The sequence below is a fragment of the Typopeltis vanoorti genome, chromosome 26 (assembly GCF_054136105.1).
Source record: "Typopeltis vanoorti isolate ZY-2024b chromosome 26, IOZ_Tvanoo_1.0, whole genome shotgun sequence".
NCBI classification, from domain to species: domain Eukaryota; kingdom Metazoa; phylum Arthropoda; class Arachnida; order Uropygi; family Thelyphonidae; genus Typopeltis; species Typopeltis vanoorti.
The window spans coordinates 32,309,341-32,518,487 of NC_143574.1; the positions used below are offsets into that span (position 1 = coordinate 32,309,341).

The following is a 209,147-nucleotide window of genomic DNA, read 5'->3' on the forward strand; positions in this document are numbered from 1 at the left end:
TATTTCTCACCAACCCAAATCGCTAACAAAATTAAAATGAATTTTAATTAAAGTTAAAATTTATTAGAACTAAAGTTTAAAAAATTCTTGCATTTTACAAGTTACTAAATTCTTAGTTACTTGTAAAAATTTTTTAATAATTTTTATAAGTGGAACTATCTTTTAGGAAAAAGAAAAAAATATATATATACACATATATATATATACAGATAACAAACGTAAAACGCGGTACTTATACAACGTGGTTTCGATATAACAGTGTCTACAAATTCTAGTAACCCATAAAGGGTTACTAGAATTGATGTTTTGATGTTTTTCACCATGCGTGACATAAAAATCTAATTTTATCTTTGCTAAACTTGCGTCTGCCCATATCGTGCATGTAGTTATAAGTAGCCAATTTTATATTAGGGCAAATAGCGTGGAGCAACTACTCTTCAGAGAGTTGAAGTCTCCAGAAAATCAAACATCAGGAGACTACATGGCGAGGTCTGGTGTGGCACATCACCGAGCATCGGAGTGACCATACGGCATTTATTGATATCCAGTGAACACATAGATAGATAAATACCCATTAGCACACACATGTACGCGAATTATTTACGTATAAAGTGTTTATGGTTGAAAATTGTTTTCGTTTTCTGCCAGGAAAGTGCAGTAAAAATCATCATCATGCATATCAAGGATTTAGGCCTAGCATGGCCTGTTCAGGCATTAGAAGTCATCGTTTAAGAGGACGTCCTGGTTTTCTTTTTCCTAATGGCTTGTGCTTTAAGGGTTGTTTTGGTAATCTTTCTGTTTTCATTCTTTGAACGTGTTCAATCCATTTATGTTTATATTTTTTTAATTAAATATCATCAGTTGGTTAATCTCAAGCTGAGGACTTTATTTTCAGGTGAGTTACATAAAATATGTAATGCCTTTTTGTGCAAAGATTTTATTTTTATAGTAATGGCCACTTAGAGGGCTTTTGGGAGATGGTTGAAAACGAAATTAGTGAATTAATTGATGGGGAAATAGATTTAAATGAGGAGGAACTGGTACAATTAATAGACGACGTCGAACCAAATGGCGGGGAAAGTTCTGCCGAAGATTCTGATTGTGATGAACCCGTTAAAGAATTCAGTTTAAAGAAATTAGCAGAAGGATTGGACTTGGCAAGAAAGTTAGGAAGCTATTTTACGGATAATGATCGCTCAATGGAGCGCTGCGGAAAATTCAATTGGATATTTGTTTAGCTCCATATTTGAACCTAATAAAAAATTGCAGCACAGTGATAAACAAGGTCTTATTACTGACTTCTTGATAACTAAACCAGCCAAAGTATGCAATGAGAATTATACAAATGATGTCCAAGAGATATTCAAGTGATGATGAAGTCCAGTCACTCGTAAATAAAAAAACATCTACGAAATGTTAGTTTTGAAGAGAGTGATGACGATTAAAATATGCACTTTATTTTATTTTGCCTAAAACATTTATGTATTACGTGCAATGAAGTTTACGTACAATTTGTAATTTTTATAAGTTTATGTTATGCATTTGTTTTATAGTTTACATGTTTTCTTAACTTATATGAATTACCTGAATTAAATAAAAATATTTTTGTGTGGATATATCACTGTTGTTTATATAATTTAAAAGAACAAAAATGATTTCGGAACATAACCATACTTTTTCCATGTGATCTGAGTCTTGCATAACGAGATTTATATAACGCGGTATTTCTATAGAACCTAACATCTTCGTTATACAAAGGTGACTTGTATATATTTATATACAGTAAACTCTAGATTTCACGGACTTCAGATTTAACGGACAAAATTTCTGGTCCATATGTCACATGAAAATTAACACCCTGTTAATTTTAAAATACTTTTAACCAAGATTTGCTTAAAATTAAATTAACTGGTTATTTTTTTTTATTAATTTTCTGTTATTTTTAACAAATTTTGGTGAATAGGCAATAAGTTGGAAAAACACTGTAGTGATTTAGCCGACATAAATGACTCACTGCTCATAAAACATTTTCGGCGAATAATTAGCATGTCATCACAACAATCGCACTGCAATTGGTTCTTTTGTCTCGTGGAGTGATGACTTTCTGTGGCAGTATGTTTTTAAAACATAATAAAACATACATTTAGGACTTCATTACAAGAAACATACAATTAATAAAACATACATTCATACTCGTTCACAGTAACCTTCAGCTATCAAGTAAGTTGTGTCAATGTTACCAATTTGTAGACTTCCTCAGAAATAAACAAAAAACTAACAATATAAAGCATTTATATATCTAAAAGTGTGTAAAACAATCTTTTTTTGTTACAGTACTAATATTGATAAAATTGCAGTATAATGTTAAAGATATTTTTAATTTAAAAAATTCATGATTTAACGGACACCAGTTATCCCTATTAGTCCATGAAATCGAGGGTTTACTGTGTGTGTGTATATATATATATATTTGTTCTCAAAAAAAAAAGAGCTATCAGGAGTAAAAATCGCTTTTAACTCCCATATATATACAGAGAGTAGGTGAGGCTGTTTTTAGCCCTATCTAACTTTGGAAGACTTGAATGGGCAGTTCAATCTCCACTGGTACCAATCAGAGATAGCTGGACCAAGGCTATCACTAATTAAGAGGCATGCAGTGAAGAGAGACGGCTCAACAAGCGGCCATCTCGTGGTCCCTAATCCTAACGCTCGTATTTAATATCTGAAATAATGTGGGTTCTACGGTCGATTTTCTTGAGTTTATGGGGCCAAAAACCCGAGTTTCCGGGAGAAAAAATCCGCTTGCCATGCCAGAGATCGACTAACTCGGGAACTGTTCGAAAAAAGACTTAGAAAAAAAAATTCCTCTGTTCGTCGACTAGACTCGAAATCAAGTCTTCTTTCGTGCAGTCAAACGACAAATGACTGTGTCGACACAGCAAACGATCACAAAATGATCACAGCAAACGACACATCCACTGAGCTATACAGGCTCTTTATTTATTCTCTTGTTTTAACTTTGATTAGATTGTAGATTATATAGTTACTTATTTCTTGTTGAATCACATAGCTTTGTTTTAATTGCTGTAAACGTTTAATTGCATTACTTTCTTATACACACACACACACACACACACACACACACACACACACACACACACACACACACACACACACACACATATACACAGAGCCGGCGCTAAGGTCTTTGCTGCCCAGATGCAATGTCTATCTAAGCGCCCCTGTAACGATCCGGGCATGTGTGGTTCTTTTACGATAATAAAAATTTAAATTATTTGAAATTTCTTAAATAAACTTTGACAGAACGTTGGTTCGCTAAATGTAATGAACCGGAAGTGTTGACTAGGCAGGATAATCATTAAAAACCCAAATATTCAAAAAATTCTCAAACGTTAAAAGCAAATTTTGATAAAGCCACTTCACTTTAATCGTTGAATATAATGAAACAGGGATTATAGCCTTCTCACCGACCCGAATCGCTAACAAAATTAAAATGAATTTTAATTAAAGTTAAAATAAAATTTTAACTTTAATTAAAATTTAATCCATTTCATACATGCTTTGAGTCTGGCAATCAATAGTAGTTTTGTTTTATAAATTTTTATCAAGTTCCTTCCATTTTAAGAAATTTTTCATGTGAGCTAAACTAGTGTCATGTCTATGCAAATTTGTACTTACATTTCTCCAATCGTTATCGCCTTCTACAAGACTACTTGACTCAGTAGGTGCGAAACATTTGCAACAAAAGCAAAAAACAGAATTTAAAGTTTCGAAAAAATAAATGAGCCATGTTCTTGGCACGAGCTCCCCATTTTCCATTATAATACATGTCGCCAAATTTACGACCTTATGTATCTATGGGATATATCACATTTTTCTTTTGAATAGACTTCATTTCAATTAAAACAACTCATAATTTTTCATCAATATTTCACCATTTACCTGGATGTCCTAAATTTACAGAGACTAACAATGTGTTAGTTTTGTGGTCAACTACAACTAATCTCCTAACTGTTTTTCACAATTAAATCCTGCGTCTTGTTATCTTGTTCAACAGTTGTAATAGTATTTTCATTCAAACTGGATTATGTGCACGGTTCATCAACTCTGATTTCTGATGTATCGTGTTGGTTACAATCTGCATCCGAATATTTTAATATTTTAACAAATTTATTAAGATCCCCAGTTTGTTTCTTTATATCTGCTTCTTTCGCAGCATGACGCTTATGATTTTGTGCACCAGATAACTTTTTTTTTAATTTTTGATTCCATTTCTATTTTATACCCACAAGAAATTATTACACAACACGACACAGAGACGAAACAATAGTCCGCCCTGCGCTACTGTCAGTAGCCTATTTCGATGCATACTGTTATCAATCTACTGTTGCTATCCTGTAATTACTGCGATATTGTAAAATTTTATTATTATTTTAACTTTGTATGCTTGTAATTTCTATTAATTACTTGTGATGTCTTTTTTCTTTACTTTATACTTGATTCTCCATTATTGTAATGTAGCTGTGCGCACTTTCTCTCTCTCTCAGAATCTCTCTTGTTTATATTATTACATGCTACGTTTACAAGAAAGTCAAAGAACATTTATTTACATTACTATGAAATGTACACGAATTTAAACATTAGGGAGATTATTTTCTCTAGCCTATAAAAACTCTTTAGCAAAATTTAGAACCTTTTTTCTTCAACTTTAAAATACTTTCTTTAACACAAAACCTTATGTACTCTCAGTTTACAAATTTTACTTATTAACCTCCAAGCTTACTCGCAAAGAGGTTACTTAAATCTCTCTGTTCAGTTATCGTTACAAATTTGATATCAACTTCTAACATACCAATTGATTCTCTTAAGGACACTACTTAACATTATTAAACATATATCTTAAAAGTCTTTCTAATACATATAAGTAATATATAATATATAAAATAATAACTATAAGCGGAATTATATAAAAGTTTTGAACTTACAAAGGCTCTGTATCTCAAAATTAGTCAAAAGTCTTTCACTAAAAGTTGTATGGCAATTCTTTCATCTCAGATCTTCATCTGGAATTTTGGCTTCGTCTATATCAATTGGGAATGTAGCGGGACTTGTACAGATATGAAAAAATGTTATTCTCCCACGGCGAAAAGAAAAACTTACGAGCGAAGGTACTTCGGGAAATTTGCCTCGCCTTTTCTCCTCTAATTAGGCTCGCCGAAAATGCCTAGACGACTGCCATCTCAAGTAGCTTGAATTGCCACCTCTAAGAAACTGAAAATGCTGCCTCTAAGAAAAATGAAACTGTTATCAACTGTCAATCAGGATCCCTCTGGACTGGAAACTTTTCTCTTCTACGGCATTTGGGACTTCTCCTTTCGGCAATTTAAAAGCCTGTCTGTGGCCTAGAAGTCGTTTCTCTCTAGCGACGTCTCGAACCGAGAAGCTCCTTTCTGGAAGCGGAAAACTCCTCTTTCAACCAATGTCTGGATCTGGGATGCTCTCTGATGATGTCTGGAACCGAGCAGCTCTGTCTATCTTCGGCAACGTCTGGGACTGGGCAGCTTTAGCAATGTCTGGAACCGAGCTGCCTCCTCTTTGACAGCATCTAGAACTGGGCAGCTTCTCCTGTCTCTCTGTGGGAAACTCTGGAACTGGGCCTCCTCTACTTCTGCAGCAATCTCTGGATCCATGCAGCCCCTTCTGTTTGCTTCAGTCCCTTTTTATTATACCTCCTCTGAGAAATTGCATGAAGTTTGGCAACCCCCAAAGAATCAGCATGATTCTTTCATCTTAAGATTCAAGTTCGGCATGCCTTTTGTTCTTCTCCGCTTTCTTTTAATTTTAATTGACGGCCATCGGAAAGTAGTTTGAACCTTTCTGACTGACTTAGCAGATGATTACACTTAGAGCCTGGAAGCCTTTCTCATAAAAACAAATTTAATAACAATCTTTCTAATGCCGCCATATAGATCTATTTCATGCAGCTTCGGCGATATAAACATTGCCTTTGTTTTTAACACTCTAACATATTCTTATTAAAGCAGTATATACAGTTAACTTCCAGAGTGTTATTTACAATAACATCTAAAACAAACTATACAGAGACAAACAAAGTTTATTTTTACAATATTCAAATTGGACTTAACCTAAGTAAACAACCGAATGTAATGTGCTTTGGAATATTTAAGCTACAATTGAGTTTTTACAGTGCCATATGACTGGTTACATAGCAACAAATGTTTTGTACAAAAATTCGTTTCTACACATAAAAACCGTTCACTGTTTCATTTTAGATTCTGGAGGCAAGCATTTTGCCTGCTCTCGCTGCAAAATTGTAAACAGCTGGCAATATACAATTTTTTTAAAATTTTTATTTGGTGTATCCGGCCTTATTTATTTTAATAATGATAATTCTAAGAATTTTTTGTTTTTATGATAAAAATTTTGTTTCTTAAAAATGAACTTATGACCCTTGCCCAGGCGCCCCCCTTCGTAGCGGTGCCTGCATGCACCACATGCCTGCTTCTGCCGGCCCTGTATATACTGTATATATATATTTGTTCTAAAACTTTACCTACCATTTTTATTTCTTTTACTTTCTTTGTATAGAATATTGTTACTATATTTCTCGTTTAAACATATAGTTTTATTTTAATTGCAATAAACGTTTTATTTACATTACATTATTATATAATTCTTGTAAAGTTTATTCTTATAAATAAAACTCCATCTTTCATTTACTTTAGGTCAATAGTAGTTGATATTTCTCCTAGTACTTTAAGTTTCATCAGCTTGATTAAGTATTATTATAATTGTTATTACTTGTTAATATCAATTTTTTCCCGAATTTATTACAGAGGTACTGTAGGCAGTAGAAGATAACCACGAAGTGTTACGAGTGTTTGGCAATTTGCATACATATGTACCCCTACGGTCACACAAAGAGGCACTTCTGAAATTCTTCTTTGACCACAGGTTACTCCCCGAACGTTTAGAATGCCCGAAATGTCATAGGGACATGCACTTGGATACAAAAAAGACTATTATTCACATGCAATAATAGAATATGGATCCGAATTCCGAAAAACCGTCAGGTTAGGAAGCAGTGTGGTTTCTGTAAATCTGCTGGAGTGGGCATGGTTCAGCAATTCCAACTCGAGCTTGGAAGATATCAGTTCTTTTACAGTGATGTGGTGTACTTTTTATTCACCTCGACAACGTCTAATTCGATGGGAAATTAATCTGTGACCACACCATAGTCGATTGGTCATGATATTGCAGAGAGGTATGCATATGGTGGGCATATGATAACACCAACAAATTGGATGGGAAGGGAAAAGTCCTCGAATTCGATGAAAGTAAATTTGGGAAAAGAAAAAATAACCGTGGTCGATTCATTATAGGCCAGTGGGTATTCCGGGGAATCGAAGGAGGTTCGAAAAACATTCTTTGTTCCAGTGCCTAAGAGGGATAGTAGTAGGATCACTCTGAACCAGATCAAGATCATGATAAGATAAGGATTCGTGATGTCATTGGCTGATAAGGTCATTGACATCATTGTGTGCGATTCGTTGCATGACATCATCAGTGTGGAATATTTGGAATTTCTCTGGGGAACATGTGCCATTGATGTCACGTCGTGTGTTTTGGTTTGTGTATGGAATTGTTAGAGATAAGATAGGTGGTTGCTAAGATCAGTGACATCATTGTGTGTGATTTACTGAGTGATGTCATGAGTATGGAATGTTTGGAATTTCTCTGAGGCCACATCTGTCATTGACGTCACGTGTGTTTTTGTTCGCATATGGAATTGTGGGTGATGGTTAGAGATAAGATAGAGTAGGAATCCTTGGAATTTCTCTAGGGGACACATGTGTCAGTGACATCACGTTGTATCTTTGGTTCAAGTGATGGTTAGAGTGGAATTCTGGGGGATATTTGTTCAAGTGTTGGGGTCTTCGGTTCGATTGTGGAAATGTTGGAAAATATTTCTCTATGGTTGCAGCACGAATTTTCCAATATAAGTGTGTGGAATTTTGTTACTGTTATTGATTATGGAAATTTTTAGTTTAGAGTCAAGAGATGGCATCAATAATTAGGCATTTTCTGAATAATTAATTACAGGCTATCATTGGTATCCCTATCCTGGTGTTCACTCCCCCCTCAAACACACACACACATGACACAGAGAGAGTGGGCTTGGACGTGCTTGAAATCGCTTCTGTTTTTACCCTGATTTGTGCGGTATCTAATAGAATAACGGGATGTATATGTATCTGGTATCGACTGATAGCATGTACAGTGATCTATCTAACAGCGAGTAATTTACTCTATGGGTTCACAGTTCTAAGCGTGTATGAATGAATTTTATTCTCTCTTTATGACCGAATTGTATCTATCGTTCAGCTACCCTCAAACAACGACCTGTGTAATAGGATTAGCTGCTACCCACCCAACTGCTACCACTGGAAACCTAATTCAATGGAAGCGTCACTTCTAAGAACAAGCTGCAAAACTGTAAGTACAATTTTCTTGAACTTTGTACATTAGAAGGGTTAGCCGCTCAATAGGAGGATATAATACTACAACTTCGAGTAATATTATAATGGCGGCACGGTACGAATTAGAATTCGAAAAAGCCCTAGATTTGCTGCGTAACGTAGCCAAAGTAAGCAGCAATTTAAGGAACGAATTAAAAAAGGACATCCTAACCGCAGTAAGTGAATTAAGAAAGGTTTTCACAAAATGAAAAACGAAACTAAAGTATCGATAGAACAACAGACTAATACAAACAACAAGGGACAGCCTGACTTAACTCAGCCTACTAACCTATACTCGCAAGTGGTTAAAAACAACGCTAAAAATAAAGATGAATCCGAAAACAATCCTTGCTGTAAATTAATAGTTAAACCAATAGTTCAACTAAACAGTGAAGAAACCAAAAATCTTATAAAAAGAAAAATAGAACTAAGAAAAATAAAAATTGGAATCACAAAAATGAGAAGCATTAATAAAGGAGGGGTGTTAAATGAATCAAAAGAAAAGGCCAATATAGACTTGCTACATCACGAAATATCTAAGGAATGCAAAGACACGCCGGTAGCAAATCCCAGTAAAAACATCTTCCAAGGCTGATAATTTATGATATTCCCAGTGAAATATATACGGACAACGCAATAGACTCAATCCACATGCAGAACGAAGAACTCTTCATTGGCGACACAAAGATGACACAGAAATTTATCATGACAAATAAAAAACGGAACAAAAGAAACTTGATTATAGTAGTCGATACAATGGTGAGGATCAAACTACTGAAAACCGGTGTTAAAATCCTATGGAGAATTTGCCATTCCGCAGACTACGTAAGCGTTCTGAGATTCTTCAACTGCAATAAATTTCACCATCATACACAACACTGCAGTGGAAAAAACACCTGTCCATTCTGTTCTAAAGAACATAAGTTCAGCGAGTGCCCACGAAATAAGTCCAAGATGAATTGCATAAATTGCCAAAATCACAACAAGCATGCCAAAACCAAAAACGACACCAAACACATGGCATTAAGCAAAGACTGCCCAACATAGAACTACTACAAACAACTCAAAATTCAAAACATAGATTATGGAAAGCAATAATAAAGCTTGTAGAAATAGCACTACTTCCCTGGCATGCCTTCAAATAAATCGACAATGCTCTATCAAGGCTGTTAATAACTTAACAGAACTCATAAATAGAAAAAATATAGGACCGGCATTAATACAAGAACCTTACATCAACAACAAAATATGCGGCTTTCCAAGTAATGTTAAAATATTTTCCAAAGGATCTGAAAAGAAAGAGAGCTGCAACTGGTGGTCAACCCTGAAGTCGAGGCAATATTAATTTCTCAGCACAGCAACGAGGACCCGGTACTAATTGAAATTACGTACTATTACTATTATTACGGGCAACTCCAGGCAGTCCTTAGACTTATCGAGGGAGGCCCTAAACATCATGTCCACACAACTATATGGCATTCTCACAGTATCTATCATACCTTGCCTTGAACTCACTCACCGTCATAGCACCCACAACAGACTCTGGCAGCATATTCCACTCATTTACCACTCTAAAAGTAAAGACCCGGCTCTAACACTCCTGCTAACTACACTCTTGCCCAGCTTCCATAGGTGTTCCCTAGTTCTCCCGCTACTAGTCCTGATCTCAAATATATCCTCTGAATTAATCCTATAGAATCCCTTTAGCAATTTGAAAGTCTCAATCATATCTTCCTTTTCCACCTATCAACTAATTTCTGCAACCCACAAATCTTCAACCTGTTCTCATATGGTTCATTCCGTAGACCTGCTATCATCTTAGTCACTCGCCTTTGGATCCTCTCCACCTCCTCCCCATCAAGAAGGAACCTAGGTGACCAAATCTGGGCACAGTAGTCAAGAATGTGGTCTTCTCAAGGCTTGGTACAGAGGTACAATAACTTGCTTGTCTCTGCTCGTCAAGTTATTTTTCAACAACCAAGTGAGTTGATGAGCTGATTTAGCTACTTTTTCAATGTGCTCCCTAAACTTCATCTCCCTATCCACCAACACTCCCAAGTCCCTGGCCTCATCAATCTCCTGGAGAACAGTTCCACCGATGTGGTATACTGCTGCTAATCTTTTGACCCCAAAATGCATAACCTTACATTTTGTCACATTAAATTGACATCCATTCTCCTTAGCCCAGAACTCTAATCTACCCAAGTTGTTCTGCAAGATTTTGACATCTTCTGCATTCACTATTGCCCTACCCAACTTTGCATCATCAGCTAACAAATGAACTGTTCCTCTTAGATCCTTCCCTATATCGTTAATGAACAAATTAAACAGCAGTAGTCCAAGAACAGAACCCTGTGGCACACCACTAGTCACAGGCCGTCTTTTGGATTCTACTCCTGAATAAATTACTCTCTGATATCTCTCTATCAACCACCCACCTATCCATCTCACCAACCCTATATCCATTCCCATATGTTGTAGTTTACGGATTAGAATTCCATGTGGTATCCTGTCAAATGCCTTAGCCAGGTCCAGCAGTATCATATCACTGTAAATCCATTACCCTTATCCAGTTCAGCCGTCACTGTGTTATAAAACTTGAGGAAGTTACTGAGGCATGATCTACCTTTCACAAAGCCATGCTGTCCCCTGTACAGTATCTCATTTTCATCAATCCATTCGTGTATTTTTCCCTTGACTACTTTCTCCAAGACCTTGACAATAACTCCTGATATGCTGATCGGTCGGTAATTTGCAACCGTAGTCTTGGATCCTCTTTTATGCAATGGAACTATTTTCCCCTCTTTCCACACCTTCAGGACTAAACTAGACTTGAGATTCAGATTAAACAACATGGTCAAGGGCACTGATAATTCTTTAGCCACTTCATGCAAAACCCGTGCCAGTATATCATCCAATCCCACAGATGTATTCACATTTAGGTTCTATAATAGACTATTCACCTCCACTTCATTCATTGAAATTCCCATAAAAACTAATGGTTCCTTCATTTATTCAATGTCACCACCTGGATGATATACTTTTGCAAAGTGCTCGCTCAGTAACTCCACTATATCGACTGATTCAGTGACCTCCTTATCATCGTCATTCCTTAAAATCATTTTGCTGTGTACAGTTTTTTTTTTGCTTGCAGCATATTGAAAGAACTGTTCGGGATTCTCTTTAGCTTGTATAGCTAGTAGTTTCCTTTCATAATCCGTTTTTGCTTTTTTTTACCACACTCGTTACCCTTCTGGCCTGCACTTTATACCGTTCGTGTGCCTGCAGTCACCTCTTTCTTTAAATTTTGTCCACATTTATTTCTTTTTTTGCAGCTCAAGCTTAATGATGTTATTCATCCATTTAACCCCTACTTGTTTTACTATTCGGACCCTACATATACAATCAGCCATAACCTCCTGTAAATGCTCCTTGACCACTTCCCATGCTCTATCGACGTCCAGCCCTTGCAGTTGTATATGCCATGGCACTGATCCAAGCAATCTCCTAAGCTTGTCATACTTGCCAGCACGGTAATTTTACATATATCCTATCTTAATTGTAAATTCCACACCTTTAGCACCTCCCAGGTGGCTAAAGATGTGGATCACTTTTAAGGTGGCTAAAGGAGTGATCATACACAAAGTTGTATGATCACTCTCACCAATAGGTGGCAACATGGTCATATTCATTACTGTCAAATTCTCAGATGCTATTACCAGATCAAGCACTCTCACAACCATAGTATTTTCAATTACATGCTGTCTCAGATAGTTATCCCTTAATAATTGAATAAAATCCATTTCTTTCCTCACATGTGTCCTCTCCTCCTTTCAATCAATATTACCATAGTTGAAATCCCCCATAACAGAGGAATTAAAACTTTCGCTGCAAGTATGTATCTAAACTATCATGCTGACATAAAATATGACTTAGAAAAAATGAGCAACATCGGGGATTTTGCCATCAACCACGGCGTAATTATGGGAATAGATAGCAACGCCCATTTGGTTTTATGGTTTATCGAGAGCACAAACAATAGAGGTAAAAATTTGGAAGCGTTCATAGAATCAAATTCCCTACACATACTAAATACGACTGCAACACTCCATCATTCAAAAATCCCAGCGGAAGCAGCTTCATCGATCTAACAATGGTAAATAGCACTATTTTATCCCGGGTTTCTGAATGGAAATACGAAGAGGAAAGCTGTTCTGACCTTCATATAATAAGTTTCATCGTCAGTAACAAAAATTTAAATGGAATAGACAACTAAAACCACTGCATTAACATCAAATACTTCACCAATAAAACCAACCTAGAGAAATTTATAAAAGTATTAAAAAGAGAATTTTCACGCTTAATCTGAGAACATCACTTTAATGTGAACAGCGAAAAACAGCTCAGCTTAGACAAAAATCTAGCCATCTGGGCATCAGCACAAACCGATATAGACTTCCTTGCTTCTGCACTCTCATCAGGTCTGAAAAACTGAAAAAACTATATAGGCTGTTTAGAGTAGGGTATGTAACATGGACAACCAATATCGTTTTTTTTTTTCATGAACAGGTTTGCCTATTAATTTTGATTTTTAAACTTACTCCTATTTGGTTCTCAGTGACATCTAAAACAGAATAACTGAGTAACAATCTTAATATTTTTTGCATGCATAACTAAGCAGAAATCTATGTTTCCAATAATCATTTTACATATATAACTCAAACAATATCAATCGGTAGCATTAGACAGTTTCCTAAAATAATTAACTACAGGATATCAGTTTTCCCCATGTTTTTTACTCCATTCCTGGCATTAATTTCACAGTAGTTATATATATTTTTTTACATTTATGTTTTCTCGTATTATGTTTTTTGATCTGTATTAATAATTCTGATTAAAAACGTCTATGCCACTGATTTTTACACATATGGTCTCATATTGATGTCATTTTCTAGATCTTAGAGTTCATTATGTTTCCTAAAGAAATGTTAATTTTTTAACAATAATTAAACAGAATTGCATGAAGGTATAAAGTTATGGATTTATATATTAACTTCTAAACAGAATAAATGAATAAATATTTCATACGGAAAACACATCAACACAAAACTTTTGTTCATTTAAGCTTACAAATGCATATTTTATTTTGCTGAAATATTATTTCAAGTATCTTCACAGAGAAAAAAATTGGAGCATGTGATTACCTAGAAATATTTCACAACATTTAGTTTACACTCTTAACATTTTCCAATGAGGTCAATAAAGAAAATGTTTGTTACTCACGGTTTCTTGATTACACCACATCAAAATAGCTGGTCATGCAAAAGTCTTAAGATCGGACACCATAGGAAGCACATCTCCATACATCTGATAAGGTGTTAGCCTGGATATTATTATTATTATCCCAAGACCTCATGGAGTCAAAGACTCATTTGGGAAGTCCTTTTACCACACACACAGCTCATCATACCATGTTTTAAATGCATTGAAACTCCTTTCAGACACCACACTCAGGCAAGGCATTCCAATCATTTACAACTCTGCACAAAAAACCTGCCTCTCACTGCCCTACTCACACTTCTTTATGCAGTTTCCAGGGATGATCTCTGGTTCTCCCTGATCTCCCACTATTTTCTGTAGAACATCTCCAGCATTGATCCTATAACAACCCCTTACCAACTTGTAGGTCTCTATCTCCCCTCTTCCCCCTGTCCACCAGACTTTGCAAATTGCATCTTCTCAATCTTTCCTCATATTCAACATTACAAAGGTCAGAAACTACCTTAGTCAGTCACCTTTGGATCCTTTCCAACATCTCTTCATCCTTCTGAAACCAGGTGACCAAATCTGGGCACAATAGTCCATGTGTGGCCTAATCAAAGCCTTATACAAAGGAACAAGAATTTCCCTCCTTCTACATGTCAGTGTCCTCCGCATCATTCCCAGAAGCATTTGTGTTGTGTACACATAGCCACAATTTTGGCTATGTGCACCCTAAATTTCAGATCCTTATCCTCTATCACCCCCAGATTTCTCATTTCCTCCACCTCCAACAATATATACTCACCAAGCATAAATTCTGCAACCCATCTTTGTTTTCCAAATTTTAAAACCTTACTTTTCCAACGTTGAACTCACATTTCCATGCCATCACTCAATTTATTCAAGTCTTCTTGTAAGGCCACAATATCTTCACTATTCTTCATGGTTCATCCCAATTTTTCATCATCTGCAAACAACTGAATATCTCCATCCAAATATTCACCAGTATCATTAATATACAAGTTAAACAGTAATAGCCGAAAAACAGACCCCTGAGGCACTCCACCAGTGACTTTCTTTTTCCTGGATATCCTGGATATTCCCATACACAACTTGTTGATACCTATCAGATAGCCAGTCTCCTATCCAATGCAATAATTTGACACCATGCCTCCCTAAACTTTCCATGTATTCTTTTGTCACCAGATATACACAAGCACTCTTTGTATAATGTTTGTAAATGTCCCAAAACGAAGAATCTTTATTGAATTGAATAAAATTTTGAAAGTCTAATTTTACCATTGATGAATCTAGATGGTTAGTGATAATTCTCCCATGATATGAATAGCTGGTAATTCAGTTTCCAAAAATTGTAAATGATTATATATAATGTCGTACATTTTTTGTGAAAATCTTTCAGTTTCTTCACAACTAATAGAGAAAATTTTACTTCCACCAAATCCTGTATCATTGACCATTAGTTCACTATCTTGGCATTTGAGAATTAACAGTCTCCGACATCAAATTTGTAGTCAACTCTTCTTTGCAATTAGGAGAGGATACCAGACCACTTCCTGTTTAACTTTTTCCAAGTGGTCCTGGATACGTACATAACAGCGTACATATCTTCTAAGAAAATAAGTGGTTTCCATCCTTTTAGAGCTATGTGAAAAGTTTTGTTTTGTGCCATTTTAAGAAATAAAATAACTGAAAAGGCACTCGACATGATTGTTATTCCTTATAGTACTGTTTACCCTACCTTGACCATTTCTTCAAAATGTAACTTTCTCGCAGATGACTCATGGACATGTTTTTGCATGCTGTTGGATATGATGTTGATGTGATTTTATCTTACTTTGTAACATCATAGGGCAAGGTTTATCTGTGGCTCGAATGGGTTTCTGTATTATTTATCCTTATTATGTTAAGTATTTTTTTTCAACAAAAATAAAGTAATTATTTATTGTTGTTGTTATTGTTACAACTGAACATTAGAATCTGATACTATACTTTTCATGTTAAATCTTCTCCACTAAAATTCTGGCTATTAATTTAACATCCGAAGTTTGGGGAAAGAACTTTCACACTGTGAAAGGAAGGAGGATTGCATTCCGACCCAAATCAAAAGAATACTTTTCAGACCAGGTACTAGATTTAAACATCTTAGAGTACTGTGTGACTATAATTTTTTTTGTACTCATTGTCTGCAAATGAACAAATTTCTTTTGGTTTTTATACTCTTCCAGTCAAAATGTGAAAATGTAAAACCTATTTCTTGTTTTTACTTTGTATGAACATTAGGTTAACCTGTCTTCTAATTCCCCCAAAATCTGTATTTGTATTATCTGCAGAGTACGATTCTCTTTTTTTTCTATGCTAAACGTTTTAAGAGTTTAAGTCACGTTTTTGGGTTAAATTATCTGCTGTCTCTCTGTAAAGTCACCAAATTCTTACAGTCATTTTAATTCCAAACTGATGAACAAAGATACTAGACTGTTGGATACATCTACAGATATAGCAATAAAATTGTCGCTATTTAATTCATTTTGTACTTTATTCATTTCAAAAGACACAATTACATTATTAGCTATAACTGCTGTCTTTTGTTTTGTTCTCCCAGTGGAATAGTATGGGTTGGCAAGTTTTGAAAAAAAAACGTATTGACTGACAGTCATGTTTTTAAACTTTTATCATGTACAAATGTGTGAAAAGAAAAGAAAAATATACCTTCTCTTTATTTTTGAAAGCAACATAAAAGTTTTCTGCCTGTTTCTTCTTGTTACATTGTACGAAACATTAAGTTTTCCTGTCTTCTCACTCCCCAAAATTTGTATTTGTGTTATCTGCACAGTACGATACCTTTTTATTTTTCTACACCAAATTTTTAAATTTTAGTAACGTGATGGGTTAAAATATCTACTGTCTCTTTGTAAAATAACCAAATTCTAACAGTTGTACTTTAAGTATGACTGTTATATTCTAGTCTGGTGGAGGTATCTACAGATATAGTAACAAAATTGTCACTTTTCAGTTCATTTGTACTTAATTCACAAAACCACAATTATGTTATTTGCTATGGCCTCTGTTTTTAATTCCCTCACAGTAGAATAGTATGGGTGGTAAAGTTGTGAAATAGGTTTCAACTCGCAGTCACTTGAACTAAAACATTTATCATGTACGATTGTGTGAAAAGAAAAGAAAATGTATCTTCTCTTTATTTTTGAAAACTGCATCGAGAATTTCTAATATCACTTTTGCAGATATCTACTTGTATTGTCACTTATCTCAAATTGATAGTGATAATTTCTGAGCAAAAAAAAATGATCATACTGTGCAGATAGCACAATTACAAATTTTGGGGGAATGAGAAGACAGGTTAACCTAATGTTCGTGGGCAGAAAAAACTTTAGGAAATGGGTCTTACATTTTTGCATTTTGACTGTAAGAGTAGAAAAACCAAAAGAAATTTGTGAGTTTGCAGACAATGAGTACAAAAAAAGTATAGTCACACAGTACTCTAAGATGTTTAAATCTGGTACCTGGTCTGCAAAGTATTTTTTTTGATTTAGGTAAAAATGAAATCCTACTTCCTTTCACAGTGAAATTTCTTCACAAACTTCGGATGTTAACCATGTCGCCGTCAATATGGATAAAATACATCACTCCTCTGCACTTCACATCCGTTGTATATTTCAATGTAATATAATATCAATGGTATTACAATTTTAATATGCACTTCACATCCTTGGTAACCTGGACGAATATTTATGTCTTGACAGGTTGGGTGGTTAAATTAATGGCTAGAATTTTAGTGGAGAAGAATTAACATGAAAAGTATAGTATCAGACCTAATGTTCAGTTGAAACAATAATAAATAATTACTTTATTTGTGTTAGAAAAAATACTTAACATAATAAGGATAAATAATATAGAAAACCATTCGAGCCACAGATAAACTTTGCCCTATGATGTCATAAAGTAAGATAAAATCACATCAACATCATATCCACCAACATGCTACATGTCCATAAGTCATCTGTGTGAAAGTTACATTTTGAAGAAATGGTCAGGGTGGGGTAAACAGTACTATAAGGAATAACAATTGAGTCGAGTGCCTTTTCAGTTACTGCAATTATTCATGCAGTGCAGGTATCGTATTGCATTGTAGTGTTTTGTGTCCAGTAGTGTAAAATTATGGGTGAGCCACAAGTCTTTGAAATTTTCTTTCTTCAGGAAAATAGCATGAGACAAAACTTCTCACATAGCTCGAAAAGGATAGAAACCAATTATTATCTTAGAAGCTACATACGTTGTTATGTGGTTATCCAGAACCACTTGGAAAAAGTTACACAGGAAGTGGTCTGATATCCTCTCCTAATGGCAAAGAAGAGTTGACTACAAATTTGATGTCGGAGACTGTTAATTCTCAAATCCCAAGATAGTGAACTAATGGTCAATGATACAGGATTTAGTGGAAGTAAAGTTTTCTCTATTAGTTTTAAAGAAGCTGAGAGATTTTTACCAAAAATGTACGACATTGATAATCATTTACTATTTTTGAAAACTGAATTACTAGCCATTCATATCAAGGGAAGAATTATTGCTAACCATCTAAATTCATTAATGGTAAAATTAGACTTTCAAGATTTTATTCAATTCGATAAAGATTATTTATTTTGGGACATTTAGAAACATTATACAAAGACTGCTTGTGTATATCTGGTGACAAAAGACTACATGGTAAGTTTAGGGAGGCATGGTGTCATATCCAGGCTAACACCTTATCAGATGTATGGAGCTGTGCTTCGTATGGTGTCCTTTCTTAAGACTCTTTTGCATTACCAGCTATTTTGAAGTAATGTAATCAAGAAACAGTGAGTAACGAATATTTTCTATATTGAACTCATTGGAAAATGTTAAGAGTATAAACTAAATCTTGTGAAATATTTCTAGGTAATGAATGGGATGTCAGTGGAAAGGTGCTGGCATCCCCATCAAGAAAAAAGATTTTCTTTAGAACTAATATTTTTAATGTTATCAGAACTAACATCTCCTCTTTAGGTAGATAAATGGGAATATCATAACTTTAGTTTAATCCTTTATCCAAGTGTGAGCAAACAAAGTTTGCGCCTGAAAATATCTTCAGGACTGGGGTCAGGTAGTAAAACACAGGGCAACTCGTAGCAAAGGTAGACCAAGCTAACATCACTCGTATCTCAGTATATCTCCCATAATGCAAAACACATCTCCTTGCAGATATTTATAATGTTATGCATTAAGGGAAGAGCCACTACCCAGACTAGTTTCGATCTTTATTGAGGTCTCTTCAGTGGGAGCCAGGCCCAGAGGTGGGGATACCAGGCAGAAACAATCATAAGGTAATCTTTACCTATAGGAGTTGCCAAACGGTGTGCCACCTTTTCATTAAATTACTCTGGATTTAGAGAAAGATATTGAAAGTTTATTTTTCACTTGGCTAGATTATAATAAATTTAGTTTATTCCTTTATCCAAGTGTGTTCAGTGGGATGTTGCTGACATCCCCATTCAAATACCGATGACATTTCTTTTTAATCCCTATTTATCTGCTGACAATCATTAAACTCACCTCCACAACTTTTATCTTTCATCCCCATTAATCTGCCCATGAAAACTATGACTACTACAAGCACTTGGATTCGACATGTAAACTGTTCCATTCGCTAAGTGCATTGTGAGATGAAAGAAAAATATAGCTCTTATCTTTATCTTACTCCATTCATCATAACAATGACTACGAACTTAACATGGATGCCCTTTGTCCCACTCCCCCCACCTATAGAGACCAAAAATTACACACACACACACACACACACACACACACACACACACACACACACACACACACACACACACACACACACACACACACACACACACACACACACACTTTTGGCCGATAATAATTGCCTTATTTCCCTGACGAATTTTCCATGAGCAGCATAAAATTTCATACATCCTGTTAAATGATGTCCTCGTAGGAGCGCCCTGAAAGGCCATAGGTTTTACTAAGGTAGGAAATGGAGTTTGGTACAAGTGCTTGTCTAGATACTTAATAAATTCTTAATGAGAAGAACTGTACAATTACAGTATCTCATTTAGAACTTAACATGATCTGCCATTCCTAAAGCAAATTCTTGTTAATCAGAACTAAATAGTAAAATTTAGTCTAATATTGTACACCAGTTAATTGTAAAATAAATTGTAAGATATACTGTAAGTAACAACTTTGAATTGTAAGCTGTACTGTTCACAAAAAGGATTAATTCTTGGTAATTTATATGTATGCTGTAAACTATGCATGAGACCTTGGAACTTAATCCCCTTATTTAGAGTGCCTGCCTAGGGCAAGACACGAGATTCTAAGTATGAGTAATGCACACAAAAAATATCATCCGCTTGAATCCACACTGCCCATCCCGCAATGTGGCAAAGACGATAGTTGGCAGTGAATTTGGTGCTAGTTGTCAAAGAGACATGCGCTGTTCACGAAAAGAGAAGAATGCGTGAGATACAAAATTGAAAGTAGAGCCGAAAACACTCTTTTATCTCTCATCTCTTAGCTATGAGCTTTTGCGCTTGTGCCAGCCCAGGTTGATTTCAGTGCTTTTTTACTTGTGTTAAATTTGTTGTGTTATTTTCTAACATTTTTTTTTACTACCTTTGTTATTTATTTACTAACCTTTAACTTGCTAGTAGTGCTTTATAGTGCTACGGGATTATTTTTAGAGTCTTTGGACTCTAATTCTCTTTTTTCTTTTCTTTTAGACGCAGAGACAGGAAATGAGTCGAGTGATCCCATCCCCCAGGACCTGGACCTTAGGAATGGAGATTCCAGGGTAAGAGGACCCCAGAGTCCTAACCAAAGTCCTTAAGGAACTAGTAGGAGCTCAGAACATCTTCTCTTTCACCACCTATGGAGGAGGTAGATTTCTGTTTATAGTCAAAAACATGATGACGAGTGAAAAACATGAAACTTTTAGAGAGCTTCCAAGTACAATGGAAGCAGGTTACCCCCACCATGGTTGGGTCCCAAGTGCACCAGTTAAGAATCAGCTGCTTCATCATGGAGTATATCAAAGCCAGAGACGATGTGCTCATTCAAACATTCAATAAGTGGGGGAAAGTGAGCAACATAAAGAAGAGCATCTCCCAGGAAGCCCCCGCCTGGTTCTCCGGTGAAGTCACCTTCACCATGGACATGCAACAGCCTGTGCCAAACCTTGTTACCATTGGCACATTACGTGTAATGGTGAACTGTCCCAGAATGCAAAGACAGTGTCTGCGATGTGGCTCGGTGGAATATCTGGGTAGCGACTGCCCCGAGCCAAGTGCTTTAACTGCGTCGGTGTCGGGCACATATCCAACCAGTGCCCACACCCCTGCTGAAAGCGCTCCAGCATGGAGCACAAAATTACATCTTGCTCTCTGCACACATTTGCAGAGAGGGCATTGGCACCTATCGAGCCATTGAATCTGCAGCCTGCAAAAGACACCAGTGAATTTCCGGTAATACCCACCACCACAGGGGAGAAAACATTCACACAAAAAGGGCTGGGAAAAATAAAGAAGCATCCAACTGCAACAACACCATCAGAAGAGACAGTTTTCCCCCAGCAACAACATCTGTTGAGGAAGCAGTCCCCCCCCCCCTCAGACACTTGCATCATTCTACCACCACCACCATCGGAACAGGAACAAGAACAACACACAGCCGAGGGGAGCACAGAGGAAGCCATGGATAGTGCAACATCAGCTATCCCCCCTCAACATCAGAGGAAGCTTCTTCTGCACACGCTATTTAGATCTTCCCCACAGTAGCCAGCACCCACCCCTACAGAGGAGTTGAACACAAAAGAGGGGAAACAACTTCTTCTTCCACCAAGGACCTCCCTAAAAAACGAAAAGAGGCGGCTTCTCCAAAACAGGAGAAAAAACAATAGCAAAGTTGCAACAAGGGAGGTCTAGACTCAACAACATCAGAGTCCAAGATGGAGGTGGAAGCCCCTTCTTCTCACAAAAAATGTCTCCAGAATCCAAAAACTGACCAACTTCCAGTTTAACTTGTACAAATACAAGATCAAGGACGACAAAATCACCAGCTTCAAGATCGTCAACACCCAGCATGAATTCAAGGTTCTCTCGAACTCATGTGCAAGGCTGGAGGCCGGTCTGCAGGGTACAGGATATTCTACCCCCCTACAGATCAAAGACCTCACACGGTATGTAAGAAAATTACGCATTAAAGACTCAGGCTGGGTTTAAATTACTTAAAACATCATAATGTCACCACCCCATCTGTGTTACCACCCTCAACATCAGAGGGCTCCGTTCACCATCTAAACAACAGGAGGTGTGGAATATTATGCTAGGCGTTAACATCCGGCTCCTGTTCCTGCAGGAAACACACTTCTTTCACTACAAAGACGTGCAGGAACTGAGCCATAAGTATCCCGTACAATCATATTGGAGCTTCGGCACAAGTAGCAGCAGGGTACTTACAGGTACAGCTGGCTACAGGGAATTGGAAATTCACCATAGGAATCTCCAGTTGACAGATATCTGGAGGGCTCACAACCCCTACTGTCGGGATTATACTTGGACAGGCTAAGGCATCGGCACACGGATCGACTGCCTCTGTTTATCACCTTTCCTTGTCTCCAGAGCCAAGACAATAAGGCATGTTCCAATCAACTATTCATCTTGGACCATAAATTAGTCGTGCTCAGGTATCATTCCTTAGAAGCTATAGATGTTGGTCCGGGCACCTGAAAGTTACCACCAGACTTCCCATCCCTGTTCTCGGTCAAGCTTAATCAACTGTGCTCCACCTGGAGCACCACTGGCTGGGACTGGGAGGCATGGGAACGACTCAAAACTAACATCAAAAACAACATGAAAAAATGGGGTCAACATGCCTTCCTCAGAATAGCTTTGCTCTGTGACCTCTACAAGGAGAGCAGCTGGTTCATGGCCAGCGAATGCCAAGGCTTTCCATGTCACAACGCCATCCATGACATTAATCTTGACATTGAATTCGAGAAACAAAAGCAGGTGGAAGAAAAGAACATCAAGATCAGTCTCCACCTCTGCTCGGAAGATAGGCAATCGTCACTTTCTATAACAGGTGATACGTCAACTTCCGGCAGGAACAAACCATTACTACCATCAATAAAGGCGGGTGTGACCACACCACAACACCTAACATCATGAAGGCCTTCTGGAGGTACTACAGTCAACTCTATCAAGACAACAGTGGCCCCCAGGATTACTCCTGTTGGAACGTTAACCCCTTTGCTGCGCACATCCAAGATGGGTTGGATTCACCTTTTACAGCTGCCGAAATAACATTAGCCTTCAAACAATGCCGTATAAAGAAATTGCTTGGGCCAGATGGCTTAAGGACGAAACTCTACCAAGAGGCCTGAGACCACATCCTGCCCATTCTTGTGGCAATTTTCAACACCTTCCTTACCACCAGAAACATGCCACAGGAATTTCTGGAATGTCATACCATCCTCATCCTGAATGATGAAGGACCAACAGGGACCCTTCCATCATTAAGAACTGGCACCCCATCAGCCTGTCGAACATGGACTATAAGATCCTCGCCCATGTTCTCAACAACAGACTGAAGATCGGGATGAGGTACATCATCAAACGTACATGTGTATGGTATTCCTGGTCGATCAATGGAGTTCAATCTCATCCTCATCAGAGAAGTGCTACGTCTAGTTAACATCAAGAACTATTCTATGGCATTGTAGACTATTGGTCTCAACTTAGCGTTCGACAGCATCTGGCATTCCTTTCTCTTCAACATCTTGGAGAAAGTCAGGGTCAGCAGTGGACTTCTCAACATCATCAGAGAAGGCTACAACAACAGCTCCACTCGCCTCCTCATTAACCACCTATCTGACCCCATTACCATCCAGAAAGGGGTCAAATAAGGACCCCTTAGTCCACTGCTCTTTGCACTAGCCCTTGAACCATTCTTGTGGGCTGTCAACAACTCTCAAGTGGTTAGAGGAATCCCACTTCCTCTCACCATGGATGATTCCAAGGTAATCACTTACATGGATGACACAGTGGGCACTCTTAGGGACAAAGACTCTATGCTGAACTTTTACATCTTAGACAAGTTCAAAATGTCGGGGTTAACATCCAATGCCGACAAAACTATGATCAAAACGTATGGAGTCTAGAACCTGGACAACATCCCTGCAGGACTCGTCCCTACTGCCGGCCCCCCTCACTATATTGGGGGTCCCATTTGAACTCCAGCCCGTGCTCAACATAGAACATCTTGACGACAACACCATCAAGAAACTCAAGGACTGGAAAAATGGACAGCTGTCACTCTCCTCCAGGGCCTCTGTCATTAAAACCATCATATGCCCTGTGCTTCAGCATGTCCTGAACATTACCAACATCAGCAAGGATCAGGAAATCTGGCTTTACAGGAAGCCCCTGAAGTTTTTCTGGGGCAGTCTATGCCAGGAAGTTGACATTAAGATCCTTGAACTTCCAGAGAAGCTTGCGGGCTTCGGCCTCCCCTCCCTTAACATCAGATACCTAAGCAATACCGCTTTCCATCTAAACAGGGTACTGCAGACTACACATCCCTGCACCTACCCTGTGCGGTATTTCTTGGGTTTCAAGCTTTCCCTTTTTGGGATCCCAGTCCACCAGCGTCCCAAGGCAGACATTGTTCCAGAAGATTACAACATACTGTGCCAGCTTATGCAACACCTCCGCTCATCAGGTGTGAACATCGCTGGGATCTGGAACAGTCATACATGGTACAAACATTTCTTTAACATCCTTCGTACCGATGTTCTGGATCTGGAGATCCTCTTCGGCCAACTCTCCAAACATTGAGGCTTCCAGTCAACACCAACATCTGGCGGTTCCACAACACCCAAAACCCCTTTTGTGACTTCTGCAGGAGCCTGGACACCGTAGAGCACACCTTCTACTAGTGTCCCATTTCCATCTTTATCTGGAGGAGGCTAAGCAACGTGCTCTGCATCCCCCCTCCTACTGCAGGAGCAAGTCATCTTCCTGCAGTTCGCTCCCCCAGCTAACAACAAGCAGAAGTTAGTGGTATTTATAATTAATGAGCTTAAGTACCACATCTGGAAGGTAAGAAAGAAATTTTCTAATCCTACTTATCCTACCAATCTGTTGGATCTCTCCCGGATCGTTTTATACACTTCTACGGTTCCTCAAAGAGGTTTTTACATCTCGAAAGGGAGACACCACATTTAAGATCAAGTGGTGTTCACCTCCAATCCTGTGCAATGTCAGACACAACACCAACAAGTTCTGCCTGCTGCTGCTTTAAGATCTCCATCTGCAGCAGCAGCAGCAGCTCCATTCCTAGTCATTTTCTTGGTCTCTGCATACACCCCCTGAGGTCTGTTTTGTTCCCTGGTCTCCCACAGAGGTAGTTCAGAGGAAAAACCCAGGCAGCGCAGGCCTACTCGAGGCGGGCTGCCCTGAAAGGGTGGGTCACCTGGGCACCAGCTACCTCCGTGATCTTTTCGATCTTGTGAGCCAGGGGGTCGAGCATGATGGTGAAAAGTTATCATCTGATAGATTGGAGCCAGCAAGATGTGAGATATGAGCTGAGGCCTACACTTCCTTTTCCCTACTCCCCACATGCCCTTCCCATCCTATTCCCTCTCCTCATCTTTTCCCCTCACTTCCCCACCTCAACCTCTCTGTCACTTCACCTCCCTTCTTTCTCTTCTCTACTGGGGCACTCTGACCCTGCTCTTTTTCAGTAGGCCAATGATGAGATCCCCCTTTACTTTCACCCTCTTGTGTTCCAGTATGTAGACGCTGAAACTCACGGAGACCTCTAAGGTAGTAAACCTATGGAATGATGTCGTGTAGTCAGAAAGTATGCACTCCTGTGATAGTCAAGGCAGGTAAGGAATCAGGAACATCCTGTATGTTACTGACGAAGACTCAACGCCCACCTGTGGTATGCAGTACGGTCTCCCAATATAAGGGTCTATGAAACAGGAAAGAGGAACCATCATTCCAGATATTGAGCTGAGTAGGAAAGTATGACTTCAGTCCCAGTAACAAATTCTTTGTCTTCACATTTTGGATTCATAAAGAAAGGACGTGTATAGTCTTATTAAGTGTTCATGTCGAACGAATGCGAGAGTTTAATATTTGTTCCAAGGAAACGTGGCTTAGTAATTTCTTTGTTCCCTCGAGAACAGATTGTGATATCTTAATTAGTTCCTTGAGAACATGTGTTTAGTTAATGTAAGCTCATAGAAATGTGTGTATTGAGATAACGTAAGTTCCTTGAGAACGTGTACGAAGTTTGATAAGATTTATTTAGAGTAACGAAATTTAGAGAAAAGGATTCAGGAATTTTATAGAGAAGGAGCTGAGATTAATTTGTATGATCGAGTTGAATAATATTTTGTATGTATATGAGTTTATGTTTGATCTCAGTTGATAAAATTGTATGTTCTATTGATGTGAGCTGAGTGTAATCCTGAGATATTCTGCTAAGTAGCCAGATAAGCTAATGAAGTTTGAGTTGTGTTGTTCTAGAGGAAAGAGTTTAATCTTGATATTTAAATGCGAGTTAAGATCTTAAAGTGTGTGTAATTTCTATGTTTTTTAGTATAATAAATCTTTTGTGTTAATTTGAAGTATGTGCTTGCCTGACTTAATTTCATCTTTACCACTCATAAAATATGGGATCTAAGCTGGAACCTAATTTATTAGAATAGGTGCACGACTGCTATGTGTTTAAGGATAGAAATATATAGTAAGTCTTTAAAGTAATAGTGGAATTGTGTTCTCTGATCATTGATTCCTGGATATTACGCTTTCGATTATCTAGACGTGGGGTGGCGCAGTACAAATAAATTTTCTGTGTGTCGAAATAGGAATCAATTATCAAAAGAATAGAAAGGCTGGTTCATCCATAAGAATACCACCTCCCTTTATTTGCACCAGAAATATATTATCATTATAATAAGAAGTAGGCCAAAGGTGTGTACTAAGACTGAATGTTAGAGAGTTGATAGAACCAGAAACAAACAATTGAGCGTAAAAAAAAAAAAAAAAAAACAGAATATATATATATGAAAGAGCACAAAAATAAAATAAAAAGAAACATCACCCCCCCACGGGATATAACACTGTTCATGCTTGGTCTGGTGGTTAGCGTATCCGCTCTCCAGCCAAAAGGCTGCGGGTTCATATCCCGCCGTGGGCATGGATGTTTGTAACTGTCTGTGAGAATACTAGTGGTGGTGGTTGTCAGTAGATGGCATTGTTGTAGATGATGAAGATAGATGCAGTTGGTGGAGATGGAGAGTTGTAGAGTAGGTGCCCTCCCTTGATGAGTCTTTGGACACCCTGGAGGTGTATAATAATAATAATACATCCTCGTATGTGAGAGCCTCGTGGAAGTGCCCTTAAAGGCCACAACTGCGTCTAGACAAGGACACTTGGTACTAGACGCTGCAATTCTAAGGCCCTTCCCTTAGAATACTGTTAGTGCACTAGGCAGGGTTGCTTTCGTACTATTGTGGTGCAATTGCTCTGGCAATGAGGCAGCTGTTGAGGGCACCAAATTGTCCGCAGATGATCTGCAAAGCGACTGTACTGTATCCAGTGAGATATGGAGCCTCGCTAAACAAAATGCTGGCCGCTCTTCTGCTCACTAGCAGAGCCGAGCGTCACGTCACGTAAATTTTACATAACTTCAATTTCAACCCCTTTCCAGTGATGTCACATCCGGTTGCTAACGGAGACAAGATGCCCAGTCATGCATCAATATGTCCGCTGTGGTCTCCTGTAGACTACCACATTAACGAAATGGCAGTTGGAAGGGAAAGAGTTTGATTATGGAAATGGATTAATTTAAACACCAGTAATGAGCACCAATTTTATTGAGTTGCGCTTTGTGTTCTTACCTTTTCTTAAAGGGTAAGAAATTGCATGATATGTAAATTTTGTTATTTCGAGAGGAATTAAAAATTGCTATGCTTCATCGATTGAGCTGTGCTGTGATCATTAAAAGGTAAGAAATTGCATGATATGCAAACTGTGAAATTTCCAGGGGAATGCAGAACTGCCACATTTTGTCGGAATTCCAAAAAATATGATGTCGGCACATCAAAAAATTTGAAAGTTTAAAAAAAGAACTCAGCTTGCAAACTTCAAATACCACTCAAAACAGTAATAAACCTGCCATCCCTTATCCTAAAGCAATCAGTCCACTCTTTATGGGCCACAATATCACCGTAGCACCAAAAAAAAAACCCTCTTAAGAAATAATGACACAGGTAAAACGTAGTATCCGCAACCTTCCTAATCATATTGCCAACAATATCAGACTGGATGTAGCCGATGTTCTTTCCCAAGCTAAACCTCCAAAAAAGCAACCTGTCTAAAGAAGATTTCCAACCTCTGCAGGAAATAAAAAAAAACAATAACAGTAAAATAATAATTACTAAAGCGGTAATGGAAATGCCACTGTAGTTCTAAAGAAAACTGACTATACATGAAAGCTTACTTCTTCTTTACTGTCAGATTAGTCTACCTATCTCCGTATAGAATATGATCCTGCCAGCTCCAAAATCAGAACATTCCATACGCTCCTTAAGAAGATTCCTACTTGGCCCTTGGAAGTGAACTAACAAACTAAATCCTTCTAACTCAAGACCCCCCCCCATTCCCTGAATATATGAACTAGCAAAAATCTATAAACAGACTGGGCCATTATGGTTGGCACTGATTCCCCCACATACAAATTAGCCAAACGTCTAGCCAAAGTGCTCACACAAGAGAGGTGAAAGGGTGGATGAGATGAATGTGATGGTAGGAACGAATGACTTGAGTGGTAATGTAAGTTGGGCAGCGAGAGATATGAGGTTTTTGCTTGAGACTGTACGGAAGAAGACAGAGAGAGGAAAAATAGTGTTTATGTTGCCTAGGTATGATAATGATGAGCTGAGCAGAAGAGAGGTGATATTGAATGACATAATAGCAAGAATGTGTGAAAAGAGGGGACTGGTATATGTGGATGCTTGGAGTGCGTTTGAGGAAAGAGAGGAATTGTATGCGAGAGACCATTTACATTTGAATGAGGAAGGACGTAGGCATCTGGAGAGATTGCTGTTCTGAAAGAGACAGTGTGTCCCAGGGAGGATGACAGCAGGGGTGCCCTCTTGTGGGAATGGATACTTGGGAGAAGGGAGATGATGTCAGGTAACACTGAGCCCAGTGGAGTCTAGAAGGGATAATGCTGGGTATAGAAACAATGGCATTTATATGCTTTATACTAATGCCAGGTGTATGTGGAATAAGAGGGAGGAATTGTTGGCACTTATAGCATCAGCCTGGCCAAAGATTATTGGGATCACCGAGACGTGGTTGACAGAAGAGGATATAACAACAACAGGAATAGAAGTTGCTGGGTACAGAATTTTTCGGCAGGATAGGAAGGGAAAGCATCGTGGTGGAGTACTGCTTATGATAAGTGATGACCTATGTCCTCTAAGAAGGGGAGGCTTTGGAAGGCAGTGACACTAATGATTTTGAGAGCATGTGATGAGGTAGAGGTTAGCAAGACAGGATATTTAGTGTGGTGTTGCTACAGACCAAGGAACACGGAGGATGGGGACCAGGAGACGTTTAGACAGCTAAGTTTGGCAAGTGCAAGAAGAATGATTGTTATGGGAGATTTTAACTACAGTAGTATAAATTGGAGAGAGGAAGATGGATGTAGCAATAAGGGAATGGAATTTCTAGAATTCTTGAGGGACAAATGTCTTAGGCAACATGCAATAGAGGGAACAAGAGGTTCAAGAGTCTTGGATTTGGTTATAGCATCAGAAGAGTTGATAATAACTGAGATGACAATTTCTCCCACCAGATGGAGAGAGTGACCATATGGTTTTGACTTGGAAAATGAATAGACATGCAGGAGTATCAAAGAGACGGGAACTTATGTGGAATTATAATGCAGGTGATTATAATAGTCTTAGACGTCAACGTCGGGAAGTTTTATAGAGGGAGGAATTGGAAGAGCGGGATATCGTTAGTGCGTGGGAAATTGTGAAAGAATATTTGTTAGCAGCAATAGTAAGTTGTATACCACGAGTGAAGAAGAGGACACAATTTGGCGTAAAGTGGATGACAAACAATATTAAAAAGGAATTGCATGTGAAAAAAAAAGCTATGGAAGAGATATAAGGAGACAGGTGAAGAACAGATGCATGAAGTATATAAGACACAGGCCAGAAGAGTGACTAGTGTGGTAAGGAAAGCAAAACTGGAATATGAGAGGAGATTGGACCTAAGATCCAAAGAAAATCCTAGGGAATTTTTTAGCTATGTGGCCAGTAGGAGGAGACATGACTGTGGAAGAATGATATTGTGGAATAAAAATGGGAATAGAGTGACTGATGCAGAGGACATAGTGGAATTGTTCAATGACCACTTTATTGGAGTATTTCATCTTGGAGGAGTCAGTTTTAATGCTAGAGGGATAGGGCAGGTTGAAGGTTTAGAGGTACAGGAGGAGTGTGTTTCAGATACTGAGAACTCTGGATGTCAATAAAGCTTTTGGACTGGATGGTATTTCACCACGAGTTTTGTGAGAATGTGCTAGGGAACTGACAGTGCCTTTAACCTGGGTTTTCAATGAAAGTCTGGCTTCGGCAAAGGTGCCCAGGGAATGGAAGGAAGGTACGATAGTGCCATTGCATAAGGGTGGTAACAGACTGGAAGTGTCTAATTATAGACCAGCCTGTGTGTCATCAGCAGTTGTTAAGATCTTGGAGAAAGTAGTGAGGGACTGTATACAGCACTGGGCAGATGACAGTAATGTTATCTGTGAGAGTCAACATGAATTTGTGAAAGGGCGCTCTTGTGTTAGCAATATGCTGGCCTTTTATAATAAAGTTACAAGAACATTGGATGAGGGGAAAGGCATATACTGCAATTTTCTTAGACTTAGCAAAGGCATTTGACAGGGTGCCACATGATAGGCTGATATTTAAGTTGCAACATATGGGTCTGGATGTCAGATTGGTCAACTGGATTCAGGATTGGCTCTCTGATAGGTATCAGAGAGTTGTGTATGGTGGAGCAGTTTCAAGGAGACAGAAGGTTACAAGTGTGGTCCCACAGGGCTCAGTACTAGGACCTATATTGTTTAACCTTTATACCAATGACATTGCCAGTAGATTGCAAGGAGATATTCAGTTGTTTGCTGATGATGCGAAGCTGGGAAGGATTATTAGTAATAGTGGAGATTGGTATCCCTGCAAGAGGATTTGAATAAGCTAGATAGATGGGCAAATGAATGGGGATCAGTTTAATGCAGCAAAATGTAAGGTCTTGAGGTTTGGGAAACATCAATGGGATGCTGCATACTCTATGGGAGGAGTTATACTGGAGGAAGTTGGGGAGACAAGAGATCTGGGGTTGATGATTGATAGAAACCTGAAGTTTAGGGGACATATTGCAAAGGTGGTGAAGGTAACACAGAGGATTGCTGCAATTATGAGAAGGACACTGACCTGCAGAGATAAGAGGGTTATGATTCCGTTGTATAAGTCTCTGATCAGACCACACTTGGATTATTGTTCTCAGATTTGGTCCCCAGAATTTGAAGGGGATAAATTAACTGTGGAAAAGATACAAAGACGGATGACAAAGATGGTCTCAGGACTGTTCAAGGATAGTTATGAGAATCGGCTGAGGGAATGTGGACTGCAGATTTTGGTGGATAGAAGAAGGAGAGGTGATATGATTGAGACTTTTAAACAGTTGAGAGTTGATTACAGGGTTGACACTGGGGAGTTCTTTCACTTGGTTGAACAGCGGGAAGGAGTGATGACGAGAGCCCATCCCTGGAAGTTACGAAAGGAAACTGTGAGCAAGAGGGTTTCTTTGCATGGAGGGTGGTTGAGCTGTGGAATACATTGCCTGATAGAGTGGTGAGGGCGAGAATGGTCAATGAGTTTAAGGAGTGGTATGATAGATTTTGTGTTTCTTAGGGGGAACCTCCCCTTGATGAGTCTTGACAGACTTTATGTTCTTAGGAAGGACCTCCCACGATGAGTCTTTTGACTCCATGGAGGCCTGAATAATAATAATAATAATAATAATAATAATAATAATAATAATAATAATAATATACTGACAACACCTTCACACATAAAAAATTCAGCCCACTTTAAAGCCAATATAGAAAACCTCTTACTCCAACACAGTGACATAATGGTCAGTTTTGATGCCTCCTCCTTATTCACCAATGTCCTATTCAAAGATACCTTGGACCTCATCCAAGCCAAATTTCCTCCCGATATCTCAGCCCTGTTTTAGTTCACCATGAACTCAGGCTGTTTCGTTTGGTAAGGAAAATTCTACAAACAGATAGAGAGGAGATCCATGGGTTCTCAACCTCTGGTCAACTTCTTTATGGAGACCTCGGAAGAAAAAACCTTAAACTAGGTTCCACTTATACCTACTGTTTCGCTACGTTATGTAGATTATGTGTTTGCTATTTGGCCACATGGCTTGGACACACTCCACAACTTCTTAACACACTTAAACAATCAACACCCCAGGATCCAGTTTACCTTTGAAAATGAAAACAATAACAATCTCCTTATCCTAGACTCTCTGATTACACACCCACCCTGATGGATCCTTGACTTTCTCTGTTTACAGAAAACCTACACATATAGGTAGATACATTCACCAGCAATCACCCCCCCTCCCAACAATATGGGATTTTAAAATTCCTATATAAAAGGACAAAATTAATCATTTCAGATATTAATGCCCTTACTTTTGAACTTAATCATACTCTTAACACCTTCATAGGCAATGGCTACAGCCCCCAAAATATCCAAAAAAAATATTGAAACCAATTAACCACATCCCTCCTCCATAACAGAGATTATTCTAAATCTATCACCATTCCTTATATTTGGGATACTTCTGAAAAGCTAACAAAAATTCTAAAAAAAAAAAAAAAAAAAAAAAAAAAAATATGACCATACAAAAAATTGGTATCTCTTATCTTCTTCCTCAAGGACCAGCCACTTCCCCTAGACCCACCTGGATTATACCAGGTCTCTTGTAGTTACAAAGTGTCCTCCTATGGCCAAACAGGCAGGACAGCTAACATCAACATATCTGAACATATGAATTATATCCGGTTTCACCAATACAGCCACTCAGGACTTGCTGACCGTGCTTTGGACACCTGCAACAAAATGCACTGGAAGAAAACCACTTTACTACACCACAGCAAGTATGAATATGAGAGATTATTCCTGGAATCAGCCTCAGCTCTAAAAAAACTCCCCAAACCTCAACAAATTTGGATGCATAGGACTGCCTCAAATATGGGAAGCTTGCTTTCTAGGAACATCAGCCCAGCAGCCAAGACAACCTAATTTATCCCAAGGGTGACACCTTTTAGGAATCTACGACCAACTTTAGTTGTTTTCTTCAGTCATATTTGTTTAGTGTTAGTGCCTGTATGCACATATCATTATTTTTATAATGATATGTGACTTTACCCAAAATGTGACAGTTATGTACTACCAACGTGTAAGTTTATCTACAAATGATGATGATGTATATCATTTCATGTTCATTATGCCACTGATCTTTTTTAATGCAAATGTTAAAGTGAGTTTGTTGTGGTGATTTTGGGTATGTTTTGCATAATGTACTTCACCTCTTTCTTTTTTTTTTTTTTTGATGCGATTAAATTTTTGACTGAGATTTGTTTTTAGTCACAATGTCATTGTCTATGTTTGTGCATTTCGTATTTGGTTCATTAATTGTTAGATGGAAAGACAGAGCAGGGACATTAAGTGAGAGAAGACAGACTCTTCGCATAACCATACAGAAAGTGACCAATCTCTGTGGTATAATGTTGAAAGTTTTTTTCACTTGGTTATATTATACATTAAATACAGCAAGAAATTATATTCTTGGTTTAATCTGTTATCCAAGTGTAAGCAAACAATGTTTCATGTGAAGTATCTTCATGACTGTGATATTTGTATATAGATGCTGATGACTTCACATCAGTTGACTGAGTATCCCATAATACAAAGTACAAACCCTTTCAGATGTACTTAATGCAGCGCATTATGGGAATGGCCACTACCCAGATCAATTTTGGCCTCTATTGAGGTATGCTTAAGGGCAGAGATACATGAAAAATTTTGACCTACAAAATTACTCTAAACTCACTGAGGACCATAGAGGATCACTACTAAACTCACTGCTCCTGATAGGAATCACACCAGGACAGGAAACACGCAGCAGTGGTTCTGCTCAATGACAGAAAAAAAAAGATGAGTAGAACCCCCTCTATTCCCCAGGAAGTAAGCAAACCTGATGATAAGCATTAATAAACATCAAAAGTCAGAGGAGCCAGTCCCAGAAGAGATACCAAGGTGGAAGTAATGCAGAAGTCGGATTACCCATATAAAATCATATAACTGTCATCAGCAACGCTATTGATGGGATTTGAATTCAGTGTGAGAATAAACATTGATGTATAGGAAAAAGAATGTTAGCAAAAGCACAGAACCCTGGAGTACTGTGGTATTAATAAGGAAATTTGAAGAGAGAAACTATTCATCTTGACATGCGCGCGCGCACGCATGCACACACACACACTTATTATTGAAATACTCTGATAGATGTTGAAAGTTTATTTACTTGATTATACTATAAAGTACGGATGTCAAGAAATTATATTCTTAGTTTAATTACCTTACCGGCCCTTATGGATCATATACTCATCCTCGCATACTTATGCTTCGTATCCATCATATATTTCAATGTAATATCAATGGTATTACAATTTTAGTACGCACTTCGCATCCATGATAACCTTGACGTCTATAGATGTCTTGGCTGGTAGCGTGGTTAATCCTTTATCGAAGCATAAGCAAACAATGTTTTCATGTGAAGTATCTTTCCAATTGGGCTTCTTCTATATAGAGGCTAATGACTCTACATACAAATAGCCCAGTGGTGAAGATACTTCACTTGCAAACATTGTTTGCTTACACTTGGATAAAGGATTAAACCAGGAAAATAATTTCTTGGTGTCTTTAATTTATTGATATAATGCTGCTATGTGATAACTGACTGAAAAGCAACATGACTCATTACTGACAGTTTCAGTCTATGCAGGTGACCAGCCTGCAGTACCAATGTATCTTCAAAATTTAGGTTTCGGGTTTCTTAGTATGTTAAAGTTACCCTTGAAGTGTATTGCTCACATTGCATAGAGATTAGAGAGGAGGGTAGAAATCATAACTCCTGCTCTGTTGTCTAAACATGGCATTCGAAATTTTAAGCCTGTAATAAGATGGGCAATGAAGGTCATCTAACAACTAGGAATATTAGGAGTAAATGGGAGATAAATAAAGCAATCTTTGCAAATTAATTGAAGTATGTTTGCTACAAATTATGATTTAGTATTTTTTTCTAGTAACTAGGAAAAAATAAGGGATTGTTGATGTTTCTTCAAATAGCTAGGGATTATAATTATTCGAAAAAATTTTAGTACAGCAACTGTTCATGGCTTTGCTTATTCAGGAGGAAGTGAAGTAATAGAAGAGTCATTGCATAGCATCAGTGAAAATGCCTATAGAGTGTGCATGAGAAAGTGATTGGAGGAAGTGTCTGTAAGAGTGGATCATCATCAAGTAGATTACACTGATCTGGTATTCTTAGGGACATTTTTGGTTCAGTATTCTAAATATGAAATTAATATTCAATGGTGGATGAATTTGAAGAATTATTATTATTACCCTAAGACTCATTGAAATCAAAGACTCATCTAGGAAGTCCTTTTATTATACACATAGCTCATCATACCATGCTTTAAGCACACTAAATTCTCTGCAGACATGACACACTCAGGCAATGCATTCTAATCATTCACAACTCTGCATGCAAGAAACCTGCTTCTCACTTACACAGCTTTCAGGGATGACCTCTTGTTCTTCCCTGATCTCCCACCATTTTCTGTAAAACTGCTTTAACATTGATCCCATAACAACCCCTTACTAACTTATAGGTCTCTATCATAATTATTATTATTATCATTCAGGCCTTCATGAAGTCAAAAGATTCATCAAGGAGAGGTCCACCCCCTAAGAAACACAAAGTCTATCATACCACTCCTTAAACTCATTGACCATTCTCGCTCTCACCACTCCATCAGGCAATGCATTCCATGGTTCAACCACCCTCCATGCAAAGAAACCACTCATCACCCTCTTGCTCACAGTTTCCTTTCGTAACTTCAGGGATGGCCGCTTGTAATCACTCCTTCCCGCTGTTCAACCAAGTGAAAGAACTCCAAAGTGTCAACCCTATAACCACCTCTCAACAGTTTAAAAGTCTCAATCAGATCACCTCTCCTTCTTCTATCCACCAAACTCTGCAGTCCACATTCCCTCAGCGGATCCTCATAACTATCCTTGTACAGTCCTGAAGCCATCTTTGTCATCCGTCTTAGTATCATTTCCACAGTTAATTTATCCCCTTCAAATCCTGGGGACCAAATCTGAGAACAATAGTCTAAGTGTGGTCTGGTCAGAGATTTCTAGGACAGAATAATAACCCTCTTATCTCTGCAGGTCAGTGTCCTTCTCATAATTGCAACAATCCTCTGTGTTACCTTCACCACCTTTGCAATATGTACTCTAAATTTCAGGTTTCTATCAATCATTAACCCCAGGTCTCTTGTCACTCCTACTTCCTCCAGTATAATTCCTCCCATAGAGAATGCAGCATCCCATAGAAGTTTCCCAAACTTCAAGACCTTACATTTTGCTGCATTAAACTGATCCCCATTCATTTGCCCATCTATCTAGCTTATTCAAATCCTCTTGCAGGGCTACCACATCTGCACTATTACTAATAATCCTTCCCAGCTTCGCATCATCCGCAAACTACTGAATATCCCATTGCAATGTCATTGATACAAAGTTTAAACAATATAGGTCCTAGTACAGAGCCTTGTGGGACCCCACTTGTGCCTCCTTGAAACTGCTCTGCCATACACAACTCTCTGATACCTATCAGACAGCCAATCCTGAATCCAGTTGACCAATCTGACATCCAGACCCATGTGCTCCAACTTAAATATCAGATTATCACGTGGCACCCTGTCAAATGCCTTCGCTAAGTCTAAGAAAATTGCAGTATATGCCTTTCCCTCATCTAATGTTCTTGTAACTTTATTATAAAAGGCTAGCATATTGCTAAAACAAGAGTGCCCTTTCACAAATCCATGTTGACTCTCACAGATAACATTACCCTCATCTGCCCAATGCTGTATACGGTCCCTCACTACTTTCTCCAAGATCTTAACAACTACTGATGACACACAAACTGGCCTAGAATTAGACACTTCCAGTCTGTTACCACCCTTATGCAATGGCACTATATCTTACCTTCCTTCCATTCCCTGGGCATCTTTCCTGCAGGCAGACTTTCATTGAAAAGCCAGGTTAAAGGCACTGTCAATTCCCTTGCACATTCTCTCAAAACTTGTGATGAAATACCAACCAGTTCCACAGCTTTACTACATACAGAGTACTCACTATTTGGAATGCTCTCCTATTACACCTGTAAACCTGTAACTTGCCCTATCCCACTAGCATTAAAACTGACTCTTCCATGATGAAATACAGCATAAAGTGTTCATCGAACAATTCCACTATGTTCTCTGCATCTGTCTCTTTCTATTCCCATTTTTATCACACAATATTCTTCTTCCACAGTTATTTCTCCTCCTACTGGCCACATAGCTATAAAATTCCCTAGGATTTTCTTTGAATCTTAGGGCCAATCTCCTCTCATATTCCAGTGTCGCTTTCCTTACCACACTAGCCACTCTTCTGGCCTGTGTCTTATATACTTCATGCATCTGTTCTTCACCTGTCTCCTTATATCTTTTTCATAGCCTCTTTTTTGCATGCAATTCCTGCTTAATATTGTTTATCATCCAATTTACTCCAAATTGTGTCCTCTTGTTCACTCGTGGTATACAACTTATCATTGCTGCTAACAAATATTCTTTCACAATTTCCCACGCACTAATGATATCCCGGCTTTCCAATTCCTCACTCCATGAAACATCCCGATGTTGACGTCTAAGACTATTATAATCACCATTTATAATTCCACATATGTTCCTGTCTCTTTGATACTCCTGCATGTCTATTCATTTTCCAAGTCTAAACCATATGGTCACTCTCTCTCCAACTGCTGGGAGAGATGTTATCTGTTATTATCAACTCCTCGGATGCTATAACCAAATCCAAAACTCTAGAACCTCTTGTTCCCTCTATTACATGTTGCCTAAGACATTTGTCCCTCAAGAATTCTAGAAATTCCATTCCCTTATTGCTACATTCATCTTCCTCTCCCAATTTATACTGCTGTAGTTAAAATCTCCGATAACAATCATTCTGATTGAACTTGACAAACTTAACTGTCTAAACATCTCCTGGTCCCCATCCTCTGTGCTCCTGGGTCTGTAGCAACACCACACTAAATATCCTGTCTTGCTAACCTCTACCTCATCACATGCTCTCAAAATCATTAGTGTCACTGCCTTCCAAAGCCTCCCCTTCTTAGAGGACATAGGTCATCACTTATCATAAGCAGTACTCCACCACGATGCTTTCCCTTCCTATCCTGCCGAAAAATTCTGTACCCAGCGACTTCTATTCCTGTTGTTATTATATCCTCTTCTGTCAACCACGTCTCGGTGATCCCAATAATCTTTGGCCAGGCTGATGCTATAAGCGACAACAATTCCTCCCTCTTATTCCACATACACCTGGCATTAGTATAAAGCATATAAATGCCTTTGTTTCTATACCCAGCATTTTCCCCTGTAGACTCCACTGGGCTTAGTGTTACCTGATGTTTTCTTCCTTCTCCCAAGTATCTATTCCCACAAGAGGCCACCCCTGCTATCATCCTCCCTGGGACACATTGACTCGTTCAGAACAGCAATCTCTCCAGATGCCTACGTCCTTCCTCATTCAAATGTAAGCGGTCCCTTGCATACAGTTGCTCTCTTTCCTCAAATGCACTCCAAGCATACAGATATTCCAGTCCTCTCTTGTCACACATTCTAGCTATTATGTCATTCAATATTACTGCTGTTCTGTTCAGCTCGTCACTATCATACCAAGGCAACACACACACTATTTTTCGTCTCTCTGTCTTCTTCCATACAGCCTCATGCAAAAATTTCATATCTCTTGCTGTCTGACTTACATTGCCAGCTAAGTCATTTGTTCCTACCATCACAATCATCTCATCCACCCTTTCACCTCTCTTAATTGCTATACCCACCCTTTCTACTGTTCCTCCTGGCAAACACTCCTCACACATCCTATCTTGAACACCACGGATCATTGAGTCACCATACATTATACCTCTCACCATTCCCTCTCTCTCTCCTATTGTTTCCATTCTCTCTTCTTCTTTCCTATTGTTTCCATTCTCTCTTCTTCTTTCATTCCCATAGGTCTCTCTCATTCCCTCTCCTCTACTGCTATTCTCTCTTCTAGCATTCCCATACCTCTCTCTCTCTCTCTCCTACTGTTTCCATTCTCTCCTCTTCCAGCACTCCCATACATCTCTCTCATTCCCTCTTTCCTACTGTTTCCATTTTCTCCACTTCTAGCACTTCCATATCCCACTCTCATTCCATCTCACCTACTGTTTCCATCCTCTCGTCTTCTAGCACCCCCCATACCTCTCACTCATTTCCTCTCTTCTACTGTTTCCTTTCTCTCCTCTTCTAACATTCCCAAAATTCTCTCTCCCCCCTACTCTGATTCGGCTTGCATTTATCTCTTCCATTCTCCTAATCTTATCTTTTATACTTCTGTTCTCATTCACAAGACATTCCATCTCCTCTTTCAGCTCATCTATCTCCCTCTGCAGGTCAGTCACTCTTAATCTAAATTCACTCTCCCAAACAAAACCACCTCCTAAACTTTCACAGTCACTCACGCCTTCCACAGAATCAACTATTATTTTCTCATTCATATATATATTTTTTTCATTCTCTCCTATCACACTACTTGTCTTTCTACATTCATTCCCCGTTCCTGGAGCAACGAGGTCGGATATTAATATTTCGAATGCATTTATTTCCTCCCATTGCCTGCATTTTGTGCACATACGCTCTCTGCTCTCTTTCACAAGCCACATATCCAATTCCCGAGACGCATACATGCCGCAAGTACTGCATGCCACAAAGTCCCTTATGATATTGCTTATAATGATGATGATGATCATCATCATCATGCATATCAAGGATTTAGGCCTAGCCTGGCCTGTTCCGGCCTTAGAAGTCATCGTTGAATCGTTTAAGAGGACGTTCTGGTTTTCTTTTTCCTGATGCCTTGTATTTTAGGGTTTGTTTTGGTAATCTTTCTGTTTTCATTCTTTGAACGTGTTCCATCCATTCATGTTTATATTTTTCAATTTTTTCTATTACTGGTTCTTGGTTTAATTCGTTCATAATTTCTTTGTTTCTTTTGTGATCAAATAGGGTATATTTTGCAGTTTTTCTCATAAACTTCATTGCTGCTGTTGTTAATCTTTGTTTGTCTTTTTGTTTTATTGTCCAGACTTCCATACATTAAGACTGGTATTGTATACTTTTAGTCTGGTTTGTTTTTGAACTAGGTTTGGTTTAAATATAGAGTTAATTACACCTGTTATTTTTAAATATTTTGCAGTTTTAACGTTTATATCTTTTTTATTTTCATATGTGATCGTACATCCTAGGTAGTTAAATGAATTCACCTGTTCTAAGATCTTGTTATCTATTACTATATTTGTTCTTTGCTGGATCTTGTCCTTTAAAGGCCATAGTTTTTGATTTTTCTGTTGATATCATCATACCATAATCTTTGGCTCTCTCATTTAGATCTAAAATAGCTTTCTGTAAGTTATCTTCAGAATTTGTAATTATTATTTGGTCATTGGCAAAGAGGAGAGTGTTTAAGTTTACTGTAGGAGAAAGTTTAATCTTTGATGTAAATTTTTATTCCATTTTATTATTATTTCATTTAAGTAGATATTAAAAAGATTTGCTGAGAGGGGACATCCCTGTCAGACCCCTTGTTTTATCTCTCTCGTATATGATAGCTCGTGATTTAATCTTATTTGTATTTGACTATTTTCATATATACTTGTGATAGATTTTAGGATATTATTTGGTATTTGTCTTTCTTTTAAAATGTGTTAAATAAAATGCTTCTTTTAATTTTTTCAAATGCTTTTTCAAAGTCAATAAATGCAATATGTGTTTCTAAATTGTATTCTCTTCTTTTCTCTATTATTAATTTTAGGCAAAAGGCCGGGTTTATAGACGATTGTCCTTTTCTAAATCCATTCTGTACTTCTAAAATAAAGTTTTCGGAATATTTCTTTAGTTTGCTATTTAAGATTCTGCTGTATATTTTGTAACATGAATTTAGTATACTGATACCTCTATAGTTTTTAGGGTCATCTCTATTACCTTTCTTAAAGATAGGAATCACAATTGCTTTTTTCCATTCTATTGGGGGGGGATACCAGTTGAATAAATTTTATTTAAAAATAATAAGTCTTCCTTTGAATCTTGTTCCTGCGTATTTATATAGCTCTGAACCTAGCTTATCTTCTCCCTGTGATTTTCCGTTTCTTGTTTCTTTCATGCTGATTTCTAATTCTTCTTCAGTTATTTCCTTTTCATTTTCGTTAATTGTTTGCCAGTTGTCTTTTTTAAAATATTTGTCTGTCCACAATTCTGTGTAGTAATTTAGAAATTCTTCTGATTTCAATTCAGTGTTTAATAATAGAGTTGTTGAATAATATTGCTTATAATAAAGTTCTTAAATGGCGGAGGACTTGGCGATACACCACTTACGACTGCAGCTGAATCCGCCATCATTCCTTACTGCCGAGTAGCGTAATCGTTAATTATTCGATTAATAAATTCCGTTAAATAAATAAGAAAAAAAGTACAAACAATTACAAGCAAAACAAAACATTTAAGTACAATAATAAAATGAAATATAACTAAATACAGTAATGAAAACTTAGCTTCGTTTTGTCTTCCACCTTATGCATTTGATTCCCGACGGTAACCAAAATATATTATATCGCGACAGCAACTAACTTCCAAAAAACAACAACTGAAGTACACTCGTATTCAGAGAAACAATTTAGCTCTCAAAAACATAGAAAAACGGGAAAAAAAAACGGACTATTCATCAATTAAAAATCACTTTCTTCTGCACAGCTCAAATTCACCGCGACGTGCAGCGGCGACGCTAGCGCCATTCTTCCCTATATTCTTCATCATATCACTCCTAGACTCTGTAGATTGCATCTTTTCAACCTTTCTCTACATATTTGACATTCCAGAGATCAAACTACCATAGTTAGTTGCCTCTGGACTTTTTCCAACATGTCTTTATTGTTTTGAAAACTGGGTGACCAAATATGTGCACAGTAATCTGTATGGCCTAATCAGAACAAAATCTTCTTGCTTCTACAAGTCAGTGTCCTCTGCATCATTCCCAGAATTTGTTGTGTTGTCCTTGAAATTTTTTCACTGTGTCCTCTAAAGTTTAGATCCTTATCCACCATCACTCCAAGATCTCATTTCTTCCACCTCCAACAATGTATCGTCACCAAGAATAAATTCTACATTCCATCTTTGTTTGCTAAATTTTAAAAACTTATAGTTTGCAACATTGAACTGGTGTCCCCACTCCTGTGTTTATTCACTCACAATCTATTCAAAATTATAGAATTATATAACTTCAAGAGGTGTAAGGTTTGGAGGGTAACGAATGAGTGAAATGGGTTGCCAGAGGTGGTTGTGAGTGCTTCATCAATGAATGAGATTTAAGGAGTGGCATGATAGGTTTTGTGTGACTAATGGCTAGTGTGTGAATAATGGATATCCTGCAATGAGTCTTCTGGCTCCTTGGAGATATCTGTATAATAATAATAATAATAATAATAATAGGCAGGAAGTAGTTTCTTGTGTGAAAGAGGAGATTAAAATTTTTCAGAGACTAAGATGGTTATGCATGTAATATGTTTATGGCATTAAAAGCTTGATGATTAAGTTAGTATAAATAAAATTTGATCTTGACAGGAATTTTGAATTTTATCAAAAGCAGCTGATGAAAATAGATCATATTTCTTACCAAAAAAAAAAAAAAACAAAAAAAAAAAAACTAAGACTGCATTTTGGCAGCAATGAAGTTCATTTGATTAGCCTTACACCACTGGAGAATGGTATAAAGATCAGTATTTAAGAGATTGGTTGTAGAATATTTTGAAGCTTGAATAATTTGAGTAAAGCAATATTTGTTGAATAAAGAAGAGGAATGGAGTATACTATCATTAGCAAAACTATTGATGTGATTTGTCTTCAGTGTGAGAAGGTCATTAATTTATAGGGAAAAGAATGTTAGTGAAAGTATAAAATTCTGGAGTGCTGTGGCATTGAGAACAAAATCTGAAGAGAACAAAACCATCCATCATGACACACAATGACTAGAGAGAGGAAACTGCTACACTTGCAAAGGTCAGGAGCAAGACCATAAGATACTTGAATAAGGAGACCTTCATTCCAGAGCTGATCGGATGCTCTGGAAATTATTATTATTATTACCCCAAGACTTCATGGAGTCAAAGACTCATATGGAAGGTCCTTTTATCACACACATAGCTCATCATACCATGTTTTGAATACATTCAAACTCCCTGCAGACACCACACTCTCAGACAAGGCATTCCAATCATTTACAACTCTGCACGAAAAAAACCTGCCTCTCACTCCCCTACTCACATTATACAGTTTCCAGGGATGACCTCTGGTTCTCCCCGATCTCCAACTATTTTCTGTAGAACTAGTCCAGCATTGATCCTATAACAACCCCTTACCAACTTGTAGGTCTCTATCATATCTCCCCTCTTCCACCTGTCCACCAGACTCTGCAAATTGCATCTTCTCAATCTTTCCTGATACTCGACATTCCAGAGGTCAGAAACTACCTTAGTCAGTCGCCTTTGGACCCTTTCCAACATCTCTTCATCTGTCTGAAAACCAGGTGACCAAATCTGGGCACAATAGTCCATGTGTGGCCTAATCAAAGCCTTATACAAAGGAACAAGAATATTCCTCCTTCTACATGTCAGTGTCCTCCGCATCATTCCCAGAAGCCGTTGTGTTGTCTTCATAATTTTGCCATGTGTCCCCTAAATTTCAGATCCTTATCCACTATCACCCCCAGATCTCTTGTTTCCTCCACCTCCAACAATATATCCTCACCAAGTATAAATTCTGCATCCCATCTTTGTTTTCCAAATTTTAAAACCTTACATTTTGCAACATTGAACTCACATCCCCATTTCCCTGGAAACTGTATAAAGAGGGTGTGAGTAGGGGAGTGAGAGGCTGGTTTTTTTCGTGCAGAGTTGTAAATGATTGGAATGCCTTCCCTGAGAGTGTGGTGTCTGCAGGGAGTTTGAATGTGTTCAAGGCATGGTATGATGAACTGTGTGTGTGATAAAAGGACCTTCCATATGTGTCTTTGACTCCATGAGGTCTTGGGGTAATAATAATAACAATTTCCAGAGCATCTGATCAGCTCTGGAATGAAGGCCTCCTTATTCAAGTATGTTATGATCTTGCTCCAGACCTTTGCAAGTGGATAGCAGTTTCCTCTCTCTAGTCACTGTGTGTGTGTGTCATGATGGATGGTTTTGTTCCCTTCAGATTTTGTTCTCATTGCCACAGCACTCCAGGATTTTATACTTTCACTCATGAACACTTGTATAAATTTTTCCCTCTTGACCCCATAATGTTCAAAGATAGGGGAGCTAAGAGGTCTGCTGTGAAACAGAAATAATGGAATACATATTATTATTATTATTAAGACCTCTACGGAGTCAAAAGACTCATCATGGGAGGTCCTTCCTAAGAACATGTTGGTGATTATTTATTAATTGGGATTGATAGTGGATGTTGATATCCTTCTTCATTGTCTCCAAGAGGATTAAGGTGAAGGCAATGGGATGACTGACTGCTGGCTGACTTAACTCCCTTTTCTAGGCTAAGATACTAGAAGTGTATGACAGTTTGTATTCTGCCATTATGAAAACATGTATAAGAAGTATATGGTTAAAATTAAAATGCTATCGAGATATCCCCGAAATATGAATATGAAGCATAATATGGGTGATATATTTCATCTACCATTGAAAGTTAAATGGCAAATTCTACAGTGTAAAATACTACTATCTAGACTAATGATCAGTAGCGGTCAGTACATAAGAACTGCAACACTGCAGCACCCCTAAGGAAAAAAAGAAAAATTAAATTTTGTTTGTGTTTATAAATAATAACAATGCTTACAACATTATATAAATGCAATACAACCTGTTAAAGGTTACAGCTTATGTTTTGATATTGATTGAATAGTTAATGATTGGAATTGTTTGATGAATGCTTTAGATTACGAAACAAATGCACTGCGATTTAACGCAGTGTAGGAATTATCACGTTCAGTCTGTTCCTGCTAGACTAGCCGATATTTGTTAGCACTTGTCATTGCAAGTAACAAGTGAATCCGACTAGATTCACTTGTTATCTGTATTCAGTACTTATCTGTAGCGATGAGTAGTGTTGCTACAGATAAATCGTATGCGTGCAAGCGTTATTTCTGTGAGATACGAAACTTTTATTATTGGTGTGTGTTCGTGGTGAGAGTGAAATATTTTTGGTAAATTTTATTTTATTCTGTTAAAATAACATATAATTATTTATTTATTATAAATACAAGGCTGAATTATGACGAGTGTCACTGTTGAAAATAATCAAAGAATTATATTTTCTCAATTCTCGTTACATGAAATATTATTGCTACAAGAAACAAGTGCACTATGATCTAATGCAGTTGGAATGTCGAAACCGACACTGCTCATTGAGCAGTGAGCAGTTTCGCTACAGATAAATTGTATGCTTGCGCGTGCTATTTCTATGTACGAAACTTTTATTATTGGTGTGCATTCGTGATGAGGATGAAATATTTTTAATAAAGTGATTTTTTATATATGTAAATTTACGTAACCAATCAGTAACCAATTTATTAATAAATTGGTTACTGATTAGGAGAAAAGGAATTATTTTTCTAATTTGTATATGCAGCACCTGACTTAAAATTTTCACTGGCCGCCACTGCTAATGATTATTTTCAGTATCATCATTCTGTTGAACAATGGGAGAAATCATGCAATGTGTGTTTATGGTACAGTGAGAGGTCATTTTCCTTAGTTTCTATATAAGACTTGAAGGAAAATCGATACCGTGCATTCAGCCTTATCTTTGAACAATGTCATAATGGCATTATCTAGATGTAAGAGGGGGCAGAATTGTGGAAGGGCAAAAATTGCATCCCACTAGCGTTGGTGAGAGACGAGAATTTGCAATTGACATGCACACAATAGATTATTATTATGATTACAGTAATTTCCAGGCAGTCAGTAGATTGATTGTGGGAAGCCCACTCAATCATCAGCATATCTATCACACTGAACCTTGAAATAATTTGCACTGTACATTCTTTTCTCTTTATACAACTTCCAGGTATGGGTTTTTGTTCTTACCATCTGACCATCCACTCCTTTTATAACTCCTTCAGTATTAATATGGTAAAATCCCTTAATTAACTTGAAGGACTATTATAATACTTCTTTATCTCCTATTTATCAAACTCTGCACTCTATATTCCCTCAACTGCTCTTCATAACCAACGCTCCAGTCCCATTATCACACTGGTCATTCATCTTTGGATCCTTCCTAATGTTTCCACATCATGATGAAAAATGAAATTTGAGCACAACAGTTTATGTGTGGTCTGAACAATGCCTTATATAAAAGTACCACCACCATCTCATCCCTACATGTTAATGTACCGTTTATCATAACAGCAATATAATTGCAGTCTTTGAAACGCTTGAAATGTGCTCTCAGAACTTTAGGACACTGTTTATTTACCATCATCCCAAGATCTCAAACCTGATCCACTTCCTGAAGCACAGGTCCATCAATATAGCACATATCCTAATATCACTGCATCCAAAGTGTAGCACCTTGCATTTATTAATATTAAAATGATAACCGAACTCATCTGTCTAAGCTAAAAGTCTATTTAAATACCACTGTAGAAAATTAACATCAGCAATACTTCCGACAGTTCTTCCCAACTTGAAACAGCAAACAATTGGAGATTTCCAGTCATTCCACTGGAGATATCATTAAAGAGTAAGTTAAACAGCAGTTTAACTTACTCTTTAATGTGCTGTTTAACTTTAACAATAGTGTGCCTCAACTAACTGTTGAGGTGCATCATTGGTCACCTTTCACTTCTGAGACACCGCCCCATCAATGCACAACTTGTTGGTATTATTCTGTTATCTAATCCCATCTTCTGTAGCTTATACAGCAATCTGTCATGTGATAATTAGTCAAACACCTTTGAAAAGTTCAAGAATGTTAATGAAAGTCAAAATATTTGTGTATCTGAATCTCCCTAATCAAACACATTCGTCACCTTATCATAAAATATAAGTAGTTGCTGCCCACACGGTTAGCCTAGTGGCTTTGCCCTTCACAACCATATGCCTGGGGAAGGAGTGTCCTAGGTTCGATTCCCATCGATAATGTTTTAAGTTCCTGTGAAAATGGCAATGTGATGTTGCCGAAATAGTGAAATATAGATTAAAGTTTAATTTTAATTTATATCATTTGTATGTCGTAAATTCCTTAAGTAATTAAATAAGCAAATAAGACATGCTCCTCACAAACCCATGCTAACCATTACAGAAAATCCTACATCCATCATCGCAATCTTGTATCCCATTGCTAATCAGTTTCTCCAATACCTTGATCACAACTGCAGATATATAGGCCAGTCTATGATTGGAAACCTCTAAAAGAATACTCTACTTTGGAATGGTACTTTTTTTCTTTCCACTCCTTGGAAATATCACTTTTTCAAAACTTTCATTACATAACCACGTCAAAGATATATCTAATTCTTTGGTACATTCCTTAAAAATATGTAGTGATATATCATCCATTCCTAAAACCTCATTAACATTTCACCCAAGAAACACTTGATATAACTCTGATTCCTCTAATTTTTGTCTTCCCTCTGCATGTTACATAGCATCATTTAAAGTTCTTAAATAACTCCACTATATCCTTTGCTGTAGTCACTTTGTTACTATAACTTGAAGTTATAGTATAACCATCAGTGTTGCCCTTCAATAATTATTCCTTCTCTTGCTTGTCAATTAGCAGAAAAATTCGTTTGGATTATTCTACACCTGACAGGCCATTCTCCTCTCATATTCTGTTTTTCTTTTTCTTTTACTATGCTGGTCATCTTTCTGGCCTGCACTTTATATTCCTGATGCATCTGTTCTCTACAACTGTTTTGTATCTCCTCCATATAACACCTTTTTCGCACATTGCTTTCTTGACTGTACTGTCTCTTAACTTATGCTTCATATGCAATTATGCACTGTTTGTGTCAATTACTTTATAATATCCCTTGCACTACTGTCAACATCTTTTCTGCTCAGCTCATCAACCCATGTATTGATGACAGTTGACTACAGAGCATCTAGTAATCACCTGCCTTATAGTTCCACATATATACCTTCTTGACCTTTTCCCTTTTGACTACCTTTCAAACCAGTACCTCATGATTATTTTCACCAACAGGTGGCATTGTTGACACTTCATTCATAACCACCTCTTTTGAGGGTATAATCAATATCAAATAATCAAATCCAACACCTGATGACATTGTGTTGCTTCTATTACATGCTGCTCAAGACATCTTGCAGAAGCTTAACAAATTCACTATCCTCGTGACTATACATTATTTTTCTTTGCAATCCACATTACTATAATTAACATCTTCCATTAGGATAATATTCCTTTAACTTTCCCAATTGATCTGTCTAAGCATTTCACAATCAGTGCTCTCCACATTCCCTGACTTATAACAACATCTTATTAGATATGCTATTCTATCATTCTCAACTTCATTCTACACAGTTTCAAAATCTTCATACATAATATTTTATGACATAATTTCTCTGCTATCATTAAGAGCACTCGATGCAGAAAGTTTTTTCACTTGGTTATACTATAAATTAAAGATACCAAGAAATTATGCTTGGTTTGATCCTTTATCCAAGTGTAAGAAAACAAAGTTTGTGCCTGAAGTATCTTCAGGACTGGGGAAACTCGTGGTAAAGGTGGTATGACTTCACATCACTTGCCTTATATCCCATAATGCAAAGCACATCTCCTTGCAGACATGTATAATGCTTTGCATTATGGGAAGGATAGCTACCGAGTCTGGTTTTAGCCTTTATTGAGGTCTCATCAGTGGGACCCAGAGGTGATATCAAGTTTGAAGTAATGCAAAAATCATATTTTTATATATGAGTTGTCAAAAGGTGTACCAAGTATATAATTTCTTGGTATCTTTAATTTATAGTATAACAAAGTGGAAAAACTTTCAACAACTATCTCTAATCCAGAGTAATTTAATAATAAGGAGTGACACCTTTTGGCAACTCATATAGAAAAATATGACTTCTGCATTACTTCAACCTTGGTATCACCTCTGGGTCTGGCTCCCACTGATGAGACCTCAATAAAGGTTGAAAGTGGTCTGAGTAGTGACCCTTCCTATAATGTTGCTATCATGAATAGCATGTCTGCAAGGAGCTGTGCTTTGCATTATGGGATACTAAGGCAAGTGATGTGAAGTCATACCACCTTTACCCCATGTTTCCCAGTTCTGAAGATATTTCAGGGGCAAACTTTGTTCGCTTACGCTTGTATAAAAGATTCAACCAAGTACATAATTTCTTGGTATCTTTAATTTATATTAACAGCACTCATCCTCCTCTCTTCATCTTCCTATCCTTTTGGAAAATTCAATCCTACCTTTTCTAGTTCTGACAGTATATTCATCTAAAACAAGCAAGTTTCAATTACACCAATTACCTTTGGGCATACTGACAATCAATGCAACAAACTCAGCCTCTTTATTTCTGATACTCCTTATATTAGTATGCAAACATAACAATTCCCCATTCTTTGATGCCATCCCACTAGCACCATTGCTCTGTTGCTATCATGTACCTCTCTCTTTGATCTGACCATTCCTGTTTCCTTACTTCTGAGCTTGATTTTCATTTATATTCTTATTATCCCAGCTTTTTGAACACTGCATCACTCTTGACTGTCATAATCATCAACTCTTTATCAATCTTCTTCTGCAACTTATTATTCAATCTATTCATTACTCTTATCCATGCTAATTTCATATAGACTCTGTGTACTCTTAGCAAACAATAGTCACTCCAAATTTCAAATACCAAACTTTCAATTGCAATCTATCAGCTGTGAACCATTCTGACTTCCCATAAAATTCACCCCACACATTCACAAATTGAACATCCTTTGCCTGACAGAACACAGCCATTTTGTCACTCAGTATCATTGCCTTCCTTCTCAATTTACTATTATCATATATGGACAACCACTTTCTCAAAGACATGATTACCTTTCACCTCCTGAAACAACTTCAAAACCCTGTCCACATTCCTTGTTACCCTATTTAAGTCATTTGTGCCTGTCACCACTAATTCTGATGCCTGTTTTCCTTCCCTCCATGCAAAGAATTAGATATTCACTTTGATGTACCATCTGAAATTCATGTAAAGTTACAATTCTCCATGTAAAGTTACCCTGTTATCCTTGTATATTTGCTTCTTCCTATTAAATTCTTTATTAACCTGCCATTCACAGCCCTTGTCTAATTCAACTTTACATCATCCAGCACTTCCATCTATTTTTCTGATTACTTCTGGTGACAATGTTCTCATTTTAGAAAGATCTAGCCTGTCACCCCCCCCCCTGCCACACACACACTGTAATTCATTTCCTCTTCTTCTTGCCCACTTTTGGATACATATGTAGCAATTTTTGCAGCATATTCACTGAAAATCCACAGGAAAAAACTTTCCACACTATTGATATGCACTTCTTTATTGTCCCCATTTTTGTGATGTTATTCAGCAGATAAGCCAAACATCAACAACTGAAGCAAACAATTTTAAAATCACAATACCTTAGTACAATGCTTACATCCAGTCTGACTATCATACAAATGCACTATTACAAAAAACTACACATTATAACAGTGCCGTAATGAGGGCGTGACAAAAGAGGTGCCTGCCACAGGTGCAGCCAGGTTTGGGGCGCAAATTGTAAAAAATAAAAATAAATATACAGATATAAGAGTTTGCTATTTTATATTGTACAGGTAACCTTCGTATAACGCGGATGTTAGGTTCCACAAAAATGCCCGCGTTATATAAATCGCGTTATGCGAGACTCAGATCACATAGGAAAAGTAAGGTTAAGTTCCAAAATCGTTTTTTTAAGGTGTAGCTCAGTAGATGTGCCGTTTGCACACCACAGCGCTTGGCCGCACGAAGGAATACTTGATTTCGAGTCTAGTCGGAAACTAGAGGAAATTTTTCTAAGCCTTTTTTCGACCGGTTCCCGAGTTAGTCGATCTCCGGCATGGGCAAGAGGGTTTTTTCTCCTGGAAACTTGGGTTTTTCATCCCGTAAACTCAAGAAAATCGACCGTAGAACCCACATTATTTCAGACATTAAATACGAGTGTTAGGATTAGGGACCACGAGATGGTGGCACTTGTTGAGCCGTCACCCTTCACTGCATGCCTCTTAATTAGTGATAGCCTTGGGCTAGCTACCTCTGATTGGGTACCAGTGGAGATTGAACTGCCCACTCAGTCTCCAAAAGTTAGATAGTGCTAAAAACGGCCTCGCCTACTCCCTATATATACGGGAATAAAAAAGCGTAAGCTGATTTATTATATTTATATATAAACAATGACATATCCAACAAAAATATATTTTTATTTAATTCATGTAATTCATGTAAGTTAAGAAAACATAAACTATGAAACAAATACATAGTATAAAATTATAAAAAAATTATAAATTGTATGTAAACTTCATTGCACATAATACATAAATGTTTTAGGCAAAATAAAATAAAGGGTATATTTTAATCGTTATCACTCTCTTCAAAACTAACATTTCGTAGATGTTCTTTATTTATGAGTGGCCGGATGTCGTCATCACTTGAAATCTCTTGGACATTATTTGTATAATTCTCATTGCATACTTCGGCTGATTTAGTTATCAAGAAGTCAGTAATAAGACCTTGCTTACCATTATGCTGCAATTTTTTATTAAGTTCATTATACGGAGCTAAACAACTATCCAATTATCTCGTGAATTTTCCAGAGCGCTCCATTGATTGAGAGATCATTATCCATAAAATAACTTTCTTGCCAAGTCAAATCCTTCTGCTAATTTCTTTAAACTCGTTAAATTCTTTAACAGATTCATCACAATCAGAATTTTTGGCAGAATTTTCCCGCCATTTGTTTCGACGTCATCTATTAATTGTACCAGTTCCTCCTCATTTAAATCTTATTTCCCTATCAATTTAATTCACTATTGAAGAGATTGGAACATATGAAAAAGTTCGTGAAGGTTGAGTCTCATCTGCTGATTGAAACCGAATGTATCCTCAGTCTTGTTAAATTGTTCCGTGGCAGTTTACAGTGGGTGGGTTTATCCTTATTAACAAACGCGTATATTGCAAAAGCACTCTAAGTGACCATTACTATAAAAATAATTTTTTTTACATAAAAAAAGCATTACATATTGTATGTAACTTACCAAAAAATAAAATGCTCAGCTTGAGATTAACACACTTATGATTTTTAATGCACTTTCCTGGCAGTAAACGAAGACAATTTCCAACAATAAATACTTTATTCGGTAAACATGCGTGCAAAAGGGTATTTCCCCTAATATAAATTCGCTACTTATAACTATATGCGCGATACGAGCAGACACAAATTTCACGAAGATAAAATTTGGTTTTTAAGTCGCGCTTTTAAAATATGAAAAGATAAAGGGTTACTACAGTTTGTAGACCGTATTATATTGAAACCGCATTGTATATGTACCGTGTTCAACAAGGGTTACTACAATTTATAGACCATGTTGTATAAGTACCGCGTTATATGTGGGTTACCTGTATTTTTAAATTTCGGCAATATGCCACTTTAGACACGCAAATTCTGCAACACACTGCAACTCATTTTGATGGGGTTAATAGTAAGTATTTCACATATTGCATTTAGGAAAATTTAACTTGTTACATTTAAATTTCGCAAAATTTTTGTCATTTGTGGATTTGGGCGGCAGGGGGGGGGGAGTTAGACACTTTCCACAGGCACTTCATACCCTTGTTACTGTATTGCATTATAATTTAAGGAAAAAACTGAAGTTAATTCAAATATACTACCATCATTATACTTTCACAATTTTAAATTGTGAAAATACGACAAATTGCTACAAAGAGTTTCAGCACTACAGTCATGTAAACACTACCACACATTAATGCAATATTTTCACATCGTATTCGCAAATATAAAACTATCAAGAATTTTAATGAGCTTAATAGGCTGCAATTTTAGTGATGATTCACCACTTCTTTTACAATATTTTCTTACCTCTGTTTTATTATTTTATTAAGTATAGCTCTTAAATATAATCCATGTAAGTTCTTCCAGTCAGTCTGCAGGTGGTTATCCATCCTTTGAGAAGCTGTAAAATCTCTCACGATAAATTAAGTTAATTAATTTTTCATCTTCAATTTTAGAGGTTTTGAAGCATATAAAATAGAATTTATGTTGTGATAAAATAAACGTAATAGTTTTGCTGTAAAAATGCATAATTTAATCATCATCATCATCATCAAATTCCTGCCATGTACCCTCAAGGGGTGTACAGGATATGACAGTACTACATGAAAAAATTACATCATTACTAACTTCCTATCTACAATTTTCCTCCAGATCAGTCTGTTACTTGTCAAGACTCCAACATTATCAGATCTTATATTTCTATCGTCTAAGGCACTTTGTACCGTATCAATCCACCTATATCTTGGTCTTCCTCTGGGTCGTTTTCCTGCCAACCTGGCAGAGAACACTTGTTTTGCTAATCTTTCCTCTCCCATTCTATTTAAGTGACCATACCATCTGAGATTAGCTCTGCTAACGCATTCCTGGATGCTGACAATGTCAAGTTCTTTCCTAATATCCTCATTTTTAATATGATATTGCCATTGATGCCATCTGTTCACGCCTCTAATCTTTCTCAGGACTCATATCTGCGGTCTCTAGTCTTTGGTCAAGTGTTTTACTTCTGACCCAGCTCTCAGATCCATAAGTTAAAATTGGTTTGAACACAGTCTTGTATACAGCTAATTTAGTGTTCCGACTAATTTCTTTCTTATTCCATATGAATTTATTCAATTGACTTCCCACGATACCAGCTTTGCTGATTCTGTTGTCTATTTCTATATTTAGTTTACCATCTTCAGTAAAAATTGTGCCTAAGTAGCTGAAATGTTTTACTTGTTCCACAGGTTCTCCATTCACAACACAGTTGACATTTTCAATGATTCTGCCTATTTTCATTGTCTTTGTCTTTTTAATGCTGACCTTCATACCATATCTATTACAACAGCTATTCAATTTACTCAGAGAATCTTGCAGACTTGTAGCGGATTTATTTAGAAGTATAACATCATCCGCATAAAGCAAAGAGCTGACATTAACATCTCCAATTTTGATATCAGGTTTAATACCACATTCCTTCATAATGTGATCCATATAGATAATGAATAACAGAGGGGATAATGTACATCCTTGTCTCACACCAGATTTAACATTAAACCATCTTCCTGTACTTCCTTCAATTCTAACTGCTGACTCACAACTCAAATAAAGACTAAGTATTGCTTGATATAATGCCCCATTGACACCATATAACTGCAGCGTATTGAATAGCTTCTCTCTTGGCACCTTGTCATATGCCTTCTCCAAATCGACAAAACTTAAATACAGATCTTTGTTATATTCCCATGCTTTCTCGACTATTTGTCGTAAAGTGAAGATCTGATCCTGACAGCCTCTATTTGGCCTGAATCCAGCTTGTTCTTCACCAAGCTTTTCTTCCACAATTCTTCTCAACCGTTTCTCAAGTATACTTGCATAGATCTTGCCAGGAACACTCAGTAGTGAAATACCTCTGTAATTCTCACATTCAGTTTTATTTCCCTTTTTATATATGGGTACTATGAGAGCTCTACTCCAATCATCGGGAATTCGTCCCTCTGTCCAGGCTTTCTGAACTATGCAGTGCAGCCACTGTAAGACTCTTATACCACCATACTTCAGCATTTCTGGTCGAATATCATCTACTCCTGCTGCCTTTCCACATTTCAAGCCTTTGATGGCTTTTTCTACTTCAAGTATGGATATGTATTCCTGACTGCATGCCTGGTCAGTGTTTTTTATCACTGTGCTGTCATCACTGCTTGTTTCATTTAGCAGTTTTTCAAAGTAATTACTCCATACTTCAAGGATATCTTTTTCTCCTGTTTTCATTTCACCTTTATCATCTCTAATTCCTTTTACAGCACTCTTTCCTCCATTCCTAAGTTTCTTCAACAACCTCCAGAATATTTTGCCACCTTCTTGATATTTATTTTCTATATTCTTGCCAAAGTCCTCCCATGACTTTTGTTTAGCTAGTTTTACACACTGTTTAGCTTTCTTACATTTGTCTCTGTATTCTGTAAGAGTAAAAACTGACTTATTTGCCAGGAACTTTTGATATGCTTTCTTCTTTTCCTTCACTGCCTCTTTAACTTCCTGTGTCCACCAGGGAGTTCTGATTTTTTTATCCTTGCACACAACCTCACCACATGCCTCTCTGGCAGAATCAATCAATGTTTCCTTCACAGTTTGCCACTGAATCTCCAAGGTTTGATTCCTGTTCTCAAACTCTTTCATTTTCTTTTCAATAATATTTCTGTATTTTAGTCTACAGTTCACATCTGAGAGCTGCTCAACTTTTATTCGCTTTAAAACTTTCTTACATGTTATTCTTTTCAATATGAAATTCAATTTTATCCTGCTCAAGACTAAATAGTGATCACTTCCAATTTCAAATCCTCTGTACACTCTGGTGTCCTGCACCAGAGAGAAAACATCACTATCAACAATAACATAGTCAATGAGACTTTTCTTATTTCTAGCCTCTTCTCTCCATGTGAATTTGTGCACATTTTTATGTTGGAACATGGTGTTAGTAATAACCAGTCCATGTCCTGAGCAGAAATCCAACAGATATTTGCCATTATTATTAGCTTTGCTCTTTTCTCCAAATTTTCCCAAAATATTTTTGTATGTCTCACAATCATTTCCTACTCTACTATTTAGATCCCCAACAAGGACGAACTTTTCCTTTTTCATTGTGTCAGTTGCTTTTTCTAAAGCCTCAAAAAATTCCCCCACTTCTACCTTAGTAGAACCTTCTGTGGGACCATAGGCACAAATAAGTCTCATTGTCCAGTTCCCCATTCTCATATTTGCCCACATTACTCTACTTGAGACTGACTGCCATTCAAGAAGATTAGCCTCGTATTTTGTGTTGAACACTATGGCTACTCCTTCTTTTCCTTGATTGTCATTGCCTGAATATAACATTTTGTATTTATTGCTCAGAAAGATCTCACCAGTTTTGGTCTTTTTTGTTTCAGTCACCCGTATTATGTCGATCTGGTACTTATCTAATTCCTCAGCTAGCTCCATTTCTTTGCCATTCAGGCTTCTTACATTGATAGTACCGATCTTTAACTCTGGTGATGTTGAGTTGGGGTTTGTTTTCAGATTTGTTCCAGTAGCTGACTTTTCGCTGTTCGCCCTGGTTCCCTGGCGAAAACAACGGGGGCCTTGTTTAACCGGGCGACGCCCCAGCCGGCATGAAATTTTGTCATGTTGTACCATCATTTTTTATTTTGGTTTAACCAATAAGAATACAATTTGGTCGGCTAAATCCCAAATTGCCAGCCCATCCTCGTTCGTTCAGTATCAAAGTAGATACCCAACAGGGTGCACCACGAGAAGGTGAGGATTGGACATTAGGTCAGAAGCCCTGGTCGGTTCTCCGCATTCCTTTAAAGGCTATGTGGAGGTCTCCTCTCAGTTATACAGCTTTGACTCTTAAGCACCCCTTAAGCACCCCTTAAGCATAATTTAATTACCATTGAAATGAATAGAAAATGGAAAAGAGGAGATTAATCCAGATTATAACAATGACTGTGCATAAACAAACGTTTGCAAAATCTTGCGAACATAAGAATATGCACCCACAATATAGTGTCCTGCATAGAGCCTGCAATTGTGACGTCACTGTGCTGCAGGTGATCCTGGCAAAATTACGTAATTACATGGAATGAGATAAGATATTTAAGAGGGCTCTCAAAAATATAGAGAATAGAGGATTTAGAAGACTCTCACTGGTCACTCTATCATTCTCCTTTCTGAGTTTTGGAGGCTTCTGCCACTGGTCCCTTTCAGTGGACAGAGTTCTGGTGGTGAAGGTGAGGCCATATTTCGATGGAACTCCAGCCAGTTGAAACAATATGCTCGGAGAGTACAGCTATCCGTGGGCTTATAGGAAAACACTGGCAATTCATATCCAGTTCCTGACAGAAAAATCAACCTAACCTTCCCAGAAACTTCTATAGCAGAACCGTCAGAATCGTCCAAGCAACAATCGTTACCCCAGGATGAAGATGCAAGGTGAAGCTATCCCAGGTGCAGTTTTCTTCAAATTGATTGGACTGTATGTAAAGGTAAATGTAAGTAAGTAAGCACAAAGTTGTTAATGATACAGAAACTAAAATTTGGAATTTGTATGTGTGCTTACAGAAAATTGTTAGTAATTAGTTAATAAGTCATGGTCATGAAAAGGGAAAATAAATGTTAATTTGTGTATGTAGTGAATGGAATTTAGCTAAGTTGTGAAATAGGAAACAACCACATATCTAATTTAGATAAAAGTTAGCATTGTGCTAGGGTTAAATAAGTGTTGAGTGTAAAAAATATTCAGTTGTATATTATACCTACTGTGTATATGAATAGGCTGACAGAGATAATTTCTCCCATTGTGTGTTGTGCTTTCTTACTAGCTTAAAATAAAATGTTCTGTTTGTATAATTATCTTGCCTGATCCATTGCCAATGCACTGTCTCTAAAAAACTAGCGAACCCACGTGCACGTTAGCATGAAGATCGCCATGATTTGCTACAGAAATCAATTTGTATTAACTAAGATCTTGCCTATATTATTATTATTATTACCCCAAGACCTCATGGAGTCAAAGACTCATCTGGGAGGTCCTTTTATCACACACACAGCTCATCATACCATGTCTTAAACACACTCAAACTCCTTGCAGACACCACACTCAGGCAAGGAATTCCAATCATTTACAACTCTGCATGAAAAAACCTGCCTCTCACTCCCCTACTCACATCCTCTTCATAGAGTTTCCAGGAATGACCTCTGGTTCTTCCCGATCTCCACTATTTTCTGTAGAACTTGGCCAGCATTGATCCTATAACAACCCCTTACCAATTTATAGGTCGCTATCATATGTCCCCTCTTCCTCCTGTCGACCAGACTCTGCAAATTCCATCTTCTCAAACTTTCCTCATACTCGACATTCCAGAGGTCAGAAACTACCTTAGTCAGTCGCCTTTGGACCCTTTTGAACATCTCTAGATCCTTCTGAAAACCAGGTGACCAAATCTGGGCACAATAGTCCATGTGCAGCCTAATCAAAGCCTTATACAACGGAACAAGAACTCCCTATTTCTACAAGTCAGTGTCCTCTGCATCACTCCCAGAAGCCTTTGTGTTGTTTTCACAATTTTGGCTGTGTTCCCTAAATTTCAGATCCTTATCCACTATCACCACAGATCTCTTATTTCCTCCACCTCTAACAATATATCCTCACTAAGCATAAATTCTGCATCCCATCTTTGTTTTTCAAATTTTAAAACCTTACATTTTGCAACATTGAACTCGTATCCCCATTTCCATGCCCAATCACTCAATCTATTCAAGTCTTCTTGTAAGGTAACAACATCTCACTACTCCACATGGTTCGTCCCACCTTTGCATCATCTGCAAACAACTGAATATCTCCATCCAAATCTTCACCAGTACAACTTATTGATATCTATAAGATAGCTAGTCTCCAATCCAATGCGCTAATCTAATATCCAACCCCATCTGCTCTAGTTTGAATGTCAACTTATCATCAGGTACTCTATCAAAAGCCTTTGCGAAATTCAAGTATATTATTGTGTATCCTCCTCCTTTTTCCAAGGAAGCAGTAACTTTATTGTAATAAGTAAGCAAATTACTAAAACATGACCTCACTTTAGCAAATCCATGCTGTCCATCAAAGATTATACCATTGTTGTCAACCCAACTCTGGATCCTAGTTCTCACAAGCTTCTCCAACAACTTAACCACAACACCTGACACACAGATAGGCCTATAGTTTGATGCTTGAGTTTGATCACCTCTTTTATGAAGTGGCACAAGCTTTCCCTCCTTCCACTCCTTAGGAACTTGACCGATTCCAAGACTCGTAAAAACTTGCCTTGACATTTTAAAAAAATATGTCAAGGCAGGTGTCAACTTACTGGCACTTTCCTTCAGAATATGTGATGATATATTATCAAGTCCCACAGCCTTATTAACATCTAGTTTACTCAACTCCCCATACACGTCTTGCTCACTTACAATTGGTCTCTCCTCACCATCATCAACTGTTTTCAATCTCTCCATGAAGTCACATTCACAGAATTGAAAGACCTTTATGAACTGCTCATTAAGTATCTCCACCATACATTCTGCAACAGCTGTCTTTATACAATTTTCTCCAATCAATATCATCCCTCCATAACCATTCTTTCTTTTGCTGGCATATCAAAAGAACTCCTTAGGATTCTTTCTAGTTTCATTAGCTAACTGCTGTTCATACCTCTCTTTAGCTACCCTCACCAACCAAGTCACCCTCCTTGCTTGGTCTTTGTAGATCTCATGGAATTGGTTATTTTCACTTCTCTTATGCAGCTTCCACAATGCCCTTTTTCTGTGTATCGCATGCTTAATCTCTATATTCATCCATCGCACACCTGGTTATTTACTCTTCTCATCCTTGGAATACGTTTAGACATTTCATCTATTATTATTATTATTATTATTACAGGTATCTCCATAGAGTATGTAGACTCATCACGGGAGACCCAAACTAGGAAAACAATATCTGTCATATCCCTTCTTGAATTCATTTACAGATGAAGAACTCACAACTGCGTCAGGCAATGCATTCTGCTCATTCACCACCCTCCAGGCAAAAAACCTTGTTCTCATGCCCTTGTTAACCACACTTTTCCTTAATTTCCATTGATTACCTCTTGTTCTTCCATCACTATCACACAGTTGAAACATTTCCCCTGCATCAATCCTATAAAAACCTTTTAGTAATTTAAACGTTTCTATCATATCCCCTTATCTTTGCCTATCAACCAACCTCTGCAATCCACAAGCTCTCTATCTGTCAATGTAGGGAGCATTTTTTTACATCATTCACCAACTTGGTCACTCTTCTCTGAACTCCCTCCACAGCCTCCTCATCTCCAAGGAATCCAGGTGACCAGACCTGAGCACAGTAATCCAAATGTGGAAGTATCAACGCTTTATAAAGGGGAATAATAACCTCTTTATCTCTGAATGTCAGTGTGTTCCTCAACAACGGAGTAATCCTATGTGCAATCTTGGACACTTTAGCAATGTGTCCTCTGAACTTCATCTCCTTATCTATCAACACCCCTAAGTCCCTAGCCTCATCAATCTCTTGGAGTACTGTTCCATCAATGTAGTACACAGCTGGTAATCTTTTAATCCCAAAATGCATGACTTTACACTTTTCCACATTGAACTGACATCCATTATCTTTTGCCCAATCTTCCAGCTTATTTAAATCATCCTGCAAATTCTCAACATCAGCTTAATTTTTTATTGTGTTACCCAACTTTGCATCATCAGCAAACAACTGAATATCTCCCTGTAAGCCACATTTCCTATATCATTTATATACAAATTAAATAACAATGGCCCAAGCACAGAGCCCTGAGGCACAACACTGGTCACCTGCCTCATTCTGCACTCGGCTCCTCCATACACCACCTTATGGTATCTCTCCCTGAGCCATTCTCCTATCCATATCACCAATTTAGTATCCATTCCCATCTGCTCCAATTTGCGTAACAGTGTTCCATGGGGTTTATCCTGTCAAAAGTCTTAGCAAAATCCAGAAGTACCACTGTGTAGCCAGTTCCTTTGTCCAACGCAGATATCATTCTATTATGAAAAGTTAATAGATTGCTAAGGCAGGATAAACCATGTTGGCCTCTATAGGTATCATATCCTGATCCACCCATTCTTAAATTTTGTCTTTAACCAACTTTTCCAATACTTTTACCACTACTCCTGAGATGGTGATTGGTCTGTAATTAACTACCGCAGTTTTACAGTCACCCTTATGCAAAGGAACCACTTTGCCTAACTTCCACTCCGTAGGGACCATACCAGAGTTCAAACTTAATTAGATATCCAAGTAAGAGGGGTTGACAATTCATTTGCACATTCACGCAACACCCGAGCTGATATTCCATCTAAGCTTACAGCAGTGTTTGCATTTAAATTTTGCAATATATTAAATACCTCTGATTTCTTAGCGTCAATTCTCCCATTAGTTATTGCTACAGGTACAGAGATATCCTCACTTGGGTGATAGACTTTTGAAAAGTGATCACTCAGTAACTTGACTATTACATCTGATTTTGTTACCTCAATACCATCAGCACCCACGAAAGTTATCCTTCCGAAGTCATTCTTCCTCTTACTTGCCACATAGAGGAAGAATTCTTTGGGATTACCCTTGATCTCTTTGGCTAAGGTCTTCTCATAATCTGATTTAGCTTTTCTTACTATGCTGGTAACCTTCCTAGCTGGAGCCTTGTATTGCTCATGGGTGTACTGATCGCCTTTCTCCTTGTAAATTTTCCATAACATTTTCTTTTTTTGCAGATCAAGCTTGATACTACTACTCATCCACCTAACGCCTACCTTGTTTGTCTTCCTGACCATGGAGACACATTCTGATATTGCCTTCCTCAGATACCTGCTGATTTTATCCCATACACTGCTAACATCTTTCCCCTGCAATATATTCTGCCATGGGATGGCTGCAAGCTCACTCCGACGCTTGTTATAATTGCCTAACCTATAGTTCCGTATATACCCCTTCTTAACAGAAAAATCCACAGATTTTGCAACCTCCCAAGTCAATACCACATGATCGCTTTCACGAATTGGAGGTAACGAGGACACCTTACTTATGCATATAACCTCTGAACCAATAACCAGGTCCAACACTCTCACACTACTTGTCCCTTTAGTTATGTGCTGTTTCAAGTAATTATCTCTTAGAAGATGTATGAACTCCATTTCCTTTTTGCTACGTGATATTTCCTCATTCCAACTGATATCACCGTAATTAAAATCCCCCATAATAATCACTAAACCTGCACTCATTGCACTAATTTGCTGATGCATGAATTCAATATCTCCCCCTGTACTCCCTGTCCTATAGCAGCATCCAACTGTATATTTGGCATTGGTCACTATTTCGCACCAGACCACCTCAAATAAACTCTCATTCATATGTCTATCACCTTGATATACTACTTTCTTTGGCTGCAACACATCAGCTATCATCAACAGTACTCCTCCCCCTGTTCTATCTTCTCTATCCTCCCTGAAAACTATCTATTAGATAGTTTTTGAAAATCCCCCAAGCTCCATTGATCTCTTTTCCAGCTAACTCCTCATTCCACAATACACCTACAAGCTGTCTCCTGAGCTCTTCATAATCATCCCCTCTCTTGTAGTTCCACATATACTCTTTTCTCACAGAGGTCCTCACACTGCTGGCAACCATCCCAGGTCGGCTTGTCGAGAGCTCCTGAAAAGATCAGTATTATTTTGTGTTAACATTAGATATTTTACCAGAATTTTAAGTAGTATTGTTTGCTTTTTGTTTCTTGGTGTGTCTGTGCAATTTTTGCGTGTTTTCTGTTATTTTAACTATTATTTTTAAGAAAAGATAGCGTACACATGGCACCGATAAAGAAAAAAATGGCGGCCAGGTCGCAATGCTTGCTTAAGAGTTTTGATGTAAAAGAATTTATGCAGTGTGCTGTCTGTGAGATGTATGCCTTGCGAAGAGCGGTAGGAGTCTGGTTAGAAAGTGATAGTGGAGTTAATATGTGTAGAAAGTGTAAAGAGAATGAGGACTTCAAGCGTGTTTCGTGTATCGAGACTGATATCGTTAACGGTAGTCAGAATGCAGAAAATGGCAGTGTACTAGAGAATTGCGTGGTAGTGCCAGATATGTGTGAGAGCGTCGCTGAAAGTGTAAATGAAGGTAGAAACACCGAAGGAATGGATGATTTGATCGATAACGAAAATGGTGAGATAAGTGCGAGTAGCGAAATTGCCCGTTTAAATGGCGCGATACACAGAGCCAAACGACAACTGGAGCGTATGCAAAAATGTGTGTTGAACGTACCGACAAATAACCGGCGGAAGTCTGTGACGGCAAATAATAGAATGTACGTAAACGTCAATAAAATGAAGGAGCGAGTGCTGTATGGGGATTCGCTATTAAGAGGCGTAATAATTGAGAGTTTAACGAAGTCGTACCAGCCGGGTGCGAACATAAAGGACGTCAGCGAATCTATTCGACTGCAAAAACAGAGGGTGAAAGAGATGATAATAGTGGCAGGAACGAATGATTTGAAAGAGGACAAAATGGAAATGATAGAGGATGTGAGGGAGTTGTTTGAGGTAGCAAAAGAGAAGAGTGAGAGAGTTAGGATGGTGAGTATCTTACCGCGGTATGACAGCGAAGTGTTTAGAAGGAGGGCCATAATTGCCAATGACTTTATGCGTGGGTTATGTATGGAGAGTGGTGTGGAATTTGGGGATGTGTGGAATGAGTTCGATGGGCGAAAGGACTTATATAAGATGGATGGGTTACATTTGAATGGAGTTGGTGTACGGAGACTTGAAAGAGTGTTGATGAATGATGTGGAAGTGGATGTACAGACTCAGGGAAACTAGATTTATTAAGAGGGGGGGGAGTAGATATGCAGACTTTAGGGGGGGGCAGTTAAGTGTATGAATGAGTATATTATGCCCGGGCGAGTACGACGGACAACAAATCAGAATGGGATAATTAGTATAAGGAATCAAAGTAGGGATGGGACAAATGGGCTTCTGCGATTCATGTACACTAATGCCAGGAGTATTAGGAACAAGAAGGAAGAGTTTTTGGCCATGGTTGGCACTTCCAGGCCACAGGTTGTCGGTATTAGTGAAACATGGCTGACAGAAGATGATAAAGCTAGCGGGATTGAATGCGATGGGTATAGCGTGTTCAGGAGTGACAGGGTGAATAAAAAGGGGGGAGGAGTGTTATTGATGATAGCTGATGAGCTTCAGTCAAGGAGTATAGAAGTTGAACTGCAGGATGGGGAAAAAAGCACATTTGAGGCTGTTTGGTGTGAGATACAATCTAGCAGAACAAAATATACAATTGGGTGCTGCTATAGACCGGGTGATGGAGTGGATGGTGGGAATAGTATGCATAAGCAAATAGAAGAAATGAATGGAAGGAGGGTAATTATTATGGGTGATTTCAATTATGGTAATATTGACTGGAAAGAGGAGAGGTCACATGGGAGGAAGGAATTGGATTTTATGCAGTTATTAAGGGACAACTATCTAAGGCAACATGTATTGGAAAATACCAGGGGGCAGAGAGTGCTGGACCTAGTAATTGCAACTGAGAATGTGGCTGTAACGAACATGACCTTGTTGCCACCAATTGGTGAGAGTGACCATAAGGTCATGACTTGGGAGGTGGCTAAAGGAGTCGAATTTACAATTAAGACAGGGATATATGTGGAATTACCGGGCTGGTAAGTATGACAAGCTTAGGTGTGTGCTTGGCTCAATGCCATGGCATGTAAAACTGCAAGGGCTGGATGTTGATGGTGCATGGGAGGTGGTCAAGAACTGTTTGCAGGAGGCAATGGTTGACTGTATACCAAGAGTCCGAATAATAAATCAGGTAGGGGTTAAATGGATGAATAACACTATTAAGCTTGAGCTGCAAAAAAAGAAACAATTGTGGAGGGAATTTAAGGAGAAGGGTGACCATCAGGTGCATGAACAGTATAAAGCTCAGGCCAGGATGGTAACAAGGGTGGTAAGAAAAGCAAAAGCAGATTACGAAAGGAAATTGGCCATGCAGGCTAAAGATAATCCCAAACAGTTTTTTCAATATGTTGCAAGTAAAAGGAAAAATGCTCATGGTAGAATGATCTTAAAAAATGCTGAGGGTAGGGAGGTAACTGAATCAGTCGATGTTGTGGAATTACTAGCGAGCACTTTGCAAGAGTATATCATCCAGGTGGTGGCTTTGCGGAAATGGAGGAACCAACAGCTTATACTGGAATTGTGATGAATGAGGTAGAGGTAACTAGTCTATTACAGAACCTCAATATCAATACATCTGTGGGATTGGATGGTATACCAGCTCGTGTCGTACGTGAAGCGGCCAAAGAATTGTCAGTGCCCTTGACCATTATGTTTAATTTGAGCCTCAGGACTGGGTCAGTCCCAAGGGGGTGGAAAGAGGGGAAAATAGTTCCACTGCACAAAGGTGGTTCCAAGGCTGCTGTTGAAAATTACCGGCCAATCAGCATAACAGGAATCATTATCAAGGTCTTAGAGAAAATAGTCAAGAGGAAAATACAAGATTGGATAGAAGAAAATGGGATACTGTATCGGGGACAGCATGGTTTTGTGAAGGGTAGGTCATGCCTCAGTAACTTGCTCACGTATTATAACACAGTGACTGCTGAACTGGATAAGGGTAATGGGTTTACAGTGATTCTGCTGGACCTTGCTAAGGCCTTTGACAGGATACCACATGGAATTCTAATCAGTAAATTGCAGCATATGGGAATGGACATAGGGTTGGTGAGATGGATAGGAGGGTGGTTGACGGAGAGATATCAGAGAGTGGTTTACTCAGGAGTAGAGTCCACAAGACGGCCTGTGACTAGTGGTGTACCACAAGGATCTGTTCTTGGACCACTGCTGTTTAATCTGTTCATAAATGATATAGGAAAGGATCTGAGAGGAACAGTTCATTTGTTTGCGGATGATGCGAAGTTGGGTAGGGCAATAGTGAATGCAGATGACGTCAAAATTTTGCAGGATGATTTGGATAGATTGGAGGTCTGGGCTAGGGAGAATGGATGTCAATTTAATTTGGCAAAATGTAAGGTTATGCATTTTGGGGTGAAAAGATGGGAGGCAGTTTACTGCATTGGTGGAACCGTTCTCCAGGAAATTGATGAGGCACGAGATTTAGGAGTGTTGGTGGATAAGGAATTGAAATTTAGGGGACACATTGCAAAAGTGGCCAAATCAGCTCATCAAATCACTTGGTTGCTGAAGAATACGTTGACAAGCAGAGACAAGCAGGTTATTGTTCCTCTGTATCGAGCCTTGATAAGACCTCATCTCGACTACTGTGCTCAGATTTGGTCACCTAGGTTTCTTCTTGATGGGGAGGAGGTGGAGAGGATCCAGAGGCGAGTGACCAAGATGATAGCAGGTCTGTGGAATGAACCGTATGAGAACAGGTTGAGGATTTGTGGGTTGCAAAAATTGGTTGATAGGCGGAGGAGGGGAGATATGATTGAGACATTCAAATTACTGAAGGGTTTCTATAAAATTAATTCAGAAGATATTTTTGAGAACAGGGCTGGTTGTGGGAGGACTAGGGGACATCCATGGAAACTGGGCAAAAGTGTGGTTAGTAAAGGTGTTAGAGCTGGGTTCTTTACTTTTAGAGTAGTGAATGAGTGGAATGCGCTCCCTGAGTCTGTGGTGGATGCTGTGACAGTGAATGAGTTTAAGGCGAGGTATGATAGATACTGTATGAATGTCGAATAGTTGTGATGAAAATGATTTGGGGCCTCCCTCGATGAGTCTAATGACTCCCTGGAGTTGCCCGTAATAATAATAATAATAATAATAATAATCACCTCATGGTCACTTTCACCAATTGGTGGATGAATTGACACCTCATATACAATTACATTTTCTGATGAGATGACCAAATCCAAGACCCTCAATCCTTGAATGCCCTCTGTGACATACTGTCTGAGGTAGTTATCCTTCAAAAACTCAAGAAACTCATTTTCTTTACTTCCAGTTGCTATCTCATCATTCTAGTCTATACTGCCATAATTAAACTCACCCATAATGATCACCTTTTGTTATTTGCTTGGCTAATTTGATTATACATTTCATTGTCATCACCATCCACATTACCTGGTCTATAACAACATCCAACCAAGTATTTGATTCCATTGACATCTATCTCACACCATACTGCCTCAAAACCACTAGCACAGTGGTTTTGAGGTATTCCTTACTTTAGTTCTCAAGCTATGTTAGTTCAATTAGAATGGTGCAGTCGTTAAAAAATAAGTTTTTCTGATTGATTGGTGTGGGAATTGGTGAACCTACATATCGTAGATAGGCTGATAACTTAAATTCTGTTTTAATAGCACTGGAAACAGGAATAAAACTTAGCGGGATTGACACCGAGGTTTATTTTAAGCAGATTATAGTCTTATTTGAGTGAAATAGATAGAAGTTAAGTGAGGTACAAGGTGCTGGGAGCGCAGCACATACAAAAATTAACAAAGGTGCAGCTGATGTTAAGATACAAGAATAGAGACAAAAAAAATTACAATGCCGCAGTCGACAGCCTCTTAAATAATTTTAGAAAGCTATTGATTATTTGGATTAATAAATCAGCATTCAATAACCATAACAAAAGCATGTACAGTAGATGGGTAATAGTTTTAGTGCTTTGACACACACACACACACACACACACACACATACATTAAGATAGGACTTCATTTCAGCATGCTGCATTTATTGAACTGTAGGCATACATTTCTTGGCTGAAAAAATAAGAATACCAAGTTTTTTTTTAAAAAATCTTAAAGCAATTTAAGTTAATTGATAATGCCATATGCAATACAATGTGATATCTTAAAAAAAGCTTTCTTAATCTAAGACATTAAGCTAGTTTCTTATTAAAAGATACTTTTACATCTTATATTTTAGCAAAAAACGATATTTAAATAGTAGACACCAAATGATTCTTAGTATTATGCATATTATTTTTTCTCTTTGAGGCTAGCTTTTGGAGGATTGCATCTGCAGTAGTTACACTTAAATCAAACATCGCTACAAGAGAGACACCTAACCATATTCCGATATATCCGCCAATGTAACTCAGGATCTCAATATTCTGAAACAAACAATGATAAAATGAAAGTGTATTCAGAGAATGATAAATCAGTCAGTATAAAGATTATTTCAAGCTTTATATAACCACCAAAATTAAACTGCCAACATGAAAGCATTAAAATACAGCAAGAAAAGGAAGAATCACTCATTTGTTTAGTATAAACCAAAACGTTTACTGATAAAATAAAGTGAAGAAATTAAGAATATTTCTTATATTACATTAAATCCAGCTAGTGTAGCTCCATGGAAGAGTGTTTTCGCTCCTCAGTACTAAGCTGCCCAAAGAAAGAGCATCGCAAGTTCGATTGTGGTCACTGACAAGATGAACTTTTTCTAAGCCTTTTTTCTACCCATTCCCAAGTTAGTCAATTTCTGGCATGGACAAGTGACTTTTTCCTCCTGGAAACTTGAGTTTTTCATTCCAGAAACTCAACTGTAGAATCCACACTCTTTTCAGACATTAAAAGTATTGGGTTACGTGCCACGAGATGGCGCTACTTGTTAGCCATCTCTTCACTGCATGCCAATTAAATTACTGATAGCCTTGCGTCAGCTATCTTTGATTGGCTACCAGTGGAGAGTGAACTAACTACTCAGTCTCCAAAAGTTAGATAGGGCTTAAACGCCCTTGACTACTCCATATACAGGAATAAAAGGCATTAGCTGATTTTTATTATTATTATTATTTTTTATTGCAGCTTCCATAGCTCATTCAGAAAGACCTGTGTTCAGTTCCAGTCCATGATGTAAGATCCCTTTATCAGGGCTTTTCGACTGAAGGTGAGTTAGCCAGTTTTCATACGGTGGTGGAGAGCCTGAATCATAATAATAAAGAATTAAAAGAATACAGTTTCATGGCACGTTTAATTTATAACCAAGTAAAAAACTTTCTACTTAACTGAAAAGGTTATCCAGCGATTTTCCAAAGACAGTATTTATAATCTGTCTTTGGAAAATTATAGCACTGAGACTTCTAAAACACACACACACACACACACACACACACACACACACACACACACACACACACACACACACACACACACACACACACACACACACACACACACACACACACACACACACACACACACACACACACAAATGCAACACAAAACTAAGTGAAACATGTGGACAAAAGAACAGAGTCTCTAACTAGATGAAGGTGTCCTCTGTGGATGTCAGTTGGAGGCCTTAGATGTAAACTGAAATCAAAATATTATTTCCCATATTTTAGAAAGTTTTATGCAATCATATTTATTCAGGTTAGGCAGATTTTTGAGAGCAGCTGCATATTCTTTAAACAGTGTTTCTGTTCAAAATTTGCTGCAATAGAGCATGATGGTTTTTTTCCAATCGATTCTATGAGCCATATCCAAAGCATGGTCTGTAAGCAAATGACTATAGTCATGACTGCAGGTGTAAAGTTTATTTTTTCTATGTGATGGTGGCTTATTTTCATGTCTGTCCATAGTCCATAGAACAACTTGCTGAAGAGTGAACTAAGAAAATAGAAAGTTGATCTTCAATGGAGCAGATAAGTGTAGCTAATTTCAAGTGGGACTTTTTAAAAGCTTCTGCTAATAAAGAATTCTTCAAAATGAAAAACAACCTGCCAAAACGTATAACAGTCTTTTGGATTCTAAACCTGTGCCTCAAATTCAACCTCTTCATATTTTAGTTAACTTGTCATCAAAAAGGTTAATGAAGCTGTCAATAAGTGCCTTTAGTCTCAGCCACAATTTTGCTGTTGCACTGAAACAAGTACCAGCACTCCATTAGATTTGACGTTACCAGCATTCTTCATAGATGCTTGCCTCCTTAAAGAAAGTTATCATCCTGCTAACTTACACAAAGATAACAGTATAATCACCAGGGCTAGCATTATCACCTGAGCTGATAATGGCAATAGCACAATTTTAATACCAGTTAATGCAAAAGAAAAATTGATATCATTCCCAGAGACTGCTCTACATACTTAACTATAGATTATGATCCTACTAAATCTCAGATCAAAAATTAAAAAGGTTATTCAAAAAAGTACCTTCCTGATAATTTTTTTTGAGTAAAAAAAAAGTATCAGGATGGTACGTTTTTTTACACACAAACTTAAATCTTTCAGTTCTTCTCACCCTCCTGCTATAATTATCCAGACAATGAAGCTCTTAGTCTCCATACATTTTATATAAATATCTCTATCCATTTTAAAATTTCTATTGTAAATCTAATTGTTAATAATATAGATATCTTAGTCAATTTTAATATCACCTCATTGTTCACCAGCATTCCCTTAAACAACACCTTTTATGTATTACTTCTATGGTGGTGCAAAAGCAGCCGAAGAATGTTGCGGTGGATTTCAGCTGTGGTAAAAAAAGTGTTTTTTAAACGGTGTATAGTGTGACTTCTGTCACGAATTGTGCTACATTTTTTTCAGAAATACAAGTGTTCTTTAGTGGTGCTGCTTTTGGAGTTTAGTTGTTTTTTATAGTAAGTTATTTTTGGGTTACTGAGAAGGCAAGGTCAGAGTTGAATCCATCTGCATTGGAAGAAGATAAGTTTTCGTTATCTAGCAGTTGTGACCGGTGAAAATTTTAAGTGGGGTGCTGCCAAAAAAAAAAAAAAAAAAAAAAAACATTTTTTACCCTAATTATTAAGAAATTTATTAATAAATAAATTTACATATTAAAAATATTTCATCCTGACCACGATAAGTATCAATAATTGAAAAAATATAATTCTTTCTGTATTTTCAACAGTGACACTCGTCATAATTCAGCCTTGTATTTATAATAAATAAATAATTACAGGGTGTTCGGGATAAATTTGACATATTTATAATTAATTATATTTTTCCGTAAGTTACATGTATTAACACACACTTCTCTTCATTTAAAAGTTTGGACCCTTCTTCATTCATATACAAGATGTCAGAAAGGATGGATAGCTGGAACCCACCTGAATCATGGAAGAGAATAACTTGTATCATGATGATTCGTGCCCGCCATCAAAATAAGGATATTACGACTGCTGCCCAATGCTCCCTGAATACAGTAAAAACAATCAGGCATGAACTAGAGACTTGCAATGGTGACTACGAGGATGTAGCAAGAAGAAAGATCCCTAGCAGACGATCCGATTGCGTTCGTACAGCAGAATTCCTCGCAAATCTGCAGGAACAGGTGTTGAAGAACCCTGGCATTGGAATTCGGGCTTTGTTCGTGGAGTTGCTAACTGTAGTCAAGCCCTGGATAACAAGGGTAGCCAATGGTAGGCCGTATGTATGGCAGCAGGATTCGGCCCCTTGCCACACCTCTGGGAAAAGTCAAAAATGGTTGTCTGAAAATTTCTACGACTTCACCAGTCCAAATGTTTGGCCTCCAAACTCCCCAGACCTTAACCCCATGGATTATTTTGTATGGGGCGCAGTTGAAAAAGACACCAATCGCACTTCCAGTAATACAAAAGCCCAGTTAATGGATAAAATTAAAACAGTTTTTGCGGCCCTTCCCAGGGAGACTGTAGCATCAGCTTGTTCGAGGTTCCGAAGCAGAATTGAAGCTGTGATCGATGCTAATGGTGGTTATTTTGAGTAAATCTTGTTGATAGTATTGTAATTAACTCTGCCTGTAATGTTTTTTGTCAATTCATTAAATTTAATAGATACAAAGAAGATTTTCTTTTTCCTTACGAAACTGTCAAATTTATCCCGAACACCCTGTATATGTTATTTTAACAAAATTAAATAAGATTTACAAAAAATAGTTTACCACGAACACGCACCGGCAAAGGTTGGTCTATTGGTAGAGCCTCTGCTACTAATGGCTCAGTTAAGTAAGTTTGAGTGCGGTTAGTAGTTGGAACCCCTTCCAATCGTTCGATGCTGTTGGCACACTCTCCCTCGATGAGTCTTTGGACTCCCTGGAGGTGTCAAATAATAATAATATCTCACAGAAATAACTCAGAAGCATATGATACACTGCCCAAATGGCAGTAGGAATGACGTAACGTGCAAAGACAAGCGCAAATGAATATTGGCGTTAGATCGCAGTGCATTTGTTTCGTAATCTAAAGTGTTAATCGAACAGTTCAATTATTAACTATTCAATCAATGTCAAAACATAAGCTGTAACCTCTAACATGTTGTACTGCATTTATATAATGTTGTAAGCATCGTTATTATTTATAAACACAGACAAAATTTAATTTTTTCATTGGGAGTGCTGCAGTGTTTCAGTGCTTATGTACGAGCTGCCACTGTTATTTAGTATAGTTAAATATAGTTTATACTTATATATATTTTATTGTGTAAGTAAATTAGCTCACAGTATAGCGTATAACATATTATTTAGTGTTTAGTTTTAGCAGTTCCTCGGCATCAGTTGAATGATGGTAGCAGCCGCAGCTCCAATTACAAATAGCCTGTCACCAAGTCCTCCCCTATTTAAGGACTGGTTTACATGACATACTACAGGATTTTTGTGGCATGTGGTGCTTGTGGAATGTGTGTGTCCTGGCAGTTGGATATGTGGTGGGTGCGGGAAGAGGGAGTGCATATATGCACAAAATATAGGCAATGGGAAGAATTTAGTGAGTTAGATATTACCATAACTGAACTCATTGCATCAGGGGTGGGAGAATCTTAACCTAGAAAGACAAGTAGTGTGATAGAGGGCAAGAATAATGAGCAAAATATGAATGAAAAAATAAGATTGGGGGGGGGGGTGGAACGTTTGAATGACTGAATTTTTGAGAGATTGTCTTATTTGGGAGGATGAATGGCATGCAAGAGTGGCTAACTTGCAGAGAGAGAGGCAGATGAGCTAAAAGAGGAGTGGAATGTCTCAGGAATGAGATGAGATTAGGCAAATGGAAGAGATGAATGCAAGGAGAATCAGAGTAGGAGTGAGAGAAAGTTGTAGGAATCATAGAAGAGGAGAGAATACAAACAGTAGAAGAGAGGGAATGAGAGAGGGGGTATGGGAATGATAGAAGAGGAGAGAATACAAACAGTAGAAGAGAGATATGGCAATGATAGAAGAGGAGAGAATAGAAACAGTCAGAAAGAAGTAATGAGAAGAATGTGAGTGAGTGGAGGAACCAGGGATAGAGTGATGCCAGGACAGCAGGTAAGTAGGGAAACACAGAAAGGATTAGAGAAGAGAGAGTGAGGGATGCAGGTAAGCAATCAAGGAACAGAGTGGTAAGAGGTGTAATGTATGAAGACTCAATGATCTGTGGTGTGCAAATAGGATGCCAGAGAAGTGTTTGCCTGGAGGAACGATAGAAAGTGGCTGTGGAAATTAAGCAGGGGGAAACAGTGGATGAGACAATTGTGATGGTGGCCACGAATGACTTCAGAGGCAGTGTAAATTAGGTGGTGAGAGATCTGGAATTCATTCTTGAGGTTGTACAAAAGAAAATGCAGAGAGGAAAGGTAGTGTGTGTGTTATCCAGGTATGATAATGATGAGCTCAGCAGAAGAGCAGTAATAATGAATAGCATAATAGCCAGAAGATGTCAGAAGAGAGGATTGGAATATGTGGATGCTTGGAGGGCATTTCAGGACAGAAAGGAACTGTATGTAAGAGATCACTTGCATTTGAATGAGGACATAAGCAACTGGAGAGAGATTGTTGTTTTCTGAAAGAGTCAGTTTATCAGTGTGGGGAAACTAGAATTCCCCAAGTGGATGGTAGGGGTGACCTCTTGTGGGAATGGGTAATTGGTGGAAGATTGATGACATCAGGAACACTGAGTCCAGTGTAGTCTGGAGGGAATAATGATAGGTATAGAAGCAGTGACATTTTTATGCTTTAAACTAATGCCAAGAGTATCCAGAATAAAGGAGATGAATTGGTGGTGCTGATAGCATCAGCCTGGACAAAGATTATTGGGATCTCTGACACATGGCTCATGGAAGGTGATATAATTACAGGAATAGAAGTAGGATACAGCATTTTTCTGCAGGATAGGAAGGAAAAATACAGGGGCAGAGTACTGCTTATGATAAGTGATGACCTGTGTCCTATCAGAGTGGAGACTTTGGAAGGTAGTGACACTAATGGTTTTGAAAACATATTGTGTGAGGTAGAGGTGGGAAAGACAGGATATTTAGTGGGTGTTGCTACAAGCCAAGCAGCACAGAAGATGGGAAGCAGGTGATGTTTAGGCAGTTGAGCTTGACAAGTGCAAACAGAATGATTGTTATGGGGGATTTTAACTACAGCAGTATAAGTTGGGAAGGGGAAATGCATGTAGTAATAAGGGAATGGAATTTCTAGAATACTTGAGGGAAATATGTCTTAGACAACATGTAATAGCGGGAACACGTGGTTCAAGAGTTTTGGATTTGGACATAGCATCAGAAGAGTTAATAATAATTGAGATGACATCTCTTTCCTCCCCAGTTGGAGAAAGTGAGTGTTTTTGACTTGGAAGATGAATAGACATTCAGGAGTATCAAAGAAAAGAGAAGAGAAGATGTGTGGAATTATAAGGCAGGTGATAATAATAGTCTTAGATATCAACTTGGGGCAGTTCCATGTAGGGTTGAATTGGAATGCCAGGATATCATTAGTGCTTGGATAATTGTGAAGGAATATTTGTTAATAGCAATAGTAAGGTGTATTCCACAAGGGAAGAAGTGAACACAGTTTGGTGTAAAGTGGATGACAAACAATATCAAACAGGAACTGCAAGCGAAATAGAGGTTATGGAAGAGATATAAGGAGAGGGGTGGAGAGCAGATGCATGAAGAATATAAGACTAAGGCCAGGAGAGTGACTAGTATGGTGAGCAAGGCAAAACCGGAATGTGAGAAGAGATTGCACTAAGATCCAAAGAAAATCCTAGGGAATTTTTTTAGCTATGTGGCCCAGTAGGAGGAATGACATTGTGGAAGAAAAATGGGAATAAAGTGACTGATGAAGAAGACATAGTGGAGTTGTTCAAGGAGCACTTTATAGGAGTATTTCATACTGGAGAAGTAGGTTTTAATACTAGAGGGATAGGGCAGGTTTGAGGTTTATAGGTGAAAGAGGAGAGTGAGTTCCAAGTACCTAGTACTCTGGATGGTAAAGCTGTGGGACTGGATAGTATTTCAAAATAGGTTTTCAGAGAATGTGCTAAAGAACTGACAGCTCCATTGACATGGCTTTTAAATGAAAGTCTGGCTATGGGAAATGTATCCAAGGAATGGAAAGAAGGTAAGATAGTTCCATTGCATAAGGGCTGTAGCAGACTAGAAGTGCTTAATTATAGGCCAGTTTGTTTCATCAGTAGTTGTTAAGGTTGTGGAGAAATTAGTGAGGGACTACTTACAGAGTTGGACAGATGAGGGTAATGATATATGTAAGAATCAACATGTATTTGTTAAGGGGCACTCTTGCTTTAGTAATATGATTGCCATTTATAATGAAGTGAGAAAGCAGTTTATGAGGGAAAGACATACTGCCATTTTTGTTTTTTTTGGGATTTTGCAAAGGCATTTGACAGGGTGCCACATGATAAGCTGATATTTAAGTTGCAACACGTGGTTTTAGATGTCGGGTTAGTCAACTGAATTCAGGATTGGCTGTCCGATAGGTATCAGAGAGTTGTGTATAGTGGAGCAATATCAAGGAAGCAGAAGTTTAGTTACAAGTGGGGTTCCACAGGGCTCAGAACTGGGACCTACATTGTTTAACCTTTATATCAATGACATTGTAAGTGGATTGCAAGGGGATATTCAGTTGTTTGCAGATGATGTGAAGCTGGGAAGGGTTATCAGTAATAGTGCAGATGTGGCAGCCCTGCAAGAATATTTGAATAAACTAAACAGATTGGCAAATGAATGGGGGTATCGGTTCAATACAGCAAAATGTAAAGTTGAGGTTTGGGATAAATTGATGGGAGGTTGCATACTTGATTGGAGGAGCTGTACTGGAGGAGGTAGGGGAGACAAGAGATCTGGTTGTTGATAGAAAGCTGAAATTCAGGGGACATATTGCAAAGGTGGTGAAGGTAACCCAGAGGATTGCTGCAATGCTGAGAATGATGCTAACCTGCAGAGGAAATAGAGTTATCATTCTGTTGTATAAGACCCTGATCACATCACACTTGGACTATTGTTTTCAAATTTGGTCCCCAGGATCTGAAGGGGGTAAATTAACTGTGGAAAGGGTAAAGGGGCAGATAACAAAGATGGTTTCATGATGTTAGTTACGACAATCGGCTGAGGGAATGTGGGCTGCAGAGTTTAATGGATAGAAGGAGTGCTGATATTATTATTATTATTATTATCTCGGGCAACTCCAAGGAGTCGACGGACTCATCAAGGGAGGCCCTAACATCATGTCAAGAGCAACTATTCGGCATTCACACAGTATCTATCATACCTTGTCTTGAACTCATTCACAGTCATAGCACCCACAGCAGACTCTGGCAACTTATTCCACTCATTCACCACTCTCCAAGTGAAAAACCTAGTTCTAACACCCCTGCTAACCACACTCTTGCCCAGCTTCCTTGTATGGCCCCTAGTCCTCCCACCACCAATCCTATTTTCAAAAATATCTTCTGGATTAATCCTATAGAAACCCTTTAATAATTTGAATGTCTCAATCATATCATCCCTTTTCCACGTATCAACCAATTTTTGTAACCCACAAATCTTCAACCTGTTCTCATAAGGTTCATTCCACAGACCTGCTATCATCTTGGTCACTCGTCTCTGAATTCTCTCCACCTCCTCCCCATCAAGAAGAAACCCTGCTGCCCATATCTGGGCACAGTAATCTAAATGGGGTCTTATGAAGACTCAATATAGAGGAACAATAACTTATTTGTATCTGCTTGTTAAAGTATTTTTCAGCAACCGAGTGATTTGATGAACTGTTTTGGCCACTTTTGCAATGTACTCCATAAACTTCAACTCCCTATCCACCAACACTCCAAATCCCTGGCCTCGTCAATCTCCTGGAGTATGGTTCCACCAATGTGATATACTGCTGCTAATCTTTTCACTCCAAAATGAATAACCTTACACTTTGCCACATTAAATTGACATCTATTTTCCCTAGTCCAGTCCTCCAAACTATCCAAATCATCCTGCAAAATTTTGACATCCTGTGCACTCACAATTGCTCTACCCAGCTTTGCATCATCAGCAAACAAGTGAACAGTTCCTCTCAGATCCTTTCCTATATTGTTAATAAACAAATTGAAAAATAGTGGTCCAAGAGCAGAACCCTGCGGCACACCACTAGTCACAAGCCGTCTTTTGGACTCCACTCCTGAATAAACCACTCTCTGGTATCTCTCCATCAACCACCCTCCTATCCATTTCACCAACCATATATCCATCCCCATCTGCTCCAGTGTTCTGATTAGAGTAACATGTGGTATCTTGTCAAAGGCCTTGGCAAGGGCCAGTAGAATCACTGTAAACCCATTACTCTTATCCAATTCAGACGTCACTGTGTTATAAAACGTGAGCAAGTTACTGAGGCATGATCTACTCTTCACAAAACCATGTTCTCCCCCATACAGTATCCCATTTTCATCTATACAGTTCGGTATTCTTCTCTTGAATAATTTCTCCAAGACCTTGACAACGATGCCTGATATGCTAATCGATCGGTAATTTACAACATCAGTCTTGGAACTTCCTTTATGCAGTGGAACTATTTTCCCCTCTTTCCACCCCGTCTGGACTAACCCAGACCAGAGACTCAAATTAAACAAAATGGTCAAGGGTACTGACAATTTTTTAGCCGCTTCACGTACAACACGAGCTGGTATACCATCCAATCCCACATATGTATTGACATTGAGGTTTTGCAATAGACTACTCACCTCCACTTCATTCACCACAATTCCCGTATAATCTACTGGTTTATTCGTTTCTGCAATGTCACCACCTTGTTGATATATACTTGCAAAGTGCTCACTCAGTAACTCAACTCTATCAACGATTCAGTTACCTCCCTACCATCGGCAGTCTTTAAAATCATTCTACCATATACATTTTTTCTTTTATTTGCAAGTATCGAAAAAACTGTTTATGATTCTCCTTAGCTTTTTCATAATCCTTTTTTGATTTTTTTACCACACTCGTTGATTGAGACTTTTAAAGTTCATATTTATGAATTTAGGGACACAAAACACATGTGTTGAAAAGATTATTTTACTGATTAATAATAAAATAGTAATTTCACGTTTCGACTCCTGTGTTGAGGTCATCTTCAGAAGGATACACGTGTATAAGAACAAGCTACATGCTGTTGCACTTTATACAAGTAAATTACATCTACGTTGTTAACTAATCTTTTTTCTTAGCCTACCCTCGAGTGATAAAAATAAATAAATAAATAAAATAAAATAAAATAAACAAAAAATAAAAACTACAATAAACTCTGCTAAAGTCCTCACGTATTAGGATTCTTCTGGAATTATGCAGTTTATATTGTTATATTACGATTATCTTCTGATTTTTGTACAGTACAGGTTACTATTGAATGTTCAGGAGGAAAAAAAAAACAACAACAGAAAAAAAACACTTCACCAAATCTTCTTGCATTGAGATTTTTTTTTTTGTGGTTGCTATGAAGGTTGTAGATGGGTCCTCCACATTCTTGGAATTGTTAGACCATCATTTTTATTCAGATGCAGATCATGTTTGAGCATTTCACATGCTTCATTGAATTTCCGCTCGAACCAAGTTTTGTGGTATCAAAAATTGAACCAGGTTTTGTGGTACGCACTCCAAACATACCACAGAATTGACTGGAAAGTCCACAGAATTGACTGGAAAGTCAATTCTGTGGTATGTTTGGTGTGCGTGGTCAGAAAGGCCAGTTTTTCCAAAATGGAGGTATTTTATGTGACGTTTGTTTTCATCCTTTCTGATTGGGATGGTTCGCCCTGTTTCCCCTATGTATGGTATGTTACATATGCAATCTATTTTGTAAACCCCTGGGTGGGCTAAGTGTGGCAGGGGATCCTTGGAAGAGCTGAGTAGGTGTCTTAATTTTGTCGGGAGTTTATAGGTGGTTTTGATGTTGTATTTGTGTAGTGTTCTGTCTATTTTTTCTGAAATGCCTCTAACATATGGTATAGCAATAGCATTCTTGAAATCTTTTTTGTTATTAGTGGTATCTTTGTGGAGGATCTTGTGAATGGTTTTTATACTGTATCCATTTTTTATAAAGGTATGTTTGATGGTCTCATATTCATGGATAAGAGCTTGTTCATTTGAACAAATGGTTTGAGCTCTGTGTTTAAGGGTGCTTATGACCCCTAGTTTTTGTGTTGGGTGTTGATAAGAAGTTTTGTGTATGTACTGGCCAGTGTGTGTAGGTTTGCGGTAAACTTAGAAGGAGAGACAGCCTGAAGGAAGACGTGTGACAAGTGTGTCTAGGAACAGAAGATAGCTGTTTTTTTCAATTTCAATGGTGAATTGGATGCATTTGTGTTGTTTGTTCAGGTGAACTCTCTAGTAGCGAGAGTTCACCTTGTGAACTCTCGCTACTAGAGAAAGGTTTAAATTACGCCATTGCTCCAAGGTCAGTAAATAAACTAGATATAATATATCACATAACATATCGAGAGAGGTTTAAAATCCTTCCCCTCCAATTTAGCTGACAAAATACGGATGGAAACTGCCCGTTTTCTAAATGCAACCAAAAAATTAAGCAGCAACCTAAACAAAGCGGATAAACTGTCCCTCAAATCCCTAAAAAATAACCATGACAGTATTATCACAAAAGCAGATAGAAGGAACGCCACTGTGGTTTTAAATCGGACAACCTACATTGAAAAAATGAACCATTTGGTATCGGACTACAACACCTACCAAATAGTTAATTACAACCACACGCAACGTAACAAAAAGAAAACTACTAAACTACTTAAATCAGTTAACACGTGGTCGGAAGAAACAATTACAAAAAATTAATACTGCAGTATTTACCGCGCACCCAGTATTGCCAAAAGTACACAAAACAGACACGCCATTACATCTAATTGTGGAAGGAATTGACAGTCCGAATTACTACATAGCCAAAAAATTTGTGGCCACACTCAAGGAATTGGTTGGTCATTCCCCTTCCTACATAAAAAATACACAATTCATAAAGAAAATTAAAAATATTACACTCAATGACCAAGATCTATTAGTCAGCTTTAACATAACTTCCCTTTTCACCAATGTCCCAATCAATGATACTATCCTACACTCTTACAGAACATATTTCCACACGACATCACGGCCCTCTTTGCCCACGTACTCCGCTCCGGATATTTCGTGTGTGCAAAACAATTTTTACCTTCAAAAAGAGGATACAGCCATGGGCTCACCACTCTCTCCCCCCCCCCCCCCCAACAGCGAACTTTTATATGGAAGATTTTGAGCAACGAGCTCTAGAATCGGCGTGCCTAAAGCCCAAAATTTGGCTCAGATACGTCGACGATATTTTCGCCATTTCGCCCCACGGCCGCCAAGCACTAGATACATTCCTTAGCCACCTGAACAAACAACACAAATGCATCCAATTCACCATTGAAATTGAAAAAAACAGCTATCTTCTGTTCCTAGACACACTTGTCACACGTCTTCCTTCAGGCTGTCTTCTAAGTTTACCGCAAACCTACACACACTGGCCAGTGCATACACAAAACTTCTTATCAACACCCAACACAAAAACTAGGGGGTCATAAGCACCCTTAAACACAGAGCTCAAACCATTTGTTCAAATGAACAAGCTCTTATCCATGAATATGAGACCATCAAACATACCTTTATAAAAAATGGATACAGTATAAAAACCATTCACAAGATCCTCCACAAAGATACCACTAATAACAAAAAAGATTTCAAGAATGCTATTGCTATACCATATGTTAGAGACATTTCAGAAAAAATAGACAGAACACTACACAAATACAACATCAAAACCACCTTTAAACTCCCTACAAAATTAAGACATCTACTCAGCTCTTCCAAGGATCCCCTGCCACACTTAGCCCACCCAGGGGTTTACAAAATAGATTGCATATGTAACATACCATACATAGGGGAAACAGGGCGAACCATCCCAATCAGAAAGGATGAACACAAACATCACATAAAATACCTCCATTTTGGAAAAACCGGCCTTTCTAACCCCGCACTCCAAACATACCACAGAATTGACTTTCCAGTCAATTCTGTGGTATGTTTGGAGTGTGTACCACAAAACCTGGTTCGATTTTGTGGTACCACAAAACCTGGTTTGAGCGGAAATTCAAGGAAGCATGTGAAATGCTCAAACATGATCCACATCTGAATAAAAATTATGGTCTAACAATTCCAAGAATGTGGAGGACCCATCTACAACCTTCATAGCAACCACAAAAAAAAAAATCTCAATGCAAGAAGATTTGGTGAAGTGTTTTTTTTCTGTTGTTGTTTTTTTTTCCTCCTGAACATTCAATAGTAACCTGTACTGTACAAATCCAGAAGATAATCGTAATATAACAATATAAACTGTATAATTCCAGAAGAATCCTAGTACGTGAGGACTTTAGCAGAGTTTATTGTAGTTTTTATTTTATTTTATTTTATTTATTTATTTTTATTTTTTATCACTAGAGGGCAGGCTAAGAAAAAAGATTAATTAAGAACGTAGATGTAATTTACTTGTATAGAGTGCAACAGCATGTAGCTTGTTCTTATACACGTGTATCCTTCTTAAGATGAACTCAATACAGTGGTCGAAACGCAAAGTTATTATTTTATTATTAATCAGTAAAATAACCTTTTCAACACGTGTGTTTTGTGTTCCTAAATTCATAAATATGAATGATCACTGTGTAATGTTAAAAGAAAGAGACTTTTAAAGTGCTTGACGTTGGGGAGTTATTTCACTTGGGGGAATAGTGGGAAGGAATGAGGACAAGGGCCATCCATGTAAGTTATAAAAGGAAGCTGTGAGCAAGAGGATGAGAGGTTTCTTTGCATGGAGGGTGATTGAACTGTGGAATGCATTGTCTGATAGAGTAGTGAGTGCAGCAGTCAGTGAGTTCAAGGAGTGGTATGATGGATTTTGTGTTTCCTAGGAAAGACTTCCCACAATGAGTCTCTTGACTGTATGGAGGTGTGAATAATAATAATAACACTAACACCTGATCGCTTTTAAAAAAAACGTTTTACCTCGTGATATCACAGATCTCATTTCCTTTGCATTACATTCTCATATTTCTCTTGGAAGAACAAAATTTACAAACAGATAGAGAAGACCTACAGGTATCTTACCCTCTTACCTCCTTGCCTGTTTTTTCATGGAAGATTTTGAAAAATTAACTCTTGACTCACTTCCTCTCAAACCTAATATTTGGTGAAGATATGTTGATCGTGTATTCTACTCATGGTCCAGAAATTAGACACTTTCATCTGTCACCTTAATAGTCATTGTCCTAGAATCCAATTTACAATGGAAAAGTAAACTAACAATAGTTTAGCCTTCCTAGACACCTTCATAACATGCCTACCTAATGGTAACCTGTCCTTTTCAGTATACAGGAAACACACTCACACACTGACAAAGTTTCCCATCACTCTTCCCCACTGCCCATCTTAACCTAACCAGTGGAGCTTATAATTTTTGTTTGAATGAAGCCTTTCTTGTAGGAACTCAATCATATAGACAACACCTTCCTATGTAAAAAGTGCTTAAACTTGTGTTTATTATACATTGAAGATACCACAAAATTATATACATGGTTTTAATACTTTTCCCAAGGAAGCAAATTACTGTTTTGCACTTTAAACATATTCATGTCTGAGCTACTTGTATATTTCATATCACTTGCCTTAGTATGTATCTCATAATGCAAAGCACACTCCCTCTCGGACGTTGTATTATGCCATGCGTGAATGCTATTTGAATATATTTCAAGTGCAAAACACTGTTTTGCTTACTTGGGAAAAGGATTAAAACCAAATATGTAATTTCTTAGTATCTTCAACGTATAATAAACCCAAAGTAAAAAACTTTCTACATCCTTCTCTCATCCAGAGATTTTTGTTAATAAGGTTGAGCACCTTTTGGCTACTTCTATATGAGGTATATATGATTCTGCATTAGTTTAACCTTGGTATCTCTCTCTATCTCTCTCCCTCCCAGGTCTGGCTCCCACTGATATAGGTATTAAAAGGTTGAAACTAGTCTGGGTAGTGGCCCTTCCCATTATACATAGCATTATACATGTCCAAAAGGGGAGGGGGAGTGCTTTGCATTATGGGATACATACTAAGGCAAGTCATATGAAGTCATTAGCCTCTATATAGAAGTATCTCAGATGTGAATGTATTTCACATGCAAAACATTGTTTTGCTTCCTTGGGAAAAGGATTAAAACCAATTATATAATTTCTTGGTATCTTCAACACAACTTGCTATCTAATGGCTACAGTTTTTATAGAATCAAAAAAAAAAAAAAAAAGAATCTTCCCTCAATGCATGATCTTTCCTTCAGAAGGATTTTAGTAATATTGTCAGCATTCCCCATCCCCATGTCAGAAAATACAGCCAGAATCTTAAAGAAATACAACCTCTGTCAGCTTTCAGTCTCCACTTGAAAGTAGCTATACTTATCTGCTCTGCTAAGGACGAATTCCACCTCTCTCTCTTTCTCATTTGCTGGTCTATATGTAGTTCCTGTTCCTGGATGTTGGACTACTTATGAACACACAAGAGAATTAGTCATCATCTTTTTTTATGTTGTTCCCAATAAGAAAAGGTTACATGCTAGTATATTTTATATTGTGGGTGGGCTAAGGATTTTTATCCCTATTTTTATTATTTATATATATACATATGTTAAAGATACCAAGCTATTTTATAAACCTGATTTTAATCCATTTCTCAAATTATAATTATTTAATTATATTATATTAAATATATTAAATTTAATATATTAATATATTTTTATTTTATTTTTTATTTTTTTTAAAATTTATTATTTATCTATATTATTTATGGCTATTATTTATTATGGCCACTACCCAGACCAGTTTCAACCTTTTAATGAGGTCTTATCATTGGGAGCCAGATCTGGTTGAAGTAATGCAGAATTCAAATATATTTCATATACAAGTAGCCAAAATTTATTATATTATTTTAATATTTTAAAATTAACAATTTAATATATTAAACATATTAAATTTAATTATAAACCAGGTTTATAATTAAAATAGCTTGGTATCTTTAACGTATATTATACTCAAGGTAAAAAACTTTCTACACACACACACACACACACACACACACACATATATATATATGTATGTGGTCATAGGCTTCTACTCGGTTGTTGTGATACATTTAAAAAAAAATAATAATAATAAATTTAATGACTTAAAAAATCGAGATAACGTGTTATTCGCCTTAAAATCTTTATAATATTATTCTCATTAAAATCTATAATAAGTTATCTCGGTTTTTTAAGTCATTAAATATATTTCTTTTTAATATATATATATATATATAGAGAGAGAGAGAGAGAGAGAGAGAGATAACGAGGGAACAGTTTTGTGCAGACATCACCATTTCAATGTTGAAATATATATATATATACACTAACTTTCCGTGTTGCTTACAGTTATTTCCTCTATGTTTTACTGGTTATTTCTGGTTATTTTTTAATGTGCACCTGATGAAGACTGATACAAGCTGAAAGTAGTTGTGCTAATAAACTTTGTTTTTATTTCTCTCAGTTTCTAGTCATTCAATTTTTTATTTAATATATATATATATATATATATATATATGTGTGTGTGTGTGTGTAGATGGTCTGAAAAGTTCTCGGCTTAGACCATAGATGGCAAAACTATTGGCAAGATTTTTTTTTTTTCTAAATCGGTGCATCTGTCATAAGCATTCATGTGAAATTGCAAATCATTCTATCAAGCAGTTTTTTTATACATCTGTCTGAAGCAAAAGTGTTGTGGTATCCCTTGAAATAGATAAAATTTAGTATTGTGCGGTTATAAAATTCTTTGTAAAAGAAGGTTTAATGCCAAAAGAAATTCATTCACAGTTCATAAAAGTTTACGGGCACTCTTCTTTGTTTTCAACAATTAAGAAATGGGCTGCCGAGTTTAAACATCGCCGTACCAGCCTTGAAGATGATCCATGTGAAGGACGTTCAAAATGTGTAACAACACCAGAAATCTTTGATCACGTGTACGATATACTATTGGATGACCAGTGAGTAAAAGTGTGAAATTGCTGACACTATAAGCATTTCCAAAGAACATGTAGGATATATTTTGCATGTAGAATTGCAAATGAAAAAGCTTTGCGCAAGATGGGTGCTGTGCTTGCTCACAGCAGATCGGGGGGGGGGGGGGTGATCAACTTCTTCAGGTATCACAATCAAAGAAATGTACAAAAAATAACGGAGACTTAAAAATTGCATTAACAGTAATAGTACAAAAGACAATAGTACATTTTGAAAACAGTAATGCCAGCTTGAGTTCCAAACAAAAGTTGACTATGTGCTGTCACGAGTGCGTCAGTATTGAACAGAGGCAATGTGTGCGTCAGAGAGATTGAAACTTAGTCTGTTGTTGATATAGGAAGAATCTAAGCTAATTTCTCTAGATTCGACAATTTTTCTTTCAAGTTCATCGTAGCACATGTGGATATTAGAAGTTTGTGTCCAGTCCACAATGTGTTGGCGGCCTTCGTGTCTGAGTTAACAGAAAAAAGAACGTGGCTAGAGAGAGCGCTGGCTCTAGTCCTGTTGTAGGAAATATCTCTACGATGTTCTTCCATACATAAAAGGATGGATTTAGCAGTTTGGCCATAGTATGGCTTTCCACAATCATATAAAATCTTATAGACTCTTGGAAACTGAGTAGGAAGATGTTTCTCTTTAGGTTTACTAATTTACTAAGTATGGAGCGAAGTTTTGGGAGCATAGTGAAGCAAGTTCTGAAGTTAACTTTCTTGAGAATTTTAGCCAGTTTTGGCAAAAGAGAGCTGATGTAAGGCAATGAAATAAAGGTTCTAGGGGAAGAGGAATCTTCAGAAACAGTTGATATATATATATATATATATATATATATATAAATACAATATCAGAACCTTGTTCACTCCACTTCCAAAGATCCGTTTCTTTATAAGCCACCCAAAACCTTGTCATCATCAACTCAAATACCCTGGTGTATATAAAATACTGTGTGATTGTGATATTCCTTATTTTGGGCAGACAGACAGACAAATCTGTCGAATTGCGTATGGAAGAACACATGAGGGGCATTACTTACAAGAGAGAGCGAGCGAGTGCATTATCAAGTCATATCCTTTTCTCGGCTAATCCTAACGATGAAACCAAAGTCACAAAGTCTGCTGGGAAAAATCTACTGACATCTTCTGTTGCAATGATGAACTAGAGAGAAAAATCATGGAATCTAGAGAAATCATGTTCAATCCTGTTCATCTAAATAATAATACGTGATGCTGCAAGCACGCACTCTCCCAACAATGCAACAAACGGAAGAACAGCTTCAAATACAACTACAACGTTTTCATGCTAATTATGTATAGAGACTCTCTATATTGTTCATAGTCTTTTAACCTTCAGTGTTTAGTTTTTTTTCTTTTATAATGTCACCTGATGAAGGCTGTTACAGGCCGAAACTAGACGTATTTTTATATTAAAACCTTTTTACTTAAATCTCAGTTCTAGTCATTCAATTCTTCATAAAAATATGTATGTTAATCGAGTTAATGATCATTCTTTCACACACACACACACACACACACACACACACACACACACACACACACACACACACACACACACACACACACACACATATATATTTTATTTATTATTTATTATTTTTTTACATACTCCAGAAAACTTGCTGTAGAGACCAAACCTGGAACTTTTTTCAAGCAACTTCAGGCCTCCAATAAGCGGGTGGTGATCTCACACCAGTATTGAAATTCATCTTCCCCCCCCCCCAAAAAAAAGTCACAAACATCCGTGCCCATGACAGGATCAAACACATCCTGTTTGTTGGAGAATGGGAATGCTTATCACTCGATCAACCAGGTTGGCAATATGTATTGAACAATATAAAAAATACATTTGCAATCATGACTACGGTCAATTTAACCATGATCATAAATAGATAAATAAATAAATATGGCTTTTAAAATCAACTGGGAAAAGAATACCATGCTCCACTACAGCAAATTTAGAAGAGAAAAACTATTTTTAGAATCCACAGCTGCTCTCAAAAATCTGCCTAACCTGAATAACTATGGTTGCATATAACTTCCCAAAATATGAGAAACAGTAATACTTAGAGATGCCTGTTTACATCTGTAACTGCTTACATGTACCCATAGAGGGTGCCCATGCCAGTTTACATCAGTGACTGCTTACATGTACCCATAGAGGATGCCCAACATAGTTAGGACTTTAGTGTTTCATCAATGTGTTTCACTTAGTTTTGTGTTTATTTTGTGTGCATTACAAGTCTCATATTGTACTCCCTAAAATATCCCTGTGACTGAGATGAAATATTTGAAGAATTAAAAATTCCCTTAATCCTTTCTCAGTGCTGTTTCACTCCTTTAATCTTCTAACATGAGTGTCTCCCACTGCTTAAGTCTTAACACAAGGAACATAAATTTCTGATGGTTTATTATGCAGTAGATAATTTTCCTTATTGAACAAAGTGGACACAAATTTTCACCAGAAGATTATATTCTGAATGAAGATATACAAAGGTATTCTAAATGCTTCACATTCAAAGTATTCAGAATATCTCATTAAGAACTAAGCATGCTGTGTTTATTTTCCTATGTTCTAAGAAATTCATTGTGTTAATTACACAAGCTCTTGGGATAAACCAAGTCTACAAATAAATTCTTCCTTATTAGGATATTCATATCTTCTGGTTTGTGCAACTTCTGTAGAGGACAGTAACATCCAGATATGCAGTATATGATGTTTCTAGAGCCGTATTATAACTTTTAAGGTATGGCTTATTTGCTTGAAATTTGAAGGATTCCTCTGTGAATAGATTCTTGCATTAATGTGTACAGTTTCTTGGGAAGCACAATATGTTCAACTCAATATTTGTATATTTTAAAAATATGTTCCCATGATAAACTTGGTAAGGAAAGGTAGAGAAATTTAGTAGGGCACACATACACATCAAATTTCATATGTAGATGCAATATAAATCAACAAAACTTCTTCAAACAGCCTTATTATTATTATTAACATCAGATCTTAATGGAGTCAAAAGACTCACAATATGTACACACACCATCACACACGAATCCCATTAACCACCCAACTGGTCAAGATGTATATATATATATATATATATGTCCAACTTACCATGGGTACGCTAATCACCATGGATTTCAGGATTGTACAATGTTAGTTATGAGGATCGGCTGAGGGAATGTGGACTGCAGAGTTTGGTGGATAGAAGGAGAGGTGATATGATTGAGACTTTTATACTGTTGAGAGGTGGTTACAGGGTTGACACTGGGTTATTCTTCGCTTGGTTGAACAGCAGGAAGGAGTGATGACAAGGGGCCATCCCTGGAAGTTACGAAAGGAAACTGTGAGAAAGAGGGTGAGGAGTGGTTTCTTTGCATGGAGAGTGGTTGAACCATGGGATGCATTGCGTGATAGAGTGGTGAGAGCGAGAATGATCAATGAGTTTAAGGAATGGTATGATAGGCTTTGTGTTTCCTAGAAGAGACCTACCTCGATGAGGATTGATAGACTTTGTGTTTCTTAGGAAGGGCCTCCCACGATGAATCTTTTGACTCCATGGAGGCCTGAATAATAATAATATCTACATCTGATAAGAATAGATGAGGATGATATTGCATCCATAGTCCTTTACCCTTGCTACTATTTGGTTCTAAGTGCCAGAATTGTATTAAGGGATAAAATTATGAATTGATATATCAACCTCTAAGCAAAATAACTGAGTAAAACTCTTAAATATATATATATTTTTGCATGCATAATTAAGCATTTTTTTGTTTAAATGTACATCTAAATTCAAAAAGAAAAACAGACATTTACAATGAAATATATTTTTATTTCTTCTTATTATTATTTTGATAAGGGTATTTTGAAAAAGTTCTTGGTAATAATGAAAATTAAAGGGGTACATGGATACCTGAAGTTTTAGAAGCATTGATCTATCCAAATATTTAGTCTGAAACATAGGTGTATATTACGCTGTTCATTTTCTTAAATTCCGCTTCGAATTTGGATAGACAAAATAGCGTCTATCCAAATATGCACTTCTTAGATTTTTTTCAGCACCATTTCAATTTTGAATGTGAAACATATTGCGTGTATTGTGTATTTTGTGTTTAAGGGACTTTGGACAAATTTTTGACTTTGATTTTAATTGTGTACTTATTTTTGGATTTTTGATAGACAAATAATATTTTAAAGATAACAGTTTATAAATTATAAACATATTAATCAGCTGAGGGACCATAGCTAGAAATCCCGTATATATATATATATATATATATATATATGCAGGGTAGCCTATCGGCTAGTCAGGCTGATGCGGCTCGAATTAAATTAATAAACATAGGTTATTTATGAGCTATAAAATCTTTAGATGATCTAAATTTGTTTACACATACTGCACTTGATCCTTTCTTGATACTTTTCTGGTGTATTTTTGCATCATTTCATTTTGTGCGTTACAGTGTTACTGTGCAGTTGCTTTTGTTTTATAAAATATATTTATTATTGTTTAAAATATTTTTTGTGAATTTGGATTATGATTCACGTAAAGCCAGTACGTCTATTATATTTTTGCTAAGTTTGAAAATCAGTTAAATTGTTTCATTTTAGTTAATTATCTTATTTTGAAAACAAGATTTTTATCTTATGTTGGGTACACGTCTAGAACACAAATAATTTTCCATAAGACACTTATTTATATATTTGTTCTTGTTCTGGTTGGAAGACATTTGGGTTGGGGTCCTTTTACTAATTTCTTTAATAAATAATTTTAATATTCTAGAAATTTGTTAATTATTAAACAATTACCAGAATGTAAAAAATATTATTATTATTATTATTATTATTATTCAGGCCTCCAAGGAGTCAAAAGACTCATCGAGGGAGGTCCTTTCTAAGACATAAAGTCTGTCAAGACTCATCGAGGGGAGGTCCCCCCGTGAGAAACACAAAGTTTATCATACCACTCCTTAAACCCACTGACCGTTCTCGCTCCCACCACTCCATCAGGCAATGCATTCCACGGCGCAACCACCCTCCACACAAAGAAACCACTCCTTACCCTCTTGCTCACAGTTTCCTTTCGTAACTTTCAGGGATGGCCTCTTGTCATCACTCCTTCCCGCTGATCAACCAAGCGAAAGAACTCCCCAGTATCAACCCTGTAACCAGCTCTCAACAGTTTAAAAGTCTCAATCATATCACCTCTCCTTCTTCTATCCACCAAACTCTGCAGTCCACATTCTCTCAGCCGATCCTCATAACTATCCTTGTACAGTCCTGAAACCATCTTTGTCATCCGTCTTTGTATCCTTTCCACAGTTAATTTATCCCCTTCAAATCCTGGGAACCAAATCTGAGAACAATAATCCAAGTGTGGTCTGATCAGAGACTTATACAACGGAATGATAACCCTCTTATCTCTGCAGGTCAGTGTCCTTCTCATAATAGCAGCAATCCTCTGTGTTACCTTCACCACCTTTGCAATATGTCCCCTAAACTTCAGGTTTCTATCAATCATCAACCCCAGATCTCTTGTCTCCCCTACTTCCTCCAGTATAACTCCTCCCATAGAGTATGTAGCATCCCATCGATGTTTCCCAAACCTCAAGACCTTACACTTTGCTGCATTAAACTGAAACCCCCATTCATTTGCCCATCTATCTAGCTTATTTAAATCCTCTTGCAGGGCTACCACATCTGCACTATTATTAATAATCCTTCCAAGCTTCGCATCATCCGCAAACAACTGAATATCCCCCTGCAATCCACTGGCTATGTCATTGATATAAAGGTTAAACAATATAGGTCCTAGTACTGAGCCCTGTGGGACCCCACTTGTAACCCTCTGCCTCCTGGAAACTGCTCCACCATACACAACTCTCTGATACCTATCAGACAGCCAATCCTGAATCCAGTTGACCAATCTGACATCCAGACCCATGTGCTGCAACTTAAATATCAGCTTATCATGTGGCACCCTGTCAAATGCCTTCGCCAAGTCTAAGAAAATTGCAGTATATGGCTTTCCCTCATCTAATGCTCTTGTAACTTTATTATAAAAGGCTAGCATATTGCTAAAACAAGAGCGTCCTTTCACAAATCCATGTTGATTCTCACAGATAACATTACCCTCATCTGCCCAATGCTGTACACGGTCCCTCACTACTTTCTCCAAGATCTTAACAACTACTGATGACACACAGACTGGCCTATAATTAGACACTTCCAGTCTGTTACCACCCTTATGCAATGGCACTATCTTACCTTCCTTCCATTCCCTGGGCACCTTTGCCAAAGCCAGACTTTCATTGAAAAGCCACGTTAAAGGTATTGTCAATTCCCTAGCACATTCTCTCAAAACTCGTGGCGGAATACCATCCAGTCCCACAGCTTTACTGACATCCAGAGTACTCAGTATCTGAAACACACTCTCCTCCTGTACCTCCAGACCTCGTACCAGTCCTATCCCTCTAGCATTAAAACTGACTCCTCTAGGATGAAATACTCCAATAAAGTGTTCATTGAACAATCACTGAGAAATTAATCAGTGGCTAATATCTCTACATGTTAATTTTCGAAAAATACCTAAAATGTAAGCATATTTATTATTCAAAGCCTCAGAAAAATCAAAGTCTGTAATAATAATAATAAAAAAAATAGTCATACTTGGGCCATTCACCTTAAAAATAATAGTCGGTTAAAAGGAAAATTTCAGGGAAAATTTCAGAAATTATTATTTATTTTGATTGACAATTTGTAACGCTCTTTTTATTTTAAAGTCTAACCAAGTGTGTTAACCCCTAGATGTCAGGAAAAAAAAGCCAAAGAAGTTATCCAGTGCACAAAACAGGAAAAGATAATTGCAACGAGTACAACTGGAACATAAATTGGCTGGATCGCTGAATAAACTTTTAACTTCAGGACCACATAAAAAATGAAGAACAGAAAGTTCTGACGAAGCATGTACTCCGTGTAGCTCTACTATAGAAAAAGAGAGGACACAAGATAACTATGAAAAAACATATGTTACATGCGAAAATGAAACTGGCCTGACTGGATTGTCTACAGAAGTTGCAGCAGAAGAAATATTGGATTCTGATTCAGCGAAACACAAAGCTTCAAATTTTACTTTAAATTTTAATGTTAATGATACAGGTACTTGGCCGAATCATAAAACTACCAAAGTTAGAGATTGTTTAGGTGACCATTTCCCGCGTCAAGTAGTTAATAAGGAATTTCCCAAGGATGAATCTGGGCGAAAGTTTCCGATTTATACTATTATTGAACTTCAGCAAATGGAGAAAAACTTTTATGAAGTTATTTAGTTTATTCAGAATAACGAAATTTGGTTTATTGTTATTATTGCAAAATATTTGGTAGTCAAAATTCCCAACTTACTAACGAATACGGTTGTAACGATTGCCAACATTTGAGTCATATACTAAAAATACATGAGACAAGTTCTGGGCACATTAAAACTGTTCAAAATACAGCGAATTTAAAATGTTGTTGATTAAGAAATGCATTATGATGGCACACAACAAAGATTACACGAAACTGAGAAAAAATATTGGCAATCTGTTATCGAATGGTTAATCTACATAATACAATATTTATCAAGACAGTGGCTAGCTTTTAGGGATTATTCACAAAAACGTTTTGAAAATGATAACGGCAATTTTTTAAACTTAGTAGAAACTGTCGCTAAATTTGATTCGATAATGGCAGAACACCTGCATCGCATCAAAACATCACAAAACATCGCTCATTATTTAGGTGATAAAATACAAAATGAAATCATCCATATAATTTCTGAAGCTATTAAACAAAAAATTTTAGAAATGGTTAAAGAGGCAAAATATTATTCATTAATTCTTGGCACTACTCCGGATATAAGCCACACAGAACAATTATCTATTGTTATTACATTTTTTAATCAAAATAAAGATACAAATATAACAGAAATTCGTGAACATTTTTTGGGTTCAATCTGTAGAAGATACTAATGGGCAAGGACTATTTCAATATATAAAAAATTATTTAAAATTATTGAATATCAACATTCTGGATTTAAGCAGCCAAGCTTATGACAATGGTTCAAACATGCGAGGCAAACATAATGGACTGCAGGAAAAAAATCCTCGAAATAAATTCAAGAGCTTTTTTATTCCGTGTGCTGCTCATTCATTTAATTTGGTAGTTAATGATGCAGCTAAGATATCCCGTGAGACTAAATTTTTTGGGGGTAATAGTGAAATTATGTAATTATTTTTCAATATCTGTAAAGCATTGAGCTATATTAAAAAAACATATTCGTGTTTTAAATTGGAAACCACTTTCTGCTATTGGTGGGAAAGTAGAGTAGAAGCAATAAAGCCACATAAAAATAATATCAAGGAAATTTACCAAGCTCTTTTTGATATTATGGAAGATGAAACTAAAGATATCGATTCTTGAGTTCAGGCAGACAACTTAATTTCAAAGATTTATTCATTTAAATTTATTTGCACTGTTTCATGTTTGGTATGAAATCTTAAGTCTTGTAAATGTTGCAAGCAAAATAATCCAGAATCTGACATTTGATATAGGAAAAATTACAGAAAATCTTGATTATGTTATACAAGAATTAAATACTCGCCGAACAGACCAATATTTTGAAAATATTATTAGAACTGCAAAAGAAGTAGCAAACAATCTTAATATTGATCCTATTTCTCCAGACATTTTATGGGGGGGGGCTGAAAAAAGTTTTGGGCAAGGGTGGCTCCTACCTAAGGTGCGGCACTAATTGGAAACATGTAATTAGCTACAAATATTTCACAAGATTTAGCTTACATTCTTAACATTTTCCAATGAGTAGAATAAAGAAATTGTTCATTGCTCACTGTTTGTTGGCTACATTACATCTGAATAACACATTACAGTAGGACATGAGTCATGGTTAGACACCATTGACTTTTACACTCACATAAAGATAACACTATAGTCTAAATTTTTAAATGTTTGGAACTTAGTAACATAGAAATTAACAAAGTATACTACAGAGCTAATATTCAGTTAAAATAATAATAAATAACTATTTGTGTTGGCTAAAGAAGTTTCTAATAAGAAAACACTAACGCAGAGTACAATCCCTTGTTTGACTCATTTCCTTTAGTCAACACTTACTAATGCTAAAGAAAAATATGGCAGTTCTGAAGTATAATCTTTGGAAGTTGTAACAGAGGAATTAAGTTGAAAACTATAGTACCACATCTGATATTCAGTTGCAATAATAATAATTAATTATTTATTTGTGGTGGAAAAAATACATAAGGATGAAGAAAATAGAAAACCATTCAAATATAGATTAAAAAAAATAAACGTCTATTTCTGAAGTCACAGTGAATTCTCACACAATTTTTTTTTTTTTTTTTGCTAAGTTAGTCTGGTTAAAATTTGTAATAAAGTTAACATTTAATTAGAAAAAGGTAATGAACTTTTTAAGATCTTAAACATGACATAGAAGCATTGGTTGAATATAGACAAATCAAATATTTCGATGAGAGATGTATATATATATAAATTAATGGAAACATAACGATTTCTGTTTATTTATGCAAGGGGGAGATACTTACGAGTGCAAATTACCAAGTCGTAGTGCCCATCTGTTCAAAAAACAGTGTGAAATTAACAGAATAGGATAATGGGGCCTTTCTAATAAGAAAATGCTAATGCAGCCTGCAATCCCTTGTTTGTCTCATTTTAGTGAAAACTTACTAATGCTAAAGATAAATATGGCAGTTCTAAAGTATAATCTTTGGAAATTGTAATAACAGAGGAAATAAGTTGAAAATAATATTACCAGATCTAATATTCAGTTGAAATAATAATAAATAATTATTTATTTGAGTCACAGTGAATTCAGACACGCACAGAATTTTTTTTTTCCTAAGTTATTCTGGTTAGAATTTCTAAATTGTGCTGTACTGTACTGTGTATTCATAAAGTAAAAAAAAAAAAAATCAGTGAACCCAAAACACTTTGAAATTATTCTTTCTTTCTTTAGCAAAATAGCAAAAGAGACTAATTTTGTGAAATATTTCCAGGTAATTACATTATTTATTATTATTATTATTATTATTCAGGCCTCCATGGAGTCAAAAGACACATTGTGGGAGGTCCTTCCTAAGAACATAAAGTCTGTCAAGACTCATCGAGGGGAGGTTCCCCTTAAGAAACACAAAGTCTATCATACCACTCCTTAAACTCATTGACCGTTCTCCCCCTCAACTCTCTATCAGGCAATGCATTCCACGGCTCGACCACCCTCCATGTAAAGAAACCACTCCTCACCCTCTTGCTCACAGTTTCCTTTCGTAACTTCCAGGGATGGCCTCTTGTCATCACTCCTTCCCGCTGTTCAACCAAGTGAAAGAACTCCCCGGTGTCAACCCTGTAACCACCTCTCAACAGTTTAAAAGTCTCAATCATATCACCTCTCCTTCTTCTATCCACCAAACTCTGCAGTCCACATTCCCTCAGCGGATCCTCATAACTATCCTTGTACAGTCCTGAAGCCATCTTTGTCATCCGTCTTAGTATCCTTTCCACAGTTAATTTATCCCCTTCAAATCCTGGGGACCAAATCTGAGAACAATAATCCAAGTGTGGTCTGATCAGAGACTTATACAACGGAATGATAACCCTTTTATCTCTGCAGGTCAGTGTCCTTCTCATAATTGCAGCAATCCTCTGTGTTACCTTCACCACCTTTGCAATATGTCCCTTAAATTTCAGGTTTCTATCAATCATCAATTCCAGATCTCTTGTCTCTCCTACTTCCACCAGTATAACTCCTCCCATAGAGTATGCAGCATCCCATCGATGTTTCCCAAACCTCAAGACCTTACACTTTGCTGCATTAAACTGAAACCCCCATTCATTTGCCCATCTATCTAGCTTATTCAAATCCTCTTGCAGGGATACCACATCTGCACTATTACTAATAATCCTTCCCAGCTTCGCATCATCTGCAAACAAATGAATATCCCCTTGCAATCGACTGGCAATGTCATTGATATAAAGGTTAAACAATATAGGTCGTAGTGCTGAACCCTGTGGGACCCCAACTTGTAACCTTCTTTCTGTCTCCTTGAAACTGCTCCACCATACACAACTCTCTGATACCTATCAGACAGCCAATCCTGAATCCAGTCGACCAAGCTGACATCCAGACCCATGTGTTGCAACTTAAATATCAGCTTATCATGTGGCACCCTGTCAAATGCCTTTGCTAAGTCTAAGAAAATTGCAGTATATGCCTTTCCCTCATCTAATGTTCTTGTAACTTTATTATAAAAGGCTAGCATATTGCTAAAACAAGAGCGGCCTTTCATAAATCCATGTTGACTCTCAGATAACATTACCCTCATCTACCCAATGCTGTACACGGTCCCTCACTACTTTCTCCAAGATCTTAACAACTACTGATGACACACAGACTGGGCTATAATTAGACATTTCCAGTCTGTTACCACCCTTATGCAATCACACTATCTTACCTTCCTTCCATTCCCTGGGCACCTTTGCCGAAGCCAGACTTTCATTGAAAACCCAGGTTAAAGGCACTGTCAGTTCCCTAGCACATTCTCACAAAACTCGTGGTGAAATACCATCCAGTCCCAAAGCTTTATTGATATCCAGAGTTCTCAGTATCTGAAACACACTCTCCTCCTGTACCTCAAAACCTTGAACCTGCCCAATCCCTCTAGCATTAAAACTGACTCCTCCAGGATGAAATACTCCAATAAAGTGGTCATTGAACAATTCCACTATGTCCTCTGCATCAGTCACTCTATTCCCATTTTTATCCCACAATATCATTCTTCCACAGTCATTTCTCCTCCTACTAGCCACATAGCTAAAAAATTCCCTAGGATTTTCTTTGAATCTTCGGGCCAATCTTCTCTCATATTCCAGTTTCGCTTTCCTTACCACACTACTCACTCTTCTGGCCTGTGTCTTATATTCTTCACACATCCTCTCTTTACCTGTCTCCTTATATCTCTTCCATAGTCCCTTTTTCACATGTAGTTGATGTCTAAGACCATTATAATCACCTGCTTTATAATTCCACATAAGTTCCCGTCTCTTTGATACTCCTGCATGTCTATTCATTTTCCAAGTCAAAACCATATGGTCACTCTCTCCAACTGGTGGGAGAGATGTCATCTCAGTTATTATCAACTCTTTTGATGCTATAACCAAATCTAAAACTCTTGAACCTCTTGTTCCCTCTGTTACATGTTGCCTAAGACATTTGCCCCTCAAGAATTCTAGAAATTCCATTCCACTATTGCTACATGCATCTTCCTCTCTCCAATTTATACTACTGTAGTTAAAATCTCCCATAACAATAATTTTTCTTGCACTTGCCAAACTTGCCAATCTAAACGTCTCCTGGTCCCCATCCTCTGTGCTCCTGGGTCTGTAGCAACACCCCACTAAATATCCTGTCTTGCTTACCTCTACCTCACACCATATGCTCTCAGAATCATTTGTATCACTTCCTTTTCCAAAGCCTCCACTCTTAGAGGACATAGGTCATCACTTATAATAAGCAGTACCCCACCACCACGCTTTCCCCTCCTATCCTGACGAAAAATGCTATACCCAGCGACTTATATTCCTGTTATTATATCCCTTTCAGTCAACCACGTCTGAGTGATTCCAATAATTTCTGTCCAGGCTGATACTATCTGCGACACCAATTCCTCTCCCTTATTCCGGATACTCCTGGCATTAGTATAAAGCATATAAATGCCATTGTTTCTATACCCAGCATTATCCCTTCTAGACTCCACTGGGCTCAGTATTACCTGACATCGTCTCCCTTCTCCGAAGTATCTATTCCCACAAGAGGCCACCCCCTGCTATCATCCTCCATGGGACACAGTGACTCTTTCAGAACAGCAATCTCTCCAGATGCCTACGTCCTTCCTCATTCAAATGTAAACGGTCTCTCGCATATAATTCCTCCCTTTCCTCAAAGGCGCTCCAAGCATCCACATATACCAGTCCTCTCTTGTCACACATTCTTGCTATTATGCCATTCAATATCACTGCCCTTCTGCTCAGCTTATCATTATCATACCTAGGCAACACACACACTATTTTTCCTCTCTCTGTCTTCTTCCGTACAGTCTCAAGCAAAAACCTCATATCTCTTGCTGCCCGACTTACATTACCACTCAAGTCATTCGTTCATACCATCACAATCATCTCATCCACCCTTTCACCTCTCTTAATTACCAAGCCACTCCTTCTATTGTTCCTCCTGGCAAACACTCCTCACGCATTCTATCTTGTACACCACGGATCATTGAGTCGCCATACACCACACCTCTTACCATTCCCTCTCTCCTATTGTTTCCATTCTCTTTCTCCTCTTTCATTCCCATAGATCTCTCTCATTCCCTCTCCTCTACTGCTATTCTCTCTTCTAGCACTCCCATACATCTCTCTCATTCCCTCTCTCCTACTTTTTCTATTTTCTCCACTTCTAGCACTTCCATATCCTTCTCTCATTCCATCTCTCCTCTTCTAGCACTTCCATATCTCTCTCTCTCATTCCGTCTCTCCTACTGTTTCCATCCTCTCGTCTGCTAGCATTCTCATACCTCTCTCTCATTCCCTCTCTTCTACTGTTTCCAATCTCTGCTCTTCTAGCACCCCCATACCTCTCACTCATACTCCCTAAATTCTCTCTCTCTCCTACTCTGATTTTCCTTGCATTTATCTCTTCCATTCTCCTAATCTTATCTTTCATACCTCTGCTCTCATTCACAAGACATTCCACCTCCTCTTTCAACTCATCTATCTCCCTCTGCAGGTCAGTCACTCTTAATCTAAATTCACTCTCCCAAACAAAACCATCTCCTAAACTTTCACAGTCACTTACACATTCCACACTATCAACTATTATTTTCTCATTCATATATATCTTTTGTTATTCTCTCCTATCACACTACTTGTCTTCCTACATTCATTCCCCTTTCCTGGAGCAACAAAGTCGGATATCGATACTTCTAATGCACTTATTTCCTCTAACTGCCTGCATTTTGCGCATATACGCTCTCCGCTCTCTTTTACAAGCCACATATCTAATTCCCGAGACGCATACGTGCCGCAAGTACTGCATGCCACAAAGTCCCTTATGATATTGCTAATAATTGAGTTCTTAAATGGCAGAGGACTTGGCGATACGCCACTTGCGACTGCTGCCGAATCTGTCATCATTCCTTACTGCCGAGTAGCGTAATCGTTAATTATTCAATTAATAAATTCCGTTAAATAAATAGAAAAAAAAGTACAAACAATTACAAACAAAACAAAACATTTAAGTGCACTAAATAAAATGAAATATAACTAAATATAGTAATGAAAACTTAGCTTCGTTTTTTTTTCCACCGTTATGCATTCGATTCCGAAGGTAACCAAAATATATTATATCGCGACAGCAACTAACTTCCAAAAAACAACCACTGAAGTACACTCGTATTCAGAGAAACAATTTAGCACTCAAAAACGTAGAAAAACGGGGAAAAAAGAGGACTATTCACCGATTAAAAATCACTTTCTTCTACAGAACTCAAATTCACTGCCACATGTTTGAATTTTTTATGGTAAATGTTATTTATTTGACTGAAATAAATAATATTTCAGTCAAATAAATGTGTATTTGTACTTAAATGGAAAAATTTAGGTGTCGTTGATGTGTTATCCATATTTATGGTATTTATTCTGCTTGGAATTTGTAATAAAATTAACATTTAATTAGAAAAGTAATGAAGTTTTGAAGATCTTAAACATGACATATAAGCTGTAAAACTGAGATTCCTGTAATTAATTACTTTAGAAAATGTGAGCATAAAAGAAAAACAAAGTGTGTGTGTGTTTGAGGGGGATACCACTGATATCAAGTAATTAACTATTTTAGAAAATGTGAACATGAAAGAAAAAAAAAAGATGTGTGTGTGTGTATGTTTGAGGTGGTGAGGGGTACAACACTGATATCCAGTATCCAGTAGTTAATTATTTTAGAAAATGTCTAAACTACTACTTATTGAGAAGAAAAACATGAAAGAAAAAAAAAACTGTGTGTGTGTTTGGGGGACACGATAATATCCAGCAATTAATTATTTTAGAAAATGTGATCGTGAAAGTTAAAAAAAAGTGTGTATGTGTTTGAGGCGGGGAGTGAGGGGATACCATTGATATCCAGTAATTAATTATTTTAAAAATGTGAACATGATAAAAAAAATATGTGTGTGTGTGTGTGTTTGTGGGGGTGAGAGGGACACCACTGATATCCAGGTAATTAATTATTTTAGAAAATGCCTACTGCTATCTATTGACAAATATTTTCCCATAGTTCCACAGTTGAGCCAATGACCCCCAACACTTGACCAAATATCCTCCTAGAATTCCAGTCTCTAATCATTACTCATAATGTCACTCTCAAACCAAAGGCTTACCTCACATCACTGACAGATGGTGGCACATCCCAGAATTCGATACTAAAACCATTATCCACAATTCCACACACGAGTGAAACTTGACGGTATAGACAATTGGGGTCAAAAGACCACATCCCAGAATTCCATACTAAAACCATTACTCAGAATACCATACGTGAACCAAAGACATAACGTGATATCAATGATGGATGTCCTCCCCCATGGAAATTGCAAACATTCCATTCTCTAAACATCTCCAAGAAATCCATACTGAAATCTCTACCCACAACTCTGCACTCGAACCAAAGACACAATGTTATGTCATTGACGGATGTGTCACCCAGGAAAATTCCAATCTCTAAACATCATCCACAAATATCTTATCTCTAAACATCACCCACAATTCCATACGTGAACAATTATCCAGAATCCCATATGCAAACCATTACCCAGAATTCCATACGCAAACCAAAAGACACAACGTGATGTGAGAGAGAGATGTGTCCCCCAGGGAAATTCCTTGGAATTTCCCTGGGGGACACATCTTATTAATCACAGTGACATCACTGATCTTATCAGTCAGTGACGTCACAAATCCTTATTTTATCTTGATCTTGATCTGGATAAGATAAGGATTAATTTTCATCTTATTAATCATGACGTCACTGATCTTATCAGTCAGTGACGTCACAAATCCTTACCTTATGTACAATATATGTACACTATAATTACTAAAAAAATATATATATTTATTTCACAAAAATTTTTATTGTATCGTTTATCCACTTATTTATTTTTTGAAAATTTTATTTACTTATAAAAATTAAAAGATATAGCCTCATAAACTGTTTAAATTAAACATATTTGGTCGTTTTATAATTAAAATACAAACTTATTTATTACTGACCATTTACAAAACAAACTTACATTAGTGCCTACCAGTTTCTCAAGCAAACTGTCTGGCTTTTTCAAGGCATTTATGGAGACATAAAAACTAGTAAATGCAAACTGAAAGGAACATAAAAAAACGTTGTAAACCAACTAGCAGCTAAGGCTACACGTTCGCATGACAGAGAGGACTTATTGTTCTTATTATCATGCATGCGTGTTTGTTGTAAACGTGTAATGTGATTACTGGCTAGCTGTAGTTCAGATTGATTTAGAGAGAGGATCACGTTTATCCACGAACTGTTTAGGATTGCATCCTGATTTCTGTTGAGGTTTCCTCCGGCTATTAACAATATTGTGGCTTCCTTGAATAAACAATGTCTGTAGTCATCATCTAGATAAGACATGGAGCTGTTTTCTCACTCTATCGTGTGGTTAGACGTACAGAAATGATGTTCTAAGAGCCAGAAGAAACACTTCTGTTGTGGTTTACATTACCAACATGTTCTTTTTGTCTGATTTCTAAACTCTGTGAAGTTTGTCCAATGTAGGCAAGACCACAGGAGCAAGGAATGTAATATAGTCCTAGATATTTGTAGAAAGGCACCTTATCTTTTGGGGATTCTAAAAATTGTCAGATGCTGGTGGTTGGTTTGAAGACCATTTGATGTTGTAGGCTCTTAGTATTCTGGCTATTTGATAAGAAATTGACTTTATGAAAGGAATCACTACAGTAGAAATGTGCTGGGAGCGTGATTGTTCTTCTGGGGTTGTCACCGTATAGATATTTTTTGATGATGTTTTGAGGATATCCATTTTGTGATAATGTGTTGGCTATTAGTGAGAGTTCAGTCGGTGTATCCTCCTCTTCTGATATAAATTTTCTGGCACTATATTTCAACATGTGGATAATGCTCATTTTGTGTGTCTTGTGATGGTTTGAAGTATAAAAAAGATGTCTTCCAGGTATCTGTGGGCTTTCTGTAAATAGATAATTTGACACTATTTGATTGTTTCTTTATCAAGATGTCTAAAAAATGCAGTTGGTTGTTGTTTCCCACTTCCAGAGTGAATTTTATCTTGTTATGTATTGAGTTGATTTTATCCACAAACAATTTTAGGTTTTCTAAGTTGTCTTGCCATATAATGAAGATATCGTCACATATCTCCACCATGTAGATGGTCTAGGGCAGACTGTGGAGAGAATTTCTTTTTAAAGTTTTTCCATGAAAAGGTCTGCACAAGATGGTGATAGTGGGCTTCCCATTGCTAGACCTTCTAACTGTTGGTGTATGGTGTTGTTAACCTTGAAGAAATTAGATTGAAGGCAGTGTCTAAATATCTGTGTGATGTCTAGAGGAAAGAGATCTTGGATGATGTTCTACTGGCACATTGGTGAAAAGGAATACAACATCTTGGCTGGCTAGCATGTCTGTTGGTGCAATCTTAATGGCTTGGTTTATTTACAAAATGTTGACTATTCTTGATATAGGATTCTGTTGATCTTATTTTATTATTTAATAATTATAAAATTATAAAACATATTTTAATTATAAAATGACCAAATATGTTTAATTTAAACAGTTTATGAGGCTATATCTTTTAATTTTTATAAGTAAATAAAATTTTCAAAAAATACATAACTGGATAAACGAAACAATTAAAATTTTTGTGAAATAAATGTATATTTTTTTAGTAATTATGGTGTACATATATTGTACATCTGTGTACAATATATGTTGTACAAGTTTGTTTTGTAAATGGTCAGTAATAAATAAGTTTGTATTTTTATATAGCCTCATAGTTGAGTTGGCCCACTTTGTCTCCTGGCAACCAATATTTTTAGACCCAGTCCGCCACTGATGTTGTGTACATTAGGGTGATAGCTTTTAGCAAATTGGCATTCATTAGTTGGACATCTTCTGCATCCTTTGTCACCCTTACATCATCTGCATTCAGCAGAGTTATCTTTCATATTAATTTTTTTTTACTTGCAGCATATCGATAGAATTCTTGTGGATTGTCTTTAAATAATGAGAACCAGTTCTTTTTATGCTCAGACTTACTTTCTGTACAACAGTTGTAACTCTTCTGGCCTGCTGCTTAGAATTTTCATAATAGACAGCCACCCAATGCACATGGTATTTCTTCCACGTCAACCGTTTCTTACGAATTTCTTGCTTAATAAGATTTCACATCCAGTTGACATCTACCCTATCTATTCTTTGAACACTCAGGACACATTCCAATATTGCATCATTCAAATATTTTTTAAATGTTTCCCATGGAATGTCGATATTATTCCCATCTAGCAACTGATAGCTTTGCGCTGAACTCAGTATACTCCTCAGTCGAATAAAATTTCCTGCTTCGCAAGAGGACTTGAACAGATTGTGTGAATTGAAATGACTGCAACTGCAATTTATTGTTGCAAGTAGAAGAGTTAAAGAATATTAGTTGGTGTATGGGTAGGGTAGTGTAGGGATCTGGTTATGATGATGGATAAGAATCTAAAATTCTGGAGACAAATTGGTAATATTTGGTAATAATTGGAGAGGGCGCTTGTGAGTCAAGCATAGGGACACGTATAAGAAGAGCTCATGATTGGGATAAGTTTCTAGGAATAATTAAATATATATGAGTTTGAGTAAGAGAGGCTGTAAATGTTGTGTGCTACAGGTTTTATTAGTGTATTTTTTTTTTTTTTGCCAAAACTTAATTACGAAATCGTTATTATTAGACTTAGTAACCTGCAAAAAATGGCGGCGGCATAGTCATTCCATGACTTTAATTTAGATTTCAGTTGTTTCGTTAAGTGTGAGATCTGTTATGTGTATTCTTTCGATTACATAAATGATTTGTGGATATTTGGTGAGGATGGAAGGAGGGTGTGTGTGCGAAGTGTGACCTGAAAGAGGAATTGATGAATGCAAATATGAAATTGATGACAGAAGGTGTTAGTAGCGAGATTGTCGCAGGGAACATGAGTGCACGTTTGAAAGAGAAGAAAATGTTAAAAAATCAGTAAAAAAGAAAAAGAGTGATTTGAAAACCGTAATGGATGTTAAAAGGGACGAAAGTGAGGTGAGAGTGCAAGAAGGAAATGAAATTGAGAGAATGAATGAAACTAGAAATGGCATGACGCAGAAATCGAAAGTGAAAAAAATGGAAAGAATGGATGAAATTAAAAAAAAAAAAAAATGAATGATAGCAAAAGTTCGATGCATGTTGGACTGAAAGTACCGAAACAAAGAAAGATGAACGAGTGTGAAAATGGGAAGAATGATAGCGAAAGTTGGTCGCATGTTGGATTAAAATTACGGAAACAAAGAAGGATCAATGAAAGTGTGAAGAGGGGATTAAGAGTTAGAAAGATTGAATGATAGAGAAAATGTGTCGTGAGATTCGGAAATTGAATTAGATTGGATGAGGCAAGAAATGAAATGGATGCGGAATGAAATTAAGAAAATTCGGGTAAAAACTATTAAAATAAATCATGATGGCATGAAAGAGTTAACGAAAGATGAGCGAGTGGCATTGTATGGCGACTCCATTATTAAAGGTGTGCTGGTGGATAGAATGAACATGGTTTGTTTTCCTGGCGCTAAAATGAGTAGAGTGATTGAGGCATTGGATATGAGGCAGGAGCGAGCAAAAGAGTTGATAGTATTAATAGGTATGAATGCGTTGAGAGAGGACAAAGAGTGTGTCAGAATGGATATCAGGAGGCTGCTGAGAAGGATAAAACAGAATAGTGACAGGAAGGGTAGTTAGCATGTTGCCTAGGTATGAATGTGGTGAGAGGTGGAGAGCAAGAATTATGAATGATATGCTGGCTGAAATGTGTGAGGAGACAGGAGTACAGTTTGTTAATGTGTGGAATGAGTTTGAGGGACGAAGTGAGCTGTATGGGAGTGATGGACTGCATTTGAGTGGTTATAGTGTGAGTTGCATGGAGAGACTGCTGCTGGAAGGTAGAGAAGTGAATAGAGAGAATGAATCAAATCGAGTGGGAAGTGATGTGGAAGAGCGGGAGAGTAAGACAGGAGAGATTGAAGAGGTGGTTATGAATGGGGAAGTGAGTGGTATCAATATAGAAAATGAGAGAATGGGTGTGCAAGACGAGGAGGGAAACTGGGAGGGTCAGGGTGGACAGGGGTACACAGCACGAGGAAAGTGGATGCTCCAAGAGGAGGTGAGCATGTGTAGGCAGGAAAGGAATGGGATGATCAAGGATCAAAAGGAAATGGTTGGAATTGAAAAGGGTTTTAAAATGAGGAAGCAAAAAGGGAAATGGCCCCGGTCGAGCATGGAGAGATCACATCGAGTGAGTGGTATCAGTGGAACTATCTGTAGATCCAGAAATCAGCTGTTGTGTTTGTACACAAATGCTAGAAGTATAAGAAACAAGGCAGATGAAATGGTTGCACTAATTGCGTCTGTTCACCCAAAGATTGTCAGAATAAGTGAGACAAGATTGGAAGAGGATGACATCCTGATAGGAATAGAGATGGAAGGGTATGATGCGTTTCGTGAGGACAGAAGGGGTAAAAAGGGAGGGGGAGTGCTATTGATGATAGAGAAAGAGTTATGTCCATATAAAGTAGAGATGCAAGAGGGAAATAATGCCAGTGGTTTTGAGGCAATATGGTGTGAGATAGATGTGAATGGAATCAAATACTTAGTGGGATGTTGTTATAGACCGGATAATGTGGATGGTGGTGATAATGAAATGTACAATCAAATTAGCCAAGTAAATAAGAAAAGGGTGATCATTATGGGTGATTTTAATTATGGTAATATAGACTGAAATGATGAGATAGTAACTGGAAGTAAAGAAAATGAGTTTCTTGAGTTTTTGAGGGATAACTACCTCAGACAGTATGTGACAGAGGGCATACGAGGATCGAGGGTCTTGGATTTGGTCATCTCATCAGAGGATGTAATTATAAATGAGGTGTCAAATCATCCACCAATTGGTGAAAGTGACCATGAGGTGATTACCTGGGTGGTTTCCAGCAGTGCGAGGACCTCTATGATAAAAGGGTATATGTGGAACTACAAGGGGGGGGGGTAATTATGAAGAGCTCAGGAAACAGCTTGCAGGTGTATCGTGGAATGAGGAGTTAGCTGGAAAAGAGATCAATGCAGCTTGGGGTTTTTCAAAAACTGTTTAGTAGCTGCAATGTCCAAATGTATTCCAAGGTTGAGAAGGATAAATAAGGTAGGTGTGAGATGGATGAATAAAGAGAATAAGTATGCGATATACAGAAAAAGGGCATTGTGGAGGCAGCATAGGAGAAGTGGAAATAACCAATTTCATGAGGTCAATGAAGACCAGGCAGGGAGGGTGACTTGGTTGGTGAGAGTAGCTAAAGAGAGGTATGAACAGCAGTTTGCTAATGTAGCCAAAAAGAATCCTAAGGAGTTCTTTTGATATGTAGCCAGCAAAAGAAAGAATGGTTATGGAGGGATGATATTGATTGGAGAAAATGGTATAAAGACAGCTGATGCAGAATGTGTGGTGGAGATATTTAATGAGCAATTTATAAAGATCTTTCAATCTTGTGAATGTGATTTCATGGAGGGATTGAGAGCAGTTGATGAAGGGGAGGAGAGACCGACTGTAAGTGAGCAAGAGGTGTATGGGGAGTTGAGTAAACTAGATGTTAAGAAGGCTGTGGAAATTGATAATATATCGTTATGTATTCTGAAAGAATGTGCCAGGGAGTTGACACCTGCCTTCACATATTTTTTTAATATGAGTCTTGCACTCAGTTAAGTTTCTAAGGAGTGGAAGGAGGGCAAGATTGTGCCACTTCATAAAGGAGGTGATTGAACTCAAGCATCAAACTATAAGCCTATCTGTATGTCAGGTGTCGTGGTCAAGTTGTTGGAGAATCTCGTGAGAACTAGGATCCAGAGTTGGGTTGATAACAATGGTACTATCTTTGATGGACAGCATGGATTTCCTAAAGGGAGGTCATGTTTTAGTAATCTACTTACTTATTACAATAAAGTGACTGCTTCCTTGGACAGAGGAGAAAGATACACAGTAATATACTTGGATTTTGCAAAAGCTTTTGATAGAGTACCTCATGACATGTTGACAGTCAAACTAGAGCAGATGGGTTGGATATTAGATTGGTGCAGTGGATTGGAGACTGGCTATCTGATAGGTATCAACAAGTTGTGTATGGGAGAGCGATATCCAGGAAAAGGAAAGTAACTAGTGGAGTGCCTCAGGGGTTTGTTTTAGGTCTATTGCTGTTTAACTTGTATATTAATGATATAGGTGAAGATATGGATGGAGATATTCAGTTGTTTGCAGATGATGCAAAGTTGGGAAGAACCATGAAGTGTAGTGAAGATGTTGTGGCCTTACAGGAAGACTTGAATAGATTGAGTTATTCGGCACGGAAATGGGTATGTCAGTTCAATGTTGCAAAATGTATGGTTTTAAAATTTCGAAAGCAAAGATGGGATGCAGAATTTATGCTTAGTGAGGATATATTGTTGGAGGTAGAGGAAATAACATGTGGGGATGATAGTGGATAAGGATCTGAAATTTAGGTTACACATTGTGAAAATGGTGAAGACAACACAAAGGCTTCTTGGAATGATGCGGAGGACACTAACGTGTAGAAGTAGGGAGATTCTTGTTCCGTTGTATAAGGCTTTGATTAGGCCACATATTGACTATTGTGGCCAGATTTGGTCACCGGGTTTTCAGAAGGATGAAGAGATGTTGGAAAGGGTCCAAAGGAGACTGACTAAGGTCGTTTCTGACCTTTGGAATGTCGAGTATGAGGAAAGATTGAGAAGATGTAATTTGCAAAGTCTCGTGGACAGGAGGAAGAGGGGAGATATGATAGAGACCTACAACTTGGTAAGGGATTGTTATAGGATCAATGCTGGACAAGTTCTACAGAAAATAGTGGGAGATCGGGGAGAACCATAGGTCATCCCTGGAAACTGTATGAAGAGGATGTGAGTACGGGCATGCAGAGTTGTAAATGATTGGAATGCCTTGCCTGAGTGTTGTGTCTGCAAAGAGTTTGAACGTGTTTAAAACACGGTATTATGAGCTGTGTGTGTGATAAAAGGACCTCCCAGATGAGTCTTTGACTCTATGAGGTGTTGGGGTGGTAGTAATAATAATAATAATAATAATAATAATAATAATAATAACAATAATGATACTGTGCGGACAGTACATCAGATTATGTCAATGAGGCAGAGGGAAACTGATGTGTAGAAGTACAATAGCTCCATTGTATTAGGCTATGATTTGGGGACACATGGTTTGCTGAGTACAGATTTGGTAACTTTGGTTTCAAAAGGATCAAGATAATTTGAAAGGGTCTAGAAACAATTGACTAAGATTGTCTTTGGAATGTTGAATATGAATCAAAGATAGGAAACTGAATCAAATTGAAATTGATAAACTGATAAAACTGATGTTTTTTCCACTTAAAGGAAAAAAAAAACAATTGAACTGATATATTTTGAAAAACCTAAATTGACATTTGAATTGGAATCAGCAAAAATAAGTAAAAAATTCGAATCTGAATTTAAATTGATAAAAAACTATTACTTGAAACTGAAATAGAGAAATAAGCTCATAAATTACAAACCCAGAAAACAATGTTCACTCCACTGGGAAAAATTAGTCACTACAACCGTGTGAAAATAAGTGACTTACTAATTCAAATGAATCAAATGATCTGACTTAGTTTTATTTAAATGGTAGAGAGGAAAATAATATCATGCTGTGAACATAATCTTGAATGAAAGGACTAATTTCATTTGATTTTCTTCTGTGCATGGAAACTTTCAAATCGGAAGAAAATTAAACAGAGTAGTAATTTAAACAGCAGTATGAGAAATATGCAAAGTGGTCAGTAAAGTATTACAAATATATCAACAATTAACAATGAAACATTAAAGATACTAGTAATAGATAACAAGATCTTAGAACAGGTGAATTCATTTAACTACCTAGGATGTATGATCACTTATGAAAATGAAAAAGATATAAACGTAAAAATTGCAAAATATTTAAAAATAACAGGTGTAATTAACTCTATATTTAAACCAAACCAGACTAAAAGTATACAATACATTATCCATGCCAGTCTTAATGTATGGAAGCAAAATCTGAACAAAAAGACAAAGATTAATAACAGCAGAAATGAAGTTTATGAGAAAAACTGCAAAGTATACCCTATTTGATCACAAAAGAAATGAAGAAATTATGAAAGAATTAAATGAAGAACCAGTAATAGAAAAAATTTAAAAATATAAAACTAAATGGATGGAATACAAATGGAATGGATTTCAAAGAATGAAAATAAATAGATTACCAAAACAAGCCTAAACGTACAAGCCATTAGGAAAAAGAAAACCGGGACATCCTCCTAAACGATCCAACGATGACTTCTAAGGCCAGAACAAGCCATGCCAGGCCGAAATCCTTGATATTATTATTATTATTATTATTCAGGCCTCCATAGAGTCAAAAGACTCATCATGGGAGGTCCTTCCTAAGAACATAAAGTCTGTCAAGATTCATCGAGGGGAGGTCCCCCCTAAGAAACACAGTCTATCATACCACTCCTTAAACTCATTGACCATTCTCCCTCTCACCACTCCATCAGGCAATGCATTCCACAGTTCAGCCACCCTCCACGCAAAGAAACCACTCCTCACCCTCTTGCTCATAGTTTCCTTTTGTAACTTCTAGGGATGGCCTCTTGTAATCACTCCTTCCCGCTGTTCAACCAAGCAAAAGAACTCCCCAGTGTCAACCCTGTAACCACCTCTCAACAGTTTAAAAGTCTCAATCATATCACCTCTCCTTCTTCTATCCACCAAACTCTGCAGTCCACATTCCCTCAGCCAATCCTCATAACTCATATTGTACAGTCCTGAAACCATCTTTGTATCCTTTCCACAGTTAATTTATCCCCTTCAAATCCTGGGGACCAAATCTGAGAACAATAGTCTAAGTGTGGTCTGATTAGAGACTTACACAATGGAATGATAACCCTCTTATCTCTGCAGGTCAGTGTCCTCATAATAGCAGCAATCCTCTGTGTTACCTTCACCACCTTTGCAATATGTACCCTAAACTTCAGGTTTCTATCAATCATCAGTCCCAGGTCTCTTGTCTCTCCTACTTCCACCAGTATAACTCCTCCCATAGAGAATGCATCATCCCATCGATGTTTCCCAAACCTCAAGACCTTACATTTTGCTGCATTAAACTGATCCCCATTCATTTGCCCATCTCTCTAGCTTATTCAAATCCTCTTGCAGGGATACTACATCTGCACTATTACTAATAATCCTTCCCAGCTTCGTTAGAAGAAACTGTTAGAAGAAAAAGAAGAAGAACGAAAAAAAAATTTAAGTGGAGTACCTCAGAGGCATGTTGGACACATGAGGCATATGTTAGAATGCAAGAATATTTTACTGAGGAAGATCAGGTGGAGAGAGAGCTTCCGTAGCTCAGTCAGTATAGATGAAGCCCTTTAGTAGAAAAGATTTGGGTTCAATTCCCGTCAGTGACATGAGTTACCTTTATCTGGCCTCTTTTGACTAAGGGTGAGTTAGCTGTTCTCATATGTATGGGGGGTGGGAGGTTTTCACCCCGAAACTCTGGTTTTTCATCCTCCAGAACAGCCAAGCCAGTCTCATCAACATACATGGATTATGGTCATGAATATGTCCCAGCCAGATGCCTGTTCCTGAGCCCAGATAAAATTGGGGAGTTGGAGAAAGCAACTACCCTGTGAAAATCTCACCAGGATTACTTTGTGGGCAATGCCTAAAAATCACCTACGGTTGGAAACGACTGAAAGGGAAAATCAGATTAGATCAGACCAGATGGAGTAGAGAGAGAAGGAACAACAATCATAGTAAAATATCATCTTATAAATTCAGTAACGAAAATTACAATATCTTCAAGACTAATCTGATTAAGATTAAAATAATAACAAAAAAACATAATTAAGATAACACAAGCTTATGCACCAGATTACTTTCATGAAGATGATGAATATGAGGAATTTCTTTCCAATCTAAAAATAAAAATTAGTAATACCAACAAAAAAAGACATGTTGATATTCATGTTGTGCTTGAGTATTGAGATTTCCGTAGTTGTAGGTGTATATTACTATCATGTTGATAGTAATATCAACATGAATAACAACAAGAATATTATCAACGTGATAATACATGTTGAAGATATGTTGATAGTAATGAGAGACTTTAATGGAAAAATAGTCAAGTATTCTGAGGACATGAAAAGAGTAATGGGGAAATTCAGGATTGATGAAGAGATTGATAAAGAGACAATAGAGTCCTGAATTTTGTAGGACAATATGATTGGTGATTACTTACATTTTATTTTCCTCCAAAAGTCCAGCCAAAACATCCTCTTTTTGAGAGGGGAGACAACAGAGAAATATGGGAATGACTGAAAAAGTGAAATATGGTGGGGACTTTTGGGCAATAATCTGCTACGGTAGCCATGAAGGCCTTGTAGGAACACTGAAAATCTGGCTAACATAGGCAATGGTGAAATCGTGATAGAGGAAAGCAGCCCTTATTAGTACTGACTTGAGGCTGAAGACAAATGATCAGAGTGATTATAATGGTTGTAATACTGTGAAACAGTATCTGCATAAGCTATGTTGTTGTTGGAGTTCATCCTACGGTTCCCACTTTTGGCATCTTTAGCCACCAGAATGATCACGTCCTGGTGGCTTTGGGACATCCTCTTCATAAGACATGTTGGAGTTCATCCTTGAGTTCCCATTTTTCATCGTTGGATCAATTTCATCTAAAAACAACAAACAGGCTCTTACAAATAGATACTTGGATTGTTAAAATTGGTAATTTGACAGTTTAATGGAAGAATTGGGGTGCTTAAGGGTCAAAGCTGTATAACTGAGAGGAGACCTCCACATAGCCTTTAAAGGAATGCGGAGAACCGACCAGGGCTTCTGACCTAATATCCAATCCTCACCTTCTCGTGGTGCACCCTGTTGGGTATCTACTTTGATACTGAACGAACGGGGATGGGCTAGCAATTTGGGATTTAGCCGACCAAATTGTATTCTTATTGGTTAAACCAAAATAAAAAATGATGGTACAACATGACAAAATTTCATGCCGGCTGGGGCGTCGCCCGGTTAAACAAGGCCCCCGTTGTTTTCGCCAGGGAACCAGGGCGAACAGCGAAAAGTCAGCTACTGGAACAAATCTGAAAACAAACCCCAACTCAACATCACCAGAGTTAAAGATCGGTACTATCAACGTAAGAAGCCTGAATGGCAAAGAAATGGAGCTAGCTGAGGAATTAGATAAGTACCAGATCGACATAATAGGGGTGACTGAAACAAAAAAGACCAAAACTGGTGAGATCTTTCTGAGCAATAAATACAAAATGTTATATTCAGGCAATAACAATCAAGGAAAAGAAGGAGTAGCCATAGTATTCAACACAAAATACGAGGCTAATCTTCTTGAATGGCAGTCAGTATCAAGTAGAGTAATGTGGGCAAATATGAGAATGGGGAACTGGACAATGAGACTTATTTGTGCCTATGGTCCCACAGAAGGTTCTACTAAGGTAGAAGTGGAGGAATTTTTTGAGGCTTTAGAAAAAGCAACTGACACAATGAAAAAGGAAAAGTTGGTCCTTGTTGGGGATCTAAATAGTAGGGTAGGAAATGATTGTGAGACATACAAAAATATTTTGGGAAAATTTGGAGAAAAGAGCAAAGCTAATAATAATGGCAAATATCTGTTGGATTTCTGCTCAGGACATGGACTGGTTATTACTAACACCATGTTCCAACATAAAAATGTGCACAAATTCACATGGAGAGAAGAGGCTAGGAATAAGAAAAGTCTCATTGACTATGTTATTGTTGATAGTGATATTTTCTCCCTGGTGCAGGACACCAGAGTGTACAGAGGATTTGAAATTGGAAGTGATCACTATTTAGTCTTGAGCAGGATAAAATTGAATTTCATATTGAAAAGAATAACATGTAAGAAAGTTTTAAAGCGAATAAAAGTTGAGCAGCTCTCAGATGTAAACTGTAGACTAAAATACAGAAATATTATTGAAAAGAAAATGAAAGAGTTTGAGAACAGCAATCAAACCTTGGAGATTCAGTGGCAAACTCTGAAGGAAACATCGATTGATTCTGCCAGAGAGGCATGTGGTGAGGTTGTGTGCAAAGATAAAAAAATCAGAACTCCCTGGTGGACACAGGAAGTTAAAGAGGCAGTGAAGGAAAAGAAGAAAGCATATCAAAAGTTCCTGGCAAATAAGTCAGCTTTTACTCTTACAGAATACAGAGACAAATGTAAGAAAGCTAAACAGTGTGTAAAACTAGCTAAACAAAAGTCATGGGAGGACTTTGGCAAGAATATAGAAAATAAATATAAAGAAGGTGGCAAAATATTCTGGAGGTTGTTGAAGGAGCTTAGGAATGGAGGAAAGAGTGCTGTAAAAGGAATTAGAGATGATAAAGGTGAAATGAAAACTGGAGAAAAAGATATCCTTGAAGTATGGAGTAATTACTTTGAAAAACTGCTAAATGAAACAAGCAGGGATGACAGCACAGTGATAAAAAACACTGACCAGGCATGCAGTCAGGAATACATATCCATACTTGAAGTAGAAAAAGCCATCAAAGGCTTGAAATGTGGAAAGGCAGCAGGAGTAGATGATATTCGACCAGAAATGCTGAAGTATGGTGGTATAAGAGTCTTACAGTGGCTGCACTGCATAGTTCAGAAAGCCTGGACAGAGGGACGAATTCCCGATGATTGGAGTAGAGCTCTCATAGTACCCATTTATAAAAAGGAAAATAAAACTGAATGTGAGAATTACAGAGGTATTTCCCTACTGAGTGTTCCTGGCAAGATCTATGCAAGTATACTTGAGAAACGGTTGAGAAGAATTGTGGAAGAAAAGCTTGGTGAAGAACAAACTGGATTCTGGCCAAATAGAGGCTGTCAGGATCAGATCTTCACTTTACGACAAATAGTCGAGAAAGCATGGGAATATAACAAAGATCTGTATTTAAGTTTTGTCGATTTGGAAAAAGCATATGACAAGGTGCCAAGAGAGAAGCTATTCAATATGCTGCAGTTATATGGTGTCAATGGGGCATTATATCAAGCAATACTTGGTCTTTATTTGAGTTGTGAGTCAGCAGTTAGAATTGAAGGAAGTACAGAAAGATGGTTTAATGTTAAATCTGGTGTGAGACAAGGATGTACATTATCCCCTCTGTTATTCATTATCTATATGGATAACATTATGAAGGAATGTGGTATTAAACCTGATATCAAAATTGGAGATGTTAATGTCAGCTCTTTGCTTTATGCGGATGATGTTATACTTCTAAATAAATCCGCTACAAGTCTGCAAGATTCTCTGACTAAATTGAATAGCTGTTGTAATAGATATGCAAGATTCTCTGACTAAATTGAATAGCTGTTGTAATATGAAGGTCAGCAATAAAAAGACAAAGACAATGAAAATAGGCAGAATCATTGAAAATGTCAACTGTGTTGTGAATGGAGAACCCGTGGAACAAGTAAAACATTTCAGCTACTTAGGCACAATTTTTACTGAAGATGGTAAACTAAATATAGAAATAGACAACAGAATCAGCAAAGCTGGTATCGTGGGAAGTCAACTGAATAAATTCATATGGAATAAGAAAGAAATTAGTCGGAACACTAAATTAGCTGTATACAAGACTGTGTTCAAACTAATTTTAACTTATGGATCTGAGAGCTGGGTCAGAAGTAAAACACTTGACCAAAGACTAGAGACCGCAGATATGAGAGTCCTGAGAAAGATTAGAGGCGTGAACAGATGGCATCAATGGCAATATCATATTAAAAATGAGGATATTAGGAAAGAACTTGACATTGTCAGCATCCAGGAATGCGTTAGCAGAGCTAATCTCAGATGGTATGGTCACTTAAATAGAATAGGAGAGGAAAGATTAGCAAAACAAGTGTTCTCTGCCAGGTTGGCAGGAAAACGACCCAGAGGAAGACCAAGATATAGGTGGATTGATATGGTACAAAGTGCCTTAGACGATAGAAATATAAGATCTGATAATGTTGGAGTCTTGACAAGTAACAGACTGATTTGGAGGAAAATTGTAGATAGGAAGTTAGTAATGATGTAATTTTTTCATGTAGTACTGTCATATCCTGTACACCCTTTGAGGGTACATGGCAGGAATTTGATGGTGATGGACGAGATAATAAATATGAAGAGATTTGCAAGAAAAAGTAGAGAGGAAATGGAAAAATTGAAAGGGATGATTATATGTTTATCTGTTTTGGAAGTGAAAGATACACAAAAGGTGTTCAGGTCATAATGAAAAAAAGGAATTTGCAAAAATTTTCTTGAATATTGACATATAGTGACAGAATCATACTAATCATAGTTGCATTTGAGTTTTGTGAGCAAAATGGTGGGATTCTGATAATAGGAAGTACCTTCTTCCAAAACCAAAACAGATGACCATATACCTAAGAAAACTATCTAGGGTAAAACCAGAAACGAGACTGATTATACAATGATTAGAAAAAAACTTCAAAATAGCATTGTGCCTAGAAAAATGTACCTATGAACAGATATAAATTCAGACCAAATTCCAGTCATTTCAAAATTCAAAGACTAAAAACACAGTGAGAGTAGAAATAAAGAACCTCACTTGAATTTCAATTATCTGAAGAACATTGTTGAGAGGCAGTTACAGAGTAGACATTGGAGAGTTCTTTCACTTGGTGGAACGGCGGGAAGGAGCGATGACAAGGGACCATTCCTGGAAGTTACGAAAGGAGGCTGTGTGCAAGAGGGTGAGGAGTGGTTTCTTTGCATGGAGGGTGGTTGAACTTTGAAATGCATTGCCTGAGAGAGTGGTTGGAGTGGGAACAGTCAATGGGTTCAAGAAGTGGTATGATAAACTTTGTGTTTCCTAAAAACGACCTCCGATGACGAGTCTTTTGACTCCATGGAGGCCTGGATGATGATAATAATAATAACAGTAAATATAAGTATCCAAGAAGCTCAGTGAAAGTGCTGTGGGATGCCTATGATGCTATATCGTCCGAAGAAAGAGCATCGTAAGTTCAGTTCTAGTTGCCAACTAGAGGAATTTGGAGCAAATGGCAATGGATATAAGGCTTGTGTGTGTGTTGATGGAGGAGGTGGATGATAGACAGACATCACAGGGTGGTGTATTGCAGAGTGAAATCAAGGCGAATGAGATTCACTAGTACAGTGCTCGAAGGCTCTCTACTAGGACCACTACTCATTGATTTGTACATTAATGAGATAACAGAGGATTTGAATGGAGATATTCAGGTGTTTGCTGATGGTGCAAAATTAGGGCAGTCAATAGTTGATAAAGGTGATAGAGATGTAGGATGTTGAAATATTTAAATTTAAATTGGCAGTGTAAGCAAAGGAAAATATTTGTCAATTCAATATTGTTAAATGTAAGGTAATGCAATTTGGGATGGAAAGATTACACACATATTAATGACAGTTTACAGGAAATCGATGAGGCTAGGGATCTGAGGGGTGATGGTGGATAGATATTTAAAATTCAGAAACATACAGAGTTATCATTCTGTTGTATAATAATCAGATCAGGCCACACTTAGATTATTGTTCTCAGATTTGGTCCCCAGGATTTGAAGGGGATAAATTAACTCTGGAATGGAAAGGGTACAAAGGCGGATAACAAAGATGGTTTCAGGACTGTACAATGTTAGTTATGAGGATCGGCTGAGGGACTGTATACTACAGAGTTTGGGGGATAGAAGAAGGAGAGGTGATTGAGACTTTTAAACTGTTGAGAAGTGGTTACAGGGTTGACACTGGGGAGTTCTTTTGCCTGATTGAACAGTGGGAAGGAGTGTTGTTGACAAGGGGGGCCATCCCTGGAAGTTACGAAAGGAAACTGTGAGAAAGAGGGTGAGGAGTGGTTTCTTTGCATGGAGGGTGGATGAACTGTGGAATGAATTGCCTGATAGACTTCGGAGAGCGAGAACGGTCAATGAATTTAAGGAGTGGTATGATAGACTTTGTGTTTCCTAGGAAGGATTTCCTGCGATGAGTCTTTTGACTCCATGGAGGCCTGAATAATAATAATAATACTGCAAGAGCTGGCAAAATACAGGGTGTTCGGGATAAATTTGACATATTTATAATTAATTATATTTTTCCGTAAGTTACATGTATTAACACACACTTCTCTTCATTTAAAAGTTTGGACCCTTCTTCATTCATATACAAGATGTCAGAAAGGATGGATAGCTGGAACCCACCTGAATCATGGAAGAGAATAACTTGTATCATGATGATTCGTGCCCGCCATCAAAATAAGGATATTACGACTGCTGCCCAATGCTCCTTGAATACAGTAAAAACAATCAGGCATGAACTAGAGACTTGCAATGGTGACTACGAGGATGTAGCAAGAAGAAAGATCCCTAGCAGACGATCTGATTGCGTTCGTACAGCAGAATTCCTCGCAAATCTGCAGGAACAGGTGTTGAAGAACCCTGGCATTGGAATTCGGGCTTTGTTCGTGGAGTTGCTAACTGTAGTCAAGCCCTGGATAACAAGGGTAGCCAATGGTAGGCCGTATGTATGGCAGCAGGATTCGGCCCCTTGCCACACCTCTGGGAAAAGTCAAAAATGGTTGTCTGAAAATTTCTACGACTTCACCAGTCCAAATGTTTGGCCTCCAAACTCCCCCAGACCTTAACCCCATGGATTATTTTGTATGGGGCGCAGTTGAAAAAGACACCAATCGCACTTCCAGTAATACAAAAGCCCAGTTAATGGATAAAATTAAAACAGTTTTTGCGGCCCTTCCCAGGGAGACTGTAGCATCAGCTTGTTCGAGGTTCCGAAGCAGAATTGAAGCTGTGATCGATGCTAATGGCGGTTATTTTGAGTAAATCTTGTTGATAGTATTGTAATTAACTCTGCCTGTAATGTTTTTTTGTCAATTCATTAAATTTAATAGATACAAAGAAGATTTTCTTTTTCCTTACGAAACTGTCAAATTTATCCCGAACACCCTGTAGTTTAGAATATTACTTGGATGCTGAAGAACACACTGACAAGTAAAGATAGGATGGTTATTATCCCTATTTATAAGGCTATGATTCGGCCACATGTTGACTACTGTGCTCATATTTGGTCACCTGTGTTTCTTGGTTATTGGAAGATGGTAGAGAGGATTTAGAGATGAGTGGCCAACTACTGAAAGGTCTGCGAAATGTTCCCTATGAGGATAGATTGAGGATGTGTGGGTTACAGAGTTTAGCTGACAGATGAAGGAGAGGGGATATGATAGAAACTTATAAGTTATTAAAGGGATTCTATAAGATTGACAGAAGAAATGTTTCATTACATGGGGAATAGAGGGGGAAAACAAGGGATCACACTAGGAAGTTGTCCAAAAGTGCGGTTGGTAAGGGTGTACAGACTAGATTCTTTACTTGGAGAATGATAAATGAGTGGAATGAATTGCTAGAGATGGTTCTGAGCAACCCAACAGTGAATAGGTTTAAGGAGATGTATGATAGGTATTGTGTTAGTGGGTCTCCTGCAACGAGTCTTTTGACTCTGTGGAGTACCCATATACATAATAATAATAACTAGAGAGTGTGATTTACAATATGAAATGAAAACTGATAACAAATTGAAGTTAGAAAGAAAATTGAAAAGCTTCAAGGAGACTGTTAAAGATGTTGTCAATGATGGTATCTCCAAGAAAACTCAAAATAGAAGGAACTATGGATGAATGAAAATATATAAGATCTGTTCAGCAAAAGAAGGCAAGTAAAATACCAGTCAGGTTATAAATCTTTAAACAATATTATTATTGTAGAAAGTAGAAAGTATTTTTAACTTGGGTATAGTTATGTTAAAGATACCAAGCAATTTTAAACCTGGTTTTACTCCATTTTTCCCAAGTAAGCAAACAGACAAAATGTCAAGTTTGCACCTGCAATTTATGCAAGACTAGCTGATCCCACAGGTAGTGCAAGACCAAGGCAACTCGTGGTAAAAGTGGAGCAAGCTCTGATCACTAATCTTAATATTTACCCTTAATGACAAAACACATCTCCAAGAAGGGGATGTATGATGTTTTGTATTAAAGGCAAGGGGCCACTACTCAGACCGGTTTCGACCTTTATTGAGGTCTCATCAGTGGGAGCTAGGCTAGAAATACCAAGATTTAGTAATACAGAGCTTGTAAGTATTTTACCAAAACAAGTTACCATAAGGTGTTATAACCTTATTAAATAAAAATCTCGGAGGAGATATAGATGTAGAAAGTATTTTTAACTTGGGTATAGTTATGTTAAAGATACCAAGCAATTTTAAACCTGGTTTTACTCCATTTTTTCCAAGTAAGCAAACAGACAAAATGTCAAGTTTGCGCCTGCAATTTATGCAAGACTAGCTGATCCCACAGGTAGTGCAAGACCAAGGCAACTCGTGGTAAAAGTGGAGCAAGCTCTGATCACTAATCTTAATATTTACCCTTAATGCCAAAACACATCTACAAGAAGGGTCATCTAGTCTTGCATATATTGCAGGCGCAAACTTGACATATTATTATTATTATTATTATTATTATTACATGACACCTCCAAGAAGTCCAAAGACTCATTGAGGTAGGGCACCTACTTTACAACTTTCTGGCTCCACCACTCAATTCACCAACTATAGCAAACTGCAACTACCATCATCATCTATACTGGTGCTATCTACTGTCCACCACCACCAGTATTTTCACAGACAAGAGTCTAATTAAACAATAACTGACAATTCCAAAGGGCACCACTAGTTTCCTAACTTATTAAAAAAAAAAAAAAAAAACGCGCACACACACACACACACACACACACACACACACATATATATATATATATATATATATACACACAACTAAAAAATTAGGAAGGATTAGCTAAATTAAAGAGTACTATCTCCCATAAAGGGAATAGACATAGACCATTGGATCTGTTTAAGTTGGGAAAGTTAAGTAAAGTTTCACGTTTCTTTATAAAGCCGTTCATGAAGAACCGACTTTTGTGAAGGACTCGTCTTGTCCCAATGAACTCTATGACTAGTTGAAAGTTTATTTTTCACTAGGTTAGACTATGATAAATGTAGTTTAATCCTTTATCCCAGTGAGAGCAAACAAAGTTTGTGCCTGAAAATATCTTTAGGACTGAATATAGTCCTGGGATACGAGTGTTGGTAGCTTGCTCCACCTTTGCTATGAGTTGCCTGGTGTTGTACTATTTACCCAGGTAAGATAGTACAACACTATATTCAGTCCTGAAGATATTTTCAGATACAAACTTTGATTGCTCTCACTGGGATAAAGGATCAAACTAAATTTATCTATGACTAGTGTTGATGACATGCTCTGCAAGGATTGTTCGGGTTCAATTAGCATTAATTATACTTTTTACATGTACTGAAGATGCCTGTGATACTCAGGCAAAAATTCTACTAATAAATAATATTTAATATGAGTTAATTCCGTTATTATAATTTTAAGTAATGAACTAAGAAATTCTATCTTTATGAACATTCCAAAAGAGGCTGAAGTAGTTGAATGAACATTATAGGCCAGTAAGCCTAAACAGCCATGTTATGAATTATACTGGAAAGAATAAAGACTTTCTATAATAAAGGATAAAGAATAAAGACATTCTGTGGGACTGGAGATGGTATACTAGCTCGGATCTTACGTGAAGCGGCTAAAGAATTGTCAGTGCCGTTGACTATTTTGTTTAATTTGAATCTCGGGTCTGGGTTAGTCCTGAGGGAGTGGAAAGAGGGAAAATAGCTCCACTGCATAAAGGAGGTTCCAAGACTGCTGTTGTGATATTACCGACTGATCAGTACATCAGGAGTCGTTGTCAAGGTCTTGGAGAAAGTAGTCAAGGGAAAATTACAGGAATGGATTGATGAAAATGGGATACTGTATGGGGGACAGCATGGTTATGTGAAGGGTAGATCATGCCTCAGTAACTTGCTCACGCTTTATAACACAGTGACGGCTGAGCTGGATAAGGGTAATGGGTTTACAATGATACTGCTGGACCTTGCTAAGGCCTTTAACAGGATACCACATGGAATTCTAATCAGTAAACTGCAGCATATGGGGATGGATATAGGGTTGGTGAGATGGATAGGAGGGCGGGTGATGGAGAGATATCAGAGAGTAATTTATTCAGGAGTAGAGCCAAAAAGATGGCCTGTGACTAGTGGTGTGCTGCTGGATTGTGTTCTTGGACCACTACTATTTAATTTGTTCATTAACGATATAGGAAAGGATCTGAGAGGAACTGTTCATTTGTTTGCCGATGATGCAAAGTTGGGTAGAGCAATAGTGAATGCACATGATGTCAAAATTTTGCAGGATGATCTGGATAGATTAGAGGACTGGGCTAAGGAGAATAGATGTCAATTCAATGTGCCAAAATGTAAGGTTATGCATTTTAGGGTGAAAAGATTAGCAGAAGTATACGACACTGGTGGAACTGTACTCCAGGAGATTGATGAGGCCAGGGATTTAGGAGTGTTGGTGGATAGGGAGTTGAAGTTTAGGATGCAGATTGCAAAAGTGGCTAAAACAGCATATCAAATCACTTGGTTAGTGAAGAATACTTTGACGAACAGAGACAAGCAAGTTATTGTTCCTCTGTATTGAGCATTAATAAGACCCCATCTTGGCTACTGTACCCAGATTTGGACGCCAAGGTTTCTTCTTGATGGGGGAGGAGGTGGAGAGGATCCAGAGACAAGTGACCAAGATGACAGTAGGTCTATGGAATGTACCTTATGAGAACAGGTTGAAGATGTGTAGGTTGCAGAAATTGGTCGATAGGCAGAAAAGGGGAACATGATTGAGACATTCAAATTACTGAAGGGTTTTTATAAGATTAATTCAGATAATATTTTTGAGAACAGGAATGGACTGGTGGTGGGAGGACTAGGGGCCATCCATGGAAACTCGGCAAGAGTGTGGTTAGCAAAGGTGTTAGAGCTAATTTCTTTACTTGGACAGTGGTAAATAAGTGGAATAAGCTGCCAGAGTCTGTTGTGGGTGCCAAGACTGCAAATGAGTTCAAGGCAAAGTATGGTAGATACTGTGTGAATGTGAATAGTTGGTCTTGACATGATGTTCAGGGCCTTCCTCGATGAGTCTAATTACTCCTTGGGGTTACCCGTAATAATAATAATAATAATAAAATCAAAAACAACAAATGAAATGAACGATATCGAGAGTGGAGTTATGAGAAACAGAGGAACAAGAGAGGATATCTTCAATATTACAATGATAGTAAAAAGAAATTTCTAAATTCAAAAAGATGTTTATCTTTGTTTATAGAATATAATTAAGTATTTGACAGTGTTCACCATAAGAAATTAATAGAAACATTAATAATAAAAATAATAGACAGGAAGTCTATTGACTCCATGGAAGTTCAACTGTAATAATAATAATATAAGGTATCTTACATATATACTAGAGACATAATACAGAACGAAATAGAAGACAATAAGATATAAGATACTAATATTAGGGTTGTGGTCATTTTACAACACAAGGAAAACAAGGTGTTTTTGCTGATGATGCAAAAACACATTGTCTGGTCCAGATCATAAGTGAAAAGGGAGTTGCAATCATTGTTAATAAAAACATAAGTAAAGCAGTAAAAGGAATTAGCAATCACTAATACTATATACAAACAGCACAAGAGGAGACTATATACATATGGATAGCACCTGGGAATTGATATAAGAATCACATTGACTACATTTTAATTGACAGAAGATGGAGGACACTAATCAATAACACCAAAACACTGTGAGGTGCAGACTGTGGATCAGACCATCAATTATTAATCTCTAATTTAAAGATCCATTTGAAAGAAAACAAAAATAACAGCAACAAAAGATGACTTTTCACAAATGGACAATAAATTTACAATGGACATTGAATCAAAGCTCAAGAAACAAAAAAGCACACTTCAGGAACAAAGCATTGAATCATATTGGACACACCTAAAACAAACAATTGCAAAATCTGTAGCCAAAAATATCGCAATAGAAAAGAAGAATGGTAATCCATGGATTACAAAAGAAACCCTAGAACTAATTGAAAAAAGGAAACAAATTAAAATAACAGATTGGCAAAACCCAAATTACCTGAACCTGAATAAAGCTATTAAGAAATCTTGTCAAAAAGATAAAAATAGCTATATCCAAAACATCTGTAAAGAAATAGAAAGACACTCCAACTCTAATGGAACAACAGATTTATTCAAGAAGGTTAAGGATATAAAAAAAATTCAAACCAAAACTTAATATAATTGCTGAAGATCTTAATTGGTGAGATCTTAAATGACACTAATGACATAGACAGAAGATGGAAAGAATATTGCATCGAGCTTTACAAGGACTTAGCTATTCAACAAGAAGATGGAGGAACTATGGAAAACATAGAAACGGAACAGGAGGTCCTCAAAAGTGAAGTAGAACAAACAATCAAAAAATGAAGTAAAAAGAAAGCCCCAGGTTTTGATTCAATACCAGCTGAAATGCTGAAAAACCTTGGAGAGAATGCAGTCAACTGGATACCTGATTTATGCAAGAAAATCTGAAGGACTGGAAGATGAGCGAATGACTGGACTATTTCCACCATTATCACAATCTACAAAAAAGCAATCATAACAACTGTGAAACCTACTGCACCATTGCCTTTATCTCACATACCAGCAGAATTTTACTACACATTATTAAGGAGAGATTACAAAGTTTTATAGACCATCAGATCTCAGAAGAACAAGCAGGATTCAGAAAAGGTCGAGGACTAGAGATCATGTTAGAATGTATCTAACATCAGCCAAATAATTGAAAAAAACAAGGGAATTCAACTTAAGTCTTTATCTATGCTTTACAGATTACTCCAAGGCCTTTGACTGCATGAGGTGGGATATCTTATGGAAAATCATGCAAGAATCAGGAATACCAAACCTTCTAATAACCCTTAATAAGAACTTATATCAAGGAAATCAAGCAACAGTAAGAATTGAAACTCATTATCCCCTGCATTCCAATTTGAAAAAGGATACATACTCTAACCATGACTATTCAAACTTTACAGTGAAACTATAATGAAAAGATCTCTAGAAAAGTGGAATGGAGGCATTAAATTAGGTGGCCGAACAATCACTAACCTATGATATGCAGATGACACAGTGATAATAGCAACAAGCGACCAGGAATTAAAATCCATCCTAAATCAATTAGAATGGGGAAGCTTAAGCCAATGTTTACAAATAAATCAAGATAAGATCTTGAAAGAGTGTTGATGAATGATGTGGAAGTGGATGTACAGACTCAGGGAAACTAGATTTATTAAGAGGGGGGGGAGTAGATATGCAGACTTTAGCGGGGCAGTTAAGTGTATGAATGAGTATATTATGCCCGAGCGAGTACGACGGACAACAAATCAGAATGGGATAGTTAGTATAAGGCATCAAAGTAGGGATGGGACAAGTGGGCTTCTGCGATTCATGTACACTAATGCCAGGAGTATTAGGAACAAGAAGGAAGAGTTTTGGGCCATGGTTGGCACTTCCAGGCCACAGGTTGTGGGTATTAGTGAAACATGGCTGACAGAAGATGATAAAGCCAGTGGGATTGAATGCGACGGGTATAGCGTGTTCAGGAGTGACAGGGTGAATAAAAAGGGAGGAGGAGTGTTATTGATGATAGCTGATGAGCTTCAGCCAAGGAGTATAGAAGTTGAACTGCAGGATGGGGAAAAAAGGACATTTGAGGCTGAAGCAAATAGAAGAAATGAGTGGAAGGAGGGTAATTATTATGGGTGATTTCAATTATGGTAACATTGACTGGAAAGAGGAGAGGGCACATGGGAGGAAGGAATTGGATTTTATGTGGTTATTAAGGGACAACTATCTACGGCAACATGTATTGGAAAATACCAGGGGGAAGAGAGTGCTGGACTTAGTAATTGCAACTGAGAATGCGGCTGTAACGTACATGACCATGTTGCCACCAATTGGTGAGAGTGACCATAAGGTCATGACTTGGGAGGTGGCTAAAGGAGTCGAATTTACAATTAAGACAGGGATATATGTGGAATTACCGGGCTGGTAAGTATGACAAGCTTAGGTGTGTGCTTGGCTCAATGCCATGGCATGTAAAACTGCAAGGGCTGGATGTTGATAGTGCATGGGAGGTGGTTCAGAACTGTTTGCAGGAGGCAATGGTTGACTGTATACCAAGAGTCCGAATAATAAATCAAGTAGGGGTTAAATGGATGAATAACACTATTAAGCTTGAGCTGCAAAAAAAGAAACAATTGTGGAAGGAATTTAAGGAGAAGGGTGACCATCAGGCGCAGGAACAGTATAAAGCTCAGGCCAGGATGGTATCAAGGGTGGTAAGAAAAGCAAAAGCAGATTACGAAAGGAAATTGGCCACGCAGGCTAAAGAGAATCCCAAACAGTTTTTTCAATATGTTGCAAGTAAAAGGAAAAATGCTCATGGTAGAATGATCTTAAAAAATGCTGAGGGTAGGGAGGTAACCGAATCAGTCAATATTGTGGAATTACTGAGCGAGCACTTTGCAAGAGTATATCATCCAGGTGGTGACTTTGCAGGAATGGAAGAACCAACAGCTTATACTGGAATTGTGATGAATGAAGTAGAGGTAACTAGTCTATTACAGAACCTCAATGTCAATACATCTGTGGGATTGGATGGTATACCAGCTCTTGTCGTATGTGAAGCGGCCAAAGAATTATCAGTGCCCTTGACCATTTTGTTTAATTTGAGCCTCAGGACTGGGTCAGTCCCAAGGGGGTGGAAAGAGGGGAAAATAGTTCCACTGCACAAAGGTGGTTCCAAGGCTGCTGTTGAAAATTACCGGCCAATCAGCATAACAGGAATTATTATCAAGGTCTTAGAGAAAATAGTCAAGAGGAAAATACAAGATTGGATAGAAGAAAATGGGATATTGTATAGGGGGCAGCATGGTTTTGTGAAGGGTAGGTCATGCCTCAGTAACTTGCTCACGTATTATAACACAGTGACGGCTGAACTGGATAAGGGTAATGGGTTTACAGTGATTCTGCTGGACCTTGCTAAGGCCTTTGACAGGATACCACATGGAATTCTAATCAGTAAATTGCAGCATATGGGAATGGACATAGGGTTGGTGAGATGGATAGGCGGGTGGTTGACAGAGAGATATCAGAGAGTGGTTTACTCAGGAGTAGAGTCCACAAGACGGCCTGTGACTAGTGGTGTGCCACAAGGATCTGTTCTTGGACCACTGCTGTTTAATTTGTTCATAAATGATATAGGAAAGGATCTGAGAGGAACAGTTCATTTGTTTGCGGATGATGCGAAGTTGGGTAGGGCAATAGTGAATGCAGATGACGTCAAAATTTTGCAGGATGATTTGGATAGATTGGAGGTCTGGGCTAAGGAGAATGGATGTCAATTTAATGTGGCAAAATGTAAGGTTATGCATTTTGGGGTGAAAAGATTGGCGGCAGTTTACTGCATTGGTGGAACCGTGCTCCAGGAAATTGATGAGGCACGAGATTTAGGAGTGTTGGTGGATAAGGAATTGAAATTTAGGGGACACATTGCAAAAGTGGCCAAATCAGCTCATCAAATCACTTGGTTGCTGAAGAATACGTTGACAAGCAGAGACAAGTAGGTTATTGTTCCTCTGTATCGAGCCTTGATAAGACCCCATCTCGACTACTGTGCTCAGATTTGGTCACCTAGGTTTCTTCTTGATGGGGAGGAGGTGGAGAAGATCCAGAGGCGAGTGACCAAGATGATAGCAGGTCTGTGGAATGAACCATATGAGAACAGGTTGAGGATTTGTGGGTTGCAAAAATTGGTTGATAGGCGGAGGAGGGGAGATATGATTGAGACATTCAAATTACTCAAGGGTTTCTATAAAATTAATTCAGAAGATATTTTTGAGAACAGGGCTGGTTGTGCGAGGACTAGGGGACATTCATGGAAACTGGGCAAAAGTGTGGTTGGTAAAGGTGTTAGAGCTGGGTTCTTTACTTTTAGAGTAGAGAATGAGTGGAATGCGCTTCCCGAGTCTGTGGTGGATGCTGTGACAGTGAATGAGTTTAAGGCGAGGTATGATAGATACTGTATGAATGTCAAATAGTTGTGATGAATATGATTTGGGGCCTCCCTCGATGAGTCTAATGACTCCCTGGAGTTGCCCGTAATAATAGTAATAGTGATAAAACCGAAACAATGATTTTAAACAAAACAGAAGAGATATATATATATAAGGAATTGAAATTGTCGACCATTTCAACTACCTTGGAGTGATGATAACAAAAAAAAAGATGGATGTAAAAAAGAGATAAGAAGAAGAATAGCACTAGTTAAGAAAGTGATGACTGATTTAACTAAGATCTGGAAAGACAGGCGCATCTCCAAAAAGACGAAAATTAAGCTTGTAGAAACCTTAGTTTTTTCGACCTTTCTCTATGCTTCTGAGTCTTGGACAATGACAAAAGATGACAGAAGAAGAAATGAGGCATTCGAGCTCAGGTGCTGGAGAAGATTGTTAAGAGTGTCTTGGACAGAAAAGCGAACAAACAAAAGTATCCTAGAAGAAGTGAATATCCACACAAGACTGATAAACATAATTGAAAAGTGAATACTGCAATATTTTGGACACATATGTAGAAGGGAGGGCAACTGCCTGGAAAAAATAATCATCCAGGGTAAACCGTGTGGGAAAAGAAAAAGAGCACCCCCCCCCCCCAACAGGTGGATTGACCAAATATCAAGAATCACTGGACTTAAACTAGAACAAGCAATAAGAGAAGCACAGGGGAGAAAGTAATGGTGAAGCATCATCGGGAAGGTCACGAGTCCTCAGACATGAGGAGATCCGAGAGAGAGAGAGAGAGAGAGAGAGACATATATTGGAACCAAACTGTAAACATAAAAATTGAAAATGAACTGTCAGAAACTTTCCAAATGTAGTATGGTGGAAGGAAAAGAAAAAAAAAACTATTGAAATTTGACATTCCCTTTCACTACACACTATGAGATATGCTATTTGACTACATACACGTTAATAGAAGTGCATGTATACAGTCTATAGCATGATATTTAGCTGTAGTAATGATGCTGACATTGGAAGAAAAGATGTTTATTGTTGGGCATTGTTTTCGTTCATACAAAATTTTCAGAACAAATGGTCTAAGCTTATAACATGTTTATGAGCAGTTTCTTCGGCATTTCTGTAAGGATGTGGTCTGGTTCTGGGAAGTTGCCAAACATATGGAGTTCTCTGTCAAAAAGGGGTTAATGTTAAACTATATGGCTGGTGGTGGTTATGAGAGACTAAGGAGTCATCTTCAAACAGTGCTGCGGCTTGAGAAGTTACAAGGAAAGAATGTCAGCACTGCATGGCAAGTGGTCAGAGATTGCTTGAGGGTAGCAGTGTCAGACTGCATACCCAAGGTGAGGACCAAGCTGGAATTAAGTGAATGAGAATGGAATATAAAGCAAGGGATGCAAAACAGAGAAAACATTATGGAGAAAATATAAAAAAAAAAGTGATCAGTATACTAAGGGAGACTAGCATGGTAAGAAAGGCCAAATCAGACTATGAGAGAGACTTAGCCAAACAGGCCAAAGTAAACCCAGAAGAGTTTTTGTTATGTCATTGTTCCTGTATCTTTACTAGCTATAGTTGCAACCTCTGAACACATAGCTTCAACTAGTTACAGGGAATCAGATATACCTTCAGGCATAAATGACTTGGTTTCTGAAGCACATCCTATAAATGAACCTACCCAAGAAAATGAAAGATCAACTGCCGGAATCTTCCAATATCCATCATGACCAATCTGAAACAGTTTTTTTGCTGAACATCCATTTCAGCTACTTGATGATCTGCCATTTGATGCTTGTTTGTATGAGAGGAAATTTTTGAATGACTCAATCTCAAGAAAATGGCTAACATATAACAAAGAAAATAGGTGCATGTATTCCATACTGCTTGGCCTTTGAGTCTCCCAATACTTGTAATCCATCACCCTTTGTGTGTGGCTTTTGTGACTACAGGCGTATTCGCCAGAGCTTGGCTTTACACAAATCAACAACAACACATGTCAGAAATGTTCAACAATTTATCAGTGTGGTTAATGATTGCCTTAGATAATTTTTTTGCATCTTCACTAATTAAAAAAGAAAGAAGTGTTGAAGCAGTGAAGTATTGTCATGAGGATTATAGATATCATAAAGATGTTAGGCAAGCAAGCAAATTCTTTTCGAAGTCACAGAAATGAATCGACCTACACTCTGGATAATGAGTTCTGAATCATGGCAATTTTTTAGTTACAGTGCAGTTGATGGCAAAATATGATCCCCATCATGCCAGCTCACATTTCTGCAGTACAAAACAAGTCTACACAAAGAATCAAATTATTAGAACAAGGAAAGGCTCAAAGTAAAGGCCGTGGTGGACTTGTTACATACCTGAATAATGTAACACGTCCACCACATGTTAATCCAAATTATGGAGAATACGATAAAAGAAAGAATTAGTCGTTAAGATTCTCAAGCAAAATATTCAAGTTGATTCAACACAAGATAATTGATCCATCAATCAGTTTAGCATTATTATTCGGTATGTGCTTAAAGGTGTTATCTATGAGCGACTACTTTCAGTTGTGCCAAGAAATTATGGTACAGGACAGGGAGTTTTTCCCCTATTGACTGAAACATTACAGCATCTTAAAATTGATCCCAAAAATGTTTATCTGATAGTACAGATGGAGCTGCAAGCTACTATGGCCAGTATAATGGTTTACAAAGTAAAATTACTGATGTGGCTGATCAACTTGTTCATATATGGTGCTATGCCCATGTCTTGAATTTGGTGACAACTGAAACATCAAAATGTTGCATACCTGCAGTTGCTTTTTTCAATTTGCTCCAGAATTTAGCAACTTTTGTGAAAATATCATTCACGAGAATAGCAGTATGGATAGAAGTTGTTGGAAAACATCTAGGACAAGAAAAAATGAAATGATTAAAGCTAATTGGTGAGACAAGATGGTCAGGAAAATCCAATGCAGCAACAACTGTATTTGGACGCTTTGATGATGCTGCTGTCAGTACTTTTGTCAATCTATTGATATGCTTATCAATGATACAAGATTCAGACAGGTTTGATGCAAAAACAAAAAAAAGAAGCAAATGTTTTACTTCAAAGTTTTTCAAGTTTGAAACAATATTGACAGCATTTACTTACTTGTATATACAGCCCCCGTTATCAAGTTATTTACAGACAAGTGGATTAGATATGTTTAATGCATTGGAGTTTAACAGATTCAGCTTCAACAAAATTGAAGGAACAGACAGGAACATTTGATAACGTTCACATCATGGCATTGGAATTTATAAATAAACGTAATGACAAGATTTAACATATGACAAGATTTGAATATGGATGAAAATGAAACATTGGAAATTGACTCTTTGGAAACAGCATTGCCAATTAAGAGACAGAGGAAGAAGAAAAGAATTACAGATGAACTTATAGATGATGAAGGAAATTCCTCAGATTCTCTAGCTGATTTTTGGGTAACTGTGTTTAACCCAATAATGGACCACATTGTCCAGTCACTAGATTTATGCTTTATAGAACACAAAAAGTTATATAAAGATTTATCCTCCTTGGACCCAGCAAAGTTTAAAACTGTTGTAGAGATGGGCCTTGAAGATAAAGCATTGGAAGGTATTATTAAGCTGTTTCCACAAATCAGCAAAGATCAAGTAATATTGGAATTGCTTTCTTTTGCTTCGAACTTTGATGTATTAAAGCTATTGCTTATTGATGGTGAGAATGTGGATTCCAGTTGCAACAAGTGTAAAATTTGTAGCACTTGCCCATCGTGTGTACTAAAAATTCTGGCATCCAACAGACTTCATGACAAGGCATATGATAACCTTTATGAACTTTATAAAGTTATCTGCACACTATCAGTTACTAAGTCCAATGTGAAAGGAAATTTTCAAAGCTAAAGATCATAAGGACAAGGCTAAGAAATTCACTGTCTGAGGAGGACTTGGTTTACATGTTGTATCCATTGAAAAGGAATTGTTAAATGAATTGGATGCAGAAGCAATTATTAACAGATTCGAAAAATGATCTAGTGAATTCAAACGATTGCTCTTAATATAGTGGACTGCATGAAATATGCTTTTAAACTACTTGTTAATGTGTAAAATGTTAAGTACAAGCAAACTATTTAAAAATATCCTCCATTTATTTAAAATTAAATTTTTTTTTAATTCAATTATAACAGTCTGTATTTACATTTAATATCTACTGTATACTGCCAGTAATATGTACAATATATGTGCACTGTAATTACTAAAAAAAATATACATTTATTTTACAAAAACTTTAATTGTACCTTATTTTCCACTTATGTATTTTTTGAAAATTTTATTTATTTATTATAAAAATTAAATGATAACCTTATAGTTGTGGTTGGGCCGCCTTTCTCTCCTCGCAGCCAATATTTTTAGACCCAGTTTGACTCTGTATATACATATATATATATATACTCTATAATATACAATAATAAGCCTTTTTCTGTAATGTTTTTGTGTCACATTTTTTGTCATGTTATTTGAAACGTTTTGAAACTCAGAGGCTACCCTGAATGTCGAGTCTTCAAAATTCGAGTCATCTGAATTCAAGGAGAATTGGCCTCCCAGTCCGGAACTCGGGGTGGGATACCGTATGCACCAGGGGTAAGAATCCCCCTTTCAATTCTTCAAAATTCGAGTCATCAGAATTCAAGGAGAATTGAGTCAGGCAATGCATTCCACTCATTCACCACCCTCCAGGTGAAAAACCTCGTTCTCACATCCTTGTTAACCACACTTTTCCTTAATTTCCAATATCTCCATCACTATTGCACAACTGAAATATTTCCCCTGCATCATCAATCTTATAAAAATCTTTTAGTAATTTAAATGTTTCTATGATAACACCTCTTCTCCGCCTACCAACCAACCTCTGCAATCATAAGCTCTCAGTCCATCAATGTAGGGAGCATTATTTACATCACTCACCAACTTAGTCACTCTCCTCTGAACCCTTTCCACAACCTCCTCATCTCCAAGGAATCCAGGTAACCAGACCTGAGCACAGTAATCCAAATGTGGAAGTATCAACACTTTATAAAGGGGAATAATAACCTCTTTATCTCTGGATGTCAGTGTGTTCCTCAATAACCAAGTAATCCTATGTGCAATTTTGGACACCTTAGCAATGTGTCCCCAGAACTTCATCTCCCTATCCACCGACACCCTTAAGTCTCTCGCTTCATCAATCTCTTGGAGCACTGTTCCATCAATGTATTACACAGCTGTTCATCTTTTAATCTCAAAATGCATAACTTTACACTTTTCTACATTGAACTGACATCTATTTCCTGTTGCCCATTTTACCAGCTTATTTAAATCATCCTGCAAACTCTCAACATCAGCTTGACTTTTTATTGCGCTACCCAACTTTGCATCATCAGCAAACAGCTGAATATCTCCCTTTAAGCCATTTCCTATATCATTTATGTACAAATTTAACAACAATGGCCCAAGCACAGAGCCCTGATGCACACCACTGGTCACCTGCCTCATCTTGGACTCTGCTCCTCCACACACCACCTTCTGATATCTCTCCCTGAGCCATTCTCCTATCATTATCACCAGTTTAGTATCCATCCCCATCTGCTCCAATTTGCCTAGCAGTATTCCATGGGATATCCTGTCAAAAGCATTAGCAAAAGATAAGGATGTTATTTTGCCTCTTTACAAGGCCTTGATAAGACCTCACTTGGACTATTGTGCTCAGGTCTGGTCTCTTGGTTTCCAATGTGATTCTGATATATTGGAGAGAGTACAAAGGAGAGTGTTAAAAATGATATCAGGATCGTGGAATACTGATTATGAAGGCAGGTTGAGAATTTGTAGATTGCAGACACTAGCAAATAGGAGAAAGAGGAGGTGATATGATTGAGACTTACAAACTGCTGAAAGGGTCATGCAAAATTTCAGTTGATGGGATTTTTCAATTTGTGGAGGGTGGGGAAAGGACGAGAGGGCATCCGTGGAAGCTAAGAATGAAGGCTGCCAAGAAGGGTGTAAGGGCCAGATTTTTCTCTCAGAGGGTGGTGCGTGATTGGAATGGATTGCCATTGGATGTTGTGAGTGCAAGCAGTGTGAATGAATTTAAGAATAAGTATGATAGCTGGTGTGTGTAGTATGTGGCCTCCCTCGATGAGTCTCTGACACCCTGGAGGTCTCTCTTAATAATAATAATAATAATAAAATCCAGAAGTACCACTGTGTAGCCATTTCCTTTGTCCAACTCAGATGTCATTCTATTATAAAAAGCTAATAAATTGCTAAGGCAGGATCGACCTTTAACAAAACCATGTTGGCCCATACAGAGTATCATATCCTGATCCACCCATTCTTGAATTTTGTCTTTAACCAACTTTTCCAATACTTTTACACCACTTCCGCGATGGCGATTGGTCTGTAATTAACTATTGCAGTTTTAGAGCCACCTTTATGTAAAGGAACTACTTTGCCTTCCTTCCACTCCCTAGGGACCATACAAGAGTTCAAACTTAAGTTAAATAACCAAGTAAGAGGCGTTGACAATTCCTTTGCACATTCACGCAACACCCGAGCCGATATTCCATCTAAACCTACAGCAGTGTTTGCATTTAAATTCTGCAATATACTAAGTACCTCTGATTGCTTAACTTCAGTTCTCACATTAGTTACTGCTATAGGTACAGAGATATTCTCACTTGGGTGATAGACTTTTGAAAAGTGATTAATCAGTAACTCTACTATTACATCTGAATTGGTCACCTCGATACCATCAGCACCCACTAAGGTTATCCTTCCGAAGTCATTTTTTCTTTTACTTGCCACATAGCAGAACTCTTTGAGATTACCCTTGATCTCCTTGGCTAAGGTCTTCTCATAATCTGATTTAGCTTTTCTTACTATGCTGGTAACCTTCCTAGCTTGAGCCTGGTACTGCTCATGGGTGTACTGATCACCTTTCTCCTTGTAAATTCTCCATAATATTTTCTTTTTTTGCAGATCAAGCTTGATGCTACTATTCATCCATCTAACGCCTACCTTGTTTGTCTTCCTGACCATGGAGACACAATCTGATATTGCCTTTCTCAGATACCTGCTGATTTTATCCAATGCACTGCTAACATCTTTCTCCTGCAATATGTTCTGCCATGAGACTGGTGCAAGCTCACTCCAAAGCTTGTTATAAATGCCTAACCTGTAGTTCCATCCCTTCTTAAGAGAGAAATCCACAAATTTTCCAACCTGCCAAGTCAGTACCACATGATCGCTCTCATCAATTGGAGGTAATGAGGACAACTTACTTATGCACATATCCTCTGAACCAATGACCAGGTCCAACACTCCACCATATGTCCCTTCAGTTATGTGTTGTTTCAAGTAATTATCACGTAGAAGATGTATGAATTCCATTTCATTTTTGCCACGTGATATTCCTCCTTCCAATTGATAACCATAATTAAAATACCCCATAATAATCACTAACCCTGCACTAATTTGCTGATGCATGAATTCATTATCACCCCATATGCCCACTGGCCTATAGCAGCAACCTACTGTGTATTTGGTTGTGTTGGTCACTATTTCACACCAGATGCCTCAAATGATAGACATGTGAATGACTGTCATCTTGATATACTACTTTCTTTGGCTGCAATTCATCAGCTATCATCAACAGTACTCCTCCCTTGTTCTATCTTCTCTATGCTCCCTGAAAATGCTGTACCCATCACATTCAATTCCAATAACCACATCTTCTGCTGACAGCCAAGTTTCACTAATGCCTACAACTTTTGATGAGATTGCATTGACTGATGCCAAAAATTCTTCCCTCTTATTTCAAATGCTTCTTGCATTTGTATACAAAAAATTGCAGATTCTCTTTAGTTCTTACCAGCTTTAGAACTGATATACATGTCACTAATTTCCATAGTCCCATGCTGATTTTTATCCCCTCTATACTGCAATTTATTACGCGAATAAGGAACAACAATTATACCATCACTGTTTAAGTTTCTCCTTCTTACACTCAACCTTTTCAATTTTAGTTTCCCTGCTCAATTACTTCAACTTGTTCAAAAAACAGTAACTTCTTCAATCGCTTATGCCCTTCCATGTTCAGATGCAACCCATCTCTTGCATACAGCTGTCTTTTGCCTTCAAACATACTCCAGACATCAACAAATTCCCGACCTCTTTTTTTTTGCACATTCTTGCAATCATATCATTCATTATCATCGTTCGACTACTTAACTCATAATTGTTAAAATGAGGCAGCACACACAATCCTCACATTGACACTTTTCTTCTTCACGATATCTAACAATGTTCTTAAATCTTTTGCTACACGATTAATACTACCTCTCAGGTCATTTGTACCCACCATAACTATCATCTTTTCTGCATCATGCCCTCTCTTTATTGCTAAGGCCACTCTCTCTATTGTTCCACCAGCCAAGCACTCCTCAGGCATACCACTCTCCATACCCTTAACATAGAATCACCATATATTTTACCACTCATAATGTCATTCAAGTCCAAACGAGTCACTCACGGCCTCATTTTCTACGCTATTCAGCATGACTCCCAGTTTCATTACTCAACGCTGTTTTACTTACTCCCTCACTCTCACGACATCTCGTTTCTTCTAGACCTCTTGTGCTTTCATTCTGTTGACTCCTAATCACTCCCATATTATTTATTTCTTCATCAATCCCTAAAGACTCTCCCATACTTAATCCTGCACTAGTTACTTCAGCTAGAGCTGTTGCCACCCAGGGTGGTCCTTGAGTTTTCTGCCCCTCTCAATACACACCAAAAATATTACAAAAAGTCAAAACGATGTATATAGGGAAATAAATTAAAACACTATGTTTATTTTTGAAGTCAAGCTTTAATTTCACCATTCTAAAATGTTATTTTTCTTTCTTTTCTGTTAGCAAAATCGTCGATGACTGGCGAAGTCTATTTCATAGTAATGTAGGTAATTCTTAATCAATTTTATTTAGAAAAACTCCTCTCACAACTAGCAACACTTACAGCAATTGTGAGGAAAATTCGCAGTAGTATTACAATCTTTGGAACTGAGTTCTCGAGACTGTATTTTAGAATTAACTGCAAATTCGAAGTGCCGCCCGGGGCGGACCGCCCCCTCCGCATCCCCCCCTAGCTACGCCACTGAGCTAGAGTAATCTCCATAGTCCTAATTTCTCTATTCAACCCAATTAACTCGGTTTTAATTTCCAGAAACCCCTTACTGAGCACTTCCAATTCCTCTTGCAAAAGATGAAGGTCACTTTTAATTTTCCTGAATTCCTGTCGAAGTTCATCCGCTACGGTCCCGATGTCTGCTTTCATGCCTAATCACTTCAGCCTATCCCGACACTTCTCACATACGTCGACGTTTTCATTCTTCTCATTTAGCTAAACAGTCCACAGATTCTTCACATTCCTCAATGCATACATATAACAGTTTCTGCAATACATCCGCTGCGAAAAATCCAACGCAGAGCCAGACTTTCGTAGAGAAGTTCTGCGAGCCGTTGACGTAAGTTTCTTGTTGGACGCCATCTTTAGTCGCTGAAGTAGTGAAACAAACAGCAGCAAAAACACAATATATACAACAGAATTCCAAACAATAACACCACTGAAGGACACTTGTATCCAATCGAAGCACAACTATACTTTAATTTAAAAACATGTTTTACAGCACAACTCAACACGACCGCCACGTTCACTAATGACACGTCAAAAATAATTAATGCCAGCAGCACCCAAGGTTCCCAGGTGGACACCCTCCCAAGTACTAACGCAGCTCAGGTTTGCTTAATTTTAGTGATCAGACGAGAATTGGCGCTTTCAAATCGATCTGGTCGCTGACACATTTTATAATAGTGACAGCAGAATTGGATAAAGATCATTGCTAATTAGAAGAAACACACGTATAAACCACAGTGAAAATTATTTAATTGTAAATATTTCATCCTAAGTATCTTAGGACATCATCAGTACAGTATTTAAACAAAAATTAGGAATAACATACAGTTAGGGCGCATGATTACAATAGAATCTCATGAAAACGTGCATAACGTGCTAAAGTAGTAAAAAAAAAAAAAAAAAAACGTTATGCACGTTTTCATGAGATTCTATTGTAATCATGCACCCTAACTGTATGTTATTCCTAATATTTTTGTTTAAATACTGTACTGATGATGTCCTAAGATACTTTAGGATGTAATATTTACAATTAAATAATTTTCACTGTGGCTTATACGTGTGTTTCTTCTAATTATGAACGCACCACAGGTTTCCTTATTTAAAAAAGATCATTGCTACACCACGATACTGCTTGACTTTTCTAAGGCATTTGATAAAATACTGCATGGAAAACTATTATGCAAACTGGAGCAAATGGGAATGGATATGAGGCTAGTAGCATAGATGGGGTGCGTGAGGGTTGATGGACAGAGAGTAGTATATGGTGGAGGGGAATCTAGGAGAATGATGGTGACTAGTAGATTACGTCAGGGTTTGGTACTAGGTCCTTACTCTTTAATTTGCATATCAATGGCATAAGGAAAGATTTAAGAGGGATGTTCAGTTCTTTGCTGATGATGCCAAATTGGGTAGAGCAATTGTTAATAAAAGTGGTGTAGATATTAGGATGATTTAAATAAATTGCCATTGTGGACAAAGGATATCATCATAATCAATTTCCTGATATGTATACCCCTAAGGGTGGCAGACAGACACCAGAGAGCAGTATATGGTGCAGTGGAATCTAGGAGAATGATGTTGACTAGTGGAGTAAGGGCAAAGGATAATGATTGTCTAATTAATGTTGCAAAATGTAAGGTTGTGCACTTCATGTTGAAAAGACTACATATGATGTATCATGTTGGTGTTATTGGTTTGCATGAAATTGATGAGGCTAAGAACTTCGGGATAATGGTGGACAAAGAATCGAAGTTCAGAAGGCGTATTACAAAAGTTGGTAAAACAGCTCAATGAATTACTTGGATGTTGATAAAACACTAACAAGTAAAGATAAGGAAGTTATTATCCCTCTTTATAAGGCTATGATTCAGCTACATCTTGACTGCTGTGCACAGATTTGATCAACTGGGTTACTTAATGGAAGGTGGTCAAAAAGATTCAGAGATGACCGACTAAGATAATGACAGATTTGTGGCATACTTTATGAGGATAGGTTGAAGTTTTGTGGATTAAAAAGTTTAGTTGATAGGCAGAAAAGAGGGGACCTCTTAAGATATTAAAGGGGTTTTATACATTTTATGCAAGTGAAAATTTTCAATATATGAAAAATAGTCAGAGATCTAGGGACTATCTGTGGAAGTTGTGTAAGATTGTGGTTAGTAAGGTGTGCGACCAGATTTTTTGTGTAGAGAGTGGTGAGTGAGTGGAATGAATTGCAGAATGGGTTGTGAGTTCTCTGAAGGTGAATGGATTCAAGGAGAGGTATGATAGGACTTATGTGTATAATTGATTAATCTGGGTCTACCATAGTCTCCGAACTCCATAGAGACACTTTGAGCTGTGTAGAAGAAAGTAATTTTTAAATTGGTGAATAGTCTGTTTTTTTCCCGTTTTTCTACGTTTTTGAGTGCTAAATCGTTTCTCTGAATACGAGTGTACTTCAGTGGTTGTTTTTTGGAAGTTAGTTGCTGTCGCGATATAATATATTTTGGTTACCTTCGGAATTGAATGCATAACGGTGGAAGAAAAAACGAAGCTAAGTTTTCATTACTGTATTTAGTTATATTTCATTTTATTTAGTGTACTTAAATGTTTTGTTTTGCTTGTAATTGTTTGTACTTTTTTTCTATTTATTTAATGGAATTGATTAATTGAATAATTAACGATTACGCTACTCGGCAGTAAGGAATGATGACGGATTCAGCAGCAGTCGCAAGTGTCGTATCGCCAAGTCCTCCGCCATTTAAGAACTCAATTATTAGCAATATCATAAGGGACTTTGTGGCATGCAGTACTTGTGGCATGTATGCGTCTCGGGAATTAGATATATGGCTTGTGAAAGACAGCAGAGAGCGTAGAGCGTATATGCGCAAAATGCAGGCAGTTGGAGGAAATAAGTGCATTAGAAATATCGATATTTGACTTTGTTGCTCCAGGAACGGGGAATGAATGTAGGAAGACAAGTAGTGTGATAGGAGAGAATGAAAAAAAGATATATATGAATGAGAAAATAATAGTTGATAGTGTGGAAGGTGTGAGTGACTGTGAAAGTTTAGGAGATCGTTTTGTTTGGGTGAGTGAATTTAGAGTAAGAGTGACTGACCTGCAGAGGGAGATAGATGAGTTGAAAGATGAGGTGTAATGTCTTGTGAATGAGAGCAGAAGTATGAAAGATAAGATTAGGAGAATGGAAGAGATAAATGCAAGGAGAATCAGAGTAGGAGAGAGAGAGAATTTAGGGAGTATGAGTGAGAGGTAGAGGGGTGCTAGAAGAGGAGAGAATGGAAACAGTAGAAGAGAGGGAATGAGAGAGGTATGGGAATGCTAGCAGACTAGAGGATGGAAACGGTAGGAGAGAGGGAATGAGAGAGGTATGGGAATGCTAGCAGACTAGAGGATGGAAACGGTAGGAGAGACGGAATGAGAGAGATATATGGAAGTGCTAGAAGAGGAGAGAATGGAACGGTAGGAGAGATGGAATGAGAGAGAGGTATGGGAATGCTAGAAGACGAGAGGATGGAAACAGTAGGAGAGACAGAATGAGAGAGGGATATGGAAGTGCTAGAAGTGGAGAAAACGGAAACAGTAGGAGAGAGGGAATGAGAGAGATGTATGGGAGTGCTAGAGGAGGAGAGAATGGAAACAGTGCAGTAAGACAAGCGAAACTGGAATATGGGAGGAGATTGGCCCTAAGATCCAAAGAAAATCCCAGGGAATTTTTTAGCTGTGTGGCCAGTAGGAGGAGAAATGACTGTGGAAGAATGATATTGTGGGATAAAAATGGGAATAGAGTGACTGATGCAGAGGACATAGTGGAATTGTTCAATGACCATTTTATTGGAGTATTTCATCCTGGAGGAGTCAGTTTTAATGCTAGAGGGATAGGGCAGGTTGAAGGTTTAGAGGTACAGGAGGAGAGTGTGTTTCAGATACTGAGAACTCTGGATGTCAATAAAGCTTTTGGACTGGATGGCATTTCACCACGAGTTTTGAGAGAATGTGCTAGGGAACTGACAGTGCATTTAACTTGGCTTTTCAATGAAAGTCTGACTTCGGCAAAGGTGTCCAGGGAATGGAAGGAATGTAAGATAGTGCCATTGCATAAGGGTGGTAACAGACTGGAAGTGTCTAATTATAGACCAGTCTGTGTGTCATCAGTAGTTGTTAAGATCTTGGAGAAAGTAGTGAGGGACCGTATACAGCATTGGGCAGATGAGGGTAATGTTATCTCTGAAAGTCAACATGGATTTGTGAAAGGACGCTCTTGTTTTAGCAATATGCTAGCCTTTTATAATAAAGTTACAAGAAAATTAGATGAGGGAAAGGCATATACTGCAATTTTCTTAGACGTAGCAAAGGCATTCGACAGGGTGCCACATGGGCAAAGGTTGGTCGATTGGTAGAGCCTCTGTTACTAATGGCTCAGTTAAGTAAGTTTGAGCGCGGTTAGTAGTTGAAAGGGGTCCAATTGTTCGATGCTGTTGGCACACTCTCCCTCGATGAGTCTTTGGACTCCCTGGAGGTGTCAAATAATAATAATAATAATAATAATAATAAGCTGATATTTAAGTTGCAACTCCTGGGTCTGAATGTCAGATAGGTATCAGAGAGTTGTGTATGGTGGAGCAGTTTCAAGGGGACAGAAGGTTAAAAGTAGGGTCCCACAGGGCTCAGTACTAGGATCTATATTGTTTAACCTTTATATCAATGACATTGCCAGTGGATTGCAAGGGGATATTCAGTTGTTTGCTGATGATGTGAAGCTGGGAAGGATTATTAGTAATAGTGCAGATGTTGTAGCCCCGCAAGACGATTTGAAAAAGCTAGATAGATGGGTAAATGAATGGGGGTATCAGTTTAATGCATCAAAATCTAAGGACTTGAGGTTTGGGAAACATCGATGGGATGCTGCATACTCTATGGGAGGAGTTATACTGGAGGAAGTTGGGGAGACAAGAGATCTGGGGTTAGTGATTGATAAAAACCTGAAGTTTAGGGGACATTGCAAAGGTGGTGAAGGTAACACAGAGGAATGCTGCAATTATGAGGACACTGACCTGCAAAGATAAGAGGGTTATCATTCCGTTGTATAAGTCTCTGATCAGACCACACTTGGATTATTGTTCTCAGATTTGGTCCCCAGGATTTGAAGGGGATAAATTAACTGTAGAAAAGATACAAAGACGGATGACAAAGATGGTCTCAGGACTTTTCAATGATAGTTATGAGAATCGGCTGAGGGAATGTGGACTGCAGATTTTGGTGGATAGAAGAAGGAGAGGTGATATGATTGAGACTTTTAAACTGTTGAGAGGTGGTTACAGGGTTGACACTGGGGAGTTCTTTCACTTGGTTGAACAGCGGGAAGGAGTGATGACAAGAGGCCATCCCTGGAAGTTACAAAAGGAAACTGTGAGCAAGAGGGTGAGGAGTGGTTTCTTTGCATGGAGGATGATTGAGCCGTGGAATGCATTACCTGATAGAGTGGTGAGGGAGGGCAAGAACGGTCAGTGAGTTTAAGGAGTGGTATGATAGACTTTGTGGTTCTTGGCGGGGGAACTTCCCCTCGATGAGTCTTGACAGACTTTATGTTCTTAGGAAGGACCTCACACGATGAGTCATTTGATTCCATGGAGGCCTGAATAATAATAATAATAATAATAATAATAATAACAGATTTTAGTAAAACCAAAATGCTAGCAGTAGGCAGAATTAGAGAAGTTGATGAAGTGGAAGAAAAGAAACTGGAACAGATTAAAAATTGAATTAAAGTATTTAGACACATTGATCGCAAACCGGTTAAATTAAGAAACTATTAAGCACAGAATAAATCTAGGGTGCATCTATTATGACCCAAACTTTCAAAAAATATGAAAAAATACACATCTCTCCAAAGAACTTTAAATTAGAGCATAAGCTCAATGGTACCTTGCAGTTATTTATGGTGCAGAGATTTGGGTTATCAAATAGAAGGAAAAAAGAATGAAAGGCTGTGAAAACAAGTTTGATGAAAATAAGTAAAACATCACTGAATGAAAAAAAACCAAATCGGTAGAATTACACGTATAAAAATAGTCTTTTTTACATTTGCTTCTGTGTATGGTAAAAGTATGTGATGATAGCCTTCGTTCTGGTAACCGACATGTAAGCAAAACCACATGACCAAATGAATGGTACGTTATCTACCTTACCTCATGCCTCATTGCAAAGTTGGGAGATTAATGCCAGACATGAAAGATGTGATGGGCAAATTTGGAATGGATGAGAAAAAAAGGGCAAAATCCTTCTGGAATTCTGTACACATAACAATCTAACATACAACAAACCCACAATCATAATGAGACCACCAACACAAGCAGATACATTCAAACTTTCTCATCACTTTCCTCTGAACAATATAGTATCATTAAAACCAGAACCGGTGCTAGGGTCTTTGCTGCCCGCATGCAATTTCGATCTAAGTGCCCCTGTAACGATTCCGGCATGTGTGGTTCTTCTATAATAATGAAAATTTAAATTATTTGAACTTTCTCAAATAAATTTTGACAGAACAGCCACACGTTGGTTCGCAAAATGTAACGAACCGGGGGTGTTGACTATGCAGGATAATCATTAAAAACACGAATATTCCAAAAATTCTCAAAAGTTAAAGCAAATTTTGATAAAGCCACTTCACTTAAATCGTTGAATATATTGATACAGGGATTATAGCCTTTTCACTGACCCGAATCGCTAACAAAATTAAAATGAATTTTAATTACAGTTAAAATTTATTTGAACTAAAGTTTAAAAAATTCTTGCATTTCACAAGTTACTAAGAATTTAGTAACTTGTAAAAAATTTTTATAAGTGGAACTATCTTTTAGGAAAATAAAAGAAACTGAAGATAGATGAGAAAATAAGAGAAGAATTCAGAAGTAATTAGAACATTTAATATAAGTATTCAAAAAATAACGTCTTTACAGAATAACAGAAAATAAATAAACTCAAATGGGGATGTGAGTTCAATGTTGCAAAATGTGAGGTTTTAAAATTTGGAAAACAAAGATGGGATGCAGAATTTATGCTTGGTGAGAATATATTGTTGGAAGTAGAGGAAATTAGAGATCTGGGAGTGATAGTGGATAAATATCTAAAATTTAGGGGACACATCGCCAAAATTGTGAAGACAACACAAAGACTTCTGGGAATGATGAGGAGGACACTGACGTGTATAAGTAGGGAGATTCTTGTTCCATTGTATAAGGCTTTGATTAGGCCACACATGGATTATTGTGCCCAGATTTGGTCACCTGGTTTTCAGAAGGATGAAGAGATGTTGGAAAGGGTTCAAAGGCGACTGACTAAGGTAGTTTCTGACCTCTGGAATGTCGAGTATGAGGAAAGATTGAAAAGATGTAATTTGCAGAGTCTAGTGGAGAGAAGGAAGAGGGGAGATATGATAGAGACCTACAAGTTGGTAAGGGGTTGTTATAGGATCAATGGTGGAGAAGTTCTACAGAGAATACTGGGAGATCAGGGGAGAACCAGAGGTCATCCCTGGAAACTGTATAAAGAGGGTGTGAGTAGGGGAGTGAGAGGCAGGTTTTTTTCGTGCAGAGTTGTGAATGAATGGAATGCCTTGCCTGAGAGTGTGGTGTCTGCAAGGAGTTTGAATGTGTTTAAGACACAGTATGATGAGATGTGTGTGAGATAAAAGGACCTCCTAGATGAGTCTTTGACTCCATGAGGTCTTGTTTAATAATAATAATAATAATATTTTTTCCCTTTCACATTTGCCCCATTGTCATACCCTTGACTTCGCATGTCTTCAATGGGAATGTTCCATTTTTCCAGTTGTTCCATTATTGTTGTACATAAACCACGTCCTGTGGAATCTGATATATCTGCAAAACCTAAATTGTTTTCCCTGATCTTGACAATTTCATTGTCACAGAAAAAAAAGCGAATAATAATGGTCATTTGTTCTGTTTTACTTGCATCAGGTGTGCAGTCTAAAATTATGGAATAATATTTAGATTTTCGAATTGATAATAAAATTGTATCCCTGATTGCATTACTTAAAGTTTCCAATATTTCATTTAGACTGTCTTTACTCAAATAGTCTATGCTATTGTTTCATTGTAGAGCCCTTTCAACATGATTTTCCATAACAGGATCAAACTTTGCAAACAGTTCGACTAATTTTAAAAAATTGCTGTTATTCCTTTCATACAATTTATCAGATGATCTGCAAAAAGCTAAATTTTGGCTACCAAGAATTTTATAATTTCAATCAGAGTTCTAAAACACTTGTGCAATGTTTCTTTTCCATTTCATGCATGCTTTGAGTCTGGCAATCAATAGTAGTTTTGTTTTTTAAATTTTTATCAAGTTCCTTCCATTGTAAGAAATTTTTCATGTGAGTAAAACTAGTCTTATGTCTATGCAAAGTTGTACTTACATTTTTCCAATCTTTATAACCTTCTATAAGACTACTTGATTCAGTAGGTGCCAAAAGTTTGTAACAAAAGCAAAAAACAGAATTTAAAGTTTCAAAATAAATGAGCCATGTTCTTGGCAAGAGCTCCCGTTTTCCATTTTTCTATTTATAATACATGTCGCCAAATTTACGACCATATGTATCTCTGGGATATATTATATTTTTCTTTTGAACAGGCCCCATTTCAATTAAAACAACTTGTAATTTTTCATCAATATTTCCCCATTCACCTGGATCTTCTAAATTTAGAGACTAACAATATGTTAGTTTCGTGGTCAACTACAACTAAATCTTCTCCTAACTGTTTTTCACTTAAATCATGCATCTTGTTATCTTGTTCAATAGTTGCAATAGTACTTTTATGCAAATTGGATGATGTGCACAGTTCTTCAACGCTGATTTCTGATGTATCGAGGTGGTTACAATCTGCATCAGATTATTTTAATATTTTAACAAATTTATTAAGAGCCCCAGTTTGTTTTTTAATATCTGCTTCTTTCGCAGCATGATGCTTATGATTTTGTGCACCAGATAACTTTTTTTTTAATTTTTGATTCCATTTCTATTTTATACCCACAAGAAATTATTACACAATTATGACACAGAGACGAAATAATAGTCAGTACTGTGCTACTGCGCTAACTTCTTGTTACAGACCATATAAAAAATTGGCATCCCTTATCCACTCTACTAAAGACCAACCTTCCCCCCTAGACCTACCTGGTGTATACCAGGTCCCTTGCAGTTGTAAGCTGTCCTACTTTGGCCAAACAGGCAGGACAGCAAATATCAGAATTTCAGAACACAAGGACTACATCCGTTTTCATCAATACAGCCACTCTGGTCTTGCTGACCATGCTCTGGATACCTGCCATAGAATACGGTGGAAGAAAGCCAGGATAATACATCGTAGCAAATACAGATATGAAAGGCTTTTCATGGAATCAGCTTCAGCCCTAAGAAACAATCCTAACCTCAACAAATTTGGCTGCATGAGACTTCCTCAAATTTGGGAAACCTACATCAGAAGACCTTCAGCCCAATCGCCCAAGAATACCAAAATTGCCCGCTAGAGGGCACCATCAGGACTTTAGGAGAAATAATTAGCTTCCTACTTCTTCCTCACTTACTGTTTGTTGTGCCTGCATGCAGGTGTCTTGTAGTTAAGTTCTTGAAAATGGCAACGTGACGTTGCCGAAATATAGAAATATATTAAAATTTAATTTAATGTATATCCTAGTACATTGTAATTTCCTTAAATTATATAGTGAAAAAAAAAAGAAAAAAAGAAAAAGGTGACTTAGTGAATGAGATGAAAAGTTAGCCTGCTATGGACTGACAGGAAGATCAGCTAACATGAACTTAAACGAACAACAACAACAAAAAAAAGCTATCTGCAGTCATGACCATGGTCAGTTGAGCCTTGCAAACCATGCTTTAGATACAGTTGATAGAATCAATTGGGCAAAGAACACCATGCTCTGTTGCAATAAATTTAGAAGAGAAAGACTATTTTTGGAAAAATCAGCGTAATCTAAATAAATCTGATTGAATTAAACTTCCCAAAATATAGGAAACGCTAATACTTCGAGATTCCAGTTTACATCCTAGGCTGGCAACATTCCACCTAGTTAAGACTAGTCTTTCATCCACATGCTTCATTTAGTTTTGTGTTGCCTTTGTGTGTATTAATTCTCATATTGTAATCTCTGATGATGTCTCAGAGAATGAGATTATCTATTGGAAGAATTAAATACATTTTTAATTCTTCCTTAGTGCTGTTTCACTCCATTATGTCTCTAACAATAGTTTCAAACAGCACTTAAGCTTTAACAAATTATTATTATAATACAGGCACCTCCGTGGAGTCCTATGACTTATTATGGGAGACCCAGTCTATCCACACAGTCTATCATACCTCTCCTTTAACCCATTAACCAAAAAAGCATTCACAACTGACTCTGGCAAACCCATTCTACTCATTCACAAACCTCCAAGCAAAAAATCTAGTTTTACACTCCTAATGACCACACCTTTATTCAACTTCCAGAGATGACCTTGTTCTGGTCCTTCTAGCCAAGTGCTGAAACATATCCCTGCATCATATGACACCCTTGCAGTTTTACATGCCATGGCATTGAGCCAAGCACACACCTAAGTTTGTCATACTTACCAGCCCGGTAATTCCACATGTACCCTGTCTTAATTGTAAATTCGACTCCTTTAGCCACCTCCCAAGTCATGACCTTATGGTCACTCTCACCAATTGGTGGCAACATGGTCATGTTCGTTACAGCTACATTCTCAGCTGCAATTACTAGGTCCAGCACTCTCTGCCCCCTGGTATTTTCCAATACATGTTGCCGTAGATAGTTGTCCCTTAATAACTGCATAAAATCCAATTCCTTCCTCCCATGTGCCCTCTCCTCTTTCCAGTCAGTGTTACCATAATTGAAATCACCCATAATAATTACCCTCCTTCCACTCATTTCTTCTATTTGCTTATGCATACTATCCCCACCATCCACTCCATCACCCGGTCTATAGCAGCACCCAATTGTATATTTTGTTCTGCTAGATTGTATCTCACACCAAACAGCCTCAAATGTGCTTTTTTCCCCATCCTGCAGTTCAACTTCTATACTCCTTGGCTGAAGCTCATCAGCTATCATCAATAACACTCCTCCCCCCTTTTTATTCACCCTGTCACTCCTGAACACGCTATACCCATCGCATTCAATCCCACTAGCTTTATCATCTTCTGTCAGCCATGTTTCACTAATACCGACAACCTGTGGCCTGGAAGTGCCAACCATGGCCAAAAACTCTTCCTTCTTGTTCCTAATACTCCTGGCATTAGTGTACATGAATCGCAGAAGCCCAATTGTCCCATCCCTACTTTGATTCCTTATACTAACTATCCCATTCTGATTTGTTGTCCGTCGTACTCGCCCGGGCATAATATACTCATTCATACACTTAACTGCCCCCCCCTAAAGTCTGCATATCTACTCCCCCCCCTTTTAATAAATCTAGTTTCCCTGAGTCTGTACATCCACTTCCACATCATTCATCAACACTCTTTCAAGTCTCCGTACACCAACTCCATTCAAATGTAACCCATCCATCTTATATAAGTCCTTTTGCCCATCGAACTCATTCCACACATCCCCAAATTCCACACCACTCTCCATGCATAACCCACGCATAAAGTCATTGGCAATTATGGCCCTCCTTCTAAACACTTCGCTGTCATACCGCAGTAAGATACTCACCATCCTAACTCTCTCACTCTTCTCTTTTGCTACCTCAAACAACTCCCTCACATCCTCTATCATTTCAATTTTGTCCTCTTTCAAATCATTCGTTCCTGCCACTATTATCATCTCTTTCACCCTCTGTTTTTGCAGTCGAATAGATTCGCTGACGTCCTTTATGTTCGCACCCGGCTGGTACGACTTCGTTAAACTCTCAATTATTACGCCTCTTAATAGCGAATCCCCATACAGCACTCGCTCCTTCATTTTATTGACGTTTACGAACATTCTATTATTTGCCGTCACAGACTTCCGCCGGTTATTTGTCGGTACGTTCAACACACATTTTTCCATACGCTCCAGTTGTCTTTTGGCTCTGTGTATCGCGCCATTTAAACGGGCAATTTTGCTACTCGCATTTATCTCACCATTTTCATTATCAATCAAATCATCCATTCTTTCTGTGTTTCTACCTTCATTTACACTTTCAGCGATGCTCTCACACCTATCTGGCACTACCACGCAATTCTCTAGTACACCGCCATTTTCTACATTCTGACTACTGTTAACGATATCAGTCTCAATACACGAAACACGCTTGAAGTCCTCATTCTCTTTACACTTTCTACACATATTAACTCCACTATCACTTTCTAACCAGACTCCTACCGCTCTTCGCAAGGCATACATCTCACAGACAGCACATTGCATAAAATCTTTTACATCAAAACTCTTAAACAAGCATGGCGACCTGGCCGCCATTTTTTTCTTTATCGGTGCCATGTGTACGCTATCTTTTCTTAAAAATAATAATTAAAATAACAGAAAACACGCAAAAATTGCACAGACACACCAAGAAACAAAAGCAAACAATACTACTTAAAATTCTAGTAAAATATCTAATGTTAACACAAAATAATACTGATCTTTTCAGGAGCTCTCGACAAGCCGACGATCTAATCCGTGCGACACCAAGCGACATCCAATGTCTTGCTCACGTATTATAACACAGTGACGGCTGAACTGGATAAGGGTAATGGGTTTACAGTGATTCTGCTGGACCTTGCTAAGGCCTTTGACAGGATACCACATGGAATTCTAATCAGTAAATTGCAGCATATGGGAATGGACATTGGGTTGGTGAGATGGATAGGAGGGTGGTTGACGGAGAGATATCAGAGAGTGGTTTACTCAGGAGTAGAGTCCACAAGACGGCCTGTGACTAGTGGTGTACCACAAGGATCTGTTCTTGGACCACTGCTGTTTAATTTGTTCATAAATGATATAGGAAAGGATCTGAGAGGAACAGTTCATTTGTTTGCGGATGATGCGAAGTTGGGTAGGGCAATAGTGAATGCAGATGACGTCAAAATTTTGCAGGATGATTTGGATAGATGGGAGGTCTGGGCTAAGGAGAATGGATGTCAATTTAATGTGGCAAAATGTAAGGTTATGCATTTTGGGGTGAAAAGATTGGCGGCAGTTTACTGCATTGGTGGAACCGTGCTCCAGGAAATTGATGAGGCACGAGATTTAGGAGTGTTGGTGGATAAGGAATTGAAATTTAGGGGACACATTGCAAAAGTGGCCAAATCAGCTCATCAAATCACTTGGTTGCTGAAGAATACGTTGACAAGCAGAGACAAGCAGGTCATTGTTCCTCTGTATCGAGCCTTGATAAGACCTCATCTCGACTACTGTGCTCAGATTTGGTCACCTAGGTTTCTTCTTGATGGGGAGGAGGTGGAGAGGATCCAGAGGCGAGTGACCAAGATGATAGCAGGTCTGTAGAATGAACCGTATGAGAACAGGTTGAGGATTTGTGGGTTGCAAAAATTGGTTGATAGGCGGAGGAGGGGAGATATGATTGAGACATTCAAATTACTCAAGGGTTTCTATAAAATTAATTCAGAAGATATTTTTGAGAACAGGGCTGGTTGTGGGAGGACTAGGGGACATCCATGGAAACTGGGCAAAAGTGTGGTTAGTAAAGGTGTTAGAGCTGGGTTCTTTACTTTTAGAGTAGTGAATGAGTGGAATGCACTCCCTGAGTCTGTGGTGGATGCTGTGACAGTGAATGAGTTTAAGGCGAGGTATGATAGATACTGTATGAATGTCGAATAGTTGTGATGAATATGATTTGGGGCCTCCCTCGATGAGTCTAATGACTCCCTGGAGTTGCCCGTAATAATAATAATAATAATAATAATAATCTATCCTATAAATTTCTTGATATTAAACTGACACTTATTAATTGCACCCAATATATTGACAGCCTATTTAAATTATCCTGTAAGCTCTCCACATTGTATTGATTAACTATTACTCTTCCTAATTTTGTATCATCAGCAAACAACTGAATATTTCCTTTCAGGTTATTTCCTATATCATACTTTGTGGCATACCACTAGTCACCTTTTTTTGCCTCAATTCTGCCCCTGTGTGTACCACTTTTTGATATCTGACCAGCAGCCTTCCTATTCTCCACTTAACCAGTGTCATATCCATCCCCATTTGTCCTAATTTGTATAACAGTGTTACATGTGGTATTCTGTCATATGCTTTTGCAAAATCCAGAAAAATGATCAGGCAGCCATTTCCTTTATGCAACTCAGCTGTTACTCTATTATAAAAAAAAGTTAGTAAATTACTAAGGCATGACCAACCCTTCACAAAACTATGGTGACCCTCATACAGTATCATATTTTTATCTATCCTTCATTGAATTCTCTTTTTTTCAATTTTTCTAGTACTTTACCACCATGCATGAGATACTGATTGGTCTATAATTTGCTATTGTAGTCTTAGAACCTCCCTTATTTAAAGAAATAATGTCCTCTAAACACAACTTGGAACTCTACCACAGCTGAGACTGAAAGTCAAATGGTTTGCCAGTTCACTTGCACATTCTTGCAAAACTCTAGCTAATATCCCATCTAAAATTCCCGCGCAAGTGTGGTATGATAGACTTTGTGTTTCTTAGGGGAGACCTCCCCTCGATGAGTCTTGACAGACTTTATGTTTTTAGGAAGGACTTCCCACGATGAGTCTTTTGACTCCATGGAGGCCTGAATAATAATAATAATAATAATCCGATGGCTGTATTTACATTGAGATTCTGCAATATACTAAGAACCTCCAATTCATCAACCTCTGTTCTCACATTAGTGTCTGTCATCACATAGGTTAAAGCAGTAACCTCACTAGGAAGATATATGCTTGCAAAGTGGTCACTCAGTAACTCAACTATGTTATCCACTTCTGTCTTCTTGTGACCATCATCACAAATTAAGGATAATTAATCTTCCATAGTCATATTTCCTCTTACTTGAAACATAATGAAAGAACTCTTTGGGATTTCCTTTGGCCTGCTCAACTAAATTCTTCTCATAATCTGATTTTGTCTTACTTGCTTGAGCCTGTACTGTTTTCATGAGTTTGATGGTCACCTTTCTCTTTATATACCCTCCACAGCATTTTCTTCTTCTGCAGCTCGTGATTAATGATATTATTCATCCATCTAACCCCCTACCCAATTAACCCTCCTTACTCTATGTATACAATATAATACTGCTTCCTCTAGATGACCCTTAACTATATCCCATGCACTGCTAACATCCTTACCCTGCAGTGTTTTATGCCATGATACAGATTTAAGCTTCTTCCCAAGCATGTCATAAACACTTTCCTTTTAGTTCCACATTCTTGATGGAACATTCCTCATGTTTTACAATATCCTAAGTCAAGACAGCATGATCACTTTCACCAATTGGAAGCAATGTTACCTTAGTTATTGATAGTGCTCACATCCATTACATGCTGCCCTCAGTAATTATCTCTCAGCATGTATAAATTCTATTTCCTTTCTGCCATGTGATCTTTCTTCCTTCCAGTCTATATATATCTCCATAGTTGAGGTCTCCCATAATAATCACTTGACCTGTACTCATTGTACTAATTTAGCAATGCATGTCTTTGAGATCATCTGTAGAATTCCCTGGCCTATAGCAACAGCCGCTGTATATATTTTGTCTACAGGAAACTGTTGACAAAATATACAGTATAAAAAAATATTAAAAAAAAAGAATAGGAAAGAGTGTCACCTGTTTCCTATTCTTTTTGGTTGCAATTCATCTGTTACCATCAGCAGTACTTCTTCCCCCTTCCTATCTTCCCTAAAAATACCAATTCCTTCACATTCAATCCCGGTAACTACATCATCTGCTGTTAGCCAAAGTCTGACTAATGACTATTATTTTTGGTGAGGTTGCACTAACCAATGCCAGAAAACTCCTCCCTCTTGTTCCTGATTCTTCTGGCATTAATAGAAACAGCAACATCCCTTTATTCCCCCCACCCACCCACCTGTACTTTCTGAATTGACTACCCTACTCAATATTTTTGCTTGAGAGATTTGATTCCTGAGTTGGTAATTTTCATTCACTCACTTCATGGGTGCCTTCACAGAGACTTACTTGCGTCCACTCTAATTGCTTACGTTTCCTTGAATTTATACTTCGGCATGCTTGGTGAACAAAACTCTCTCCAGACACTTAACACCCAAACCATTCCGATGCAGTCCATCCGCATTGTAGAAATCCTTCTTTCCATCAAATAGAGACCACAGATCCACCTACATCATCATTCCTTTTGCACGTATAGACTCATTGGCTATCAATCCCCAATTCCTCAGTTCTCCTCTATCATAGCTTTGTAGGAGACTTTCAACGTTCACCTTCTCACTTTTCAGTTTTGCCTCTTCTAACAAATCCTTTACGTACTCCCTCATAGAATACTTCTCACATCTCAAATCATTGGCACCAATGAAGAATCATTTCCTTCAACTTATGTTTTTGTTTTTTATGGTGTGGCTAATATCGTGAATTTTTGATTCTGGGGAAACACGATTTTGTCATACTTTCGTTAAGTACTCTCCTGATTACTGAGTCTCCATAGACAGTTTTCTCCTTAATTGTTTTTTCGGTCATTCTTTATTCTTTCAGATTCTCACCTGCTTCTTTCTTTTTTCAGCCCTGTTGAACTCTTGACACTTTTGCAGTTTTTCAATTTCACGCTTTTGTACTATGAAGGATATGCATTCTCGTCACCTAACAGACACTCACTTTTCAAACAGTTAGTACATACTCTCTCCAGTTTCAATTTCTTTCCACATATTCTCTAATTTTCTCAATGCATACATTTTGCATGCACTGCATTGAATAATATCCCAAAAATTCAAATTGCTGGACAACGTGGTTCTTTGCCACCATTGTTTGTTGAGTTGGTGTCAACAATATCACAATAAAAGTGTCATTATTATTATTATTATTATTATTTAACACCTCCATGGAGTACAAAAGCTCATCGGGGGAAGGCCTTCCAATCTACCAAGTACAACAAACCCCAACCACCATCATTGCAACTACACCAATGCTATCTACTGTACTCCACCACGACTAGCATTATTATATAAAATCACAAACATCCATGCTCATGGCAGGATTCAAGCCTACAGCCTTTTGACTGGAGAGTGGATACACTAAACACTCGGCCAACCAGGCCGGCATATAAATATACACTGGCCCATAAATATTCTAATACTCTAAAAATATTAAATCTACACTAACACATTATAATACTCCAATTTTATGATGAAAAGAACACAGCAAAATAGATAAAGATTGCTAATAATTTTACATGAGTGCTAAATTAGATGACCGCTCACAATATAACTTGAAACCTCAATCCAAAGGCTAAGTAAAAGTTCCTCTCGGCGACAAGAATAGAACTTGCAATGCTCTTCGTTCAGGCAGTTGGCCGTGGATGGCACATGCTGCTTCCACTGAGTGTATTTTATGAAACCGATAACAAATAAATACATCATAAATAGATATATACATCATATATTTACATACATATGCTTTAATTTCCTTAAGGATATTACTATTTGTTACAAGTAATTCATTTTTGTGAAATTACTTCTCTTAGTCATTAACAGTGAATAGCTGCATGACATTAATTACATTATTAGTTACATTCAGGTTTTTAACTCTTATTACCTTTGTTTTGCTGTTATTAACTATTTAATTGTTATCTCTTTTAACACACTGTTATTTGATTACACATTTTGATTTCTTAAAGTTCATTTAGCATTCCAGAAATTTTCTTATTAACTGATGCACTCTTTCACTCACTCACTCTCTCTCTCTCACACACACACATGCAAAGTTAATTCCTAAATAAATGAAATAAATTTAAATAAATGAAAGAAAAAACAGATTATCGTTTTCCATTTATAGAAAGCACACAAACATAGGAAGATTCCTTCATGCTATCTCACACCACCACCACCCCAAGCAAAAAATAGACCTCATAAAAACCTTAAGGGATAAAGCATACAGCATCCTAGTATAGAAGAAAAGCAGAAAGAAGAAATACAATAACACAGATCCTACAACTAAATGGTTTTAAAACTAAGTTAATTAAGAAAATTCTCAATACAGCACCTACAAGAAACTTAAATAAACAAGACTTCAAGAACGCAGTCACCCTTCCTTATATCAAGAATGTCACAGATAAATTAGCCAAACTTCTCTACAAGTATGACATAAAAGTGACTTTCCTACCACTTGAAAAGATATCAAAATCTCTTCATTCTCCAAAACCTCCACATCCTGATGAAAAAACCAGGAGTTTACAGTATTCACTGTTACTGTGGCATCTGCTACGTAGGCCAGATGGGGAGATTGGGAGTAATCCGCATGAGTGAACATCAAAAGGTTGTACAAAAAAAAGAGAGAACATAAGTCTGGTTTGGCATTTCACACAATTTCTACTGGTCATGATGTACTCTGGGACAGAACAAACATGTCCTATATTGATAAAAACTGTTTGACAAAAAAAATTCAAAGAGGCAGCAAATATGATCAAAATTCCTATGCAATGCAACAAAAATCAAATTTGCTCAGCATTTATCAAACATTTACCCAGTGAGTGTGAAGTGAACTGCAGAATGTGACATCAAATAGCATTGTTATCAGCTAACACGTATTAACGGTTGTATAGCTCTGTTATTCAGTTTTTTTAACGAACTTTTTTGATATTCATAATACCAACAAATGAACTTGTTTTTTTCTTAATTTCTTATAGTTTGTGCTTTAAACTGTTAGTTATCTTTACCACTGAAGATGTTAGTCTGACGACTAACGAAACTTGTCTGGTTTGTTTTTTAGTACTTGTTTAGTTCTAAAAAACAGTCTTTTTTAATAAAAATGTGGTCACAAAACCGAAATAATTCGATTGAACTTCTTAACCACAGAAACATCCGTATGATTAAGTTTTCAAACTTTTGAAAATATCTTGTGGAATTCACCAGTTAAGCATCTGCTCTGGGAGATTTTCCTAGTCACTTTATTGTATTCTTGCATTCCGATATTGTAATGAGGCATCAATCTCTCCATCCGCTATTCGAGTTATCTGGTAAAAATGACAGAATTTATTTCGTTCAGTCGTAACACTCCCTTTTTCTGTGAATACAGCCTAAAGTGTTTGTGAGGCACCTTCAGTAAGTCTACATCTTCTTGGAATGTTTCCCTTTCATAATGCAGAGCATTTATCGTTCTTTCGTTTCTGTCTCTTTTGAATGGCCAGCCAGTGGATGTTTTGTCTTCATCATTTCTACAGCTTTTAGACATGCCTGTAGCCGTATTGAAGTTCTTTTATTTTATTTTATAATTGATTTTTTTTGCTTTTACTTGTCTCTTTGTTCTGTCTGAGTAGTATAGGCTAGATAAATTTTTAAGATCTTCTCCCTGTTCTCTCTCTTTTGCTGGTTCTTTATTCTACTTCCTATTCGAATAGCTGAACTTTTGATATTTAATTTAAACGTTTTCCACGTACTGATTGCATTTCCAAGTTTTACGGATTCTGCTATTATATTTTCTACTTCTGTATTAAATTCACTTTCTTCTGTTAGCTTTTCATTGAATTTCCATAATGGAAAGTTCCAATTAATGAATGTTTTTAGTTTTTCTTTTTTGGAAATACTGAAGTATGGCCTCTACCGTGTGGTGATCACTGAATATGACTGGAGTCTACTTAATGCTCTTTACTTTGTCCTCTAAACTTTAAGTCTCTGTCTACCACCACCCCTAAATCTCTAGCTTCATCTATTTCCTGGAGTAGTACCATCAGTGTGATACATGCTTTGTAAGTCTGTCCTAAAATGCATAACTTTACATTCCTTTACATTACACTGACACCCATTAACTTTTGTCGATACTGATATCCAATTTAAATCATCCTGAAAGCTCTCCACATCGCCTTGATTAACAATTACTCTTCCTAATTCTCATCATCAGCAATCAACTGAATATTTCCTTTCAGGTTATTTCCTATATCATTTATGTACAAATTAAACAGCAATGGTCTCAGTACAGAACCACCTTGTTCAGTGCTGCGAAACAGATGACATACCAATAGTCACCTGTTTTTGCCTCGATTCTGCCACTCCATATATATATATATATATATATATATATATATATATATATATCACTTTTTTGATATCTGTTCAGCAGCCACTGTTATTACACTTACCAGCTGTTATCCACTTATCCACACTTATTCCTGGTTATCCTCTGTAAAGGATAAACAGTAATTACCAGGTTCAATATGATTGCCTCCCTTCTTAATTTAGACAAACATTAAGTTGTTCTGTTGAAAAATAACCACAGGAATACAAGTCTTACATCACCCACAATAAGCCTGAAAAATCTGATCTGACACATTAATACTGAGCATAATATCCTTTGGTTTAATATTCTCGAGAACATATTGTAAAGGTGAATAAAAATAGTAAATTAGTACAGTTAGTAATAAGGCCCATGTGGACTACTACTATTACTACTATGCACAGATCTGGATTCTTTTTGATGAGTGCCAGCCTGGTTGGCCGAGTGGTTAGCGTATCCACTCTCCACCCAAAAGGCTGCGGGTTCAAATCCCGCCACGGGCATGGATGTTTGTGATGGTCTGTGATACTAGTGTGGTGGTCGGTGGTAGATGGCGTTGGTGTAGATGATGAAGGTAAATGCAGTTGAAGACGAAGAGTTGTAGAGTAGGTGCCCTCCCTCGATGAGTCTTTGGACTCCCTGGAGGTGTTATGTAATAATAATAATAATAATAATAATAATAATAATAATATTCTCTTATCCACTTATCATTGTCATATCCATTCCCATTTTTTCTAATTTGTGTAATTCCAGGTGGTATTCTTTTCAATGCCTTTGCAAAATCTAGTAAGAGCATTGTGTAGTCATTTCTTTATCCACCTAAGCTGTTATTCAAATTATAAAAAGTCAGTAAATTATTAAGGCATGACTGACTTTTCACAAAGCCATTTTGACCTTCATACAGTACCATATTTTTATCTACGCATTCTTGAATTCACGTTTTTACCAATTTTTCTAGTACTTTTACCACCACATCTGGGATGATGATTGGTCTATAATTTGCTATTATAGTCTTAGAACTTCCCTTATGAAAAGGAATTATTTTGCCCTTTTTTGCACTCCCTTGGAACTTAAGCAGACTTGTCAAAAGCATTGCCAGTTCCCTTGAACATTCTAGTAAAACCCAAACTGATATTACATATAATCCGACATTTGATTTACATTGTGATTCTGCCATATCCCAATTCATCCACCTCTGTTCCCAAATTAGTCTCTATCACATAAGTTCAAGCAGTAACTGTACTATGACAATATAACCTTGCAGAGTGGACACTCATTAACTCAATTATGTTATCTGCGTCTATCTCCTCATGCCCATCATCACTCATTAAGGTTAATCTTCCAGTCATTCTTCTTCTTCCTACTTGCTGCATAATGAAGGAACTCTTTAGGATTTCCTTTGGTCCCTGGATAGATTCTTCTCATAATCTGACTTTGCCTTCCTTGCCACGCTGGTCACCTTTCTTATCTGTGACTTGTACTGTTCACGAGTTTGCCAGTCACCTTCCTTTTTATATATCTTCCACAACATTTTCTTCTTCTGCAGCTCATGCTTAATGATATTACTCATCCATCTATCTTCTACCTGATTAACTCTCCTTTCTCTAAGTATGCAATTTAATACTGCTTTGTTTCGATGACCGTTAACTATATCCCATGTATACAAACATCCTTCCTCTGCAGTATTTAATGCCATGGTACAGATTTAAGCTTCTTTCTGAGCATGTCATAATCATCTGCCTTGAGGATGATTATGACATGCCTTGTGGTTCAATATATATCCTTTATTGATAGAATATTCCTAATATTTTACAATCTCCCAATTCATCTATTCTGATTCCAGTAATAACTCCTCTAATCTCTTCTTTGTCCAAATAATGACCTACAGTTATAGGTAAATGTATGATTTTTTGTTATTAGTACTATTGGATTTTATGTGCTCAATCTGGTTATAATGTTTCTCAAGTTCCTTATCAAGAGCAGACATACCCAAAGAGTCATATCAACCATATGACTGATCTGTCATATGGTTGATAGAGAATCACATTCATGTTTTTTATATGCCCATTGGGTACTCAGGTACACTCCACAATCAACTGTATATTTTGTGTAACTGGTAACACAAAATATACAGTTGGTTGTGGAGGAAGAACCAGTGAATGGATAATATAATAGATGTATATTGTGCGAATAAAGGCTTGTTTCAGCAATAGGACTGAGTCCATGAAGAAAATTATGATATCGGCAATTTCAGTATCAATACTTAAATTGAAAGACAAAAAAGTCATATGAAGGTGGAGGAACAGAAAACTTAGGACTCTGTGAGTGCTGAATATGATAATGGCCTCAGACAGAGAATTTATCGTTAAAAAAAAAAAAAACTTAGCCTGCCTTCAAATGCAGAGAATGATCATGAAGTCTTTCTTAATTGGGAGGTTCCATCTGGGAGATGGAACCTCCTTGATTTCTGCCTAAAAAAAGCACAGATGTTTAGAACCTTCGTATATATTATTACTATTATTATTATTATTATTATTATTATTCAGGCCTGCATGGAGTCAAAAGATTCATATTGAGAGGTCCTTCCTAAGAACATAAAGTCTGTCAAGACTCATCGAGGGGAAGTCCCCCCTAAGAAACACAAAACCTATCATACCACTCCTTAAACTCAGGACTTTCAGGACTTTCAGGACTATATCCTGAAACGATCAGGATATAGTCCTGATCGTTTCAGGACTATATGGGAGTCCTGAAACGATCATTGTCATATATATGTATATATATAGATATTATATATTATTACTATTATTATCTCCTAAATATATATATATATATATATATATATATATATTTAGGAGACATATATATATATGTATGTATGTATGAACGATATATATGTGGGATATATCATCATTATCAAACGGCTAACATGTAACCTCAAGGGGTGTACAAGATATTATGATAGTACTACATGAAGAACTTACATTATTATCAACTTCCTATGAACAGTTTTCCTCCAAATCAATCTGTTATCTATCAAAACTCCAATATTAGCACATCTTATATTTCTCTCTTCTGAGACACTTTTTTGCTGTATCAATCTGCCTACATCTTGGTCTTAATCTGGATCTTTTTTCCTGTCAACCTGGCAGAGAACACTTGTTTTGCTAATCTCTGCTCTCCCATTTTGTTTAAGTGACCATACCACCTGAGATTAGCTCTGCTAACAATGTCAAGTTGTTTCCTAATATCCTCATTCTGAATATGATATTGTCATAGATGCCATCTCTTCATATCCCCTAATCTTTTTTCAGGACTCCCATATCTGTGGTCTCTAGTCTTTGGTCAAATGTTTTATTTCTAAACCAGCTTTGAGATCCATAAGTTAAAATCGGCTTGAATACTGTCTCGTATACAGCTAATTTAGTGTTTTCACTTATTTCTCTCTTATTCCATATATATTTATTCAGTTCATCACACCAACTTTATAGATTCTGTTGTCTACTTGTATATTAATTAAGCAGCTGAAATGTTTGACTTGTTCTGTAGGTTCTCAATTCACAATTCAGTTGAAATTTTCAATGTTTCTGCCTATTTTCATTGTCTTTGTCTTTTTATTGCTGATTTTCATAACAAATGTATCACAAAAGTTATTCAATTTACTCACAGAATCTTGCAAACTTCTACTGGATTTATTTAAAAGTAAAACGTCATCTGCACGAAGAAAAGAGCTGAGATTAACATCTCCAATTTTGATATCAGGTTTAATACTTTTCCTTCATAATGGGATCTATATATATATATATATATATGTAGAAAGTTTTTTAAGATTTTTAACTTGGGTATAATATACGTTAAAGATACCAAGCTATTTTATATATATAAACTTGGTATTAATCCTATTTCTCAAGTAAGCAAAACAGACAAGTAAACCCAAGATGGAATACAAGAGCAGATTGGCGCTAAGATCCAAAGAAAATCCTAGGGAATTTTTTAGCTATGTGGCCAGTAGGAGAAGAAATGACTGTGGAAGAATAATATTGTGGGATAAAAATGGGGATAGAGTGACTGATGCAGAGGACATAGTGGAATTGTTCAATGACCACTTTATTGGAGTATTTCATCCTGGAGGAGTCAATTTTAATGCTAGAGGGATAGGGCAGGTTGAAGGTTTAGAGGTACAGGAGGAGAGTGTGTTTCAGATACTGAGAACTCTGGATGTCAATAAAGCTTTTGGACTGGATGGCATTTCACCATGAGTTTTGAGAGAATGTGCTAGAGTACTGACAGTGCATTTAACCTGGCTTTTCAATGAAAGTCTGACTTCGGCAAACGTGCCCAGGGAATGTAAGGAAGGTAAGATAGTGCCATTGCATAAGGGTGGTAACAGACTGGAAGTGTCTAATTATAGACCAGCCTGTGTGTCATCAGTAGTTGTTAAGATCTTGGAGAAAGTAGTGAGGGACCATATACAGAACTGGGCAGATGAGGGTAATGTTATCTGTGAGAGTCAACATGCATTTGTGAAAGGGCGCTCTTGTTTTAGCAATATGCTAGCCTTTTATAATAAAGTTACAAGATGATTAGATGAAGGAAAGGCATATACTTCAATTTTCTTTCACTTAGCAAAGGCATTTGACAGGGTGCCACATGATAAGCTGATATTTAAGTTGCAACACATGGGTCTGGATGTCAGATTGGTCAACTTGATTCAGGATTGGCTGTCTGATAGGTATCGGAGAGTTGTGTATGGTGGAGCAGTTTCAAGGAGACAGAAGGTTACAAGTGGGGTTCCACAGGGCTCAGTACTAGGACCTATATTGTTTAACCTTTATATCAATGACATAACCAGTGGATCGCAGGGGGATATTCAGTGGTTTGCAGATGATGCGAAGCTGGGAAGGATTATTAGTAATAGTGCAGATGTGGTAACCCTGCAAGAGGATTTGAATAAGCTAGATAGATGGGCAAATGAATGGGGGTCTCAGTTTAATGCAGCAAAGTGTAAGGTCTTGAGGTTTGGGAAACATCGATGGGATGCTTCATACTCTATGGGAGGAGTTATACTGGAGGAAGTAGGAGAAACAAGAGATCTGGGATTCATGATTGATAGAAACCTGAAATTTAGGAGACATATTGCAAAGGTGGTGAAGGTAACACAGAGGATTGCTGCAATTATGAGAAGGACACTGACCTGCAGAGATAAGAGGGTTATCATTCCGTTGTATAAGTCTCTGATCAGGACCCCTTGGATTATTGTTCTCAGATTTGGTCCCCAGGATTTGAAAGGGATAAATTAACTGTGGAAAAGATACAAAGACGGATGACAAAGATGGTCTCAGGGCTGTACAAGGATAGTTATGAGAATCGGCTGATGGAATTGGGACTGCAGAGTTTGGCGGATAGAAGAAGGAGAGGTGATATGATTGAGACTTTTAAACTGTTGAGAGGTGGTTACAGGGTCGACACTAGGGAGTTCTTTCACTTGGTTGAACAGCGGGAAGGAGTGATGACAAGAGGCCAGTCCTGGAAGTTACGAAAGGAAACTGTGATCAAGAGGGTGAGGAGTGGTTTCTTTGCATGGAGGGTGGTTGAGCTGTGGAATGCATTGCCTGATAGAGTGGTGAGGGTGAGAACGGTCAATGAGTTTAAGGTGTGGTATGATAGACTTTGTGTTTCTTAGGGGGAACCTCCCCTCGATGAGTCTTGACAGACTTTATGTTCTTAGGAAGGACCTCCCACGAGAGTCTTTTGACTCCATGGTGGCCTGAATAATAATAATAATAATAATAATTATTATTATTATTATTATTATTCAGGCCTCCATGGAGTCAAAAGACTCATCAAGGGGAGGTTCCCCTTAAGCAACACAAAGTCTATCATACCACTCCTTAAACTCATTGACCGTTCCCGCCCTCACCACTCTAACAGGCAATGCATTCCACGGCACAACCACCCTCCATGCAAAGAAACCAGTCCTCACCCTCTTGCTCACAGTTTTCTTTCATAACTTCCAGAGCTGGCCTCTTGTCATCACTCCTTCCCGCTGTTCAACCAAGTGAAAGAACTCCCCGGTGTCAACCCTGTAACCACCTCTCAATAGTTTAAAAGTCTCAATCATATCACCTCTCCTTCTTCTATCCGCCAAACTCTGCAGTCCACATTCCCTGATCCGATTTTCATAACTATCCTTGTACAGTCCTGAGACCATCTTTGTCATCCGTCTTTTTATCTTTTCCACAGTTAATTTATCCCCTTCAAATCCTGGGGAGACCAAATCTGAGAACAATAATCCAAGTGTGGTCTGATCAGAGACTTATACAACGGAATGATAACCCTCTTATCTCTGCAGGTCAGTGTCTTTCTCATAATTGTAGCAATCCTCTGTGTTACCTTCACCACCTTTGCAATATGTCCCCTAAACTTCAGGTTTCTATCAATCACAACCCCAGATCTCTTGTCTCTGTACTTCCTCCAGTATAACTCCTCCCATAGAGTATGCAGCATCCCATCGATGTTTTCCAAACCTCAAAACCTTACACTTTGCTGCATTAAACTGAAACCCCCATTCATTTGCCCATCTATCTAGCTTATTCAAATCCTCTTGCAGGGCTACCACATCTGTACTATTACTAATAATCCTTCCCAGCTTCGCATCATCTGCAAACAACTGAATATCCCCTTGCAATCCACTGGCAATGTCATTGATATAAACAATATCGGTCCTAGCACTGAGCCCTGTGGGACCCCACTTGTAACCTTCTGTCTCCTTGAAACTGCTCCACTATACACAACTCTCTGATACCTATCAGACAGCCAATCCTGAATCGAGTTGACCAATCTGACATCCAGACCCATGTGCTGCAACTTAAATATCAGCTTATCATGTGGCACCCTGTCAAATGCCTTTGCTAAGTCTAAGAAAATTGCAGTATATGCCTTTCCCTCATCTAATGTTCTGGTAACTTTATTATAAAAGGCTAGCATATTGCTAAAACAAGAGCGTCCTTTCACAAATCCATGTTGATCCTCTCAGATAACATTACCCTCATCTGCCCAATGCTGTATACCCTCCCTCACTACATTCTCCAAGATCTTAACAACTACTGATGACACACAGACTGGCCTATAATTAGACACTTCCAGTCTGTTACCACCCTTATGCAATGGCACTATCTTACCTTCCTTCCATTCCCTGGGCACCTTTGCCAAAGCCAGACTTTCACTGAAAAGCCACGTTAAAGGCACTGTCAGTTCCCTAGCACATTCTCTCAAAACACGTCGTGAAATACCATCCAGTCCCACAGCTTTACTGACATCCAGGGTACTCAGTATCTGAAACACACTCTCATCCTGTACCTCTAAACCTCGAGCCATCCCTATCCCTCTAGCATTAAAACTGACTCTCTCGGATGAAATACTCCAATAAAATGTTCATTGAACAATTCCACTATGTCCTCTGCATCAATCACTCTATTCCCATTTTTATCCCACAATATCATTCTTCCACTGTCATTTCTCCTCCTACTGGCCACATAGGTAAAAAATTCCCTAGGATTTTCTTTGGATCTTAGGGCCAATCTCCTCTCATATTGCAGTTTAGCTTTCCTTACCACACTAGTCACTCTTCTGGCCTGTGTCTTATATTCCTCATGCATTTTCTCTTCACCTATCTCCTTATATTTCTTCCATAGCCTCTTTTTCGCATGCAATTCCTGTTTAATATTGTTTGTCATCCACTTTACTCCAAATTGCGTTCTCTCCTCAGTGTCCTTCTCATAATAGCAGCAATCCTCTGTGTTACCTTCACAACCTTTGCAATATTCGATGTAACATCTTCACAACTTGTGCAATGTGGCCCCTGAATTTCAGGTCCTTGTCCACTGTCACTCCTAGATCTCTCATCTCCTCTACTTCTGTTAAACTTTCCCCACCAAGTGTATACTTTGCATCCCATCGTTGCTTACCAAATCTCAAAACTTTACACTTGGCAAAATTGAACTGATAGTTCCACTTAACTGCCCATTCATGCAATCTATTCAAGTCCTCTTGTAAGGCATTAACGTCAGCCTGACTGTGCATTGCTCCCAGTTTTGCATCATCCGTAAATAGCTGGATATCACTAGTTAAACCCATCCCAATATCCTTAACATACAAATTGAACAACAATGGCAGAGATTCATCATAGGAGGTACTCGCTATTGCATACAATGTTCATTCAACTGCGTCTTAAACTGATCCAATGTGTCCACATCCACAACACACTCAGGCAATGCATTCCACTCACCAACCACCCTTCATGCAAAGAAACTGACCCCTGTGGCACACCTCTGGTATGACCTTTCTCTTTCGAGATACTGCACCCCCATATACAACTTTCTGATACCTATCTGACAGCCACTCACTGATCCAACACAGTGTCTGGCTGTGTTGGATCAGTGACTGACAGTGTTGGAACTGTTATCCAATCCCATCTGTTTCAATTTAATTAAGAGCTTGTTATGTGGCAGTCTAATAAAAGCTTTTGCAAAATCCAAGTACACTACTGCATATATACATCTCCTCTGTCCAAGGTATTTGTCACCTTGTTATAGTACATAAATAAGTTAGTGAAACATGATCTCCCCTTAAGAAACCCATGCTGATAACCACAGTGAATATTGCTGTTATCAACCATTTCTGTATCCTACTTCTCACCAATCCCTCCAGGACCTTCACCCCAACTAGAGATATACAAACCGACCTATAATTTGAAGCTACAGCCTTATCACCGCCTTTATGCAGTCGAACAATTTTACCCTTCTTCCACTCTCTTGGAACTGTGCCGTTACAAAACTCTTACTAAACAGACATGCCAATGCTAGTGCCAGTTCCCTGTGATATTCCCTTAAGATGTGTGATACTATGTCATCAAATCCTATCACCTAATTAACATCAAGATTATTTATTTCCTTAAATACCTCCTTCTCACTCACAATTAAGCTATCCACTCCTATGTCCTCTACACATTGGTAGATCAGGGTGGAATCATTAAGTTCCTCATGTTTCCACCCTGATCAGGATCAAACTCACTTATAAATTGATCACTGAATAACTCAACAATGTCTTCTGCAGCAGTTGCCATTCTACCAATTTCATCCCTTAACTTCATCTTTCCATGAACATTCTTCCTTCTACTTGCCACATATCTAAAAATTCTCTAGGGTTTTTCTTAGCATGATTTGCCAATTTCTGCTCATACTCTACTTTTGTTTTCCTTACTAACTGAGTCACTCTCCTTGTTTGTTCTTTGTATTCTTCACGTGACTGATTACCATTATTCATCTTGTACTTCCTACAAAGGACTATCGTTTTCCAGATTTCATGCTTAAGCTCCACATTCATCCATTTTACGCCTACCTTATTCGGCTTTTGGCCTTTTGGATACATACGCGCATTGATGCTGTTATGTATTTCTTTGTAAGTTCCCATGCAGCATTTATTTCCTTAACGCTCAATTCCTCGTTCCATGTTATATCTCGAAGGTGTCTCCTAAGCTTGTCATAATCACCAGCCTTATAATTCCACATGTATCCTTTCCTCGTAGAAGCCTGCATATGACTAGCCACAACACAGGTGATTACTTCATGATCACTTTCACCAACTGGAGGGAAATGTGAAACTCCTCTAACAATTACATCCTCTGATGAAATGATCAGATGTAGAACTCTTGACCCTCGCGTGCCTTCCTTTATGTACTGACTGAGATAGTTATCTCTCAAGAACTCGAGAAATTCACTTCCCTTATTCCTAAATGCCTTATTCCAATCTATACTTCCATAATTAAAATCACCCATAATAATTACCTTTCCTTTGTTCACTAATCGAAATTGTTTATATTTCTTCATCACCACCTTCCACAATTCCAAGCCTATAGCAACATCCAACAAAATATGTCTTCCTCTTGACCTCCACATTACATCACACTGCCTCATAACCATTGCCACTATTTCCCCCCTTTCATGTCTACCTTATGTGGACTTAATTTTCCTGCTATCATCAGCAGCACCCCCCCCTACCTTCCTGCCTTTTCTATCCTCACGAAAAATACTGTATTCTATTTCTATTCCTGTTACGATATCATCTTCATTCAACCATGTTCACTTATTGCAATGAGTTGGGGGCAAATAAACTCAATCATTCAAACCATTTCTTCCCCTTTATTTCTGATACTTCTGCCATTTGTAAACAAACACAACAGTTCATTTTTAGGTCTATAGCCAGTCCTATCCAAGCCTATGTTGGTTGTGATTTCCCCACTTCATCTGCCAAATCACCTTTATCACTGCTTACCACATATATCTGCTCAGTCTCCACTTCTCCACTCACATTGCAATATACCCCATGTTCATACACATATTCATTGCCACTTTCAACATTCACTCTCTCTATACCATGTCTCCCTGTTTCCCTGTTCCTCTTGTATTTCCGTTCTCTCTCTTCCTCTTTCACACTACTGTTTCCACTGCCAAGCACTGCTATCTCTTCAGTACCACTCTCCTGATTTTTCTCTTCATCTCTTCCTTCTGATCTCTGGTATGCATCACACACTGTACTTCCACACACTATACTTTCATCCAGCAACACTTTCTCCAGGACACTCATCCAAAGCCATTTAAAAGCAACACATCATGCCTGAATAATTTCATTCTTCACTCAAACACATGCCATACATTCACAAACTCCACTCCCTTTTCCTCACACAGCTCTGCCATTATCTCTGCTTTCCTCAGTTCACTACTGTCATATCTGGGCAACATGCCTACGATTTTTCCAACACTTTATTTTTAATTTTGCATAATGGTGATGATCACAGGTAACTATGAAAGAAACAGAAGAATTACAGAAAAGAAATTTATTCTACTAGAGCAATTGCTGTTGATAATGAGTTTCTTCATTAAGTTTCCTGTCACCAGTAATATATATTTCATGTGTAATTAAATTAAAGTACGTTCTAACATTATATCAATCAATTATATATTTTTCATGATTTCTTTGGCTGAGAAATGTATAATTAGTTTCATGGCATTATATGAAATTTAAGGGGGGGGAAGAAAGCCTACATTTTCGCTACATTGTGTATTTCATAAACTATACCAATATATTAAAAATAAAAATCAAATATATAAATAATTTACCCACATCAAACTTTGCTTGAAAATTGTAATTAATAATATCCATTTCGTCCATACGCAGAAGAATGACTGTTCTCTGACAGCTGAAACATAAGTAAGTCTGTGTTTATAAAAGCACGCAAATATTGACATGTTAATTCTATTTTCTTGATATAAACTAACAATCACTACTCTAATTAGTCAATACTTAATTTACAATAAATCTCTGAAATAACAGAAAGACATGTCATTAGATATATTTATACAGTTTTATTTGCATAGATATAAAATAAGAGTAACCTGCAAAAAATGGCAGAGGCATTGTCATTCCATGACTTTAATTTAGATTTCAGTTGTTTCGTTAAGTGTGAGGTCTGTTAAATGTATTCTTTCGATTACATAAATGATTCGTGGATATTTAGTGCGGATGGAAGGAGGGTGTGTGCGAAGTGTGACCTGAACAAAGAATTGATGAATGTAAATACAAAATTGATGACATAAAGTGTTAGTAGTGAGATTGTTGCGGGGAAAATGAGTGCAAGTTTGAAAGAGCAGGATGGTGAGAAAAAGAGAGGCAAAAAAATGTTAAAAAATCAGAAAAAAAGAAAAAGAGCGATTTGAAAACTGTAATGGATGTTAAAAGGGATAAAAGTGAGGTGAGAGTGGCAGAAGGAAATGAAATTGAGAGTACGAATGAAACTAGAAATGGCATGACGCAGAAATTGAAAGTGAAAAAAATCAAAAGAATGAATGATAGTGAAAGTTCGACACATATTGGACTGAAAGTACAGAAACAAAGAGAGTGAAATTGAGAGTTAGAAAGTTAGACAGATTGAATGATAGCGAGAATGTGTCGTGTGATTTGAAAGTTAAATTGGATTGGATGAGGCAAGAAATGAAATGGATGCAGAATGAAATTAAAAAAAATTCGGGTAAAAACTATTAAAATAAATAATGATGGCATGAAAGAGTTAACGAAAGATGAGCGAGTGGCGTTGTATGGTGACTCCATTATTAACGATGTGCTGGAGAATAGAATGAACAAGGTATGTTTTCCAGGTGCAAAAATGAGTGGAGTGATTGAGGCATTAGATATGAGGAGGGAATGAACGAAGGAGTTGATGGTTTTAATAGGCACGAATGATTTGAGAGAGAACAAAGAGTGTATCAGAATGGATATCAGGAGGCTGCTTAGAAGGATAAAAGAGAATAGTGCGACAAGAAGGGTGGTCAGCATGTTGCCGTATGACTGCGGTGAGATGAGGCAGAGAGCAAGGATTATGAATGATATGCTGGCTGAAATGTGTGAGGAGAGGGAGTACAATTTGTTAATGTGTGGAATGAGTTTGAAGGACGAAGTCAGCTGTATGGGAGCAATGGAATGCATTTGAGTCGTTATGGTGTGAGTCGCTTGGAGAGATTGCTGCTGAAAGGTAGAGAAGTGAGTAGAGAGAATGAATCAGATCGAGTGGGAAGTGATGTGGAAGAGCGGGAGAGTAAGACAGGAGAGATTGAAGAGGTGGTTATGAATGGGGAAGTAAGTAGTATGAGTATAGAAAATGAGAGAATGGGTGTGCAAGAGGAGGAGGGAAACGGGGAGGGATAGGGTGGACAGGGGTACACAGATTGAGACAGGTGGATGATCTGAGAGCATGTGTACACAGGAAAGGAATGGGATGACCAGCGATCAAGAGGAAACAGTTGGAATTGAAAAGGGTTTTAAAATGAGGAAGCAGAAAGGGAAATGGCCTCAGTCGAGCATGGAGAGATAACATCGAGTGAGTGATATCAGTGGAACTATCTGTAGATCCAGAAATGAGCTGTTGTGTTTGTATACCAATGCTAGAAGATATAACAAACAAGGTGGATGAAATGGTGCACTAATTGCGTCTGTACAGCCAAAGATTGTCGGAATAAGTGAGACAAGGTTGGAAGAGGATGACATCCTGACAGGAATAGAAATGGAAGGGTATGATATATTTCGTAATGATAGAAAGAGTAAAAAGGGAGGGGGAGTGCAATTGATGATAGAGAAAGAGTTATGTCCATACAAAGTAGAAATGTAAGAGGGAAATATTGCCAGTGGTTTTGAGGCAGTATGGTGTGAGATAGATGTGAATGGAATCAAATACTTAGTGGGATGTTGTTATTGACTGGATAATGTGGATGGTGGTGATAATGAAATGTACAATCAAATTAGCCAAGTAAATAAGAAAAGGGTGATCAATATGGGTGATTTTAATTATGGCAATATAGACTGGAATGAAGAGATAGCAACTGGAAGTAAAGAAAATGAGTTTCTTGAATTTTTGAGGGATAACTACCTCAGACAGTATGTAACAGAGGGCATACAAGGATTGAGGGTCTTGGATTTGGTCATCTCATCAGAGGATGCAATTATAAATGAGGTGTCAAATCATCCACCAATTGGTGAGAGTGACCATGAGGTGATTACCTGGTTGGTTGCCAGCAGTGTGGGGACCTTTGTGAGAAAAGGGTATATGTGGAACTACAAGGGAGGTGATTATGAAGAGTTCAGGAGACAGCTTGTGGGTGCAACATGGAATGAGGAGTTAGCTGGAAAAGAGATCAATGCAGCATTGGGGGTTTTCAAAAACTATTTAGTAGATGCAATGTTTAAATATATTCCAACGGTGAGAAGGTTAAATAAAGTAGGTGTGAGAGGAATGAATAAAGAGATTAAGCATGTGATACAGAGAAAGAGCATTGTGGCAGCAGCATAAGAGAAGTGGAAATAACCAATTCCATGAGGTCTACAAAGACTGGGCAAGGAGGGTGACTTGGTTGCTCAGGGTAGCTAAAGAGAGGTATGAACAGTAGTTAGCTAATGAAGCCAAAAAGAATCCTAAGGAGTTCTTTCAATATATAGCCAGCAAAAGAAAGAATAAATATGGAAGGATGACATTGATTGGAGAAAATGGTTAAAGACAGCTGTTGTGGAATGTGTGGTGGAGATACTTAACGAGCAGTTCATACATGCTTTTCAATCTTGTGGAAATGACTTCATCGAGAGATTGAGAGCAGTTGATGATAGGGAGTAGAGACTGGCTGTAAGTGAGCAAGAGGCGTATGGGGAGTTGAGTAAACTAGATGTAAATAAGGCTGTGGGACTTGATAATATATTGCCACGTATTCTGAAGGAATATGACAGGGAGTTGACACCTGTCTTGACATATTTTTTTAATATGAGTCTTGCACTTGGTGAAATCCCTAAGGAGTGGAAGGAGGGCAAGATTGTGCCACTTCATAGAGGAGGTGATCGAACTCGACATTAAATTATAGGCCTATCTGTGTGTCAGGTGTTGTGTTTAAGTTTTTGGAGAAGCTTGTGAGAACTAGGATCCAGAGTTGGGTTGATAACAATGGTATTATCTTTGATGGACAGCATGGATTTGCTAAAGGGAGTCATGTTTTAGTAATCTACTTACTTATAAAGTACCCGATGATAAATTGATAGTCAAACTGTTTCAGATGGAGTTGGATATTGGCTTCCTGATAGGTATCAACAAGTTGTGTATGGGGGAGCGATGTCGAGGAAAGGAAAGTCACTAGCGGAGTGCCTCATGAATCTGTTTTAGGTCCATTACTCTTTAACTTGTATGTTAACGATATAGGTGAAAATTTTGATGGAGATATTCAGTTGTGTGCAGATGATGCAAAGTTGGGATGAACCATGAAGAGTAGAGAGGATGTTGTGACCTTGCAAAGACTTGAATAAATTGAGTGATTGGGCACGGAAATGGGGTTATCAGTTCAATGTTGCAAAATTTAAAGTTTTCAAATTTGGAAAACAAAGATGGGATGCAGAATTTATTCTTGGTGAGGATACATTGTTGGAGGTGGAAGAAATAAGAGATCTGTAGGTTATAGTGGATAAAGATTTGAAATTTAGAGGACACATAGCCAAAATTTTGAAGACAACACAAAGGCTTCTGGGAATGATGCGGAGGACAATGATGTGTAGAATTAGGGAGATTCTTGTTCCGTTTTATAAGGCATTGATTAGCCAACACTAAAATACTATTGTGCCCAGATTTGGTCACCTCGTGTTCAGCAGGATGAAGAGATGTTGGAAAGGGTACAAACGCGACTGACTAAGGTAGTTTCTGACCTCTGGAATGTAGAGTATCAGGAAATATTGAGGAGATGCAATTTGCAGAGTCTAGTGGACAGGAGGAAGAGGTGAGATATGATAGAGACCTACAAGTTGGTAAGGGGTTATTATAGGATTAATGCTGGAGAAGTTCTACAGAAAATAGTGGGAGATGGGGGAGGACCAGAGGTCATCCCTGGAAATTGTATAAAGAAGGTGTGAGAAGGGGAGTGAGAGGCAGGTTTTTTTCGTGCAGAGTTGTAAATGATTGGAATGGCTTGCCTGAGAGTGCGGTGTCTGCAGGGAGTTTGAATGGGTTCAAAGCATGGTATGATGAGCTGTATGTGTGATAAAAGGACCTCCCAGATGAGTCTTTTAATCCATGAGGTCTTGGGTAGTAGTAGTAGTAATAATAATAATGTGTGTGTGTGTATATGCCAGCCTGGTTGGCCAAGTGGTTACTGTATCCACTCTCCAGCCAAGAAGCTGCGGGTTCCAATCCCGCATATGAATGTTTGTGATTGTCTTCCTCCTCCATTCATTCATTCACCCAGGTATAAATACAATCTCCCAATATGGACTGGGTCACCATGGAAGTAGTAGATCCAAAAGATCTCTCAATGGAAGAGGCCTTCACCCTGCAGTGGGTAAAAAATAGGCTGTTTATCATCACCATCATATATATATATATATATATATATATATATATATATATATATATATATATATATATATATGACTACTACTATTAACTCGGGGTTGGGATATGTTCATTTTTAATATAAACTGACAAAATACATCTCAATTTGTTATAATGAGAATTATAACAAATTGAGATGTATTTGAAAACGCAACATGTTTCGTCGAGATTGACTTCATCAGGCGTTAAGAATAAAAAAAGATATTAAAAGACACTGAAATAAACATCGAGACATTCTAAATGTATACAATTATAAAGTTATGATATTCAACTGTAAATTACAGTTATTATGAACTTGTGCTATAGCCCGTGTTAAAGTTCTATTATTGTACACTTGTGCGTGTGTGGAACCACGTGATCTCCAGTATCTGATAGTAGAGCTGAAAGAGTCAGGCAAATTATAGCTGAGATTTTTGTTCATATGAAGAGGGTCCAAGGTGATTTCTTTTGACTCGACAATGCGGCGTTCTACCTCATCATGGCAAATGTGTAGGTTTGAAGTTGTTGTCCAATTTACTTCATGTTGGCAGCTTTCGTTGTTCATGTTTATTGAAAACAGGACATGGCCTGACAGGGCAGTTGCTCTGGTTCTCTTATAAGCAATGTCTCTCTGGTGCTCCTCGAGATGTAGGAGAATAGATTTCTCTGTTTGGCCATAGTAAGGTTTTCCGCACTCACATGTGACTTTGTATACACCTGGAAACTGTAGAAGGTTGTGAGATTGTTTATAGTTGCTGAAACTTGATCTTATTTTTGGAGGAGTCGAGAAGCACGTTTGTATGTTGAAATTTCTTTAAGATTCTACTTAGTTTTTTGGATAGTGTGCTGATATATGGCAAGGAGATATAACCTTTGGAGTCGTTCTGTGTCTCTACGTTGCTACGTTGATGGTGGGATAATTGTTTGTTGATACTTTTTAAAGAGTAGCCATTGCTTTTAAAGGTCCATTTAAGATGTTGTAGTTCATTTTTAGTTCTTCTTCAACTGACAGTACAGATCTTGCACAATTTGCAAGAGTTGATATAATACCCAACTTTTGCGCTAAATGGTGATGTGAGGACGCATGCAAATATCTGTCCGTGTGTGTTGGCTTTCTAAATATAGAGACTTATTGATTCAGACGTCTTGGTGAGTTTAACATCAAGGAAACAGAGGGAACTATTTTCTTTAATCTCCATGGTCAATTTTATATCCTGATGGAGGTTGTTTAAATGGTTGAGAAACCTGTGAAGATTCTCAATACCATGCTCCCATATGAGGAATATATCGTCCACATATCTAAGCCAAATTCTTGGTTTTAAACTAAAGAGGAGATTGCCTTTTGTTCAAAATCTTCGAAAAAATTGTTGGCTAATATAGGAGAGAGGGGACTTCCCATAGCTAATCCTTTGACCTGTTTATATAGTTTACCTTCGAATTCAAAATAGCCAGAGTTTACACAGTGAGATAGTAGAGAGAAAATTTTATTTGAAATCTTGTTCTTTAAAATATGGAGAACTTCTTGTGTAGGAATGTTGGTAAAGAGTGCTACCACGTCAAAGCTCACCAAGATGTCAGAAGATTTGAGTTTAAAGTCCTTGATTTTAGAGACAAAATCTGTTGAGTTTTTAATATAGCTTTTAAGAAGATTTTCCCGCATAAGCTTTTAACGATGACGCGAGATATTCAGATAATCTGTAGATGGAATCAGTGGGTGTAAAGCCTTGGAATCAGTGGGTTAAAGCCTTGGAATCAGTGGGTGTAAAGAATGGATGGAAAGCCATGTATTTCATGGAATTTCTATGGTTTTTTGTAGGAGATTATTGGTTCTATTGTGTATTTCTCTTGTTGGATCCCTCTCAATTTCCGAATAACTATCTGACTCTAACAATGTTAAGATTTTTTCTCGGTAGTCTGTTTTATCTAGAACTACAATTGCATTCACCTTATCAGCTTTTAAGATGACAATATCCTTGTTAATCCGTAGATTTTTAATTGCAAGTCTCTCACCAGGGGTTATATTATCAGAACGAGATTTTGCGTTGTTGATTGCAAGAATTGCTTCTATGCGAAGTAAACTTGCGTCTGCGTTTACTTCGCATAGAAGCAATTCTTAATTCTAAGCAATTCTAAGTAGGAAGTAGCAAAGCTACTTTCTCCATCTTAGTTAAAAGTAGTTCTTTAGGAATGCATTTTGGTGCCAACACAAAATTTAGACCTTTTTCGAGAACTTTCTCTTCATCAGGACATACCACGTAAGACGATTTGTTAATCACGAAATTTTTAAGTCTGTTATGACAATTATTTAGTGTAGACCTTTCTTGTCTTGACTTCAGTAAGTTGAATTTTCTGATTAGCTTGTGTTTGTTTAAGTTTTGATATCATAATGCGCGGTGTGTACTTAATTCTTTAATGTAATTCCAAGAATCAAGGTGTAAGCAGGCTGCTAATTGGTTTTCTAATGATGTTTTTTCTGTGAAAAGCAAAGATAAATTACGTTTTGTATCGCAAATCCTCTCCGTTAAAAGATCTAGTTTAGCTTTAGTGTAAATTCGGTGTGCTCTTTCTGTAGTAATGATTTCTTTAAATTGTAGGAACTTTGGAATAATTGAGGAAAACTTACATCTTTTCAAGAAGATAAGTCTGTTGGTATTAATTCCAATGCTGCTGAGTGTCTTCTGATATGCTTTCGTAATTGCACAATTACCCTCGTCAGAAGGGAAATGATGACTACTACTATTAACTTGGGGTTGGGATATGTTCATTTTTAATATAAACTGACTAAAAACCCGGGAATTGACTAAAAATGGAGAAATCTATCCAACTACGTCTCGAGGGGCACCAGAGAGACATTGCTTATAAGAGAACCAGAGCAACTGTCCTGTCAGGCCATATCCTGTTTTCAATATACTCGAACAACGAAAGCCGCCAACATGAAGTAAATTGGACAACAACTTCAAACCTACACATTTGCAATGATGAGGTAGAACGCTGCATTGTAGAGTCAAAAGAAATCACCTTGGACCCTCTTCATATGAACAAAAATCTCAGCTGTAATTTGCCTGACTCTTTCAGCTCTACTATCAGATACTGGAGATCGTGTGGTTCCACACACGCACAAGTGTACAACAATAGCACTTTAACACGGACTATAGCACAAGTTCATAATAACTGTAATTTACAGTCGAATATTATAACTCTATAATTGTATAGCTTTAGAGTGTCTCAATGTTTATTTCAGTGTCTTTTAATATCTTTCTATGTTCTTAACGCCTGATGAAGTCAATCTCGACGAAACATGTTGTGTTTTCAAATAAATCTCAATTTGTTATAATTCTCGGGTTTTTAGTCAGTTTATATTAAAAATGAATATATATATATATAAATGAAACAGTAAAATAATGCCAGTTTAAATATAGAATCTTATGTAGAATCAAATTACTCACTAAATAATTGCTAATGCAGAACATGATCTACTGCTAGTATCTTATTATATATGTATAAAAAGAAAAAAAAAATTTTTTTTCAGCCTATTTTCTACCCACTACATGGTGAAGGCCTCTCCCACGGTGACCCAGTTCATATGGGAGAGAGGATAATCACAAACATCCATGCCTACGTGGGATTCGAATCCGCAGCCTGGACAGCGGATACACTAACCACTCGGCCAACCAGATAATAATGCTGACCCTCTTGGCTGTAATAATGTAAGGTACACTGAAGAAAGAGATGCAAGACATAAAATAAATAATGCCACTTAGGCTTACAGAGGTTTTTAATAATTCTCTCTCTCTCTCTGACATAGATGCAGATATGAAATGTGCATGTCTGCAGATGTATTTTAGCTGATAGGTTGAATTTCATTGCCCAATTTTTGCAAATAACACCCAATTTACTAGAGATTTGAATTTAAAATATTTAAAAATTCCTTAAAATACTCCTTGTTTGAACTTTAGAGCAGGGATTCTGGATAACCTAAATTTTTGATCACTCTTGATATTCATATAAGTTAGATTTACTATTATTATTATTGTTATTATTACCACCCCAAGACCTCATGGAGTCAAGGACTCATCTGGGAGGTCCTTTTATCACATACATCTCATCATACCGTGTCTTAAACACACTCAAACTCCTTGCAGACACCACACTCTCAGGCAAGGCAGTCCAATCATTTACAACTCTGTATGAAAAATACCCGCCTCTCACTCCCCTACTCACACCCTCTTTATACAGTTTCCAGGGATGACCTGTGGTTCTCCCCTGATCTCCCACTATTCTCGGTAAAACTTCTCCAGCATTGATCCTATAACAATCCCTTACCAACTTGTAGGTCTCTATCATATCTCCCCTCTTCCTCCTGTCCACCAGACACTGCAAATTACATCTTATCAATCTTTCCTCATACTTGACATTCCAGAGGTCAGAAACTACTTTAGCAATCTCCTTTGGACCCTTTCCAACATCTCCTCATACTTCTGAAAACCCTGTGACCAAATCTGGGCACAACAGTCCATGTGTGGCCTAATCAAAGCCTTATACAACCGAACAAGAATCTTCCTACTTCTACATGTCACTGTCCTCTGCATCATTCCCAGAAGCTTTTGTGTTGTCTTCACAATTTTGGCGATGTGGCCCCTAAAGTTTAGGTCCTTATCCAGTATCACCCCCAGATCTCTTATTTCCTCTACCTCCAACAATATATTCTCACCAAGCATAAATTCTGCATCCCATCTTTGTTTTCCAAATTTTAAAACCTTACATTTTGCAACACTTAATTCACATCCCTATTTCCGTGCCCAATCAGTCAATCTATTCAAGTCTTCCTGTATTAGCAGCAGAGAATCTAATAAAATTTACAATTTTATTAGCAATTTAGTTTGTTCTGTTGGGTGAGGTTTTAGAGAAAACGCTGCATTAATAATTGTCTCTGAATTCATTGTTAATGATTACTCTGGTAACTAGCTATTTTGATAAATAGTGATTTATTGATTATTATTATTATCTTAAGACCCGATGGAGTCAAAGACTTGTATAGGAGGTCCCATAGTCATACACACAGCTCACCATACTGTGCATAAAACACTTTCAAATTCTCTGCAGACATCAAAGTTTCACAAGATATTTCAATCATTCACAAATCTACATACAAAATACTTGATTCTAACTCTCTTGTTCACAACCTCCTGATACAGCTTCCAGGGATGACCTATTTTTCTCCTGATCTCCCACTATTTTAAGAAAAACCTCTTCAACGTTGATTCTATAACAACCACTTACCAACTTGTATATCTCTATCATATCACATCTCTTCCTCCTATATACTAGACTCTGTAAATTGAAACCTCTCAATCTTTCATCATATTCAACATACAGAGTTCAGAAACTACTTTAGTCAGTCACATCTGGAAACTTTCCGATATCTTCTCATCCTTTTGAAAACCAGGTGACCAAATCTGTGCACATTAGTCCATGTGTAACCTAATCAGAACCTTATACAATGGAACAAGAATCGCCTTATTTCTATAGGTCAGTGACTTCTGTATCATTCCCAGAATTCTTTGTGTTGTCCTCACAATTTTGGCAATGTGTCCTCTAAATTTTAGATCCTCATGTACCATCACCCCAAAATCTCTTATTTCCTCCAACTTCAACAACATATCCCTACCAAGTATAAATTCTATATCCCATCTTTGTTTCCAAATTTTAAGACCTTACATTTTGCAACATTGAACGTGCAACCCCACTTCAGTTCCCATTGTCTCAATCTATTCAAGTCTTTTAGTAAAATCAACAACTGCTCTACTCCTCATAGTTCCTACCAAATTTGCATCATCTGCAATCAACTGAATATCTCCATCTAAATCTTCCCCAATATCACTAACACACAGGTTAAACAGAAATGATCCTAAAACAGACAATGAAGCAGACCACTAATTTCCTCTTCTAGAATATTGCTCCCTCATACAAAACTTGCTGATACCTACCAGATGGTCAGTCTCCAATCCCATCCATTCTAGTTTGACTATCAACTTATCATATGGTAATCTACCAAAAGTCTTTGCAAAATCAAAGTATACTACTGTGTATCCCTCTCCTCTGTCCAATGAAACTGTCACTGTATTCTAATAAGTAAGTAGATACATGATCTCCCTTTAGCAAATCCATGCTGTAATTCAAAGATAATGCCATTGTTGTCAAACCAATTCTGGATCCTGGCACTTGAACTACAAAATCTCATACATATATAGGCCTATTATTTGATATTTGAGTTCTGTCACTTCCCTTATGAAGCAGCACAATCTTGCCTTCCCTTCTACTCCTTTGGAACTGTACCCACTGCAAGACTAACATTAAACACATATGTCAAGGCAGATTATTATTATTATTATTTTTCGTGACACCTCCAAGGAGTCCGAAGACTCATCGCGGGAGGACACCTACTGTACAACTCTCTGTTTCCACTACTACACAAAACCTCTACCCAATCACCTACATCAACACCATCTACTGCCCACAACACTACCACCACTAGTATTTTTTTGTCTGTAAATTGCGTGTGTTCTGAAGGGCCGATCTGTCTGTATGCAGGATGAAAAACCCGAGTTTCCGGGAAAAAAACCCTGCTACCTCCGTATGAGAACGGCTAACTCACCTTCGATTGAAAAAGTCCATATAAAGATTCCTTTCCAACTCTGTGGCAAACTCTGTGGAAAGATGCCAACTCTGTGGCACATTCTTTCAAAATACATGTTGATATATTATCAGGTCTCAGGGCCTTATTAACATCAAATTTACTCAATTCCCCATACACTTCTTGCTCACTTACAGTCAGTCTCTCCTCTCCATCATCAACTGCTCTTAATCTCTCCATGACATCACATTCACAAATATGAAACACCTTTATGAAATGCTGATTAAACATCTCTATATCTCCTTGCAGCAATTGTTCTTATACCATTTTCTCCAATCAATGTCATTCTTCCATAACCATTTCTTTTTTTGCTGGCTACATATCGAAAGAACTCCTTATGATTCTTTTGGCTTCATTAGCTAACTGCTGCTCATACCTTCACTTTTGCTCCCTACCAACCAAGTCATCTCTCTTGCCTGTTCTTTCTAGTCCTCATGGAACTGATTATTATCACTCCTCTTATGTTGCCTGCATAATGCTTTTTTCTCTGTATTGCATGTTTAATCTATTCATTCATCCATTTCACACTTACATTATTTAAACTTCTGTCCTTTGGAATACACTTAGACATAGATTATACTAGACAGTTTTGGAACCAAAGCAGCACTGATCTCCTTTCCAGCCAATTACTCATTCCATGCTACAACTGCAAACTGTCTTGTGAGTTCTCATAATCATCAGCCTTGTAGTTTCGCATGTACCCTTTTCTCACAGAGGTCCTCAGACTTCAGGCAACCACCCATATAAGCACTTCATGTTGCTCTCACCAACTGGAGGGTGATTTCACTTCCACCTCATTTATAATAACAGCTTCTGATGAGATGATCAGATCCAAGAACCTCAATCCTCATATGCTTTCTGTTACATATTGTCTGAGGTAGTTGTCCCTCCAAAACTCAAGAACCTCATTTTCTTTATTTCCAGTTGCTATCTTATCATCCCAGCCTATATTGCCATAATTAAAATTGTCCTCAAAACCACTAACACCATTTCCCTCTTGCACCTCTGTCTTGTATGGACATAACATATGGACATCAATAGCACTCCACCCCCTTTATACCCTTTCTATTCACAAAACACATCATATCTTCCATCTCTATTCCTGTCAGGATGTCATCCTCATCCAATCATGTCTCACTTGTTCGAAGAATTTTTGGGTGAACAAACTCAATGAATGCAACCATTTCGTTTGCCTTGTTTCTTATACCTCTATCATTTGTATACAAACATAACAGTTCATTCCTGGATTTATAAAGAGTTTCACTGATACCACTTAGTTTATGTGACTTCTCCATACTTTCCTCAAGCAATTTCTTTTTCTCCTTATTCACTTCAGTATGTTCTTCAAAGCCAAATGCGTTTTTCTAGATTCCAGGTCTTTTCTTTTTGTCTACACATGCATTCACATCCTCTTTGGAGCATTAACGTTTCTCATGCTGTGTTGTAACGTCCACCCTGAGCCTCCTCATTTCCCTGTTTGTCTTGGTCACTTGTTCTCTCATTCTCTATACTCATGCCACCTGCTTCTTATTCATAACTACCACTTCTATCTCACCTTTTTTACTGACCCACTCATTCGCATCACTTCTTTCTTGATCAGATTCATTCTCTGCACTCATTTCTCTACCTTCGAGCAGCGGTTTTTCCAAATGACTCACACCAAAACCATTCAAATGCAGTCTATCATTCTCATACAATTCAATTCATCCTTCAAACTCATTCCCACATTAACTTCCCACATGCACTTCTTTCTCCTCACATTTCTACTAACACATTCACAATCTTCGCCCTTTACTTCATTTCATCACTCTCATACCTGGGCAACACACTGACTACTTTTCTTATCACACTATTATCTTTTATCCCTCTCACCATCCTCCTGATATCCAGTCATGCATGTTTCTTGTTCCCAGTCAAGTCAATTATCACTATTACCACTAGCAATTCTTTTCCTCACTGCTCATATCCAGTGCCTCAATCACTCTATTCATTTTACTTCCAGGGAAAACAAATGTTGTGCATCTTCTCATCCACCACACCTCTAATAACCAAATCCCCATAAAACACCACTTACAGATCTTTTGTTTCCTCTTTCATACTGATATCATTCAATTTCATTATTTTCACTCTTTACACATATTTACAATTCTCTTAATTTCACTCTGCATCTGTTTCATCTCTTGCCTCATTTTAAACAATTCAGCTTGCAAATCTGGTGTCACATTTTCATTCTCATTGACTTGCCCAATTTTATTGCCAGCCATAGATGCTTGTTTACCATCAATACTGCTCACCACCTTACCTTTAATTGTACTCTTTTTTTTCAACTTCTGTTTCGTGATGGTAAGAATCACAAAAGTGATATTCATATCACTTTTGTGATTCTTACCATTGATTGTTAAGTTAATTAGATTGCTTTTTCACTGTTTCAAAACTTTTTTTACCAATTTTTCACTGTCTTTTAAACTGTCCCTCTTTGTTATTACATAAACAATCATCCTCCTTGTGGTATTATTGCTACTAATGCTTTCAGTTATCAGTATGTTACCTCTCATGAAGTCCTCATTCAGGTCACACTTTGCACACACCCTCCTTCAATCCACCTTAAATATCCATAATTTATCTACGTAATCAAACGAATATATATAGCACACCTCACATTTCACGAAATGACTGAAATCAAAATTAAATTCCTGCAAAGACAAAACCTCTGCCATCCTTCCTTTGCCAGTTACTCTAATAGGCTCTAAGTTTAGTGATTTCTTAAATAAATTTGAATTGAATTAATTGTGCAATTTCGAATAATCGTCTCTATGAAATAATTTTCACTAAATAATTAATCATTCAGTGAATTCAATGAATAATGAATCAATGATTAATGAATACTAGTTTTGTTTTGTAATCACTAGTATGCCAAACTTTGATGTGAACCTAGATGTTTGTGAATGTCTAATGAATCTTCATGTGCCAGATCACCTGTCTTCATACAGCTGACCTAAAATGTTCTTAAAAAGTTACTGTGTTTGGACTCTAGATTAGGGTCTGGGATCATTTAATCACTGTGCTTGTAGTGAAGTGTGTACACATCAGTAATTAAATGGATATGAAGTGTCCATTGCACTTAAATAACATTGGGATACTCTTGAAATAACATAAATTATTATTATTATCACTATCATCAGACCTCCATTGAGTCAAGACTTGTGTGTGTGTGTGTGGGGGGATCCTACTGTCACACACAACTCATCATATGGTGCCTTAATTGCATTCACTGTCTTTGTACATTTCCTGAGCGTGTGCAGAGACAGAGACAATTGCCTCTCACTCCCAACACAATATCTCTACATACTCCTAATTCTCCTCCTCATGCAACCTCTTTATCCTATTCACTGGATTCTGGAAATTACATTTCCTTAATCATTGTTCATACTCAACATACTAGAGACCAGAAACTATCTTTGCCAATTATTTCTGGATCCTATCCAATATATCTTCATCCCACTGAAAATCACCAAATCTGCATACAGTAATCCATATGCAACATGATCAAAGCATTATACAATGGAATCATAACCTCCTTACTTTTACATATCAGTGTCTTCCAATTATCTGCTGTGCTCATAATTTTAGCATAGAAAGGTTAGATCCTGTCAACCATTATACTAGATTTCTCATGTCCTTTCCTCAGTTGTATGTTCTGCATCACAGCTTTGCTTCCTGAAAATTTAAAACTTTACACTTTGCAACATTGGACTGGTAACTCCACTTACTTGTCCATTCACTGATCTATTCAAACTTACTTGCAAAGGTGCATCTGCTCTCATCCTCATTATTTCTTTCTAACTTTGCATCATCTGCAAAGCAACTACACATTACCATTCAAACCAGTATCATGAACATACAAAGTAAACTGACTGCAACTGTTCCAAAACAGACCCTTTGGGTACATCACTAGTGACTTCTCATTATGGGATATCCTCTTCTATACACAATTTCCTGAAACCTATCAGACAATCTCCAACCAAGGGCTTTAATCGACTATCCAACCCCATCCATTCAGATTTAATTACTAGCATGTCTTGTGGAAATCTATCAAAGGCCATTGCAGAACCTAAACATACCACTGTGTATGCATCTCCTTTATCCAATGCATTTGTTGCCTTGTTATAGTAAGCAAGTCAATTGCTAAATATGCCTTTAGTAAACCCATGCTATTCATCAAGGAGACTGCTGCTGCTATCGGTCCAATTTGGAACTATTATTTTTTCAGAAATAACAATGTATACTAAAATATTAATTATTAAAACTTGAGTTAATACTTTCCTATATTTCAGCAGTGGTACATAGCTGAGGTATTGGGAGGAAATATGGCTTTAATGACATCTAAGGTATCTTTGAATTGGACATTAGTGAATAAAGAGGAGACATCAAAACTGACCATTATATCAGTGTATTGGAGTGTGAGATTTTCTATACTGGCTTTAAAGTGGGCTACGTTTTTTATGCGTGAAGGTATGTTGCCAATATATGGTATGAGTACTTTGGCTCAATGTTTGGCTAATTTGTATGTGGGCAAATCAATGCCATCCACAATGGGACTAATGGCACATTTTGTTTATGGATTTTTGGTTGTATGTATATATGGGAAGGGGGAGGGGTCTAGAGTTATAAGATTTTAGTTTGTTTGTGACTTCCACAGGTCAAGAGGTAGCCTATTTAAGAAGTCTATAAAGTGTTCTGATTTGTGTACTATTGGGATCATAATCTATAGGGAAGTAGGTAGAGCAATCCAGAAGTAAGGAGGCAAACTTACTTGTTTAATCTAATTGGTTTAAAACCACAGTGACATTTCGCTTATCTGCTTTGGTAATTACTGTTTTGTTGTTGTTTTTAGTTTCTTGCAGAGTTTTAAATTGTTTACTTGATAGGTAGTTTAGCATGAGCGAGTACATTGGCTACATCCAGACTGATGTTGGCAATATGGTTGGAAGGCTGAGGATATCATTTTACTTGGATCATTATTTCTTCTTCCGGAATTTTTTCGGGTGCTAGTGCATAGTCATAGCTATGTTTGAGTGCACTAATTGCTTAGGGTGGAGGAAGGTAAGTTTACTACTATATTAGGGAGTAGTTGAATCTTGGAAGCTGAGTTTTTTGGCAGGTTTCATATTTCTAAATGTGCTGAGATCATATTCTTTGAAATTCTTTGTTTGCTAAAGTGTTTGAGATGATGGAAGGGATCATTCAAAGGCCAATGTTCAGTGTCTTGGCAAGCTCTTCTTCTAATATATGGATATCTTCATTAGTATCGACCAGAAGAATGCAAATGGCAGTAATATGTTCCCATAAAAGCGAAAAGCTAGTGAGCTTGTAAATGTGGAGAGCCTGCAATGAAGTAAACTGGCAGAGGCGTAGCTAGAGGAGGGAGGAGGGGGGGTCTGCCTGGGTGGCACTTCCTTACTCCATCGAATCTTTTGAATGATAAATATAAATTTCAACTAAATCATGATCACGATGACATTAATAAGGAAGAGTTCCTTGTTGAGAGAAAAAGACTTCAGAGTTTTACTTCTGTTTGCTGCTATGCAAGATGAAACAGAGACATGGAAGGACGGTCGCTGTGAACTTTTGCAGTTAATTCTAAAATACAGTCTTGAGAACTCATTTCCAAATATTGTAATACTATTGCGAATTTTCCTCACAATTGCTGTAAGTGTTGCTGATTGTGAGAGGAGTTTTTCTAAATAAAACTGATCAAGAATTACCTACATTACTATGAAGTAGACTTCGACGATGTCATCGACGATTTTGCTAACAGAAAAGCAAGAAAAATAACATTTTAGAATGTTTGGAATTAAAGTTTAACTTCAAAAATAAACACAGTGTTTTCATTTATTTCCCTATATGTCATTTTGACTTTTTGTAGTATTTTTAATGTGTATTGAGAGGAGCGAAAAACTCAGTGACCACCCCAGGTGGCAAAAGTTCTAGCTACACCACCTGTAAGCTGGTGTTTCATTTTCACCCAGTTCTGGATAACATTATCCCAACAGCATTTTAAAAAGGCTCACCTATTTAGTCATATGAATATCTTCAACTTCAGCTTGCTATTCCCTTGAGTATGATGGAATCTCCGTGGATAATAGAAATTCTAGTATATAAGCTTATATGTTTGTTACTCATAACTATTATTTTTCTGGAAATAACAATGCATATCAAAATATTAATTATACAAACTTTAATACTTTCCTATATTTCAGCAATGTTACTTGCCATCATCGAGGATCAAAAAACAATGATATGTTTATGCATACTGAGCAAATGAGGCTGAGGTAAGGCAACCAAAGTTAGGCCTATAGTCCTAAACGATGTCCCTAGTGGGCTGAATTGGATAGTCCTGTTTGTTGGGCTGAAGATATTAGGATGTGTGTTTCCTAATGGAAGCATATGTCCTAAGATACATTCAGGGATGAGGCAGATTCAAGGAATAGCCTTTAATGTCTGCATTTGCTGTAGTGTAATAGTGGCCTTTTTTCCAGTGTATCCTGTGGGAGGTGTCCAAAACATGGTCAGCAAGTTCTAAGTGGCTGCATTGATAGAACTGGATATAATTCTTGTGTTCAGAAATTCTGATATTGCTGTCCTGTCTGTTTGGCTATAGTAGGACAGTTTACAAATGCAAGGGACCTAGTAGGTCTAGGGAATGTGGCTGGTTGGAGCAGAAGCCAATTTCTTATGAGGTCTCTAAGGTTGTATTTCCTTTGCATAGGTTGCAAACCGTCTACAACAGACAAACAGGCAGGGCAGCCAATATCAGAATTTCTGAACACAAGGACTACATCTGATTCCACCAATATAGCCACTCAGGACTTGCTGACCATGCTTTGGTCACCTGCCACAGGATACGCTGGAAGAAGCCCACTCTATTACACTGCAGAAATACAAACATGAAAGGCTATTCCTCGATTTTGCCTCTGCCCTGAAAAACTTTTGCGAGGAAAATTCGCAGTAGTATTACAATATTTGGAAATGAGTTCTCAAGACTGTATTTTAGAATTAACTGCAAAAGTTCACAGGGACAGTCCTTCCATGTCTCTGTTTCATCTTGCATAGCAGCAAACAGAAATAAAACTCTGAAGTCTTTTTCTCTCAACAAGGAACTCTTCCTTATTAATGTCATCATGATCACGATTTAGTTGACATTCATATTTATCATTGAAAAGATTCGATGGAGTGAGGAAGTGCCACACAGGTGGACCGCCTCCTCCTCCTCCCTCCCATAGCTACACCTTTGCCAGTTTACTTCATTGAAGGCTCTCCATATTCACAAGCTCACTAGCTTTTCGCTTTTATGGGAACAGATTGCTACCACTTGCATTCTTCTGGTTGATACAGAAGAATGCAAGTGGATGGGATGCAGAATTTATGCTTGGTGAGAATATATTGTTGGAAGTAGAGGAAATAAGAGATCTTGGGGATATAGTGGATAAGAATCTAAAGTTTAGGGGACACATCATCAAAATTGTGAAGACAACATGAAGGCTTCTGGGAATGATGCAGAGGACACTGATGTGTAGAAGTTGGGAGATTCTTGTTCTCTTGTATAAGGCTTTGATTAGGCCACACATGGACACTTGTGCACAGATTTAGTCACTGGGTTTTCAGAACAATGAAGAGATGTTGGAAAGGGTCCAAAGACGACTGAGTAAGGTAAGTAAGGTAGTTTCTGATAAACAATCCCTTACCAACTTGTAGAGACCTACAAGTTGGTAAGGGTTTGTTATAGGATCAATGCTGGAGTAGTTCTACAGAAAATAGTGGGAGATCAGTGGAGTACCAGAGGTCATCCCTGGAAACTGTATAAAGAGGGTGTGAGTAGGGTACTGAGAGGCAGGTTTTTTCCGTGAAGAGTTGTGAATGATTGGAATGCCTGAGAGTGTGGTGTCTGCAAGGAGTTTGAATGTGTTTAAGACATGGTATGATGAGCTGTGTGTGTGATAAAAGGACCTCCCAGATGAGTCTTTCACTCCATGAGGTCTTTGGGTAATAATAATATTAATAATAAGAATGATCACTCTCTTTTCATTTGTCTATACATATCCTTCCCACTGCTCTTGATATTACCAGGTCTTCAGCAACATCCAACAATTTAATCTTGTCTGCCTTTATCTCACACCATACTGCCTTTTTTGCCTCTTACATCGTTACTTTGAATGTTCATATCTTCCCTGCAAACATCAGCATCACTCCTCCTACCTTCCTGTCTTAATGGCAAAATTCATATTCCCCTCCCCTCTGTTCCTGTCAAGATGTTATTCTAATCCAACCGTGTCTCATTTATACCAACAGTTGCTTTCTGAATGAACTTGACCAGCGTAACAATTTCATTCCCCTTATAGATACTTATAGATATTCAGATACTTCCTGAATTTGTAAACAATATTCTTTTTTGGCTTTATAACAAGTCTCACTGATACCACTTACTGGGCATGACTCCATCATTCCAAAATATTCTACCCTCTCCTTGCATCCCTGGCAATCTCAATCCTTTCTTGTCTTCTCACATCTGCTTTATCCAACATCCACCTTTTTCATGCAGTGTCTCCCCTTCCTCCTCATTGCCCTTTCTGTCTTGTGTTCCTTCTCTCTCTCTCTCTCTGTCTTTTTCTCTCTCATTTCCTTCATTGTGCCACTTACCTTTCCATTCACAAACTCTCTTACTCTACTTTCGTGCTCTTCCACATCAGTTCTTGCTTCCTCAGATTTTCCATTCACCTCAGTCATTACTCTCACTTCTAGTAATATTCTCTCCAGCTGACTCATGGCAAAATCATTTAAATGCAGTTCATCTCTCTTATACAGCTCCATCCATCCATTTCTGAAATTCATACCACACATTCTTTTAACACTTTGAAATATATCAATGTATTTTATATATTACATCCATATATTACATCCATAACTATTTAGATAGTTAAAATTAGAATTTGTAGCATTGTTTCAATAGAGATAATCTGTTCATATATACTCATGTTATTAACATGCATTAGGCTTCTAAACATTCAAGGCAGGAAGCATCATAAAAAACTGCATTTTGGCTAACTGCGTAAAGAATTATTTTTGGTAAGTTTTTCATACATTGTTTAATTACTTTCTTGTCTTACCTTGTAAATGTTTATCTGGTCGATATTACACTCTATTTTTCATCGGATTGTTTGATATGTTTTCCCTAGTGTTGCAATATGTGCAGCCGCAAACACTTGACATACTTGTCTGTTTGCTTACTTGGGAAAAAGGATTAAAAAACCTAGCTTATAAAATTGCTTGGTATCTTTAACATAATATATACCCAAGGTAATACACACACATATATATCTATATATGTTAAAGATACCAAGCAATTTTATAAACTTGGTTTTAATCCTTTTTCCCAAGTAAGTAAACAGACAGGTCAGTCAAGATTGCACCTACTAAGGGAAAGTGATCAAAGCTTACTCTGCCTTTACCATGAGTTGCCTCAGACCTGAAAATACTTCATGCGCAAACGTGACTGACCTGTCTGTTTGCTTACTTGGGAAAAAGTATTAAAATCAAGTTTATAAAATTGCTTGGTATCTTTAACGTATAGTATACCCAAGGTAAAAACTTTCTACATCTTTCTCTCATCCTGATATTTTTATTTAATAAGATCAAAGCACCTTGTGACAACTTTTATAGGTAAAATTTATAAGTTCTGCATTACTTCAACCTTGGCATCTCAGGGTCTGGCTCCCACTGACGAGACCTCAGTAAAGGTCAAAAGCAGTCTGAGTAGTGGCCCTTCCCTTAATGCATAGCAGCATCATACATGTCTGCAAGGAGATGTGGTTTGCATTAGGGGAGGTACTAAGGGAAAGTGATCAGAGCTTACTCCACCTTTACTGCAAGTTGCCTCAGACCTGAAAATACTTCAGACGTAAACTTGATTTAACTGTCTTTGCTTACTTGGGAAAAAGGATTAAAACCAAATTTATAAAATTGCTTGGTATCTTTAATGTATAGTATACCCAAGGTAAAAACGTTATATATATATATACACACACATTGTTTTAAACCATCAAGAGCAAGGGCCTCTCTTTTTAAACCACAATATAAATTTTTGGAATTCCTATTTACATTTTTCATTTTTTTTATTATTACAATGGACATAGATCAGCTGTAATGTTTATTGGATTATTTTCAGTGTCTGATTAAGTTCCCTTCATCTTAGTGTGTTTACACAATTAACATTCTATTTATTGGGAAAATAATTTATTTACTATTATAATCAATTTTTTTTTTTTTTAAGTGAGAGTAGGACCTCCCACAATGAGTTTCTCTTGACTCCATGGAGGTCTGTGGATAATAATAACAAGAAGGAAAAGAACAACAACAACAAAGAGTAAAGAGACAGGAATTAGAGAAATTGAAGAACAAATATAAAGTACTCACAAAAATTCATATTTTATAATAACATCTCTTTAAAAAAAAGTAATGAATGTTTTATATTTAATGCAGATATTATCAGAAAGATATACCTCTTAAGGTCATATCCATATTTCTTACATTGATCCTGAAATAAAGACAAATATATTTCACTTTTTTAAATAAAAAATTTGATTTGTTTGAATTGTTTAATCATTTCTTAAAATATTATACCTAGAAAATGAATACACAAATATAAAATTAACAGCATTAACAACAGTCTTTGCCACACACAATTAGATGATAGTATGTGGCAAAGACAATACCAGGTGATAATTTAGTGCCTCAGTAGCTTAGTTGGAGGGACAATGGTATGTTGTACTGTTTGATTGGAGAAGACCTAAATTTGATTCTAGTCATTATGAGAGGAATCTATGTCTATGAGAAGAAATCCATGAGAGGAAAATTACCATCATAATACATAATTTGTATTATTGTGTTGGTTAGTGGTAAATGAGTGGAATAAGCTGCCAGAGTGCTGCCCGTAATAATAATAATAATAATGTGCACCACAGTAGAAAATTATTTATTGTACAAATATTTTGTCTCACATATTGTAAGACATCATCAGTGAGAATGGCCTGGAACAGCATAGAATTGAAATCTCAAACAGTGGGATTGGATGGGAAACACAACAATGAGTGCTATAACCATATTTCATCAATCAAACCTTAACTGCAATGACTGCCTTATTATCCCTGAAGTTTGAGGAACTGTTATTCTCAACAGTATTAAATCAATATACCTTAAATCAATAATCAAGCAATATATTTCAAAGTGATTTTTAATTGGTGAATAGTCCGTTTTTTTCCCCGTTTTTCTACGTTTTTGAGTGCTAAATTGTTTCTGTGAATACGAGTGTACTTCAGTGGTTGTTTTTTGGAAGTTAGTTGCTGTCGCGATATAATATATTTTGGATACCGTCGGGAATCAAATGCATATAAGGTGGAAGACAAAATGAAGCTAAGTTTTCATTACTGTATTTAGTTATATTTCATTTTATTTAGTGTACTTAAATGTTTTGTTTGTACTTTTTTTTTATTTATTTAATGGAATTTATTAATTGATTAATTAACGATTACGCTACTCGGCAGGTAAGGAATGATGACGGATTCAGCAGCAGTTTCAAGTGGCATATCGCCAAGTCCTCCGCCATTTAAGAACTCAATTATTAGCAATATCATAAGGGACTTTGTGGCATGCAGTACTTGCAGCATGTATGCGTCTCGGGAATTAGATATGTGGCTTGTGAAAGAGAGTGGAGAGCGTATGTGCACAAAATGGAGGCAGTGGGAGGAAATAAGTGCATTAGAAATATTAATATCCGACCTTGTTGCTCCAGGAACGGGGAATGAATGTAGAAAGACAAGTAGTGTGATAGGGGAGAATGAAAAAAATATATATATAAATGAGAAAATAATAGTTGATACTGTGGAAGGCGTGAGTGACTGTGAAAGTTTAGGAGATGGTTTTGTTTGGGAGAGTGAATTTAGATTAAGAGTGACTGACCTGCAGAGGGAGATAGATGAGTTGAAAGAGGAGGTGGAATGTGTTGTGAATGAGAGCAGAAGTATGAAAGATAAGATTAGGAGAATGGAAGAGATGAATGCAAGGAGAATCAGAGTAGGAGAGAGAGAGAATTTAGGGAGTATGAGTGAGAGGTATAGGGGTGCTAGAAGAGGAGACAATGGAAACAGTAGAAGAGAGGGAATGAGAGAGAGGTATGGGAATGCTAGCAGACGAGAGGATGGAAACAGTAGGAGAGACGGAATGAAAGAGATATATGGAAGTGCTAGAAGAGGAGAGAATGGAATCGGTAGGTGAGATGGAATGAGAGAGAGGTATGGGAATGTTAGAAGACAAGAGGATGGAAACGGTAGCTGAGATGGAATGAGAGAGGGATATGGAAGTGCTAGAAGTGGAGAAAATGGAAACAGTAGGAGAGAGGGAATGAGAGAGATGTATAGGAGTGCTAGAAGAGGAGAGAATGGAAACAGAAGGAGAAGAGGTATGGGAATGCTAGAAGAGAGAATAGCAGTAGAGGAGAGGGAATGAGAGAGACCTATGGGAATGAAAAAAGAGGAGAGAATGGTAAGAGGTGTGGTGTATGGCGACTCAATGATCCGTGGTGTTCAAGATAGGATGCGTGAGGAGTGTTTGCCAGGAGGAACAATAGAAAGGGTGGCTATGGCAATTAAGAGAGGTGAAAGGGTAGATGAGATGATTGTGATGGTAGGAACGAATGACTTGAGTGGTAATGTAAGTCGGGCAGTGAGAGATATGAGGTTTTTGCTTGAGATTGTATGGAAGAAGACAGAGAGAGGAAAAATAGTGTGTGTGTTGCCTAGGTATGATAATGATGAGCTGAGCAGAAGAGCAGTGATATTGAATGGCATAATAGCGAGAATGTGTGACAAGAGAGGACTGGTATATGTGGATGCTTGGAGTGTGTTTGAGGAAAGAGAGGAATTGTATGCGAGAGACCGTTTACATTTGAATGAGGAAGGACGTAGGCATCTGGAGAGATTGCTGTTCTGAACGAGTCAGTGTGTCCCAGGGAGGATGATAGCAGGGGTGGCCTCTTGTGGGAATGGATACTTGGGAGAAGGGAGATAATGTCATGTAGCGCTGAGCCCAGTGGAGTCTAGAAGGGATAATGCTGGATATAGAAACAATGGCATTTATATGCTTTATACTAATGCCAGGAGTATCCGGAATAACGGAGAGGAATTGGTGGTGCAGATAGCATCAGCCGGGCTAAAAATTATTGGGATCACTAAGACGTGGTTGACAGAAAGGGATATAATAACAGGAATAAAAGCTGCTGGGTATAGCATTTTTCGTCAGGATAGGACGGGAAAGCTTGGTGGTGGGGTACTGCTTATGATAAGTGATGACCTATGTCCTCTAAGAGTGGAGGCTTTGGAAGGAAGTGAGTCAAATGATTTTGAAAGCATATGGTGTGAGGTAGAGGTAGGCAAGACAGGATATTTAGTTAGGTGTTGCTACAGACCCAGGAGCAAGGAGGATGGAGACCAGGAGATGTTTAGACAGCTAAGTTTGGCAAGTGCAAGAAGAATGATTGTTATGGGAGATTTTAACTACAGTAGTATAAATTGTAGAGAGGAAGATGCATGTAGCAATAGTGGAATGGAATTTCTAGAATTCTTGAGGGACAAATGTCTTAGGCAACATGTAACAGAAGGAACAAGAGGTTCAAGTGTTTTAGATTTGGTTATAGCATCAGAAGAGTTGATAATAACTGAGATGACATCTCTTCCACCAGTTGGAGAGAGTGACCATATAGTTTTGACTTGGAAAATGAATAGACATGAAGGAGTATCAAAGAGATGGGAACTTATGTGGAATTATAATGCAGGTGAGTATAATAGTCTTAGACGTCAACTTCGGGAAGTTTTATAGAGGGAGGAACTGGAAGGCCGTGATATCGTTAGTGCGTGGGAAATTTTGAAAGAATATTTGTTAGCAGCAATGGTAAGTTGTATACCACGAGTGAAGAAGAGGACACAATTTGGCGTAAAGTGGATGACAAACAATATTAAACAAGGATTGCATGTGAAAAAGAGGCTATGGAAGAGATATAAGGAGACAGGTGAAGAGAGGATTCATGGAGAATATAAGACACAGGCCAGAAGAGTGAGTAGTGTGGTAAGGAAAGCGAAACTGGAATATGAGAGGAGATTGGCCCTAAGATCCAAAGAAAATCCTAGGGAATTTTTTAGCTATGTGGCCAGTAGGAGGAGAAATGACTATGGAAGAATGATATTGTGGGATAAAAATGGGAATAGAGTGACTGATGCAGAGGACATAGGAGAATTGTTCATTGACCACTTTATTGGAGTATTTCATCCTGGAGGAGTCAGTTTTAATGCTAGAGGGATAGGGCAGGTTCAAGGTTTAGAGGTACAGGAGGAGAGTATGTTTCAGATACTGAGAACTCTGGATGTCAATAAAGCTTTGGGACTGGATGGTATTTCACCACGAGTTTTGAGAGAATGTGCTAGGGAACTGACAGTGCCTTTAACCTGGCTTTTCAATGAAAGTCTAGCTTCGGCAAAGGTGCCCAGGGAATGGAAGAAAGGTAAGATAGTGCCATTGCATAAGGGTGGTAACAGACTCGAAGTGTCTAATTATAGACCAGTCTGTGTGTCATCAGTAGTTGTTAAGATCTTGGAGAAAGTAGTGAGGGACTGTATACAGCACTGGGCAGATGAGGGTAATGTTATCTGTGAGAATCAACATGGATTTGTGAAAGGACGCTCTTGTTTTAGCAATATGCTAGCCTTTTATAATAAAGTTACAAGAACATTAGATGACGGAAAGGTATATACTGCAATTTTCTTACACTTAGCAAAGGCATTTGACAGAGTGCCACATGATAAGCTGATATTTAAGTTGCAACACATGGGTCTGGATGTCAGATTGGTCAACTGGATTCAGGATTGGCTGTCTGATAGGTATCAGAGAGTTGTGTAAGGTGGAGCAGTTTCAAGGAGACAGAAGGTTACAAGTGGGGTCCCACAGGGCTCAATACTAGGACCTATGTTGTTTAACCTTTATATCAATGACATTGCCAGTGGATTGCAAGGGGATATTCAGTTGTTTGCAAATGAAGCGAAGCTGTAAAGGATTATTAGTAATCGTGCAGATGTGGTAGCCCTGCAAGAGCATTTGAATAAGCTAGATAGATGGGCAAATGAATGGGTGATTTCAGTTTAATGCAGCAAAATGTAAGGTCTTCAGGTTTGGGAAACATCGATGGGATGCTGCATACTCTATGGGAGGAGTTATACTGGAGGAAGTTGGGGAGACAAGAGATCTGGGGTTGATGATTGACAGAAACCTGACGTTTAGGGGACATATTGCAAAGGTGGTGAAGGTAACACAGAGAATTGCTGCAATTATGAGAAGGACACTGACCTGCAGAGATAAGAAGGCTATCATTCCGTTGTATAAGTCTCTGATCAGACCACACTTGGATTATTGTTCTCAGTGTTGGTCCCTAGGATTTGAAGGGGATAAATTAACTATGAAAAAGATACAGAGACAGATGACAAAGATGGTCTCAGGACTTTACAAGGATAGTTATGAGAATCAGCTGAGGGAATGTGGACTGCAGAGTTTGGTGGATAGAAGAAGGAGAGGTGATATGATTGAGACTTTTAAACTGTTGAGAGGTGTTACAGGGTTGACACTGGGGAGTTCTTTTACTTGGTTGAACAGCGAGAAGGAGTGATGACAAGAGGTCATCCCTGGAAGTTACGAAAGGAAACTGTGAGCAAGAGGGTGAGGAGTGGTTTCTTTGCATGGAGGGTGGTTGAGCCACGGAATGCATTGCCTGATACGTTGGTGAGGGCGAGAACGGGCAATGAGTTTAAGGAGTGGTATGATAGACTTTGTGTTGCTTAGCGGTAACCTCCCCTCGATGAGTCTTGACAGACTTTATGTTCTTAGGAAGGACCTCCCACGAAGAGTCTTTTGACTCCATATAATAATAATAATAATAATAATAATAATAATATTATTTTAACGGTATTGAGAGAATGTAAATTGCCCAGCCTGATGGCTCGGCAATTTACATTCGGGGGGCGGAGGTGTGATTGTGACATATAAGCTGATCAGGGGTTGTTATCAGGTTGACATCAAAGATATTTTTCATAGAATGGGAGGGGGGGTAAACCAAGGCACCCTCACTGGAAACTGTATAAAGAGGGTGTGAGCAGAGGAGTGAGGAGGAGGTTCTTTGCATGGAGAGCGGTTGGTTAGTGGAATGCATTGCCTGAGTGTATGTTGTGAATGTAGACACATTGAATCAGTTTAAGCCATGGTTGAATGAGCATTTTGTAAGAGACCCACGATGAGTCTCTGACTCCATGGAGTTCGGATAATGATGATGATAATAATAATAATAATAATAATTTATTTTAATTATCATTTTAGTCTAATAGTTTAACTTAAAAAACATACAACTGTAGGTATATGGGGATCCTAATTGAAGGCATACACTCTGTACTTTTGTTCAAATTCCTCCGTTGTTCTTTGCACACACACTGATGTCTTATATGTAAGACATTATCAGTGTGTGAACTAATCTACTGTCATATGTGTGTGAGATTGTATAATTATCAATGATGCAAAGATAGTCCAGAAGCCACTTATTCTAACCAGAATCAATGATAATCTGTTTTTAACTGTTTCTTAATGATTCTTTGAATAGCAAGGACATGAAATATCTTCCAATTCCTTAGTTCTTGTTCTAGAATGTTAGCGTGTTATCAAGTGCTACGGCATGGTTGCAGTTCAACTAACCTTACTTGCTTGACATATGTCTATAAAGCTATCTATGTAAAAGTACTTTCTTCGAATATTCTGAGGGATGAAATTACTGAGATTATGGATAAAATCCCTCTATTTCCATAATAAATAAAGGTTTGTCAAAGTTAAAGAAAAATGTCACACCAATCTCATGACTGATCTGTAGATGCTTTGTGATTGTGGGTTTTAGATTTTTAGGGAAATTGAAAAAAAATTCAAAAAGCCGTCTAGTGTGGAATAGTAGATAACAAGATGAAATACACATTTGGGTAATGCTATATGCCAGAGGGAGCAAGGGAATATATGCATCAGCACAATGAGTGCAGTGTGAGTAAATATTATGTAAGACTTCACCTAATGAAATATTGATTGGAAGGGAGAATGATCACAGGAGGGAAAGGAAATGCAATTTATACACCTACCTAAAAATATATAATTATCCATGACAGCATGCAACAAATGGCACTTGGAAGTAACTGAAATTTAGTCTAATTTCATCCACTGGAAACATTAGGTCCTGATTTGGGAAATTGCTAGACAGAATTTTAAGTTAAGAAATGATATAAGTAGAATTACAAGGCAGACAATTATGATAAATTGAAGAGCCAGCTGGCAGCATTGCAGGATATAAGACTTTAAAGGGAAGACATATTAGCAGTGCATGGGAAATCGACAAGGAGTTTTTCAGAAAGCAATATCAGATCAACCCAGAATTTGAAGGATAAATTAGGCAGGAGTTACACTCATGAGTAGCATATATAAAGAGGCATCTGCTCAGCAAATTCATGAGACTGACTCATGGAAAGGTAGACAAAAATAGATTATAAGAGAATGACAGCTGATTAGGCCAAAGAAAATATCCAACAGTTCTTTTACTATGTGATATGTAACATGAAGAATGACTATGGAATGAGTGTTGATGGTGGGGAAATAGCAGACACAAAATAGCTGACTCTTAGCACTCATTCAGCAAGGGTGTAACATTCAGGCAGAGATACTGCAGTGCCAGGTGTGACATTTGGTGATAGGAGAAAGAGGTTGGAGGTGCTAAGGATACTACACAACCTTAATTCAAATGGGATATCAGTATGTGTTATATGTCAATGTATAAGGGAACCTGCAACTTATTTGATCAAACTGTTTAATTTAACTGAGTTTTTTCGCTTGATTATATTATAAATTAAAGATTCCAAGAAATTATATTCTTGGTTTAATCCTTTATTCAAGTGTAAGCAAACAAAGTTTGCACATGAGAAAACTTCACGACTGGACTACTTGTATATAGAGGCTAAGGACTTCACATCACTTGCCTTAGTCTCCCATATGTTGTGTCAATAGTGTCGCGATTAGAAGTAGCGGTGTGTGTAAAGAAGGCTCCTGTTTCAGATAAGTTTTTTGGAATAATTAATTGCAAATAAGTAGATGTTTATGAGTAAGAGTTGCTGTAAAAGTGGTGTGCTTGCAGTGTTTTTAGTGTGTGCGTTTGTTTAAGTTTATTTATGGAATTGTTAAACTCACAGCTTAGTTTAGTAACTGACCCAGGAAAGATGGCAGAGGCTTTGTCTTTGCAGGAATTTAATTTTGATTTCAGTCATTTGTGAAATGTGAAGTGTGCTCACATTTCACAAATTTTCATTCAATTATGTAGATAAATTATGGATATTAAAGGCGGATGGAAGGAGGGTGTGTGTGTGTGTGTGTGTGTGAAGTGTCAGCTGATTGAGGACTTGATGAGTGATAACATATTGGTAACTGAAAGTGTTAGGAGTGAGAATGCGACAAGGAGGAGGATTGTTCATCAGATAGAAAAGAGGAGTGGTGTAAGAGATCAGCAAAAAACTGATAAAGAAAGTTTTGAAAAAGCAAATGAGATAAACTTAAAATCTGATAAACTTAACAATAAATAGTGAGAAAGATGAAAATGATACGAATGTAGCAGAAGTTGATAAACAGAGTGCAATTAAAGATTGAGTGGTGAGCAGCATTGACTGCAAACAAATGTGTATGGCTGTCAACAAAATTGAGAGATTGATTGAGAGCAAAAATGTGAAATCAGATTTGAAAGCTGAGTTGTTTAAGATGAGGCAAGAGATGAAACAGATACGGAGTGAAATTAAGAAAACTGTAGAAATGTACAGAAGAGTGAAAATGATGAAATTGAATGATATCAGTATGAAAGAGGTAAGGAAAGACCTGCAAGGTGTTGTATGGGGATTTGATTATTAGAGGTGTGATAAACAAGATGTACAAGGTTTGTTTTTCCTGGAGGTAAAATGAATAGAGTCCTTGAGGCTTGAGCAGTAAGATATGAGCAGTAAGCGAGAAAAAGAGTTGATAGTGGTAATAGGGATAATTGACTTCACTGGGAACAAGGAACACATACAATTGGATATGAGGAAGTTATTGAGACAGATAGAAGATAATAGCATGATGGGAAAGGCAGTCAGTGTGTTGCCCAGGTATGAGATTGTTGAAATGAGATATTGAGTGAAGTCTGTGAATGTTAATGATGAATTAAATTGTATAAGAGTGATGGACTGCATTAGAATGATTCTAGTGTGAGTCATTTGGAGAAACTGGTGCTGGAAGGCAGAGAAACGAGTCTAGAGAATGAATCAGATCAAGTAAGAACCATGTGAAAGAGAGAGAGTATGAATGAAGAAGTGAGTAGCATGAGTATAGAGAATGAGAGAACAAGTGTGCAAGACAAACAAAGAAATGAGGAGGATCAGGGTAGACAGAAAACACAGCATAAGAAAGGCTGATGCTCCAAGAGGACGTGAATACATGTGTAGACAAAAAAGGAAAGAGGATGACCTGGGATCAAGGTTAAAACAAGAGTTGGATTCAAAGAATGTTCTAAGATGAAAAAGGAGAAAAAGAAATGGCTCAAGTTTAGCATGGGGAAGTTAAAACTAATAAATGGTATCAGTGGAATTTGTTAAAGATCCAGGAATGAACTGGTATATTTGTATACAAACGCTAGAAGTGTAAGAAACAAGGCAAATGACATGGTTGAATGAGAGGATATCCTAACAGGAATAGAGATGGAAGGTATGATGTGTTTCGTGAATATAGAAAAGGTATAAATGGAGGGGGGAGTGCTATTGATTACAGAGAAAGAGTTATGTTCATATAAGGTAGAGATGCAAGAGGTAAATAGTGCCAGGCTTTTGAGGCAGTATGGTGTGAAATAGAGGTTAATAGAATGAAACACTTAGTTGGATGTTTTTAATGACCAGGTAATGTGGATGGTAGTGAACATGAAATGTATAATCAAATTATCCAAGCAAGTAAGAAAAGGGTGATCATTATGGGCGATTTTAATTATGTCAGTATAGACTGGAATGATCAGATAGCAACTGGAAGTAAAGAAAATCAGTTTCTTGAAATTTTGAGGGAAACTACCTCATATAGTATATAACAGAAGGCACATGAGGACTTAGGGTCTTGAATTTGATCATCTCATCAGAAGATTGAATTATAAATGATGTGTCAAATTATCCTCCAGTTTGTGAGAGTGACCACGAAGTGATTATATGGGTGGGTACCAGCAGTGTGAGGACCTCTGTGAGGAGAGGCCATATGTGGAACCACAATGCTGGTGATTATGAGGAACTCAGGAGACAGCTTGAAGGTGTAGCATAGAATGAGGAGTTAGATGGAAAGGAGATCAGTGCAGATTAGGGGATATCCAGGAACTGTCTAGTAGATGCAATGTATAAATGTATTCCAAGGGTCTGAAGGTTAAATAATGCAAGAGCGAAATGGATAAAAGAAGAGATTAAGCATGCAATACAGAGGAAAAAGGCATTATGGAAGGAACATAAGAGAAGTGGTAAAAATCATTTCCATGATGATTACAAAGAACAGTTAAGAGGTTGGCTTGGTTGGTACGGGTATCAAAAGTGAAGTATGAGCAGCAGTTAGCTAATAAAGGCTAAAAGAATCCCAGTGAGTTCTTTTGATATGTAGCCAGCAAAAATAAGAATGATTATGAAGGATGACATTGATTGGAGAAAATGGTTAAGAACAACTGCTTTGGAAGATATAGTTGAGATACTTAATTAACAGTTCATAATAATCTTTCATTCTGTGAATGTGACATCATGGAGTGATTGGAAGCAGTTGATGATGGGGAGAAGAGACTGACTGTTAGTGAGCAAGAGTTATATGTGGAATCAAGCAAACTTGATGTTAATAAAGCTGTGGGACTTGATAATATATCACAACATATTTGGAAGTAACGAGCCTGGGAGTTGGCATTTATCTTGACATATTTGTTTAATATGAGTTTTGCAGTGGATCGAGTTAGTTCCAAAGGAGTGAAAGATTTGCAAGATTGTGCTGCTTCATAAGGAAGGTGATACAACTCAATCATCAAATTATAGGCCTATATATGTGTGTCAAATGTTGTGGTTGAAGTGTTGGAGAGACTTGTGAGAACTAATATCCAGAATTGGGTTGGCAACAATAGTGTTATCTTCAATGAACAGCATGGAATTTCTAAAGAGAGATCATGCTTTAGTAATCCACTTACTTATTTCAATAAGGTGACAGCTTCATTGGACAGAGGAGAGGGATATACAGTAGCATACTTCAATTTTGCAAAGGCTTTTGATAGATTACAGCATGAGTTGATAATCAAACTAGAGATATTAGATTGGTGCAATAGATCGGAGATTGGGTATCTGATAGGTATCAGCAAGTTGTGTATGGGGGAACAATATCCTGGAAGAGGAAAGTCACCAGTGGTGTGCCTCAGGTCTGTTTTCAGGCCGTTGCTGTTTAACCTGAATGTTATTGATATTAAGAAAGATTTGGTTGGGCATGTTCAGTTGTTTGTGGATAATAGCAAATAGTGAATTAATATAAATATTTAAAAGCAAATGACTTGATGCTTACATTATGCAGGAGGAGTGGTGTGGAGTTTGTGGATGTGTGGAGTGAGTTTGACAGGCAAAAAGATTTATACAAGAAGAATGGTTTGCATCCGAATGGATTTGGTGTTTGGACACTGGAAAAAGTGTTGTTGAATGAGGTGAAAGTGAATGTGTAGAATCCAGGAATCTAGAGCTTTCAGGTAAGTTGTTGAGTGGATATGCAGACATCAGTCAGGCACCTGAGTGTAAGAATGAGTATAATATGCCCAAGTTAGTACCACTAGTAACAAACCAGAATGGGATAGTTAATATAAAGCATCAGGATAGGGATGACCCTAAAGGGCTTTGTACTTATGTACGCTAATGCCAGGAGCATTAGGAACAAGCAGGAGGAATTTTTGACAAACGTTATTGGCATTAGTGAGACATGGCTACTATTGGCTTTCCCTTTTAGTTGTTTCTGACCATAGGTGACTTTGTTGCCTACAAGCTACTCCAAGTTTTTACAGGGTAGTTCACCATTGCTTTCCCCAACCCTCCAATTTTATCTAGGCTAGGGACCGGCACATGGCTGGGACGTATTCACGACTGTATTCGTATTCCATGTGTGTGTTCACGAGGCCGATTTGCCTATTCTGGTGGACGAAAAACCTGAATTTCCAGGTGAAAAAATCCCTCCTACCATATGAGACCCGCTAACTCACACTTAGGCAAAATAGATCAAATAAAGGTTCTTCACATCACTGACGGGAATCGAATCCAGGTCTTTCCAATCAAAGGGCTTCATCTATACTGACTGAGCTACCGAGGCTCTCATGGCTACCAGAATATGATATACTTAGTGGGATAAAATATGAAGGGTATAGTGTGTTCAGTGAGAATAGAGAGAAAAGAATCGGGGGTGGGGGGGAGTGTTATTGATGATAGCTGATGAACTGCAACCAAAATTAGTATCATCTCCATAATGCAACCATGATGGAGATGATACTGTCTCCATCATTTTTTCCATTCCCTGCTCTATATCAGAACAAAATATACAGTTGGGCGCTGCTATAAACCAGGCGATGGGAAAGATGATGGAGATAGTATGCAATGACAAATAGATTGAATGAGTGGAGCACAGGTAATTATTATGTGGGATTTCAACTATGGTAACATAGATTGGAAGGAGTTGTTACTAATAATTTCATAGTAAACTCGTAGTAAAGGTGGACCAAGCTCTCATCACTCCTTGTCTCAGTATCTCCCATAATGCCAAGCACATCCCCTTGCAGATATGTATAATGCTATGCATTAAGAGAAGGGCCACTACCCAGACCAGTTTCGACCTTTATTGGAGTCTTGTCAGTGGGAACCAGGCCCAGAAGAGGTAATACTAAGGAAGAAGCAATGGAGAGGTCGTATTTACTTATATGAGTTGCCAAAATGTGTACCACCTTATTATTAAATTACTCTGGATTTAGAGAAAGATGTTGGAAGTTTATTTTCCACTTGGTCAGATTATAATAAATTTAGTTTAATCCTTTATCCAAGTGTAAGCAAACACAGTTTGCTCCTGAAGTATATATCTTCAGGACTGAGGCAACTCATAGTAAAGGTGTCATAAAGCTCTCATCATTCATTGTTTCAGTATGTCCCATAATGCAAAGCACATTTCCTTGAAGATGGGCTTTGTATAATGCTATGCATTAAGGGAAGATTTTGGCAACTTGTATAAGTAAATATGATCTCTCCTTTGCTTCTGCCTAAGTATCACCTCTTCTGGGTCTGGTTCCCACTGATGAGTCCCCCAATAAAGGTTGAAACCGGCCTGGGTAGTGGCCCTTCCCTTAATGCATAGCATTATACATATCTGCAAGATGTGCTTTACATTATGTGAGATACTGAGACAAGGAGTGATGAGAGTTTGGTCCACCTTTACTACAAGTTGCCTCAGTCCTGAAGATACTTCTGGTGCTAACTTTGTTTGCTTACACTTGGATAAAGGATTAAACTAAATTTATTATAGTCTAACGAAGTGGAAAATAAACTTTCAACATCTTTCTCTAAATCCAGAGTAATTTAACAATAAGGTAGTACACCTTTTGGCAACTCATATAAGTAAATATGACCTCTCCATTGCTTCTGCCTTAATATCACCTCTTCTTGGTCTGGCTCTCACTGACGAGACCTCAATAAAGGTCGTGTTGTGTCGGAAAACGGGCTGACTCACTATCCGTAAGCCAATTTGTTTCCGACCCAACACAGAGACAATGAAAACCTAAGGATGCTTATACTTCCAGGAACAGGGCTAAGGGAGTACTGTATATATATTCACTCAAAGGTATATCAACTCAACCGAGATTATTAATATTAAATAAGCTAAGGAAATCTGTGTTTAGAACTAATATTGTCCTGGTAAAATAAGCAAAGGAAAACTGTGTTTCAGGACCAAAATGGTTGTTTTTAAATGTGCTTAAGAGATCTATGTTTTAGAACCTTGTTAAAACAGTTCAGAGTTAAGGTGACCAATCAGCCGTAGCAAAATATGTGACGTAGTCAAGGAAGCGAATTCTTCTAAAATGGAGAAAAAACATCGAAACCGCTCCAAAAGAAGCACAGACTCCACAACATCGGAGTCCAAAATGGAGGTGGAGACCTTCTCTCACAGACAAGAAAGTATCAACCACAGAATAAAAAAACTTACTGGCTCCCAGTTTAACTTATATGATTATAAAGTCGACCATAAAAAAAATAATCAGATTCAAGATCAAGAACATTAGCCACGAGTTCGAAATCCTTTCAAATTCATGTGCAAAACTGAAAACCAGCCTGCAGGAAGCTGGATACTCTACCTCCCCCCCCCTACAGATTGACGACTTGGTAAGATACGTGAAACAACTATGTATTTGGTAATTGGTTTATGGAATTAACAACGCATATAAAGTATATTAATTAAAGGTAACTTTAATGAATGACTTCTATATTTCGGCAACGTCACATTGCCATCTTCAGGAACATAAAGATATGGTATGTGCACTCAGGAACTAACACAAAGCAAATGAGGAAGAAAGTAAGAAACTAATATTGTTCCTAAAGTCCTAATGGTGCCCTCTTGTGGGCTAATTTGGTAGTCTTGGCAGTTGGGCTGAAGTTCTCATAATGAAAATCTCCCAAATTTGGGGCAGTTTCATGCACCCAAATTTGTTGAGGTTAGGAACGTTTTTTAGAGCTGCTGAAGATTCTTTGAATAATCTTTCGTATTTAAACTTGCTGCGATGAATTATTTTTGTTTTCTTCCAACGAATTTTATGGTGGGTATGGTCTGCCAGCCCAGAGCGGCTGTACTGGTGAAACCGGATGTAGTCTTGGTGTTCTGAAATCCTGATATTTGTTGTTCTGCCTGTTTGGCCAAAGTAGGACAATTTGCAGCTGCAAGGGACCTGGTATACACCAGGTAGGTCTAGGGGAAGTGGTTGGTCTTTTGTAGAGCAGATGAGGGATGCCAACTTTTTATATGGTCTGTAACAGGAAGTAAGGTCATATTTTTTGAGGATATTGGTTATTTTCTCAGAGGTGCCCTGGATATAGGGGATGGTGATAGACATGGTGTAATCTTTATTGTGGAGGGAGGGGAGTTTGTAGTTTACAGGTTTTAGTATTTTTTGGATTTTTTTGGGGTTATAGACATTGGCTAAGAAAGTGTTGAGGATGTGGTTTAGTTCAATAGTCAGGGCCTTGTCATCTGAGCAGATTAATTTTGCCCTGTTATATAGTGTTTTTATCACCCCATATTGTTGTGAGGGGGGGGATTGCTGGTGAATGTATCTGCCAGTGTGGGTGGGTTTTCTGTAAACAGAGAAAACCAAAGATCCATCAAGCTGGTGGGTGATTAAAGTGTCTAGGAAGGGGAGGGTGTTGTTTTCCTGTTTTTCTAAGGTGAACTGGACTCTGGGGTGTTGGTTGTTTAAGTGTGCTAGGAAGGAGTGGAGTGTGTCTGAGCCATGTGGCCAAATAGCAAACACATCATCCACATAACGAAGCCAAATAGTGGGTTTTTGTGGAGCGGAGTTTAAGGCTTTCTCTTCAAATGTCTCCATAAAGAAATTGGCCAAGGGTGGGGAAAGTGGTGAACCCATGGCTGTCCCCTCTATCTGTTTGTAGAACTTTCCTTGCCAAACGAAATAGCCTGAGTTCATTGTGAACTGAAATAGGGCTGAGATATCGGGAGGAAACTTGGCTTGGATTGAGCTCAAGGGTTTCTTTGAGTGGGACATTAGTGAATAGGGAGGAGACATCAAAATCTGGGAGACTTTCATTATGAGAACTTCAGCCCAACTGCCAAGACTACCAAATTAGCCCGCAAGAGGGCACCATTAGGACTTTAGGAACAATATTAGTTTCTTACTTTCTTCCTCATTTGCTTTGTGTTAGTTCCTGAGTGCACATACCATATCTTTATGTTCCTGAAGATGGCAATGTGACATTGCCGAAATATAGAAGTTATTCATTAAAGTTACCTTTAATTAATATACTTTATATGCGTTGTTAATTCCGTAAACCAATTACCAGTTATGGCTAACCAACGTATAAGTCTTGTTACTAGAACCACGTATTAAAGACCTAGACCGGGTTTAAATTACCTAAAATACCGTAATGTAGCCACTCCCCCTTCTGTGTTGCATCCCTCAACATCAGAGGGTTCCGTTCACGATCTAAACAGCAGGAGGTGTGGAATATTATGCAAGCACATAACATCCGGCTCTTAGGTTTCTGCAGGAAACACACTTCTTCCACTTTAAAGACATGCAGGAACTGAGCCATAAGTACCCGGTCCAATCATACTGGAGTTTCAGCACAAATGCCACTGGCAGGGTCAGGGTACTTATGCTGCCCCCCTTCCTTGGAGCCTTCCATAACATCCAGAGGGATACAGAGGGGAGAGCCTTGCCATCGACTGGAAGTACCGGGACTGTACCACCGGGTACATTAACATCTACGCCATGGCAGGCCGACCATCTAGGCCTGCATTCTTCCAGTCACTACACAACTATATATATGGTGCACATCATGTCATTTTGATGGGGGACTTCAACTGTGTGGCAGACCCGGCCTACAATAAAGTAGGGGGAAATCCCAACACAGGTACTGCTGGCTACAGAGAATTGGAAACCACCTTAGGAATCTCTAATTGACAGACATCTGGAGGGCTCACAACCCCCTACTGTCGGGATTATACTTGGACAGGCCGATGCATCGGCACACAGATCGACCACCTTTATCTATCACCATCCCTTGTCTCCAGAGCCGAGACAATAAGACACGTTCCAGTCAACTATTCCATCTCGGGGCCACAAATTAGTCTTGCTCAGGTACCATCCTTTAGAAGTTGTAAATGTTGGTCTGGGCCTGTTCTTGGCCAAGCTCAATCAACTGTGCTCTACCTGGAGCACCGCTGGTTGGGACTGGGACGCCTGGGCATGGCTTAAACTTACCATCAAAGAAAATATGAAAAAATGGGGCCAGGAACGTGCCTTCTTTAGAAGAGCTCGGCTCCGGGACCTTTACAAGGAGAGGAGCTGGTTCGTGGCCAGCCAACGCCAAGGCTTTCCATGTCACAATGCCATCCATATCATTAATCTTGACATTGCATTGGAGAAACAAAAGCAGGTGGATGAAAAGAACATGAAGGTCCGTCTCCAACTCTGCTTGGAAGACAGGCAATCGGCTGCCTGCTATAACAGGCGACACGTCAACTTCCGGCAGGAGCGAACCATCATTAACATCACCAAAAGCGGGTGTAGTCACACCACTCCACCTATCATCATGAATGCCTTCTGGGGGTACTACAGTCAACTCTATCAAGACAACAGTGCCCCCAAGGATTACTCCTGTTGGAACATTGAATCCTTCCCTGCGCACACCCAAGCAGGGTTGGATGCACCATTTACAGCGGCAAAAATAACATCAGTTTAAACAGTGCTGTACAAAGAAATCACCTAGGCCAGACGGATTAAGCACAGAACCAAGAGGCCTGGGACCACATCCTCCCTATTCTTGTGGCAATATTTTACATCTACCTCACCACCGGAAACATGCCACGAGAATTTATGGAATGCCATACTGTCTTCATCCTGAAGACCAACAGGAACCCTTCCATCATCAAAAACTGGCATCCCATCAGTATGTCGAACATAGACTATAAGATCCTTACCCATGTTCTCAACAACAGACTGAAGATCGGGATGAGGTACATCATCAAAAGGACACAAGTGTATTGTGTTCCTGGTCCATCGATGGAGTTCAATCTCATCCTCATCCGAGAAGTGCTACGTCTGGTTAACATCAAAAACTATTTTATGGCATTGTTGACTATCGATCTCAACTGAGCGTTCGCAGAGTCCAGCATTCCTTTCTCTTTAACATCTTGGGGAAAGTTGGGTTCAGCAGTTGACTCCTTGACATCATCAGAGGGGGCTACAACAACAGCTCTATTCGCCTCCTCATAAACAGACACCTATTTGACCGCATCACCATCCAGAAAGGGATCAAACAAGGGTGACCTCTCAGTGCGCTGCTCTTTGCTCTAGCCCTTGAACCATTCCTGCAGGCTGTGAACAACTCTCATGCGGTTAGAGGAATTCCACTTCCTCCCACCACGAATGATTCCAAGGTAATCATCTATGCGGATGACATGGTGGGCACTCTTAGGGACAATGGCTCCACATTAAACTTCTATAATATCCAAGAGAAGTTTAAAGT

At 37.7% G+C, this 209,147-nt stretch overlaps 1 protein-coding gene across 1 annotated transcript; it reads right to left on the reverse strand.

The window, feature by feature from the left end:
- Positions 1–12,816: 12,816 nt before the first annotated feature.
- Positions 12,817–208,603, reverse strand: LOC150092465 (uncharacterized). Its single transcript, XM_090414868.1, has 6 exons — positions 208,466–208,603; positions 191,241–191,275; positions 169,226–169,301; positions 155,257–155,373; positions 68,488–68,568; positions 12,817–12,879 (listed from the first exon to the last, which is right to left on the reverse strand). Exons 1-6 carry the CDS (start codon positions 208,601–208,603, stop codon positions 12,817–12,819), a joined length of 510 nt encoding a protein of 169 aa, XP_090270994.1.
- Positions 208,604–209,147: the final 544 nt, after the last annotated feature.

What these genes read in the sequence shown, in the direction of transcription:
- LOC150092465 (XM_090414868.1), bottom strand. Translation starts at nt 208,603, where the DNA reads ATGGGTAAGGATCTTATAGTCTATGTTCGACATACTGATGGGATGCCA. An exon ending in TATGGATATGACCTTAAGAG is followed by an intron (nt 169,302 to 191,240) that starts GTATATCTTTCT and finishes CTTATGTTTCAG; the next exon opens with CTGTCAGAGAACAGTCATTC. An exon ending in TAGCGATGTTTGATTTAAGT is followed by an intron (nt 12,880 to 68,487) that starts GTAACTACTGCA and finishes AAATTTCTCTAG; the next exon opens with GTTGGTTTTATTGGTGAAGT.